Below are 280429 nucleotides of genomic sequence, written 5' to 3'. Positions count from 1 at the left end.
GTGAACAGATAGGTTTTAACCTACCTCACGAAACTACAATTCCTACGATTCTCTAGCATTGAGCCAGGGCAGCTAGAGCGGTCTCAAATTGGATTATTTCTGCAGTGTGTTTTAACACTCTGAGCTTAAACCTGGATTTTCTGAGTACATTTGATCCATAGCACTCCACAGTCTATGTGCATATATTTCTGCTCTATTAATTGAAGAATTGGCTTCAGGGCTGGAGTAGAAGGCAATTGGCCAAACCGCCTTCTGACTAGCCCTCTCAAACTGGCCCCCATGGAAAGCTTAATTCATAACACTTTGAGCAGTGTTGGAAAGTGAGCTGCCATTTTGTTTTCCCACAATGTCTTTGGCATAGTGTTGGCCTACGGCAGAGGTGGACAAGTATGCTGGAGTTGGGGCCTCTTCCAGCAGGCCACACTGGCACATTTCACTATCTCCGAAGTGTCACAATGTCACTTATGACCTCCATTTTGACCATTAATTTCTTTTTTCTGTTTTGTTCAAAGGTATTGGAAGCTTAGGAGAAGCAAACCCTTGTGGTTTGGGCACATTATTACCTGGTATGCAGCCAAAAGGTGCCTCCAAATCGCCCTGAAAATAAAAATCTGGGGACTTCTGGGGCCACACAGGGGTCCCAAGGGTTGCATGACCCATTGCTCATCCATGCACTAGGACATTGTGGGAAATTTCTTAAAGCACCATGCTGCCTGATGCTGAGGAAGGATTGGTATTGACACAGCAGCTACCCAGCAATGTGGCAAATGGCCCATCCTCTTTTAGTGTGAAGTCGAAGGCTTTCCTGGCCAGCATCCATAGTTTTTTGTGGGTTTTTTGGGCTATGATGCCATGTTCTAGAAGACTTTATTCCTGACGTTTCACCAGCATCAGAGACAATGCCAGCCACAGATGCTGGTGAAATGTCAGGAATAAAGTCTTCTAGAACATGGCATCATAGCCCAAAAAAGCCACCAAAAAACATCCACTTTTAGTTTGGGAACAGCAAGAGAAAAAAGGATGTGAAGTCATGAGGCTGCACAATGGTCAAAGCTGGCTAGCTTGGAGCCATAGTTTACTCACATACAGCTCTGTTGCTCTCTATTATTCATGCTTCCCATCAGTGCTTTCAATAAAAATAACATCCTCTCAAAACAAACTCTGCAGCTGATTATTTTCCCTTCCTTACCCACTTGTTTCTGCTTCCAAAATTGTCATTCCCTCTGGTCTGCCAGCCAGCAGCCCAACCTCTCCGAAAATACAATTAAGACAAGCTATATTAGTTGAAATTTCACATAAGAAGGAACCAAGCAACAGAGTGATCCATCTTAGCTAATCCAATAACCTTGTATTTATCATCCTGCAGTGCACATCATGCTCTCCACCCAAGCGCTATCTGTATCGTGACCTCCAAGTGAAGACCTATGACATAAAGAGGAAAGAAGGTGTGAGGATGGGATTTATACTGAGTTTGGAAACGTGTTTTCTGTGGGACATAACTCCCAGGATTTCCCAGCTATTTTGGCTGAAAGAGATTCCATCTCAAAATTAGGAGGAACTTCCTGACAGTAAGGGCTGTTCGACAGTGGAACACACTCCTTCCTCGGAGTGTAGTGGAGTCTCCTTCTTTGAAGGTCTTTAAACAGAGGCTGGATGGCCATCTGTTGGGACTGCTTTGATTGAGAGTTCCTGCATGGCAGAATGGGGTTGGACTGGATGGCCCTTGGGGTCTCTTCCAACTCTGATTCTATGATCCTGGAAGTTATTATCGAAGAAAGTTAATTTTTCCAGGCTTGGGGACAATGGACAAAGCTTCTGCGCTTTGGATTCTCAGTTTGCGGAATGTTTGTAGCTAGAATTTTCCAGATGAGAGATGAAGATGCCATATCTGCTATAAGTGATCTTAGGTACAAATCCTTCAGAATGCACAGAATACCCTCTTAGATCAGACCAAGATCTACCTGGTCCAGCCACAGGATCATTTCCAAGAACCTGGGCCACTAGTTTGCACTAGGTGGCTGGGCAGCGCAATGATTTCAGTGTCAGTGGAGTGGTGAATCCAACCACGGATGAATACCTGGAGTGCATTTATCACTCCTTTGACACTGCAGCCACCAACCTGCCAAGCCAGGGAGTTCACAAAGTGGTCCAGAATATGTCTTGTTAGTCTTTGGACTACTGCCTTTCAAGAGCAATCACCTTCTGTTCAGCTCAGCAGTGGTGCTGATAGTGCTGAGCATAGAATCACTTAATGTGAAAGGCAGAAGGGACCCTAGAGTTCACCTACCAATATCCACCATTTCAAGGTAGAGATAATAGATTCTTAGAGCTGGGAGGGACCAAAAAGGTCCCCTAGACTAACTGTCTTCTCCAGGAATGCACAACTGCAGCACTCCTGAAAGATGTCCATTTAATCTCTGAAGAAGGAGAGGCCACCACTCTCTGCAGTTGTCAACTCTCATCACCCTTATGTGTCAGAGCCATTGTTTGGAGATTATGGAATTTGGAGATCAAAACATCTGGAAAGCCAAATGTTCATTAGCATTGGAAGACTTAATAATTCAGGGGTGGGCAAACTGTTGACCAATTTGTGCATCCCTAGATGGTGTTTGAAGACAATATGGTTAAGAAAGATGATAGGAAGAAAATCCATTCATTTGAGATGTGGGGTTGGAGAAGAGTGGTGAGGATCCCATGGACAGCCAAAAGGACAAACAAATGGGACCTAGAGCAGATCAAGCCAGAAACCTCCCTGGAAGCCAAGATGACCAAACTGAGGCTGTCGTACTTCGGACAGATCAGAAGGAAGGACTCATTGGAAAAGACAATAATGTTGGGGAAAGTGGAGGGAAGTAGGAAGAGAGGAAGATCAAGTGCAAGATGGATGGACTCAAGGAGGTCACTGGGTTTTATGGGGTTGCAGGAATTAAACAGAGCAGTAGATAAGAGTCTTGGAGATGTCTCATCCATAGGGTCGCCATGAGTTGAGATCGACTCGAGGGCAGTTGACAACAACAAATATATTTTTATGTGTATGTGCGTGTGGTGGGAGCGGTATGAGAGATGTGTCCCCACAAGGTCTCCTGAGGGCCTAATTCATCCAGTCTTCCACAGATGCCCACCCCTGAAAAAAGTATTGTTAAAGATATTGTTTAACAGAGCATGGACTGTTGCAAATATATCTGTCCATAGCATCTGTGGCCAGTCATTGGGGAGGTCAGGACTGCGTGGGGGGGGGGGGGAGGGATTATCCCATTCCTCCCACCTTTCAGTCCTCTCCCCAGCTGCCATTTACCCACAGTGGAATAGTACCAAACATTGATACGCATGAGACAAGTAAAATCTGTCCACTTTGCTTCGTCACACTGGTGATTTTTACTCCCAAGGTCTTTTTGTCAACATTAAGAAGAAATTATATCCATATTGGAAGGCCCTTATTTGAAAATGTCATGAGAAAGGCACACAAGTAGCATCAATGTACCTTTTATAAAAGTTGCACTAAAATTGTCCCCCCCTCACTTTTTTCCATAGGTCAGCAGCTTCTCTCCTGATGCACATGTGACTTGCCCCAAGGTCCCAATGGCAAACCTCCTCTGAACAAATCATGCCAAGTAAAAAACATGATATGGTCACCATAAATCAGAAATGACTTGAAGGAAGCCAGCCACTAGCACCACCAGAAATGGAGAAAAGTCGGCTTGGCCAATTCTCTAAAGTAACCCCAGAGGGAGGAGGCCAAAGGCCAAAGAGGTCCATAGGGAGGACAGGTGAGATGACCCATTGGAGGGAATCTGAGGACCCCTGCTAGCCACCTGCCCTCCCCCATCATGCTCTTCCTCTTCTTCTTCCTCCTCCTCCTCCTCTTCTTCCTCCTCTTCCTCATATTCTGTCGCTTCCAGGAGTACCATCCCAGGTCCGAAGCAGAGTCGTCCCATGTTGGCTTTGAGGACTTGGCAAAAGGGCCTCTCGGTACCATCGCAGATGCAGCGCTCCAAAGCGGGCCCGCCGGGTGCTACCAAGAGTTGCCCAATGGCAGCCCGGCACCCTCCCGTGCAGCGCCGTCCATTGAAAAGCTGCCCACAATGGGCCAAGTAGGCAGCTAGTGGAGCTTGGCACGTGGGTTCCTGTTGGCATCGGAACCGGGCTGCCATGCAACCCAGGCCACTGCGGGAAGGCCGGGGCAGGCAGGGCTCTATGGCAGCTTTGAGGCGTTGGCATCGCATGTCTGAACCACAGTGGCACTGCTCCAATGCTGGCCCACTCCGACTCCTATTCAGACGTACCAAGGCACCGATGCAATGGCTGGGGCAAACTGGAGTGGGCCTCTCCCCGTCCAGAACTGGTTGGCAAGCTGTTTGGGACTGGCTGTAGGCAGATCCACAGTCTGGCTCATCTTGGCACCGCAAGAGGGCTTCCCAACAGGGTTCCCCGACAGCCTGGGCATGGGGAATCTCCCAAAGGACAAGCAAGAGAGGGAAAAGGAGGAGAAAACACTGCATGCCCCCTGTGGGCCCTTGGGTTCCATGTGTGCCAGACCCAGGCTCCAGTTCTTGGAGAAGAGTCCCTTCAAGCCAACAAGGGTCCCTTGCCAGGCCTGGAAACCCACCTTGATGGAGAAAAAGAGTCCTTCTTCCCAAAACAGATGTGAGTCTTGTTTCCACACAAGGAATGAGGACCTCACGTTTTTCAAAAAGTCACCCCAGAGATCCCTTTGGTGGGGCGCCAACTCTCCCTCCCCAAAAGGCAGATTTCTTCTTTACAAAAGAAACAACTTTGGTCTTACAGAAAGCCCTCCTAAAAGGCAACTTGGAACTTTCACTGTATCCCCTTCTTTTCTCCCCAACTTGGCACCTCAGATGCAGCTTTGGTCTTGCAAAGGTCTGTCCAGCTGTGGATGCAACTTTAATCAAGCAGAAAAATTCCCCCAACTGTTGTCTTCAAGCAAGAGCACTCCAAATCACCCCAAATGCAACCTTTCACCTTGCAAAGGTCTGTACAACTGGAGACACAACTTACAGTAGGTCAGGCAGAGAAATCCCCCCAACTGTTGTCTTCAAGGAAGAGCACCTCAAATCAGCCCAAATTCAACTTTTAGTCTTGCAATGGTCTGTCCAGCTGGGGATAAAATTTTGGTCTGGCAGGAAAATCCCTCTGACTGTCCTCTTGAAAAATAAAACAAAACACTAAATGCAACTTTAGTGTCAGAGACACAACTTTGATCAGGCAGAAAAAATATCTATCAAGAAAGCACACCCCCAAATGCAACTCTTCCTCTTACAAAGGTCTTTCCAGACAGGAATAAAACTTTGACCAGGCAGGAAAATCCCTCCAACTTCCAAAGCTCACCCTCTAAATGCAGCTTTTCCTCTTGATAAAAGGCTCCCCAGAATTTGTAACCTTGGTTTAACAAAAAGGCTCCCTGAGCCACCCCAACAAAAGAAATCTTTCCTCTTACAAAAATCCCTTCCCCAACAAAAGAAATCTTGAACCTTTCCAGGCCACCCCAGCTGCTTTTTTCGCTCTCCAGCAGGATGAATGTTTTTGGGTACCCAAAGATGGAGAGTCAGTCTGGGATTCTGCCTTGGATCCAGCCCAACTGAGCCTCTGCTTTGGCAACTGGTGGTCCGTCCAGGAGATGGCAGAGAAGTTGCAAAGCCCTTGGAGATGAGAAACTGAGCAAAACCTTCTCCAGGATGATGGCTGGGATTCTGTCTCTGGGAAATGCCTGGCATCCCAAATGGGCGTGAAAAAGAGGGAGGGATGGAGGAGGAGGAGGAGGAAGGGTCTCCCATTCATCTTCCAGGCTCATTGTTTTTGGGCCAGGCCTTTCGGTCGCCCCCCTCCTTGCTCTGCCTGGCCAACATCCCGTGTGGTCTGTCCAGGCCTTTTCCAGATGGGCTGCTACATCTCCCAGCAGAAATCCTGCCTCAATTTGTCCCTCAACACATCCATTGTTATGTTCCTTGAAATCATTTCTGACTTATGGCCACCCTATCATAGGGTTTCTTGGGGCTGAGAGTGTGTGACTTGGCCAAAGTCACCCAGTGGGTCTCCATGGCTAAGTGGGGATTCAAAGTCACAGTCTAATGCACAAACCACTACACCACACTGGCAATCTACATACCCATGTTGTTGTTCGGACATTTCTGACATATGGCAGACTTATCATAGAGTTTCCTGGGACTGAGAGTGTGTCACTCACTCAAGGCCATCCAGAGGGTTTCCATGGCCAAGTGGGGATTTGAACCCTGTTCTCCAGAGTTGTAGTCGAATGCATGCTGGTTCTGTACATACGCATATTGTTGTTATGTAGGTAGATCTTGTAGCACCTTTGAGACTCACAGAAAGGAAGAAGTTGGCAGCATGGAGTTCAGACTACTACTTCCTCAGAAATCTACGAAAGCTCATGCTGCCAACTTCTTTCTTTCTGTGAGTATCAAAGGTACTACAAGATCTCTCTACCTACCGATTCTACAGACTAACATGGCTAGATCTTTGAATTCTATGTTGTTGTTGTTGTTTCTAACCTATTGTGACCCTATCATAGGGTTTCTTGGGACTGAGTGTGCATGACTAGTGGGTTTCCATGGGTGAGCAGGGATTCAGATCCTGGTCTTCAGAACTGTAGTCCACAGCACAAACCACTATAGCATGCTGGCTTTCCCCATGCTCATGTTGTTGTTATTGTATGCCTTCAGGTTATTTCTGACTTATTGCCATTCTGTCATAGTGTCTTCTGGGGCCGGAGAGTGTGTGATTTGCCCAAGGCAACCCAGTGGTTTTCCATGGCCGAGCAGGGCTTCCACCCCTGGTCTCCAGGGTTATAATCCAACATTCAAACCACAGCACCACATTGGCTCTTATTTCTATGTATATGTGTCAATATATTTGGAGCATATACATATATATTGTACATACACACAACATATATAGTGCAGAGTTGTATGCAAAGAATTCTCTCCCTACATTTTATATTTACATCCCGTGAGTGTGTGTGTGCACATGCATTTACATTACATTCCTATCCCATCTTTTCCTTTAGTGAGCTCAAGAAAACATACATGCTTCTCCTCCCCATTTTATTTTCACACAACAACCCTGCAAGGGAGTTCAGGCTGGAAATAAGAGAAAAGGACTGGCTCAAGATCACCAAACTGGGGCCACTGTGTGCGTTTATGTTTGTTTCCTTTTATTTGTCCCTCCCTTGCCCTTCATGTGTGGATTAGATTCCCATTTTACTGTTGACACACAACTCCGAGGACTGTAAAAACATCCCGTGATGCTCCTGGTGCTAAATGAACACAGATTTTTGCCATTGAGTGTCCAAGGATGGGGAACACTTGCTATTTTTATCTGTTCTTTGCCACCCTATCCCACGGCTAGTGTCCCACATGTCCTTGTCTTATTTTAGATCAGCCCTAGGGACAACATCTTCCCCGGGGAAGTTTCTTTATCATCTTTTTCTTCCTTCGTTCATTTCCTTTCCTTCAAGGTTATCTGGGTGATGTGCAAGGGTTTTTGCCTCTTCTCAACATTGTTTTACTCTCATGCCAACTCTGAGAGGTAGATCGGGCTGAGAGAAGGTGACCGTTGGCCCAGGGTACCCTAATAAGTTTCATGGCTCCCAGATCTCCCAAGTCCCTGCTCAATACTCCAACCACTACACAGTGGTTTCTCTCTCTCAATCTCTCTTTCTTATGTGAATGAGCTATTAATAGACTTTTCTGCTGAAACATTCAAAAGCAATTGTAATCTAGCTCCAGGTTTCTCACGGTGCGGATGACCCCTATGTAGGCAGTAGCCACTCTTCCTTCTGGCCATGTGAGTTCTAGGAGACAAAGCATCATAAAATCCAGGTAATAAAATTTGGCATAAGGTGATTCAGAAAGTTGGGTGAGGGTAGGGGTATTTGATGGTGCTCACTTCTTTAACAAAAATGTGTCCGCGCTACACAGTTATGTCACTTTTGTGCCGTTTTAATTGTCATGGCTCTATGCTGTGGAATCCTGGGAGTTATAGTTTCTGGAGTTAGGTAGAGTTGTCTGCCGCAGTTCAGAGGAGTGGACTGGAGTTCCTTCAGAGAGAACGCCATATCCCTCCCTAAACTACATATCTCAGGATTCCATAGCATGGAGGCATGGCAGTTAAAATGGTATCAAACTGCTATGACTGCACTCTTGATACATTCCAGATCAGTATCAAAGAAGCTGCCTGCCCCCTTTTTAAAAAACGGAACTTGTGTTTTTGTTGTGTCTTGAACAGCTGTGTGTGATGGATAAAAACTCACCAGGAGAAGGCACTCCCATCAGGGTGCCTGCATTTGGCGCAAAGAAACGGTATTAAACGTACACATGGCAGCCTGACAACCAGGAGCAACAAAAGAATTGCCTTGCACTACAGGAATTGAACAGAGTTTCATTCAAGCTGAGATTCTTGAGGAAAGTATTCTCTTGATACTCATGGAGAGACAAAGTGTGCCTTGCCTTGCCTGAGGGTGTATTTTTAAAACATAAAAAATATGGGTCAAATCAGATCTACCTTTTAAAAATAGTACGCAGTTGCAAAATACATGCAAACATGCTTTTGCCCAAGGGGAAAATACATATATTAGTGGAAACGTGTGCAGAAAATGTGTAGGGATGCTCGGAGGGGAAGAACCCAAGTCTTGCAGCCTAATTTGAATGAAGGATGTAGGTGAGAAGATTAAAACTTTGAAAAGGCATTGTGAAGGAACTTGCAAAGAGCCTCAAGTGTAAAGAATGACAAAGTCAGAATCATCCCCGTACCATAGGATTTCCAATTTTTGTGTATGGTTGAGAAGGCTGCACAATGAAGAAAGCTGATAGGAGAAAATCAACTCATTTGAAATGCTAGGATTTCCCTGGACTGCCAAAAAGACAGATAAAAATGTGCTAGAGCACATCAAAGCTGAACTCTTCCCAAAGCCAAAAGTCATACTTGTGACCTCCTTAACTGAATCTATCCATCTAACTTGTGGTCTTTCTTTCTTTTGACTCCCCTCCACCTTTCCTAGCATTATTGTCTTTTCTAATGAGTTGTTACTTCTCATAATCTGGCAAAATACAACAACCTCAATTGGATCATCTTGGCTTCCAGAGAGATTTCTGGCTTTATCTGCTCAAGGATCCATTTGTTTGTCTTTTTGGCCATCCATGGTATCCTCAGCACTCTCCTCCAATATCACATCTCAAATGAGTTCATTTTCTTCTTATCTCCTTTCTTCACTGTCCAGCTCTCATACCCATCCATGATGATGGGAAATACGATGGTTTGGACAATTCTAACTTTGGTGTTCATTTGTAAATCTTTACACTTTATGACCTTATCTTGCCCTTCCCATTCCTAGTCGTCTTCTGAATTTTTAAAGGCAGTCTCCGGTCCAATCGACATTTGATCCAAGATACAGGAACTCATTTAATATTTCAATTTCCTCATTATCTAGATAAAATTTATGTATTTCTTCCATGATCATTATTTTTGTTTTCTTAAGGTTCAGCATTAAGCTTGCCTTTGCACTTTCATCTTTGACCTTCCTTAGTAATTGTTCCAAATCTGTGATGTTTTCTGCTAGTAGTACAGTACTCAAATACAATTTCTTCTGCTGCCAGCCCAAGCCAAAGGGATTCTCATTCTCAAGTTGCACCAAAGTGATTGTTCTGTTCAAACAATGCTCACAAAAAGTCTAGAGGACATTTCTACATTACTGCAAAAGGAATCTTGTTAACCACTCATATCAGTAAAAACCAAGAACATAATTTTTACACAGAGGCCCTCCTTGTCCCAGGGTGTATCTACGCTGTAGAAAAAATGTGGTTTGACACCAGGTTAACTGCCATGGCTCCATCCTACAGAATCCTGGGATTTCTGGATTTGTGAGGCACCAGAACTCTTTGGCAGAGAAGGCTAAAGATCTTACAAATCCCAGGATTCCATAGGTTGGAGCTACAGCACTTAAAATGGTGTCAAACGACATTATTTCTACTGTGTAGATGCATCCTTAACGGGTTATAGAAGGATTTTTGTTGTTGTTGTTGTTGTTGTTGTTGTTGTGTGCCTTCAAGCCGTTTCCAATGTATGGTGACCCTAAGGTGAACCTTTCATGGGGTTTTCTTGGCAATGTTTGTTCAGAGGAGGTTTGTCATTGGGACCTTGGGGCAAGTCACATGCTCTCAACCACAAGGAAAGGCAATAGCAAACCTTCTCTGGGCAAATCTTGCCAAGAAAACCCCATTATAGAATCACCTTATGGTTGCCATAAGTTGAAAATGACTTGAAGGCACACAACACACACACACATCATGGGATACTTTGGCCAAGATTCTCCATTGGGGTTGTGTAGTTTAAAGCTCTGGATGTGAAGATGTGTTTGGATTCTGCTGCTCAATACTACAACTGAAAGGCAATGTTGGGGCAAGTTGCATGCACTCAGCCTCAAGGAAAGGCAACAGCAAACCTCCTCTGGGTAAACCTTGCCAAGAAAACCCCTTGATAGAATCACCTTAGGGTGTCATAAGTCAGGAACGACTTGAAGGCACGTGCCAGCATCAGGGTCTTAGGTTTTAGCCTGGAAACCTCAGGGCCTGGGATGATCCAGACCTGGAAACCCAGACTCAATTTTGTTGTTGTTAACTGCCCGCAAGTTGATCTTGACCCATGGCGACCCTATGGATGAGATATCTCCAAGACCCTCTTCCACTGCTCTGTTCAATTCCTGCAAACTCACACTCAAAGTGATCTCTTTAATAGAGTCCATCCATCTTGCATGCGGCCTTCCTCTCTTTCTACTTCCCTCTACCTTTCCTAGCATTACTGTTTTTTTCCAGTGATTCTTGCCTTCTCATGATGTGTCCAAAGTGCGACAACCTGATCTTTGACATAACTCAATAAAACTGTTTAGATCCAAGACTTGAATCTGATCAGGTGCATGCATGTTCTTCAAGCAGATCATTAAATCAGCCAGTGGCCTAAGGTGATTGGAGACAGAGAGGAAAAGCTGCAGTGGTCCTTGCAGTTATAGGGGAGGGACGGTTGAATCAGGGCCCTGGGAGAGAAGGGTGTCTTTTAATGGCTGGCCTCAGTGAAAGGCTGAATAGCATTTTCTACGCTGGTTCCCCTCTTTTGTCCTGTCAGGGCCATGCGGTGAGCTGGCGCCTTTATGGCCCAGTCGATTGTTCACGCCCTACAGCCTAGCAATAGCCTTCCCTTGACAGGCTCTGTTTGGCTGCCACTGCCTTGACAAAGCGCACTCTAGAAGCTCCAAAGGCTGGCACAGTTCACTCTATTTCTCCTGGCCATTGAAATGGAAACGAAGGAAATTTCCACACCCTGTTGGGGGGGGGGGAGCTTTCAGAAAAAGGGTGGGAGGGGAGTAGTTCAGCAAGAAACAGAGAGTGGGATTCTTGGCAGCTGTACAAAGACACAAAGGCCATTTGCCTTTTGTGGTGGTCCAGGGGGTGGAGTGGGTGGGCAATGAGGAGGGAAATAAAACTGGAAAACAGAAAATTCCCTTCCGAAACATGGTGAAATTTCCACTCTATGCAAGGTAAAAATTTCTGTGAAAGGTCCAAGTTTGCATGCCTGGGGAAACAAACCAAAAATACCCTATTTTTCTAAACTGGATGCAGAATACACAGGGATCTTCCAACACGTTTGAGACAAACTGAAAGGCAGAAGTTGGTAGCATGAGTTTTCATTGCCTTGAGCCTACTTCCTCAAATGCATTGAAGAAAGTAGGCTCGAGCCTACAAAAACTCATGCTACCAACTTCTATCTTTCAGTTACTCTCAAAGGTGCTGCAAGGTCCCTTTGCATACTGATTTCTCCAGACTAACATGGTTAGGTGTTTGGTTATAGAATGAAATGGTGCAAAACTGAAAAGAACTCCTTCAACGACCCCTTTTTTAAAAAATTTATAGACCTGACATACCTAGTTGGTCTTCATTGGTAAGCAAAACAGATCGGGTCACTGGTAGGTTGGTGGAAAGATATAAAGAGATGCTAGGCTTGATCTTGTTAGAGCTGAAGATAATTTTAGTGTACTGAGCCAGTTTGGTGTAGTGGTTTGAAGGCCAGACTATGATTCTGAAGACCAGGTTTTGAATCTTCCGCTCAGCTATTGAAACCCACTGGGTGACTTTAGGCAAATCATATCCTCTCAGCCTCAGAGGAAGGCAAAAGTAAACCCTCTTTGCCAAGAAAAGCCTGTGATAGGGCTCCTTTAGGGTGCTATAGGTCAGAAACAACTTGAAGGCACACAACCACCACAAAGTCTATCTTTTGCTGTTCTTGTTAAGTTCCCTCAAGTCAACCCTGACTCATGGCAGTCCTATGGATGAGACATCTCCAAGCCCGCCTGTCCTCCACTGCTCTGCTCAGATCCTGCAAATCCCAGCCTGTGACTCCTAATTGAGTCTATTCATCTATTTTAGGTTTAGGCAGGTTTATTTTATCTATTTTAATATCCTCCACACTTTTTTCCAGCACCATATCTCAAATGAGTTGATTTTTTTCTTTCTTATCTGCTTTCTTCACTGTCCAGCTTTTGCATTCGTACATGATAATGGGGAATACAATGGCTTGGATGCATCCAACTTCAGTGGTCACCTTGTATATACAGTTTATGCATGACAACCAGATACAGCTTATAGCAATCAAATTACAAAAATAATCAAAACCCTTTAAAATTTCCACAGTCAATTAGCTCTATAACATATAGAGCAATATGGTCATCTTGTATATCTTTACTCTTTAGGATCTTGCCTAGTTCTTTCATAGCTGCCCTTCCTATTCCTAGCCTTCCTTCAGGACGGAAGTCTATTTGTCAAAAATATGATGGGTTTCCATTAATAGCCTTAAGAGATTATGCTTGAAGAGTGTCGAGGAGCATCACTTCAAACAACATGTGGCAGCCAAGCTGGAAATTGGTACACAGTATTGAGATCATATTACTCTGATCCTAAAGAATCAGAGGATTGCTTGCCAGTTGCTTTTCAGATCCAGGTCAAGGTAGTGGTTTTAATGTTCAAGGGTGGGAAATGTGTAGTCCTGTCCCATACTTTGTTTTAAGCACATGCTCATCTCCTGGAAGAGAAACATTGCTTGGCTAGATAGATCCACAGTACCAAGATGACAGCTTTCTTCTGAGAGGTGGTGGACTCATATTTTTCTGATATAGTCGAGTGAGGAGATATTATTTCCCTGAAGCCATCCAATTGGACCAATTTGAACGTGTGTGAAAATACGCAGCTCCTTTCCATCATATGCACACATAAGTGGCAGTTGATTTCTTTTGGAGGTGTTTTCGCACAAAGAGAAGGGTGAAATGGCCATCTGTTGAAGGCACCATCCGATTGTTTTGGATTTCATGTGACACAATCCTATATTTCCTATTGTGAGGAGATAAAGGATGGAAAGGGACACACGCACGTGTGTGCAAGCGCACAATAATGGGATTATACCCCCAAAGCTGTGGAAGATGCATCCTTCCTTACAATGCATAATCCCCTTGGGGTTATTTTTTGTCTTTCTTGTTACATAACTCTTTGATCTAAGGATAATAATATAGATGATGAGAGATTAAGTCTTTGCAACAGCTATTCCTGCTTTAGCTGTGTTTTCTTGGGGCTGGGGAACGCTTTTTTCCCTTCTTCTCAGGTTACATTCAGTCAGGAGAGGTGATGTTTTAGGGTCATTTCACTCCTGACTTTCTTAATGGAGTATATACTACACAATAAAATGGGACAAGGTTGGCAAGTGATGGGCTGCCATTTCTATGTTCTCTTTCTGTGTTCTCAGTTGACCTAGATTGAGAAACTTGGGTTGTGAGAACAAAGGAAATTGCCTTTTAATAAATGCTTGGCCATTTAGGTCAGTATGGTACAGCCCTATAAAGTTGTTGGACTGCAACTACCAGCCGCCAGGATAGCCAGTGGTGAGGGATGATGGGAGATGTAATATCTGGAAAGCAGCATGATTCCCACCCCTGTTATAGCATGCTCTCCAACATGTTACAGATGAAAATTGGGACATGTGTGGCCAAGCATCATCAGGGTGTAGTCAGGATGGCGAAGGTTATTAATAAGGAAGAACAGACAAAGTAGCAGAGGCTGCCAAAGTTTGCTTTTGCCTGAGGCTACTGCGAAGGGCAAGACTTTCCCCCCTCTTCTATTCTCCCCCTGAGTTAGCTGAGTGTTAACTTCTGCACTTTGAACTCTGTGAGCAACAACTGAAGTAAGCCAGGACAAAAAAGGAAAGTGGGAGGAAGAGGGAGAAACCAGGCTATCTTAAAAGCATCTGAAAAAATGGGATGGTAATTACGACTTTCCTTGCCAAATCAGAACAGTTGGATAATATGTTATCATCTAACAAGTACTGGCCTTCAAGGCAGAGGCAGATAAGCTTATTGCACAGCACTTGGAGGAACAGGAATGGAACGGAACAGAACAGAATGGGGGGAAATGTGTGTTACCGCATGGGAGAATGCCACCAAGCTGTTCCCCAGTCATTCCATAGCAGCTGATTTTGAAGGATGATTTTGAACCGTTCTTCAAAATCGGCGGCCATAGAATGGCTGGGGAATGGCTTACGGACTCCCGGCAGTATTGGCAACATTCTCCTGTGTGGTAACACACTTTTCCCCCTTCGTTCCATTCCGTTCCATTCCTGTTCCTCCAAGTGCCATGCGATAAGCTTAAGAGAGGTTCTTTCCCTTTACCTGCCCCCTAAGCCTTTTCACTGAAAATGACAGGTTGGAATCTGGAATATCCTTTGTGCAAAACATACATGGTGGTGGAGCTTGCGCTGTAGCTTAAAGCATCCCTCAGCCAACATGTCCATTGGTTACAGTGCCTGGTGAGATCTGGGAACCAAAGTCCAAAAAACTAACTAACCCCAAACTAATGTTTCCAGCTCTATCTAAAGGCAACCTGGAAGCAGGTCTTCTCCATGTTGGCCTCTGCCTTTTTTTTTTTACATGTGCATGTTTTCCTAGCATTGCCTGCTGCTCATCACCTCACATATCTCAAAGTGACAGTTTGCCATAGTTCCCTCCACATCCATCCAGACATTAGGGAGGGCACAACAGTTATGCCTGCCAGAAATTTGTAAGTTCTTTAGCACTGTTTTCCAATGGCGGTTGAGGGACACATGGCTTAACAAGACTATGTGTGAAAGGTATCTATAAGTCCTAGTGGATGACAAGTTGAACATGAGTCAACTGTGTGAGCTAAAAAGGCCAATGCGATTTTAGGCTGCATCAATAGAAGTATAGTGTCTAGATCAAGGGAAGTAATAGTGCCACTGTATCCTGCTTTGGTCAGGCCCCATCTGGAATATTGTGTCCAGTTCTGGGCACCACAATTCAAAAAGGATGTTGAGAAACTGGAGTGTGTCCAGAGGAGGGTGACCAAAAAGGTGAAGAATCTGGAAACCATGCCTTAGGGAGTTAATTATGTTTAGCCTGGAGAAGAGAAGGTTAAGAGGTGTTAAGATAGCCCTGTTTAATTATTTGAAGGGGTGTCACACTGAGGATGGAGCAAGCTTGTTTTCGGCTGCTCCAGAGACTAGAACACGGAATAATGGATGCAAGCTACAGGAAAAGAGATTCCAGCTCAACTTTAGGAGGAACTTCCTGACAGTAAGGGCTGTTCGACAGTGGAACACACTCCTTCCTCGGAGTGTAGTGGAGTCTCCTTCTTTGAAGGTCTTTAAGCAGAGGCTGGATGGCCATCTGCCGGGGATGCTTTGATTGAGAGTTCCTGCATGGCAGAATGGGGTTGGACTGGATGGCCCTTGGGGTCTCTTCCAACTCTGTGATTCCATGATTCCATGATTACTATGCATCGTCCTTTACATCTTTGTTATATGCCCCTAAGTTTTACCCTCAACATATCTATGGGTCAGATCAAAATCCTTTATTTTGGTCCCCAAACCTTTCCTCTACCTATACATAAGGTCGACTCATACACCAAATATATATGGTAAGCATGGTCTCAGTTATCCCAAATGACACCATGCCCTTACAAGAGGAACATGTCATAGCCTTGTCAGAAGGCTGGCATCTAAAGAAAGAAAGAAAAATAAGTAACTGAGGAGAAGAAATTGTAGGAATCTCAAAGCTGTCTGCTGAGGACCAATTATCCTGGAAAAGGGCATGGTGAAACAAAGGGACTCCACACAGCGGTGCACTGTTGCACAGGTTTTGCTTGTCTCTGCCATCTAGAATTTGAGCTCTGATCTGCATTGCCAGTTGCCTTTCTAACTTATAAAAGACGTTGTTGTGTTAAAAAGAGTAGTCAACGGGCTGTTTGTTTGTTTTTACCCCTCCAGCAGGCTGTTCTCCATCCCCATGGAGTCAATAGCCGGATTCAAAGATTGCATCTCAGTGGCTTTGTACTGGAAGCGAGATGATCCAAACAGTCTCCTTGTCCTGGGGCCATTTTATCTCTTAACGTGAAAAGAATGCAAGCCGCAAGATGGAAGGAGAGCCATTGGTAGCTATAAACGCTTTCTTTGCTCAGATCGCTGCCTGGTTGGGATGAATCTCCATCTTCCCGGGCCCTGACTAGTAGACAACCAGCTCTTCCCCGCGTGGTCTGAGGTGATGTGGCTTGCCTCTGTCCAAGCAGATCCTAGTCAATGTGCAATGGGGCCTGATAAATTTTATTTATTTCTTGAGAAGTGTGTGTGTGTGTGGGGGGGGGGGGTAGCTTGCAAAATGTCACTGCGCATACTGAAGCTAATGATGTGTCGGTCGCAGTAGCCGAATGAGCATTTTATGTTCCCTGGCAGTGTGGAGTCAATCCAGGTGGCAGGGACCCAGGGCACCTTATTGCCATCGGCTGTGACTCCTGCCACTTAGGATCAGAAAGTGAGTTCAATGAGCAAGACATTATTTAATTGGTACTAAGACCCTTCCAAAAGAGGCAGAGGGGCTTCTTCATGGGCATCCTCTAAGGAGTTCAAGGAAGCATATGCGGCAATAGTGGTTGGTGGCTTCCAACTCAGAGGTGGTGGTGGTGGATCTGCTTTGGGCTTTATTCCAGATTTTAAAGGCACTGTCCATGGATCTGGACTCATTTAGGGTATAGGATTCAGTACATTGGACAATGCTTTTCCCCACCACCACACCCCTGTCACTGGCAGCCACTACTGGGCTACAACTCCCAGAAACTCCCGCTATATGGAAGTACAACTCTCCCAAACTATGGAATGGCTTGTTGGAAGAGATCCAGAACATCAATAATCTTGGCGGCTTTAAAAAGGCAGTCAAGACGGATCTCTTCCGACAAGCCTTCCCTGACTGATATTCCTGATTAACTTACTAGGTCTCTGTTAATACGGACTCCGTGTATAATATCCCAGGATTCCCATTGCCTTACTGTTATTTTATCATTGGATATTATTTATCATTATGATTATTAATTGGGAATTTTAAGTGTTGTGTAGCCTGGAAGAAAGAAGGTTAGGAGGTGACACGATAGCCTTGTTTAAATATTTGACAGGATGTCACATTGAAGAAGGAGCGAGCTTTTTTCCTGCTGCTCCAGAGACTAGAGCGTGAATCAATTAATTCAAATCACAAGAATAGAGATTTTATCTAAACATTAGGAAGAACATCCTGCTGGTAAGAGATGTTCAACAGTGGAACAAGTTGCTTCTAAGTGTGGTGGAGCTCTCTTCTCTTTCCTTGTTTCAGTGCATTATTCTCTGGTTTGTTTTATTCCCTCTGAAGGAGGCACTTGGACGGCTGGTCCAGATACTAAATTTAGAGCAAATTACACTAAAGTCCCTCTTCAAACCATCTTTTTTAAAGGATGTATTGCTGGATGAGGTCAGGGAGGTGACTTACTCTTGCAGGCTTTTCAAGGCAGGCCAGCTCTTGGGGCTGCGGCCCCAGCAGCATTTCCAGTCTCTCCTACATCGCTAATCCCAAATGATCCGAAAGATTTTTGCAGACTGTATGAATTGAAAATCAATGGAGGGAGAGGGTGACCACTCTGGGCTCACATCCAGCAAGTCATATTTCGCTCTCAGATAAAGTAGTGGGTCTCATTGGGAGTGGGGTGGAGTTACATTCTGGGCTTTAGTAGGAACTGTAAAGGACTCGTCCAAGTTGCTGAAGGATGTTTGGGGGGGAAACTGCCTGAATGAATTTTATGAATCAGTAGTGGAATGAGAAGCTAGACTTCCCAAGTCCCTGTCCAGCATGCTAACCACTACACTTCTCTGCTTCTTTGGGGATCAGTGGGCATTGTTGTGTGCCTTTCAGTTATTCCTGACTTCTAGCAATCCTAAAGTGAACCTATAATGGGTTTTTCTTGGTGATATCTATTGAGAAGGGGTTTGCTAGTGCCTTCCTCTGAGGCTGAGAAAGTACGACTTGCCTGAGGTCACCCAGGATGCATCTACACTGTAGAAATAATGCAGCTTGACACCACTTAAATGACCAAAGTCAGGGATTTGTAGTTTTGTGAGGCACCAGCACTCTTGGGCAGAGAAGGCAAAAGTCTGTAAAAGTGCAAATCCCAAGATTCCATAAGATGGAGCTGCAACACTTAAAGTGGTGTCAAACTTCATTATTTCTACAGTGTAGATGCCCCTTCAGTGGGTTTCCATAGCTGAGGGAGATTCGAACTCTGGTCTCCTGGAATCCAAGTTCAGGACTCAAAGCACCACACTGCTATGGAGATGCACACCTAGAAAGGGGGAATACACAAGTCACAGAAAGCTTTAGTGTCAGCTATGCGCGAAGTCAAGGGGCTCGGGAAGCAAAGAGGCTCATTCATGCTACAGGCGAAATTTCATCATGCAGCCCAAGAGGGCTCATCTTATATTATATACATCCCTGTGTGTGGCACATTATAGCTCCAGACAGAATAACATGTGCTGCTTTCTTTTCTCACGATGGGAGGTCATATTGGCTCCTAAAATAAACCAGGGGAACATCACATGGTCTCGGCAGAGATGAGGTTACAGAGCTAGTTGTGAAAAGGGAAAAAGGCTGGGGGGGGGGGGAGGAATGAACGTTAACATAAAAGAGAAGCCTGGAGAGAAGGAGAGAAAGAAAGAGTGAGAAAACTGGAAAAGTAAAATAGAAATAAATTGTACTATCAGGAGCTGTGGCTGTGCTGCTGTTGTGCGCCTTCAAGTCCTTTCTGATTTATGGCAACCCTAAGGTGAACTTATCACAGGGTTTTCTTGGCAAGATTTGTTCAGAGGGGGTTCGCTTTTGCCTTCCTCTGAGGCTGAAAGAGTGTGACTCACCCAAAGTCACCCAACGGGTTTCCATGGGATTCGAACCTTGGTCTTCAGAGTCCAAGTCAAGCCACTACACCCAGGTGGCTGTCAAAGGACTTGTTACTGTTGTTCATCGTTGTGGTTTCATGGTGGTGAAGTTCTTTGTTCCCTTCTTTGGTGCCTTTTAGTTCCTTTAACAAAATTCCAACTAAAAAGCAAGAAAATTCCACTCAACATGTCCTTCCCAAAGCTTTTTGCATGCAGAAAGTGAGGAGTAAAAGAAACAAGTAATGAGCAATTGTTACTTCTTGTGTGAGACGTAATGATGCTGTGAATCATTTCCTCTGGGGCTGAGACTAAAGAAAGCTGTCATGTATGGCTTCTCTTGCTTTTTCTAAACCCCATCCACACTCAGATTGTTGTTTTGTGCCTTCAAGTCGCTTCCGACTTATGGTGACCCTAAGGCAACCCAATCATTTGTTTGGAGGAGGTTTGCCATTGCCTTCCCCTGCGGCTGAGAGAGTGTGACTTGCCCAAGGTCACCCAGTGGGTTTCCATGGCCGGGCCGGGATTCAAACCCTGGTCTTCAGAGCCATAGTCCAACGCTCAAAGCACTACAACACGCTGGTTCACCAAAGCATCTTTGCCTCTCACAAATAGATGCACAAGCGACACGTAATGCTTACTCTCGAGTAGCTTTAGCACACAGCCAAGGGTTCTTCCTGCTATTGCTAAAATGGGACTTTTTTGCCAGCCGTTCAAGAATTGCCGCTAATGAACCAGGGGATCGGCTTTGTCCAAGCTATTAGTGGCACTGTTTCCTTATGAATAAAGCATCTGGCGTTCAGATTAGCTGCTGGAATTAAAACAAGTCAAAGTGAACAAGAGGAAGGGAGAAGAAAGAGGTTTTATAAAGACTTTGATATTCAGATCATTTTTAACTCTTAGGGTGACTTCTTCTCCTTCCAATAGCTTTCCACTTATGCTTTCCATGTTATCGGGTAGTGAATCCCTGCCAGGGTTTAGTATGAACTTACTATCCCTCAAATAGGTTCAACACCATAGATAGCTCTTCTATGGGTTGAATCTCAGCAAGCATGAAAGGCAGAGTGGATTCACTGCCCCACTGACATGGAAACTACCAGCTGTTGCTACAGCCTTTCATACTAGCTGAGATTTTAAATGAAGGAAAGAGAGCACAACATCATGGAGTTACATGGCAGCTGTGTGACACCACCTCTTCTTAGTGAATTGCAATGTTTGATCAAATGCACAACTAGATTCGCATGTGCAATGCTTCCCTAGCAATGGTACTGCATGTGCAACTTGGATTTCTTTGGACCTTGAACTGAATGGAGATGTTCCCCATCAGAACCAAATGTCCAGCCCCTTGATAGGCATCACCTGCACTGCAGAATTAATGCTGTTTGACAGCAGTTTAACTACCATGGCTCCATCCTATGGTATTCTAGGATTTGTAGTGTGTTGTGGCAAACAAGTGCTCTGACAAAGAAGGCTAGATATCTCACAAAACGACAACCCCAGGGATTCATAGCATTGAGCCATGGCAGTTAAAATGGTGTTAAGCTGTATTAATTCAAGAGTGTAGATATAGCCTAAGTGGAGCAAGATATAGTCTTAACTGTAAAGGTTTGGAATTTCCTGGAGAATTCATGAGGAGTGATAGTTAGCTCTCACATTCACCTTATAAATGCATTTTATAAGGGAAACATAACATCATGACTGGGCATTTACTAGTTAATCAAGCAAGCCTATAAGGGGAAAATATTCTAATAATTCAACTTTCAGTGGTTGCAGTTGGTCTAGCAGGCTGTGGAAGGTCAGCTCCCTGAAAGGATGGATAAGAATGTTTCCATCTTAGTATGCCTGGGAAGATGTCCCTTTGTTGGTTGGAATGGGGTGAACCCCCTATCTTTGTCGGTGAAAGTGTCAGCATTTTTTACAATAAGGGAGGAAAGATATTTAAAGACTGGGAAAGACCAAATAATGGTCTCATCTTTGTTGGGTGCACCAACCCTTGTTCAGCTCAGGAAACTGTAGAATCATAGAGTTGGAAGAGACCCCAAGGGCCATCAATCCAACCCCATTCTACCATGCTGAATTACATAGTCAAAGCAATCTCAACAGATAGCCATCCAGCCTCTGTTTCAAAACCTCCAAAGAATGAGACCCCACCAAGGCAGTGTAGTCCACTGTCAAACAGCTCTTACTGCCAGGAGCTTCTTCTAAATGTTTAGGTGGAATCTATTCCCCTTTAGTCTGAATCCATTGCTCCGTGTCCTAGTCTCTGGAGCAGCAGAAAGCAAGTTTGCCCTGTCTTTTATACAACATCCCTTCAAATGTTTAAACATGGTTATCATGTTGCCTCTTAACTTTCTCTTCTCCAGGCTAAAGATATCCAGCTCCCTAAGCTGTTCTTCCTAAGGCATGGTTTCCAGACCTTTCGCCATTTTGGCCGCCCTCCTCTGTTCATGTGGCGTCTCATTCTCCATGGATGAACAATGGCTGTGACAAAGGACTGCTTTGATCAGCTAAGGGACATGAGCTAGCTTTGCCTTTGCCTTGGGTTTTATTGCTGCATCCAGTTGGGGATCTGCAACAAACCATTGTTCTGGCGTGCTTTTGACAACATTTCCTTTTGCTAGAGCCTGGAGCCTGAGCTGTCCTGGAAACTCAGGTAATGAGGGCCCTGGGATTGGCTAGACAACCTTTCTTTAATGAAGCCAGCTCTGCTGATCTCCTGCAACTCACCAAATGTCTACCTGTAGATCCCAAGCTATCTTCTACCCGCTCTTGCTTTACGTCTAATCTGTACTGACTGAAAGCATTGCCACCTGAATGCACTGTATTATTCAAACAGCTCTCTCATATCCCTGAAGACTTGTACGTCAGCACAGTCTGAGCATCGGTGCACAAAAGATAGTAGAAATGCACATCTCTTGGATTACAAATTGCTTTCCTCATGCCTTCAAAATATTCCTAGGTAAAACAGCTTCCTTAAATTGGAGCCTGCCATGTATTGGCCTACAATTCCCATCATCCCTGATTAATGGTCTATGGCCTAAACCTGTCACCCTAAAACCATCTCCCTGTTTTAATATTTTGACCTTTCCTTGCAGGGAAAATGCTCATATTCCTTTCTTGCATCTTTTTGACTGAGCATGAAGAACTTATTTCTCTTTGGATCTCCTATTTGGTCACAGGGGGATATTGGGAACTGTTGTCCATAAATTAACATTGACAAACTCTGGCTCTATAATAAATTTGGGGGTGGTATTTAAAGACATAGCCATGTTAGAGTGGAATACCAGTATGAAGAGGGATCTTACCACACCTTTGAGACATAGTGAAAGAAGTTGCAGCACAAGCTTTAGACTTGGTCTACTTCCTCGGATGCATGGAGTGAATTTCAACCAGTTCATTCCATGCATCTGAGGAAGTACAACAAGTTTATGAAAGCTCAACTTCTTATGCTCAGTTAGTCCCAAAGGTGCTATAACACCCCTTTGCATTGGAGGTGAGTCCCAAGGCTAGGGAAAAGGTGAGCAATAAATAAATATCAAGACTAAACAATAATTATCATCATTATTGCTTATATCGTCTACCTGGTTTGAGAAGGTGGCAGTGGAACAATACCCTTGCTCAATTTTTGCTTGAATCTATGTCCTTTCAATTCTTTATAAATCATGCTGAAATAGCTTCTGGAGCCATAGTGCCATCCATGAGATACAGGAATGGAGCATAACTAGGAACAGCAGGTGTTGGAAATCCTTTAAACCAATGGTTCTCAACCTTTGGTCTTCCAAATGTCTTGGACTTTAATGTCCAGAAGCACAGCCAGTATGATCAATAGTCAGGGGTTTGGGACACTGAAGTCCAAAAATGTCTGTAAATCCAAAGGTTGTGGATCTAAACCTGCTTCTATGCACTAGGCACCCTCCATCTTGATTTAAGACTCATTATTTTCATTGGCTGTGATATGAAGAAGCTGAGAGTTAAGTCCAGGAATATAGAAGGCCCAAAGCTGGGAAAGGCCAATTAAAACCCACTGAATTTTGCTGGAGACATTTCAATGCTATGAATTTGCAAGGACTTGACTCTGACTGCAACAAAAGTGTTTTCCTTTATAGGTGTCCAATGGGGATAATTTCCCTAGAGCATAAGTTTCCCCAACTTGGATCCCTAGGTATTGCTGAATGTCAACAGAAGTCCAGCCCAGCATTGTCACAGTCAGGGATTCTGGGTGTTGAAATCCACAAATCTCATTATTTGGAAAGCATTATTCCAGACACAAATTTAGAGAAAACATATTCTTAGAACTACAACATCCAGTGGTCTGTGTCCTGCATCGCTTCAGTATAACATAAGTATCCACCACTGGAGTTATGTGACCCCTATACTGAATATCAACATAGTGCAACATATGTGGGTCAATGGGCCATGCCCATGGTAGACAACCTGTTGTACAATTGCAATGCTCAATACACAAAGGCAATGCACATTCGCACACTATTAAAGTCCAAAACATATGAACTTTAATGCGCTGCTACATGCACAACAGCTCCAAATGCATAGCTCTTCTTGCACTGCCTTCAGCTGGATAAGACTTTTGTGCATTGACTCTCCCCACCAATATATTATTCCACATATAGCATTCTGTTAGTGATACACAGTATGCGTGCATAAATTGTCCTACACATATGGAATGATTTATTTGCTGCAGTGTGATGGACATATTCTATAGATGGTGGCAGAACTGTGGTTGCACATATAGCAAGATTACATATTGCAGTTGTGCATGGCATCTTGCAGTTGAAAAACTGTGTACGTTGCATTTGTGATTGCACACTGCATATTTCAATTTCACATAGTGGTTTCACATATCACATCGTGCAGCAGCAGCCTGTGATCAACATGTGTTGCACAATGTTGCTATTTTGCATGCGGGTTTCCTAGGGCTGGTGTAGCATATATGCACCATGGTGTAGTTGAAGGATTTGGTTGGTTTGCAGCCATAATGTGTAGCACAATGTACGCCTGTGTTATGTCACTAACATAATTCCAGCCATTTTGCATACTATGATTTTGCTTTGGTTTGTTTTAAAGCTGCCTGGCTTTCTTCTTCTCTCTGCTGAGAAAGAAAAGAGAGTGTGTCACAAATTGTTTTATGAGATTGTATTTTAATGCAATGACCTTGGGAAGAATGTTGCCACGAGGATTTATATAACTGTTGTAAGTAAATCAATAAAGAAAACCTAGGAGTCTGCAGGACGATCTATGAGCAGGGCATGCAATTAAGGCCATCTTCCAGTTACAGATTTGTTTCCTCGGAGGTCTGGGAGGATTTTTGATCCCATGACAACATTGTCCGAGCGCTTGCCTTGATGAGATTGATATCCAAAAGCATTCCCATGTTGGAGAATGTGATGCCGAGAGAGGCTCTGAGTTTGGGTATCATCTTGTCTGCTTGAAATGATAGATTTTGCTCAGATGCTTGTTTTGAGGAATGATTCATATCGGGAAAGCAGTGCCACTGCTATTTTTAGAGCAGACAATTCTCCAGTTCCCCAAAGGCCACTTTGCACTGTTTGCACTAAACCAGAAAAAAAGATTCTCCATGGAGGACTAGGGAATGGAAACTCTCTTTGTGCAGGGCAAGAAGAAGAACCATTGCTTTTCCTCCTGAACTGGGAATGGAGAATGTGATGTGACTGGATCACAAATGTTATGTGAAATTATTAGGCTACAGGAGCAATAACTCCTGCAAATCCCACCATCCCTTAATGCTGGCTAGGGCTGATGGGCATATCGCCCAACAACATCTGAAGGTACCAGCTGTTGATGGTTTCTATGCCAGTGGCATGGGGAATTTGATGGGGGCATTCATCTGAACCTGAAAGAAGCTATCCAACTTGTTGAACCCTATCCCCAAAATAGGTTCACCCTTTTGGATAACTCATTCAAACTTCAGCTTGAAACCCAGAATAGACATGGAAGCCTCTAGATGCTATTGTATGAAGAGCTATGTTTTCCCCAGCCCTGGACTGAAAGGATCAGATCTAAAGAAAAAGAGGGCACTTGGATCTCCTGTAAGGAGTATATATTCTGAGCCGCCTTGGGTCCCAACTTGGGAGAAAGGTGGGATAAAAATAAAGTAAAATAAAATAAAATAAAATAAAATAAAATAAAATAAAATAAAATAAATAAGTGATGTCACTATGGTTGGTGTCACCTGGTGCAGTAACTCATGGTGTCACCCCCCTCATTGACTTCCTTCCATACCACATCATACAGAATCCTTAGTAATGTTTTTGTGCTAAATCATAATTCCCATGTATCACCAAACATAACGGAAATAGTTTTCTGTAGGTTTTTCAGGCTGTGCGGCCACATTCTGGAAGAATCCTGATGTTTCGCCTTGCAACTGTGGCTGGCATCTTCAGAAACACCAGGAACAAATTTCTCCAGAACGTGTCCACACAGCCTGAAAAACCCACAGAAAACTATGGATGCCGGCAACGAAGGCCTGTGACTTCATAAGGGCAATAGTTGTGACATGAATAGCTAGCAAAATTAAAAAGTATATCTTTAAGTTACAACACCATATGCACAGCCTAAATGTATTTGCATTTACAGGATTGTCATGTCATTAAAGTGAAAATTTGGTTACCATCTTTTCCCAGTAAGTCATGTCATCTCATGATGCGTCCCAAATTATGATAGCCTCAGTTTAGTCCCAGGCTTCTTCGAATCTCGGTTCAAGACAAAATGGCAGGACAAAGAAATGCATAGAGAATTCTTGGCATTTATTCCACCAGTTTTAACAGTACCATGGAAATGTGGGAGAAGGGGGTTTGTCATAGCAGGTAGAGGCTCATACAGAAACACTGCATAGTCACGGCACAACATACAGACTGATTGCCACATTTCGTTACACATAGGTAAATGTACCTTTTCCCTCCTGACGTTGGAAGCAAGGACAACGGGAGTTCCCACAATGTTGTGTTACACGTGGGATTGGAACAAAACAGTACCCACAGGGCATCCGTTGCCCTTGGTTGACTGGGCACCAACCGATTGGGCTTCCATCCTTTTCCTGCTGCATGACCTAGAGGCAAGTAGCTGGATTGCCTTTGTGCCTCAGTTTTTCCCATCTGTAAAATGGGGATGACACAACTATGCTTTCCTTTGTAAAGACCTCTGAGGTGCCAGGTTTGTTGTTTATTTTTTAAGTGCAAAGTATGTCATTGTTTCTCCGTATTGCTATGGATGAGTGTGGACCTGGGGGAGGAAGATAGGGGTATTTCCCCCTCCAATGTCTTGAATCTGGAAGACACAATGGTCGCCGTTTGATCCCCCAGATTTGGATTCCTTGAGGCCAAATGACTTACTTTTCAAGGAGCTGAATGTCTACCTCTGACCAACCCCCTTTGCTTTGTATCTACTTTGTTTAACTCAGAATGAAGGCAAAAGGATTAGTAATAATAATAATTAAATAATAATAATCCTCCTTCAGGGAGGAGTTGGTTCCTCTTCAATTTAACTACACAGCCCATATGTGTGTAGTTCTAGGACAGTAAATGGCTCTCTTCCTTCACCACTGAGAGGGCAACATGGGGAACAAGAACGAGGGAGACAGAGGTGGCACTTGGAACAAAAACGTGCCACAGAGAACAGCCATCACGGAAGGAGGACAACAAGACGTTGGGTTCTAACCTGAGACTGTTGAAACACACACCTCATGTTCACTTACAGGGATGGGGACAGGTCAGACAGCTGTCACAAGAAGAGAACTGTGGCTTATAGAAATTAAAAAAGGTATCCAGCTCACACACCGGCAAGGAAGACACACTCAATGGAGGGGGTCTGCTGGATTGTTTTCCTAAACCACCAACCATCCTTGGTCTCCCATGGACATCACCCCAACCACTCCACTACGGAACATGTGTACAATTTTGGGTTTTCTTTTCTCCTGCCGGTCAGCAACGTTGGGGTCACATAACGGTGCATTTCTCAGCAGACTGCTTCAGGTCATCCAGCGTGGCCTGGGCCTTACCCTTCAAGGAATCTATGTCCAGGTTCTGGATGTTGGTTAGCTGCCCGATAACAGAGTCCTTTTCCTCTTCTTCTTCGTTGTCTTGCTCGATCATCTTCGCCAGCTCTTTTGGGAGCTCCACGTCGCCCCCAACCACCTGGATTTGGTTGTCATCTGTTTCGTTCTAAAGATAATGATGTTAATTAAGGAAAAGAGAAAGAGAGAGGGATTAGAATCCAGCCTTTGGATAGCAACCAGAGCACCTGAAACAGCGAAAACCCCACACATACTGAATTTCTATTGCAATAGCTGCTCAAAACCAGGGGCTGATTCACACTACAAAATTGTGAGTGTCTATGTGCATCTTCAAATCACCTGTTCTTTCTTGAAGTCCCTATGAATTTCATACAGTTTTCTTAGCCAAAGTGGTTTTGCCAGTTCTTTCCTCTGAGGCTGCATCTACATTACAGAATTAATGCAGTTTGATACCTTTGATTGATCAATTCAGTTTGGATAAGGAGCCCTGGTGGCACAGTGATTAAATGCCGGTACTACAGCCACAAGGTTGTAAGTTCGATCCTAGAGGGCTCCAGAGTCCACTCAGCCTCCCATCCTTTCATAAGTCGGTAAAATGAGTACCCAGCTTGTTGGGGGCAATTGGCTTACAAATTATAAACCACTGCAGTGGTTCTCAACCTTCCTAAAGCTGCGACCCTTTAATACAGTTCCTCATGTTGTGGTGACCCCCAACCATAAAATTGCGGTGTCTTGGTTCCTAAGACCAACGGAAATATGTGTTTTATGATGGTCTTAGGCAACCTCTGTGAAAGAGTCATTCGATTCCCAAAGGGAGCGTGACCCACAGGTTGAGAACCGCTGACTTAGAGAGTGCTGAGTTCACTATTGAGCAGTATAGAAATGTAAATGCTATTGCTATTCCGCTTTAACTGCCGTGACTCAGTGCTATGGAATTCTGGCATTTGTAGTTTTGGGAATATTTAGCCTTTTCTGTCAGAAAGCTCTAATGTTCAAGATTCTATAGAATGGAGCCACGACAGTTAAAGTGGTGTCAAACTGCATTAACTGCACTATTCCACTTTAACTGCCATGGTTAATCCAATTTGTAGAGTGTCTAGTTTCTAGTTTGGTGTGGCAATGGAGTATTCTGGCTGATAATTCTAAATGATCCTCCCTACACTGCAAATCCCAAATTTCCATGAGATGGAACCATGACAGTTAAAGTGGAACCACAGCACTCTAATTCTGTAGTGCGAACGGGCCCCAGTTTATAGTGGAAGGACGACTGCATTTCTCATCTCTGAGAAGAATCAGTATGGCCTCCAGGAAGGATCAATGTAGCCATAAGATGACTATGGCAACATATTTCTCCAGCCTTGGCCAAACAAGAAATGATGGGTGAAGAGGGACAGAAGTGAGAAGGTGCAACTGTTGCTGGTGCAGAAGTTAAAAGCCGTGGAGCCAGGGTTAAGGTTGACTATAGATAAAAGTATTAAATGCTCAGCTGGAACACCAAGATGCTATGTTGGCCTGCAGAGAGGAGAATAGGATAAAGTATCATGGTTACATGCAGTTGTGTTTGACAACCTTTAGGCAGTGATGAGAATCTGCAACATTAATGTGTAAGAGGGAAGAAGAGAGGTGGAATGTATGCCACTGTCGCTAGATTGTTAGATTTAGACCAGCGAGGCCCAAGTTCAAAACACTCAACTATCCAAGTGCATTGGATGACTTTTGACCTCACTTCTTAACCTTGTCTACCTCATGGGACTGTTTTGACGATGAAATGAAAAAGAGAAGCTCCATGTATGCAACCCTGAGTTCCTTTGGAATGGGGATACAGTAAAGAAATATATAGATTAAGTCTCCCTTATTCAAAATGCTTGGGACAAGAAGTGTTTTGGATTTCAGCGTTTTTTGGATTTTGGAATATTCACATATCCATAAGGAGATATCTCAGAGGTTGGACTCAAGCCGAAACATGAAATTTATTTATGTTTCATATAGACCTTATATACATAGCCTGAAGGTAATTTTATCCACAATATTTTTAATAATTGTGTGCATGAAGCAAAGTTTGTATACACTGAACCATCAGAAAGCATAGGTGTCACTATCTCAGACACCTATGTGGACAATTTTGGATTATGGAATATACTGGATTTCAGAATTCTAGATAAGGGAGACTCAACCTCTAATAAGTAAATAAATGCTCAACCACAAACTTATGGGGAGAAGCAGGATTATATGGTCCCATCATTTGTGAAAAGGAGATTTCTCCTGAAGTTGTGAACCCTTGCCATCCTCCCAGAGATACATCCATGACTGTTGTCAATAATAAAAGAGATTTCTTCATTTGGCTTCATATACAGTGGATTGTTGTTGAAGACTGTGAAAACTAAGCTGAGGACAGCAATAGCACTTTCGAAAAGTGATGCTGGATTTCTGTGACATTGCTATGTGACTCAAGGAACCTTTTCTTCAGCCGGAAAGTAGCTTTTGCAAATGATCTGACAGTTTTCTTCAGCCATCTTTCAGCGTAGCCAGATCCTTTCGACTTATGTTTTCATATCTTTCTAATTCTCACTGAAGACTTATGTTTTCATGTCTTTCTAATTCTCACAGGTTTTCCCCCTCCCTTTCTGGGAGGGTTGTTGGTTTGTTTGTTTTTGAATTGCCACTGCAACATAATAGAATGGTTCAAAATGCTGTTAGAGGCCATTTTTTCTTGCCTTGTCACTTCGATGAATAAAACATGATGGACCAAGGGGGAAAAAAACAGATCAAATTGAAAAGGAAAAAGGATGCAGGATGGCTATGCTTTTCTGACAGATGGAGACCTAAGGTGCTGGTGAGAAGGGAAAGGATGCTCACCCATCCCTCCCAATGAAGGGGCATATGGTATTTTTGAAGGAAAGACATGCCCTTAAAAATAAGACTGTCACTTAGATCCTTGTTTGCTCTGAAGCAGACTTTTGAGAGTTGGAACAGGGCCTGGGAGCATAGGAGTTCTCTCGACATACTCTTTGCTTTGTCACAGTAAACAGTAAAGAGTCTATACATATACTTACTCAGTTGTATTTTCAAAGTCCAGTGGAGTTTTCCCATGGTGAATCAGTATTGGATTGCAGTCTTTCAATGGATGTGGGGGAAATTGTGGCATCGGGCCACACATTACCCATAGGAAGTTTTGTGGCCCTGTGCCACCCATTCCCTCAAGTCCATTCAACCTGCTCTCCAAATTCAGGAAAGGAATTGTCCAAAATTGATAAACTGCCTCTTCTAAAGTCTTCTAGGAATAGTAGATATTTTTTTAAAAAAACCCTGATGCCTCCAACAAAATCAAAAGAACCACACACCCCAAAAGAAATGGAAACTTGAACTCTTGCATCAAAGAGTATAGCATAACTTTAGTCCCATGGAGGTATGCTTTGGTTGCACTAAGCCCTCTCTTTACAGAATTGCAACACTGCATGATCAGGTGTGTACCATGATTTGAAGTGTGATGCACAACACCATGCAACCATGCAGTCTATCCGCAAGGTGCAATGTACAATGGGCAGCACACCACAATGTGCAAAGATGTGTTCTTGTATTTGTACACCTTCAAGACATTTCCAGCTTAAGCCAACCGTAAGGCAAACAGGGTTTACTTGGCCAGATATGTTCAAAGGGAGTTTGCCACTACCTTCCTCCGAGGCTGAGAGAGTGTGACTTGCCCAAAGGCGATCAGTGGGTTTCCATGGCTGGAGTTGTAGTCCAACACTCAAACTGCTACACTGTGCTGGCTCTCTGTGTGCAATGACACTATATGCCTAACTCTGCTCTCCTAACCTTCTACAGAATACAGATATTACGCATTGGCCAAAAAGCAAAATAGCAGCTGCATGCATAAGGGACAGGGAATATCTTTATGCATAAGACACCAGCAAGATAATAGACTCTTTCTATTTTCATTTTTGGCTGAATTTTCAGCTGATTTTCAAGCGGAGCAGCCCACTCTAGTGGTTAAGAAAAAGTTTACTCACAGTTAGTGATGCCCATATCTGTGAAGTGGAGAGTGTGTTCCAGGTGTTTAGGAGTTAGGAGACATGTGAGATGCTGAACTCCATCTCTAAAGATAGATTGGGAAGCACCTTAAAGTTCAGGCTAAAGCCCGGAGCAGATTCACTGTCTCACTGATATGGAAGCCAACATCCAACAGCCACCACTAGCTGCATTGATTAATCAATCAATTGATTATTGCTCAATCCTGCTCAATCAATCAACCAATTAATTACTTTGTTGTTGTGTGCTTTCAAGTAATTTTTGACTTGTGGAAACTCTAAGGAGAACCTATCATGGAGTTCTTTGGGGCTGAGAGTATGTGACTCAGCCAAGGTTACCCAGCGGGTTTCCATGGCCGAGTGGGGAGCTGAACCCCGATCACCAGAGTCCTAGTCCAACACTTAAACTATTATACCCTGCTACCTCTATCTATCTATTCCTATCTAATTGATTACTATTCTGCCCTTTTTCTCCAGGTTAAGATTCAAGGTAGCTTGCAACTTGACAAACTTAACACAAAGTACAGCTTTTTAAAAAAGACGCGAATGCAAAAATCAAAAGATTAAAATCAATTGTTTTATAAGCACAAGTTAGAAACGTTTTTTTAAAACACACACACACATTTAAATCATAAGAAAGCACAGACATAACACAACTCATTGATAGCTCAACTTGATGCAACAAGTTAAAAACCAAGGCCTGCCTGAATAAGAAGGGCTTTGCTGTCTGAAAAGTCAACCAAGCCTCCAAGGGAAAGGAGTCCCACAACTTTGGAGCAGTCACCAAGAAAGCCCTCTCCCGTTTCTTCACCAAATGCGCCTGTGATGGTGGTGGGACTGAGAGAAAGCCTCCCCCTGAAGATCTTACAGTTTCACTAATCTTTAAGTTGTCCACCCCTGCCTGAAAGAGCAAATCTGAAAGTGGTGCTGGGTTTGAATGCTAGCACTCAGGATCCTTCCTGTGAGAACAACACAACATATTCCATAGGGAGAATCCTGAGCGCTACCATTCAAACCCAGCACCACTCATTGATTCTATGATTCTATGATTCCTCCGAACAAATCTTGCCACGAAAAACCCATTGGGTTGCCATAAGCTGAAACCTAATAATAATAATAATAATAATAATAATAATAATAATAATTGTATCCTGCCTCTCCCTGTATTGGATCAAGTTGGAAGAGGCCTGAAGGGCCATCCAATCCAACCCCTTTCTGCCATGCAGGAACTCACAGTCAAAGCACTTCTCCTGAAACCTCCAAAGAAGGAGACTCCACCATCCTCCAAGGCAGCGTCTTCCACTATCAAACAACTCTTGCCATCAGGGAGTTGGTTTTTTTTAATGTTTAGGTGAAATCTCCCCCCCCCCCAGTTTAATATTGTTTAATATTGTTGCCGCTGATGGGCATTATATTCTTGTGATCTACCTGTTTCTCCCTTGTATTTAGGTAAGATGTGGGCAACAATGTGCATGTATGGAGAGTGGGGAAAGAAAGGACCATTTTTGTTCTTACACATCATGGGTCAGATATTCCAGGTGCACCAGAAGTGGGGCAACATCACACCTGACTACTATTTTTGACTATTTTTAAAGCACTTGCTGGAAGGCATTTCCAATGGAATAGGTGAGTTAAACAACTACATTTGTGCGTGGTTTGGGGCCCATTTTAGGCTGACTTGGGGATAGAATTGCCCGGAAATTGGTCCAGAAATAAAATTAACATCAGAATTGTGTTGGGAGTTGGGGCAGAAATAATGCAGTTTGACACCTCTTTAACTGTTTTGGCTCAATGCTAGGGAATTTGCAAACCAGCACCCCTTTAGACTACTTTAAGTCTAAATTAAAGACTATTCTATTCAGGGAAGCCTTCCAACTTTTGTCTTGATTTTATGACCATATTATTTGTATTAATTTACACTTTTATAGTATTGTTTTAACTTTGTTGTAGTAATGTTTTATTGATTTTATAATCTTGTTTGTGGTTTTAGATTGTGCGCTGTAGGCAGGCTTTTGTTTCTATTTTGGATTGTTGTTTTCTCTCCTTGGGAAAGCGCTATGTAAAACCTATGGCACTATACAAATAAATGTTGTTGCTATTATTATTATTATTATTATTATGGGATTGTAATTTTGTGAGCTATTTAGCCTTCTCTGTTATGTCAGAGAGCTCTAGTGCCACAACAAACTACAAATCCCACAATTGCATAGCATTGAGTCCTGGCAGTTAAAGGGGTGTCAAAATGGATTATTTCTGCAGTGCGGATGCAGCCTCAGTCAAGGAAGCCATGGACCTGAGTTTGCAAGACCCGAGCTGTTGATGGCAGGGTGACTTGGAGATCTTAGCCATAAGCAAAAGTTGATTTGACGGCAGTTAACAGCAGCAAAAACAACAACAACAACAAATAACATCCAGTCCGAACCCACCCAAGCAGAAGAGTTTTACTGCTTGGCCTCAGTTGGAATTAATGGGCATAAAATAGCTTCAATCTACATGATCGAGTGCCGTGGCATTTGCAGAAGTGACCTTTTTGTTAGCAGAAAGGGGCATATTCTGGAGGCCTGTGGGCCATTTTTCTGATCTCAGAGCCCCATAGGAATTCCATGAACCTCTCTAAATAAAATGGGAAATGATCAAAATAACACTTTCATTTCTTTTTTTTTTTTAACATCTATTTTTTTTAAAGGATTTTTCTGCTAAAACAAGGTGTTCTTTTAATTTTCTGGTCCAAAAGCTGTAAAAAGAAATGGCCTGGTAGGGCCCATAGGAAGACAGTGGTTTGCATATTCCTCACCTCTGTTTTATAGACCAGTGGCCCAGAAACACTACACAAGTATAGCACTGTTTTTCTACTTTAATGTCCCTAGTTGCATCCTTTGTAATGTTGCGGTTTGTAGTTTGGTGAGGCATTGGAAGGCTCTGGTTGAGAAGTCTAAATAGCCCTCCTTAAACTGCAAATCCCAGGATTCCTTAGGACAGAACCATGACAGGTAAAGTGGAATCATAGCACTATAACTGTGTAGTATGAATTGGTCCCTGATGCCCTGATTTAGGGGCCTACGGTGTCTTGGAGCACAATTTGACAGCACCCAAAGAATGGCATTTAGGGGCAGAAAAGTTGGGGGAGCATGCATTTTGCCCACTCCAGTTTGCGTAAAGAAAAACGCTTTTGCATGGAGGAATGGCGGGATTGATTCATTGCATCGATTCTGGTTGGGATTTGTCCTTCAAGTCATTTTCAACTTATGGCAACCCTAAGGCAACTCTGTCATGCAGGGAATTTGGCAAGATTTATCCAGGGGACTTCTTGCCATTGCCTGCCTCTTAGGCTGAGAGAATGTGACTTGTTCAAGATCATCCAGTGGGTTTCCATGGCTGAGCAAGAATTTGAACCCCAGTCTCTCCGCTTCCTAGTCTTAACACTCAAACTACTACACATGGTGGCTACTGATTATTTGAAATTAATAATTCCAATAGCCAGCATGATTTGAGTGTTAGACTATGGCTCAGGGAGACCAGGTTTCAAATTCTTGCTCAGTCGTGGAACCCCATTGGGGTGAACGTTAGTAAGTCAAGTACTCTCCGCCTCAGAAAGTCTCATGATAGGTTCACCGTAGGGTCTCCATACGTGGAAATGATCTGAAAGCACAGAACAACAACAACAATAAATTCAAGCATATGGGTACTATGCAACTTGACTTGGAGGTGCTAGTGATGATGGGGGCACATTATTTGCTCTTCCACCCCATGCAAAAAAGACATTTTGCTGTATCTGGTCAGAGTCCACCAAATTAGCCAAAAAGAAAACAAGACGGGGAATAATAATACTTTTTCTTTGACAGACAGAGCTCATAAGCTGAACTGGTGGTAGCAAGCCAGCTTCATCCACCATCGCTAGCATCGGTTCAGCAAAGCTTTGCAAAAATATCACAGAGCACCACTGATACATGTGTGAATGGGTACAAGTGGTCAGCAGCAGCTGCCCATGTCAAAGGATGGGATGAAGGTAAATAAACTGAAACTTCAGGCAGACGAGTCATAAGGTCTCCTGGTCAATTGGCAGGCAGAACAGGGATTCAACATGTCTCCTAGATGGCATTTCCCCTGAAGAAGCAAGTTTACAGCTGAGGTGTACCTTAAGATTCCTCCCTGAGCTTGGATTCCTAGATTTTTATGGTGACTGAGAGGACTGCACCAGCTTCAGATGTCAGAAATGGATACAGTGCCATGTGCCTGAGTTGCATCCTGTTTGGCTTAGTGTCATGCACTGTACATGAGATTGCTCTTGGAGAGTGTTTAGAAACTGCAGCTGGTTCAAGTGGTTCAATTGCATTTTAACATATGTGTGTGCACACACTTAAATTTATACCCCTTATAATTGGATGGTGGGCCACTTTGAGTCCTAGTTTAGGACATTCGTTGGGTTTAGTTGCCCTGGAGGACCTAGATATTCCTAGAGAGAACATATGAATAAAATCCGTGAATAATCAAATCCACAAAAGTCAAAGCCGCAAATGTGAAGGGATGAGTGTATACACCGATATCCTACTTGCCTACTTTGTTAAGAACGTGTGACTAAGTAATGTCTCCTCACTTAATCACCACCACCTAACCTACTTTACAGCCAGCAGCTGCATCGAGCAATGGAGATCTATTCTAGTTTTTTGTGGGGGTTTTGGGCTATGGGGCCATGTTTTAGAAGAGTTTCTTCCTGGCGTTTCGCCAGCATCTGTGGCTGGCATCTTCTGAGATTGCTTGCCTGGAGGTCTATTCTGCTGGCAACTGGAGTGAAGGAGGAGAATGTTTCCAATCTCCTCAGCAACAGCATCCTTTGCCCCGATTGCCGGCAAAACAGACCTCCACTGCACCTGCAGTTACTGATTGTTAAGGTAGGTTTAGGACAGTGATGTCCAAACTCTGGCCCTCCAGGTGCTTTGGACTTTAGCTTCCAGCATCCCAGACCATTGGCCAAGGTGGCTGAGGCTTCTGGGAGCTGAAGTCCAAAACACATGGAGGGCCAGAGTTTGGACATCACTGGTTTAGGGGGACCATTTGCAATTATAGCAATAGTGCCACAATCATGACTACATAGCATTACTGAATATGGACCAATTATGTATCCATGTCTGTAGGTTATGAATCCATAACAGCAAAATTGGATGGCAGCCCAAGCTGATACAATCTTTGATGCTAAAGGTTCCAAGGACTGAACCTGGGCCTGTTTGAATGCAAAGCAGGTAGTCTACCACGCGAGTTACAACCCTTCCCTAGCTAGGACCTGTTCAACAACTTCATCCCCATGTGGATCACCATGTGGGCATTAGAAGAAGGAAACAGCACGCATGTTTCCATTAGCCATTTGCAAGCGTGGGATGTTGCTGACACTTTATCAACACCACTCTTTCTTTGTGTGGCTACTTATAGGATCAAGGTTACCATCTGGCTTTTCAGTCCCACACTCTGCCTCCCTCTGGAGCATCAAACATCGTTATTGCCTCCTCCACATTCTCCAATATGTAGCTGTTACTCAGCCCTAGTACTGTCACATGCTGAGCTATCCGTACGGAAATGCCACCAGGTTCTTGTCATCCTAGCACCGAGCCTGCAACAAAGGACCAACCACGCACCTTGGGCAATCTGTATTTGTCTCGGAAGTGGGTCCGCAGCGTCGCTCGCTCTGCCTTGCGCTGGGCGAACTGGGCGTCTCTTTCCATCCTGCAGGCAACATCGGGAGAAAGTCGTTTTAGTCCACCTGTGTGACCCACTTGGCAAGTGAAGCAAATCCTACCTGAGGTTGGTAACAAAGGCAGCCAAAGTCAAGCTTCCCAGTGGAAGTCATTAATCTCCACTCCCAGCCTGGGTTTATGCAGCTCGATGTGACACTAATCGGAGTCTGTCCGTAAGATCTTTCTCTTTTTAATCATGCTTAATTCATTTGGAATAATTGCCAGATTCCTTCCTGGAACCTGCACTCAGTCATTGCTAATTAGAACAGCCATGCTGTTAGGCACATCAGTGTGTGTGAGTGAGCCAAAGAGAAAGCGGTCTAGTCTTACACGTAAAACTACTCATTGTATCCTCTTGCTTGTACAACATCTTCAGTAGGTCTTTTGTGCCACACACACAAAAGATCCCAATCTCGATATTACCCAGTTCAGAACACCAGTGAGAGCCAGTGTGGTTGGAGTGTTAGACTATGGAGACTAGGGTTCAATTCCCCAGTCTGCTATGCAACCCACTGGGTGACCGTGAGCAAGTCACATACTCTCAGCTTCAGGGAAAGGTAATGGCAAACCTCCTCTGAACAAATATTGCCAAGAAAAGCCCAAGATAAGGCCACCTTAGGGTTGCCATAAGTCAGAAATGACTTGAAAGCACACAACAACAACAACAGCAACATTGCCCCACTGCTCTATAGTCACAATGGCTGATGTACATTGGAGTGCTTAGATTGTGCATTTGCATGCAATCAAAAGTGTGAGGGATAATCCCACATTTTAAATAGTTAAAAAAAAGTGACAGATGAATGAATCAATGAACCAGCCGTGGATCCAGAGTTAGTCATGCTTAGAATAGTAGACCCACTGGAATCGATGGAACTCCAGTTGTGTCTGTTGTACTTTGCCTTCAGGTCATTTCTGACTTATGGTGACCATAAGACAAACCTTTAACAGGGCTTTCTTGGCAAGTTTCTTCAGAGGGAGTTTGCCATTGTTATCTTCTGAGGCTGAGAGAGTGTGACTTGCCGAAGGTCACCCAGTGGGTTTGCATGGCTGAGCAGGGATTCGAACCCTGGTCCCCAGAGTTATAGTCCAACGTTCAAATCACTACACTATGCTGGCCCTCAGGACTTCATGACTAAATGCAGCACCATTGATTTCAATTACTCTTTCCTGCTATAACTATGTTGGGAGTAGCTTCAGTCCCACTGATGCCTATGTATCTGTTCTAAGCATTGTTGTTGTGTGCCTTGAAGTCATTTCCAACTTAGGGCAAAGCTAAGGTGGCCCTATCATGGGTTTTTCTTGACAAGAATTGTTCAGAGGAGACTTGCCATTGCCTTCCCTAAGGCTGAGTATATGTGACTTGTGCAAGATCATCCAGTGGGTTTCATGGCTAAGCAGGGAATTGAACCCTGGTCTCCAGAGTTGTACTCCAACAGTCAAACCACTATACTCCACTGGCTTACTCAGTATGAATCCAAGCCATTGGATTATGATATACAAGTAATTTAAATTCCATTGTCATCCATATGGAGTTATATCAACACAGAACCATGAAGGTAGTATTAGCTTTATAGTGCCATGTAGGATCATTCTGGGAATTCTTTGGTTTCACATATTCCCTTTGCTATATAAATCATAATCAGCACCAAGATAATTCCCTCCGATGGGTTCTCAAGAAAACAGAAAGGACATAATGTGTTTTCGGATGAAGAGAAGAGATGGGTAACTACTGACTAAGAGGAAACTCTTGATTGTTGACACGTTGAGACAGCCACACAGAAACTACACAACCAGCAACATCCTCTACCTCATTCAGTTTTCAACACGGAGCGAAGGAGAATCAGGAATGAGCCCCTAGACAATTATTTTGGTACAATTTCATTCAAGCCAGGAGCCTGATTCACAGAAGCAAAGTATTGGGACAACCTATTTCCAAAAATGTCAGTGGGGTGACTAAATAACTTCCATTTTAAGAACTTAGGCTAAATTCATTTCTGGTTCTACAAATATTTAGCAACTGTTAGCTAGAGATGTTTCACAGTGGAAAAGCTTGCTTAGGAGATGATGGTTTCTTCTTCATGAGAGGTATTAAGTGGAGACTGGACAGCCATGTATCTAGGATGCCATTCAGTGTTGTAGATCCTGCATTGAACAGGAGGTTAGACTAAATGACCATCTGAGGTCCCTTCGAACCCCAGAACTCCATGACACTGTGATTTTGGAAGCAGCTGTTCCCCAGAAGTTGTAGGAGAAGCATTGTTGGTCTCCAGAGGGAAAGGATAAAATAATGACAAGCAAAGCAAAGACTGATCTACTTGAATAAGTTCAAAGGAAAGAAAAGGAAAGAAACATGTATTTAATTCCCTGGATTAGATCCAATTTTATTCTCAAGTGGACCCCTTGAAATGAATTTGAGGAGTCTTCTCTTGTTGGAATGAAATTTGGATTTCGCCTGTAACAACAGGTTCATTGTTCCTCAGCTAAATATATGGAACCATCTCAAAGTACTTCCATGATTTGTGTGTGTGTGTGTGTGTGTGTGTGTGTGTGAATTCACTTTGCACAGTCTTTCATTTTTCTGGAAATATTATCACCAACATTGTGTATGCTTAAATCTAGCTAAAATCTGAGAGCCAGTTCTGACCATCAGTCAATCGCCCAATTGATCTAGGACCTTATTTATTAAGGATTCGTGAAAAACGTACCTGGAGCATGCAAAGAATGGCTCTAAAGAATCAGCGTGAAGAGACTTGTGGCACTCAGAGAACAACACATTCATGATGACAGAAAACTTTACGGACTACGGTCCATGAACAACAATGCCATAATAAATGGGTTAGTCTTTAAGGTTCCAAAAATATCTCCATTGTTTCTACAGCAATATACTAACACAATTTCCTGGAAACTGCTAAACATATTCAAAGTTAGACTGAGGAAAGTAATAATGCCACTCTATTCTGCTTTGGTCAGACCTCACCTGGAATATTGTATCCAGTTCTGGGCACCACGATTTTAAAAGGATGTTGAAAAGCTGGAACATGTCTAGAGGAGGATGACCAAAATGGTGAAGGGTCTCAGAACCATGCCCTATGAGGAACAGCTTAGGGAACTGAGTATGTTTAGCCTGGAGAAGAGCAGGTTAAGAGGTGACATGATAGCCGTGCTTAAATATTTGAAGGGATGTCATACTGAAGATGAAGTAAGCGTGTTTTCTGCTACACAGGAGACCCAGCGCAATGGATTCAAGCTATAGAAAAAGAGATTCCACTTGAACAGTAGGAAAAGCTGTTAGTGGAAGATGCTTCCTCTGAGAGTGGTGGAGTCTCCTTTTTTTAAAGAGAGGCTGGATGAACATCTGTCAGGAGTGCTTTGATTGTGAGTTCCTGCATGGCAGAATGGGGTTCAATTGGATGACCCTTGGGGTCTCTTCCAACTCTAGTATTCTATACTTCTATGATCATTCAGTTGTGTCCAGTGGGTAGACAGTTGGTGGCTGGCTGGCATGGTATTTCAGGAGGGTTTTGATTTAGTAGGCCTTTTAGCACTTCGCTGGAGTGTTTGCACTCCTACACGCACAATTCTTTCTTTAGTACAATTTGGGCACTTCAGACAAATCCAGGAATAGATATTGAGTTCTCCAGAAGCTGTGTGCTGAACATCTAAATTCAGTGGCGCTTACTCACAGGTAAGTGGTACAGGATCGCAGCTTAAGTGAGAGTGTGAATGCGCCCTGCTCTTTAGAAGAAGAAGACAAATAGCTACATACAATGTCTTTTTCCAAAATGGATTACTTTGCAAGGATTGCATAAAATATCCAGGTAAGTTTGCTCAGGAGCAAACCGGTCAGAAAAGACACAGCTGAAGCTCAGCGCAACTCTATGCTCACAGTGCTTTGGAAAGTGAACAGTTATTGCAGGTGGAGAATAAAGCATTGGACGGCAATGTATGAATGGAGCCTTCCGTAACCTTGCTTATCTTTCTCCGCTTTCGAAATCGGAAATGACGAGGGATATAACCCCCAACTTTCTGGGGGGGGGATTTGTAGTGAGAGGTAGTTTTTCCTGAGAAAACAATCCCATCTCTTGAAGGCAAAAGCGGATTAAAAGATTAGGGGGGTTCATTAAAATGCATTACTGACATTCCCCGCCTTCTGCAACAAATGTAAACTCCTGGGTTTCCTTCCTCATTTCCCTCGCCACTTCTTTGGAGGAACAGTGGTGCTGGGTCTATTTTAACCCAGTTTGCACTTAAATGGGAAGATCAGCTTCCAGAAGGTGCCGTCTGCAGCCCAGATTCCTAGGTCCGTATCCTTTAAAAAGGCAGGATTTGGGTCTGAACTTTGCATAAAAACTGCTTAGAGCGAGGGATTTATTTGTGCACAGATACTGCTTAGAGCTATTTTTAATTTATCTTTAAAAATGCCCTACATTTATTGCAGGCACGGACTGGTGAAATATTCTGCTACAATCCACCCAGAGTTACCAGCTGGAGGTTTCAAAATCTCCTCTCATCTCGATAAGACGACCCATGTGTTTGTTTGCTTATTTTAAAATGTAAACATTTAACAGTCCCTTTTCTGTTGAGCTGGGCCTATATTTTACTCTGGGTGGAATATTATGTGCATAACTCAGTATGTAAACCTGTATTACCTGCTTGGTTTAGCTCCACCTGTTTTAAAAATTATTATCTTCCCTTAAAAATCTAGACTTATCTATACTTATGGGAGGGCTATTGAAATCAGTGGAAGCTATATTAGCCATGACTAACTTAAATCCCATGACTTCAACTGATATACTTCCAGTATATCCATCAATATATTGGATAAGCATAAGTATAATGGCTATATGGCCCAACCCTAACATGGTATGTCCAGCAGAATGGACTGGATGTAGAAATGAATTCATACTCATGTTGAAGCATGGACTCACCAAACCAGCTTTGGAAAAACCATTCTGTTCCTGAGATTTTCCTTTATACAAAAGGCAGCAGTCAGTTTGTAACTGGATTGACAGTTGAATGAGTCTGAGACAAGGAAATTAAATTTCCTGTTTCATCTGTTGTTTGTTTAAACCTTACGTTTCCTGCCCAGGCGACACATTGAAATACAGCATACCTAGTGAACTGAAATCACCCACAGTCTGATGGCAATTTTTGCTCGTGAATATTCTCATAAGAGAGGGAGCAAACCTCTTCTCCTCCTCGCCACATCTTTCCATTTGCTAGGCAAAGATCTTACAAAGTGTGTGGGATTAGGTTTTATGAAGCATACCTAAAAACCATAAGATATCCTTCAAAGGAGCAAGTGGCCTTTGAGCTCAGACAGCCCAATATACCTGTTCACTTGTCGGATGCATTGGGTACCAATAGGCTAAATCCAATCACTAGCCCCAACTAGAGTAGAGAGATTGGATAAATGAGATTTACGTTTTGTGTTTGGGCAATTGATTCAACCAGGCTTCCTTACTTAAGGCATCTATATGCATTGGGTATATGCATCTGAGGACTATATGCATCTGAGGAAGTAGACTGAAGTCTACAAACGCTCATGCTGCCAACTCCTTTCTTTCAGTTAGTCTCAAAGGTGCTACAAGATCTCGCTATATACTGACCCTATTTATTTATTCTACAGACTATCACAGGTATATTTTTGAATGCTTCCTTTACTTCATGCCAGCAATGACATTCAGGCCAAGATATCATGGACGAACAAAAAAGCTATATGATACTATTATTTTAAAAAGCTATTTTATATGAAGTCAGACCACTAGGTCCAGGTCGGCTTGTATTGTCAGTGGCAGTGACAACTCTCCCAGGTGTCAAGACAAATATCTTCCCCGCTTGATTTTGGGTGAGTCACACTCTCTCAGCCTCACAGGGCAAACCTCCTCTGAACAGAAAACAACAAGAAAGGCAGTTGTTGTTTTTAATGGAACAGGTGGGTTTTAATTATGCTTTTAACTTTTGTATATTTTAATGTGATTTTACATTGTTTGGAGAGGATTTCAGTAGCTTTGAATTTTATTGAGATTTTTAAAATGTGTTTATCGGTCTTGGGTCCCTACTGGGAGAAAGGCGGCAGACAAATGAAATGAAATAGGAAACATGCCAAGGAAACTCTCTAGTAGGGTCGCCACATGTCTGAAGTGACTTGAAGGCACACAACCACCACAACCACAAACTCATACCTTGGATTCCCTGGTGGTCTCCCATCCCAGTATAACCAGGATCAGTTCCGGAACTAGGTCAAGACCAATGATGCTCAAGGCAGAAGAATGAAGTCCAACCCCAGGTACTTACTTTTCCTCCACCAGCTGCTTCTGGTACTCTTCATACTCTTCCCTGGTCATCCCTTGGGCTTCTGCAGGGGACTTCTCTTCCCCTCCTTTCTCTTCTCCTCCTAGTCCTCCTGTCAGGTTCTTCAGCTGCCCACCCACCATCGATTTCACCATGAAAGCCATGTCTGGGCTGTAGTTGGGGGAGAAAGCTGAAGGAGTGGAGGGGTTAGAAGAGAAGAGAGAGGTGTCCCCCGGCTTGGAGAGAGGCTCAGCTGCCGGATGTTGGGTTCAGATCATCCTCCTCCTGTCCCCTTGTGGTGGTCCTCCTTCTCCCATGGAAGATCCTGCTGGAGATGGGGAGAGCTGGTCCAGGATGCGGTGGGCTTTCAGCACCAAGAGCCAGCGGACAGCTCCTTCCACGCAGCTCCAGTTCAGCACCAAGGATGCGCGGAGAGCGACTGTCTCTTCTGCCAGCGCCTAGTCTGTGGTCCAAGGGAGGACTCCTTCTCCTGCTTCAGGTCCAACAGCTCTGCAAAACACACACAGAGACACACACACACAGAGACACAAGTACACCCGCCCCCTCAGTGCCTCCCATCTCGCCTCCAAACGCATGACAAGAGAAGTAACTCCGCCTCTCCTCCTTGCAGGAGCATCACTAAGAGAGTGCCAAGGGTGAGGGCAGCACCAGGTGGCACTCCTAAGTGTTGTTGTTGTTGAGCTGTGTCTCCCCGTCCCTTTTTTATTTATGGAAACCATAAGGGGAACTCATCATCATCATCATCATCATCATCATCATCATCTTCTTCTTCTTCTTCTTCTTCTTGCTGTTATTAATACTATTGTAGCACCTTTGAGACTCACTGAAATAAAGAATTTGGCAGCAGGAGCTTTCATAGACTTCACTCTGCTTCCTCAGAGGCATTTGCTATATCTTTTCTTTCTTTCAGTTAGTCTCCAAGGTGCCACAAGATCTCTCTACATACTGACTGTACAGACTGACATGGCTATATTTTGAATAATAGAATCATAGAGCTGGAAGAGACCACAAGCGCCATCCAGTCCAACCCCCTTCTGCCATGCAGGAACTCACAATCAAAGCATCCCCAACAGATGGCCATCCAGCCTCTGTTTGAAGACCTCCAAAGAAGGCAACTCCAACACACTCCAATATTATATATTCCACTGTCGAACAGCCCTTACTGTCAGGACGTTCCTCCTAATGTTTAGGTGGAATCTCTTTTCCCGGAGCTTGCATCTATTGTTCCGGGTCCTAGTCTCTGGAGAAGCAGAAAACAAGGTTGCTCCATCCATCCCTTCTAGTATTTAAACAGGGCTATCATATCACCTCTTAACCTTCTCTTCTCCAGACATTCATTATCATTATTATTATTATTATTATTATTATTATTATTTAGAGAGATCTTGTAGCCCCTTTCAGACTCACTGAAAGAAAGAAGCTGGCAGCAGGAACTATCCTAGACTTCAGTCTCCTTCTTCATATGCTTTTGGTGGAGCAGAATCACACACTTATGGCATATATATGTCTGTCCCCTGGCTTACACTCTACCAAAAGCATATGAAGAAGTGGGCTGAAGTCTACCAAAGCTCATGCTGCCACAGCCAACTTTCTTTCCTTCAGTACGTAGAGAGATCTTGTAGCACCTTTGAGACTAACTGAAAGAAAGGAATTGGCAGCGTGAGCTTTCACAGACTTCAGTCTACCTTCTCAGAGGCATTTGCTATATCTTTTCTTTCTTTCTTTTTTCTTGAAGGTGTCACAAGATCTCTCTACATACTGACTCTACAGACTGACATGGCTATATCTTTGAGATCTATAATTATTATTTTGGTAGAGAGATCTTGTAGAACCTTTGAGACTCACTGAAAGAAAGAAGGTGGCAGCATGAGCCTTCCTAGACTTTAATCTACTTCCTCAGATGCTTTTGGTGGAGCAGAAGCTCACATACTTGTGCCATATATAAGTCTGTCCCTGGCTTTCCACTCTACCAAAAGCATCTGAGGAAGTAGACTGAAGTCTAGGAAGGCTCATGCTGCCAACTTCTTTCTTTCAGTGAGTCTCAAGGGTGCTACAAGATCTCTCTCCAGACTGATTCTACAGACTAACATGGCTATATCTTTGAATTCTATTATTATTATAGTTTATTTATATAGTGCTGTAAATGTACACAGCGCTGTACATACCAATTATCAAATCAATAAAAATGAAACCTGCCAATGGCATACCATCTACAAAATATGTATAAAACAATAGGTAATAACATAAAATAGAATTGGTTATTATTATTATTATTATTATTATTATTATTATTATTTTATAGAGAGATCTTGTAACACCTTTGAGACTAATTGAAAAAGAGAGAGTTGGCAGCAGGAGCTTTTCTAGATTTCAGTCTACTTCCTCAGATGGACTTCCTCCAGTTTCTCAACATCCTTTTTGAATTGTGGCGCCCAGAACTGGACACAATATTCCAGGTGAGGCCTGACCAAAGCAGAATATAGTGGCACTATTACTTCTCTTGATCTATACACTATACTTTTATTGATGCAACCTAAAATTGCATTGGCCTTTTTAGCTGCCGCATCAGACTGTTGACTCATGTTCATGTTCATGAACTTCTCTTGATCTAGACCACCCTTGATCTACACTCAAACCACCTTGAAAACATGGCGCAACTGGGGCAAGGCTCAGTGGGAGGAGAAAGAAGAGACTCCACATTTGTTTTTTAGAAATCAATTTTATTTCTTAAAATCAAATTTTAATTTTAATTTTAAAAAAATCCTTAACAAACTTTATTTAAAACCACATCCTTCCCAATTTTCACTTTAACCGCACAAAACTTTGCACATGGAAACACATTTAGGCTGTGCACATGATGCTGTAAATTAAAGCCCTAACTTTAATTTTGCTAGAATGCAAAGATATATCTGTGCTAGTCTGTAAAATCAGCATGTAGAGAGATCTTGCCAACATTGGAAGCACAAATAAGTGACATTTCCATCAGGTTTGAGGTGGGGTTGTCAGGCCAGGAGAGGCTATTTAGCTAAGCATATAAAGATGGTTTTTATCTCACCAAAGAAGTGATACAGACTGTCAGAGCAAGCCAGTGCATTTGGAGTTGTCTGTGGACTTATCCCCATTTTGCATCCATTCAGCTTCAGGATTGCCAGGTGTCCCTTATTATAAAGAGGTGACCCCTGTTTGAAGGCTGAAAAGCTTATCCCTTATAGGACTGGCAGAGGTCCCTTATTGTAAGGGATGTTCCCTATTTGAAGGTTGCAACGCTTTTCCTTTTGTATAGACTAAACCCACTTGGTTTGCCATAAGCTGGAAACTACTCGAAGGCACAACAACAACAACAGCATCAACAATATAAACTGAACAAGATGTCAAAAGAAGCCTTTATTATGGAGGTTGTGGGCCCTTCTGAAAGACAGAAATTGTGCATCATGTAATTTATAAATATAGACAATATGTTGATTTTATAGAGGCACACATGGCTAGGTTAACTGGAATCAATTGTTTCATTTGGTATTTTCGGCAGCGCGCAAACGTGTTAATAGTTGCTTCCTGATGCTCAGCCCTGCATCTCATGAATTTCAACAGTCCCTTCTTGCTATTTTGAAAACCTGGCACCGCCGTTGGGCTCCAACAATTACTATTTCCTTTTCTATGCCCATGAATGGATGCTCACATGTATTTATATCTCTCTGTGGATCCACACCCCTCAATAGTACTTGAAGGCCAATATAGACTAATTCCTTCTTTGAATAGGGTATGCATATGTGGGGACAAAAATATAGACACCAAGGCCCATGTTTTGTTATTGCGTTGCTTGTATAGAGCCATGGGGAAAGTGAATTGTTCGAGTATTGCTGTCTCACCCGGGGCATCTGACGGATTATGATGTTAATTTCCTCCTTGAGGACTCTGATCCTGCAATTGCACTAAAAACCAGCAACATTTTTAGCAAATTGCTGTTAAAGGTCCTGAGTTTTAAATGGTGCAATTTTTATTTCTGAATGTACTTAGCAAACATATCTGCTGGCCAAGGCCCTTTGGCTATGGCTGAAATCCTGCATTGGCAGAGGTCGCTATGATGGTGGAGCTTGGTTATTGTAGCTACCAATGTTACAATAATACCCGAAAAAACTTACTTCTTGATCAGGGCACTGAGGAATCAGTGGCACCACTAGGGCTGGTTTCACACCAGCGTGACTCATTGTGTTGCCCCCATGGTATATTCACCAGCTAGAAGGTGGAAGCAGCTATTGTGCATGCATACAGTGTCACACATGTTTCCCTGCTGCCAATGCTTGTGTGCCAGGCCTCAGAGACCCCCTGTGCAAAAAATCCCCTCTTTCCACATTCTTGGCTTGCTGGACCTCTACTCACTGGGTGCCATCCTTGTGGTTGGCCTTGTCAGGGCAAGGAGGAAAGATGCGGTGGGTGCTCTTCCTCTTGCTCCTCCTCCCAAATACAATCAACTGACAGAAGCAGGTCAAACGAAGGTGGCAAAGGCCACCACAGAGGCAACCCAGCATGTGCCGCTGCTGCTGCTGCTGTCACCATTTGCCAAAATGGCAATGTCTCCCTGGGGCACTAGGGATGCTGCTGGACATGCTGGTGTCTGCCCACTTATGAGGACAAGGTATCCTCTGGACACCGGGGGCAAAACTGGAACCCTCCAATGATACATACCCCTCACAGACCATTAGTAACACCACTGTGAGGAATAGCCACTGCAGTCCTACATGCCCTGTTACATTACATAGGGAGGGCCAGGTTGGCATAGTCGGTTGAGTACTGGATTATGACTCTGGAGACCAGGGTTTGATTCCCCACTCAGCCATGAAACCCACTGGATGACCTTGGGCAAGTCCCACTCTCTCAGCCACAGGGGAAGGCAAAGGAAAACCTCCTTGTTTTCTGCTGCTCCAAAGAATAGGACCTGGAACAATGGATGCAAGCTACAGAAGGAGATTCCACCTAAACATTAGGAGGAACTTCCTGACAGTGATTGCTGTTCAGCAGTGGAAGATGGAGTCTCTTTTCTTGGAGGGCTTAAATAGAGGCTGGATGGCCATCCATTGGGGGTGCTTTGATTGTAAGTTCCTGCATGGCAGGGGGTTGGACTGGATGGTCCTTGAGGTCTCTTCCAACTCTATGATTCTATGATTCCTCTGAAAAAATCTTGCCAAGAAAACCCCATGATGGGGTCACCTTTGGGTTGTCATAAGTTGGAAATGACCTGAAGGCATATGACAACAATAAAAACACCTATATAGCAGAGGTGTTAAGAAACACCTTTACTGAATTGCTAAGATGCATAATGGCACACCAGCAAGTGCCTGATGTGCACTGGGATGACGTGCCTTGGTGCACAACACACATCACTGTGCCATGCACATTGTGAACAATGAGCACCATGCACCAATGTGCATTGAACACTGATGTGCATTTTGTACCAATGCACACTCTGAACTGATGCCCATCAGGCAAATTGCTAGCTTTGCTACATAGAAATGTAACAGCAGGCCTCTTCAAGATACAAATGTTATACAACTGCACATACTTCTAATTCCTGCCACCTAAGTCCACTTTTAATGGCAGAAGGCATCAACGGGATTCTGACTGACAACAGTAGTGCTCTCCTAGACATGAAGTCCATTGGGACAGGCAGCTGGGGAGATCCCTTGGGATCTCTTGCCACAGTTGCTTCTCTCACGACCAAATGAACATGGCAGGCATTATTTCCAAATACCACAATTTGAAGCTTTTTGGAAACCCTTTGGTTACCTGGCTTAAAAGATAGGGTTTTTTTTTTTGGGGGGGGGGGTAGTGTCATTTTCAATCATTAATGACCATAAATGTGAATCTCAAAAATTTCTGAGATTGTAAATGCAGCTTACAATCTTGTAAATATTGAACAGGATGACAGTCATTGTTTTTATCTGGGATATATATTTAGTATATTACTATCAGTATTAGTCATGTTTGTTGGTATGTACTTTACTGTTCAAAATTGTAATGACATTTCAAGTGATCATTATGTATCCGCATGTCTCTGTCTGTCTGTACAGCATTTGGACTGCAAATCTGGACAACAATGGCTATGCTAGTTGAGGATTATGGGGTTCATAGTCCAAGACATCTAGATAGTGCTCTGTTGGTAAACAGTGATCTAAATGCAGACATTGTAGCTACAACAGCTAGCCTAAGTCTTGTATTTTTAAATGTTCTGCCTCCTTTTGTGTACCATCCAGATTGATGAAGATACTAGGCATATGCAAAAGCTTGCCATGTAGACTAAGGAAGACAAAATGTCTTTCAACATCCAATGCCATCTCCCTCCTTCAAATGAAAACAAATGATCCCCTTCTCTAAGTTGTCGAAGCAAATATCTATTAAAAAACAACAACACTATATTTCTTCTCTACTTGCATAAATGCTCAAAGTGATCTACAACAAACATCCATAAAATCCATTGGAGGAAAGAGTAATGAAAGAGGAAGTGACATAAATTTGAATTTTAAAAATAGATATAACTAAAGAAAGAGTTTCTCCAAAGCATTTGTTGTTATTATTTGCCGTCAAATCAATTTCATTTTGTGGGGACGTTGTGAATGAGAGACTTCTAAGAACCATGGTCATCAGCTAGTCAAATCTTGCAAACACAAGGCTATGTCAATCTACCTGCAATATCTTTCTCTTTTTCTAATGCCTTCCATTTTATCAAGCATTAACATATTTTCCAATGACTTATGCCATCTCATAATGTGTCCAAAACATAAGAGTCTCAGTTTAGAGTTCACACTTGATGGTTCTTGAGTGTATTCATTTGTCTCTTTTCCTACAGTGCGAAGCTGCTGGTTTGTGTCCTGGCTTCTGAAGTGGCAGAAAACAAGTTTGTTTAGTGCTTCCCAAGATAGCTGGTGATGGGGACCAGCCACTTCTTTCCAGCCCAATGTGCCAGAGACTGGCACCATATTTGCGCCCATTGGCTACCATTGTTTATTTCATGGTAACTTGCCAGGTCCCAGCAGCCAAAAGTCCTGGGACTGGTCCTGCTCTAGGGACCACAACGTCAAGTAGCACCATTCTAAATGACATCCCTTCAGATATTCAAGATAACTATCTTATTACATACCCAATTCCCTAAGGTATTTCTCACCTTTGGCCATCTTAGTTTACCCTTCTCTGAATATATCCAGTGATCAATCCAACATAACTCTGCTTGGGCGGTTGAGACGTCACTTTGCACAGTATCCTTAAAAAGCACAACTATTTGGACTGTGGTATTTCTGCCAAGAGCCAGCATGGTGTAGTGGCTTGAGCATAGGACTAGAACTATGGAGATCAACGTTTGGAAACCCAGTTGGTGACTTTGAGTGAGTCACACATTCTCAGCACCAGAAAACCCATAATAGGGTCTTAGGGTCGCCATAATTTGAAACAAAGGCACACAACAGCAACCATATTTGCCATACTGATCCTTGCATCTGAGAAAGTGCCTGATCAGCCATAGAGGTTCATGTTAAAATCAATATTAAATGTTGTTGTTGTTGTTGTAAAATCCACCCAACACTTCATGATCATTCCATATTTCCAGCACAATCAGGCTGTGCCCTGCCATTATTAAGGATTACTGCTGCCTGGGCAAGCGAGGTGTCATCTTGGCTTGCTTCTGGGATCATCCACTGGAAAACTTGCTCGAAAGTGAGAGGGAGATGGCTGCAGATGGAAATCGCAAGTGATGGGCACAATGCAGACTAAGCCTCCCAAGTCCCTTTTTGCTATTTTTGTCCATGGATGGAAGCAAAATCTACAAGGAGGGGAACAGGGAGGAGGGAGGGAGGAGGGAGACACCAAGCAAAGTCCAGACTCCTCTTTAAAATAGGATTCATCTCAAGGAGACAGCAAGATCTTCTTTCCCCAGCGGAGGCAGGGCAGACTTCAGTTCAAATCAAGGGCTCCATAGAGAATGTGTTCTCTCGGATGAAACTTCAGCAATGTCATGAATTTAATCACTCAGAAGGCACGGCGTGGGTGTCTTCTTCCCCCATCTTTCATACACATGTTCATAGCGACTCTTTGGCCAAGATCCGACAATGAGGTTATGCAGCGTAAATCTCCACATGTGGAGTCATGCATCCATTATGTATGCAACTGTTGTGTTCAGTGGTAAAGTTGTGCAGCTGAACTAAACCACCAAATGTGCAGCAGAAGGGAAGTCAAGCATGCATGACCATCCATGAATGATGTGCAGTGTTCATCCAGATAGAATGCACAGTGCACATCCATGTGCAATGGCATTGTATGCACAATTCTGCTTCAACAACCTGGGACTGAATGCAGTTTCCACATGTCTGTGAAAGATGTCTGACCAATTCTGCAGGGGAATGCATACACACGCATAAGACAACATCAGAATTTTGCCTTTATGATGGCGAGGCATGCCCAAACAAAGGGAAAAGGAGTAAGGGATAGAATCATAGGAAGTCTCTTTACACCTTGGCTCATTGAATCCAATATTGTCAACTTTGACTGGCAGAGGCTCCCCAGGGTTTCAGGCGGGATTCTTCCCTTAGTCTTGAATGGAGAGCCCTGGTATTCCTTGATGGTCTCCCATCCAAGTGCTATCAATGCCCGACCCTGCCTAGTCTCCAAATTTCAGACTGGATCAGGGAAAGCAGCCTCTCCTGGCTTCGTTCACAGAGTAAGGTAAGCCATAGTTTATGTTAGCCATGGTCTGTTGGTTTAGAAATAAATCATCTTACAGATGTCCAAACAAACCACAGAGAATGTCTGCATCACCATGGGGCCAGATTTCAGAATTCAGCTGGATAATCCTCACCTGCTCCTCACAGTCTCCTACATGGCTCTGTCAGAGAGAAGCAGAGGAAAATGGTGAGTCTTGTGTGTGTGTGTGTGTGTGTGTGTGTGTGTCTGTCATTGTGAAAAAGAAGTGACTTCTTCTCACCACAGTGATTCACCCTCCAAAAGATAGACGTTACATTGGACTGACAGCTGCCAATGACGTGCACAAGATACCAACCTATGTGGACTTTGGAAGTGAACTTCAAGTGAAAAGGACTGATCATGTGTTTGGCTCCAAAAAAGAGCACACTCTCCCTTTACATCAGAGGCGGGCATGGTGGCTAGGTCTGAGGGGGAACAGCCTTCTGCCTGTGGATGCTTCCAGGGGTGCCACAGACTCCCCAAAATACTAAGAAAAAAGACTCAAAAGTAGCTGCAAATCCACAGTTGGTTTTGAAAAATAGATATATTTCACGTTAAACACTGTGTTGAGGGGGTCAGTTAAGCACTTTAAAAAGCAAATTGACTCTTCTGGAGGATTCCCTGCCTCTCTTCCTCCTGCCCACCCACCTGCTTATCTTCCTTCCTTCCTTCCTTCCTTCTTTCCTTCCTTCCCAGCCCCAGCTTGAGAGTGGTTAAAGAAGTCTAGAGGAATTGAAGTTTACAAAACCAGCTTCAGCAGGAAGAATGTGTCCCGAGATCCACAGCTTCCCCACCACTCCCCTCTTTGCGTTGTCACTGTTTTGCTCACCCTTCCCATTTCTGTTCTTCTACTTGAGCGATGCTTCTAGCAGATTGACTTCCAGCTTGAAAGATGGCATCTGCCAAGACAATGGAGTCTATTCCCAAAGGTGCTGTTTGCAAGCCTTTAATGAAAAGTGACCTATTTTTGCAGGAAACAGTCTCCACGTCTAAGAGGTTTAAAGGCAAAGCCTTCCCCTTTTCATCAGGAAATATTGGAGTGTATTTCAGGCAAAGGGGCTGTTTTGAGCTACTGGTTGTTTGGGGTAGGCCTTTCTTCTGTACACCTGTCCTAGGTTTGCAGGATGGGGCATCTTCTGTGCCCCATCACTGATGGAAAGAGAACACTGCGGGAATATGTGTGACCCAACATTGTCTGTTGTGGCACCATGGTCGAACAGATTTTTGTGGTGTGACAAAGTCATGTCTTTATGACCATCTTCCTTGGGAAGAGAACAGAAGTGCTAAGACATCATGCAAAGGCACATGGAGAAAGCTGGTACTCTCTCACTCTGTTTTGGCTTTCTTTTCTCATGCAATATTTTCACTATGGTTTTAGCCCCGCTGGGCCATTTTAAAACCAGTAAAGGGCTCTCCTGCAACTTGGAAGTCACTTTGTATTCACTTTGGTCAGAATCCATTTGTGTTCACTTTGTCAGTTGCAAATAAATAAATAGGAAGAAGACCATGGCTGGATTTCTGTATGCAAGTAATGCCTTTGTAAGTGGACCCATATGTTCAGGAAACAGAACTGAGCAGTTCTGCAGTGTCTGTATTTATCTAGGATCTGTTGTGGCATTACTATGTGTGTGGGCATCCATTGCACAATGGTGGAGTGTGCCATGTCCCAATGCACAATGAACATCAAATGTGCCATGGTCCAATGTGTGATGGACACTGTTTAGAAAGTACTGGAGTGCAAGTGTAATACCCAATTCGCATCAGAAATGCCTGGAGTGCATGCATCAGAATTGCCCAGTGCGCATTGGAACACCCTTGCTGTTGCCTTGACACGTATCTTCACAATTCACTAATATTGCAATGTAGCTAAGGATTTGTAATGTCACACAAAATAGACCATGATGTCAGAATTCAACCCATGTCAACGAGAAAGATGATCAGCATTTTCCAGACAGCGACAGCATCCTTAGTATTCACTCATTCACTTCCTTTCTATTCAATGATTCAGGCAGCAGCCAACAACAAAGAGGAATCCATTAATATCTACTTTGATTTTTTTGAGATTATGATGCACTACGTCTGGGGATTAAAATGTCTAAAGAGATGCAAATCTACAGAGCCAGGCAAGCTATAGGGAGAGAGAAAGAAAGAGAATGCCACCTTCTTGTGGTTTTCATCCTGCAATCCTGCCATAAGTCAAATGATCTCAGCCCAAGGAACTTTTTGCATGAGCAATAGTTTGGGTTTTGAAGGTCAATCCATAATGCTAAGGCAAGCATGCTGTTAAAAAGCAGGGGTTGTCATGAAGATCATCTCTGCTGCTTCTAACAAGTCCTCCTGGTCTTCATTTTCTAAAAATGGCTTGTGGTCTTCTTGGCATCAAAAAGCAGACTTGTGGAGAGGTAATCATGTTAGTCTGTTACAGCAAAAACAAAGAAAAATCTTGTTGCGCCTTAAAGACTAAGGACATTACCACACCTCTAGCACTGTATTCATGCAGTTTCTTTAATGTGAATACAATGGGAACAATGATGCTGTGAAAACAGTTATTTCTGCATTTCCTTTTAACAGCACAAGAGTCCTTGCTTTGTGAGGAATGTTCCTGGCCTTGGTTTTCTGCACAATGTACATTACCCTAGCCTCCACCCCCTGTCTCCTCAATTTTGCTCATGCATTTAAAAATACAAATCTTCTTAAATCTTGCAATGTTGAGATCAGACTGGTAATTGTGAGATTCTTTGGGCAATTCATTTGCAATGATTCAGGATTCTAGAGTTCTGTGTTGCTGTTTTAAATTTTAAAATCGGTGGCTTTGTAGCTAGCAATGCACTCTTTTACCCAGCATCAATAAATCTTGTGAAAATTTTGTTCACTAAGTCAGAAGTTTCATGACATCACAGAAGCAGGAATAACAATTTGTTACCTGTCCACTCGCACAACGTCGACCTCACAATTTCACTACTGTAACACTAAAGCAATTTGCACTTGCACAATCACATTGATATAGCAATATTGGCAGTTATTGACTGGTTTCTCTCATTAATGTGAAATTGTGCAATAAGAATGATAGGAGAACTGGTCAGCAATGGCTAAGTGCAGACACTGTGCAGAAAGAGGAAGAATCATACATTGTAATTTCACTCCAGTTCCATCAATAGTGCCTTGTGCAGCAATGTCCTAAGGCTGGCATTCCTCTTGGGATGTACAGTCGGCCCTCCTTATCCACGGATTTTTTATCCACAGATTCAAGTGTCCACGGCATGAAAATATTCAAAAGAAGTATAAATTCCATATAGCAAACCTTGATTTCCCATTTTATATAAGGGACACCATTTTGCTCTGCCATTATATTTAATGGGATTTGAGCATCCACGGATTTTGTTATCCATGGAGGATCTTGGAACCAAACCCCAGCGGATAACAAGGTCGCACTGTATGTCTTTACAAATGACCTTCATTTTTGAGTGGCTTCAGGTCGTAAAGGTGCACAAAACCAAACTGCCTAGTTTTGAAACATCTGTGTTAGCCTAGAGGTTACTCTGATGTTACCATGCATGTGTGTCAATTGTACAATTGTAGCCGATGGAGTGACTAACATGTCACAACCTGATGCACAATGGGCATTGGTGAGCAATGAAACACTCCTTGATGCATGTCAGGACAGCACAATGAGAGTTCCTGATATGCAGTGTGGAGCACTCTTGCAAGGATGTATATCTTCACAGTTCACTGGCAGGGTCTTGTTGCATTTCTGGATTCATAAAGTTACAAAATGTTGATTGTGATGCAAGATCCCAGCCCAACAGGTTTTATTGGGCATCTGCTTTCAGGGAATGCATCCCAGTGTTTCAAGTAAGCACTACAGTCTATGTGGACTCACCCCCTGAAAGCTGAAGCCTGATACAAGGCTCTTTGTGGTTAAGATGGCAAAAGTGATTCATGAGGAAGAACATGCAAGTTAGGAGATGCTAGAGCAATTTGCTTTTGCTGGAGTCTCCATGAAAGGGCAAGATTCCATCACCAACCTCCATTCCTTCCTACTCAGTTAATGGAGCACAAACTACTTTTGCACTTGGAACTCAATCTGCAGCAGTTGAAGTAAGCTGAGCACAAAGGGGGGAAATGGGAGGATGAGAGAGAAACTAGGACATTTAAAAAGCAACTGAAAAAGTGGGATGACAGAGGATTAATTGGGATTATCCCTGCTAAATCAAGAAAGTCAAAAGATATAGGATCATATCAGACGGAGAACAGTGCAAAGGGAGCGGCGTTGTATCTGGGTCATCCCCTCCCCATCGTAACCTTCTTGTTTCTTAACATGGCACAAAATACATGAAAAGAACATTTCTAGCTTCTTTCGACAGGCCATCTATTAACATAATTTCCTTTTCTTTCCTCACAGGTTAAAGCCCTGAGCTTAAGCGTGAGTCATCCTTCCACAAGAATATGTCATGGATGGAGAAGAGCTTAGCTACCCAGAAGGACTTGGGGGGGGAGAGAAAGAAAAATGCCATATTTTCCCACCTTAAGCTTACCGTGTGAATGTTACTAAGGGAAGATTTGCAAAACGGGAAAGAAGCATTGCATTTTACACTGAAAACTTTGTTTGTTTTTTATTCACATGCTCACACAAACCCAAAAGTCTTCTTTTCTGAATTTCACACAGTCGATCTGTTTCCTTTGCAAGACAAATCCCAAAAGGTGAGTTTCACGGAGCCAGAGCTTAGGCTCCAAAGCTCACATTTTGCCCAAGGCTTTTGGTTTTCATACTTCAGGTACCAGTGGGGTTTATGATCTGACGCCTGAATCCTTTTCTCAGTCTTAATGGGAGGGGACACACTGAATTGCTTAAATTTACCTGTGTGTCGACTCACTAGTCAATTGGTCTAGGGCTGTGCCCACACAGTGGAAAAGAAAAGTTTCTCTCCTGTTTCATCACTGACCAGTTCTGATGATGACCGGGGCCAAAACGGGCAAAAGATGGGTCTAATCCATGCTCCATGATTCTCCAGAATAAAAAGAGGCCTTGTTTGCTCTGAATCAGGCCAGAAAATCTGGAGAATTCCCTGAGCGAGGGGACTGCATGATAGTGTGGGGGCAAGCAGGCAGGTGGAAAAGGTCACTGTAAATTTCACAGTGCCGTACATACTGAGTGTACAAAAATTAAAACAAAAATTATGAGGTGGAGCTACAATGTTCTCCCATTCAAAACTCTCAACCCACTTTTTCTCTGCTGCAACATGCCCAAACCTGGCTGCTTTGTGGTTGATGGAGAGTAGGGAAAGCATCAGAGAAGGCTGCAGTTCTTTCCCTATCATTGGACACACAGCGACAGACATCCACAGGGATCTTCAGGGGACCTCTGAAGGTCTCGGCAGATTAAATCATTCAATGGTAAGCAGTTATTGGAAAAGAGCTGGGTGTTGGTCTTCCCACTCTTTGGTGACTGGAAAATAGCTGTAGTCAGGGGGATGCTGTTTGGAAAAGATGGCTTTGATGGAGTTTGGTTATTGCACATTTGGCAGTGATTTCCATCCTATACCCTAACCCCCAAAATGAGTTGCAAGCCAACCTTGTTGTTGTGTGCCTTCTGGTTTTTCTGACTTATGGCGACCCTAAGGCAAACTTATCAGGGGGTTTTCCTAGCAAGATTTATTCAGAAAATGTTTACCTTTGCCTTCCTCTGAGGCTGAGAGAGTGTGACTTGCCCAAGGCCACCCTTTGTTGTTGTTAACTGCCCTTGTGTCGATCTCTACCCATGGCGACTGTGTAGATGTGACATCTCCAAGACTCCCTGTCCTCCACTGCTCTCCACAGTTCCTACAAATTCATACCCATAACCTCCTTAGTAGATTCCATCCATCTAGCATGTGGCCTTCCTCTCTTTCTGTTTCACTCCACCTTTCCTACTATTATTGCTTTTCTCAATAAGTCATTCCTTCTCATGATGTGGCCAAAGTATGACAGCCTCCTTGGCTTCCAGAAAGATTTCTGGCTTGATCTGTTCCATGATCTCTTTGTGTGACTTTTTGGCTGTTGTCAGCACTCTTCTCCAGGACCACATCTCAAATGACTTACCGTAATTTTCTTCCTCTCTGCTTTCTTAACTGTCCAGCTCTTCCAGGCATACATGGTAAGAAGGAATATGATGGCTTGTACAATCCTAACTTTAGTGCTCTGTTGTATATCTTTCCTTTTTAGGATCCTTTCCAGTTCTTTCATAGCTGCCCTCCCCATTCTTAGTCTTTTAATGATTTCTTGACTGCAGTCCCCGCTCTGATCAATGTTTGATCCCCTACGCTATCGTAATTTACCCACCTGCTGCCTTCTCTTTAGCAGGGGCTCTGCTCTCTGATATATGGAACACAATGGAAAATACTGCCTCTAAATTTCCTTTTACAAAAATTCAGAGTTAATGCTAACCTCCTGGCTGCTGTGTTGCAACACCTCTTCCTCAATAAAGGACTCTGTTTAAAACATAGCAGCTGTTTCTCCAAACACAGAGCTCCCTCTCCTCCCTGTGTTTTCTCTTGCCATGCGCCAGGCCTGTTCCCACTGAACATTGAGCCTCCAGGGTTCTGTTGGCATGCACTGGGCAGGCTGTCAAAGGGAGGCGCATACAACCCTCCAAGCGGGCAAGGAATGAACTCACAGCCTCAGCTACTCCCCTCTTCCCTCTCATATTATGGGTTTGGGAATAAAACACAAGCACTGCCAAGCACATCAAGGAGGAGGGGGAGTATGCACCCAAAGTGACACAAACATGCATGGACAGACACATACCGTAGCAGATCAAGGCATGTAAACAAGCACATGGGGGAGACATGTGCTCCTGCCATGGCCTCTGGCTGGGAGCGACCCTTCTGCGGAGTCACATGTGCACAAACACAAAGACACACATCCCCTCCCAAAAGTTGCGCCTACAGTGGATCTTGCCATACTTATCAGATTTTCCTAGAGACTTAAGAAGAGAGGGAAAAATCTCCCAGATAGCATATTAGTTATCATTCTATGTGGCTGTGCAGCGCCCTTGGTATCCACTGGGGTTTGGTTCCAGGACCTCCTGGGGATGCAAAAATCCGTGGCTGCTCAAGACCCATGCAATCCAATGGCATCGTAAAACAGGGTCCTTTATATAAAATGGTAAAATCAAGGTCTGCTTTTAGGAATTTATATTTAAAAATAAATAAAGCATCCATGAATAAGGAGGGCCGATTGTACTAGAAACAACCACAAAGAGAGAACCCATTGAATGACTCAAACTGGGAGGGAGTGCCAGGAGAAGGCAGACCTCCTTACACTCGCTCTGGCAAAGTTCTGGAGCATGGCCACCGGGGATGTGACAGAAGGTTTCCAACTCTCTTAGACTAACTGGCCCTAATTAACAGCTGCAATTAATGAGGGAGCCAGATTGCAAAAAGGAAGCCAAGCGAAATCAACAACAATAGCAACAGAACATCCAGCATGTCAAAGTAGGGCAAAGCTTCACCGTGCAGCCAAGGAGGCTGTCTTAAGGTGCAGAGACCCTCCTGGCTTTGAGGGAACATGTGAAAGGGAATGGGTCTTTTTCTCAAACAGAGTCCATGGAGTGGGTGTCTGTGGCTCCACACATTCAGCTCTTGCCTTGCATCATCTCCCTCACCAAATACAACCATTCAGTATCTGATGCTGCTTCCATCTTCAGGCAATGCCAAGACTTATTGGTTAAAATGCCAATTCTGACAATCAGAAGATGAGAAGGTTGGCAGTTCGAGGCCCGAGTGCTGCATGATGGGATGAGCTCCTGTCACTAGTCCTGGCTTTTGCCAAACTAGCAGTTCAAAAGTGTGCAAATAGGTACCACTTTGGTGAGAAGGTAACAGTGTTTGGTGCAGTCATACTGGCCACATGACCACCAGAGTAGACCTTGGACAATGCTGGCTTTTTGGTTTAGAAACAGAGATGAGTACTGCCCCCACAGTCGGTTATGACTAGACATTCATATCAAGGGACTATCTTTACCTTTACCTTTACGCAGTTTATGCAACATGGTGGTTTTTTATTTCTTTTCTTTTTTCTCTCCTTTGGTAATTTTAAAAATTAAACACAACATCGGATACAGGTTGAGTCTTTCTTATCCAAAATGACTGGAACCAGATTTTGGAATATTTGCGCGCGCGCACACACACACACTGGGATATCTTGAAGATGAGACCTAAGTCTAAACACTAAGTTCATTTATGTTTTGTACAAACCTTACACACACAGCCTGGAGGTAATCTTATGCACAATCTTTTAAATCATTTTGTGGACGAAACAAAACTTGTGTACATTGAATCATCAGAAAGCAAAGGTTCCGCTATCTCAGACACTCGTGGTTTGGATTTTGGAGAATTTTGTATTTCAGAATTCCAGATAAGGAGGGCTCAACCTGTATAAGCAATGAACAAATAATGTGGGTACAGAGGTATTTTTATTTTCATACTCCACATTTATAAAGTAGAAAACAAGAGCCCTAGCTTTGTAATTTAGTTGATAGTCCTTATTCGTCTCCACTCCTCTCCTCTCTCCTTCCCTTCTTTCTCTCTTAAAAAAAAATCACACCGCTTGCTATTTGATGCTTTGAGTCTTTTCACACAGCACAATTATTGCACTATGATCCCACTTTAAGTATTGTGGCTGTAGCCTCTGGAACCCTGGGATTTGTCGTTTGATGAGGCACCAGCACTCTGGTTCCAAATCCCAGAAGTACGTATAATGTTGCCATTGGCAATTTGGGCAGTTAAAGTGGAATTATAGGGCTGGAACTGTGTAGCAAGAAAGGGGCCCTTATCTGTCTGATCATTCAAAAGACTGCATTCCCCATTGACAGCTATGCTTCAGGTGGGCTCAGCATGTGTTCACTGACATGTGGAATAAAAGAGAACCAGGCTTCCCCAAAATATATCTGTTCATTAACCTCTCCATTATAGAATCATAGAATATTAGAGTTGGAAGGAACCACAGGGGCCATCTATGTCCTAGATTTTGAAATCTGAAGCTGTGGTTTAGAGATGGGAAATCCAGGTTCAAGTGTGTGACATCTCTGCATTGTGGTGTTCACTACATGGATTGATCACACTTTGGCTTAGATCAGTGTCTCCCCTACTGAGTTATGAAATTTACCAAGTGAGCTTTAGTCAGTTGTCTCTCTCAGCCTAACCTACCTTGCAGGAGGGAAAATTCAGAGGCATCACCATATTAGCCTGAAATAACAGTATGCAAAGGGATCTTGTAGCACCCTTGAGACTGAGCGAAAGAAGTTGTAGCATAAACTAGACTTGGTCTACTTTCTTAGATGCATGGACTGAACCCTACCTTGCAGAGCTGATGTCAGAACAAAGAAATGGTGTTGGGGGAGGACAGTGTGCATTGCCTTGCTCACCTTGAAATCAGGATGAAATGCAACTGTAGTAAAGGAACACCTTGGGGAAGCTGCTGTCTGTAGGGCTGATCTAAAATAAGACAAGGGCATGTGGAAATCCAGCCATGGGATACGATGGCAAAGAACATATAAAAATAGTGAGTGTGTGCCATCCTTAGACACTTGATAGCAAAAGATATACCTAGTTTAGGTGTTTTACAGTCCTTGGAATTGTATGCCAAAGAGAAAATGGGAATCTAATCTGAAACTAAAGGACAAAGGAGGGACAATGCAAACACCAGAATAAATGGAGGTCACTGGACATCTGTTGCAACTGGAACTCCTCAAGGAAGAGATGGGTATTTTAATTTTAATTTTCCCTCATGAAGGTGGTGATGTAGTGGGACACACTTGGCATATACATTTCTTGACTGGCAAAGCTGGGTACATACAGCAGTGTGGAAGAAATCCAGAGAGAGGAGGAAGATGGCAAAAGTTGGCAGCTACAAAACCAGTCAATTAATTCCAAAGATGGACAAGTAAATAGGGCCATGTTTCTAGGCAGGCAAACTGCAGAACTTTCTGGGGAGCTGGTGTTGGGGCAGTGCATATCCCAGAACAACTGGCATTCTGTTGGTGGCATACACACATGTACTGGTAAGTCCCACTACTCATGCAGGGTGAATTATTTGCCACAGTGCAACAGACATATACTGCCATGATGGCTGCTTTCCCACTTTCTGGCCATAGGGGTGACACCATGAGATGCACTGGGGTGCCACCAACCCTAGTGATGCCACTGGTAGTGCCAGCAGACATAGCTATGGACCACTGGCGTAACTGAGGTTGGTGTCACCTGGTGCAGGGGTAGAAACTATCTTGCTTCAGTATCTCTCTATATGAGCTGGCATGGGCTCTGAGGTCCTCAGGGTAGGCCCTTCTCTCTGTCCCACTACCATTACAAACACGGTTGGTGGAGACATGAGAAAAGGCCTTTTTTTGTGGCTGCCCCTGGACTGTGGAACTCCCTTCCTGGGGAGGCCCAAATGGCCCCTTCCTTGTTGTCCTTCCACAGACAGGCAAAGACATATTTGTTTGGACAGGCATTTAAAACATAATGTTTTTAAAGGATCGGCTTGGGGTGTTATATCATTTTTAAAGTGTTTTAGACTGTTCTATCTTTTTTAAAACTGTATTTTATTTCTTCAATAAGCAATTTATTTTAATACTGTAAGAATTTAATTCTATTTTAATGTACTGCTTTCCCATGTTTTTAATGGCACTGGTACTGTTCTTTTAAAATTGTGAGCCACTCTGAGTCCCAGTTATGTGAAAAGAGTGGGATACAAATAAATATAATTATAATAATGAATGGATGATGATGATGATGATGATGATGATGATGATGATGGCCGTCCTTCCCAGCTGTAAAGCTGCCCAGACTGCTGCTGAGAGCGCATTTTGTGGCCTCTGCAGCAACAATTCAGGGTACCTCCCACCCATAAAAGTTTTAGGGTCTGGTTAGCTATTGAGAGGTGTGGTGCTGCAGCCTCCAGAGGGTCCGTTTAGGGTCCATTGTTGCTGCTGGGTGAGCAGGAAAACATCATTTCTCATTCGCCCAGTAGCTATGCCAGTCCCTCCAGGTGTACCACCTCACTGGGTGGCACCCCCCTCTGGGTATCACCTGGTGTGGTCTGCACCCCTGCACACTCATAGTGCCACCACTGCTATGGACATGTACCGTATATACCGACTATAAGTTGACCTCATGTATAAGCCTAGGGCAGGTTTTGAGGCCAAAATTATGGATTTTGTTATGACCCGTAGATAAGTCGAGGGTAAAACCTAGGGGCATCTAACAAAGGATGTAAAGGATGAAGCAAAGGAAAATGATGCCAAAGAACTTAGAAAATTCTGGCAGGCATAACTGTTTGTGTTTATCCTAAAAGCTGGATGGATGAGAGAGTAGTGGGGAGCCATGGTTCTTTTTGGTATTCCCAGAATGGACTAAGCTCTCACCTTTTACCACTCCATTCAGAGAAAGGGGATGGCATATATATATATATATATATATATATATGATGTAAAGTACAGTACTTGCATTGACCCATGGATAAATCGACCCAGATTTTTTGGATCAATTTTTTGATTGAAATTTCTAGACTTATACATGAGTATATACAGTAGCTACATGTGTCAGACATAGATCTTGCAATGCGGGATTCCAGTCCAGGTTGGCGAGGTGTTCTGTGGCTTGACTGAAAGAATTAGTTGAGTTTAGCCCAGGAAGAGAAAAGGAAGGGGAGAGATGGTAGCTGTCTTTAAATATCTGAAGGGCTGTCACGCAGGAGGTGCAACAGATGTGTTCTTTGCTGCTCCAGAAGGCAGGCTAGAACTAGTGGGTGGAGAATGCAGGGAAGCACATTTTGGATCAACACGAAACTTCGTAATGGTAAGAGAGGTGTGACAGTAAAAGAAGCTTCCTTGTGACTTCTCTTTCCCAGAGAATCTGGGGAGCCAAGTATAGCAAAAAATCTCATGGTGGCATTTTCAAGATCCCTGCACTCAGCAGGGGATCAGACTGGATGACCTCCAAGACGTGCTTTAGCTTCATATTTCTTTTGAACCTTTCTCAGGGCTTTCTGTTTCTTTGGGAGCTTTCTCAACATTCCAGATAAAGAGAGCTTTTACACTACAAGTCAAAGTGGCGAAGAACACGTCTTTTTTATTTTTCGTGGACCATGCCACCTGTGCCAATCTTATTTGCTTGTTTATTTTTATCGCTGACATTTCTACTCTACTTTGCCATCACAGATAGATATTTAAGGCAGCTGAACAAAAATCCAAGAAAAGCTCGGTACGAGAACAGAGCATTTGTCGTGAAAATTAATCTAAGAACAAGTGAAAGCAACAAACCAATAATCCTGCTTTTGGGGGGGGGGGGAGGATAGCAGCAGTTGATGTTTGAACTGTCATTGGGAAACGGCCAAGTCCCAAAAGTTTCTTTTGGGGATTACAATTCCAAAAGGAGCCAAGTGCAAGGAGAATCCCTCAGTTATCCTCAGTTGCTGCCCAGAGATAACTGTAGGATTTTGCAAAGCTTGGAGAAAAGAATTTTTTTTGGACTGCAGTTACGCCCAGCTGGGATGGCCAATCCAAAAATATAATTTATCCAGACTCTTGAATTTCATCTCTCCAAAGGAAATGGCTTGAGAAATGGAGCAGGATTTGAGAGTAGGGGGGAACTGGAGCTTTTGGGAGGGCAGATTTTCAAATTTGGGTGGCCAGATTAGGATTGTAAACTATTGTAATGCATGCTTCTTGTGCATGCAAACTAGATTAGGCTCCCAGTCTTTCCCTGTTTTAGACAGTTCTGACATAGGTAACCCACTATTCTCACTAACTCGTATAAGGGAAAGCTCTCTATTCCTAGACTCTGTCTCTCTCTCTGTGTTGTGTGCCTTCACGTCATTTGGTGATTTATGGCAACTCTATGACAAATCTATCCTGGGGTCTTTCTAGTGGGTTGAACTCTGGTTTCCAGAGTTGTAGCCCAGCATGGAAACCATTACACCATGCTGACTCTACCACTGGGAAATGAAAGTTGCCTCTCAGAAAGCGGACAATGGTAGGACTGTACGTTTCTCTTTTAGAAGGTGTACCATTCTGAACACCATAAGAAAAAAAATACCCTTTAACTGTCTTGATAAGAGACTGGATTGCATTGTTATGATCTTGCAAGGGATAGCTGTGCTTACATGCCTCCAAATGTCTTGATCTGGCAGGGACAGTTCCAATTAACCCTCTGTCATCCAGTTGCTATTAAAATGTCCCAGTTTCTCTTGCTTCCTTTCCCCCATTGTCCTCACTTTACTTCGATTGTTGAAAACTGAGTTCAGAGTGCAAAAGTAGTTTGCGTTATAATAGCCCAGCAGGGAGGAGATGAGAAGACAAGGTATAATCTTAACCATGTCCATTAGACACAGTCCAGTTTGATACCACTTTAACTGCCATTGCTAAATGCAATTGAATTCTAGGAATTGTAGTTTTGTGAGACATTTAGCTTTCTCTGTCAGAGCGTTCTGGGCCCACAACAAACCATAATTCACAGAATTCCATAGCACTGAGCCAGGGCAGTTAAAGTGGTCTCAGGTTGGATTATTTCTGCAGTGCGGATACAGCTATAATATCCTTATAAAGGCATACACTAACTGCTGAGGGTTTAAAGGTAATGCAGAAATTATTCTGCAATACTGGCAGAGTCAGTCACTCTAATCTGGATGTTCAAACCACCAGTGCTCTTGCTAAGGTAGCCAAAATGACTTTGCTCATGGACAAGAAGAATGGATGGGAGTCATCCTGAAGAAGGTATGTGATATACTGACATATGTCTTGGGATGCGTGTTTGTATGGCCTAGCCTGTCTTTAAAAGGCAAGCAGCCTCCTTTGGTAAGCAACTGTGTTTCCAAACTGTCTTCAAGGGCAGCCCATGAAGCATGCATTAGAGTAGTCTGGTCATTAATATTTCCCGGTCCACTGTTGGGATGAAGTAGATTTGTTGTGCCTTGTGTGGGTGTCAGGCATTTTGGATCAGTATGCCTGACACTCATCTCCACACCTTGTTCTGTCTGGAAATGGCCGCAAGAGAAACTCTGGAGAGCAAAGAAAGGTTGATCAAACAAGGAAAGGTCACTGTGGTATGCTGTTATGCATTAGACTCAGTGGCTGGCCTTTGCTTCTATCTAACCAAATCCTCAGGCTCAAGGTCAGACGAACATTCAAGGTGTCACATACTGTGATCTCATGAGACATTTTTAGTCATCTTTGCACTGTTGGTTGCAGCCAGTTTGAGATAGGGAAAAGCAAGATCAAGAAAGGAAGAGGTTTCAGATTCAATCTGGTTCTGAGTCCCGTCCCCAAAAATTTGGACTACAACTCCCAGAATTCCCACACTGTATTCTGATTGGTACCACGACTCCCAGAATCCTGCAAACAGCTTCCGTGTTTCCTTTTTAAAACAAGGGTGATCAATTGGAGAGGGGTGCCCACACTCACCATTATCCAATTGCCCACCCTCATTTTATCTGAGAACGGGCCATACTCACCTGAAAGCCAGCGTGGTGCAGTGGTCTGAGCATTGGACTATGACTCTGCAGACCAGAGTTCAAATCCTGACTTGGCCACTTAAACCCACTGGATGCCCTTGTTTTATTGGAGAGGGGGGGGTTATACTCACCAGAGAGCCAGTGTGGTTCAGTGGTCCGAGCATTGGACTGTGACTCTGCAGAACAGGATTTGAATCCTGACCTGGCCACTTAAACCCACAGGGTGCCCTTGTTTTATTGGAGGGGGGTATACTCATGTGAAAGCCAGTGTAGTGTAGTGGTTTAAGTGTTGGACTATGACTCTGCAGAACTGGGTTCAAATCCTGGCTTGGCCATTTAAACCCACTGGGTGCCCTTGCGCAAGTCACACTCTCTCAGCCTCAGTGGATGACCATGGCAAACCCCATCTGAAGAAACTTGCCAAGAAAACCCCATGATATGGCCTTAGGGTCGCCATAATTCAGAAACAATTTGGAGTCACACAACAACAACAACAAGCCTTATAACAACACCCGCAAATCTGCTGCTTGAAATGGCCCCCTCATTCTGCTCAATGGTGGAGCTGGCCTTGTACAAAACACCCAAAAGCACCTGGTGCCGGCAGCAGGTTCTTTTTGAAAGTGATCTCCCTCCACCTGGCTACCCACCCAGCTCAAGGCTTGTCATTCCACCCACATGCTATATTTCTCGGATTGCTTTGAACCAAACCTTGCCCTACTTTGCCATCCTCTTACGGAGATTGGCAGGCGGTTGGAATGGCGGTATCCTCCCTTGCGCTGAGCAGAGATGTGGTCACATGGCCATCTGGAGTGCGCTGGGAAAGGTCTAATCAGGGGAGCAGAAACAATTGCATCTGATTACGTGACTGATGACAATAGCTGCCAAAGAGACCTGCCACTGCTGTGCAAGAAAATGATTGGGAAGCCCACCCAGAGTCTCCTGAAAGAGGGTTTGATCAACTTATTGTGATTGATGAACATTTTTTTAAAAAGCGTGACATAGGAAGGGCCAGAGATGGTGGACCGGCCTTGAAAACGGCAGAAAAATCAAAGCTGGGGAAAGTTAAGTTTATAGCATTAGCAATAGCATTTACTTTTGGCCTTCTTCTTGTGAAATGGTTTAATATGTTTTAATAGCTCGATCCCAGGGCTCCAAGGTTGACTCAGCCTTCCATCCTTTCGTAGGTCAGTAAAATGTGTACCCAGCTTTTTGGGTGCAATTGGCTTATAGACTGTAAATCGGGTAGAGAGTGCTGAGTTCCCTATGAAGCAGTATAGAAATGTAAATGTAAGTCCAGGTTTACCAGCTTGAAACAAAGGTGATGCACCAGGGCAGATGGAGGCAGAGAGACGCAGCGGTTTAAAGTCCCATCTTTGGAGGTTGCTGAGATGGATGATCCCACCGCCTGTTGTCGCTAATGATGCTTTGTGTGCCACATGCTGAAGCAGAATGGGAAATGACATAATTGGGCCCAGCTGAGACAAATGCAGCAAAAATGTAGTGAGAGGCGTGTGTATGTGTGTGTGTGTAGTGTAGTGTAGCATCTTGACATAAAGTGAGCTGGAAGGTTACACATCCAGTGAAGGTTAGCCTCAGCTGGCTGGGAAAGATGTTTCCGCCTCTGCAGCAGTGCCATGACCCGGAGCGATCGGGCAGGTTTAACACCTTCTCACTTGGAAACACTTCGGCAAGTGGATGTTGGTCTCTTTGTTGCAAAGGTTTCAGAGGACCAAGAAGAACATCTGTGGTCAGGCTGGTTCCACCATGAGGCAAAGTGAGACAGAGTTGCCTCAGGCAGCCTATTCTTAGGGGTGGGTAATGGCAGAAAGATGTCAGAGGAAGGAAGTTATATCCCCTACCCTGCACCAGGGCTTGGAGAAAGTGGAGACATGGGTCACAGTACAGCTTCCAGAATCTCCCAGACTGTATGGGGGATTTGGGAACATGAAATTTTTTTGTAGGGGCAGGGGGCTTCTTTGGGCCCAGTGCATGCTATTCCATGTGGACAAGCTGAGCATTGTTGGGGTCATGTGGCATCGCACATGTGAGTTTGGGCTCCCGAATTCCTATGATGGGTGCCCCCCACCTTCCGGCTGGTGAGGGGTTCATCCATGGGGGTGATGCCTTGAGACACCCTAGGGTGACACCAATCTTAGTGATGCCAGTGCCAGCCATTAAAAATAATGGTCGTCATCATCACCACCATCATCAGCAGGTGAGACGTAGCTGGGTGGGAAAGAGAGAGCTTGGCTTATTTTCATCCCCAAAGGGCAAAACGGCACTCAAATATTCCGTATCTTAAAAATTTCAAGCATCAATCCTGTGGCTTTGACTGTAAATTATTTTAATCTTCATAATCCCTCAGAAGGAAAGCTGCTTATGCACTGTGGGCTGTCTGAGCAAAGAACGGAGGTTGGGGGAGGAATGAATGGGGAGCGGGCTCTTCCCAGCATTGAAGACTGGCATAAGGGAAAGGAAGCTGTTGGATACTGGGTCTGACCACTATCCATTTGAAGCTCAGTTTGCTCCCCAGGTGGGGAACCTGTAGCTTCCCAACTATTGTTGTTAGACTCTAATTCCCATCAGTCCCTGCCAGCCTGGCCATTCTTGAGGGATCATGAAAGTAGAGGTTCATCAAGAACTGAATGTTCACAATTTGCCCTCATCTCTGATATCCTTTGCAGTTTCAGACAGGATTCTTTCCTAGCACTCCTTAACCAGTGCTTTGACAATGCAGAGTCCTGTAATCTTTCCGAATTGCTAGAAAATACTACCCCAATTTTTTTTAAAATACCAATAATTTTTTTAAAAATACAATTCAGTCTGCAGTTTATGGTGAAACAGTGCTATGCAACTTCATACATCACAACTAAGCTTCACACACAATCAATTTACACGCTTCGTTGTGTTTTCAGACTAGAGATCTGTGCATTGCCTCAAGCTTTTCAGAGTGATCACTTTGTATGAGCCTGAAAAGCACATTTGAGTCTCTTGAACACTGTTTGCATGGAATAGTCAGGCTGGCTATTTGGGATAGATGTTGGACATGGAACAAAAACCAACAGTGCAATCTTAAAGGCATTTATTAAGAAGTAAGTTCCATTGTGTTCAGTGGGGCCTAAAGATATACAAAAGGGCTTGGAATCAAACAGCATGATATTAAGTATATTTACCTGGAATTAAGTCCAACTGAGTTTGGTAGGGTTTCTCTACACCTGCATAGGGAATGCAGTTGAAATATACTTTTCAGCTAGAGTTTTACATTTACTTCCTACAGATCTTAGCTGGCACTGTGCTTGTGACTCAGATCTTTGGCCTTATGTATGTGTAAAATTAAACTGAGTAGTTTCAGAACATCCATATTCACCCAGGGGCTGTCATGGCATTATAACATATAGGCATCTATTGTGCAATGGTGGAATGACTAGTGTGCCATGTACCATGGGCACTGATGTATATTGGGCACACTCCAATGTGTATCTGGACTCTGGCTAGAAAATGCCAGAGCATAACAGGTGTAAGCAATGAGATCAGAAGTGCCCAATGCACATCAGAAATGTCCAATATGCATTGAAGCAGTCTTTCCAGTCCTTAAGTAGGCATCTTTGCAATTCACTAACAGCATTTTGTTGCATTTCTTTAACTGAGTTACTTATTTGTAAAGTTAGGAAACATAGACTGTGATGCAGGATTTTGGCTCATATGAGATAGGTGAGAATATGAATATTTAAATAAATAAAAACACACCCCTTTCCAGCCTGGCACCTACTGCTATGTTAAAATCCCCATTATCCACAGAAATACACAAAGGGATAACTGGAGTTGCAGTTGAGCATCACAAGAGTAGGCCAGATTGGAAAAGGCTGTTCTAGGATGAACAAAAATGTTCAAAAATGTAAAGTCAGCCCTACCATGAGACTGGATGAAGCAGCTGCTTCGGGCAGCAGGCACTGAAGGGTGCAGAGTAGTGACAAAGTACCACGGGGAAAACTCTATATGTATCCTGAATGTCTGTCCTGTCAATCAAGCCAAAGTTAGCTTCCACTGCCAATTCATTTAGCATCTGAATGGGGCAGAGGCACCATCTTGTCCTTAGCCTCAAGTGGCCAAATGTCTTGGGTCAGGTCTGCTAAAATACCCTGACAGTTCCACACCGTTGACTGTTGCCAGAGGAACCCTATGACCCTGGGTGTGTGATCTCCATAAAAAACCCCACATTCATCCTGATTTCCCTGCTCTCTGACAGCTGAGCTCCTGAAGTCACAGGAAAAGCTGGAAATGCAAAAACGAAGAGCTTTAGATCATATAATATTTGTTTAACACTGAATAATTCTCTCCAGTGGAAACGGAACTATTTTAATCCTCTTGTGTTGCATGTTGAGAGACGCTCTTTTGGAGAGCTGTATTAAAGGATGCTTAGGAGAGGAGACTCAACCAGATCTTGGACCCCAGAATGCTCCTTGGACCCTGTTTTGTGGAGGCCAACACTTCTTCCCAATGCAGTATGTTGTCGTTTGCTGTTGTGTGCCTTCAAGTTGCTTCTGACTTAGGGCAACCCTAAGGTGAAACTATCATGAGGTTTAGCAAGTTTCTGAAAAACAAAATAATAATATTGTGTCTAAGGTAGCATTGAGGAAGCATATCTTCAAATAGTGAGGCTGTCACCCTATGCCCACTTACGTATCATGTCCTCCAAACAATTAACTCTCACACCCACCAACATTTCACAAATAGAAACCAGGACACATATGGCCGAGCACATTAGAGGGTGATCAAGATGGCAAAAGTTATTAATAAGGAAGAACACACAAGCTACGCGAAACTGTAGCAGATTGCTTTTGCCTGAGCTTACTGGGAAGGGCATGTTTCCACCCACTCTCCTCTCCTCCCCAATTGAATGCCAGCTACCTTTGCATTTTGAACTCAGTTTGCTACAAGTGAAATAAGTTGAGGAGAAAGAGGGAAAAGTGGGAGGAAGAGAAAGAAACTGGGACATTTTAAAACCTGCTGAAAAAAGGGAAGGCAGGGGATTAATCAGGACTGCCAAACTGGGACAGCTAGAAGATATGCACTGTCCTCACAGTGGTTTAGTGCGTTGAGCATTGGACTAGGACACAGGGAGACCAAGGTTCAAATACCAGCTTGGCCATGGAAATCCGCTGGTTAATCTAGGGCAAGTCATACTCCCTCAGCCTCATAGGATGGCAATGGCAAACCCCCTCTGAAGAACCCTTGCCAAGAAAATCTCAGGCTAGGCAAATACCTTAGGGTCACCATAAGTCAGAACTGACTTGAAGGCACACAACAACAACACAGAGGATTGCTAGGGAAACTTGCGCATTCTGTTTTCCCTGGAGTTCACACTGGGGAGGGAAGCAACCAGATAGCATGTATTCATCAAATATGAATTATCCCTTTTAAAGCTGGCTGCAGCAGATTTATAAGCCTGCTGCCTTGGTTAGGAAGGCATAGATATGATGGGTTGGAAATTAGATGGAGAGTTGCAGATCCCAAATAAAAGACTGATTTCCTGGGCCTTGGGTGACCTGTATTGGCTAGAGATCTGTAGATGTGGTAGGATGCTCCATTACTCCTTGCGAACATTTCTGCATAATCAAAAGCAGTGGGTTGACCTTCACTATACCATCATGTTTTGGCAGCTGAGGCTTCGTTGTTGCTGTGCATTAAAGTTGTCTCTGACTTATGGAAACCCTCACCCAGGGTTTTCTTGACTAGATTGATTCAGAGGAGGTTTTGCTTTTTCTCTGAGGCTGAGTTTTCATGGCCAAGCCTGGATTCGAACCCAGGCTCCCAATCATAGTCCAATACTCAAACCACTATGCCATGCTGGCTCTCTTAAATTGTAGATGACTTAAAACAACAACACAGGAGTAACAGTCTCAGAGTAACAGTCTAAGCCAGCATGGCATAGTGGTTTGAATGTTGGGACTACAACTCTGGGAACACATAAATATTTATGATATTTGCCAGCCAGTGTTCTGAACAGTATTTAACTTAAAATGTATTTTTTTAGCCTTTAAACAATTTTTATCTATGTGATAAGTCATTTCCCATGCCAGGAGAAAGGTGGGATATAGATTAAACAAACAGTAAATGTAAAACTGATATGGAAACATGAAAGATCCCGTTTCTCATCTTCGCTGAGCTATTGAGGCAGGCTTCTCATACACACAGAGCCTGTCCTACCTTACAGGACTGTTGTGTGGATACGAACTGAGAGAAGGAGGGCCATTTATGTGCCTTGACTGGAGGAAAGAAATGTTAAAAGCATTAAGAGCAATGAGATCAGAAGTGCAAGCCTATCCAAAGTCAGTCCTGTGAGATTTTTCAACATAAAAAGGAGGGCTGTTTTGCAAGACATAAAAACAATGGGGTGAAAGCAATGGCTTTCACCATCTCGGCTGGGTCAGGTTAGCCACATGTGGGTGACACCGTGTGGGTCAGTTGTACATACAAGTTCATTCCCGGTTTGCTTTGTGCACGGAGCTCAGAGCTCAGCCACTGTGTGCAGCTCCCTTTATTGAGAAAGTATTTCTATGACTGCAAATGCCCTCAGTGCAAAAGCTATTCTGGGAACCAGGGCTGTGCAGTGGCATTGATTTTTTCTGCCAGGGGAATAGAAGCCCGCACTCATCCTTTCCCCCTCCCTGCCGCTGTTGCCAAAGAAGTCTATTCCCAGGATGCCCCCTGTGTTTGGGGTCTTGCTTGGGTACATTTCACTTGGACACTTTCCAGAGAGATGGCTACATCCAGTCTGCTGCAAATCATGATGATGATGATAATGATGGATGATGATGATGAAGTTTGGAATGCATCGCAATATTGTAATATAATAATAATAATAATAACAACAACAACAACAACAATATACATTCAGCATGGAATGCATCACAATATAGTTATATGTAATGTGCTGTTTTTTGTTTTTGCAAGAGCGTAATGGATTTATCTTTCAAAAATGACAGAATGAGTAAGAACTGCATGTATCTGTGTGTGTGCTCACGCGCACATGCGCCTATGAGGCTGGATTATCTATGGTTCAGTGGGTGCTATTGCTCCAGGCACCTCATTGGCAAAGGACCCAACTGTGGAAGAAAAGGAAGGAAGGAAGAAAAAAGGTAGCTTGCTTTCTCGTCATCCCCAGTGACTTTCCCGACTCTCCTAATGTTTCTGTTACCATCCACATTTTTGCGTATTACTTGAGCATAGGATCGTGCTGTTACGTTTCACTGAAATTGCAGGGCTGAAAATGTATTCACATAGTATACAGGTGCTCCTCTCTATTACAATTTCATTAATTTTATGTTTGCGCCACCATTTCTAGAATAGCTCATATAAGTGCAAAAAGGGGGCACCATTTTTGGAGCGACAGTTTAAAAAAACCCTCGCACAGTGAAGTTCCTTTTCGCACAATCTTTTTGCACTTGCCCAGCCAAACTTTTCCTCTTTGTCCTCTGGTTAGCTGGCAGCATTTTTAGCAGCATCAGCATTAGGAGGATGGTGAAGAAGAGCTGGAAAAACATAGACTTTGAGTGTTAGGTTGCCGCAGGCTTCCTTGACTTGGATGCTTTAATTTCTTTGTGTGTATATTGTTAGCTTTGAATAAAAAGCTTCCTGAAACCTGTTGAACTGCTTATGTGTGTGTGGTGCAGGAACCTACCCCTATTCTTTCCATGTTATTTCTGCCTCCGGGACCAAAATTTCTGTTAAAAAGAAATGGCCAGGAGCGCATTGTGACAGATCTGTCACACGCATCTACTGCATTAACTGAGGTGGACTGTAATGGAGTGATATAAAATGCTCCATTCTGCATGAGTTAAGCAGAAGTGACACAAACTGGATATAAAGTGAGAAATACCAGAACGCACATGGAAGATACGTTGCCATTAAATGAATGTCAGCTATAATTTAAAAAACAAACACTTACTAGTTGAATGATGACATAGGAATGAGAATGACGGCAGTCCCATAAGATTAGCAACGACAGAAACAACCCAAAATTACACACAAAGTTGGCAGGAGGAAAACGGTAATTACCAAATATGAACATGAAGTTGGCAAGATAGGATTTCTAGGTGTACTCATTTCAGATATTTGTCTTCTGTTCCGCTGAAACGTCATTGCCAAGGTGCACGAAACACAGGACAAACCAAATGAAAACTATGCCACTAGAAAAGATAGCTGCTTGTTAACCACAAGAAACAAACCAGCCACTTTACAAATGTTAACTATGTCCTGGGTGTGAGAGTGTCTGTAACTAGCTCAGTTTACGTCCATTTTGTGTTACCGTTGTTTCATCCACACACAAAAGAGGAGCCGAGATCCTCTATCAGATACATAGCCATGATGTCCTGGCTATGATCTGTCTCCTGAGCTGATCCAACCTGACCAAAGCTAACTACAAATCCAGGCAGCACCACCAAAAGGATGGCATTCTGCTGGGCTGGTGCTAAAGACTTTATGCCAGTCTCCAGATCAAGGGAAGTACAGTTGGTCTTCCACATTGGCGGCTTTGACTTTTGCAGATTTGATTATTTGCGGTTTTTATTAATATGTTCTCTCTAGGAATCTCTAGGTCCTTCAGTGCAATTGTGCTGGAAGATGACCAGTTGTGCTGGAGAACCTAGAGAAAATACTTCTCTAGGTATTTGTAGGTCTTCCAGCATGATTCTATGATCAACTTCTGGCAGATGTTGACCACAAAGTGGCACTGGAGAACCTGGAAAGGTGTTCTCTTAGGTTAAAAAGAATAGTGGTGTGGTTTTTTTAATTATTTGTGGGTTTTCCACATTCATGGGAATCCTTCATCCCTAACCCCAGAGAATGTGGAGGTACCACTATACTAGTGCTGCTCTATTCTACTATAGTCAGACCTCGCTTGGAATGTCTCTAATTCTGGGCACTACAGTTGAAGAAGAATACCGACAAATGGGAACGTGTCCAAGATGAACAGAAATCTAGAAAGCAAGACTTATAAGGAATGACTTGGAGCGCTGGGTGTGTTTAACTTGGAGAAGACCGAAAGGTGACACAATGGCTATCATGAATTCTGAAGGGAAGAAGAAGCAAGCTTGTTTTCTGCTGCTCTGGAGAACAGAACACGAACCAATGGATTCAAATTACAAGAGCAGAGATTCCACTTATACATGTGAGTATGAAATAGACTACCTTGGAGGGTGGTGGATCTCCATCTTTGGAAGCCTTTAAACTAAGGTTGGATGGCATCTTTGAAGAGTGCTTTAGCTGCTTATTCTTGCATTGCAGGAGGTTGGGTTAGATGGCCCATGTGGTCCTTTCCGTCTTTATTATTCTAGACGTCCAGCCTTGTTGAGAAGCTTCTACAGAGCCACAGAGGGGGGAAAAAGGGGAGTGGGTGGGACAAGAACGGAGGGACAATATGCTTCTTGCATCACTTGTTTGGAAGGTGCAGCTTAGGAAAAAAAGTGGCAGCAAAAGAGCCGAGTATTTCATTGGATCAAAACACAAAGTATCCTGGTCTGCAATGTAGGGGTAGAGAGCCACCTAGTGTTAAATGGTTAGCACTATCCACACTTCATCTATTAGGAAAAAATTAACTTTCTCTTGTCATGTATCCACACTACAGAATTGTAGCCACTTGACACTGCTTCAACTGTCAAGCCTCTATTTCACAGAATCGTGGGATTTGCAGTTTAGTGTAGCACCAGATCTCTCTAACAGGGATTGCTAAATAACTCAAAACTACCCAGGATTCCATAGCACTGATCCATAGCATTTAAAGTGGAATTAGATGGCTATAATTCTGCAACACAATGAATTATTCAACTTCTACAGGTGAATCTAAGTGTTTGCTGATGGCTAGGACTTACACAATTGAGTCCCGTTGACTTTTCAACTAGGATACCACACAGTACAGTGGCATCACTGGTTTTGGTGTCACCCGGTGCGGTAACTCATGGCGTCACCCCTTCCATTGACCTAATCCCATACTGCACCATACAGAATCCTTCGCAATGTTTTTTGCACTAATGTTACTCATTCGTCGTAATTCCTGTATGTTACTGAACCTGATATTACTGTATACAGTGGAACCTCGCCATACGTGGGGGATCCGTTCCGGATCCCGCCGCGTATGGCGATTTCCGCCTATGCTCGAGCCCCACTGTAAACATATATTATTCTTTCTAAGGAGGTTTCCCTGAGTATTAGGAAATCCATTTTTCGATCAGGAATCGAATAACTGTGAATATGTTTCCACTCCTAGTTCCAGGTAGCAATCCTTCATGCCTCCAGTGAAAAAGGATCAATGTGGTGTGGTGGCTTTTATATTGGACTATGATTCTGGAGACCAGGGTTCTATTTCCCGTTCTGCCCCTTGAGCAAGTCACAGTCTCTCAGCCTCAGAGGATGGCAATGGCAACCCCCCTCTGAAGACACTTGTGAAGAAAAACCTGTGATAGGCTCACCATAAGTCAGAAATGACTTAAAGGCAAATAACATGCGCGCACACACAGCAAGACTAAAGATCTTTATTTGTGGCTGCACAAACCTGCTGCCCATTAGTGACAATAATCATTTGTTCATTGCGACGATTCTGGGAGTTTAATAGACAAATAATCTGACCTAACATGGGTCACCTTTGTATGATTCCTAACCCTGTGACTCAGGATTCTTTAAACTTGGGTGGGTATCATGTGGCCTTTGGGCCACATATGGTCCCTGGATACTTCTTATTTGGCCCCTGAATCCCCCATCAGGCCACCTAACTGAGCAATTTTTAAAATTTCAGCATGATTTGGGGGCAATTTCACAAAGAAAACCCTGCAAAGCTGCAGGAAAGCATATATATATATATATATATATATCCCCACAAGCATTCCAGAACCCTGTACTATCCCAATACTTCCATTTTCGTCTGCAGTCCCTCTCAAAATGGCAACAGGATGTGGTGCGACATCCATTTTGAGAGGGACTGCAAAGGAAAAGGGAGTTATTTGGACTTGCTGTGTGTGAGGTGTGTTTGTGTGACCCACAGAGTGATTAGGGGCAAATTGGACCCTGCCCCCTATGAAGCTGCTCACCCTTTAAATGAATCAAAGGCATACGTTTCACACCTGAGGTAGAGAATTTGGGGCCTTCTCATCAAAGTGACGGATTATGGGAGATTAAACATTAGAAGGAACTTGACGATAAGAGCTGTTCGGGAATGGAACCAATTACCTAGAGAAGTAGTGGGGTCTCTTTCTCTGGACATCTTCAAAAAGAGGTTAGATAGCTACCTATTGAGGATGCTCTAGCTGGGCCCCCTTCCAGTTTTATAATTCTATGATCCAGTGTGGTGTAATTTAGCAATACTATTTTACATTTCTATAATGCTTAATGTGAACTCAGCACAATCAAACAGTTTACAATCTGTAAGCCAATTGCCCTTAACAAGCTGGATACTCATTTCACTGACCTATGAAAGGATGGAAGGCTGAGTCAACCTTGGAGCTCTGGGATCGAACTCACAACCTTGTGGCTGCAGTACTGGCATTTAACCACTGTGCCACCAGAGCCCAGTGGATAACTCTGGAGACCAGGGTTCAATCCTCCACTCACCCATGGAGGCCCACTGAGTGACTTTGGGCGAGTCACATACTCTCAGCCCCAGAAAACTCATGATGGGTCCACCTTAGGTCCATCGTAAGTTGCAAATGGCTTGAAGGCACATGACAACAACCAAAGAGAGAAGTGTGCCACTCAGTGACCTTAGGGTTGCCGTAAGCAGAAATGACTTGAAGGCACACAGCAACGACAATAACAATGAACCAGCAGCTAACACAAAACCACAAGCCTCCTCCAAAGTACTGCAAACCCACTGAAAAGATCAGAGCTGAAGCAGGTTAGGTAATGTGTTTGTATGGAATGGTTTTATTACGGTTTAATCTCACAGTTGGCAGCATTATATGAGCATAAAGCACTAGACAGGACTGGAAAAGGCCTCTGGAGACAGCATGCAAACACTGTTTGAAGCAAAAATTAAAAAAAAAAAATACAACCCCACAGTTGTCCACGGTGGCTTTGCAGTTTTAAACTCACCCCACCTACATTTGGTCAAGGAGTGGGGCGAGTTTACCAAGTTTGAGAGCAGGTGTCTTTGTGTTTGCGTGTATGTGTGTGCATGTATGTGTGTTTAAACATTATTTTTAACCATTACATTAAAAAATAAGATCCCCCCCCCCAAAAAAAAAAACTTTAATAAAACCCAGCAAAACAGCTGATTTCCTGGTGCAGTTTGAAATAATAATAATAATAATAAAAAATCAACCAAAAATAAAAAATTGAACAAAAAAAAAACAATTTTTTAAAAAAAGTCAGGGATAAGGATACTGGATTGGACATTTGGGTATTTCCAGATGTTTGCAGAAGTACTGAGATGGGGAGGACATTCATGCCACCCCAAAAAGTCTTCCTTGCCCACCTCTCCTCCTGGTGTTGTTTTGGCATTACGTGGCCTTCTTATTCCTCCCTGCAGGAACTGAAGGCACCAAGTCTGGTTCCAAGGGAGAAGCAAAAAAAGTGGAAGGTAGACAAGGGTTGGGATGCAGGAGGTTGGTTTGCGGGGTGGAAGTTGGGATGGGAAGGTGAAGAACATGCTACTAAAATGTTGTCATGCCCTTCCCCGGTGAATTGGGGATTTCTATGGGATGCGGGAAAGAATAGGGAGATGGGGTGGTCGCTCCAAGATTTTCTCTCTCTCTCTCTCTCTTTATTACGGACCAGAGACCCAACAAAATCAAATTCACAAACTCTTTCTTGCGTGCATCTTCAGATGATTTTGCCGGAGGGGGGAAAAATTAAAAAGCTAAAAAGATAAGCCATCCTTGAAGGAGGAGGAATTAACCATCTCCCCTCCCACCAGCCGGGGCAGGGGGGAGACTATGCACATAAGTCCCATATGTTTCTTGAAGTACAGTCCCTTGAGTGGAGGAATTCGGATTCCTGGAAAATAATAATAATAACATCGCTTCGCTCAGTCCCTCGCCCAGCCCTACCCCGACACACGTGCACAGGAGGTGGATCACAGGAAGTGATGGAGAAGGCGCGTCCGAAGGAAAGCCCGCCCTCCCGTCTACCTCACAGGTAAAGCTCGCTGGCTTTGATATGCTCTAGCTGTTCCCGTAGTTGGTGGAAGGACGGCCGGTGAGTAGGATCTAAGTTCCAGCACTTTTTCATCACCTCGTAGACAATCTGCGGGCAGCCGTCGGGAGCGTCCATTTTGTACCCCTTCTCTACGCGAGGAACTACATCCTTCAGAGGCTGTAAAAAGAGAGAAACAAATTCCTTAAGGTACAGTTGGCCCTCCTTATCCACTAATTTTTTTTATCCACGGGGTCAAGCAGCCATGGCTTGAAAATACTCAAAAAAGTATAAATTCTAAATAGCAAACCTTGATTTTGCCATTTTATACATTATACATTATATTTTATATATGCCATTTTGCTATGGCATTGTATTTAATGGGACTTGAGCATCCATGGATTTTGTTATCCATAGGGGGTCCTGGAACCAAACCCCAGTGGTTAACAAGGGCCCACTGTATTACACTTTTCACACCTTAGTCTGATGAAGAAGCCAGTGGAGCTTCGAAAACTTGCATCAGGTACTTTGTGCGTTTTGGTTGATCCAATAAAGGCATTGCTGTTTTGTGCCTATCCATGGGTTAATGTAAGTACAGTCGTCCCTCCACATTTGCAGCTTTGACTTTTGTGGTTTTGATTATTCACGGATTTGATTAATATGATCTTCTAGGAATATCTCATCCTCTAGCATGAATCTATGGCCAACATCCACCAGACATCACATTGGAGACCTCGACATTCCTCGAGAGAACACTTTTCTAGACATTTGTAGGTCGTCCAACGCAATTCTATAGCCAATGTCTGGCAGATGTTGACCAAAGAGTTGCACTGGAGGCCCTGGAGATCCCTAGAGAGCTGTTCATTTAGGTAAAAAGAATAGTGTTTTTTTATTTGCAGTTTTTCCACTTCTCTGGGGTCCTTCACCTCTAACCCGAGTGAATATGGAGGGACCACTGTACTATACTTTAATCACATTAAAGTTAAAGGCTATAATCACTGCTAATATTAGTTGCCATTTTCTGTGCTTTGTCTTTTCATCCTTTTTGACATGTGCGCATTTTCATAGCCCTGCCTGTGTCTGAGCATCTCTTCCACATATCACACAGCCATAATTTACTAGTTTCTTCCTCATCCATCCAACCTTTAGGCTGAACGGAGTCATGCCGGCTGAAATTTTCTAAGTTCTTTGCCATCGTTTTCCATTACATTTTTTGTTTCACGCCCCTAAATTTTATCCTCAACGTATCCACAGTTCATATCAAAATCCATAATTTCGGTCCCAAAACCTGTCCTCTATTTATTCAAGAGGTCGACTTACAGTTGAATATATACAGTAGTTGTCATCTGATGTTTTAACAGTGTGGTTATACATAGATTGCTAGCTTCCCTGAACTCCTATGAGAATGGATGGAACATAAATGGAATAAGTAATATAGCTGGCCTCCTGTATCCATGGATTCAAGTATCCACAGTTTGAAAATATTGAAAAATATATTTGAATTTTTAAAAAATCTTGATTTTGCTATTTTATATAAGGATACCATTTTACTACCCCATTGTATTTAATGGGACTTGAGCATCCATGGATTTTGGTATTCACGGGGGGGAGGGGGGGGGGGGTCCTGGAAACAAACCCCAGTGGGTACCAAGGGCCCACTGTACATTAATTTAACAATAATTAATGAATATGAGACAAAGCCAACTAGGCAAAATTTAGAGGCAGGGGGCACAAAATGTAGGTTGGTGGGTGGAACTTACTATCACCATCCAGAGCTCCATTGAATGGACACCATATTTTCCCCAGAAGTCTATGTCATAACAACATTGTCTTTATTGGGTTAACCAATTCATGATGCATGCTCCAGAAGCCTTTTGGGAAACCTCTCAGCTGGCATGACTTCCAGGCAGTGGTAACAGTATTTTGCTTTCCTACTCACAAACCCCTTCTCTCACACCCATGAAAAATCAGGCAAAAAGCACAACAATTTTACTGTCTTTGAAGAGGCCAAAAAATGGGAAAGGTGTTTTGGCTTATGCATACAGTGTGGGTGGCTGAACAAAGTTTTAGCCTGCCACTCGGAGACTTATCTGATTTCTGAACTAGCCACCCATGCCATTATTGCTCACTTCTTTTCCTGTCATTTTCCCAAGGTTTAACCAGGCAGACAAGGGGATTGCCCTGGAAAAAGGATCACTAAAGTTACTGATGGCAAAAAACAAAACAAAACAAAAAAACAGTGTGTGGGGGATGGATAATATTATTTCCTCCATACATACCCCCATGAAAGCCCAGTTGTGCAGGCTTAACTTACAATTCTTGGGTAAGGCACTCGTCCAAAGGAGTAGATTTCCCAGAGAAGTATCCCAAAGCTCCACACATCTGACTTGGTTGAAAAATTCTGCCAAGAGTAGAAACAAAACACAAGCCCATCACTGAGGGAAACAGTTGCCAACAGTAGAAAGACACATGCGCACCCGGCTTGGGACCAGGGTATCTAAGAGACCGCGTTGTCCCATATGATATGACCATGGAAACCTACTGGATGACCTTGGGTGAGTCACATACTCTTAGTCCCAGAAAACCATGTGATAGATTCGCCTTGAGACAAAAACAAAGGCACCCAATAATAAATTTTGCCTTTGGCTATACTCCTTCCACAGGAATGTGACCCCCCAAGAACTCTGAAACCAAATCTAGCTCTTAGGCTGCAAAATGTTTCCCACTGCTTGTGGTAAAACAAGCTGAAAGTTGTTTGACTATGTAAGGCCCGATCAGAGGCAAATGTCCACAACAGCTTAGTCAATACATGAGAAAGATCACTGTGTCACTTTCACAGACCTTTTCTCTAAGTGCTTCTGGTGCTGTCCATTTCACCGGTAGCTTGCCCGTGTCTTGGGTAGATGAAGCTTCTTTCGTCAGCCCAAAATCACTGACTTTGGCAATATTGTCCTCCGAGACCAGTACATTCCGTGCTGCCAAGTCCCTATGAACAAAATTGTTGGCTTCCAGATATGCCATAGCTTCACAGACGTCTCTGCAGGGAGAGAAGGAACATATAGGCCAGTGCTCAGAAAATGAGGCTGTCAATGCTTATCAATTTTGAAAACCAAATTTGCAGACAACACCAAACTAGCTAATATCTCAGAGGACAGGAGGAGAACTCAAAATGATTTCGACAGATCGGAGAACTGGGCCCAAACTAACAAAATGAATTTCAATACGGAGAAATGGAAGCTACTACATCTAGGCAAGGAAAATGAAATGCACAAATATAGGACAAATGCACAGATACCTGGATTGAAAGCAGTAAATGCGAAAAGGATCTAGGGGTCTTAGTACACCACAACCAAAACGTGAGTCAACAACGTAATGAAGCAACCAAAAAAGCCAATGCAATTCTAGACTGCATCAACAGGAACATAATGTCCAGATCAAGAGAAGTAGTGGTGCCATTCTATTTGGCTTTGGTCTGACCTCACCTGGAATACTTCCAGAGAAGGGTAACTAAGGAGATCAAAGATCTGGAATTCAAGTCTTATGAGGAATGACTGGGGGAGCTGGGCATGTTTAGCTTGGAGAAGACTTAGGGATGACATAGTAGCCATCTTTACATATCCATATATAGGATTACAAAGAGACAAACCAGCCTAGAAGTCATACTTACAGGGAGAACTTCAGCAGGCAGTCTCCCCCTAGCACAGACCTCCCTCGGGAGCGAAGATAGTCAACTAAGCTTCCCTGCAGACAAAAACAAAAGGATGGGGAGAGAGGAAAGATTAATACTGCAAGTCCTGAAGGAGGAAGGGGGTGATGAAACTCAGAATAAAGCTGTCCCTCATCCTCAATTAGAAAATTCACAACCTATAATAAGGTTGAGGTGAGGCGTCTCTTCCTATGAAAAACAAGAGACTTGCAACATTTCTTTGGGTTTCAGCTACAAGCCGTCCCCCATTAGTGACTCTTCTGCTTCCATTTTGAGGATAGGTTTGAGGCATGAAGGGGTGCAGGCAAACTCTGTGTGTGTTGTGTGTCTTCAGGTCATTTCTGACTTATAGTGACTCTTAAGGAGAACCTATCACAGGGTCTTCTTGCCAAGCTTTGTCTTGCCTCTACTTTCTTCTGAGTCTGAGAGAGCGTGACTTGCCCAAGGGTCACCAGTGGGTTTCCATGGCTGAGCAGGGATTCAAACCCTGGTCTCCAGAGTCACAGTCCAATGCTTAAAGCACTACAGCATGTTGGTTGTCCTAACCTCTTTATACTATATCCTATCTCCATTGTTTTTTCCTAAGCTAATTATGAAAAGTCGGTTCTACTTCCCCTTAACCTCCCCCTAAATTCCCCTAGAGAGCTGGAGAAACCTGATCTAATGAAGAGTTGAGCTTATTTTTCAATGACTCCTAGCCCTTTGAAGTTTTATGTAGGATGATCCAATGCAGATCTACTCAGAGTAAGCCCCAGTGATTTCAATAGCACTCCCTCCTGCACTTTGAAAGTATTATTTCTGCAGAATCTGAGAAAGAAAGCAAGCAAGTAGGTTATGGTGGGAAGCTACCGCTTCTGTATAACAGCTATTATTGGGTGGGAGGCTGCGCATATATGTATATCAGTCAGATAATACGGCCTTCTGGGGCTGACAATTATGGCCAGCAGAATGGCAGAGAAGCAGGGCTTTGCTAATGAGGCAGAACATCACCAGTTCGAGAGGGGAATAAAAAATACAAGATGGTGAAATGCAGCCCCCAACCCATTAGTGACTACAGTTGGAACAAAGAAAATTGCCTTTGAAAGCAGTATCAATAAGGAGCTATTAGTGTCTGTTGATCACTGAAATGGTAACTGGTGAATACGGATTGTTGCTTATGCCATGTGAATTGCAAATTTAAACAATGAGAGATGAAATGCTATCAGGCAAGTTATATGGTGCTTTAACCCACATTTCATTGTTTGCTCCTTGGCTAGAGTATGGCAGGCCAGGCTTGGCTGTTCTTGTTGTTGTGTGCCTTCAAGTCATTTCTGACTTACGGTGACCCTAAGGCAAACCTATCATAGGTTTTTTCAAGTTTCTTCAGAGGGGTATTTGCCATTGCCTTCCTCTGAAGCTGAGAGAATGTGACTTGTTCAAGGTCACCCAGTGGGGTTCCATGGCTGAGCTGGGATTCGAACCCTAGTCTTCAGAGTCGTAGTACAATATTCAAACCACTGCACCACACTAGGTCCAGGCTTGCCTACAAAGCAGTTATTCATGTGAATACTGTTAGCACTCTTGACACTAAATGGTACTCTTTTATTTGTACCAGAAAGTATTTACATGCTCTCAGAACTTTACTCTGGAAGTAAATGAGAGAGCTGTGGTCCAGTTAGCTGTTGGAGTTGTAAAACTCCTGCCTTTTAAGAGGGCAGGTGCAAAATGATGATAGTTAAGGATCCAGGGATCACATCCATTTTCCCCTACAGCTCCACCTACAATCTTGGAAAGTGTATGTAACAGAGAAAGGAGGACACTCACAAAGGGGAAGAAATACAGGTATAACTGCTTTAAAAAGCCATCCATTCCTGCAGAGTCAGAACTGAAAACCTCAAGACAAGCCCCATACAGGGATGTAAACCTGGTTATGGGTTGTCCATACTTACCTACCTACTTCTTTTGGCAGGCCGATCCACTTGATTTTCAGCTATGAATTTTAAATTGGTATATTTTTAATCTCACGTTTGGATAATTTTAACATGTCTTGTGTTTATGTGTCTTAACCAATGTGTTTAAATGGTTTTATGTGTTTCAGTCCATGGTCCAAAACACAATGCAGAAATGATTGAGTTTGACACTGCTTTAACTGCCATGGCTCAATGCTAGAAAATTTTGGGAAGTGTAGTTTTGTGAGACACTTAGCCTTCTCTATCACAGAGCTCTGGTGCCATAACAAACTATAATTACCAGGATCCCCAAACAGTGAAACAGGGCAGTTAAAGTAGTCTCAAACTGGATTATTTCTGCAGTGTATTTTGGTCCCATGTTGTATCCTACCAAGAGCTTGGGTAGAGGCAAGTAAGAAATCAAATTTATTATTCTCATCACCATATCATCATCATTCAATTTAGCAATCACATTTGTTCCCCACACTTTTAGCCAAAATAATGCTCCCAGAGTAGTTTTTGCAGAACAAGACAACTCCAAAATTTAGGACATGACACACAAGGAATAAGGGATGCAGAGGGAAAAGAGGGGGGGAAAGCTCAGCTGCTTGCTCCAGCTCTGAGAGAAGGCTAAGGAAGAAGAAGTCACATCTGCCAGGACTTGAGGAGATCAGGCATCTGGAATAACACAATGTTGGACTGGCTTTTGGTCTGATCCAGCTGAGCTCCCTCTTAAAAATCTTACCAGACAAGAATGTTTTAGTTAGGACAGCAGTTCAAGTCCTCTGGCTGGCAGCAACAAGGATCCCATCAGTTCTTACCTTGGCCATGTACTCTGTGACAATGTAGAGGCCACCTTTCTCCTCCACAATCACCCCCAGCATTTGCACGAGGTTACTGTGCCGTAGCTGTCTGCAATGAGATAGAGGGCAAGGATCAAAAAAGGATAGTGGAAGTCAAGTACAACAGTGACATTGCCAAGAAACAAGGGTGAGCACGGTGCACCTCTGGACTCCACTTTTGTGGCCCCTAAAACACCCCACCAGTCCCCCATAACTTAAATTTCAAGACCCTTTCATCCCAAAATCACATAGAAAGCCTCCCAAATGTATGAAAATTAGCAACACTCCCACTTCATGGCCATAAACACCCCAGAACCCAAATTTGCCTCTGCAGTCCCTTTCAAAATGGTGATAGGAAGTAATGCAACGTCACTTTCTCTCACCATTTCTGGAACGTCTGCAAAGGAAAATGGAGGTATTTGGGCTTGATGTTTTGCTGTGTAGAGTAGCCTGCAAAGGGGGATGCTGGGAGGAATATTGGCCTTTGGCCCCCATGCTGAAAATCCAGAAGACACTCGGTCAGGGCTCTCCTGCCCCTATGGGGTAGGGAGGCTCGAACACACCCTTTGCGAGGAGACTTCCACCATCACAGAGAAGGAGAACACCCCTGGCAGCACCACCCCACACCGTGCCACTGGGGTAAGGCTGAAGGCTCATCTTCCCCAAGGCTGCAATCACACATCCCACCCTAAAGAAAGGAAACAACATCATACTATAGTAGATCTGAGCAAGAGTTTCCTATCACCATCTCTACTTTAGACTAAATTTGCATCTCACTTTTAATCCCCTTCTTCTTAAGACCCAGCACTCACGTCATTACTGAAGCTTCAGCCAGGAAGGCCTGTGCGGTGGCATCATGTTTAATGCACTTCACGGCAACCTTGTTCCCGTGGTATTCGCCCAGCATCACATCTGCAAAGAAGGAGAACGACGGGTTGAAGGGTGGGATGGGACTGAGAGGTGACAAATACGTGAGCAAAGGGACCTCCCCATTGGACTAGACCATGGATCGATTAAACCCAGTATATGCCTCCCAACAGCAACCTGTTAAAGAGCCCAGCTTCGTGCTGCTCCACTGGAGTGTGGGAAAACCAGTCCCAAGACTACAACAACAAGTCTCTTTTGATTCAACAGGGGTGGGCAAAGTGCCTGAGGTTGCATGGGGCCCATTTTCTGGTGCTTGGCACCTCCTTAACCCCCACCTTGACCCTTTTTCCTGGACAAAAAAGAAAGCAAGTTGTTGCTTCTGGAAGCCTTCAGATACAACAGTTTCCCTTATCTATAGGTTGCAAGACCTCCTTGTACTGATGTTACTTGTACTGATGCTAATCAAAAGATACCTATTCTTGAGAAAGAGAAGTGGATTTCTGGCCACTTTGCTGTTGTGTTGTTGTTTTTAAATTCAGACATCTCTGCTGCCCTCAACCCATCCCAGGGAGTCCTAGAGCATACAAGTTGCTGAAATTGCTCAGGGTAAAAAAAAGCACAATTCAATAGGTTTTGTTCAGAGATATAGACAGCTTCATGGACATTAAAGCTCATCTCTCATTTGAAACGGGCTTTTCTGGAAACCCCCCTTCATATCTTATTCAATCCTGGCTGTAGCAAAATTCCCCAGCAATGTGTAACAACAAAATCACACTCAGTGCATGACTGCTCTTGCTGCCCAGAGGGAAAAAAAGATGTGGTTATGCCATCACTGACCAACGTACCTCCAAACTCCCCTTTGCCAAGGGTTTGCAGCAGCTTCAACTCCTTCATGTTGAGGGACCATCCACCTGGAAAGACATGAAGCAAAAGGTGAAGCAGAACAAACAATGGTCTCTTGTGGGATGTTGGATATGGAAAGAAAAGGACCAACTTAGTCTTTAGAAGATACTCACTGCGTGAGAACTCATCCTGAGCAGCCACGGTGCCCTCCATGACCTTTGGCTTGATAAGGCGGGTACAGAGCCCATCAGCATCTGAAGTGTAATGCTGCCAAGGAAGATGAGAGTCAAAGGAATTAAGAATACTTTATGGGGTTGGATCCCAGATTAAGATTATGTTTTATGCTCACTGCAATCTATGAGACAGGTTAGACCTTGGTAAACAAAAACTCAGATTGGAATAGGACAAAAGCTTAGCCAAATTGCAACTGGATCCTACACTTGCCTACTTGGAAGCAAGTCCAGCTGAGTTCAACTGGGCTTTTCCCCAGGTTAGCATATAAAATGGGTTGCAATGTGGATCCAGCCTAGTAAATGTAGCCTAGTAGTTCAGTTATACCAGATGTGAGTGTCAGTACTATTGTTGTTTTGTGTCTTGCGTTGTTTTGGACCCTTTTCCTGCCTACCTGCAGATCCTGTCAGAATAGATGACCATTTCTGAAGATGTCCTCCAATATATACAAGTAAGGGAGAAAGATGGGCTGGGGTGATGGAGAGAAATTGCTTTCCGATGGCTTTCAACTTGTAACTTTTTCAATGGGGAAACTATTTGAGCGAATGGAGTCAATATCTTGGTTCTGGTGATATATTTACTTGGATTTTTAAACACATCAATGAATTATATTATCTTGTCTGTGATATGTGTATATGTTTCTGTGTTTTATCATGATGCAGTGGTTTGAGTGTTGGATTATGACTCAGGAGACCAGGGTTCGATTTCTGGTTGACCATGAAATCAGTTGGGCAAGTCACATACTCTCAGCCTCAGCGGAAGGCAATGGCAAATCTTCTCTGAAGAAACATGCCAAGAAAACGCCATGATATGTTCACTTTAGGGTGGCCATAAGTTGGAAATGACTTGAAAGCACACAACACACATTCCAAATCTGTTTGGGTTTTTTATATATGAAAAACTACCAAACACTATATCTTTTAAAAACAACAAATAGTACTTCCTATCCTCCTCTTAGAAGTTTCTACTTGCAATATTCTTTACTTTTAATTTCCATACAAATAACCAGTCTATATCTTAACAAATTTTGTATGTAAATTCTCATTTAAGTGTAATATTTGTTTTATATCTAAAAAATTTAAAAAACGGTTGCCAAAAAGAAACCTTTAATGTCCTTAAACCTATCTTTCTGCAACCTGTTAATATTAAATACAGTGGTCCCTCCACATTCGCTGGGGTTAAGGGTGAAGGATGCCCATGAATGTGGAAAAACCACAAATAAAAAAACACTCTTCTTTTTACCTAAGAGAATATCTCTCTAGGAATCTCCAGGTCCCCCAGTGCACCTCTATGGTCAACATCTGCCAGATATTGATCACAGAATAATGTCGGAGGACCTACAAATGCCTAGAGAAGTGTTTTCTCTAGGAACATCTAACTTCCAGCTGAATTGCACTGGAGGACTTTGAGATTCCTAGAGAGTTCAAAGCTGCAAATAATTAAATCCGCAAAAGTCAAAGCCGCAACTGTAGAGGGCGAACTGTATGAATTATTTCACAATACAGAAAACATGCAGGGGTAGCTGTGTGAATTATTTATTATTCAAATCTGTTTGTTTTTTGAGAGAGGAGCTGGATAAAAATACATGGAGAATCTTAGACCTGGAAGGGACCCCAAAGGATTATCTAGTTCAACCCCCTGCCATGCAACAACACACAACCAAAGCACCCTGAAAGATGCTCATCCAAACTCTGTTGAAAGACGTCCAATGACCTGCTTCCAAGGCAATCTATTCCACTTTTGAATGGCTCTTAACAGTAAAAAAAGGTCTTTTTAATGTTCAGGCAGAATCTCTTTTCTTGTCGTTTGAATCCAAGACATCTGCCGTACCCCAAAACAGACAACCGTGGCACACTCCTTCCACGAGGGGGCATCCTGCAGCTATGCAGAGCTCCTGATGGCTTTTACCAAAAAGCCAACTGAGAGTGCCTTGCTCACATTCTGTGGTTTTTACTGTATCACCCCTGAGGAGTTGTTCGCATTTCTCTCTGCCATAGTTCCAAGAAAGAAGGAGTTCAATTTTCCCCTTCAGGCTATTGCTTCTATTCAAGAGGAACAGGCTTCATCCTTGCTCCGATTCTGCCCTACTCAGACCCCAATTTTTCTGCCTTCGCCCAACAAGCTCCCACCTAGCACATGGCACGCAAGCAAAGGGGCCCCTGCACCTGTTTCGGAGACTTTCGGTATCGCTCAGAGCTTCTTCCGTTCTCTGCAAAGCGAGGAGAGACACAGGAAGCATTTAGCACCTCTGAGCGTCATAGACTGTGACCAGGCTGCATTATTTGTGTATTGGGTTGTGGCTGAGCTGGCAGACAACCTAACAATAGTTGGTGGGAAAAGAAAGGCTGGCCAGCCATAAGTCCTTTTTATGGCCACATGGGGAAATAAAAAAATTCCCCTGGAATAGCTCTCCTTCCCAGAACCAGAGCATAAGGCTCCTAATACATTGCAGAATTACTGCAGATTGACACCACTTGGCTCTGTGCAATGGAATCCTATTATTTGTAGTTTGTTGTGGCACCAGAGCTCTTCTGTGTGCCTTCATGACATTTATGGCCACTTTAAAGTGAACCCATCATAGGGTTCTGTAGCATGCTTTTTCAGAGTGGGTTTGCCATTGCCATTCCCTGAGGCTGAGAGTGTGTGACTTGCCTAAAAATACCCAGTGGGTTTCCATGGTTGAGCCGGGATTCAAACCCTGGTCTACCAGAGTCATAGTCCAACACTCAAACCACTACACCATGCTGGCTCTCACAACTCTCTGACAGAGAAGGCTGCATATCTCACAAATCTACAGATCTCAGAATTCCATAGCATTGAGCCATGGCAGTTAAAGTAGTGTCAAACTGAATTAATTCTGTAGTGTAGACACAGATTTAGCTTGTCCTTGTGCAACAGTTAGCATCTGTATGCTCCAGCCTTGCAAACATGAGGCTGAGATAAGACACAGGAAGAGAGGCTAAGATAGCAGAACGGTTTCCTCTCTTTCTCTACTAGAACATGGGGAAAGTTGTCCTAACCTTCTGGATGACAAGACCCAGAATCCCCCATTCTCTATGGTCAAGGGTGTATCCACACTGCAAAGTTACACCATCTGGATACCACTTCAGCTGCCATGACTTCATACTCTGGAATCCTGGGATTTGTAGTTTGGTGAAGGATCTATTTTGAGGGCTAGCGTGGTATAGTAGTTTGCAGAATTAGGACACTGAGAGATTGGGGTTCAAATCCCTATTCAGCCATGGAAACCTACATTGCACAAGTCACACTCTCTCAGCTTTATAGGAAGGCAATGGCACCCCTTTTTCTGAATAAATCTGGCAACGAAAACCCTATAATGTAGTTCCTGTTGGAGTTGGCCAATATTGGAATTGGCTAACAGTAGAAGTCACATAACAACAATGAGGGGCTTGAAAATCATTGCTAGAGAACTTTAGTCCACCACCACTCCACCCAAGCTCAGCACTAGAGTTCTCTAGGAGAGAATTCTAACTACTTCAGTAAACTACATCTTCCAGGATTCCACAGAACAGAGCCTTGAGAGTCCAAGTGGTATCCCATCTGCACAAGAAGAAGGAACCATATTGTATATGACAGGAATGGGCTACTCTGGTTCTCTTGTTGTTTTTGGACTGCATCACCCATACTGTCTCCCCAACAGTTGAGATAGATCTGGAAAGTCAGTTGTCCATCCCAAGGTATAACACCTTGCCCCAGCCCAGGGGCCCTATAGATGTCTTCAGCTACAGCATCCATCATCTCCCAGACATGGATACAAGCCAGGATGATGGGAACATCAAAGTGCTATAACCCAAGATTTAACAAGAAACAAAACACAAACATACACACGGGTGGCCACAAACACAAATGAGCAGGTGGAAAATTTGCAAGGCAGATTTTTTGCAAACAATTGCAGGCTAGGTTGCTAGGGAAGCAGCTTAAATCCAGCAGGTGCTGTGCATGTGCAGACACCAGCTTTCTTTCCTCGGTCAGGAATTGCCACTGCTCCCTTTGTGTCTGGGATTTTAAAAAGGACTCCCTAGACACAGAGCAAAAACTGGGGCTCATTCACACCATACAATTACAGTGCTTTTATTCCACTTGAATTGCCATGATTCTTTCCCATGCAATCCTGGAATCAGTACTTTGCTGAGGCACCAGCACTCTTTGGCAGAGAAGGCTAAAGACTGTGTAAAATGACAAATCCTAGGATACTATAGGATGTTGCCAAGACAGTTAAAGACACTTCCGTACCATCACCACAAAGCTTCAGCTTACCTCCACCAGCTGCATGAGGTTTTCAAAATAGACCTCTTCATCGATGCTGAGCTTGCTGGAGGAGTAGATGATACGGTAGTGCTCGACTTTCCCTTCGCAGCTGACGCAGAGGGTGTAGTCGCCTGGGTAGTTGGTGCTTTCTCGCACGAGGAAGAGGCCCGTCTCTGGTGGGTACAGCAGCCGCTCTGCCTGTTCACGCGTGATCTTCCCATGGAACCAACTGGGGAAGAAGGAGAAAGAGAGATCCACGAATGGAGGAGAGGCAAGGAAAGGAACAAAAAGAATGAACCTGCTGCCATTTTGCATGGCACCCACTTTGTCCGTAACCCATTTTTCTAGCATTTTCAGTGTATAAAATAGGGTTGTCTTCAAGGGGGTCATTAGAGGGGTGTAGGAGTTGCGGAGCCAGATAACACTTAAAGCATGGGTAGCACCACTTCAAAGAGCCCTGGTGGCGCAGTGGTTAAATGCTGGTACTGTAGCCACAATGTTGTGAGTTCAGTCCCAAGGCTCCAAGGTTGACTCAGCCTTCCATCCTTTCATAGGTCAGTAATATGAGTACCCAGCTAGTTGGGGGCAATTGGATTACAGATTGTAAACTGCTTAGAGTGTTGAGTTCACTATGAAGCGGTATAGAACTGTAAATGCTATTGGTATTCTGCCCAAACATCTGCCTTTTGACAGATACGGGCTGCTTCCCTTTAAAATGCTGAAGAGATGGCAAGAATGGAGTCAGGGTCAGTGGGAGGAGAAAGGAGAGGCTCCAGATTTTTAAAAAGATCTAAATTTTAATTTTTTTAAAAAAATATATATTATTTTAAAATTTTCTTTAAAAACATCACATCACATAGCAACTTTTCACTTTAACCACACAAAACTGTATACATGTAAATAATTTAAGCTGCATATGATATTGTAATTTAAAGGTATACTTTTAATATTGCTAGTTGTTTATGTCACAGCTATTACCATTACATTCAGTGACATAAAAGAATTATGATTTATGAGTAACTTTAGTACAAAAAAATATGATTCAAGATTCTGCTCAGTGTAGCATGGGAGGAGGTCAATGGGGAGATGACACCATGCGTTACCGCACTGGGTAATGCCAAGCATAGTGACGCCACTGGTTGGCTTAGGGTTGCCATAAATCGGAAATGACTAGAAGGCACACAACAATAGTACCATGTGATTTTTTTTTTTTAAATTATCCCTCGAAACAGTGAGGAATAAAAACAGTTTTACGGTGGGGGTTGTTTTGAAAGAAACTAGGAAAAAAGCAAATTGAGCAAAATACTAATTTGGGACTCACGGCATCAGGCTGAGCTTGATTCCACCTTTCACGCCTTCCCGTTTCTGCACGTAGTTGGCTGGGATAATGCCCTCACGGCCCACTTTGTTCCTCGCTTTGTACCAGTTGGGATCCTGGGAAGAGAAAGCCATCGTGAGCAATGACGGGTGAGTCACAGAGAACGGTTTCACGCCCCATGGTGTGCCAAACAAATCAGTCAGTGGGCGGTCATTTACTTCTGACTTTGTTGGCCAATTTCGGTGCTGCTTTCTTCTTGATCCCATATAACTGAATACTTCACCAGGGTTAAAATCCCCCTGCAATAAAAATCTAGCACAGCTAGGATTTAGTCTCCAGCTATCCTGGTTTTCTACTGGAATGGAGATTCCTCCTGTCCCTTTCTCCTATCTGAGAAATGGGGAGGTGTCACATGGGAGCCTGAATCAAAATAATAATAATAATAATAATAATAATAATAATATACAGAATCTACTGCCTAAGGCAGTAGGCAACAGTGGCAACTATTAGCCCCCCAGCAGACCTTAGATGGCAGCATCTTCCCCACTGTACCCTTCATAAAAAAAGATCCAAAGTGTTGTTTGCCCCAAAATGCCCACCCATCCATGCATCCCTCAAGGGAGTGTGTGGGTATCTTGCCCATCCCCCATAGGCATTAAGGCGCAGAGAGAGAGAGAGAGAGAGAGAGAGAGAGAGAGAGAGAGAGAGAGAAAGAAACAAACCCTGAGGATAGTCTTTTGTGGGATTTTTGGGCTATGTGGTCATGTTCTAGAAGAGTTTATGCCTGACGTTTTGCCATTATCTGTGGCTGGCATCTTCAGAGAAATTTCTCTGCCACAGATGCTGACGAAACATCCAGCATAAACTCTTCTTGAACATGGCCACATAGCCTGGAAAACCCACAAAAAACTAGGGATGCCAGCCACGAAAGCCTTCAACTAAACCCTGAGGAGCTTAGGGAACATAAAAATGCTGCAGCTTAAGGCAGGGTGAGTATGGCGGGATACAGACTGCCCAAAAAGGGCGGTCTCCCGCTGCCCTGGTTTGCTCTGCGAGGAAGCTGCAGCGGAGCAAAAAGAAAGCGGGTTCTTCTTGAGGTGCCTTTGTGACGCTGCTATGCGTTCGTCACGTCAAAATGGTGGCACCCGTATGTACAGGGCGCTGCCCTTTTGACGCCCTGGTTACGTGCGAGGGGCGAGTTGCGTCTGGAAGCGCCACCCCTTGCACGTAACAACAGCGCCCCGTAGGGCCCGTCTGTACAGCGCCTAAATTTCTTTCCCTCAAGAATCACATTTTTTAAGGAACAAACTATTGTGGGTCAGTGGCTAAAATGGAACAAAGCTGGGTAGGACCTAAGTTAAAAGTCTATGGAATTCTCTTCCACAAGAGGCCAGGTTGGCCTCCTCTTTGCTCTCCTTAAAATATACACCAGGCAAGATGGACACCCCAAAGTTTGGAGAAGTGACCTTTTTGGACTACACCTTCCAGAATCCGCCAGCCAGCATGGCATTCTGGGACTTGCAGTCCACCCAATCAACCTTTTCAAGCTTTCGGACAAGTGCTTAATTCTCCTGGTAAATATGGATCGCTACATCAGCCAAATCTCTCCCCGGGATTTGACCCAGTGGCTTACTTTGAAAAGAACTTTAACTAACATTCATGTTTAATTAAGGCACACATTTTTTCCCCATTTCGGTTTGGGTCCCAAGGGACGGGAGGCAGGCCACAAAACTAAGTACAGAAAACTTCAAAACCTTGCTGAGATTTGTGCATTATTTCCAGATGGTATGTAAAAGTGTTTGACATTCTTCTCTTCTACCCAATTCGTGATAAAATTTTTAGAGCAAAGATTCTCCCTCTGCCAGAAACACACCATCTGAAGCCCTGATTTTGCCACAACAACCCATGCAAGGTTAACCTCCAAATTAAAATAATAGCTACACATTATAGGTGTGGACAGTCGGAATCTGTCTGCAAGCTTCAACTGGTTCAAAACTTGGTAAACGGGGCATTAACTGGGATCTGCATAACCAATGGCACTATGCCAGTGCCCTGTTCTGGTGCCCATATTGCCTGAGTGGCTACTGGGGATGGGTACTTTTTGAGTGGCACACTACCTGTGAAACATAGTTCCCAACAGGTTAGTGCCTTTTAGGTATCAATTATAAAACTTGTTCACTAGGTACAAACTTTTGGCAGCATCGCAATTTGTGATGCATTTCGTCCCTGTTTTATTTTATGTTTTCTTAGTTGCCAACTCTGTTGTTGTTTTGCTATATGGAAATAATTAAAAACTAGGTAAGCTGTCTTGGTGGGTTCAGTACTTCTGGAAAGGAGACAAGCAGATGTTTTTAGTAAATGATCCATGCCCATAAACCTGCAAATTAGAGTGAGTGCCTCCATTCCTCTACGAGTGATGTACGATTGCTGAAATCCTCCTTTATAAATTCTTCTCACGTAGCCAGTTTCATATATCTGGAGCCACAGTACCATCCTCGATGGTATAAGTAACGATCTTCTAAACCAGGGATTCTCAACCTCAACTAGAGATTTTGGACTTCAACTTTCAGACACTCCAGCCAACAATGACTAGTGAACAGGGATTCTGGGAGTTGAAATCCAAACTATTTGTCAGTCCAAAAATTGAGAATCACTGCTGTACAGAAGCCCAAGGCAGGAAGGCATAGAGAAGGAATAAAGAACAAGCCTTGGGTAAGAAACTAGTCCTCAAGCTTTGCTAAAGGGTAAACAAGATTCTGTCTGATCTTGGAAGCTAAGCAGGGTCAGCCCTGGTTAGTACTTGGATAGGACATCACCAACATATACCAGGTGCTGTAGAGTATATTTCAGAGGAAGGAAATGGCAAAATCACCTCTAAGTATTCCTTGTCTAAGAAAATCCTATGCAATTCATGAGGTCGCTATAAGTCAATAAGCAACTTGAAGTCATATACACACATGTACAAAAATACACAACAGCACACACAGAGAGAGAAAGACACAGATTCTACTTTCTGTTTGCTCTTTGGCACCAGAGCCAAGTAGGTTACCTTGGTGACTGAAATGATGGTGAGGACATCCCCTTTGCTGAATGAGAGGTCCTGGTCAGCAGTGCCATGGAAATTGTACTTGGCAATACATTCCGTACCAGATGGCCAGACAGCCTGTTGGAGAGAACAGAGGCATATTACAGACTGACAAGTCTCTTCTTACCATTACTGGTGAATATTGCAAAGAAGGAAGGGGAGCAACCTAGATACACAGAGGCCAAGTTCCTGTAGGGCATGGCACAACTTAAAAGGTTTGCATGCCGAACTATGTTACATCTCCCCTGGATTCTTTTAGGGGCTGCTGCTATGTCTCCATAGCCAGCTGTAGAATGGTTATATCCCCTGCTGAAATCCACTGGGCTCCTTGGGAAATCTCAATAGATGTTATAATTATTCTACAGCTGGCTACAGGGACAAAGCCAAATTTGTTCTTGTCATGTGCCCTCAGATAATTTCTGACTTATGGCAACCCTAAGGTCGACTTATTACAGAATTTTCTTGGCAAGTTTCTTTAAAGGAGGTTTGCCACTGCCATCCTCTGAGGCTGAGAGAGTGTGATTTGCCCAAGGTCACCCAGTGGGATTCATGGCTAAAGGTGGGAATTGAACCCTGTTCTCCAGAGCCTTAGTCCAACGCTCAAACCATTACACCAAATTGGCTCTTGACAAAGCCAATTTCCCTCCCAAAACACCTCTCCACCAGTGAGGTGTAAATGGTTTGAGTGCCGGACTCTGGGAGACGAGGGTTCAAAACTCCACTTGTTCATAGAAACCCACTGGGTGGCCTTGGGCAAGTCACACTCTCTCAACATCAGAAGCAAATCTCCCTCTGAAAAAATCTTGCTGAGAAAACACTGTGATAGGTTCAGCTTAGGGTTGCCATAGGTCAGAAATTACTTGAAGGTACAACAACAACAAGTCCCCACCAGTAACAGAATGGTCATGGTGTGAGGTTGCAGCAGCTGAACAGAGATGTGTAGGGAAGTTGTTCCAAGGGGGAAAGAGAATACCAGCCTCCACAACAACCCTTTCCACCTTTGAAAAAATAGGGTTTTCTTTTAAAACTAACAGAGCAGAAGTGCCTTGCAACCTGCTTAAAAGATGAATTGCCCCACATGGTAGTTTCTAGGATGGGCAATTCACCCCTTTGGGGAAGGACAGAAAAGGAGCAGTTTGGGGGAGTCTAGGAAGGCTAAAACACATGTGGGCCCTGGGCCACCTTTGTCCAACCCATGTTCAAAATGAATAAATATTGCAGCCCTGCTTTGCATTACAGAAAGTAGCAGGGTTGGGAGGAAATAAGAGAGCGAGACCCATGTTTTTTGTCTTTCATAGAACTGTAAAATCTTATGAGTTAGAAGGGTCTGCAAAGATCCTCTCATCCAAATTCCGTCCATGCAGTTATGTAAAACTGTACAACACTTCTGAAAGATGTCCACCCAAACTCTCTTCAAAGACCTCCAAAGAAGGTGAATCCACCAGCCTCCAAGGCAGTCCATTCCACTTTCAAAGAGCTCTTACAGTAAAGAAGTTCTTCCTAACACTGAGATGGAATCTCTTTTCTTATAACCTGAATCCACTGCAAAGAGACCTCGTTGCACCTTTGAGACTAACTGAAAAAAAAAAAAAAAAGAAGTTGGCAGCATGAGTTTTTGTAGGCTTAAGTCTACTTCCTCAGATGCATTTGAATCCACTGGTTTCTGTTCTAGTCTCTTGGGCAGCAGAAAACAAGTTCGCTCCATGTTCTACATGACAACCCTGCAGATATTTAAAGATAGTGATCAAGATAGTCTTTGATCAGGGTGGCCAGACATCCTTCTTTTCCCAGACATGTCTTACAATTCAGCCTTCTGTCCAGCAGAAATTCCAAAAGGTCTTCCATTTTGAACATGACGAAGAAGCATGAATTTATATTTCTATCAGTGTTTTTAGCTTGGATGGCATTTGGGAAATGTCCTTTATTTTTCTTAAAGGTTTTTTGTCTTTCATAGAACTGTAAAATCTTATGTTGCAGTGCCTTGTTCTCCTTTGCGATTATGATACCTGGTCACCCAGTCTTTGATGTAGGGTGCTCACAACACCACGCACCGAGCGCTCACACCAGGGTGCCTGCAAAGTTAAGAGGTTCAGCTACTGACTCAGGATGTTGTGTGCAAATCAAACTCTTCAACCAGAGACGGTACGCATCCTTGCACAGTATTTAAATGAAAGAGACCATCTCACTCTCCCATTTCCTCACAGCGGGGGCCAGAGCTTGGGTGCCTTCCAGTTCTCTGCACCTGGAACACATTTGCTGTTTGATGCCATTCTGGATGGTACCCACAAATCTCACCACATCACCCTAGTCTAGGTGGAAGACTCTGTGCCTCCAAAAGTTCAGAATCAAGTTGCTGTTTTAGGAACGAGAAGCTTGGTTCCTGGCAAGAAATGTTGGTATCAGGGGTGCAAATAACATGGAAAGAATAGGATTAGTTTCTAGGTCTTGTAAACTCAGGCTTTCCTTCATTGAATCAACCCATGTGTAATGCGGTTCTCCACTTTTCCTACTTTTGTCCATTTTGCCCAGCATTATTGTCCTTTCCAGTGAGTCACATAGTCTCATGAAATGTCCAAAATACAACGCACACAGCGTACATGGCTTTTAAGGAGAGTTCAGATCTCATTTGCTCTTGGATCCACTTGCCTGTCTTAAATTGCCCTGGCTTTTTCCTACAGAATCCTGGGATTTGTGCTTTAGCGATGCACCAGCACTCTTTAGCACTGAAGGCTCAAGTCTTCGTAAAACTACAAATCCCAGGATTCTGCAGGACAGAGCCATGGCAGTTAAGGTAGTGTCAAACTACTTTATTTCCACAGTGTAGATGCACCCCCAGAGTGTGGTGGAGTCTCCTTCTTTGGAGGTTTTTAAGCAGAGGCTGGATGGCCATCTGTTGGATTGCTTTGATTGTGTCTTCCCGCATGGCAGGACATGGTTGGACTGGATGAAGCTACAGCACTTAGAGTGGCGTGAAACTACATTATTTCAGCCGTGTAGATGCATCCTAAAAAGACGCATTAAAAGTACTGCAATAAAATTGAAAGACAACACAAACTATTCCCAGCTACCGGACTTTGTTCTCACCTGCACTCCCGACATCTTCTCTGGGGGTTCTGGTGACTGGATCTCGCAAGAAGGACACGTCACTTGGTACCATGAGACCTAGATAAGAAAGAAGATTTCTGAGGTCACGTTCTGTTCATCCAAGCATGCAGACCTGCTCTCTTACCACTGAAAGGAGCTTCCACGCCCTAAGAACAGCTATGAGAGCTTTTTTTTGTTAAGGTAGTTGTCAAGCTATTTCCTCTCTAGCTTTGCAACAGCACACTCTTTACCTGCACCTATTTTTTTTTAAACGGCATGTTGCCCATTTGCCATTTCTGGTAAAGGCGGATGCCTACCAAAGCTTGGAAAAGTACTGGGTTTAGAACTACATTTTCCAAAACATCCACAAACAGCATGGTCACTGGGGGGATTTTAAGAACTGTATTCCCAAAAAATCATGGTGTGTGAGAGCCAGTGCAGTGTAGTGTTTGAGCATTGGACTGTGACTCTGGAGACCAGGGTTTGAATCCCAGCTCAGCCATGGAAACCCACTGGGTGACCCTTAGGCAAGTCACACTCTCTCAGCCTCAGAGGATGGCAATGGCAAAGCCCCTCTGAGGAAACCCCATGATAAGCTCGTTTTAGGATTGCTTAAGGCACACAATTCCAAGAAAACAAGCTTTTCGGATCTCTGAACCCCAACTATAAGAATAAGAACTATAAGAATGCATCAGATTTATAACTTGAGATACAGAAGAGAGTGGAAAGGGCAAATGTACTTTTTCCCACTGTGTCAAGGGTTGCCCTTTGCTCCTGTGCATTTAAAACAGAAGACCCCTCCGCAGGTCCACTTACCAACAACAGGTCACTCTTTATCTACAAAGAGCTTCCTTTCTGACTCATTTCTTCATGTTAAGCTGTTGCTCAAGAGCTAGGCATGGATCAAGTGAGCATCAGTTGGTAATTTTGGGAAGGGAGGAGTGAGCATGGCTCAAGATGATGCTTTGTTCCTGCCACAGTTCATCAATCAAGAGTAAGGAGTATTGTTTGTGAGCTGCCATGGGTCCCTCATTGTTAGAAAGATGGCAAAAAAATGCAAGCAAGCAAGCAAGCAATAAATAAATAAATAAATAAAATAAGAAATAAGATATCTTTGGTGCTCTTCTTGGGTCAGCTATACAGCTTAGGTCCAGGTTATTTGAAGAACAGTGGCTGCATCTGCACCACAGAAATAATCCAGTTTGATACCACTTTAACTGCCATGGCTCCCTCCCTAGAGAGGCCAGGATGGCCCCAACCCTGCTCTCCTTTCGGCAGCTGGTAAAAACATTTTTGTGCTATCTAGTTTTTTTCAAAGTGACAAGAGGTTGGGCTTTTAAGTGCTATGCAATTCAGATGGCAAGGTTTGCATGTCATTTTAATTGCATTTTAATATTTTAATGTGAATGTTTTTAATTGTTTAATTGTTTTTAAACTTTATACTTTATACTACAACCCCATATTCGTATCTCTGGGGGATCCGTCCCAGACACACACACACACACACACACACACACCCGCAAATACAAGAAAATGTTGAACTTCAAGTCCCATTGTCCCTAATGGCGGTGAATGCGCCATTGGGGACAAAGGGGCTTGCTGTCTGCAGATGCTGAAATCTGTGGATGGCAAGGCCTCACTGTACTTTTGTATTCTTTTTAATCTGTACTGTTGTAAATTGGTTGGCAACTGCCTTGAGTCTCTATATCAGAAGAAAGACAGGACATAAATAAATAAATGATGATGATGATGATGATCATAACCTTCTGTAAATCATTCAGCCATTTACCAGTAGTTGATTCTGAAATACCTCCTGCCCATCCTTTGTAGGACAGTAGATGTCTCCGGAGAGCCTGTGAGTCAAACATTCTTCACTGAAATGCCTACTTGAGTGTGCATCTGTCTGCAAGCCAGACACTCCCTTCAATTTCAGCTTTCCCTTTTTCACAAAAGGCTGGATGTCTATCGGCACTCAAGCTAAATGCTACTGCTCCAACCATGATGTTTGAAAAAAAAAATGTCTTGTACATAAACAGACTACTGATGCCACAAAATAGATGTGGGTAAATAGTTAGTCTGCCATATTCACAGATTCTTTATCCACAGATTCAACCATCCACAGTTTGAAAACATTCCAAAAATGCAATTTCCAAAGAGCAAACCTTGATTTTGCCATTTTATATAAGGGACACCATTTTACTATGCCATTATATTTAATGGAACTAGAGCATCCATGGATTTCGATATCCGTATTTTGGTATTAATGGGGGTTCCTGGAACCAAACCCCAGTGGGTACCACTGTAATGCCCTTTGTAGTCTTCTGATAAGTTTAAACAACATGCACTGTTTAGAAGTAATTGTAGAGGCAACACACACACACACACACCGGTGGTGCGGTGTCAACTTTTTCAACTGCAGGTATTCCCACTACCAGTCCCAATGCCCATGCCCTCCAAGGAGATCCAAAAACGCAGACAGTTGCATTGACCCAAATCAACAAACCCATCCTAGTAGTGGAAGCAGGAGGTTTCCATGTCAGGGGATGCTGTGAATCTGCTCTGGCTTTTATTCCAGATTTTGAAGGAAGTTCCAAGGCATAGAATTCTCCCTGACAAAACAGGTTCAGCACTTTGGAAGGTGGCACCCCTGGCATGGGATTCACCACCTGTGAATCTAGCAGTTTTCACTTCCACCAGTAGCAGCTCTTTAGTAAAGTGAATGGGTCTGGATTGCCCATGAAAAACAAATATTGTGCATTGCAATGAGAAGTTATCAGAACAATATATACCTGCTGGGCATCAACAGTGTTGGAAGGACTGCAAACTAACTGGGAGGGAACAAGAAAGAAAGGGAGAGATTTGCAAAGACTACTGTCCCTGCCAGTCAAAAAGTCCCAGCAATTCAGTCCCAGGAGCTTTGGCTCCACTATATCCTCTCTTTCTCTCTGTATGCCTTCAAGTCATCTGTCAACTTATGACATCCCCATGAATTTCATAGGGTTTTCTTAAGCAAGGAATGCTCAGAGGTGGTTTTGCCAGTTTCTTCTTCTGAAATATGGCCTACACTGCCTGGGATTCCTTGGTAGACTCCTTTCCAAGTACTAACCAGGGCTGACTCCTCAGCTTCTAAGATCAGAAAGGATCTGGTGCCTTTAGTGTATTTAGGCCCTACTATAACCCTTGTTTTGTTGCTGTGCATCTTCAAGTCATTTCCAATTATGGTGACCCTAAGGTCTATCATGGGTTTTTCTGAGGCTGAGAGTATGTGACTTGCCCAAGGTCACCCTGTGAGTTTCCATGGCCGAGCAGGTATTCAAACCCTGGTCTCCAGAGTCTTAGACCAATGCTCAAACCACTACACCATACTATAACCTTACTTACCCACAATGTTGAAAGTCACACAGGATGGGGGTTATAAGAACAGAGGCTCCCAGGAATAAAGCACAATTTTGGAGCATTCTTTCTTTTTACTGCGACTCTTTCCTTGGCCATTTGTAACTATTGAGACAAGAGGCTTGCTACACAGAAACCCAAACAGAAAAGACTGCCTTTATTCAAAATAAAATACCTTTTAAAATATCACTCACTCCCCGCCCCACCTGTCTCTTTTATGAACCAAGGATTAGCTTCTGAACATCGTTGGACCTACACTTAATTTAATAGCATCCCCAGCGCTTGATGGATGGCCATCTTCGGGAAAACGTTGAGGGTCCATTAGAGAGCCTCATTGATCGTGAAAAGGAGGGGGAAGCTTGCCAAGAATGATGGTTATTGAACAAGGCTAATACCGCTGGACAGGCTTGTCTCAAAGGAGGCATCTAAACCACTTATCTGCACACAGTATAGTGAAACCGCACAGTTGTGCCAGATTTCATTGCAGACTTTAACAGCTCGATCCTACAGAATCCTGGGATTTGTAGTTTGGTGAGGCACCAGCATTCTTTGGCGGAGGAGGCTTTGTAAAGCTACAGATCTCAGGATTTCCTAAGGTGGAGCTACAGCACTTGAAGTGGTATATCAAACTGCAGGATTGCTACAGCGCAAATGCATCCTGAGTCCAATAGTATTAGCCCGCTATATCCATGGATTTTTTATCCATGGATTCAAGCATCCACAGTATGAAAATATCCAAAAATAATATAAATTCCAAAAGCAAACTTTGGTCTTGCCATTTTATAGAAAGGACACCATTTCACTATGTCACTGTATTCGATGGGGCTTGAGCAACCACGGATTTTGGTATCCATGAGGGATCCTGGAACCAAACCCCAGCAGATTCCAAGGGTCTATATTCAAACCACTACATCAGTGATTTCCAAACTTTGGTCCTCTAGGTGTTTTGGACTTCAACTCCTAGAAGTCCCAGCCAGGTTGGCTAGCAGTAGGGAGCTGAAGTTCAAAACATGTGGAGAACTAAAGTTTGATAACCACTGCACTTCGGCATACTGGTTCTCAATAATGGTTTGAGCATTGGACCATGACTCTGAACGAATCACCGCTCAGCCATGGAAACTCATTGAGTGTCCTTGGGCAAATCACACTCTCTCAGCCTCAGAAAGAGGCAATAGCAAACCCCCTCTGAACAAACCTTGCCAAGAAAACTCCACGATAGGGTCGTCTTAGGGCCACCAAAAGTCAGAAATGACTTGAAGGCAGAAAACAACAAAAAGGAAACCCGAGTTAAAAACTGTCCATGGCTATAGTGTATGCATGGAGATGAAACAATCACTCCACGTTGAAACACGATCACTTTTTTGTTTCTCAATAAGAGGCGCTCAGGATGGAGAGATAGTAAGATACCCCAATTTGAAAGATTGCTTAGTGTCTCAATTTTTTTTTTTTAAAAAGTACTTTCAGTTGATTTTGTTTTTTCTAAAGCTTATCAGATTGTCAGATATGCCTTGCTATGCACTTTCTGGTTTACTCAGTGTCTTCGTGCCGCACAACGCACCAGTTTGCACATCAGACCACAATCCAGTTACACCTAAGCAATGAAAATTCGACATCCTCAGCTTCTTGAAATAATGTTTTTTTCTTCCATGCAAAACCCACCCACATGAACACCATCTCCACAGGTCCATATCCTTTGCCTCCCATCTTGGAGCGTCAGATTAACTAGTTATAAAGTTAATAGCTATTTGTAATTCCGTTTTCCAAAAAGGAATGACATTGTATTGCAACTGGAATAACTACATTGCATTGTAATGGAGAGCCAGCATGGTGCAGTGCTCTGAGTGTTGGACTACAACTCTGGAGACCATGGTCCAAATCCCCGCTCAAGTATAAAAACCCATTGAGTGGCTTGGGCAAGTTACATTTGCTTAGCCTCGTAGGATGGCAATGGCAACCTCCCTTTGAAGAAACTTTCCAAGAAAACTCTAAGATAAGTTCACTTTAAGGGCATCGTAAGTCAAAAATGACTTGGAGGCACACAACAACAATAAACAGCAAAAGAAATAGGACAACTGAGGACTATTTTCTGATAACCACAATTGCAGTCACCTTCCACCCTAAAAATAATGGTAAATAATTAATTTATTAAAGCAAATTTGCAAACTGCGGGAAGAATAGAGTTCTCTTAGGTCCTATTCTTGGGTTATAAATCATGAAGCCTAGGGGCAACATGTGGCCCTCAATACCATTTTTGAAGAATCTAGGCCCCCCTTACTTTTTATCCTGTAATTCTGCCCTGCCCTCAGTGGGGAAACCATGCCTCCACATGGCATGATTTGCATCTGAAACCCAACATATTTCTCCACTTGTTTGAGTAAAGAATCCAAACAAGCCAAATGCTGCTCACTAAGTTTAAGAGATATGGATGGAGTTGACAATTGGTGGGTGTTTGAGGAGGGAATGCAGTGCTGGTGGGGAAAGAAGAGCCACAGTTAATCCCATGAACACATCCATCCAACTTAAGGCAAAGTCACAAGAGCCCTAAATATTCTGGAAGCTGCGGGCCATTTGACATAGAGTGATATTTCTTTGAAGTTGTTCACAGTCCCTGAAATGATGCGAACTGAAGGGCTTTTAAAAAATTAATGCATCGCTCCATCATTTTCACTGCCTGGGTATTCGCCCTTCAATGCTCTATAAAGCCGAGAAATCAAACCATGGGTCATTCCCTTCTATTTTTAGTTAACTTAACCCTTCCTCTTTTCATTTTTAGTTATTGTTAATTCTTCCTCCTTTGACATCTAAGCTGCATCCTACCTGTTTCTCTTTCTTCCCTCTTTAAATTTATGTTTAACGCTTTATTTAGGCATCCCTCTTGCTACAGTTGCTTCATAACAGGACACCTGGAAGTCACTGGCAGACTCCCCCCCAAGTACTGACCATAGCTGACCCTGTTTAGCTTCCAAGATCTGGTGGGATCAGGTACCTTTAGGGTATTGACTTGAATTGTTGTTGTTGTTGGGTACCTTCAAGTCATTTCCAATTTATGGGGACCCTAAGGCAGAACTATCATGGGGTTGGCAAGATCTGTTCAGAGATGGCTTGCCATTGCTTTTCCCTGAGGCTGAGAGAGTGTGACATGTCCAAGGAAACACAGTTGGGTTGATTGCTGAGTGGGGAATTGAACCCTGGTCTCCAGAGTTGTGGTTCAACACTCAAACACTACACAAAGCTGGCTCTCTCACACGGATGACAGTCCAGTACATCTGCCAGGCAGCATAAATACTCTAAAGGCACCCTAAATATCCTAAAGACACCAGATCCTAGCAAGGTCAACTGTGGTTATTACTTGGATGGAAAACCACCAACGAAACCCAAGGTGCAGTAGGCTAGATTTCAGAAGAACGAACTGGCAAAACAACCTCTGCATCTTCCTTGCCTAAGAAAACCCTATACAATTCATGGGGTCTACATACATTGTTAGATGACTTGGAGGCATACACACAGGCACACAACTGCTAGGCGCTGGGTAGGCACTGATCTGGAGATAAAAACAAAGCTTGCAAGTTTCTATTTATGTCATTCTATTTCTTCTGTTTCTTTTTGAGAAGGTAGATGGGACTGGCAGTGCAGCCCTTCAGATGTTGCTGGACCCATCATCACCAACCTCTGGATCAGTTGGCTGGGGCTGATTGGAGCTGTAGTCTATCAATATCCAGTCAGAGACACACCCATCCTTAACCTTTGCTTTAGACCAGTAATTCCCAAACACTGGTCCTCCAGGTGTTTTGGACTTCAGCTCCCAGACGTCCCAACCATCTTGGCCAACGGTCTGGGATTCTGGGAGTGGAAGTCCCAAACACCTGGAGAATCAAAGTTTGGGAACCATTGCTTTAGACACTGTTAACGGCCCAGCCCTTCACACCAATGTGAAGTTTCAATTCCAGAGAGCATAGCTGTTGGAAGAATCCTACATAACCCCAAAAGCTTGCACACACCTCTGTCAAAGAAAAGACTGGTGCAACGGAAAGGTGTTACTCCCAAACCTGGTATCATTGTGATCCGAGTCCTCCAGAACAAGATCTGGAAATGGCATTAACCAGGACCCTTTCTGGTTTGATAAAGAATGGTATTTCTCTCACACCACCCTTCCTTCCTTCAGGCACTGAATCTTGGCTGTCCTGCATTTTCACTTTCTGAATGCAGAAGCCCCATTCTGCTCCATTGAGACCACACAACTGCAAATCTTCCTGCCTCCCTTAGACCCACCTGCCTGTCCAGCCCCCTTGGTTAAATTTAGCATCCTCACCGTTCCAACCTCCAAGGAAAGGCCCCTGAGCCCAGCAGCTGCTATTAATAGCAAGCGGGCACTCTGAGGCATTTGCTTCGACAGGTGCATGGCACAATCCCCATTCGGATGAGTCCAAGGGCTGCACAGATGCCAACGATAAGCAAAACCACCCACCCCCCTTCCTGGAAGAGATTTAGGAGAAGACAGACGGCGAGAAGGCAAAAAGAAGGGAAGGCCAGGACAAGAGGAGGGTCTTTTGTAGCTTAGTTACACTGACAGCTGGCACTCAGAGGTTGCCATCTGTCAGACCAGAATGCCCATCCGTGCAACCGTTCTGTGCCAGGTTGGATTTTGGAAGGTTCCGCCACTGCAGTTTTCTACACTCAGACCGTTCAAAGGGAGCTCAAGGGCTATCAAGTCATGCCCACCCTGCAACAAGGAACAAGAATTTCAAACGACAATTATATTATAAGTTGAGACTCCCTTATCCAAAATGTCTGGGACCAGAACCACTTTGGATTTTGGAGATTTTGGAATATTTGCATCTATATTGTTGTTGCTGTGTGCCTTCAAGTCATTTCTGATTTACAGCCTAAGGTGAACCTATCATGGGGTCTTCTTGGCAAAATTTGGTTCAGAGGGGGTTTGTCATTCCTTCCCCTGAGGCTGAGAGAGTGTGACTTGCTCAAGGTCACCCAGTGAGTTTGCATGGCCGAACTGGGACTCGAACTCTGGTCACCAGAGTCGTGGTCCAACACCCAAACCACTATGCCATGCTGGCTCTCAATGTATACAGACATAAGGAGATATCTTGGAGAGAAGACCCAAGTCTAATCATAAAATTCATTTATATTTCAGATACACCTTACACACATCACCTGAAGATAATTTGACACATAATATTTTTAATAACTTTGTGCATGGAACAGTTTGTGCAAACTGAACCATTAGAAAGGAAAGGTATCACTATTTCAGCCACCCATGGAAAAAGGTTTGGATTTTGGAATATTCTGGATTTCAGAATCCTGGATAAGGGAGACTCAAGCTGTACTTCTTTCTTTTCAGCTTACTTTCAATACATGTGAACCAACTGGCCGGCTAACACCAAGCTACTCAACAATTTTATTTTATTTCTATTTTGCATTTCTTCCAAAGCTGGGAGGCAAAGTGACTTACATATATAAAAAGCAAGGATCTTAACCCTGAACCAGAAAGCTGAGGTTTTTAAAAGATAATTTGATTCTATGCCTTCAAACTGCTTTGATTTGACCAGAAAATACGTTCATCTCCTACCTTGTTACAGTCTTGTAAATCTATTTAAAAGCAAGGTTCCTTGCATTCTATGCAGAAGCAAAAATTAATATTGGGAGCATTTTTCTTTGTTCCGTTAAAAAACCAACACCACATGTTTCTATTCACTTTAAGTACAGTTTTTAAAAAATGTCATCAGAAGATAGGAACAAGATCTATTAAATCTGTAGATTCTATTTGGACTACATTTCCCAGTGTTTCGTAAGCTGCTTCATGTATAAAGGACGGGGAAGAAACGACATCTGTGTTATATATGATTTTAAACCCTGCAAACGGGAAGTCAATAAGGAGACAGGTCAGCACAGTCTGCAATTCTTCAACTCAGAATAGCAACTTCAACAAACAGCCACCTTCAAAAACTGCTGTTGTTCCATAGTTTGGACTTTAATCCCAGCTGGATAATAGCTCCAAATGCCTTCCCATTCACATTCTGGCAGGTGTTAACAGACAAGTTGCTTTTTTCCCCTTACCTAACCTTCCTTTGTGCAAAGGGTTTGTTGCTAAAACAGTGACATATTGCCAGGTGTCCTGGGAAATGCTATTTTCCCAGGCTTACCAGAATATAGATTGTTGTAAGAATAAGGAAGGAAGGAAGGAAGGAAGGAAGCAAGGAAGGAAGGAAGGGGGTTTAAAACCCTATAGCAGACCGCATGATCACAGATTATATAAAGTCTCTAAACATAAAATCTACACTGGCATGACTCGGTTAACAAAGCCTCTGATAGTGAAGCTCCACTTTGCAAAGGCTTTGTGTCTACCCAGTCCACTCCCTATTTCTCCTCCTCTTCTTTTTCCTCTATCTATCTGGAAGATTTTTTAGCAGCATCAGCATTTATTTATTTATTATATTTATTTGTATCCTGCTCTTTTCCCAGGACTGAGACTCAGAGTGGCTTCACAGCATTAAAAACAGCATCAGGAGGATGGTGGAGAAACACAGGCTTTGGGTATCCGGTTGCTATACCATGCTTGTAGTAAACAATACAATAAACACAGCTTCGTCTGGAAAAGAATGGTTCTGTTTCGGGTTGGATCTGCAAAGCACCAACAACTCAGAGATGGGGATTTACTATCTTAGACTACAAGCCCCCAAATTTTCTTTTTCAGTTGGGCCAATGGCCCTGCTGGCTGGGGAATTCTGGGATTTTTGGTCCAAAAGGGAACTCCTCCAAACTTAGATCACGGATGCAGGTTGAGTTTCCCTTATCTGAAATTCTGAAATATTCCATAATTCAGAATTGTCCAAATAGGTGGCTGACAGTGATACTTTTGCTCTCTGATAGTTCAGTGCACACAAAGTTTGTTTTCTGCATAACATTATTAAAAATATTGTGTATAAAATTACCTTCAGAACCAGACCAATACTCAAACTGCACCACAAGTAGGGGGGAAAATAATACTAAAAGAAAGTTTTCCAATCTTTGGCTCTGGCTTACCATTTCCTTAGAGAACCTTTGTGCAACACAGCCTTTCCAAATAGTCCTCCAGATATCCCAATAAAATAAAAAGCTAGCAGGCAGAGGTGCTGCCATACAAGGCTGCGTGGGACTTTACAAGCCCACCAACCGGGACCCAGGTCTTGCTGCGCTGGGTCTCCGAACAAGGGCCACTTTGTTTGTGCCATCTTGAACCATGCGGGTGTATGAGATCACTGGCAAGAGGCATCCAACAAGGGCTCCTCTGACTTAAAGCCTTCTCTGTTCCAGAGGAGGAGAAAGACGTAGGTGGCCAAGGCAGGATGAAGCCTAGGCACTAAGTAACTAGAGAGTTTGCACATTGCGGGGAGGGGATCCTCATGTTTGGAAGCGCCATCAGCACACAGACCCTTGTTTTCTCAATCTCTTCCTCCAGAGTTTGGGAAATTACTTTTTAAACATTAAAATCCAATCCAGCGACGTGTTCTAAAGGTTGAGTCTCCCTTATCCAAAATGCATGGGACCAGAAGTGTTTTTGGGGTTTTGGATTTTGGAATATTTGCATATATATATTGTAATAGTACAGTAATAGCAATGGCAATAAGGATGCATTGCATAGTCATATAATTACTAAAAATTATATTGGAATGAGAAGTGGATTTGGACAAACAAATCATGTGGATTCAAGAAAGACTATTAAAAGAAAATGTATGCTCTATTGTAATTCCAAACTGCAATGACAATGCATGAATTGGGGGTGGGAGGTGGGGGATTTGAAGTTAAAAAAGAAAAGAAGTATATTGTTGAATATTTGCATATACACAGGAATTCAAATAAAAGTTATAACTGTTTATATATATGTATATGCGTATACATTATGTATATGTGTGGTTTTTTGTAATGGCTTATGCTACACAAATAAACTTGCTTATTGCTATTACTTTTTTAAAATAAATAATTTTATTAATTTCCAAACATCCAATAAACAGGATTTCACACACACACACATACACACACATGAAATCCTGTTTATTGTATAGCATAAGCCATTTAAAAAAACATATACTTAATGAGATATTTTGGAGACGGAACCCAAGTCTCAACATCAAATTCATTTATGATTCGTATACACTTTATAAAAATAGCCAGATGGTAATTTTCTACATAATCTTTTTAATAATTTTGTGCGAGACACAAAGTTTGTGTACACTGACTGAATCATCAGAAAACAAAGGTGCCACTCTCTCAGCCACACATGTGGATGGTTTTGGATTTTGGACCATTTCAGATTTTGCAATTCTGGATAAGGCAGACTCAACCCGTACTGCACAGAAAACGATTCGCTGCCATTTTTCATTGCAATGTTTAAAAACTAACTCATGTTCCTCATTGCTTTTTTTAATACTTAAAATGACATCAAAATGACATCAAAAATTCCTGCTTCTAACATGCTTAATGACACCATTAAAAACCAACCATAAATGGCTATTAGAAAACGTTACTCATTATACCCAATACATCACTATACTTACACTCACTCCTACTCACCGAGCTACTTGCAAAATGCAACTCCACTAAACCTTTGTCATCAATACGAGTAATTCATTCCACATAACTGTATGAGTGCTAACGCATTACTTCCACACTTTGATTTCTCCCAATGTATTTTTAAATGCAGCTTCATCCCCAGTTCCATAAACTAACCTGGGAGAGATTTCTGATTAATGTCCTTTGATCCTTTCACACTGTACAATTGTGACATTTTGATATCACTTTTACTGTCACAGATTCCATGCAATGGGATTTATAGCATCATGGGCTATTTAAAATTCTCATCCAGGGAGCTCCAGTGCCTCCCCTAACTACAAACCCCAGGACCGTGCAAACCAGATTTTACAAAACCTGAGTGCAAACCAGATTTTACAAAGGGTATCTGTATACCGTATGATGTCTTGTCCAGGAGCTGCCAGTAGGAGGAGGCAAAGGTAGTTCCACCATCTCACCCAGTGTGTTGTGTCTTTGTGTGTATGTTGTGTGTGAACAGCACCCAGGACTAGTTAGGCAGCAAAGAAAAAGCAGCCTTGTAGCTGCACCAGCAAAGGACAGGAAGGAAAGAGGGCAAACAGCTGCGTGAGAAAGATGGGCTCTGGAGGTTTTGCTGGCAGACAAGGAGCGGAAGAGGAAGCAAAACCAAATGCATACAAGTCGAAAGGGGTGGTATCACTTTATAGCACAACCGCATTCGCACATCCCATTCATTTGAGAGGTCTGGATCTGGTCAATAGATCTGTTGGCGACTTCACAACTCGGCTTTCGTTTTGCTTTCTTAAAAGACGAAGAGTGTTGACCTCAAGGGGTCAGGAGCTGGTGAAGACACAAAGGCCAGTTCTACAGAAATAAAAGTCAACAAGGAGAGAAGGTCCAGGAGCCACACTTCTCAACCCTGCCCTCCACAAAACATATTCTGGGGTAGCCGTGTTGGCCAGATTGCAAAGTACAATAACATCCAAAATCCACAAAACAGTGATACATGTAACCGAAAAAACCAAAATGCACAAAATACATGGCACAATCTTTCAAAGCTCCACTGGCTTCTTCATCAGGCAAAGGCGTCATGAAAGGCATTTCTCCTGCCCTTCATGTTTGTGCCCCTGTATTGTAGTGTATTTATTGTACAGTCGGCCCTTCTTATACACAGATTTTTTATACACGGATTCAAGCATCCACAGTTTGAAAATGTTCAAAAAAAGTATAAATTTCAAATATCAAACCTTGATTTTCCCCTTTTTATAAGGGACACCATTTTGCTATGTCGTTATATTTAATGGGACTTGAGCATCCACAGATTTTGTTATACACGGGAAATCTTGGAACCAAACCCCAGCGTATAACAAGGGTCCACTGTACCAATTTATTAGAATTTAGTATTTATTTATAGTAGGGTAGGGCTTATAGGAGAGCTAGTGTGGTATCACGGTTTGAGCACTGGACTGCAGAAATAATCCACTTTGAGACCGCTTTGACTGCCTTGGCTCAGTGCTAGAGAATCTAGGGAATTGTAGTTTGTGGTGGCACCAGAGCTCTCTGACAGAAAAGGCTAAATGTCTCACAAAACTAGAGTTCCCAGAATTTCCTAGCACTGAGCCAGGGCAGTTAAAGTGGTCTCAGAGTGGCTTCTTCCTGCAGTGTGTTTTGGCCCTATGATTCCAGAGATCAGGGTTCGATTTCCTGCTCAGCCATGGAATCCCATTGGGTGACCTTAGGCAAGTCACACAGTCTCAGCCCCAGAAAAGATAGAATCATAGAATCGTAGAGCTGGAAGAGACCCCAAGGGCCATCCAGTCCAACCTCATCCTGCCATGCAGGAACTCTCAATCAAAGTATCCCTGACAGATGGCCATCCAGCCTCTGCTTAAAGACCTCCAAGAAGATAGGTTCACCTTAGGGTTGCCGTAAGTCGGGCATGACTTTAAGGTACACAACAACAACATACTGTTTTACTATTTATTGTACATATTTGCTAGTTACCTATTTATTAGCTGTGAGAAGGATGCTGCCATCACCCATGATAATCCATCTTTTTCACATGAAACCCTCTCTCCTTGAAATTCACAGCTACCCTGCAAGGGAGATCAGTCAGAAAGAAAAAGAAATTGGTTCACATTTATCTAGTGGGTTTTGTGGCCCACCGGCAACTTGAACTCAGATCTCCCATGTCCCAGCCCAATGCTCTAACCACTTTGTTGTTGTGTGCCTCCAAGTCATTTCCGATTTATGGCGAACCTATCTTGGGGTTTTCTTGGCAAGATTTGTCCAGAGGAGGTTTGCCATTGCCTTCCCCTGAGGCTGAGAGAGTGTGACTTGCCCAAGGTCACCCAATAGTTTTCCATGGCTCAGCTGGGAACTGAACCCTGGTCTCCAGAGTCATATTCTAACATTAAAACCATACGCCACAATAATTCTTACCCTAAATACTCCCATATGCCCTGGATGCCTCCAAACTCTGTTTCTTCCTCTCTCACTCTATTCCAATTAGAATCAAAGGTACCCAGATTTGGCAGAATATTTCCACTCACTAATTCATGTAAAATAAGCAATGACTCCATAAAGGAAACAATGGTCCTGAGTTTGCAAATGGTACTATAATAAATGCTACATTTACATCATGGGCTTCAAATTGCACAGTTTTGTTCTTCGAGGAATTTGACAATTTTACCTGCCTGGTGAAGCCTTCTGGTTATGGCATTCATCTCTGTTTCGGCACCGGGGATATATTTTTGATATGTGAATGTTTTAGTATTAGTATTAACATGTTCTTAAGTCGGTCAAGGTTGTTGGTATGTGTTCTGCTTGTTAAAATTCCAATGAACACTGGTTTGATGCAAATAAAATTTAAGCTGAGTTGCATTTGCAAGACCTGAACAGACCTGTTCGTAACAGGACTTTTTGGAGATCTTGCAATCACTAGGTCACCATAAGTTCAAGTTGACTTGACGGAACATAAAAATTACCCAATATATGCTAGTCTACTCACTTTGTACAAGGCTGAATGCATACACTCCAACAATTCACAGATGAAAACCTGGAAACGTTTGACCAAGTAAAGTCAGAATACAGTATAGTCAAGTACACAAGCTAGGAAAGGCTGCGACTGCTTGCTTTTGCCTGAGTCTACAGGGCAAAGCAAGATTCCACCTTCCTTCCCTCATCGCCTCCATGCTGAGTTAAATGAACGCAAACTATTTTTGCATTTTGAACTGAGGCTGCATCCACATTGCAGCAATAATCCAGTTTGACATCACTCTAACTGCCAGGGCTCAGTGCTATGGAATTCTAGGAACAGTAGTTTTGTGTGACATTTAGCGTTCTCTCTCAAGAGAGCTCTGGTACCACACCAAACTCCAGGTCCCAGAGTTCCACTCCATTGAGCCATGGCAGTTATAATGGTGTTACACTGGATTTATAAATAAACTTAATAATAATAATAATAATAATAAGAAGAAGAAGAAGAAGAATGCTTTATTTATAAATCCAGTTTGACACCACTTTAACTGTCATGGCTCAATACTATGGAACTCTGAGAACTGGAGTTTGGTGTGGCACTAGAGCTCTCTGACAGAGAAATAATAGACAATAATAGACATAATAAAAGGCTACATAATAATAATAATAATAATAATAATAATAATTAGTATTTCTGCGGTGCAGATGTAGCCTCAGCTTGCAGCAACTGAAGTAAACTGGGGACAAAAAGGGGGAATGTGGGAGGAGGAGAGAGAAACTGGGACATTTTCGGAGCAGCTGAAAAAGTGGGATGAGACAGGATTAATTGGGACCGTCCCAAACTGGGACAGTTGGATGGATCTGGTAGCCTTTCAAAGCATCATTTGGGACAGTCTTGTGGTCTCCTTGAGAGGAGGAAGTGATGCAAGTCTTTTCACTGTGCATGATCTCCTTCCCAGCCATGACTCTTTGACCGGCCTTTTTGTTATGTCACAACCCCGGTGGCTCACTCCAAAGTCACAAGGGAAAGCCGGCATGTTACATCAGTCAATCAATTACATTTCCAATGCCCATCTTGCTATGCTGCTCTGAAGCACACTGGAAAGCAACAAACCTTCAGATCTCTCCAACTTTAGCATCCATCTCCAGGCTTCTTCATGTGCCACCTTCCCTAGAAACCCAAACTGTGCCACCCACCCCCCAAGGAACCCTGCAGAGATGTGGCCCAAGAAGAGGGAAAGCGCTACGCGGAAGTAGCAAAAGAAGAAGCGTTTATTCATTTATAGACCAGATGCACGGCAGCGCAGAGCAAACTGCTCAACTTGGCATGTGAGGCTAAAAATAACAAGAGAAAGCGGAACAAAGATATGTTAGTCTCACTGGACTACACACAACACACACGGAAGTATGCAGTCTCAGTGCTTAAGAAACAGCAGCAGCAGCAGAAGGCTGGAACTCTTTAAACAGAGGTTGGATGTCCATCTCTTAGGAGTACTTTAGGGAAGGATTTCTGCCCTGGCAAAGCATTGGAACTAGATGATCATTGGATTCCTTTCCAACTCCTATTTAAAAAGAGGAAGAGGGAAGGAGCAGCTTAATCAATTAATCCGTTAATCTAACAGAAAAGGAAACCTATCAGCTTTTGCAAGCGTTGATGTTGAGGACTTCACTTTATGACCTGAATGAAACCGAAGTTTGACTGGTTGCACCTACAGCTCTCCAAATTCCTTTCATGTGGCATTCTAAGCAAAAAAGGACTCAAGAGAGACATTTTCTGAAAAGAACCCTTAAATCGGCCAGCTGTTCCTGACCTTGCAGAAAAAAAGATTTGGGACCATCAACTTAAGTCTAAAGCTGGTCAAAACCGATCCACAAATGTAGACTCTATAGTGCTTCTGAGGCAGAGGACTATTTGTCTGTCTGTCTGTCTGTCTGTCTGTCTGTCTGTCTGCAGGGATCAGTATTGTATTTGTAGCCGCTGACTACAATATTTAAAAAAAATTTCCTGCAAAGCAGGCCAATAGGCAATAACTGGTGAACTGGAGCTGGTGCAATTTTTAAGTGGCACCACCGTAAAGCAAATAACACAGAAATCTGAAGTGTTTGATAGGTAGCTCAATAAGAATAGTATTTGTTTCGGTCTGATTAGATAACACAACAAGTTTGGTGACTCCTGCAGTCAAGTAAGCAGATAAGAGGCAAGTTGATATGCATTTCAAATTTTGGTATCGAATTCTGGAGAAATGGTCAGCCTGGTTGTGTTGTGGACGGGCCTTTGGTCTGACTCAGAGGGACACTTAAGTTTTGTTGTTGGGTATATGCCTTCAAGTCATTTCAGACTTATGGCAACCCTAAGGGATTACAGTGAGCCTATCACGGGATTTTCACTGCAAGTTTTGCCTTCGCCTTCCTCTATGGTTGAGAGTGTGACTTGTCCAAAGTCACCCAGTGAGTTTCCATGACTGAGTGGGGAATTCAAACCCTGGTCTCCAGAATAATAGCCCAATGCTCAAACCCCTACACCATGCTGGCACTTACGTTTAGTCATTTTAATTTATCTGGCTTAAACAAACAAGAAACTATGGGTGTTACCCAAGCCCTGCCTCCTTCCCACTTGAATCCTGTTCACTCTTTCTGCAGTTTCACTATATCACTGTTCACCCAACCGAGCCAAAACGGTTCATGCCCTAAAAGAAATGCACGCCTTTAAACAACATGATTCTGGGACTAAGTGGTAGTAGTATGGACGTTTCTTCCCTTTTAAATTAGAAAGGTGTCAGTTCCCAAACTCCACTAGCCAATGAATGCAACAGAATTCTGGGCATCTGGAATAGAAAGGACTACCCTTCACATCTCTCAAATCAGAGCTGCAAATCTATTTATTCTTGCAAAGTGACCATTAGCAAGGCTGCACTTAGGTCTATGTGTACAGCTCTTCTTCTTGTTGTTGTGTGCCTTCAAGTCATTTCCAACTCATGGTGACTCTAAGATGAACCTAGCATGGGCGTTTATTGACATGAGTTGTTCAGAGGAGGTTTTGCCATCGCCTTCCCCTGAGGCTGAGAGCATGCAACTTGCCCAAAGTCATCCAATGGGTTCCACAGCCAATGTGGGGAATCAAACCCTGGTCTCCAGAGTCACAGTCCAACACTCAAACCACTATGCCACACTGGTGCAGCTCTGAGACTCTGGCGAAATGCCTCCTTTCAAATATATTCAGTGCCTTTTCGTTCTTACCATTAAAAAGTGTAGCGGTGGGCCACATGTGGCTGATAGGGTTGTTTTTGTGGCCCACAGACCACTCGCAACCTCCTTTCTCAACAATACCCTTCTGTCTGGAAATAAAAGGATTGCACAACAGGGAGAATTTCCACTTCCTAAGCATCAGTTGTCCGAAGAACAAAGTGTAGGCTCCCCAGCTTGTTTTGCATACACATACACGCACAGAAACACACACACAGAGGACCGTGGGTTGCCAAACATGAAGTGGACTACTGCCCACTTCCAGTTTTGAGTCCTCTGGGTTTTTTCCATTTCCCATGAAGATGGGGATCATGGCGGGTCTGAAGGGCACACGATTCACAATTGGCCATGCCATCACAGCTAAAGATGGCAAACATTAAGTCTCCCAGATATTTCCGACTTCAGCTCCCAAGATCCCCAGCTAGTGAGACCGAGGGAAGGGAATGATGTGATTCGTAGTCCGTTCCTATGATAGGTCAAAGGTTCTTTATCTCTGGTGCAAACAATGTAGGGGAATGAACTGTCGTGCCTTAAAATCGTTGACCACTATTTATTTTCCTAGTAAATGTGAACATGAAACATTTAAACCATATTATACTTCCTTTAAATTTTCCCCCCGTCGCTTTTGAGATATTTATACAGCATGTCAAATTATTTCAGACTTAAAAAGCCCAACGCATCTCAGGAGAGGGCTAATGTGCTCTAAAGCCCAGTGCAGTATTAAGAGCTAAGATTTTGCATTTACGTCAATAAATAATACTTTTTAAAAGCAGAATTTAGGCTTTAGGTGTGGGTTGTGCTTCCAAAGATTCCTGCTGAAAAGGAAGCAAAAGGGCTACACCAGAAATACAAAGAGTTAAACAGAGTGCTTGCTATATGGGGTGGGTTTTGTGGTTTTATTGTGGTTTCGATGTTTGTAAGTTTGTACTGTTTTTATATGATGTTTTAACTGTTTTAATGTATTAAGTTTTTAAAGAGTTTTTATTTGTTAGCCACCTTGGATCCCTTTTCTGGGAGAAAGGTGGCATTGAAATTAAATAAATAAAGTGGACCAGGGCAGTTTCAAGCCGATCATTGCACTATCAGATATGACTCAGGCAATATGTATCCTATTTCAACCAGAAGCTGGAAAAATTACCTTTTTCCAACTATAAGTTCTGTAATCATTTTGGGACTGAAAGGCTAATAATAATAGTAATAACTGTATACCTTTGTGGGGTTTTCGTGGCAAGATTTGTTTGGAAGAGGTTTGCCATTGTGTCCCTCTGAGGCTGAGAGAGTGTGATCAAGGGCACTCAGTGGGTTTCATAGCCAAACAGGGGAATCGAACCCTGTCCTCCAGAGTCACAGTCCAATACGCAAACCACTGCGCCACACACCAGAACCAGCACTGGCAGTATAAAGTGGACCAGTGTAGCTTCAAGCTGACTACTTCACTGTTAAATATTCAAAGACAAGTATAAATTCCAAAGCAAACCTTGATTTTTCATTTTATATAAAGGACACCATTTTGTTGTCAATTAGAAGCTGCAAAAGTTGCCTTTCTTAGACTATAATTTCTAGAATCATCCTGTACATCAAAGGCCAGTAATAATGGACTACAATTTCTAGAATCATTTTGTGAATTAAAGCCCTAATAATAATAATAATAATAATAATGGGCTCTGATTCACAGAATGATTCTATAAATTGTTGTTTATAGAATTATTATTATTACTACTACAGTGGGACCTTGTGATCCGCTGGGGTTTGGTTCCAGGATCCCCCATGGATAACAAAATCCATGGATACTCAAGTCCCATTAAATATAATGGCACAGCAAAATGGTGTCCCTTATTTAAAATGGGAAATCAAGGTTTGCTTTGGAATTTATACTTTTAAAAAGTATATATTTTTAAGCCGTGGATTCTTGAATCCATGGATTTAAAAATCTCTGTATAAGGAGGGCTAACTATACTACTACTACAGTACTATTACTTTTACCAGGCTCTGGTTTTGACACCAAGGGATCAGACTGACTACTGTTCAAGGTGTGCTTTCAACTGCAAAAAGATGATATCTGAAAATTGTGGTTAATTAACCTTTCAACATTTTTGTTCACTGAATTGTGAACAGGTTAGGTGTGCTTTTTGCAAGGCTTCCCCCGAGGGCTTTTACAGTCTGAAGGTGAGGCTAAACAGGATTCAGCCTAACTATTATTGAATGAAGAAGAGATGCAAACAGGCAGATGCAGGATGGTGCAAAAGACGTGAGCAAATATACCCTTGTTTCCAACTTTGCCAACATAAAATGTGAAATGTCAATGTTACATTGCTGCTGCTGTTTGTAAATGTATAAATATTAAAATATTTATAAAAGTTTTTAATCCCACACTGCAATTTTTATTAAAACATTTATATCCTACCCTGTGTCCAAGGATCTCAGGTCAGCATGCGACAGATTCCATTTAAACATACTGAAGCAATTTAAAGTGGGAAAACACATTACAAATGTAATTTCCCCCCCTTTTCTTCAGTGTAAAATAACTTATCATACAATGGGCAGGCCAGAGGTTGGAGAAGTTTATTTTGGGGGACCAGACTCTTCTAATCCTTCAGCCAGCACAGAAAGTTATTTTTTAAAAGTAACATGCTTCTATTACTCATTATGGAGTTTGAAGACAAACCTGAAGCACTGTTAGTGAGTATACTGACAAAAAAATAACTTGCTATCTGACTTTGTTTACTGCTTTGCTATTAATTTCTGTTGCGCTTTTGAAAGAAAGAACCTTCGGGTTGCTAAGGGAATGGTAGCAAACGTCAAAAAATTACCGTAAAAATGCTGTTAACAGTAACTTGAAGCCATCACTTGTCTCTTACTTATTAGGTCACTTTTGATATGTGACCTCACTAAAAGTTACTAGTTACTTCTAAGCTATGCGTAAGGATGGCTGGGAGATTCTGTGAAGTGCAATTCAAAAATAGTAACTTTTTAAATCTCCATCTAAGACTCCATTTTGCCCCAGCTCCACATTCCTATTCCTGCCCACCATCCAGGATCCCTGATGGGCTCTAGCCATGCGTGGTTCAGGGATTCTGGGATGTGTCATCCATACAGAACCATAGCTGTCACACAAGGTCCTTTTAATGGAGACACTGTATTTTTTGTATTTTTAATGTTTTAAATAATGGGGGGGGGGGGGGGGTGAAGATTAACATTGGATTTAATTGTTTTTTGTGGGTTTTTTGGTCTATGTGGCCAGGTTCTAGAAGAGTTTCTTCTTGATGTTTCACCAGCATCTGTGGCTATGGGCATCTTCTTTCTCTGAAGATGCCAGCCACAGATGCTGGCAAAACGTCAGGAATAAACGCTTCTAGAACATGGCCACATAGCCCCCAAAACCCACAAAAAATTATGGATGCGGGCCATGAAAGCCTTCGGCTTCACAGTGGATTTAATACTTTTTTTTTCACTTTTGCATGACAAGTTGCTTTAACTGTATTTTGTTTCTAACCTATGCTGTAATCAGCCTTGGGAGAAAGTCAGTACACTAATTAATTCATTCCTTAAATTAATGAATCAAAGCTCTGCCCAAGACCTCCCTCTTTGCTCCAGCTTCAACATCTTTTTCTTGTGCCCTCCCCAGGATCCCTGATAGGCTACCCACCCATGTTGGCTTAGGGATGTTGGGAGACCAAAAGCTCACTTGTCCAAGCTGAGGCTGACACATTCTTTCACGCCAGCTCCAGCGTCCTACTCTTTCCACTTCCCTGGCATCCCTGAAGGCAAAAAAGTTGCTGGAGTGCAATGAAGGAAAGCCTTCGCCCACTCACTGCCTGGCTCTGAAGCTCGCCCAGAGGCCGTCCAGAGGCCTGCCTGCTGCTTCACGCCCACTGATGCTTGCCCAGCAGCCGTCTCTGAAGACAATGCATGCCAGGTGGGCAGAAGCTTTTCCTAGGTCTGCTGGGAACAAAGAAAAAGGCTTCTTAAAAAGAGACTTTAACCTTCTCCTGCATGTCAGTGCACTTTCACAGTGCCTATACATATCAGGGGTGAGTATCAAGCAGCCTTCCAGATGTTGTTTGACTGCAACTGAAGCATGCCTTACCATTGCCTATGCTAGAGGGATCTCGCAGCTCCATTGAGACTAACTGAAAGAAAGAAGTTGGCAGCGTGAGCTTTTGTAGACAAACTGTATATACTCATGTGTAAGTCTAGAAATTTTAGTCAAAGAATTGACCCCAAAAACCTGGGTTGACTTATCCATGGGTCAATGAAACTACTGTACTTTAACTCTTACCAAAAAAAGGAACCATCCCCTGGTGAAAGGTGAGAGCTTAATCCCTTCTCAGAGCACCTAAAAGAAACATCAACTCCCTCTACTCTGTCATCCATCCAGCCTTTTGGGTGAGCACAAACAGTTGTGCTTGTCAAGAAATTTTAAGTTCTTTAGCATTGTTTTCCTTTGCTTCATCCTTAACATCCTTTGTCACATTCAGCTAAGTTTTATCCTTGACTTATCCACAGGTCATATCAAAAACCATAATTCTGGCCTCAAAACCTGCCCTTGACTTATACATGAGGTCGACGTATATTCGAGTATATACGGTAAGTCCTCAGATGGATTTGGAAGTAGACATGTCTACGAAAGCTCATGCTGCCAACTTCTTTCTTTCAGTTCATCTCAAAGGTGCTACAAGATTTCTCTACATACTGATTCTACAGACTAACAGGGCTATATCTTTGCACATCGCCTATGCTGCTGGGAGCCACAATAGAGAAGACTCTCCTGTGCACCACAAGCAAAGTAAGCCTTACTGGGCCACAGCAGAATTATATAACATGTTGTTGTTGTGTGCCTTCAAGTCATTTCTGATTTATGGTGACACTATCGTAGGGCCTTCTTGACAAATTTCTTCAGAGACGGTTTCCCATTGCCATCCTCTGAGGCTGAGAGAGTGTGACTTGCCCAAGATCACCCAGTGGGTTTCATGGTTCAGTAGAGATTCGAAACCTGGTCTCCAGAGTCATAGTCCAACACTCAAACCACTACACCATGCTGGCTCTCATAACACATAGGCAGCTACAAAATCCAGGTCCATATATGCCTACATGTAATTGAGGATTAAAGGCCTGTAGAGATGCAGGATATCTCTGCATCAATACACTGTGGTCCAAAACACACTGCAGAAATAAACCAGTTTGAGATCGCTTTAACTGCCCTGGCTTAATGCTAGGGAATTCTAAGAACTGTAGTTTTGTGAGACATTCACCATTCTCTGTCAGAGCTCTGGTGCCAAAATAAACTACCATTCCCATGATTCCTTAGCACTGAGCCAGAGCAGTTAAACTGATCTGAAAGTGGATTATTTCTGCAGTGTATTTTGGACCTGTGTTAGGACATTGCAGAGGGCCTCCTCAGTTGTGGCACTCCAATTTTGGAATGCCCTGCCCTTGGAGGCCTGATTAATACCAACATTGGTATCATTTCAGCACCAAATGGAAATGTGACTGTTTATCAAGGCCTTTGGGTCTCATTTATTCTTCTCGTGGGTTTAAACACTGCCATCATTCACCACAACATAAACTGAAACCTACTCAGTGCAAGTGTTTATCTGTAAGGACATACTTCCGGAGGCAGAAAGAGTGTCAAATTGCTCCTGTTACTGCTGCTGCTATCTCAGTTTCACTGTTTATCAGGTGTTCAAGAGTTTTATCCAAGAATCTTGGAATGAGCAAAGTATAATCAGGCATGTTCTGATGCTTTTTTGTAATTGTGATCCTATCTATGACATGTTTATTCAGATGTTTTGTCACTCCCTTTGGAATTGCTCCCAGAGCAAGTATCACCACTGGAACCTCAGCTGTTTTCTTTTCAAAAAGGTGCTGAACCTCAATTTGTAAGTCTCTTGGAGACCAGGGTTCGATTCCTCGCTTGACCATGAAACTTACTAGATGATCTTGGGCATGTCACACACTCTGAGTCTCAGGGGAAGGCAATAGCAAACCTCCTCTGAACAAATCTTGGCAAGGAAACCCCAATGACAGGTTCACACCTTAAGGGTCGCTAAAAGTCAGAAACAACTTGAAGGCATACAACAACAAAGCTGCCCTGGGAGCCTTTTTGGCTGAAGGATGTGGTTATAAATACACTAAATAAATAAGAGAAGATCCTGAAGTGTAAAGGATCACTGAACACTAAAGCTAGATTGTGCATGCCATTGTATTTCCCATTTTTATATGCAGCTGTGAAGGCTGGAGAGTGAAGAAAGTGGATAGGAAGAAAATCAATGTATTTGAGTTGCTCCTCATAGGGCTTCATGGTTTTCAGAGCTTTCACCATTTTGATCTCCCTCCTCTGGACACGTTCCAGTTTGTCAACTGACAACCTATTGCCAAATAAATTCATTCGAAATGTGGTGCTGGAGAAGAGTGCTGAGGGGACCATGGACTGCCAGAAAGACAAGTCAATGGGTCTTAGAACAAATCAGGCCCAAAATCTCCCTAGAAGCAAAGATAGGTAAACTGAGGTTGTCATATTTTGGCCATAGCACAAGAAGACAACAGTCAGCAGAAAAGACAATAATGCTTAGTAGAGGGGAATAGGGGGGAAAAACTGTATACCAGACAGATACATTAAATCAGAGAAGCCACAGCCATGAATCTGCAAGATCTGAGCAGGACGGTTTTGGATAGGGTGACTTGGAAATCTCTCATTCATAGATGTAGAGAGATCTTGGAGCACCTTTGAGACTCACTGAAAAAAAGACATTGGCAGCATGAGCTTTCCTAGACTTCAGTCTACATCCTCAGATGCATTTATCTGAATTCATTTCTTTGAATTGTCTCATTCGTAGTCGCCATAGATCAAAACTGATTTGAAGGCAAACAATCACAACAAAATATCAAGAAACAGAGTTAAAATGCAACAAAACTGCCCATAGAGTTTAAAACCAATGAAAGCAAATCCATTCCAAAGGCAAAAGATAAACATCAAGAGAACACTGCGTAGTCTTAGTTTTTCAAAGCAGAAAGGAAGGGAGGGAAGAAAGGAAAGGGAAAGGAAAAAAGAAAACAAGGAAGAAAAGGAAAGGATTTGAGATTTTGAAGACTAGGTTGTGCCTCTGCTGTTTGCCACCTCACCACCGTTCCCTGAACTTTGCCAAAAACAATCACAGTGACAGAGACTCCTAGATTAGGAGACCCACGTCAGCGGGCAAAGTACAGTTGAAGCATTCTGGACTCTAGGAAAATGAGATGGATAGATCCCAGGGAGGGAAACCACTAAGAACGCTGTCACCGCTAGGTTTCATTTTACAACAATGTGCTTTTTCTAGCAGCGAAGATCACTGCTTCCATTTCTGTCTTTTGCGGGGTGGAAAAAGGCATTTTTGTCCCAATACCAATTCAGCAAGAATCCTCAAACCAGAGGTGTCCCAAGGACCAACAACTGATACCCCCCCAAAATGGTACAAACAAACAAACAAACAGTGACATCAAGGAAGGCCTGTTGCAGAAATGAGTTTCTGCAACGCAACCTGCGAATGTGGTTGCAAGCCCGAACTTGAGAACTTGGGAAATGCAAGCCCATCCCTATGGCAGCCACACGGAAGTAACGCTTGCTCCCAATGCTCTGCTTCTTTCCAAATAAATCCCTGGTTTGCATTTTGTTTCCTTGAGTCCTTTCACACCAGACAGTTGTAGCACTAGGATCCCAATTCAACTGCCATGGTGGCCATCTATGGAATCCTGGGATTTGTAGTTTGGCAAAGCACTAGAGCTCTCTGGCTGAGAATTATAAATCCCTCTTCCTAAACTGCAAATCCCAGGATTCTCTACAGTGGCATTTAAAGCGAAACTGTATTATGTGCCTTCAAGTTGTTTCCAACTTATGGTGACCCTCAGGTGATCCTATCACAGGGTTGAGAGTGTGTGACTCACCCAACATCATCCAGTGATGTTTCCATGGCTGAACTCGAACCCTGCTCTCCAAAGTCGTAGTCCAACACTCAAACCATTACACTATGCTGTCTCTTCAGAGCACAATACCTCTATGAAATTTATTGGGTCGCCCTACGTTGACTGGCAACTCAAAGGCAAACACACACACACACACACACAGCTGTGTAGCATAAATAGAGCCCTTGTTTGTTGGTCTTAAAAAAAGAAGACCTATAACTCAAACTCACAAACACAACTTCTTCTTTTTTTCAGGTAGTTCCTGTGACACCCCCCTACACACAAACTAGAAACACACTTCTCTTATTTTAAAGACAGGAAGCTTCAGATGGCTGGGGAGGTGCATTTTCCATCTCCCGGACTTGCTGGAGGATGCCCCATATATATACATTATGTATTGACATATATTTGCATATAGATACATAATGAGCTAGTTTGGTGATAGGACCCACAAAATTCATTTTATGTTTCATATATACCTTTTACACATAGTCTGAAGGTAATGTTTGGGTGTCTTTCACACTGCACGATTATAGCACTATGATTCCATTTAAACTGTCCTGATGAGAGTCACTGTGATGTCGTGGTTTCAGCTTTGAACCACAGATCTGGGCCACTGGGTGACCCTGGGCAAGTCACACTCTCTCAGCCTCAGCGGTTGACAATGGCAACCCCCCCTCTGAAGAAACTTGCCAAGAAAACCTTGTGACATAGAGGTAGTTATGAGCCTGCATCATCCTCACAACAACCCTGTGAGGTAGGAGAGGGTGAGTGAGAATCTCAGGGCTCAGTATAAACTTGAACCCTGATCTCTCAACTCCTGCTCCAACATAGCCCTCATCGTCAGCTAGCATGATTGGTGTCTGGATGATGGGAGTTGTAATCCAACACACTACTAAGGTGTCAGGCTGGGCAAGGTATCGTTTGAATACAAGTGAGTGAAATGGGACAAGCTCAAGGTCTATCAACAAAGTTTTGTAAATAGCTCAGCACAGGACTCGAACCCAGATCTCCCACATCTCAGTCCATCACCCTAACCACTACACTACACAAGAAGGCCAGAAGGGAATGCTTTTATTGTGATGTCTCCATATTATGGCAGAGAACAATCTTCCAGTGCTTCTCATTGCCTTTCCATTGCTTCTCCAGATGTTCTGGACCTGAACTCCCATGGTCCACAACTATCAAGGCCAATGGTTTGGAATGCTGGGAGGTGAAGTCCAAAACATCGAAGATCCAAGACTGAGAACCACTGCAGTACTCTACCAATGGGTCCCAACCTTTGGTCCTCTGTTTTGGACTTCAGATCTCAGATGCCTCAGCCAAGGTGGCCAACTATTATGGGAGCAGAAGTCCCAAACTTCTGGAAGACCATTGGTTAGGAACCAGTGGTAGAGGACTGTTTTCAGTCTTTGATCTTCCATGTTTGGGAAGTATTCTGCAAATAGTCCATGGCCTCTCCATCCCATCAACTCTATCCCTGACACATGTTTCCAAAAAGCAGGAGAGAGAAGGAGAAATCAGCCCTCCTTTATTTAGACACAGGACACTAAAAAGTTTTGATTTCCCCTTTTTGGGCTCCAAGGATGACTTTTGATGGTGGAGATCTGTGCAGGCAGGATATTAATCTTTCTGCCTTGGAACTAAAGCCACTCGCCATCCGACAGGGATTAGAATAAACCCTTTGAAGGGAACGTGATTATTTCACATCTGGCTCCCAGGGAAGTATTACATTTTCTTTCTGTGGCACGGACCAAATGATGGAAATCCCGAGACACAGGGCCACCCAGATGACAATGCCAGGGAAAGCCTTCAAGACCATGGTCAAGCTTTTAGGATGCCAGGGTTTCCAAATCTGGACATTTCTAAATCACGATAACAGCGACCATTCAAAACAGTGGTTCTCAGCCTCGCTCTGATACTCCTCCAAAGCTCCTACCAGCATGGTCTATGGTCAAGGATTCTGGGAGCTGCCATCCAAACCATCAGGAGGGTAGTTGAAACCCACTGGTTGAAACAAAATAAACAGGCAGGTGAATTGGTTTCAGCGTCTTTCAATTAAGAGATGAAAATAGGGCAACCACTCCATAGACTATAACCTCAGCAAATAAAGGCAGTCAAAAGAAAACAGATTTATGATGTTTACTGTATATACTCATGTATAAGTCTATAGGTTAAACAATTGCCCCCAAAAAACCTGAATCAACTTATCCATGGGTCAATGTAAATACTGTACTTTAAATCATATATATTATATTATATATAATCATCCTGTGGTCAAAGGCAAGAGATTAATCTGCCCTGGAAGCACTTATCCCTTTCTACTCACTAATCCATTCAACCTTATGAGGGCAAATAGTTATATCTGTTGGAATCTTGTAAGTTCTTTGGCATTGTTTTCCTTTGCTTCATCCTTTACCTCCTTCATTTACATGTTTTACCCTCGACTTATCCATGTTGAGTTTTACCCTCAACTTATGCATAGGTCATATCAAAATCCATAATTTTAGCCCCAAAACCTGCCCTTGACTTATACATAAGGTTGATTTATAGTCGAGTATATACATTAAGTCCAATTCTGAACCAAAAAAGCTCAGCTCTGTTTCCCTTAGGTCTGTAAAAAATAAATCAGCAAATATTTGCATATGGTCCATTATTTACAGCAGGTCAGGCTCAGGTTTAATAATACTGGAAGTATTTGAAGAGTGTTTTGGCTGCTCACGGGTCTTTTTAAGATGGAGGGGATGTGCTGCACTTTCTTCCTCATTTGTTTTGTTTCAAATGCCTTTGGCCTGTGTTAATTCAAATCCATTTTTTATTATCATAGTCCATTTGTGTTTTTAAAACTGTTTCTTAATATTATACAGTAATTGCTGTTTACCGACATTCTATTTTAATCGACATTACGAGATGCCTTGAGTTCAGTACTAGGAGAAAGATGAGCTACATAAGGAACAAAAACAAAGTAGCACATTAAAATGAATGGGCCTTAGGGGAATCCCATCAATATCAATGGGTCTGGTCTAAGTATGAAGTCTGGATCCCACTCATTCTTTTGCTTTTCCTCCCATTTGACCATGACTTTGCCTATTATCTCTCCCATTACCTCCTACAATTCACCACCCACCATTGGCTAGACTAGTTGGGGATGATGGGCGTTGCATTCCAACACCTATGGGTGGATCTAGTTTGAGGAAGGCTGGTTTATAGTATCATTTCATTTATTTAAAGGATTTTTACTCCGTTCTTCAGTTGGAAAGGCTACCAGGCAGCTGAGAAAATATCAATAAAAACAAAGGAGTTCCTGGATGTAGGCTTACCATATGAAAGATGCAATTCAAAAGGAAAAGTGGGAAACGAAAGAAGAAAAGGAGTAAATGAAGGCATTAATCTGATGATGATGATGACGATGGTGATGGTGATGATGATATTCCTTGCCAGTGTGTGTGGTAGAATGCCTTCCATATAGAAAAATAGCATGCCATGAAAAAGGCAAGACTGAACGACACACACGCACATATACAGAGATAAACATTTTAATTAATAAATAGTCATTACATTTTTAAGCAGTGGTAGACAAATTCAAGTGGTAGACAAATCAAGAGTGTAAAACACAACAGGGTGATAAACCAAAGCAATAAAAAAGCAGGCCATATAAAACCAAGACAGAACCAACAGAACATGACTCCAAACTGGGGTTCATCGTTTCTTGTGGCACCAGAGCTCTCTGATAGAGAAGGCTCAATAGCTCACAAAACTACAAATCCCAGAATTCCACAGCATTGAGCCATGACAGTCAAAGCGGTGTCAAACGGCATTCATTCTGCAGTGTAGATGCAGCCTAAATCCCTATATCTTCAAAATTATAGCAGAACGTAAGTGTCCCAAGACTAATTCCCTATCTCTCCCCTAACTCTTCCTAACTTTGACAGACCCATATCTCTAACTAACCTCCACCTTACCTTTACAATATCCCTTCAACCTTCAGCAAATCACAATTCTTTCTCAACAGATCCTCACCTTACTGCATATACAGTACTATACATGACATAACTATATTTTACCTTAATTTCTGCAGTAAACACAGTATTTCCTTTGAACAAAAATTCATTCATCTCCTAAGTAAAAGTTGGCTAGGTGGAAAACAGCGGCAGCGACAACAGAAAGAGCAAAAATAAAACAGTGCAGGGATCTAAAAAGAAATGAAAAGTCCCAACAAGACAACTTTATTTGAGTTTACAAAACAGTGATGCCTTTATGAGACCAACCAAAATGCACAGAATATACATTGCAAGTTTTCAAAGCTCCACTGGGACTGGCCTGATAAAGAAGCCAGTGGAGCACGGAAAGCTTGTGACATATATTTTTCGCATTGTGGTTGGTCCAAAAAAGGTATTATTGTTGTTATTATTATTATTAAGCTTTATTTATAGAGCTCTGTAAATTTACACAGCGCTTTACATGTCATTGTTTTGTGGGTTTTGGATGTTATTGTCCTTTGCTATATAGCTACCTGTTGAGTTTGTTCGTTCTTTAGATGGCACAGGTTTCTTGCCTCACTCAAGAACCCTTTCAAGCTGGCCCTTGCCATCTGTGAGTTCCATGAGTAATCCTAATGGTTATTGAAAGACATAGAATTTGCTATCAGATTAACAGGGAGCATCTCTTTTTAATCATTTTAAATGCCATCCCAAGACATTTTGAAGCTGAGAAGCAAATGCCAAATTGTGTTCCTCGCATGCTCAAGTTAAGATACGGACTACAAAATGTTACAGATATTACATATGTACTACACAAGGCAAAAATTAAAAAATCCCCAAAGCACTTTTCTCCCACACCATGCCCTCCGAATCAGTTGCTTTTCACTCTCTGCTGCCTTCTTGCCACGCGAGGCAACCACCTCATTCAGCCTAATGGCAGGGCCGGCCCTGGAAAGTGCTTTGTGATCTGTTGACACTGAAACACCCGCTACAACCCAAATCGTAACAGTGACAACGATGACAGAAACACACACAGGTGAGCAGCTCTAAAGATGCGAAGAGCGGACTCAAAGTTCCAGGAGGCAACCTTTTAAAAAGCCATAAAAGAAAAGAAACCCAGGAAAAGAAGAAAGAAATAACATTTCCAACAGTCATCTTGGGGAGAAAAAAATAAGGCGCCCTTTCCAAGTACTAACCACACCTGAACCTACTTAGCTTCCAAACTCAGATGGGATCTGGTGTCTTTAGGGTGTTTAGACAAAATCTGAGCCCTAAAAGCAGCTCCTGGCAATATCACAAGGAGGAGGCTTAGTGAAATGATTAAACATGGTTCAGTTAAGCATCAACCCCTGCAAAGTCTCCATTGGCCACACCACAAAGTTATATATATACAGTATATATATATATATATATGCGCACATAAATATGCTAAGGACACCAGATCCCATCTGATCTTGGAAGGTAAGCAGGGTCAGTCATGGCTAGTACTTGGACAGGTGACTGCCAATGAAGACCAGGTGCCATAGGCAATATTTCAGAGGAAGGTACTGGCAAAACTACCTGAGTATTCCTTGCCTGAGAAAACCCTATGAAATGGGGATCACTATAAGGCATACACACACACACACATATTCAAGGCAGCACTATTATCTTGAGATTTATTGTTGTTGTTGTGTGCCTTCAGAGTAATTTCTGACAACCCTAAGGTGATCCTATCATGTGGTTTTCTTGGCAAAGCTCTTCACAGCCATCCTCTGCAGCTGAGAGACTATACCCAAGGTTACCCAATGGGTTTACATGGCCAAGCCAGGATTCAAACCCTAGTTACCAGAATCATATCCCAATGCTCAAGCTGCTACACCATGGATTCTTTCCCTAGCTTTCAAGATTTGCATTTTGCTTTCCAAGATTTCAAGACAGCACTCTCAACCTAAGATTCCTTCCCTGGGCTGGGAGATTCCAGGACCTAAACTCTGAAAACTCAGGCTTTCCCCCCAGTCATTTATGAATTGACATTTTACTGGCATGCTGTTTTGTGGGTTGCTGAATTTTAAACGCTTTAACCCTCTGGATTATTTTACTGCTTTACAATAACACACATACACACATGCATGAATATATATACCTGAGGCTTTTGTATGTTTTTTAATCTGTCCTGGTTGCAGTCATTTGTAAGAGTCTTTTTACCTGGGGGAAAGGCAGGATAAAAATGAAGGCCAGAGTGGTGTAGTAGTTTGAGCATTGGACGACTCTAGAGACCAGGGTTCAAATCCCTGCTCAGCCACAGAAACCCATTAGATGACATTGGGCAAGTCACACTCTCTCAGCCTCAGAGGAATGCAGTCGCAAACTCCCTTGGAAGAAACTTGCCAAGAAATCCTCCAGGGCCATCTTTTGGGCAGCACAAAGGAATGTTCCACTGAACCTGAGGCCTAAATTTTGGATATTTCCATGTTGCTGGCCAGAAGTGTTGGATTACAATTTCTATCATCCCTAGTCATACCAGCTTGGCCTCACTATTCAAGCATAGCCCAAAACATGAATGGCGCCAGGCTGCGAGAGGCTGGAGTAGACCATACTCAGCTAAAATGTGCAAATGATTTAACACAGTGTAAGGCTGCTTCTGGAAACCCATTGAATGACTGTGGGCATGTCACACTCTCTCAGCCTCGGAGGATGGCAATGGCAAACCCCCTCTGAAAAAACTTGCCAAGAAAACCCCATGAGAGGCTTACCTTAGGACCATCGTAAGTCATAGTTTTTTTGTTATTGTTCATTATTGTTTATTATTGGTTATGGTGGGTAGGTGGGTTTATGGGGCATTGTATTTTATTGTATTTTAAAGCTTTTTAATGTTGTTGTAAGCCGTCTCAATCTCATTGGAGAGGCGGGGGTATAAATAAAATTTATTATTATTATTTATTAAAGTGGAGGCACACAACAACAACAACAAAAATAAATGAATACAACAACAACGCAACACAAGATCTCAATAATAAAGGGATGAGACCAGGTGTCCTTTGCAGATCACCAAAGGTTCTGCGCTGTTCCCTCTTCTTAGGATAATATAACCTCCCCAATTTCTCAGTTACTGCTTCTGCTGCAGTTTTAAGCAGATTTTGCTGAGCTGGGAGACAGAAAAAACCCTGATACAATCCAACTCTGGAGGATAAGGCTGGGCTTTGATCCAGAAGTCAGTTCACTGGTGTCCCCTACTTTCTTCCCAGGCAAATGCCTGGAGCTAGTGATCCATTTACTTTACAGATGAGCATACCTTTCCCTTGGAAAAACTGGAGCAGGAGATGTAAAGGTAGAAGTAACTATAACCGGTTTACAGGGATGCATGGTCTTGCTACTGAAATGTGGCTAGGGTTGAAAAGGAAGTAAAGAGCAACAATTTTTCCATACTCAAAGGTTAATTGAAAGTGAAGAGTTGCAACAGCGGACTAGCTACTTTTGGAGGCTTGGAAATGGAACTACAGTGGGCCCTTGGTATCCGCTGGGGTTTGGTTTTGGGGATAGCGAAATCTGTGGATGCTCAAATCCCATCAAATACAATGGTGTACGAAAATGGCAAAATATAAATGGGAAAATCAAAGTTTGCATCTTGGAATTAAAAAAAAAAATCTCCAAACCATGGATGGTTGAATCTGAGCATAAGGAATCCGTGGATACGGAGGGCCAACGGTGATTAATTTTTAAAAGCAAATTTCCAATCGCTGGGTAAAAGGAACTGAAAGAAAATTAGTCTCAAAGGTCCTACTGATGCCTTTGCATACTGATTTTCCGGACTAAGACGGCTATGTCTTTGAACAAGAGGAAGAAACTATTGGCAACACAGCTGGACGGCAGAAATACAGCCCTTACAAACCATAGTTATCATTATTTATAATAATATGGGCCATGCCACTGGAGGCCAGGGTTCGAATCCCCATTCGGCCATGGAAACCTACTGGGTAACCTTGGGCAAGTCGCACTTTCTCAGCCTCAGAAGAAGACAATGACAAGCCTCTTCTGAACAAACCTTGCAGAGAAAACCCCATGATAGGGTTGCATGAGGCTTGCCATAAGTTGGAAACAACTTAAAGATATAGCAACAACAAAAATTATTTCCCTTAACAAAAACAAAGCACACAAAGAAAACAGGACTTTCTATGATTCTATGATATTACTACTATTTATTATTATTATTATTATTAGTAGTAGTAGTAGTAGTAGTAGTATCCTGCTTTCCTTCCAAAATTGGGACCCAAAGCAACTATTAAGGATAGAGAACCTCTTTCAGCCGAGTTCCAGTGATGGGCATGGCCAAAGGCCAACCCTACCAGCATATTTTAGTTTACAGTAACTAAACCTGTAAAGGAAGCATTTCCACATTTTTAGAATGGAGGGGAGGAACCTGAGAAATAAACAAGCGCAATGTTATGGCAATGAGGGCATAGACACCAGAGGAAGCCCAGAGGGTTGGATTGGGCCCAGGAGGGGCAGAGTTGACCCCAAGGCTTAAGTTTTCACATTCATGCCTTAAAAGAACAAAGATATGCAAAGCCAAAGAGATGGGAAGAGTAATGCAAACGCACAATGGAAGAACAGTGACATCCTTTCTTTCAAAATGCTTTACATTTTAACTTTCTCAGGTATCTGAATTTGACTAGAACTCACAAAACTTATGTTCAAGCAACGTGAGGGAAAGGAATAATAAATAACTAATAATTACGATTAATAACGTAGTGGTTTGGGTGTTGGACTAGGACTAGGGAGTAGGGTTTAAATCTCCTCTCAGCCTCAGAAACCCACTGGGTGACCTTTGGTAAGTCACACTGTCTCAGCCTTGGAGGAAGGCAAAGGCAAAACCCCTCTAAATAAATCATGCCAAGAAAACCTCATGGCCTTAGTGCTGCTATAAGTCAGAAATTACTTGAAGGCATACAGCAACAAGAAGCTTAATAACTAAGGGTGCATCTGCACTGTGGAAATAATGCAGTTTGATGCCATTTTAGGTGACGCCAGTTTAGGAGGGTGTGATCAGGGGGGAAATCACATTATGTTTTGAACTGTTGATATAATAATTTTCACACAGGGGTCTCCCAAGTCCTGAAAATTATTTCAAGGGGCCCTCTAAGGCAGGGATTCCCAAACTTTGTCCTCTAGGTGTTTTGGACTTCAACTCCCATAAGTCCCAACCACCTTGGCCAACAGTCAGGAAATCTGGGAGCTGAAGTCCAAAACACCAGGCAGACCCAAAGTTTGGGAACCCCTCCTCTAAGGTCAAAAGCTTGAGAAAGGCTGCTCTAACCACTACAGACGTTGATGCGATTGGACAGCTGGATCTTGCTCTATAGAAAATGTGCCCATTCAGTCCAATACTGACTGCTCTAATCAGCATAGGATATTGAAGAAAACAAAGCAGGCAGGGGGTCTTCATATCAAATCCCTGCAAAAATAGGATTTTTTAAAATGGAAATGTCAGAGATCGAACCTAGGAGCTTCAGCATGCAAAGCATGTGCTGTAGCACCAAGCTACAGTCCTTTGCCGGCAGCTTCTCAGACGCAGCCTTTGAATGCTTTCGGCTCAGCTCCACTTCAACTCTCTGCCGCTTTCTTCCTATTACCTGTCAGGATGGACACAATCCTGTCATCCCCGGCTCAAGAAGACAGGCAACGGAAGAGGAACAAGGAAGAAGGTGAGATGTACAAGCCTTACCTGCCATGCCTCTGCTTTGCATGCCTTTACTCTACCTTTTTTGCATGCAGAGATATCCACTCTCTGACTTTCTCTGGATTCGTCCAAGGCTTGGGGCAGAAAGCAACATCTCCAAGATACAGCCTGCATTGGATCTCATCCTGACAGCCAGCAATATCACCCATCACTTGCTTCCCAGCATCCCCTTACATTGTCCCCACTACTACCAGCATCACCAGTAGCCAGCCAGCTTCCCAAAGAGATCAGCCACCATCAGCTGCGAAATTTCATCTCTCAGTGAGGTATGCAATGCAATTTTAAGCATGCAGACACATACACACATAGCAAGGCCCAGTGTTGTGGACTGTCCAGGGAACAGCCTTTTTGAATTATAGACAGAATTTTTAAAAAAAAGCCCAGAGTGAGAAGGAGGGCTGGATGTGAAAGAGGGAAAAGGGAAAGAGAGAAAGGAGGGAGGAAAAGGAGAGCAGCACTTACAAGACCTGAACAGAAGCTGAGATGCATCTTGGGTTATATAACAAGGAAAGCCAAGGAACCAATGGCATGGAAACGGTCAAGCTTCCCCATGAAGATTCCTCCCAGCCTTCCCCCACACATACACTTCACAGCCTCGCGTCTCTTGCGGTTTTCCTAGGGAGGAGTTTGATGGCAAGAGAGGAGGGAAGCAGCAGCAACTGCCTGCAGCAGAGAGAAAGCTAGGACTGCAGCAATCCTCCGACGGCTGGAGATCCGGCTTCTTCTCCACTTGTCATCCGGATACGGCACATGCATAGACAGCACTGATAAATAAAAGGTTTTACTATACTATATATACTCAACTATAAGTCAAGCTCATGTATAAGTCGAGGGCAGGTTTTGAGGCCAAAATTTTGGATTTCGATACAACCCATGGATAAGTTAGGGCTATAACTTAGGGGCATGTAATGAAGGATGTAAAATTATAGCAGGCATAACTATTTGTACTCATACTAAAGGCTAAATGGATGAGAGTAGAAGAGGGTCAATGCTTCCAGGGCAGATTAAACTCTTGCCTTTCAACAGGGATGGATATATACAAGTACAAGTATGTACAACTATTTCCCCTCATAAGGTTGGATGGATGAGTGAGTGGAAAGGGGTAAGTGCTCCAAGGGCAGATTAAACTCTTGCCTTTCACCAGAGGATGATAAGTACAGTATTTGGCCATTGACCCATGGATTAAGTCGACTCAGTTTTTGGGGGTCAATTTTTTAACCTAAATGTCTAAACTTATACATGAGTATATACAGTAGTTTCTTTTAGGGGGACCATTAGCTCTCAAGTTGCACACTGGCACTCTCACAGCAAACTGGGCTCCATGACTAGCCCTTCCCATCATGGCTGGACAGACTAACTTCTTTTCTAGCTCCCAATCCTCAACGTCTGGACTGGAGGGATAAACCAGGCTGCTTCTTAAATGCACAGGGATATGTATGCAGTAGGCCAAGTTGCATGTTGGATTACGACTCTGGATTCTGGGGTGCAAATCACTGTTTGAGCATAGGAAAAAAAAAGTCTTGAGCAAGCCACACTCTCTCAGCTTCCAAGGATGGTAACAGCAAACCCCCTCTGAAGAAACCTGCCATGAAATCCTATGATAGGTTTGCATTAGGGTCGCCATAAGTCAAAAATGACTTGGAGGCAAACAACAACTACAATAATATATGCAGTAGATAAAAGGCTTTGAGAGCATTTGCCTGCTTTCAACATGGTGAATCAATCCACATCCTGGCCCTGAAGATCCAAGTTGGAAAGGATTAGGGTGCCTCTGCATAGCATTTCCAACAAATGGGTGCTGTTGTTTTTAAGTCACTGAATCATAGAAAAGTCTGCACAAATCCTTGAAATGCAGGGCAAGCAGAAACAAGGATCTTTTGAATTCAGACCCGGCCCAGTGTGTCTGCCTTGTTCTGGGGGGAAAAAAGGTTTGCAGGATTCCCTTACCAATTTTTCAATTTTATTTGTGCATGCAACAGTCTTTTAGGAGGTGGACATGGAATGAGTTCCAAAAGATTTATAGGACTGAGAACCCCCCAGGCAGGGAGGGGTTAAAACAATGAACACCAACTTTGAGCATGAAGGAAAATGTGCTCTTTGCATGTATGTGGGAGGGATGTCAGAGTTAAGCATGTGCACTGACATCAGCCTTTTGCCAGGAAGAATTGGGTCAACTGAATGGTCAAATACTGTCATGTATTGAAAGCAATAATAAGAACAAAATCACCACCACCACCACCACCATCATCCTCATCATCATCAGATCTGTTATTTGGGCAACTAAAATATAAAGAAGTAAAACTACTCAGTGATGCCGCTTATTCATCCTAACAGCAAACTCTATAGAGCTGTTAAAAGACACAATTATACTGATTTTTTATTAATTATGCTGTTAGTCTGCCTTCCCTTAAGGTCAAGGAGTATGAGGCCCATCAGACGTTGTTTGACTGCAGCTCCCATCAGCTCCAAATAATAATAATAATAATAATAATAATAATAATAGTATAGCCAAGGGTAAAGAAAAAGTTACAGTCCAACAGCAGCTCTGCACAGGCATCTTTTGCCACTACCCTGGCTCAGTGCTAGGGAATTCTGGGAACTGTAGTTTTGTAAGACGTTTAGCCTTATCTATCAGAGAGCTCTGGTGCCACCACAAAATACAATCCCCAGGATTCCCTAGCACAGAGCCAGGGCAGTTAAAGTGGTGTCAAACTGGATTATTTCTGCAGTGTGTTTTGGCCCAAAGTGTAAGAGAGAGAGATTGAAAAAAATTACTTTTTTAGGTTACAATACCCAGAATTCCTCAGCCCACAAGGCCATGCTGGCTGGGGATAATAAGTGTTGCAATCCAACACATCTATAGGGAAGGCTGATCTACACACAAAGGACTATGGGTCATGTAAGGTGACACATGACAGGAGCCAATAACTCTTTTTACAAAGAGAACTAATCGCGACATGCAAAGGAAAAACAAAAATGCAACTCAGCACCAGGTAGCCTGAAGTTAATGTACATGCAATGGAGTTATTTTGATGACCGCATTCAGCGTTGAACAGAAACGAAGGAAGCCAAGCATCTTCAGTCCTCCTGTCTCCCAGCCATTTGAAAATTAAGTTTTGACTCACTCTAATTGGCAAGTAATTTAATTGCTTGCAAACAGACCAAAAATAAAGACACAGAAAATTCACCCTCTAGTCAAGGAGTAAAGAGCTGCCATTCAGAGCAGGAGACAAAGTACAGGTTGCATTAAAGGAGCTTTCGGATGCTTATCTTCCATGCAAGACAGAGCCTGGCTTTTATTTGGAGGCCCCAAGCATCTAGTCCTTGATCCAAAAATCTGGCAATTCCAAAATCACACTGTGCTACAGACATCTCAATAATGGCGCCACACGCCTTGATCATATTCGAGAGGCGGGATAGAAATAAATTATATTATTATTATTATTGCATAAGCTCCTCTAAACCCTATTGAGTTCTTTGCTCATGGCTGACTGCCCTATTGCTTTTATAGACTTTTCAAGATTGCTTTTATAGTTTTTCTGGAGCATCTTTCTCCTCTCTCTCTGCAATACTTTCTGTATTTTTAGGGCATCTTTCCCCCAACTCCCTACAATCTTTCCCCTCTTTCTCCCTGCAATCTTTTCTTTATCTCTAGGCCATCTTTTCCCCATCTCCCTGCATTTTCCCCCATCTCTAGAGCATTTCCTCCCCTTTGTCTCTGCAATCCTTTCCCTATCTCTAGACTATCTTTCATTTCTCTGCAATCTTTTCTTTATCCCTACGCCATCTTTCCCCTATCTCTAAAGGATCATTTCCCAATCTTTTCCAAAGCTGAGGAGTAGGAGTAAGTAAGGAGTAAAGGAGTAAGAGGATTTTACAAGAGTAGGAATAAGGACTAACAAAATATATTTTTTACTCCTTATATTGTTTAGGAATAGGAATATCATTCCTTTATTGTAGATGCAAACACCAAAAAAAACAATTTTATTACTGTATATTGCACTAGGGAAGGGACTGGGAGGCAAAGAGAGACACTTACACACTTACACATACATACAGCCACACGCCAGCCTTGCAAAGCAACCAGGGCTTTTCCCCAGGGCTGGGGAGTAGAAGTAAAGAGTAAGGAGGTTTTTACAGGAGTAGGAATAACATTAAGAAAAAAATATCTCACTCCAGAGTAGGACAAGGAGTAACCCCAAAATCACCACTACTCTCCCAGCCCTGATCTTTTCTTCTAGGCCATCTTTCCAGCATCTCCCTCCAATCTTTCCCTCCTCTAGGCCAGGCCTGCACAATATATGGTCCGCATGTGACCTGCCAAATGATTTTGGGTGGCCTGCAAGGATGTGGAATGACTTCAAGGCTCCTACGCTGCTTGGCCTCCTCCTGAGGAGAGGGCCATGTGGAGGAGGAACGGCTGGGCAGAGGAAGATGGAATATTAATTAATTAATTAATTAATATTTAATTAAAACCTATTTGCAACCCAAATAAGTTTAACTTAATTTAATTTTGGCCCCTGCCTACTATCAAGTACTGCTAGAGTGAAGTTCAGTCTCGTGCCCTGAATTTTTGGAGATGGATTTACAGCTACCTGTACAACAATATAGAGAGAGATCTAGTAGCACCTTTGAGACTAACTGAAAGAAAGAAGTTGGCAGCATGAGCTTTCAGAGACTTCAGTCTACTTCCTCAGGTGCATTTGGTGGAGTGGAAGCCAGGCCCACAGAGATGTATGCCATTGGTATGCAGAACCTTATTCAACCAAATCTGACATTTTCATGAATGCCCTTTTTTTGTTAAGTGCCAGAAGTCCTGAAACACAACTTAAACATGAAAAATGTCAACCACATACAAACCACTGCTGTCTAGTTTGGGCTTCAATTGAGTTTAATTTTACTTGAAGGATTTTCTTGGTCTTGAAAAGGTTTGGTAAACAACAAGAAAAGGTTAACACACTGGCCCTTAAGGTTAGGAGTTGCATCAGTCTGCCTTGCCTGGACTGTTCGCATTTAAGTTGTCCCAACAAAGCAGAGGAAGAAGTTGAAAGTGCAAAGGAACAGAGCAGATGCAAAGAAGGAAAAAACAGGTAAAGACCAGTCTTGGGACAAAGAACTCAAGAAACCAATAAAAATTTCTCCATTCACTTTGCACGGATCACTGCGTAAGAAATTACATTTTAACTGAAATACTGCATTCTGGAGTGTTCTGATCCAAGTTATATTTGTCCAGGCAATCAACTGTATTTGCCCTTCTATGGATATTCTGTTCCATTCCTCTCCTTCCATTTTGTGCTCCCAACAAATAGATTCAGTCCGCCTTGTGGATCCCTCCCTGATAGGATTTCTCTTCTTAAAGTGTTCTTTTTTTTTTTTTTTTGGGGGGGGGGGAGTAGATTTTTGTATATCTTAGGATTTCTTCAAGTCCGCTAATATTTCTTGTCTATGGGTGGTGCAGTTTCAGCTGCATAGTGTGCCAACATACGGGGTTCAAATTCTCATTTACACTTGGAATACATGTTTGTAAAAGTGAGTATGTCAGGAAAATCAAGGTTTTGATTTAGAATATATATACACACACTCACCTACTGAATGGAATAATTCTGCACAAACAGTTTTGTCTCCTAAGATGGTGGCTCAGGTATCTTTTCTGTTTAGCATTTCGGAAGTGTGTGTGAGTATATATGTGTCTCACTCCCAGATAAACACAATTCTTCTCCCCTCCCCATTATGTATGCTATCATCTCTTTCTTGTAGGCACAGGAAAGGTCAAGCCAGCCATAGCTATAAATACAGCCACTGTGAAATTGACCGAGTCTTGATTATATTGGCACCAAGGCTGTCTTTTGGCAGTGCAAAGAGCAAGACACTCTACTGCTGACTGTTCACAGTGCAAAGAGTTCAAACCTCTCTCTCTGGATTTGGAGTCAGACAATAGCACTGATGGACTGGATCTCCAGAATGGTGCGCCCTGAAATCCATGGCCCCAACATCTGTGCATGCAGCAGAATACCTGCAAACAAGGATCCACGCTAATAAGAACCCAAATTATAGGATCAAAGAGTTGGAAGAGGCCTCAACGGTCATCCAATCCAATCCAATCCAATCCCATTCTGCCATGCAGGAAGAAGACACTCTGAAAACACTCCCGACAGATGACCATCCAGGTTGTGTTTAAAAACCTACAAAGGTGTGTTTTTTTTTAACAGCCATACTCCAAGGCAGAGTATTCCACTGCAGCAGCTCTTACTGTCAAGAAGTTCTTCCTTATGTTGAGGTTGAATTTCTTTTCCTGTAGCTTGCATCCATTGTTCTGTGTTCTAGTCTCTGGACAAGCTTGCTCCATCCTCAATACAGCACACAAACCCCAAATACTTAAACAAGGCTATCATATCACCTCTTAACCTTCTCTTCCCCAGGCTAAACACCCAGCTCCCAAAGCTGCACTTCAAAGGGCATGGTTTCCAGACCTTTCACCATTTTGGTTGCCCTCTAGGCTTGGAAAGGATTCATGCTGGACAGTTACTGCTGCCACTCACAGGTGACAGTACTAGAGTAGAGGGTCCCATGGCCTGAAATCTGCAACACTATATAAAGTATAACAATAATTCAACATTCCTATGTTCCTATGTCACATTCAGTCAGGATTCACCCATGACATGTCAATTGCCTTTGCTGCAATATATGCATAATACATGAGTTGTGTCCTCATACAGCAGGAATGTGCCATGTGTCCATAACATACCCTTCCCTTCAAGTCTTTGGAAATGCAAATCTCCCTTTCATACTTTACATATTTGACGGCAACAGGCCTCAGCAAAGCCAGAACCAGACAAGACTGGAACTACAGGGTAAAATAAGGCACTCTGTTTTCCTTCAAGCAGACCTTGCAGAATGCTAGAAGTTCACAAATTCAGGGAACGAAAGGGGAGAAATCTAAATCTATTGGTAAATTTCAGAGTGCTCTATAGTAGACCAGCAAGCACCCAGTTGTTTAACAATTTCCACTCAAATTACTAATCTACCCACCTTAATTGACATGGATGATCTGGAAAAATCTTTCAGGAGCACTGGGGTAGGTGGAACTTCTACAGATGGTGGAAGGACCATGTATTTTGTTCAGCTGTGATACTCAAACAAGGTTAGAACATTGAATTTTGCAAATGTATTGACACTACTTACTTATAGCAGTAAGCTGCCACTTTAACTGTTGTGGCTCCATCCAACGGAAACCTGAGATCTGTAGTTTGGTGAAGGACTTACTATTTCCTCAATACTAAGTCCACTCTCCAGAATAAAAGGACTAGAACTCACTACTGCAGAATTCCAAGTCACTCGCTAAACTACAAATCCTAGGATTCTTTAGAATCAGGGATGGGAATCAAGTAGCCCCTTCCTCCCAACACTGTCAAGTTGCAGTGTTCGGGAGCTATAGCCAAGGAATGCAGAGCAATTGAACCAAAACCACTGGGCTGCATGATTTCCACCTCTGTTATAAGGTCATGATGATTAAAGCAGAATGGAAATGATACAACTATAATATGGATATGCCTTTCTGTCTTTTGTACTGGGCTCCGGGATTTCTATTATCAAAAAATGAACAGATCCTGCCCGTTTGGAGTCTGCCAGGGTTTCTTACATTTGCAGTGCACCTTCAGATTCTTTCCAACTTATGACAACCCTAAGGCAAACCTAAACCAGCATGCATAGTGGTTTGAATGTCGGACTACAACCCTGGAGACCAGAGTTTGATTCCCAGCTCAACTATGAAACCCACTGAGTGACCTTGGACAAGTCACATCCTCTCAGCCTCAATGAGAGGCACACAACAACATGATAAACCACAAAACCAAACATATCATGGTTTTCTTCCAGCAAAAAAAGTTAAGACAACACAGCCAGAGGTTCTCTGCATGGCTGACCTAAAACATTTCCATTTTTAGGATGCAGCTTTCTCTCTGAACAGGGAAAGACTCATTCAGTGATCCATCAGCTTAGATCACCGGAAACCAAGTCTGAATGGTTAAGTCAAATCCACAAGCCTTAATCTTCATAACTGACTCAGCCTTGCTTATTGGGTCGGTTCCCCTTTTCTGCTATTTTTGACAGTTCCCACTTGAAATTGGATCTTGCTTGTGAAAAATCTCTTGCTGACAGATATGGACAAAGAGAAACATGGGTAAGGAGGAAACCTGGGATTAAACCAGAGCTTCTAATTTCATTTGTTTCTTACATAATGATTGTAAGAATTATTGTTTTCTGCCTGGAGAACACGAAACGCTTGTGCAGAAAGTCCCAAACTCTGCATAGTCTTCAAAAACGACATAGTTTTCAAAAGACTTCCTTGAAGCAGGAAGAAAACTGCTAAAATTACTCATTCCTTCCTTCAAGAATAAAATGAGTGAAGAGTTTGCTTTGAAATCTGCAGGATCCAATTCATTTTCAAAGCACTGGTTTAACCACAAAGGCTCAGAGCTACCCTTCTGTCTCTTTGCCAGTAGTCTTGCGTTTGGGGACAATTCTGGGAACAGTGATATGTGTGTGTGTGTGTGTGTGTGTGTGTGTGTAATTTTCCAGTGCTTTGCTTTAAACATAACTGTCCCTAAGGCTGCATCCACATTGAAGAATTAATGCACTTTGGCATGGCTTTAACTGTCACAGCTCAAAGTTATGGAATTTGTAGTTTTGTCAGATCTTTATCCTTCTCTGTCAGAGAGCTCTGGTGCCACTACAAACTATAAATCCCAGTATGCCACAGCACTGGGCCATGGCCGTTAAAGCGGTGCCATACTGCATTAATTCTGCAGTACAGATGCAGACTAATCAATCTGGTTGATCTTTTCTCCTTATAGATAACTTAAGAAACAATCTTATAAAAGGTCAGATTATCCTACAAGTCTGGTAGCCTAATTTTCTACCCCTGAGCCTTTCAGGGGGCTGCGAAGACGATCAAAAATGCCAGATCATGTTCATCTAAACCAAAAGTGGCTCGTACTCCATGTCTATTTTTGAAAAATGGGCATTTATGGATGTCACTCCACCAAATGAATCTAAGGAAGTAGACTTAAGTCTAGGAAAGCTCATGCTGCCAACTTCTTTCTTTCTGTTAGTCTCAAAGGTGCTACAAGATCTCTCTACATACTGATTCTACAGACTAACATGGCTATACCTTTGAATTTTACTCCTGTAACCTAGTTTAAAAAGTGAATTATCATTGTTATCATTCTTCCAGGAGATGGGGCTGGAAAGGGAGTTATCCAAGGGAGCTGGGGGCCATAAATACAGCTGGCCTTACTTTTCCCATTCTTGACCTAGTCTGATATTATCTATTTCAGTGGTTCTCAAGTGTTTTCTCTTTTTGACAGACTGGTTGAAACTTGCTGGGAGGCTCAGCAGACCCCTTTAAAGTGTTGTGAATTGCTGTGTTACAAATCAAAGCACAGACACAACCCACATTTACTTTGAACATTTGTCCACTCTCACTGGCTGCCTCCGTATTGCAGAAATAATCCAGTTGGACCCCGCTTTAACCACACTGGCTCAATGCTATGGGATTCTGGGAACTGTAGTTTTGTGAAGTGTTTTGCCTTCCCTGTTGGAGAGCTTTGGTGCCACAACAAACTACAGTTCCCAGAATTCCATGGCGCTCAACAGTTAAAGTGGTGTTGCCTGGATCATTTCTGCAGTGTGGATGCAGCCACTGTCAAAACCGATGCTATCCCATCAAAATTGCAGGCCCCAAGTTAGACCAGTGATAGTGCATTGTGCAAATCATAGTTCTCAGGGTCCTCATTAGCCTATTTGATAATCTGGACTTAATCAAAATGGACTTAACACCCTAAAGTCAACTGGAAGACACATATGGACCCACATTTGTTGATCCTTTTATAACTGTAGAAGCCAGAGCTTGAATTTAGCATAGCCTGCATGCAAAACCTAAGCTCTATCCTTGCACCAGGGCTCTTCCACAATGAATGCACAATGAATGCAAAGTCAGCTGTAAATGTCCGATGGAGCCATAGGACATGCAAAGTGTTTTACACTGCCATACAGTCCTAATGTACACAGCAAGCAATTTTGCCACTTTCAACCGCATACATCAGCATAACAAACCATGCTACAAATGCATCTTAATCTTCTCTCTTTCTCTCTCACACACAATCATTTGTACTTCAACCTACAACCTAAGGGTAACTTCCCACACAGAGGCATCACCAAGGTTGGCGCCAGCCGGTGCAATAACTCGTGGTGTAACCCTTCCCATTGACCTCTTCCCGTACCATACAGCACATATTCCTTAGTAATGGCTTTTGTACTAATGTTACTTGCAAATCGTAATTCCCATATATCACTATGTTGTGACATAAGCAACTAGCAAAATTAAATGGATACCTTAAAATGACAATGTCATATGCACAGCCTAAATGTACACACATTTACATAGTTTGATGTGGTTAAAGTGAAAATTTGGCAAGATGTGATGTTTTAAATTTTTTTAAAACCCGAGGTCTTGCCCTTCTCCACTCCTTGAGCCATGCCTCACTCAGACCATCTCTTCCCCTGAGCTCCAGGATTTTAAAGAGATGTTAGTGAAAGCCACAGCCCATTTCCACCAAAAGGCAACCATTTGGGGAGCAGTGGTCTCACCACACTTTGGGGTGTCACCCGGTGTGGCCCGCACCTTCCTAATGACACTCCTGTTCCCACACTATGTTTCTAACTAACAAACACAGCTTTTACCCTTTCTTTCCTTGCAGAAACTATGACCTGGGAACACGAATAAAAGGCATGGGCCACAGAGAACTATTTCTAAATATTACCTATAGTGTGTGCCCGCGCCATACGCCGGCACATGATATGCTGCTTTTAGTTTACACTGAAGCCGTGTGATGGAAGTGGCAATGGTGCGCGTGCCCATGGCGCACATGCCACACCACACTGTGTGCACAAACCCCATTGTTTTCAATGGGGCTCGAGCATATGCAGTATTTCCCTTACACGGGGAGTGGGTGGGTTCCAGAACAGATCCCCATGTAAGGGAAGGGTCAACTGTATTATTATGCATTATCTAACATACAACATACAGTCGGACGGCTGTACATCAATTACATTACATTAGTCTGCATATTATATTATATAAAGAGTGGGCCAACTATAGCCTTCAAAGCTATATTTATGTCCCTGACATCTCAGATCACCCTATTCTAGGCTTTTTAAAATGGCTTTTCCTAGAAGGTTCCAAGACCAGAGGAATCTGCACAAAAAGCTTCCCTTGGCTGAATGTTTTCTACTTCCAAGAAAGACAGATTAACTGTGTGCTGAAAAGCTAGGCATGGTTAGAGAAACTTTTAAGTTGGTTGTTGCTCTCTCTCCAATTAAACACATGTTTTTCATCAGCTATTATGGCCACTTTGGGGTTGTTACTCTTGGATGAAGGGAGAAATTTTGGCAGTCCATGTGGGCCCCTGTAGTGTCCCAGAGGCAGAAAACTGGCCCCCAGGAGTGCTGAAGTTCTATTTTCTACATCACATTATGCTGTATTACATTAATTCCTAGCAGAAAAGGCAACCAAACACATGATCCCCCCGCCAAAACAATCCTCAATTCTCAACATACAGTTAATCTGTCTTTCTTGGAAGTAGAAAACATTCAGCTAGTGAAATTTTTTCATCCAAGCATCCAGCATCATCCCATTCATCTTCCTCACTAGCTTCCTTCTTCCCATCTTTTTCACTAGCAAGGGAGCCATTTTGTCCCCATTCCCCAACATGAAGTTGCTACACAACAGGGATCAGAAGTCTTGGAAGAGGCATGGGTTTCACCTTGAGGGTCAATTGCATCTCCACCATTCTGGCAATGGAACAACAGAGACTAGCTGGTGATACCTTTGCAAGTTGCACAAAGCCAATGGTAGGATTATTATTCAAGCCTGAGACCAACCTTGGCCAGTGTGTTGTGGCATCCTTCTTAAAGTAAGGCTCAGCCCCATTCTCTGAAATTCCCATACCACATCTGGTCATAAACCAGGGCAGAAAGGTCCACTTTTAGTATGCAAACTTCTAGCGCATGATGGAAATATGTTGCCTTGAACAGGAAGAGTTGGCTAGACCATGGTCCTCAATCTTTGAAGCTGCTGGACTTCAGTTCCCAGAAGCAAAAGGGGACTGAAGTCCAAAACTTCTAGCAGAGGCAAGGTTGAAATCCACTGGGTTAAACCAAGCAAAGCATGCCCCCCCCCCCCAGTACATTCCCACAAAGGAACGTGGCAGCCTTTTCTGATCTGGTGTACTCACCCCAGATGCAATACCATACAGCCCATCATCCAGCAGGAGGAAGTTTGTAATAGAGGACCAGATTTCCCAGCAGGAAAATGCAGGAAGAAAGAAAACAGATGGGAAAGAAGGCCTAGTGTAGTTTGTGGTGGCATCAGAGTTCTCTGACAGAGATAGTGAAATATGTCACAAAGCTACAAATTCCAGAAATCCATAGCGTGGCGCCATGGCCATTAAAGCGGTGCCAAACTGCATTCTCACTTCATCTCAAAGGTGTTAACAACATCTCTTTGCATGATGACCATAAAGTTATTACGTACTACAGTCGGCCCTCCTTATCCACAGATTTTTTAATCCATGGATTCAACCATCCACAGCTTGAAATATATTTTTAAAAAGTATAAATTCCAAATAGCAAACCTTGATTTTCCATTTTAAATAAGAGACACCATTTTGCTATACCATTGTATTTACCAGGACTTGAATATCCACGGATTTTGTTATCCACAGGAGTTCCTGCAACCAAACCCCAGCAGATACCAAGGACCCAATATATAATATATCTTTCGGGGCTGCCTTCTTAGAGCCAAGGCGGCTATCTCTTTGTGGTGTGCAAAATGGGAAATGACGTGAGGGGGCCAGGAGATGAGAGAACGTCGCTCCAGATTAAAAGCAGCGCGCCCATTAAGCCCAGTCACGTCCATTTTTAAGCCGGGATTCAGTTATACCCAGGCCAGCCCAAACAATTAGCTTGCTCCAAGCCAGACCAGTGTAATGGCCTCCATTAATTTGACCATGAGCAAAGCAAACTGAGAACAAAGCCTTGTCGTCTCCAATAACTCAGAAGGGTACAAACAAAAGCTTTCCACCAATAGTATAAAACAAACACCGCAAGCGTGAAAGCCCCCTAAAAAGTGCTGTTTTAACAGAAATCGCCCGGCCGGGTTGCCTAGCTGCCCGATCTCGCCGGATGGAAACAGCAACTGGGTGACGTGTTTTATTGAGCCTTGATTACATCAAGAGTAATTACAGCACACAGAGAGAAGGCAAAAGCAAATTACATACCACAAGCTTTATCTCAGGGACAGCCTTAGATGCAATTACGGCAAAAAGGGATGGCATGGGGAGCCCAAGGGACATTGAGGGCAAATGCATCCTTAGCCAGACAAGGGGTCACGACAATCACATCGTTTCACGTCCACTACAAAACCTTTGCTTCTCACACACAAGGGAACCCTTAGCTTCTTTGGGTCATTTTGGAGGTATGCTGTTTAAATGACACACACATCTTAAAGAGGCCAGAAGCTGTGCCAAAGCTGCGTTCCAGTCCTTAGGACTGGAGTGTGGCTTTGGCATGGCTTCTGGCCTCTTAGGACGCATGCAGCATTTAAACAGTGTACCTCCAAAGTGACCCAAAACAGCTTTATTTTGGCCTGTCTGTTCGGGCTCTTCAGTCTATTTCTTTGATACATTTGGTGGAGTGGAAAGCCAGGGACAGGCCTATATGTGCCATTAGTGTGAAAGAATGTCCATTCAAATTCAAAATGGCATATCAAGGTCTGTCCCTGGCTTTCCACTCCCCCAAATGCATCTGAGGAAATAGGTGAAGTCTACAAAAGCTCATGCTGCCAACCTCTTTCTTCCTGTTAGTGCTACAAGATCTCTCAACATACTGATTCTATAGACTAACATGGCTATATCTTTGAATTCTACCACAAGGAAATCCTGTTGTTGTTAACTGCTGTCAAGTGGACCTCGACTCATGGCAACCTTGTGAATGAGACATCTCCAAGACCTTTGCTTGGGTCCTGCAGGTACTAGCCTGTGACCTCCCTGATCGAGTCTATCCATCTGACACATAGCTTTCCTCTCTTGCTTCTTCCCTCTACCTTCCCTAGTATTATTGTTTTTTCTAATGATTCGTGCTTTCTCATGATATGGCCAAAGTATGACAGCCTCAATTTAGTCATCTTGGCTTCCAGGGACAGATCTGTTCTAAAACCCACTGAGCTGTCTTTTTGGCCATCCATGGTATCCTCAGCACCCGTCTCCAGCATCACATTTCAAATGAGTTGATCTTCTACCTATTCACCTTCTTCACTGTCCTGCTCTCACATCTGTACACACATCTATGCCACAACAAACTAGAATCCCCAGAATTCCATAGCATAGAGTTGGGGCAGTTAAAGAGGTGTCAAACCCAATCAATTTATGAGTGTGGCTGCAACCCACATCTAATGCTCCAGCTAGCAAATGACAGGTCAACTCCATATTTATATGGCAGGGTGGAGAGGAGAGACCACAGCCAGCAACCTGTTAGTGACTTACTCATGCACAAGTGCAACTGATATGTTTGTACGTCCTGATTTTGACAGGGCACATGATATAACTGCATAGCACATTTCAGGGCAGACACACTGAATGAATCAAGACATTTTCTACTCTAAGCTGAGCTAATTTTGGATGCAACCCACCATAACAAAGCCACAAAATATGCAGAGGCAGCGTCGCCGGCATTTTCTAACGCTTCCTGTCCCATTCCTGATCAGTTATCTTTTCAGCCCAAGCAACACGATCACTCAACAGGGATTTCATTGGTGTGAGTTTTAAAATCATATTTCAAGCAACTTCCTCTTAGCCCAAGAATAGGCAACGTTTAGCTCTGGACATGTATCTGACCTTAGGAGCCCTCTACCCCTCCAGATTCACTGGATTTCCCTTTTTCAGGCCCAAAAAGGTGACCTTTGGCAAGTCACATCCTCAGAAGAAGGCAAGAACAAACCTCCTCTGGACAAATCTTGCCAAGAAAACCCTATGATAGGTCCCCTTTAGGGTCACCAGAAGTCAGAAACAACTTGACAGCACACAACAACAACAACAACAAATCTCTCTCTATAAAACTTCCAGCATCACCAGTGCATCTTTTACATAGGCTGCAGGCCTATCCCATCACATCCCACACTACTTAATATTAAAATATACCCATTTTTCAAAAGCAGAAGTGTACTACTTTCTATTTTCCTGCCTCTCTCCTATCCTGGGTCCCAAACAAATTCACAGCATATAGGTTATAACAAAACGCAGCTATTGCATTGTACCGCGATACAATTTATTTATCAAGAAAGACAGAAATAGAAGGGAAATTGTTTAAAAAAAAGACAGCACAAACAAAGCGGCGATAATAACAAGAAAAAATTACAATTTACATTATGGAACCCAAATGAAATAAGAACCAAATTCAACAAGGTTAGATGAAAAGTACAAAGATAACATCACTAATGCATCTTTGAAGCATAACATAGTTATTGTGTTGTGTTTTGATGTTTATGTTTATGTATGTTGGTGTTATTTAAGCATTGCATAATATGTTAGTATAGGGAACAGTTGTGCAACGATGTGTTATTTTAAGTAATAAAACTTTTCAAATAAAAATAAAACAAAGTACAGATTAAAAACTCAAAACAATGTATAATGCCAGCATTTCTCAATTCCCTAGCATCGAGCCAAGGCGGTTTCCAATCCGCAAGCCAATTCACATAAATAAAATAAATTAAAATAAATAAATAAATAAATAAATTCAAGCAAATAAATACATTTCTCATCAAAAATAAAAAATAAATAAATTAAAATTGCCCCACTTCTTGATGGCAATTTGATATCACTGTCCATTCAGCCGCCGCTACAGGAGAGGTCAATTCTGAGAGCCTTTCCATGGAAAAAAAGACAGAGTCCCACCAAAAACGTAACGGTGGCGGTGTGGCCATTTTAATCCGCAGCTGCCCGGCCTTTACCAATGGCAGAGTTGTCTGCAAAGCGTTCCCTGAGCTTCTTAAAAGTCTTATCCCATCAAATGTCTACCAAGGGAGCTTCGCTGTGTCCCTGCATTCATTCCTCGGCTCCCTCTGCCTTTCCCTCTTGTGACAAGGGACACTCTTTCACAGCCAAGGAAATGTCAAAGGCACAGACTGCTGCTTGCCCGCGTGGCCTCCATATGCCTCCCGGATGGTGGCAAGGAGAGAAAAAGGAAGACTCTGACCACTCGCCATCAATAGCTTTGTTGTCTTCTTGCAATGTGAGTCGGAAAAGAAGAGAAGCCTGAAGAGCGTGAGGCACATTGTAACACCACTGCTTGGCTAGCTGTAGTGCTACTGTTGTGGTGTAGTGGTTCAAGCATTGGACTATGACTCTGGAGAGCAGGGTTCAAATCCCTGCTCAGCCATATAAACCCACTGGGTGATGTTGAAGGCTTTCACGGCTGGCATCCATAGTTTTTTTGTGGGTTTTTTGGGCTATGTGACCATGTTCTAGAAGAGTTTATTCCTGACGTTTCGCCAGCATCTGTGGCTGGCATCTCAAGATGCCAGCCACAGATGCTGGCGAAACGTCAGGAATAAACTCTTCTAGGACATGGCCACATAGCTATAGCCATTGCCTGCCACAGACGCTGGCAAAATGTCAGGAATAAACTCTTCTAGAACATGGCCAGATAGCCCGAAAACCCCACAAAAAGCCACTGGGTGACCTTGGTGCGAGTCACACTCTCCCAGCCTCAGAGGTTGGCAATGGCAAACCCTTTCTGGAGAAACGTGCCAAGAAAACCCTACAATAGGGTCGCCAAAAGTTGGCAATGACTTGAAAGCGCACAGCACACAGCTCTACTGTCTGTGGTAGACAACAGCAAGGAGACCGTCGGCCAGGATTTCGAACCTGCCAGACCAAACAGTGGCATGAAGCCACTGATATACACACAAAACACAAACAGGGCTCCCAGCTGATCTCACAATATGAACTCCCTATTCTCTCTACAGTTCATGCAACCTCAAGTGCACGAGTTCACACCACCCATTTTTCTTTTCGGATGGCAATAAAGTCAAACAAATTAATAAATAAATTTCCAATTAAAAATAAATGAATTAAAATGGCCCCACTTTTGGCACACATGGGTCTTTGGGCAGATGTGGGTCAAAAGAAGGGACCGCCAAGACCTCCCACCCCAAACTTATGTTCTTTATTACGGTCACAGACCAGCACAGGTAAAAGGGGGAACCAGAATAAAATGAAGGTAAATAAATAAATAAATACAATTCTCCAGGACTAATGATGGCAAAAAAGGCCCATTGATGATCTGGAAGGATTTAAGGGAAGTCCAGTCTCTTCTGAGAATGATAAAAAAGGAGATGGAAGGGATCACGATAAGGAGAATGTGGCACCTCAGGATGGAGAACCACCACAACGGAAAACCACCACCACCCCTGAGACAACTTCTCATGCCCTTTTCATAGTATTTCATCACACGGGGACATGCATCTTTATCCCGTCCAAAAAGCACGACTGAAAGTGATCATGCGAACGGCTTTTTCACGACATCGCGCTGATCCCACAAACGCCCCATCGATGAAGTGGGATTGTATTACCAGGAGTGTCCGATAATACAAAATTAAAGGAAATGAGGGGTCAATTCACTGCATTCACAGGAAATTCATGGGGTGAGCGCAGTTGAGTGAGAAAGCCTTTCGCACGCTCACAGTCAGAAGCGCTTTCTGGACTGGACAACATCCCGATAAGCATGGTTTTGTGTGAAAGCCCTTCCCGCGATCGCGCAATAAGCATGGGACAGGGACAGGACAATGACATGGTGTCCCAAGGTGGACACAAAGGCCCTTCAAGGCCTAGCTGACCATAAACTGACACACGCACATATGTGTGTGTATATATACACACAAAGCAACACCTTCTCCGGCAACTCACAAGGAAGTGCTAGCTCAGCGTTCAAACTATGCACAGACCATGCTTAACCAAGAAATAAATCAATACATTCAGAAAGAATTATGGTGGTTCTCCATCCTGGGGAGGTGGCTTCCCACGGCCACCTCTCTCTTTTTTCTTCCTCTCTTTCTTTCTTCCTTCTTCCTTCTCCCTGTCTCGTCTTCTCTCTCAAACACACGGAAGCAAAGGACATTAGGGAAGTGACAGGCCTAGTCCTAACAAGGGAACCGAATTCACAACACAAATCGCTCCGGTTTCTTCCAAGCTGCAAAGTCCTAACATACATACATATATATATACACACACACACACACACACACACACACATATATATATGCACACAAATCCATGCCCCCCTCCAGGATCTCTCTGTTTTGGAGGCAGGGTGGCCAAAGGTCCTCGCCACAAAGGAGGACAAGGCTCCGCAAAATGAAGGACCTTCCAAAGGAAGAAAAAACAGGACGACATTCCCACAATGAAAGCTAAACCACACTCATCAAAATGTACATTTGGAGTCCTGCTCAGTCCTGGACAAAGGCTGAGATGGAGGGCATGCAAGAAAAATGTAGGATGTCGCACCGTCAAAGGCAAAACAAAATAAAACAAAACCATTCATAGACATGTCAATTCATGCTTTTGAGCTCAAAATGGAGGACATTTTGGAACTCCTCCTGGACATGAAGGACATGTAGGAAATGGAGGGCATGCAGGAAATATGTAGGCTATTGCACATAAAAGCTTTAAAACCCCCACTCTTAGATATATACATTCATACTTTTGAGTCACGCTCAAAATGGAGACTATTTTGCAACTCCTCCTGGACAGGAGGCTGAAATGGAGGGCATGCCAGGAAAAAATGTAGGACGTCGCAAATAGGAAAGCTTTAACAAGACCCACTCTTAAGATGTGTACATCCAGGCTTTTGAGCCCTGCTCAAAATGGAGGGCGTTGAGGAACCCCTCCTGGGTAGAAAGCAGGCTGAAATGGAGGACATGCCAGGAAAAAATATAGGACATCGCAAATTACAAAGCTTTAACAAAACCCACCTTTAGATATATGTATGTGCATTCATGCTTAGAGATATGTACATTCTGCCACTGACATGTCAACTCAGGCTTTTGAGCCCTGCTCAAAATGGAGGGAGTTTTGGAACCCCTCCTGGGCAGGGGGTCTGAAATGTAGGACGTGCCAGAAAAAAATGTAGGACGCTGCAAATCGATAGCTTTGCCAAAACCCACTCTTAAGAGATGTCCATTCAGACTTTTGAGCCCTGCTCAAAATGGAGGGCGTTTTATTTATTTATTTGGGAACTCCTCTTAGATGGGGGGGGGGGTCTGCAATGGAGGACAGGTCTTGGCAAAGGAGGACATCCGGGCACTATATTTGGAGAGATGGCTCTTTCTGCCACCTCTTTAAGGACTAGCTCCTTGAAGAGTCCCTTCAAAACCCCAACAAACGATCTATGGATCCCTCCCTTGATATAATAATAATAATAATAATAATAATAATAATAATAATAATAATAGAGATCTGAGCTTACCTCTCTCTGCAGGATCCCTTCTGCCTCCACTCCCCAAAGTGGAGAAATTTGGGGGCCAGTCCTGGAGGTCCCCCAATGTCTTTGGTCTTCCTGAAGAGATATTGGGGGGGGGGATCTCTCTTTATTCCATATGCAAAAGGAGAAAGAGGGTCTTGGACCCCCCAAAAAGGTGGAGATCGGGGGACAGAGGGGTGGAGGAAGGTGGGGTCAAGGGTAGGGATCAAGGCGGGGCAGAAAAAAGGGAGGAAAGGGGGAAGAAAAGGAGGAGAAAAGGAGGAGAAAAAGGAAGAGGAGAGGCAACAATGTAGCAGCAGCAGCAGCAGCCGAACGTTCCCCCTTCCGAACGCTGGGGCTGTTTGGAACGTTGGGGCCGCCAACGTTCGGAGGGCTTTCCCTTTCAGAACGTTGGCGCCGCCCGCGTTCCAAAGGGCTTTCTCCTTCCTCTCCGTGGGTGGTCCTCGCCTAGGAAAGAAAGGAAGAGAAAAAGAAGGAAGGGAAGGAAGGAAAGAAAGGGGGAAGGAGGCCTTTGCAAGAGGAAGAGAGGGAGGAGGAGAGGAGGAGGAGGAGGACCACTCTCTCTCTTTCTCTCTCTCTCTCTCTTTTTCTTCCTTCCTTTTTTCCTCTCTCTTTTCTTCTTCTCTCACCCTCCTTTTCTCTGTTCTTCCCTAAGGGAGAGCCAGCCCTTGCTGCTGCTCTTGGGAGCCCTTTTGCAAGGCCTGGTGGTGGCTGCAGGGAAGGGGAGCCCCAGCCGCCCGCAGTCCCACGGCGCCTGCGCCAAACCCAAGCTCCAGCCTCCCTTGCTTTGCTTTCTTTAATCCCCTCCCAATGGCTGGGAAGCGAGGAGGAAGCGCGCCCCCTAGTGGTCCTCGAAGGGAAAGCACACATACACACCTCTAGGATTGGTAAAGCCTGGAACAGAATCATCCTTTGAGATGCACTGTATGGTTATAATGTAGAGAGATCTTGCAGCCCCTTGGAGACTCACAGAGAAAGAAGTTGGCAGCAGGAGCTTCCCTAGGCTTCAGTCTACTCCCTCAGATAATATTTAGTACATTGTATTCTGTAGCATACTGTAATATACTATAGTATATTTAGATACGGCCGTGTTAGTCTGTAGAGTCAGCATGTAGAGCGATCCTTTGAGACTAACTGAGAGAAGCAGGTTGGCAGCAGGAGCTTTCCTAAGCTTCAGTCTACTTCCTCAGATGCATTTGTGTAATGCCCAAATGTATGTAGAGAGACCTTGCAGCCCTTTGGAGAATAACCAAGAAAAAGAAATTGGCCGCATGAGCTTAAGTCTACTCCCTCAGATAATATTTAGTATACTGTATACTGTTTTGTACTTTAATATATATTTAGATATAGCCATGTCAGTCTGTAGACTCAGTATGTAGAGTGATCCTTTGACACTGCCCCACCACCAACATGGAAAGATAGTGCCTTTGGTGGGAGAAGATGATCCAAAACACACTGCAGAAATAATCCAATTCGGGACCGCTTTAACTGCTCTGGATCAATGCTAGGCAATTCTAGAAATGGTAGTTTTGTGAGACATTTAGCCTTCTCTGTCAGAGAACTCTGGGGCCACAATAAACTACAATTCCCAAGATTTCCTAGCACTAAACCAGGGCAGTTAAAGTGCTCTGAAACTGGATTATTTCTGCAGTGCGTTTTGGACCGATGTGGCCCAGCTTCCAAAAGAGAGGGAGGGAAAGAAAGAGTCGGACGCAGCTAATGAAAGAAGAAACAAATGCTTTACTATAAGCTGCAGCAGCTGTTTGATGCACGGATGTTAAGTGCGTGGGTTTTGAGATTGTCGGTATAGATTATCCGCCCAGCAGCGCAGAAGAACATTAGCAAGATTTTGCAGGCAAAGGCAGGGTGACTCTGCCCTCTAAAACCTAGGATTAGAAGAAGAAAGGAAATGAGAAGGAACTGATTTGGGCATCTCAAGGCTAAACAAGGCATGGCACCATGTGTTTGGTAGACAATTAAGAACCTCAGAGGAGACCTGATGGATCAGACTGAAGGATGTTCACAATCATAGCCAACACATTGCCTGTTGGCCAAGCTGGCTGGGGCTTCTGGGAGTTGAAGTCCAAAACACCTTGGAGGACCAAAGCCTGGGAATCATTGCCCTAGAACAGTGATGTCCAAACTCTGGCCCTCCAGGTGTTTTGGACTTCAGCTCCCAGAAGCCTCAGCCATCATGGCTAATGGTCTGGGATTCTGGGAGCTGAAGTCCAAAACACCTGGAGGGCCAGAGTTTGGACATCACTACCCTAGAATATCCAACCTCTTCTATCCATCAATAAAAGGCACCATTATTGTACCACGATACAGTCCTCCTATTCTGTGCAAGTGGACACTGCGCATGGCACAACGGTGGGCTTTTGGAACAATATCATTCCGGCTCAAGACCAGAAGTAAAAGAAGCTCAATTTAAAAGATTAAAAACCAACTACAGCAAGAAGAAAAAGGACTCTGGGAACTTCTGGATTGTTTCTCTGTAAGAGTGTGGCTTTTTCCGCCACAGGTGTTTATGCATTTTGTTAAACAAAATATGACCGAGTGAGTGAAACTTCCTCGACACTTTGGTCTCTTTCATGCCTGCACTTTATGCAAGAGAAATTCTCGAGTGTATGAACTATGACAGAATGAATTGAACTGACTTTGAATTGGGGAAGTGGGGGAAAGAAAGAAACAAGAAACTTGCTTCACTTTGCTATCTCTTTTTCTGGGCCTTAGATATATGCATCTCGCTATTTCAGTCCCTCTCCTCTGCCACTACATATCTCTCTCTCTCTCTCTCTCTCTCTCTCCCCTTTCTCCTCTCTCTCTCTCTCTCTCCTCCTTTCTTCTCTTTCTCTTCATCATCCCACTCGCCTTCCTTCCTTCCTTTTTCCTTTCCTTCTATGCCAATCCTTCTTGCTTTGTTTTTTGTGGGGTTTTCAGGCTGTGTAGCCATGTTCTCAAAGAGTTTATTCCTGACGTTTCTCCAGCATCCAATCCAACCCGATTCTGCCATGCAGGAAGTCACAAAGCACTCCTGGCAGATAGTCTTCCAGCCTCTGTTTAAAAACCTCCAAAGAAGAAGACTCCACCACTCTCCGAGGCCTCGTGTTAGCTTTATCTTGGCAAGATTTCTTCAGTGGAGCTTTGCCATTGCCTTCCTCTGAGGCTGAGAAAGTGTGGCCTCATTCCCACTTACAAAAAAAGCAGTTTGCGATCTGAGGCAATGGATCAATTCAACAGCAGAGAGTGGTTCCCACTACATTTGCCCCAATCACATTTTCCCCTGTAAAATGACCCTCTTGTGGTTCACATTCACGAATGAATCAGTTCAAAATGCACCCGCTCCAATAACTCACTTTTGGTTCACATTCACGAATAAATTGGTTCAAAATGGATTCACTCCAGCCGGACAAAGGGCAAATTTGAATCGATTCCAATGGTTCACACTTGCGCAGAATCGATTTATCCAAAAAGACGTGGAAAACATTGGCGTTAAAAAAGACATGGGTTAAATAGGTCTAGCGCGTGGCCCCCCTCTCCGAATCGCTTCAGCGAATTGATTCAAGTGGGAACAAGGGTCATTTGAACCTGTTCAAACTGATTTGCGATCCGGTTTAAAAGGTAGTGGGAATCAGGCCTGTGACTCATCTAGGGTCACCCAATGGGCTTGCATCGCAGAAAGGGTTTTAACCTTGTTCTCCTGGAGTCCTAGTCCAACACTTTAACCACTACACATGCTGGCATTGCAGACATCTGTGCAACCCTGTCTGACATCGCTGGCTTCCTGGCTCTCTGACCTTTTGGTATATCTGGACTAATTTTTCTACCAGTTTTGTTCATGGCTTTGGACTCTGTTCAGGATTGCTTTGTCCCCTCGAACCTTGGACTGCCTGGATCATGGTTCTGTTTGTCACCCCATATAAGCCTGGCTTTCCCCAACAGCTCTCATGGGAAAAGGGGTGTTTAGCTGGGCATTCACTGGATTTAAACAGGACCAGCCCTGAATTGATTTTCCTCAATGAGTCAATGGCCTGCCATAGGAAAGAAATCCCCAATCCGTGCTTAAATTGAAAATTGCAAGGACTGAACCAGGGAGCATCGCCATGCCAGTGTGTGCACTGTCCCTCTCATGTTTTCTGCACATTCAAAGGGTGTACAAGAAGTCAAAGGGTTGCGTTCTGTTTGCCACAACCATTGATCTGCAGCTTCTGGTAACCACAGACCATGTGGAGAGATGCACCGAGCATGAGAGCACATTGCGTCGATCAGCCCAGCTAGCCATTCCCTTAATGGGTCTGACCCTTCATGAACTTTGTCTGAGGCTTTTCAGAATGAATGGCTTTTACAATTCAATTTCTTTTCCAATTAAATTCAAGGCCATTGACTTTGCCAGCATAACAAGATACTGCTGTTGGAATGGATCGATCCTGACAAGTACTGCAGGAAGAATGGGTGAAGCGGTTCTCCTAGGTTGTGTGTGTTGGACTTATCTAAGACAGGGATAGGAAAAGGTCAAGCTTGTGTGATAAGACTTAGGTCAAGATCTTATAAAGGGGTTGCCTGGCGTAAACGTCCGCATGTGAAACTATACCCTAATTGTGCTAGGAAATCTTTGTGTTGAATGGTAACATTGCACACTGGAACCAAGATGCCAAAGGTGTAGCTGGATGCACAACCAAATGCACATGGGGGCATGCCCTTGCCATCATACATAATGATGACAGATGATGCTGCCTTGATCTTATAGGAGAGGCAGGGTAAAATAAATATTGTTGTTGTTGTTGTTGTTGTTGTTGTTGTTGTTATTATTATTAGAGTTGCAGTCCAATAATATCTGGAAGGCTGGGTGTTCCCCACCCCTAGTTTAAACCCTGTCTCTACTACATGAAGCATCAACCATTTTGTAGTCCTCTCAGTTTCTGAATGAGGAGAAAAGTGTTTGCATTGTCTCTTTTTAATTTTGTTTCTTTCTGTTTTAAGAAATGATGTGATAAGATACACACACATGAACAGTCGACCATATATTTCCCCGATATGCAACACTGTCCTCACTCATTGTGACTGTGAGGCATATAACCTGGCATATAGAAATACAGTGCTACCTCGGGTTACGAATTTAATTCGTTCCGCGGCGCCGTTCGTAACCCAATACATTTCGCAACCCGAAAAGCCGCTGGAAAGCCGCTAGCCGCTAGCCGCGCTTTGAATTTCGCGCCGAAACGCGCCGAAAAGATTTTCGTAACCCGAAAAATCTTTCGTTACCCGGAACAGTTTTTTTAAATCTAACTTTTTCGTACCCCGGAAATTTCGTAACGCGGTCAATTCGTATCCCGGGGTACCACTGTACTTGTTCCGGCGGTATTTAATATTTTAGAGACCTTTCTTGGGGAGAAAAGCAGAACATAAATCCAAAAGAGGAATAATAAAGATATAAACAAACAATATCTAAAGGTCTACACATTTCCCATCTCTGGCATATAGAAATACATTCACTATCCTTATCTCTTCGGTGTCCAGTCATATTAACTGATTTAATGGAAAATCTTGGGCTCAGACTGTGATCAGTGACATATACACACAGTTTTTACTCTAAAAGTACTTACAAAAACTTCAAGGATCTTCTTAGATGCACGCTTGCTCTACAGCGAATGCTTTTACAACGGAGACTGGTGGTTACACTGTATCTATTTAATTTTGCTTGATTGGTTTGAATGCCACTTTCCTCCTCAAACGGGATTCAAAATGGCTTCCAATATAAATTAAAATAGGTAAAACAGTGTATACTTCAAAAGTTCGATTGACATTCTAAGCCATTGACAAAGCCATTGATATTCTAATGTCAATGAAGTGATAAATCTGCTCTGGGTTTCAGATATCCAAGGGCTGGCACCCTATTTCCCCAATAGGAACCAGCAGCAGCCATTGGTTTTCTAAGAAAGGGCCCTGTTCCAACAAGGAAGGGCATTCTCTAAAACCAGACAGAGACCTGAATTCTAGGTTTAGTCCAAACTACAGTACAACCATTGATTCAGCTGTGTTTACCTATGTGTTGACTCGCTACAGAACAATTGATTTAAAAGGCATCCTTTTGTTGGGTCTAACCAACAGGATGATGCCAGCTATATTTCCTGCCCGTCTTCCAAAACTTTATTTCCATTCAGATTTATGGACACCTGATCGATTCATCCCTGTTGACTGATCAAGACTGATTTATAAGGCACCATGTTCATTGCTGGTCCTATATAAACGATTACTCCAACTGTGTTAAATGGTGGCCTTAGTAATGATGACAAAGCTTTAACAATTTGCATTAGCAAAAGGCAAGTATTTTTCTGAGACCAAAAGAACTGAGTGTGAATCAAGAGTGCCACCTGTAGCTCATCTGGAAATTACATCTTTTCCTATATTCTTACTGTCATGAATTCAGGCATGCCTCTGTTAACAAAGGATACATCTACACAGTAGTAGTAATAGCAGCAGCAGCAGTAGTAGTAGTGTGCCTTTATGGCACTCCTGGTTTGTGGTGACCCTATGGCAAACCCATCACAAAGTTTTCTAGGGCTAAGAGTATATGATTCATTCACCCAACATCACCCAGTGGGTTTCCATGGCCAAGCAGGGAATCAAACCCTGATCTCCAGAGTTGTAGTCTAACACTCAAACCACTATCCAAAAGTACTGAGCCTATGTTGTGAATAATGCTCAGTCTATCCAATGGTTCCATTAATGTTCAGGCTAAAACCTGGACTGGATTTATCATCCCACTGACATGGAAGCCATTACGTCCTGCTGTCAAAATCCCAGATCTGTGACCATTGGCAGTGCTAAAGGAGAGACTCTGGGTCCAAAACATACTGGTTTTCCAAGCTCAGAGAGTGGCCATCTTGTCAGTGCCACAGTTCACTAGGCATCTGTCTGTGGACCCGCTTCCATTATTGTTAGCAGCTGAGAGGCTACATGGTGTTTGTGTAGTATACTTGTGTAGTTATGTGGTGGTTGCCCTATGCCTTAAGTGGTGTGCTAACTACATTGTGCATCTAACTGTGCTTCTGCAAATGGCCTTGCTGATTCCAGGATAATGGATTGCATCATAAAATCATAGAATCCTAGAGCTGGAAGAGACTGCAAGGGCCATCCAGTCCAACCCCATTCTGCCATGCAGGAATACACAATCAAAGCACCCCCAGCCGATGGCCATCCAGCCTCTGTTTAAAAACCTCCAAAAAGAACAGTCCACCATATTCCGAGGCAGCATCTTCCGCTGTTGAATATCTCTGACTGTCAGGAAGTTCTTCCTCATATTTAGGTTAAATCTCTTTTCTTGTGGTTTGCATCCATTGTTCAGGCTGTAAAACAAGCTTGCTCCATCCTCAGTATGACATCCCCTCAAATACTTGAACAGGGCTATCATATCACCTCTTAACCTTCTCTTCTCCAGGCTAAACATCCCCAGCTCCCGAAGTCGCTCCTCATAGGGCAAGGTTTCCAGACCCTTCACCATTTTGGTTGCCCTCCTTTGGACACGCTCCAGTTTCTCAACATCCTTTTTCATTTGTGGTGCCCAGAACTGGACACAGTATTCCAGGAGAGGAACTGGTGACTAATTGAAAATCATCCAAGAATATGCATCTGTTTGCAAACCAGCCAAGAATATGCAGCTGCAACAGTTGCATTTAAAGAATTCTGCTTACAGAACTATGTATTGTAATGTCATGACCAACAAAGTACAATTGCATGTGCAACTTATGTCTGCGTAAAAACACCAACAGGATGCCAGTTATTGTAATGATGATAGTGATATCATCGTCATCATCACCACCACCACCACCACCACCACCACCATCATCATCCCATATATTTGCATGGCACTTATTGCTGCTAGCAGTTGCAGAGATGTGCACTGTATCACCATGGGGGTCTCGTGCGGAACAAAAGAGTGTTTCACATGCCCTGAATGTCTCCCCTTTCCCCAAATTCTTTAGGGCACTTGCACGCTGTCCAAAAATAGAACTTAAAGAATGAATGGTCCCATAACTCATCTCCTTCCCACCCACCCCTTACTTTCTCTTGTGCTTTTATGCCTACGGGACAGCTGTGTATGAAGAGGGACTGGAAAGACCAGTTTGATACCCCTGGCCTGGAGGTCTTCTCAAACCTTTGCGTGCAGGAAAGAGTTATCTCAGGGGGTTGGGAATCCTTCCATGCACCTCTCTCTTTCTCTCTTTTACACACAGTATCTTTGCCCGCACTCTTATTCTTGCACCATTTGATTGACTTCTGGTCCATCCGATATATTTCCATGTCTTTTAGAAGGGACCAAAGTCAGGATAGAAAAAGCTCAACGCTTGAGCCCTTGCCTAGTATACAACAGGTCCCGGGCTCAAACCCTGGCACCTCTGAACAAATCTTGCCAAGAAAACCCCATGATAGGTTCGTCATAAATTGGATATGACTTGAAGGCACCCAACAACAACCAATATAATATAATAAATATCATATAATAATGGCTGTACCTGGAGGCTTCAAGGGGCAACAGCTTGCCTTCTTTTGGGGCCAGGAAAAGGTTAAGCAGCACACTGGAGTTGCTGAAGGCCACCAAAAAACCAAAACAAAACTCTTGAGGGCCATATGTGGCCCCCAGAGCAGCATTTCACCTACCCCAGAATAAACCCAGGGTTGGCAACATAGAATCATAGAGTTGGAAGAGACTGCAAGGGCCATCCAGTCCAACCTCATTCTGCCATGCAGGAACTCTCAATCAAAGCATCCCAACAGATGGCTATCCAACCTCTGTTTAAAGACCTCCAAAGAAGGAGACTCCATCAACCTCCAAGGGAGGCCTCAGGACCACAAGAGACCCTCGATCTGACTTCTTAAGGTCCTCTGCTTTATTTCAGAAGCCCCTTGCAACCAATATGTTCAGAACTCCAGGAAGAGTGATCTGATTCTTTTGCAAAGGCCCAGAGGGGTGTTTTGGAAGAAGAAAGAAGAGCGGCAGAAAGAGAGAGAGGATCCTTCCCACCCACTTTAGCAAGATGATTTTAATTGTTTTTAAAAAATTTATTGTAAAGTTATTCAAACTATTTTATCTGTGAGCTGCCTGGGGTTCCTTTCTGGGAGAAAGATGGCATATGAATAAAATAAAATAAAATAAAAGTTGCTCTGGCCCTGCCTACCACTGCTTTGGAAGCCCTGAAAGATTAATCCCAAGGAAATGCCCTTGGCAAAACAAGAGTTATTATTATTATGCTTTACTCACTCCTCATGCTCACCCCTGATACACCATACTGATTTAAATCCAGGTCTCAAGGAATTAACTTATTGATTCCAACTCCCAAAATCCCCCTACATACCACCCTGAGCACTTGGGGATTTGAGGAGTTGCCGTCCACAAAAGGGAAGCATTTACAAACAGTGTTTCAAGAACAGATGCTCTGAATCAGAATGAAGTGACTCCCTATGTTTTTAAGTGATCATTCATAGAATCATAGAGTTGGAAGAGACCCCAAGGACCACCCAGTCCAACCACATGTTGCCATGCAGGAACTCTCAGTTAAACTATCCCTGACAGATGGCCATCCAGCCCCTGTTTAAAGACCTCCAAAGAAGGAGATGCCACCATACTCCCAGGAAGTGTGTTCTACTGTCGAACAGCCCTTACTGTCAGAAAGTTCCTCCTAATGTTTAGGTGGGATTTCTTTTCCTATAGCTTGCATCCATTGTTCCGAGTCCTATTCTCTGGAGCAGACAGGTTTGTTTCTGGACAATGAAGAACAGGTCTGCACTGTAATGCTTTTGGCCTTGAGCAGAGACAGCCTGCAATGCTGAGAATAACCAGCCTGTGGCACTGCTACTCCAACTTGGTAAGTTGGCAAGGACCAAGAAATACAAGGCATTTCAAATGCAAAAGAGCCACCATGTCTTTCACTAACTTGTTTTGCTCACATGGTCATTATTATCTAGTAAACCCAAAATTATCAGAAAATGAATCCATTCATGTTTAGGAATTGTTGGTTTAACATAAGGCTGGGTTTGAATCCCATACTCGATGGAGCAACTTCGGTTCACAGCCAAACCAAGACATTTTGCTGCCTGAAGTGAAGGAAAAGATGACTCCTTCCTCCATTCACTTGTCCTCCTTTTTCCAGGAGATATCCTACATTTAAACCTTCTGTCCAATCAAAGTCAGCTCTAGGTGCCTAAAGATAGGGTTGGCTCTCCCCTAAATAAGAACATATAGCAAGTTGCCTTATATTATGTCAGATCCTTGGTCCATCTAATGCAGTAACAGCAACTTTGCCAACAGCATTTCAGAGTCACAATCAAAATTCTTTCCAACTCTGACTTTCCTTTCCAACTAGTATTTTTTCTGGTTGTCTTCCATCTAACTGCTAACCAGGCCTGATTTTGCTTAGTTTTCAAGGTTAGAAGAGATTCTGCATGTTCAAGGCATTATGGTGGTGGCTAAGTCATTTGATCTCAGCTCAGTCTGTCTTAAGAATTGTTGTAAGGATGCAAATGCGAGAACCTGTAGATCAGGAGTTATGTACATGTTATTTATTTTAAGAGATTATTTATTTGGAACATTGTGAATCCCCCATTTGAGCCCCAAGGCTTACAAAGAAGCATACAGACCAAAATAAAACAATATTCAATAAGGTTGATATGAATTGCAGTTTCTTTATTTGATCCATGTATTGGCCCCTTTTCAAAATATTCCACCCATCCCCAGGTATCTTCCTAGGCCTTGGTCCTGAAATCTCAGAGCCTGTGATGGTATCAAACTGGCACAACTCTGCTTTTAGTAACACAATATAAATATACACTAGATCCTACAGTTACCCAACCGATGGCTTGGCAAGCGCCAAGGCCTTGCAATTGTGCAAAAATTCAGTTCACTTCTCACCCACCAAAGTCCAAAGCAAGAGGGAGGGCTGTGCGAGTGCTTAAGAAATATTTGGCTCTTATTGGGACCGCACTTATGCAACCTCTAAGTACTACTCCTTACACAAGTAAGCTAATGGAAGTGTCATGCTCCAACAGGATTCTATTCAGAGGGCAACCCAGGGCAACTCGAAAACATTACAGTTCAAGACAAATGTTTGTTTCAAGTGAGTAAAATGACCGTCAGCCCTCTGTATTCATTGGTTCTTTATCAATGGATTCAAGCATCCATGACTTGAAAATATTAAATAAATGTACAGATTCCAAAAAGCAACCCTTGATTTTGCCATTTCGCAATCCATTGTATTTTAAAAAATAAATCATTGTATGGGACTTGAACATCCATGGATTTTGGTATCCATGAGAGGTCCTGGAACTAAACCCCAGTGGATACCAAGGGCCCACTGTAATTGTTCCTCCATGTTCCTCACACTGAAAATGCATAACTTCTGTGTTTCTGAACTTCAGAACCCATAGGCATTGATACATGTACATTTTGGGGCTGGACAATGGAGTTATAGAAGTCATGTTTACACGATTTTGCGAAAAATAATTGATTTTCCCAATTCGGGTCTTTGAACCAGGAAATGTGGCAGATGCACTTAGCAAGGAAAGCTTGTTCCAGACCTGAATCTGGGATGAGGAGCATGTGTGCACAAAGGCATGTATTACTACATCAAAATTACAAAGTATTTTTGGACACATATTTGCCATTCAGTGACTGGTGCTCTTTGGAGAATGTTGTTTCACTCGGAAGTGTGGGCATCGCTTGTGCTTCATCGACAGGCTATAGATAGGAGTCATGTCGATTTCCACTCCATCAGGAACACTGAATTCCAGCTCTTGGAGCAAAGTGGTCAAAAAGAGGAAGACCTCCCAACGGGCAATCTGCTCCCCAATGCATTTTCTTTTCCCCAAACCAAAGGTCAGGACTTTCTCACTCTCTTCCTTGTCGATGTTTTTGCCGTCAGCTGTGAGGAAACGCTCTGGATTGAAGGAATCTGGATCTTTCCAAAGAGCCCTGGAAAAGGATCAGGACCAGGATCATCATCAACAACAACAACATCACCATCAAGAACATCATCATCAGTTGGTGATCTGCTGCCAGTTAGGCATTAATCCATTCCATGATTTAGGCCCAAATTTAAAGGTGCTGTTTGAGGTGCTGAGATAGGGTTCAGCACCTTGGATTGCTCCTTGGTAAAAGCCTGGAGTAGATTCACTGCTCCACTGACATAGAGGCTGCCAAGAACCACTAATATAATGGCATTAGTAAAAGCATCTGCCAAAGCAACCGTAACTCCATGTTATTTTGCTCTCTCAAGCACATCTGTTTCACACACACCAGTGACTTCCATTTCAGCAAGCCACTTTGAGCTTTAGTCCAAACTCTGAAGGAATTATCCAAGAGGCTCAACCATATCCATCATAGGTTTAGCCTATTGGAGACCTCCTTTAAAATCTGGATTAAAATTCAGAACAGAAGGTTTGACATCACTCATAATTCTGAAAACCACCAGTGACCACAAGCACCCTGTTACAGTTTTAGATTCTAACTCCCAGCATCTTCGTTGTTAGTGACCATGCTGGCTGGGGGATTCTGGGAGTTGTGATCCAAAAAAGTAATTTTGCCCAAACTCTGGACAGAGTGTGTCTGGTTTTCCAAGGTTCTGGGTAGACTTACTCATCATGGTTGACTTGCCACTGGTTGACAAAGACACAGAGGTCCTTTGGGATGTAGTAGCCATTTAAGACAGTTTCTTTGGTTGTGCTGAAAACAGAAGAAAAAGGAATGTCATTTATTTTTAAAAATCTGCAAAGAGTTGGCAGGGATGAAACTGAAAGGAAGTAGAGGAATGTACACTGGAGATGGGTATTCTGTAGAAGCCAAGTATGGGAGGATCCAATCATGGACAGTAAGTGAAAAACCCCAAATGCATTATTATTCCAAGATACTTTGCAACCTGAGACACATCAGCCAATAACATAGAGACACCCTTTTCAGTCAAGGTACACAGCAGCCAAGTTATTTGGGCATCTGAGGAAGAAAATCCACAATATCTCTCCCTAAGAACAAAAATGCAACAATTTGCTCCTATTTCCACATATCAAAACCTGGCTGCCATAAGCATTCATCTCATGCTACCTAGTAGTTGGACCAAACACAACCAAATGGCTATGCAGGAGTGAGTAATTGGTGTCCCAGCAAGTTAACAACAAACCTGGGATTCCCTGGTGGTCTCCCTTCCAAGTACTAACCAGGCCTGACTCTGCTGAGCTTCCAAGAGCAAACTGGATCTGGTGTCTTCAGGATATTTAGGCACAGAACAGAACTTACCGGTGGGGAATTGTGAAGGGCAAGAATGAGGAATGTCTGAACACTTCAAGGATGAAAGCTTCTGTGTACGGCAGCAAATGGCGATCCTGTAGGTTTGGTTTTCGTGCTCTGCCAATGACTTCATCTGCAGGTTGGAGAACAGAGAGAAAGAAACTGGAATCCTTGCTTCTGCAGTTAAAATGTCTTAAACCAGGGCCAGCCTAAGGCATTTGTTGGCTGAAGCAAAGAACAAGATGACACCCCCTTCCTGTTCCATGCAAAATGCACTGACAGAAAGAAACTTGTCGGATAAGCTGTCATAGGAGTTTATCACACTGGGGCTAATTTTGGCATTAAAGAGAGATTAGAGCACATTTAAAGCATCCCAAAAATAAAGAGAAAATGGTGAGTAATTGTGTGAATACTTATTCCACACAATTGCTCAAATAAACAAAGTCGGGAATGCATTGTTGCTGAAATCCCAAAAGTAAAAAGATGTGCGTTAGTGCTTCTATGGGCCCGAACAGACAGGCGAAAATAAAGCTGTTTCAGTTCACTTTGGAGGTATGCTGTTTAAATGATGAATGCGTCCTAACTGGCTGGAAGTTGCCCCAAAGCCATGCTTCAGTCCTAAGGACTGGAGTGCAGCTTTGATGCAGCTTCTGGCCTCTTAAGATACGTGTGTCATTTAAACAGCATACCTCCTAAGTGACCCGAAGCAGCTTTATTTTGGCCTGTCTATTCAGGCCCTATGTGACCATTTTAATGGTGGGTTGTGTGCGATGTCATGTGAAATGGTTTCACATAATTATGCGATTTTTCTGGGATATTCACAGGATAAACTCCATAGACTCAGTCACTTTCATCAGCTACACGGAGTGAAGTACCTGCCAAAGATATTGATGCCAGTGGATGGTGTGTGTGAATAGCAAAAGAATAGTAATGGGGATGGAGTAACGGGTTCAGTTTCAATGATGGTCATAAAGAGTAGTTAGGGGACTGTCTGTTTGCCTTCTTTGGCTGAAGTCAGTCATAGAGATATATGAAGAGATTCTGTCCTTTTCCTTGCAAACATTGCTTAAGGAGATCTGCTTCTAATGGAAAGGTCTTCATCTTCCTTCCCTGCAATAAGAACGAACACTAGGAATCTAACTCCAGTTCAACAAATTTGGGTTTTGGGTTTAGCCTGAATCATTTTAGTGTTGTTGTTTTTTCTGAGACCACGCTGTGCAGCAACAACCTGAACTTGACACTTTATCCTCATCCTCACCTGTTTTGCATTTTTTTACAATTCACACATACATACACCTTGTCCATCCATTGGAATAAAAGTCTGTCCACAGGTGTATCATTCTATGCATCTGATGAGACTAAGGAGTTTATCATATGGGAGGGAATGGGCCAAATCCCATACAGAAACGGGATTTAAATCCACAAAAGCGGGATCGTTTTCAGACACATCTGGGACATTGAGCATTAATCTGACATGAACTCACACAGAAAGTGGACAAAATCAGCTGTTTGGGATTTTCCCGAAAGTAAAAAGCGGCCAATTTTGTTCACTTTTTGTGTGGGTTCATGTCAGATTAACACTCAATGCCCCCAAAATGTCTGAAAATGATCCTGCTTTTGCAGGATATTCACGGAGTTTAAATCCATTTTCTGCAAGGGATTTGGGCACTTAGCCTCCCGTGTGATAAACTCCTATGAAAACTTATGTGACAAACTTCTTTCTCTCAGTCATTCTCAAAGGTGGTACAAAATCCTTTTACATGCTGGCCCAGTTGTTCCTCAGCAATGGCCACAGGACAGCATCTTCCACCACTGGGCCTGGCGGCCTTCATATCAGTGGGATGATGGATCTGCCATGGTTTTAGTCAAAACTTCAAATAAGCTATTGAACGTCCTGAAATTGTTTTGGTTTAGGGTTCATCATGTTGGGTAGCTCCTTTGCAGAATAAATGCAGGAGCAGATTCATCATTCAACTGATATAGAAGCCAATGGCTACCACTGCAACCTCAAAGCTAGTTTAGGGGGCAAAGCAGAAGCCATGTAGGATACACTTATCTCCTCTGAAACCTTGCTGCCACCTCCCTGCATCTGCTGCCTGAAGTGACTGACTCACTCTGCCAAACGGTAGAACCAGTCCTGCTCAAAACCCAGGTTTACCTATTTCTTTTTGGATCTTCGTCTGAATTTCAGGATGAACGACAAGATACATGAGGCTCCAGGACAATGTTGTAGTCACTGTGTCAAAACCTGTCCAAAATACATAGAATGGATAGTGTTAAGCAGCAGAAAAGGCTTGAAACATATGAATAATCCCAGCTAGAGGAGACCCACTCAATCAAGGAGCTTCACAATTCAACAATTAATTCAGTGAGTCTATTCTAGTTGGGGCTGCCAAAAAGATTCAGTCCAAATTTGGCGTGACCCCATGAATTTCATAGGGTTTTTTAAGGCAAATTTTCCTTGCCAGTTCCTTCTTCATTGGTATTCATTGGTGGTCTTCCATCTAAGTCAAGGGCTGACCCTGCTTAATTTCCAGGATTGGGTGCAACACACCACTGGATATTTGTCACTGGAGAAAACCAACCAGAGAAGCTATTGGTTTTGCCTCCTTTGCAGTAGTGACTGGTGGCTCCCATGTTAGTACGGTGGTGAATCTACTCTGGGTTTTATTCAGAATGCTAAAGGAGAGATCCAAGGTGCTCAGCTTTGGAGGTGGATCTCAGCACTTTCTGTAGCACTTGAAATGTTTAGACTACAACCCAGAACAGATTCATTGCACCACAATATGACATCAAGCAACAGCCATGATCCCTGGCTTTCAGGTGGTGTGTGTGAGAAACAGCTGCCAATCTGGTGCCCTCCAGAGATTTTGGACTTCAGTGCCCATCTGCTGAGGCAGAAGGGCCAAAGGTGATGCACTGTGAGAGTCATGATCCAAAACATCCAGTGGACACCAGGGTTGGCATTAGGATTGCTTTGATAGATCCAGGAGAACTCTTCACTGCCTTCAGCCTATTTCTCATCTTGATCTAAGCATGGTTTCAGTTACAAATGAATATCCCCAGCTTTGATGCTGGTGACCCCCTCTGGAAGATGTCATTACCAGCTCCAAAAAGGTCATTGACAAGGTTGACTATACTATCAGAAGAAATCCTATGGCCTTTTTCCTGGCTTTGCTCAATGAAGGCATCGGTGATGTCCCGGATATTGTCCTGAAAAAGAAGAGAACCCTCATTCATCTTCACTTAGCAGATCTCATTCATTTAGCAATTTGCTACATTAAAATCTGCCTTTCCTCCAAGGAACTCATAGTGTCATACATGTTTGTCTTCTCTACTTTACCTTCACAACAACCCCATCAGGTAGGTTAGACTGAGAAAGAGGGAGACCAATCCAAGGTCATCCAATGGACCTCCTCAGATGAACCTTTACACCACTTTGTCTCTCATAAATATTTATATTTATATCCCCATGCATCTGAGAAAGTAGATTGAAGTCTAGGGCTGAATCTCCACTGCAGAAATAATCCAGTTGGAGACAACTTCAGTTAGTCTCAACGATGCTACAAGATCCCTTTGCTTTGTTCAGCATATTTCACTGTCAAGACCAGAACTGTCTACCTTTAATAATAGTGGCTCCCCAGGGTTTTAGGAATAGATCTTTCTTGTTTGCAACTGAATGAACACCAAATGTACAACCAAATGCACAATTTAATAGATAATGCAATGTGCAACAGTGTGGACAATGTGAAATCAAATGGACAACTGAATGTACAACCCAATGTGCAGCTGAATGATCAGCCAAAAGTGCAACACTGCAACCAGATTCACAGCCAAATGTGCAACCAAATGTGTGATTAAATACACAACTGAAATTTCAAACGAATGTAACCTGAGTGTGCAAGTGAATATCCAACCAGAAGTACAATCAGATGCAGAACTGAATGTGCAATTGAATTTGCAAAATGAATATGTAATTGAATGTGCAAATGAATGTCCAACCAGAAGTACAACTAAATGCTCAACTGAATGGGTGACCTGAGCATGCAAGGGAACGTCCAACTGAGTGTGGAAATGCATGTCCAATTGGAAATACAATACAATGCACAACTGAAGGTGCAACTAAATGTGCAACCCGTGGAGCATTGTTGCCAATATCAACAGAGGCTAAGGGATATGCTTCAGCTGACAGAATGTTCCAACATATACAATGGCACTGCATGCACTCCTTCACTTCCAGAACTTTGAAATGAATGCAAATGTTGCCCTTTGGACAAAAATGCCCAACCGCTTTCATAGGGAAACTTACGCTAAGACTCCCACAGGTTTCTAGCTCCCAGACTCTTCAGACTCCCTGGACCATGCTTTCTCTGCCCAGGATAAACAAAACAGATTTGTCTTTCCTGGCAGCCTCCAGCTTTGGAGATTCATCTATGAAATAAGTTGCAGGACCACCCTGCACACTGTTACAAAGAATTGCAACCTTTCTTTTCAAACCTAGAAACTGACTTCTCGCTACTATGCTGTTTTTTATTTTCACATCTTTGGCAGTTCGAGGGGCCTTTGGAGAGCTCCAGGGTAGAAATATCGGACACCAGACACACCACAATTGCCCACCCCATCCTAAGGCATGCCTGGTATTTTGCCCACCCTGATATAGGGAGAGGCCTTTCTTATTCTTGAGCTCCTTACCTTGCTGAAACTCTCATAATGTTCTTTGACACGCTTAAGCAGGAAGGCATCAAACCTTTGATTGAATTCTATAAACACCTTCATGTTGTTGATTGGAAGATATTGAAGCAGTGGGATGAAATCCACAATGTTTCCATTGGCTGCCCCTTCCACAAACTTTTCACTCTCATTCACAATGCTAAGAAGTTCCTCGCTGTCGTGGCTGTAGCGCTTGCCGAAACACATGCCACACATGACATTGGCCACAGAGACGACGATGTACCGAAAGGGATCTAATGACTTCTTCTCCAGCATCACCTCTTGTAACTTCTTGATCAAATAGTTAGCCTCTTGGGAGACATACTCTTCTAGGAGGTAAGTGGAAGAGGAGACGGGGCTGGGAGAGGCAGCAAAGGTCTTCAAGGCATTCTGGGCCATTTTCCTACGGACTCGCCACACTTCTCCCGAATCATAGCCAAAAGCCAGGCTCTGCCCATTGACTATGTAATGGAAGCTGTAAAGGTCCGGACGTCCCATGAACTCAGTTCCTTGCCGTATCAAGGCCTGGCGTAAGGTTTCCAGCCCACTCAGCACCAACACGGGGGTGGTGCCGATATGTATCATCATCACATCTCCGTATTTCTGTCTCATCTTTGTCAGACTCAGGTGAGGATTCTTCCCCAACTCCAACATGTTGCCAATCACTGGGTAACCCATCGGCCCAGGGATCTTCTTCAGGCCCTCAGGGATCCGATTCCGGAAGGACTTGACCATCATGAAAAGCGACAAGAAAACAGCCGTGGCAATGAAAGCTTCCGTTGCTGTGATCATGCTCAGGCCTTCCATGGGTGACATTTCCAATGCTGGCATAGTAGACCTACTAAAATTTGAAAAAGGACAGGCAAGGAAGTATAATTAATAGGCTAAAGCATATGTGGATAGTGCCCAAAGACTGGAAAGGTTACTTGGAAGGATGAGGACTTGAATTCTATTGGTGTTCCTAACTAGAGGAGACCTATTGAATCAATGAGATTTATGTACATGTTGACTCACCATTCAACAATTGAATCCTAGAATCATAGAGTTGGAAGAGACCACAAGTGCCATCCAGTACAACCCCCTGCCATGCAGGAACTCTCAATCAAAGCATTCCTAAAAATCTTTGAAATTGATTCAGCTATAGTTGGGAATACATATAGGGTTGAACCAACCAAATGTGCTTAACTATTACTCTATAGCTCATATCTTGTTGGTTATTCCCAGTTAGTTTAGACCCCCTTATTCAATTATTGAATGGTGAATCAACACATAAAATGTAATGGATCCAATGGGTCTATTCGAATCAGGACTAAAAGATTATTTAAGTCTATAACACCTAGGATTCCCCAGCTGTCATAGCCAAGAGTTGTGTTGGGAAACTAAGAGATAGACTCCAAGCAAAAGAACTTTTTCTACACTCTGGATGTTTTTACATGTTCTTGTGAAACAACAGAGTCATAGCATTCACTAGTTGCTACACCAGTGTTCCTGGGTAACACTCGGAGTCTTAGCATTGTGGACTAGCTAGGGTTGCTGGTTCAGACCCTGAGATTTCTGAATCAAAGCCTGAAACCTAGGTATGGCCCCTAGACATGCACTTAAGCATTATGCTTTAGGTGCCAAGTACAGTTTGGAGGTCACCATTGAGAGAGAAAGAGTATGAATGTATATATATTCTAGCCTGCTTGTTTTTATCCAAAAGGTAAATGCAGAGCTGAGGTGAGCCCTGGCACCACAATGACTGGCATGAAGGAGGACCCTAACTAACTACAGTACACAGACCCCCAGAGAGTCTTTGCAAGCTCCAGTAAGAAATCAGTTAAGTCTTGCAGAATTGTAGCAAGTTGCTGTTCTCCTACCTGAGCTGCAGATTTGCACACAGCCCCTTCCCCTTGGTCAGAACTGAGCCTCTCTCCTCCAAATGGGGGATTTGTACCCTCCTTTCTGGCCAAGAGATGTCCCATGAAAACTAGAGACCCAGGTCTGGCCTCTGACATATAGCAGCCATAGACTAAGCCCAAGACATTTTGCTGCCCAGGGATGGCTGGCGGCTTCTGAGGCAGCAACACAGTGAATCTGATCTGGGTTTTAGTTCTAACTTTAGAGGATCTTTTCTAGAAGTTGAACCTATTTAGAGAGGGCAAATAGGGTCCCACACCTTGGCTAGCATATTCCAAGCTGGGAATGAAACCTAGAGTGGAGTTACCTGTCGCTTGACATGGAAGCTACCCGCTACCCCTGTATGCCGCCTGAGGTCAAGCAGTAAAAGGCCCTTTAACTCAACCCCAAGAACCTATTCAGTTCAAGGCAGTTTGACTATTAGCTCTACTCAGCACTAAGGACTAAGCATTCAGTGGGGGTTGGGGTGTTGGACTAGGATTCTGGGAGATCAGGGTTCAAATCATGGGTCAGCCATGGAAACTCACGAGACGACCCTGGGCAAGTCACACTCTGTCCCAAGCCATAGAAGAATACAATAGAAAACCTCCTCTGAATAAATCTTCAGTACAAGAAAACTTCAGCACAAGGCTGCTGTAAGTTGGAGTCAATTTGTAAGCACATAACAACAATAAAACAGTTATATAGGATTGTGTCCTAACAGATGAAGTCAATAAGTACCTGTGTGTCTCAGATGAAAGAAGAAACTGGAATCCTGAATACAGTTTGGATCTAATAGCTCTTCGGATGAATATTCTGAGATGTTTGTCTTCCACTGACGGACACTATATGCTTTCCTTTCATGCAAGGTGAGAGGTCCTTTTATGTCCTAGAGTCCATAGCCAAAGCATTGCTTTTATTGCCAAGCCCTGACAAACAACTGGAGCAAATCCAATAAAAACACTCCACTTCTTAGTATTTGGGTGAAATCAGGTAATAAATCTCACATCAGCCAGTCACAGGCCTGTTGATGACTAAGGTCACTCCAGGAGAGGTTGGTTGTAACTTTTCTATTACATATTATGAGAGAGAAGCTAGGGGCAAGAAGTATGATTTTAGGTGGCAGAGGGAGTGCAATGCTCCCTTAATGTCTGATCTATTATCACAGCTTTATCCTTTTGGGTTTTTTTCCAAGCTTTTGTCTCCCTCTTCGCTATGTATGTGATGCTGTATTAAGGGTTGGTACCCAGAAAACCAAGATTGTTTTTGGTATAGACAAGGTATGGGCAACATCAATAGCTCTGAAGGCTGTAACTCTGGAGTTGCAAAGAGTATTCAAAGACAGGGAGTGGAATGGAAGTGGCCAGAAATCAAGCAGTATTTTTTCATATATTAAACAGTCTTGTGTGATCTGTAACTATTTAAAGAGTGGATTGCCTCTCCTGGACGGCTACAGATGAAGTAGATCTTCCTTCCCAAACCTTAATCACGATTATGATTAGTTGTATTAACTTTATGTATACCTTGCCTTTCCCTCAGATCTAGAATTCAAGGTGGCTTAAACGGGTTGCTCGGTAGCTCCAAAACACCTATGTGAAAGAAGGAAAGCATGGCCTGTTACAGACTGCCAAAATAAAGCTGCTTTGGGTCTCTCTGGAGGTAAGCTATTTAAATGATGCATGGGTCCTAAGAATCTGGAAGCTGCACCAAAGCTGCACTCCAGTGCTTAGGAATGGAGTGTGGCTTTGGCGCGACCTCCGGACTCTTAGGACCCATGCATCATTTAAAGAGCATACCTCCAAAGAGACCCGAAGCAGCTTTATTTTGGCAGTCTGTAACATGCCATAGTCTACATGGGCCAAATAATGAAGTCTAAAGAATGTTGTGGAAGTTTTCTTTTTCCTCGGGAAAGAAACAGTGGTCTAGGAAAGGTGAGAGTTGGCACCTCATTTTAAGAAGGATATAGACAAGTTGGAACAGGTTCAAAAAAAGGCAACAAGGATGGTAAGAGGTATGGAGAACCAAACATATGAGGAAAGTCGAAGGCTTTCATGGCCGGCATTCATAGTTTTTTGTGGGTTTTTTGGGCTCTGTGTCCATGTTCTAGAAGAGTTTCTTCCTGACGTTTCGCCAGCATCTGTGGCTGGCATCTTCAGAAGATGCTCAATTTAGGGTCACCATTAGAATCAGAAACAACTTGATGGCATACAATGATAACAAATTTTCTCAAGACTTATTTGAAGATTTCAGGGCTTCTATGGGACCTATAAGCAATGGGAAGGGTAAAGAAAAGGGAATGTTCTAGAATAGGTTCAAGAAAAAGATCAAAGACAGCTGGTCAGTAGCAGTTTTACAGACCTATGACCAGGCAGAGTGGACACTGGTTAAAGATTGTCTAGCTTTGCGTGAGACCCATTTTTGGCTAGATTGCATTTTGCTCCTTGGAGCCAAAGAGAGAGAGGGAATCAGACAGAAAGCATATAGTGCAGGAGTATCATGATGGGGCAGTTTTCACCAGAGGGGCGGAATGAAAATGAGAAGGGGCAGAAGGGTCTGGATATCAGTCCCAAGACAAGATTTTTTGTGGTGGGAAAATTTTTAATAGGTTTGTGTGTATGTGCCTTCATGGGGTTTTCTTAGGCAAGGAATACCGCGTATACTTGACTATAGGTCGACCTCATGTATAAGTCGAGGGCATGTTTTAGGGCCAAAATTATGGCTTTTGCTATGACCCGTGGATAAGTCGAGGGTAATATTTAGGGGTAATATTTAGGGGCATATGGCAAAGGATCTAAAAGATGAAGCAAAGCATAACAATTTCATAGAACTTACAAAATTCCAGGAGACATAACATCTTTGTGCTTAGTCTTAAGGCTGGGTGGATGAGAGAGTAGAGCAGGTCAGTGCTTCCAGGACAGTTTATACTCTTGCTTTTCACCAGGGGACCGTTCCTTCTTTTAAATAAGAGTTAAGATATAGTACTTACATTGACCCATGGATAAGTCAACTCAGGTTTTTTTGGGTCAATTTTTGACCTAAATTTCTAGATTTATACAATAATCAGAAGTGGATTTGCCAGTTCCTTCTTCCGAAATGCCACCTACAATACCTAGGATTTGCTGGCTTTCTCCCATTCAAATACTAACCAGAGCTGACCCTGCTTAATTTCCAAGATCAGACCAAAATGACCCCCAGGTGTTGTTATTATTATGTTTATTATTATTATGTTTATTATTATTATGTTTATTTGTATAGCACCATAGGCTTTACATAGCACTTTACAAAGGAGAGAGAACAACAATTCAAAATAGAAACAAAAGCCTGCCTGCAACGCACAATCTAAAACCACAAACAAGATGATAGAATTAATAAAATATTACTATAATCAAGTTAAAACAATACTATAGAAGTGTCAATTAATACAAATAATATGTCATGAAAGATACAGTTATAAAATCAAGACAAAAGTTGGAAGGCAGGTTAATGCATTTTAAATAGGAAGTATGCTCCGAACCTTCATTTTAAAATACAGCATGATTCCGGTTCTATGACAAATTTATTGTCATGTTTCTTCAAGTCGTTTCTGATTTATGGTGAATCTAAGGCGAACCTATCATGGGGTTTTCTGGGGCTGAAAGTGCATGACTTGCCCAGCATCACCCAGTGGGTTTCCATGGCTGAGTGGAAAATTGAAACCTGGTCTCCAGGTCATAGTCCATGCTCAATCCATGTTGGCTCTATGAAAAATAGTTGTGTAAATTAAATAACAGGGACTCAGAAATAAATGCATCTTGCCCAAGTCAGCCTATTATAATTATTAAGACTCTTTTTATAAAGGCCTCCTTGGTCCTAAAGGGCCCCCAGGCTTGGCTAAAATGCTCTCTGCATCCCCAGAAGCTGTTTGGAGGCATTTTTCAAATGTTCTGGCCACATAAACAGCCATTCAACCAATCCTGCTCTGTTGGGTTTCTACCATGCCATTTCTGCTTTCCTGTAACATCATGACTTTGTAATTCCCCCAGCTTTTGCATAGGTTTTTCCTATTGTAAAAGGTCTGACTGCCTCTCCCAAGGTTTGGTAACCAGTTACTAGAGCTTAAAACTCAACCTGACTGGTATTTTTCATCCTGCTCATCTTTGAAATTAAATCCAGCCTTTGCTCTGGAACAGGTTCTACACCTGTTGCTTGATAGATTTAGGTGGGTTATCACCACATTTGCAAAAAAAGAAGAAGAAGAAGAAGAAGAGGAGGAGGAGGAGGAGGAAGCACATAAGCAAAAAAAAAAAAAAAAAAACCAAAAAAAGAAAAGAAAAGATAGAAGAGGGAACAGATTAGCACAAAATGGGTATACAGTACTTCTGGAAGCACAATAGCAGTTGGCACCTTTCATGTCAGTGCTGTGGCGAATCTGTTCCAGGCTTTTTGTCTGATGTTCCAAAGAGTTAAAATAGTTGCTGAATTGCCTTAGTACCCAGCCTGTGAGTGGGGAAAGATATTATGCCAGCAAACCCCTACCTCTCCTGTCTGGGCACATGATGTTGACCCTTCTCTTATGCCATCCCTGGCAGAAGCAACCACCTGTATCTTCATCCCAAACACTGGGTTAACTATTGCCTAGGTCTGCGTGCAAAGCAACCCAATCTTCAATCCATGGTCAGTGGAGCAAAAGGCTGAAAGATGTGACAAAAGGTCAAATGTCCAGAGGCTTTCTATTTTTTGCAGTCATCTGCCCTCTGTGGGCCAGTGTTACAATCATATACTATGAAAGCACTCTTTGACTGGCACAGTGGAGGGTGAGACCAAGAGAACCAGTTCTAATATGCCTTATATTTGAGGGGAAATGGATATAGGAATATATATATGTAGAGAGCAGAGATCTGGCCAACCAGATGTGGTTGGACATTGACTTCAGAAGCTCCAAACACCATGGCCAATAGTAAGGGACTATAAGAATTGTAGTACATGGAGGGCCAAAGTTTCCCCATGTCTGGAACAGAGGATCTCCCAGTCTATAGAAGCTCTGCTTGGGGAACCGCTCTTGGATCTGGAAGTACTCACACTTTTCATGTGTCATGACAAGTTCAAACTTAGAGGTCAGACCCACAACCTCTCCCTCTCACACAATGAACTTCAGTTGCTGGAGTAAAGTGGTCAAGAAGAGGGAAAGCTCCCAGCGGCTGATGACTTCTCCAATGCGCCTCCTCCTCCCCAATCCAAAGATCAAAACCTTCTCACTCTCGACTCTATTCATTTCACTCCCATTGGCTGAGAGGAAACGTTCTGGGATGAAAGTGGAAGGATCCTTCCAAAGTTTCCTGAAACAGAAAAAAAGAGATACCTCTATTATTACCTCTATTATCATGATGATGATGATGATGAGAAGGAGCCCTGGTGGCACAGTGGGAAATGCCAGTACTCCAGCCACAACACTGTGACTTCGATCCCAGAGGGCTCCAAGGTTGACTCAGCCTTCCGTCCTTTCGTAGGTCGGTAAAATGAGTCCCCAGCTTGTTGGGACCAATTGGCTTACAGATTGTAAACCACTTAGAGAGTGCTGAGTTCACTATTAAGTGGTATAGAAATGTATAATGCTATTGCTATTACCTTATCCACCTCTCCCCTTGGAGAATAACACATTGAATAACAACAGATTAACAAATACGTAACATCAGTTAACAACACAACATCAGTTAACAACATGTCAATTTAAAAGGGCAAACAAGACTTGTTGTTGCTGTTACTGTGTACCTTCAAATTGTTTCCGACGCATGGTGACCCTAAGGTGAGCCTATCATGGTCTTTTCTTGGAAAACTTTGTTCAGAGGTTCACCATTCCCTTCCCCTGAGGCCATGTGTAAGCTAATTGCCCCCCAATAGCAAGTACATGACTATACCGCTTACCACTAAGCGGTTTACAAAGTGTAAACTAATTACCCTCAACAAGCTTGGTATTCATTTTAGTGACCTCGGAAAGATGCTAGGCTGAGTCAACCCTGAGCCCCTGGCTGGTTTTGAACTCACAACCTTGTAGTACCAGATCCCATCTGATCTTGAAAGCTAAGCAGGGTCAGCCCTTGTTAGTACTTGGATGAGAGACCATCAATGCATACAAGGTGCTGTAGGCTATATTTCAAAATCCTATACAGATATAGGATGGGTGACACCTGGCTGAATGAGACTACGTGTGAAAAGGATCTGGGAGTCCAAGTAGACTACAAGTTGAACATGAGTCAACAATGCGATGCGGCAGCTAACAAGGCCAATGCGATTTTAGGCTGCATCAATAGAAGTATAGTGTCTAGATCAAGGGAAGTCATAGTGCCACTATATTCTGCTCTGGTCAGGCCCCACCTGGAATATTGTGTCCAGTTCTGGGCACCACAATTCAAAAAGGACTTTGAGAAACTGGAGCGTTTCCAAAAGAAGGCGATTAAAATGGTGAAGGGTCTGGAAACCATGCCCTATGAGGAATGACTAAGGGAGCTAGGGATGTTTAGCCTAGAGAAGAAAATGTTAAGAGGTGATATGATAGTCCTGTTTAAATACTTGAAGGGATGTCATATTGAGGAGGGAGCAAGCTTGTTTTCTGCTGCTCCAGAGACTAGGACCAGAGCTATGGATGCAAGCTCCAGGAAAAGAGATTCCACCTCAACATTAGGAAGAACTTCTTGACAGTAAGGGCTGTTCGACAGTGGAACACACTCCCTCGGAGTGTAGTGGAGTCTCCTTCCTTAGAGGTCTTCAAACAGAGGCTGGATAGCCATCTGTTGGGGATGCTTTGATTGTGATTCCCTGCATGGCAGAATGGGGTTGGACTGGATGGCCCTTGGAGTCTCTTCCAACTCTACCATTCTATGATTCTATGAAAAATTGTCCTGAGCTAGCCCTTTTGGCTGCAACAGTAGAAGCTCAATTTCCCCAAAGAAGACAGAAGATTATGGTTGACTTGTCACTGGTTGACAAAGACACACAGGTCTTGAAGAAGTAATTCAAGGAAGTCTCCTTGGTTGTGCTGAGGGGAAAGTAACAACAATTATGTCAAATATTTAGGTTCAGTAAGAGGTATTTAAATTATATCCTGCTGTTATGTTTGGCAGGTCACCTAGTGCAGAGATCCAGGCTTCAGTAGTTAAAAACTCGGAAAACCTTTATCAAGAAACTATAGATCCATTCCAGAGACATTAAACTCAGAAAATCTTTATTAAAACTCAGAAATCCTTAATTAAGAAACTATAGCTCTGAACCTTTATTAAGAAACTATAGATCCAGTCCAGCGACATTCATTGTCAGAACTTACCAGTTAACAATACCTAATAAAACAGCTCCCAATTGCATGTTCCCCCTCTCTTTTCTGATGTAGAACCCATCACACCAAGTTCCCAACAGCAGGCAAGGGGCATATGTAACTCCTGGCATCTATCTTGGTTGTCTTTCTTCCAAGATGGTACCCCATTAATATCTGAAACATGAGATCAAGGAGGGAAGGAGCGGGAGACTGAGAAATCCCTTCCTCATTGGGAAGAGACAAAATATGTGACGTTCTTATGTGTCTCTCAGTAACACAACGGACTATATTAAGAAGAAAAATTAATATATTAATAAGGATTCAAATAATGAGAGCATAGCAGAAAGGTACAAAGAATTCACTTTGGTATAATTTTAGCTAGCTAGGATAATGGAGAGTGGTGCAGTAAAGGACAATTGGACAAAATGCATTAAAGAAAAAAGGGTCAAAACAAGGTTCAGGAAGTCATTTTATTTTCTATGTTGACGGTTGTTGGGGGTTTGTTTTGGTATGATGAGAGTGTATATGTAGTATACATAATGGGGGGTTAATGTTTAATTTTTTTAAATGGTTTGGTATGGCTGAAATGTTTTTGTGATGTGTTTTTATATCATTAATAAAGGATTTTTTGAAAAAACAATAGTTTGGTCTGTAGGACAAAGAGAAGGAAGGTGATAGTAGGAGAGCATGCACTACTAAAAATGTTATTTCAGGTCCGTGAGTGGTGGTTGACATTTACCTATTTCCCTCTGAATCCTCTTCTGAATTTCTGGATAAGCCACCAGATACATGAGATACCAAGACAAGGCATCCGTTACTGTACCAAGTCCTGTTGGAAAAGCCACAGATCAGTCAAATAAAACTGGAGATGTGCATGCATCTCCTGGGGAGTTTCAGGGCCAGTTCTACCATTATTTAGGGTGGTTAACAGTTGGCTAAAACCCATTAGCAAGAGGTAAGGTCCTATGCATACAACTGAGGGTTGGCGCATGGGTGGCTGCTAACTCAGAACCAAGAACTACTGCTGCGTCACGTCAAGGTTGGAGTTTGGAAACATTACTCTTTTTGGACCAGAATCCCTGTAACCTTCAGTTAGCATGGCGAGTGGCCTTGTAAGCTTTGAGATTCTGGGAAACAGTCACCCAAAAGTAAACATTGCAAACTCTGGCCAGGAGCAGGTCAGGATCAGAACCTGATACGCGAAGCCAAGAAAGCTGATCATCACCCGAACCAAAAGAGGAGACTAGCTTTTCCTGTTAAATGCATGGAGCTCTTTCCATATCTACAAACTGTTCCTTGCCACAGTATAAAGTGCAGTCGAAAGCCATGGTGGCTTCCTATCCTTGGAAGAAAATTGTCCATGGGACAGCGTACTCAAAACCTACCCTCCCCAAAGGGCCCAGACTACAATTCCCATCATCCTCCGCAGTATGACTGGGGATGATGGGAACTGTACTCAGGCATCAGGTTGGAGGAGGCTAAATGATAGCCTTGGGTTTCCATCTCTATTCTAGACGTGTGAGAATTAAGCTACCTCCAAAGATTTCAGGGGGTTGGACTGGATGGCCCTAGTGGTCTCTCCCAACTCTACGATTCTATGATTCCCTTATGAGAGACATTATTTTTTACTAAGGTCATGGTTGAGAGGGATAAACATTTGCTAGGCACTCTTTCATGAATTGCATTGATCCCATGAGAGGTCTGCTCACAAACATAGAGGTCCAAAATAAAAAATACTCCCCTAAAACATTGAACAGAATGATAGTTGCAAGGAGCCCTTGAATTGGTCTAGCCTGCACCACTGCTCCATGCAAAATCTACAAGGCAGAGCCCAATTTCAGGAGAGGTTGGGAACCTCAAACCTTCAGGTTTGAAACCTCGCTCAGCCATGGGTGACCTTGAGCAAGTCACATTCTCTCGGTCAAGAAGGCCAAAGCGTCTCCCCTTCTGAACACATCTTGCCAAGAAAACCCCATGATGGGTTTGTTTTAGGGTCACCATAAGTCAGAAATGACTTGAAGGCACCCAGCAACAACAAGATTCCTTTCCCAGACTTACCTGGAGAATTCAGGGATTAAACATGGGACCTATACACAAGGGCAGGATAAAGGAAAAGTAATGGTTGCATTGGTTACACAAGGAGGTCAAAAACAGCTGGCCATTAGCCGTTTTACAGATCCATGGCTGGGCAGAATGGACTTTGGTTAATGACTGTCTAGCTTTGCGTGCAAAGCATTTTTGGCTAGATTTCGCCTTACTCCCCGGAGCCAAACGTAAAGAAGAAAACAGACAGAGAGCATATAGTGCAGGGATGTCATGACACCATTTTCACCAAAGGGACAGTGACAAAAATGGGAATGGGGCAGAAGGGTTTGATTTTCATTGAGTGTAGTTTTCATAGGTAAAGAGCAAAATGTTTTTGAGTATTTGCCTTCATGAAGTGGTTTTGCCAATTCCTTCCACTGAAATATTGCTTTCCGCACCTTGCATTCATTGGCAGTCTCCCATCCAAGTACCAACTGGAGCTGATCCTGCTTAGCTTCCATATCAGACCAAAATAATTAATACATTATTCTTATTATTCTTATTATGTTTATTTATAGAGCTCTGTAAATTTACACAGCGCTGTACATGCAATCAGTTAACATAGAATAGAATAAAATAAAATAAACCTGCCTATGGTGTACATTCTACTAAACTAATTTAACATAATATATATATGAATACATATTAACATTAAATAATAAAATGTAGTGTAAAATGTAAAAATAAAATATAAAATATAGCATTTTAATTAGAAAGTATGCAGTGAACCATCCAAAACTGCAAATCAGTTTAAAAAACATGGTTCTGATTCTGTGAAAAATAGGTGTGTGAATTAAATTACAGGGACTAGGAAATACATGGCTCTTGTGCAAGCCATCCTATCATAATGATTTGAACTGTTAATAAAGACATGTATGGTGGGATTTCCCTGCAGACTTGCAGAGAAATTGTTCACTCGAAATTCCTTCAGATATGTTACAGTCAGCCCTCCGTATCCATGGATTTTTTTTATCCAAAGGTTCAAACATCCACAGCTTACAATTGTTTTAAATATATAAATTCCAAAAAGCAAACCTTGATTTTACCACAGTGGCTCTCAGTCTGCATCTGCACTGCAGAAACAATGCAGTTTGACACTGCTTTAACACAACAGCCATGGCTCCATGCTATAGAATTCTGGGAAGTGTCATTTTGTGAGACATTTAGCCTTCTCCATCAGAGAGCTCTGGTACCACAACAAACTACAATTCCCAAAATTCCATAGCATGGAGCCATGGCAGCTAAAGTGGGGTCAAGTTGGATCATCTCTGCAGCGTGGGTGCAGCCTCAGTCTTTGATTCTTCTTTTTCAGTTATCATCTCCCAGAATCTTTTACCATTGGTGAAACTGGCTAGTGCTTCTAAGACGGAATGTCCAAAACACCTGCAGGACCAAAGACTGGGAACCACTTCTATGGTTAAGAGGTGACATGATAGCTCTGTTTAAATACTTGAAGGGATGTCATATTGAGGAGGGAGCAAGCTTGTTTTCTGCTGCTCCAGAGAACAGAACACGGAACAATGGATGCAAGCTACAGGAAAAGATTCCACCTCAACATTAGGAAGAACTCCCAGACAGTAAGAGCTGTTGGACAGTGGAATACATTACTTCGGTGTGCGGTGGGGTCTCCTTCCTTGGAGGTCTTTAAGCAGAGCCTGGATGGCCATCTGTCAGGGATGCTTTGATTATGAGTTCCTGCATGGCAGAGGGTTGGACTGGATGGCCCTTGGGGTCTCTTCCAACTCTATGATTCTATGATTAATTTTGCAGGGACAGTTCCAATTAATCTTCTGCCATCCCACTTTCTCAGCTGCTTTTGAAATGTCCCAGTTTCTCTTTCCTCCTCCCACTTTCCGCCTTTGTTCTCTGCTTACATCAATTGCTGAAAATTGACTTCCAAGTGCAAGAGTAATTTTCATTCAGTTAAAAAGACTGATTAGGATGTGTGCTTTCAAACCAATGTATCACTGTGTAGGATTGAACTGACTTTGTAATCCAGTAGCAGACTTGGTAAAAATATATGTATTTATTTCATTTCATTTCATTTCATTTCATTTTGCAGACCAGACCTGGTAAAATACCCCAACCTCTATTGAAACAGGTGTGGTTTATCCACCCCATCTCTTTGTGGAGAAATGGTCATTTATTTATTACTGCTTAGAGCAAAGGCCATTCACATTTGTGGAAAAATGGACAAGATATTTTGAAATGGTGGGCTATAAATTATTATTATTATTATTATTATTATTATTATTATTATTATTATCTAAACTGAGTTCCTCAGAGTTCACCATTTTGGTCACCTGAGCAATAAAGCGCTCCAAAAACACTGTATTGTTTTGAAGACCCATCAACATCCATGCTCCCCTTCAGAATCACTTAAGCTTTGGACTTTTGGGGAAATTATATGACACAAGGATTTATAATTTTCATATATAGTATTTATTATATATGATATTTAATAATACACCAATTAGTTTGATACAGTTGCACTCTTTCTGGAGGTTTATCCCATCACATAGACATCTCATCATAGGCATATGATCTTTCATAGACCACAAGCAGTCAAGGTACATAGTTTATTTTTAAGTTGCAAACTGATTTCAGAACAGGACAGAATGAATACAGCAGTAAGAAAAATGAGGAAAAAGGGGGGACACATTTATCTGTTCTTAATTTAGAAAAACAGCTAGATTTATAAAATGCTGCAATGACATTTAAAGGAGCTTGTTTCTTAGACGGCTTCAAAATATAACTAACACCCCAATCTCAATATAGCCAGTTAAAGAGAACCCAATGGAATATATTCAAATAAAGCAAAGACTCGGACTTTCAAGTAGTGTTGGAATTCATCTCCCAACAGACTCATCCAGTACAATAATAGTAAGGGATGGTGAGAATTGAAGTATGAGGTATATGGAAGGCCAAAGGCTGCTCACCTCTAGAAGAGAGGGTCTCCCATGGTGCATTTACACTGAAGAAATAATGCAGTTGGACGCCACTTTAGGCATGGTTGCTCCACCCTACAGAATCCTGGGATTCGTAGGCTTACAAGGCCAATTATTATTGTTGTTGTTGTTGTTATTTTCTTATATCTTGCCTTTCTCCCAATACAGGGAATCATTAGTCTTCCCTGCCAAAGAGTGCTGGGGCCTCACAAAATTACAATCCCAGGATCTTGTAGGATGGAGCCAGGGCAGTTATAGTGGTGTCAAACTGCATTGTTCCTACAATGTAGATGCAACCACAGGCTACAGAAGCTCATTTGGAGCTTTCCTCTGGGAACCGCTTTTGGACCTGGAAATGCTCACACCTTTTGTGCCTCATTACGAGTCCATATTCAGGGGTCAGGTCCACCACCCCTCCCTCACACACAGTGAACTCCAGCTGCTGGAGTAAAGTGGTCAAGAAGAGGAAAATCTCCCAGCGACCAATGACTTCCCCAATGCACCTCCTCTTCCCCAGTCCAAAGACCAAGACCTTCTCACTCTTGGCTCTGTCTATTTCAGTCCCATCAGCAGAAAGGAAACGCTCTGGGCTGAAGGTGGAAGGATCGGTCCAAAGCTTCCTGAAACAGAAAGAGGAGACACATGTATTAGCTAGAGGTTATCACAGAATCATAGAGTTGGAAGAGACCTCAAGGGCCATCCAGTCCAACCCCTTTCTGCCATGCAGGAACTCTCAATCAAAGCATACCCAACAGATGGTCATCCAGCCTCTGCTTAAAGACCTCCAAAGAAGGAGATTCCACTACACTCTGAGGAAGGAGTGTGTTCCACTGTCAAACAGCCCTTACTGTCAGGTTGACATCTGGTCAACTCCATCATCTAGCTCCATCGTTCTGGACTCTGCAACCTGTCGCTCCATCCCTATCATACATCTCAAAAGCTTGTCTGTTTACCAGGGCTGGCTCTAATGTTAGGAAGAGTGAGACAACTGGCTCAGGCAGCAAATGATGGAGGGCTAAAGCAACAATTCCTTGGCTCCTGAGCCTCCTCCCCATTCCTCTCTGTGGAGAATGTGCACCACATGAATAGTGGTGGTTGGTAGCTTCCAGGTCAGTGGATGGTGAAGCCATTCTGAGTTTTAGTCTGAACTTCAAGAAATTTGCCCCAGGAACTGTATCTCTAATAGGGAAAGGGTTCAGTAAGTGGGTTCACTCCTTTAAAGTATGGACTAAAATCTGAAGAAAATAAACTGCCCCACGGATATGGGATCCACCAGCCTCCAATGGCTTCCAGCCATCCATAACTTGGCCTGCTGTTTTCAGGCATGGTGCTGGGTGCTATCTTATCCTCACGATGGAGAGGAGAAGAGCAACCATCTTGTCCTTCTTGCACGAACCCTGCTGATTGTCAGAAATTTCACCAATTTTGTGAAAAGAAGAAAGAGGCTTATCTGTTGGATTTTCCACTTACTCATCATGGTTGACTTGCCACTGGTTGACAAAGACACACTGATCTTTCGGGATGTAAAAGCCATTCAAGGAGGTGTCCTTGGTTGTACTGGAGGAAAACAAAAAAGGAGTTATTTCAGGTTTTGCAGCAGGTTGTAATAAATGAGACACTACTTATAAGATAAGAGATTGAGAAAGGGAGAGAAATTGAAAAGAGGGAGAGGGAGAAAGAGAGAGAACGCCTTTCTTCATTTCTCCTGGTCGGAATTTGGCCAGGATGGCTCCCATGTGAATGGAGAAAACACCTTGGGTTTTAGCCCAAGCTCTAAAGGCACTGTTCACTGGACTCTACTCCCAAAGTAACTTCATCACCTTGGACAGCACCCCTAAAGTCCAGAGCTTTACTTGTGGAATAACAGAGCTTACCAGCGAGGGACTGTAAAAGGTAGAAAGGAGGTATGTCTGAACATCTCCAAAATGAAGGCTTCCACGTAGGGCAGCAAGGTCCGATCTGACAAGCAAGGTGTCTTCTCCCTACCAATGGTCTGGTCTGCAAGAGGAGGGAAAAGAGGCAATGGTTGGTATCCATTCCAGCATTATAAAAAAGGATGCTTTCAATCTGCAACTGAGGACTGGGGTTTACCTATGTCCCTCTGAATTCTCTTCTGAATTTCTGGATAGGTGACCAGATACATGAGGCACCAAGATAAGGCGGTTGTCACTGTATCAAAACCTGTAGGAAAGGTCACAGATCAGCGTAAGACAAACATAGATGTGCATGGACAGATCTCTCCTTGAAATTGTCCACGCTCAGGTAGAAGATCAAGAGAGAGCCTTCAGACTTTAGAGGAACTGCTGCCAAGCAGAGTAGACAACACAGGGCTAGAACAGGGATAGGAATGGGTCACCCAAGTGATGTGTACAGCCTACTAAGGTCTCCGGCTGCCTCCCAAAATGACCAAAGCCCTCCATGGTCAAAATAAAATAATCTCCGGAATGGACAACACCACCACTGAAGTTGCAAGGGAGCACACTCTTCCATTTTAAATCTAATTGGGGGCAGACTATCGAACCCAAAACATACGTACCATCACCAACACCAAAATTGGACATGACTATCTAGAGCCCAGGATGCTGGAAATGGGGAGATATAGCCAAAAATATCTCCCCTCCCATGGGTACCTATCCCTGGCCTGTTGCTTCTGGTCTTGAACATAGGAGAGGTTAAGGGTGACTTTTTGGGACTACAGATCTTCTGTCCTGAATGGAGGTTTCTAGGAGCATTTGTATTAAAAACTCACTTTCTTAAAAAGTGGATGAGGTATTATGATATGTCATGCCCAAAACTAGAAATCTGTATTTCCCCCTTCCTTAAATCATTTCTGTACCAGCATGGCATAGTGGTTTGAGTGTTAGACTCCAGCTCGAGACCAGGGTACGATTCCCCCTTTGCCATAAAACCCAATGGGTGATCTTGGCCAAGTCACATGCTCTCAGCCTCAAGGGAAGGCAATGGCAATCCTCCTCTGAACAAATCTTCCAAAGAAAACTTCATACAGTGGTCCCTCCACATTTGCTGCAGTTGGGGAAAAACTGCAAATAAACAAACACTACTCTTTTTACCTGAAAGAACACTTCTCTAGGAATCTCCAGGTCATCCAGTACAATTCTATGGTCAACATCTGCAAGACTCTGATCATATAATCATGGTGGAAGACCTATAAATGACTAGAGAAGTGTTTGCTCTAGGAACTTCTAAGTTCTCCAGCACAACTCTATGGTCAACTTCTGTCAGAGGTTGATCATAGAATCATGCTGAAGGGCCTACAAATATCTAGAGAAGGTTTTTTGTGGGTTTTTTGGGCTATGTGGCCATATTCTAGGAGAGTTTATTCCTCTAGAACATAGCCATATAGCTTGAAAATCCCACAAAAAACTATGGATGCCGGCCATGAAAGCCTTCAACTTCACATCTAGAGAAGTGTTTTCTGTAGGACCTTCTGAGTTCTCCAGCACAACTTTATGGTCAACGTCTGGCAGAGTTATGCTGGAGATTCCTGGAGAGAACATATTAATCCAATTTGAAAATAATCAATCCACAAAAGCGAAAACTGCAAATGCGAAGGGCCAACTGTAATAGGTTTGCATTAGGGTCACCATAAGTCAGAAATGACTTGAAGGCACACAACAACAAACAACAAACCTCTTCCCCCAAGACTGGAAAGAGGGAGGCTTACCAGCTCCGAGAAGATCATTCACAAGATTAAGTATTTCCTTTTCAGGAGGCTGAATGTTGTTTTTTTCCACCAATTTCTTCTCTTGGCTTTGCGCAATCAAGGAATCGGTGATGTCTCTGATGTGATCCTGGAAGAAGAGAGTTATGCCCTCCGGATCCTATCCTGCTAAGATCAATCAGCTATTGATATAATTGAGAAAACAAAAACACTCTTTGCCAGAGAGGTCTCATGCTACAACAAATTACAATTCCCAGGATTCCATAGCATGGCACTATGGCCATTAAAGCAGTGTCAACCTGGATTATTTCTATAGCCCTAGAGACTATTGGGTAGCTTCTTCCAAAATGCATTCAGGAATGTTTTCTTTCACCAGCCTCCTCTTTTACTATGATTTCTGTTTTGGTGGCCATACCTGAACAAGGATCTATATGTATTTTAAACAAGATGGGGGTTGCTGATGAAGTATGCTTATCTTCTCTCAGCTTTTCTCTGTGTTTTGCTGTTCATGCATGCTCTGCAAGGTATTCTAGAGGCAGTTGCTGTTTATTTTGTCCATTGTAGACAAACACACAGCCACACTAAGATCAACTAGAGGAGAACCCCATACTTTCTATGATCAAGTTTTATTGCACTGCTAACCGCAGGCACAGTGCTGTAAGTCTGTGCTTCTCCAGCCCAGCTCCACTATCCTCCAAGGCTGCTAGAAACTATTAGCTAGACAGGACAAGGAGGAAAAGAGGCATATGTAAAAAGCATTTGTAAGAAGGAGCTTCCTCACTCTTGAGGAAACCTGCATAGGATTGAGGTTTGGAAGTGTGATCCGAACTCAAAGATGTACTGGCTATAAATGGTTAGATGGCAGATGATGGCTACTTTTCAAGACATGCTTCCACCTTGCCTCCACTACTGAGCTTGTGCTGTTTATGGAACCCAGTCATATCCACATTAAGGAGAATAACAATAGAATCATAGAGTTGGAAGGTACCACAAAATACCATCTAATCCAACCCGCTGCCATACAGGAATGCACCATTAAAGCACTCCTGACCATCCAACTCTGCATCAAGAGCTCCAAAGAGTCCACCACCCTCTGAGGCATTCCCTTGTTGAACGGCTTTTACTGTAATGAAATTCTTCCTGATATTTAGGTACAATCTCTTCTCTTGTCATTTGAACCCAACAGTTCATGTTCTACTCTTTGGAGTGGCAGAACAAGAAACCTCAACCCTACAACTTCCAATTCTTAAAGGGAAACCCTCCATTCACCTTGCTGAATGTCTCGTAGTGGTTGTTGACATGTTTCTGTGCAAACACACCATAGATGCTCCTGGGTAAGGTCTTAAACCTTTTCAAGGACATCCAAGGAAGATACTGCAACCCTGGGATGAAATCAGCTAGGTTTCCCAAACTAGCTATTTTCACAATTTCTTCCAGCTTGCTGGTAATGCTGAGTAATTCCTCATCGCCGTGATTGTAGCGCTTCCCAAACAGGAGGGCGCAAATGACATTGGCCACAGAGACCACCATGTACTGGAAGGGATCGAACCTGCCCTCTTCCTTCATCACCTGCAGGAACTTGGTGACCAAGTAGCTGGCTTCTTGGGAGACATGTTCCTCCAAGAGGCAAATGGAGGGAGAAGTGAGGCTGGGAGAGCTAGAGAAGGTCTTCAAGGCATTCTGCACCATTTTCTTGCGAGCGCGCCACATGACCCCCGAATCCCTCCCAAAGGTAAAGCTCTGGGTCTCAGCGAGGATACGAAACGTATTGAGGTCAGGCCGCCCCATGAATACCTCCCCTTGTTTCAACAAGGCCTGCTTGATGGTCTCCAGACCACTCAGGACCACCACGGGTGTCATGCCGATGTGTATCTTCATCACATCCCCATATTTCTCCTTCATCTGGCTGAGACTCAAATGAGGATCCTTCCCCACTTCTAGTATGTTTCCAATCAAAGGGTACCCTATTGGTCCGGGAGGTTTCCTCAGTCCAGGAGGTATTTGCTTCCGGAAGGATCTGAGAATGGTCAGGAATAAGAAGAAGACGGCAAAGGCAAGGAGAATCTCTGCGACGGACATGGTTTGCTCATTGCCCACAAGCATTTTGGGGATGTTTTTAGGAACCAGATCCTAATCACTGTTTGGAAGAAAAGCAAAGGACACAGATGGTCAGGTCAGGGAACGTCTTGCATTATCTTCTACCTAAGATATTAGTTGGGACTCTAACCAGAGACCAAGTGTGGTGTATTGCGTAAAGTTTTTATCTGGGATTAGGGAGCTCCAGCCGGACCCATGGCTTATAAATTGTTTCCAACTTATGGTAATCTTAAGGCGAACCTATCACCAAGTTTTCTTGGCAAGATTTGTTCAGAGGAGGTTTGCCATAGCCTTCCCCTGAGGCTGAGAGAGAGTGACTTGGCCAAGGTCACCCAGTGGGTTTCAGGGCTGAACTGGGAATCGAACCCTGGTCTCCAGAGCCATAGTCTAACATTCAAACCGCTACGTCACACTGTCTCTCCTACTGTTTACTGTTAGCCAGTATTATGTATTTTGGATTAGTGTTTTAAGGCAAAGGCAAAGTCCCTCTGAACAAATCATGCCGAGAAAACCCTGAAATAGGGTTGCATTAGCATCTCCATAAATCAAGAAACAAATTGAAGGCATGCAACAACAATAACTGTGTATTGGTTTTCATATATATATATATATATATATATATATATATTCTTTTTCTCTTTTTTCAGTTCTTTTTCCTTTTGTGTTCTTCTTTCATTTAGTTTCTATGGGGTTTTTTTTGGTTGTGTATTAGACTGTTTGAGTCTATTAAAATAAATTAATAAATAAATAGTCTCAAAAAACAGATGCAGAAGCTGATTGACATTACTCAAAAAGAACCTCAAGTAAGAAACCTATAGCTGCCATTCACTTACCTATCCCCTCCACTCTTTTGGCTTCACTGGTGGGAGCAACCGAGTCGCTGAGATTCCGTCTCTGGACAAGAACAGAGTCCAAATAGATCATGTGAGGATCTGGGGGGGGGGGGGTGATGGTATTTTATGAAGCTTTCGTAAACATGATGGGCTGGTTTTGCTTCTTTCACCGTATGAGCAGAAGAAACCTCAAAAGCCAAGTTGTTACAAGCATCAGGAAAGCAATAACTGGCTGAAAAGTGATTTTTTAAAGATTTATTTTTTTTTACACAAGGAACAAAGCAATGCTTGTTTAGCTTTATGGATCTAAAATGAATGGATTTTTTGGTAGGCTATTTGGTTGTGGCATAGCGGCTTGAGCACTGTATTACGTCTCTGGAGACCAGAGTTTGGTTCCCACCCGGCTCTATATAAGAGCTTTATTAAATGAAATGCTCTACTTCCTTGATTATGATTGTTATGCTGCTATGATCCCTATGTACATTTAGTATTGTATTGATTGTATTTTGTATTTGTAATCCCGCCTCGATCTCCAGGGAGAGGCAAGAAAATATAAATAAACTATTATTATTATTATTATTATTATTATTATTATTACTCTTATTAACAACTCACTGGTTGACCTTGGGCAAGTCTCATGCTCTCAGCCTTTGGGGAAGGCAATGGCTTGACTTGAAATTTATTATTACATCCGATGACCAGCATAAAACAATATAAAAGAGTACAATATTATACAATGCCCAATAGGAAAAAAAAAACCAATGCAAATGGTACAGTACAAATACAATAGGAATACAGCTTGGAGGCTATAAATTCAAGTCACTATATAGAGTGAAATCCCTTCAAATAGTAGATGAGATCGATGGAATAAAAAATTAAAAATTAAGACACCATTTTTTCATCTACAACCTATTGGCAAACATCTTCTGGACAAATCTATTATTATTATTATTATTATTATTATTATTATTATTATCTTTATTTATAAAGTGCTGTGAGTTTACACAGCACTGTACATAAAATAGAATAGATAGGAGAGATAGCATATGTTAATCCATATGCAAAGGGATTTTGTAGTACATTCGAGACTAGCTGAGCAAAACTCAGACTCATCCATTGACTCTGGAATATTCCATCCTTAATAGCAAAAGAAGTTGTAGTGCATGCTTTCATAGACTTGGTCTACTTCCTTAAAGAGAGAAGTCCGTCTTTCTTTGGCCAGAAACCTCTGCCAGTCCAAGGCTGCTACTACACTGCAGAATTTATCCAGTTTGACACCACTTTAAGTATCATGGCCCCATCCTATAGAATCCTAGGAACTGTAGTTTCTTGTGGCACAACACGAAAAAGCTGAATTTCTCACAAAACTACAAATCCCAGGATTCCACAGCATTGAGCCATGACAGTTAAAGTGGGGTCAAACTGCATTCAATCTGCAGTTTAGACACAGCCCATGCAGAACTAGATCAGACAGGCTGAACCAATGCTCTGATTCAGTTTCAAGTTGTGTTTTCCATAGTTAAGGTATTAGTGGTTCCACTTATGTATGTCAGCCTGGCACTGAATTTATCCGTTCTGTGACTTGTGTTTATTGCAATGATGGAAAAAGAAATGGCATACTATAGGATTTTGGGGGGGGGGGGGCATTTTTTATTTTAAAGTAAAATATAACATGTTTAGACCAAGGATAACAAACACACAAAAATCAAACAAATTATTGAGTGCATGCCATCTCCACATTTTAGCATAATGTTCACCTTTTGCATTTTGCCTTCCTAAAAACAAGGTTGTCTAACTCCATACAAGATTTCTCGATACCTGACTTAATTGTCTTGCTCTTTGTATTTTATATCTCTAAACTTTCCTTGCTCAATTAATTCCATATGCCATATGCCATATTGGTTCTGATAATGAAATCCCACTTTGTGATCGGAAAATAAAGTATCACAAAAATGCATCGTTTCTGTTGATAATCTCTACAATGCTGTAGGGTTTCCTGAAGCCTTCAGAGAGGAAAAAATGAGGCCCATATTTCATAGGTGGCTTGCAAACACAAAAGCATTGCAATCCCATCAACAATCACCAGGCTAAGCAAATATTTGTGCAAAAGATGTATAAGCCCAGGTTGTTCACTATATTGTTTCTTCAAAGCTCTTCTCAAAAAGAATGACCAAGTGGGCCTGCAAATGCCATTGAAGTTAAGTACTACGCCTTGTAATCTAAAGAAGGAAAGCCCTCTGAACTGAAAGGCTGTATGTCGAAAGTCTATGAAACTCTACTGTTGTGTCCTTCTGGTCAGTCAAAACATGCCTCAACCACTCTCTCTATCGCCACTATCTTGGGACTGAAAATTTAGTGATAGTGATGGAATTCTGTGATAAAGAGTTTTAGTGCTGGCGTTTGGAAGTGTGCGCTCAACCTCTCCAGAAAAACACTCCAAGTACTGCATGAAACTATAAATCCCAAGATCCCATAGAATGGAGCCACAGTGCTTAAAGTAGTATCATAGAATCACAGAATAATAGAATTGGAAAGGACCCCAAGGGTCACCTGGTCCAACCCCTTTCTATGATGCAAGAAGACAAAATCAAAGCCCTCTTTGTGACAGATTGCCATCCAAGCTTTGGAATTTATCACACCGGGGCCTGATTCCCACTACCTTTTAAACTGGATCGCAAATCAGTTTGAATCGGTTCAAATGACCCTGGTTCCCACTTGACCCAAATCGCTGTAGCGATTCAGAGAGGGGGCCATGCGCTAGACCCATTTAACCCATGCCTTTTTGATGCTGATTTTTTTCCCAAGTCTTCTTGGATAAACTGATTCCGCACAATTGTGAACCAGATGTGGATTGGAATCTGTTTAAATTTGCCCTTCAACCGGCTCAAGCGGGTCCATTATGAATCGATTCATTCATGAATGTGAACCACAAGTGGGTTATTTTACATGGAAAAAATGCAATCAGGGCAAATGTAATGTGAACCACACTCTGCTGTTGAAACTCTGCTGTTGAATCGATCCATCGATTGGGATCGCAAACTGATTTATTTGTAAGTGGGAATGAGGCCTGGGGCTGATTTCAGCATTAATGACAGATCAAAGCGTATTTAAAGCATCCTGCAAATGAAGCAGAAATGGTGAGTAATTCCATCACTACCTTTGTGCAATAAGTCCCTTCTGTTTCAGTTTCACTTCTCAAGCAGTTATATGGTGCAAGTGGGCATGATTCTGCTCTTTTTGCCCTCTCCCCTTCCCTCTCACAGCAGCCAACACTTTCCCAATATCGGCTGCTGTGTAGTAATACAGTAGCCAGTTTCAGGAAAAGGTTGGCAGCTCCGATCGCTTCTCCTGCCCTTTCTCCCAGAAGGTGGCATTTGTCCATGCAGATAACACAACCACAGATCACCAAAGCATTGTCATGGGGAAAAGTGATCCCAAACCTGTACACTTCCATTCTTAAACTAGCAGGGTTGTATGTAGCAAGATCTTATAGCACCTTTGAGACTAATTAAAAGAAAGAAGCTGGCAGCCTGAGCTTTTGTAGACTTAAGTCTACTTCTTCAGATGCATTTGTTGGTGTGGAAAGCCAGGCACAGGCCTTTATATGCCATTAGCATGTGAGAATGTCAATACAAATTCAAAAGTTTCTTTTTTTGGTATTGCAACGCGAGAAGGATGGTGTGTTGGCCTTTTCACTCTCACACAAGGGTGACAAATCTTTAGCAGTTCCCTTTAAACAACCAAACAAAACATGGTGTTTAAGCATGTCAAGATATCCTTTCCCATCAAAAAGGAGAACACGTCTGAATATATATTGTTTTTACATACTGTTGGGTAAGTGGCATGCTTCTCATCTTCCATGACAAATCTTTTAATTCTATTTGTTAATGTTTTCAGGGTAGTTGTTCTTACTCAATTTCCCCTGAGCCAGCTGTTCCTATTAGGCAACAAACAGAAGTTGCCTCGGGCAGCAGATTTGGGTTACCAAGGAACAGCAACAAATTCTTAGTTATTTAATGAATCATTATTTCATTTCATTTTATTTTTTTACTGACGGCAAGAATCATAGAATCATAGAGGTGGAAGAGACCACCAAGGGCCACCCAGTCCATCTCCTGCCATGCAGGAACTCACATTCAACGCATTCCCAAAAGATGGCCATCCAGCCTCTGTTTAAAAACCTCCAAAAAAAAAAGCTACTCCACCATACTCTCCAGTACATGCCTTTTCTGAAAACCTAAAAGGCCATGCGATTTCCCCTCCCCATTAAACAGAAAATGGTGTCCTTCGTAGGGTACTTTGCACTCAAATCTCCCCGAAATTTGTAGCCAACTTGTATTTGAAATTTTTAATTTAATTTAATCTTAATTTCATTTGTTCTTTAATGCCTATTCTACTGCTCTTCGGTTTATGTTTTATGGTTAGGGGAGGGTTGGGATGTGTGGGACTGTTTTAGCACGAATTTGAATTTTTATGATATTTTATTGTTGTACTTCTGTTGTAATCCGCCTTGATTCCTCTGGGAAAAGGCAGAATATCAATAAATTATATTGTTAAATAAATTATATTATTATCTGCAACTGGGGGCCCTTTCACACTACATAATTATAGCACTATGATTCCACTTTAACTGCCATGACTTCTCAGCCAGAGAGCTCCAATGCCTCTCCAAACTAGAAAGCCCAAAAGTTGCAGCCATGGCAGGTCAAGCAGCACCATAGTGCTATAACTGTACAGTGTGAAAAGGGCCCAGGTTTAAACTCTGGCTTCTTCTCTGCCTAGCCTGCATGTTGTTGTTGTTGTTGTTGTTGTTGTTGTGCGCCTTCAAGTCATTTCCAACTTATGGGGTTCCTAAGGTGAACTTATCAGCCTATGATTTCTGTGGCTGAGAGTGTGTGACTCACCTAAGGTCACCCAATGGGTTTCCATGGCTAAGCGGGGAATCAAACCCTGATCTCCAGAGTCTAAGTCCCATGCTCAAACCACAAATCATGCTGGCTCGCCTAGTCTATATATCAGTAAATAAATGCAAATACAATAATTTGCCAATAAGCTTCCTTTCAAAGAAGAAAGCTTAGTAAATCTGAGTAAACTGTGTGCCCCTGAAACGTTTCACCCCTCAGAGAATCAGGCCAATGGGCTAGAATCACACAAGAAATTCCTGTTATGGAAGGGATTGTCAACACCTGGCATCTAGGAAGCAAGGGCATGAAGGCATCTGGTGGAGAATCATGCCCAAGCAATGGCAGGAATGTTTTCCCACAGGTAAACACATCCCTCCCTGCCACTCCATTCAAGGCATCAACATCGAATGTGCGTGACAACGAACATTACAGAACAAAACACTTTGCCCATGCCAGGCAGGGCTGGGTACCATACCTCCCGGCTGCTGGGTATACCATGAATCGTCCTTGCGTGCCAGGCAGCTGGAGTTCAACCTCGCACACCTCCACCTGAACACGCCTTGCCAATCGCCGTCTGGGACTTGTGCCTCTTTTGTTAAAAAAATATATATTGCTCTGCTCTACAAAACAGTCCTTGAGTCTGGCTTCACACTAAGAATAAGCAAACATCACTAAGTGCCGGGTTGCATCACCTTTTGGAGAGTATTTATTTTCTCATATGGCACTGTTGCAGGCCCTAGGATTGTAAAATCTAAGAGTTGAAAGGGGCCACAGAGATCACCTAGTCCAACCCTCATAGCAGTCCTGAAAGATGCCTACCCAACCTTGGTTTAAAGACACCTCCAGACTCCGAGGCCATGTTGGCCCCATAAGCTGTGACTTCTCCTCCTGGTGCTCAAGGAGAGATGATGAAGCTTTAGCGCTTCCACATGTTCTGGATTACAACTCCCAGATCCTTTATCATTGGTCATAGAATCATAGAGTTGGAAGGGACCACAAGGGCAATCCAGTGCAACCTCTGCCACTCAGGAATAAAGCATTTCTGAGAAATGACCATCAAGCATCTGTTGAAAGATCTTTGAAGAAGATTCTGAGGCAGACTGTTCCTCTTCTGAGCAGCTCTTACATTCAAAAATGTCTTCCTAATGTTTGGGTGGGCTATCTGGGGTTTTTTGTAATTTGAATCCATTGGTTCGCGTTCTTGTCTGTGGAGCAGCATTCCTTAGACCATCTTTTACTACAAACCCAACCATCCATCCACATGGCCATGTTCACTGGGAATTATGAGAGCCAAAATATCCCCCATCCCCCAAAATGCACCAGATTCTGTCTGATCGTGGATGCTAAGCAGGATCAGGCCTGGTTGGTACCTGGATGTGGGACCACCAAGAAATATGAGCTGTTGGAGGCCATATCTGAGAAGGCAAAGGCAAACCATTCCTGAGTATCCTTGGTCTTTTAAAGAAAAACCTATGAAGTTCATGAGGTCACCATAAGTCAACAGGTAACTTCAAGGCATATACAAAGTTCTGCAACCAACAGTTCCCAAACTTTGGTCCTCCCGATGTTTTGGACTTCAGCTCCCAGAATTTCTGACTCTTGGCCAAACTAGCTAGCCCTGGGAGTTGTTCCTTTCAAGTGTACCCTAGTTTCGCACTAGGAGAGCCTTCCCTGCTCAGCCATGGAAACCCACTGAGTGACACTCTCTCAGCCTTGGAGGAAGGCAAAGGCAAGCCCTGCTCTGAACAAATCTTGCCAAGAAAATTCATGCAATAGGGTCGCTTTAGGGTCACCATACATCACAAACAATTTTGACAGTGTGAAGTCGAAGGCTTTCGTGGCCAGCATTTTTAGTTTTTTGTGAGAAACTCTGAAGATGCCAGCCACAGATGCTGGTGAAACATCAGGAATAAACTCTTCTAGAACATGGCCACATAGCCCGAAAAACCCACAAAGAAACTATGATTTCCACGATGCCTGTCATTGGTGTTTCAATTTTATTTTAGTTAAAATAAATATATTTGGAGGTAAAATCGCCCAAGTGAAATACAAGGCAGGCTCTTATACTTCTCATTGTTGTGCACAGCACTGGTGTTGCTGGTGTGACAAAGACAAATGACAAGCAACATTGGCTGAAATGTTTAACACCATTCTTCAATGGCACAGGAGCCCTGTCACCTAGGCCACCTGGCAACCCTAATGGAAGGATCATTGCTCTTGGTCATGACAAAGAGTCCTAGAGGACAGTAGAAGGTGCGTGCAAGAAAACAAGCGGCCAGCATCACCTCGAGGGCTTCAGGGTTCAGCTGGTGCAAGGAGGTCTTCATCCGACCAGCTCTGAACTGTCCATTGTCCTTCGTGGTTGACCTCTAGGTTGACCGGCCTTCCTGGCTCTTGCCCTCTGCTCTTCCCCCAACCTCTCCCTTCTCACGCAATGCCCTGTCTCCAAAGTGATCTCTCCTGCCCCCAGAACCTTCGCCTCCCCCCTCCTTCCCCTTTCCCCCCAATACGTTTTGTGTTTGCACGGGAAATGGATGATTTGCAGCCAAACGCCTTCTCACGCAAGGCCAGGGCAATCTTTAACCTGCACGGCCCATACACAGGGCTCTGGCTGCAAAGCTGGGATGTGGAGAGATAAACTTTAACCTTTGCCCACCCCACCCCTTGCTCCAGGCCAGATCAGATCCAGAGGTTCAGCTTTCATCCTCCGGCTCCTGACTGCTATTGCTGGTGGTGATGCCAAATGCTCCATCAGATGGAATACTTGGAAACGTATATTCAGGAGTAGCCACGTTGGCCATGACTTTAAATCTCTTTGTCAGTGAAGCTTCAAAAACTTGCTTCATCTGGCTTTTGAAGATTTACTGGCTTCTTCAACAGGCAAAAATCATTCTGTGCATTTTGTTGATGCTTTCAAGACATTTCTGACTTAGGGCAACCCGACGGTGGACCTATCGTGGGGTTTTCTTGGCCTGTTTCTTCAGAGAGGGTTTGCCATGGCTATCCTATGAGGCTGAGAGTCTGTGACTTGGGGTCACATGGCCAAGCCAGGATTTGAACTCTGGTCTCCAGAACTGTACTCCATTGCTCAAACCATTATTCCACACTGGCTCTGCTTGTGCATTTTAGTTGATACAAGAAAGGCACCACTCTTTTCTGGAATTCTAGGATGTATTATTATTAACAATATTTATTTATAGAGCGCTGTAAAGTTTGCACGGCACTTTACATAGTAAGGGTCAAATAAAATAAGGGGGAAAAGGAATAAAACCCTGCCAAGCGGCGTACAATCTAAAACAAGAACATTCCATGATTAAAATATCTCTGAAATAATGCTAACTATTCCTTCAGTCCCCAAATTTCTAGCATCAAAGAGGGTAAGACACATTGGGACCTAGGGCAGCTGCCACGCTACAGGAATATAGCAGCTTGGCACCACTCGACTGCCATGATTCAAAGGTATGGGATTCTGGGATTTGTAGTTTGGGAGAACACCAGAGCTCTTTGATATGGAAGGCTAAATATCTCACAAATAGATTCGGCACCTGGGACAGCTCTCATAAGGTTTAGACTTAGAGTAAAAACTAGAGCTGATTCCATGGAACATGGAAGACATCAATGGCCATGGCCATTCAAACAGGAATACTGGACTATCCATATTGCCAGGGCAGGGAAGATGGTGACCAGATCAAAAATGTGATTCATAGGTTCACCGGCCACATGGATGAAAGCTTGTCCAGATGCTCCGTTTTGGAGAGCAGCTCTGAGGCCCCAGGTACATTCAGTTCTTATACCTCCTTAACCTTTAAATAGGACTTTCTCTGGACAAATAAAGGAGAGGCAAGTCACTACTGGACATCCAAAGGTTGTGCAACCCTATCCATCATGGCTAATGATAAGAGATCATGACAGTTGCTATCCAAAAACATGTTGTTGTTATTAACTGCCTTCCACATTTATTTCAACCTATGGCGACCCTATGAGTGATCTTCAAGTCACTCTGTCCTCAACTGCTCTGCTCAGCATTTACAGATTCATGGCTATGGCTTCTCTGATTTAATCTATCCATCTGGTATAAGGTCTTCCTATGGTCTTCAGCTTTACCAAGCTTTTTGCCTTTTCTAGCAAGTCCGTTCTTCTGTTTAGTCATCTTGGCTCCTGGGAAAAGTTCAGGCTTGATTTGCTCTAGGACCCATTTGTCTTTTTGGATGTTCACTTTATCCGTAGAACTCTTCTCCAGCACCACATTTTAAATAAGTTTATTTTCTTCCTATCCACTTTTTTCACTGTCCAGCTCTTACAACCATACATAGCAATGGGAAATGCAGTGTGATGTACAATCCTAACTTTAATATTCAGATATATATTTTTATACCACAAGAAACATCAGGGGAGGGCACAAGTGGCCCATCCCTGAAATAGAGTGTGACTTCAAATAGAGGCCTGTTGTCTGCAAAGAAGAACCAAATGTTGGAAAAATTGTTTTAGGGGACAAGGGGGTTACAAATCCCAGAAGGCCCCAACCAGGCAATGAAGTTAAAAAATGTCTGGACTCTAGGAAGGACATATGACCTCCCTACTAGGAGAAGCATTCCCTCCGACTATTCCAGTTAAATCCTCTGTTGTCCCACTTGTCCAGCTGCTTTTAAAAGTCCCAGTTTTTTTTCTCCTCCTTCCATATTTCCTTTTTTCCCTCATCTTATTGCAATTGCTGCAAACGGAGTCTAAAGCACATAATGCAGTTTTCAACTCCAGAGTGAACTGCAGCCCAGACACACCACCCAAAGGCTGCCTCCACACTGCAGAAACAATCCAGTTTGACCACTTTCATTGCCATGTCTCAATGCTATAGGATTCTGGAGCTGTAGTTTGTTGTGGCACCAGATCCCTTTGGCAGAGAAGGCTAAATGTCTCACATAACTGCCATTCCCCGAATTCCAGAGCATTGAGCCATGGCGGTTAAAGTGGTGTTAAACTGAGGGTGGGAGAGGAATAGAAAGGACAGAATCTTGCCCTTCCCTGTAGACTCAGGCAAAAGCAGATTGCTGCAGCCTCGCCTTGCTTGTCTGTTCTTCTTCACAAACAGCTTTTGCCACCTTGACTGCACCCTGATGTTGCTTGGCCACACACGTGCCAGTTTTCATCTGTGAAATGTTGTCAGGTATGAAGGATCAGACCCTGTGGATTGAATACAGAAATGTTCACCCCAGGGCCAGCATGCCATAGATTGGCTGCCTGTCAATACGCACTCCTTCTGTGCCAGTTCTATCTCACAATCTCTGCCAACGCTAGAGAGGCAGGTTGCTCTTGCCAGGGTTAATGAGGGCAGGGATGAATGTTGCGTGCCAGGCTGCTACTGTGTCTCACGCACCTGAACACGCCCTGCTTTCTGAACCTGTCCTCCTAAAACTCAAATGGAAGCTAGGCACGAAGGGACTAATTGGGTTGAAAATAAGAACAGACCATGCCAAGCCATCATTTTGCAAGGTCAGGAGTCACCAGCCGTACTCCAACAGGGACCAAAGCCCTGTGGAATCAATGGATTGTTGAACAGCAAGGTAAAACAAGAATGACTATAAGCAACTCCAGAATGAACTGGAGCCCAGTCACACCACCCAAAGGTTGCATCCACACTGTAGAAATAATCCAAGTTGACATCACTTTAAATGGCCTGGCTCAGCGCTACGGATAGGATAGCATCAATATTTATTATGGTCACAGACCACTACAAGAACAACAAAATGCAGCCTACAAAATACTATATACAATAACAAAACTTGTAAAAGAAGTAAAAATACATATAAATATTCCTTTAAAATGCAAATACAGATAACCAACTGTCAGAGGACCAACAGTGCTATGGAAGAATACTGGGAACTGTGGTTTGTTGTGGCATCAGATCTCTCTGGCAGAGAAGGCTAGATGTCTCACAAAACTAGCACTGAGCCATGGCAGTTAAAGTGGTGTCAAACTGGATCATTTCTGCAGTGCAGATACAGCCAATGGTAGCACTGTGGTTCCACTTTTAACTGCCGTGGCTGCATCCTATGGACGCCTGGGGTTTGCAGTTTGCCGAGGCACTTGAGCACTCTGAGAATTCAAAATGCTCTTTTCTAAACTGCAAATGTGAGATGTGAGCAAATTCTTTGTAGTGCAATAGTCATCTACATGATAAATTATTATTGTTGTTGTTGTTATGGGTTGTTGCATTATCAAGGTGAGACAATGGCCTAAGTCATAATGGTTAGTCCCAACTAGAATAATACTTTGGAATCAATTGTTGATGGGTGACTTGACCCATAGAAAAACCCAACTTGCTTTTTTCTAACCAAGAATAAATGATGGATTCAGGAGAGTCATTGCCAAACTTCAGGGTGATTAAAAAAGAATGGTTCCTATGTAGTTTTGCACCATTCTTTTAAAATCTTTTTTGAATTTTGGACTATACCTCCCAGAACCCCCAGGCAGCATGGCCTCTGGATGGCGGATTCGAGGAACCTCAATCCATGGCCAAAATCTAGTTGTGAATCCCAATGAGACTAGATTGATCACATCAATGGCACTTACATAAGTGTCAACTCACCAAGTTCCCATTTGATTCAATGAGTCTTCTGCAGTTGGCACTGCCAATCGGTCTCAAGGCTTACAAAGATATGTTTCCAAGCCAGCGTGCCAAAGTGGTTTGAGAAGTGGACTATAGCTCTAAAGATTAGGGTTCAATTCCCAGCTCAACCATAAAACCCACTGGATGATCCTGGGCAAGTCACTCTCTCACAGCTTCAAAGGATGGCAATGGCGAACCCTCTCTGATGAAACTTGCCAAGAAATAGGTTCGCCTTAGGGTCACCATACGTTGGAAATGACTTGATGACACACAGCAACAACCAAGCCGAAACAAAAACTCCACCATAGCTCTTCCTTGCAGCACCTGGAGAGCATGCAACCTTAGTTCCAAGTCATGTGGAAAGGTGCCAAACACAGGGTTTCCATGCCAGCCTGAAGCGCTGGTGGGTACTGGGAGGGGTGGCAATAATTTGGCAAGAGATCTGACCATCGTTTCCAATGTGATTCAGAATTTCATACATTCCCAAGGGTTATAATGGGACAAAACAACGGAAGAGCAGTTTCTCAGTGGATGTTGCCACCTTCTTGACTCATGGTGGCCTGTGGATGAGACACCTCCAAGAGTCCCTATCCTCCACTGTTCCTCTAAGCTCTTGCAGATTGTGAAGTCGGAAGCTTTCACAGCTGGCATCCCTAGTTTGTTATGGGTTTTTCAGGCCATGAGGCTGTGTTCTAGAAGAGTATTCTTTTTTCTTTCCCTGTTAAGCTACCCTTCCTGATCCATCCTGGACACCTTTTTAATTCATAGGTTCAAAATATCTCTGGATTCTTCTTACTTCTCAATTCCTGAAATGCCAATACTAATGTTTCTTATACCTTGGTCCTCCTAATAGTCATCCAAAGTAAAGCCTACTATAGTAAAATACAATTGATTGTATTTCCTAAATGTAGTCTATGTAATAGGATCATCTTCTTCATTTGTTCTTTTTTCTTCCTGGCAAATATTTAATTTATCTAGTTCATGTTCCATGCTTTTTTTTAACCAAAGGTTTTTTAAGACATAACCATTCATTTTCAATTTTATCTTTCAATCTTCCTCTCCTGGGCACTGTAGTTTTGTGAGACATTGCACCTTCTCTGTCGGAGAGCTCTGGCACCACAAGGAACTACAATTCCCAGGATTCCCTAGCACTGAGCCAAAGCAGTTCAAGGGGTCCCAAACTGGATTATTTTTGCAGTGTGTTGTGGGCCAATGTGAGGTGCGTGTGACTGGCAGAAGAGAGGAAGGCTTCTAGAGTGACTTTCCCATCGCTCAGGGCTTGCGAACAGGTTTCTCTCTGCTGCATGCAAAAGGCAATTGTGGCAGCAGGCTGCCAAAGATACACAAACACAAACACACACAGAGAGAGAAGTTCTCTGCGTGAGAAGGCAGCCTGTCTCTCCTCCAACAAGGCTGGGGTGCCCAGCTTCCTGATCCTGTCTGGAAGGGACAATAACATCTTTGCAAGGCAGTCTATAGATCCCACCCAAGAGTGTGCATTGCGTGCAGCCAGGGCATGAGTGACCAGGGCGTTGGTGCAATGTTGCAAACTTTGGTGGAGTCGAGATTGCCATCGCTTTGGCGCAGGCTTTTCTCACGCAAAGCCTCCTGTGGGTCCCTTGGGCTCCTTCCTCCTCTCCATCCTTTGCAAAGGCCTACTAAACACAGAAGGACCAGTATATCTCCAAGCATCACCCAAAAGGAAAACTAATTTGCCACCTAGGGCATCTTCTTAGGCAAAGGCCAAAGGTCTCATAGATATTCTATCTATCTATCTATCTATCTATCTATCTATCTATCTATCTATGAGATGTCTATTGTATCAGATTATATATCTTATATCATGATATATATTATGTATATACAATATGTATATGTGTGTGTGTGTGTGTGTGTGTGCGCGCGCGCATGTGTTTAATGGTGTGTGTGGGTATATATATATATATATATATATATCACACATATAATATATATGATATATGCTCTTGTATATCATATATGATATACATAGCATATATAATATGTATTATATGTGTGTCTGTAATACAGGATATATACTGTGTGTGTGTGTTTGTGTGTGTAATGGTATATATATATATATATATATATATATATACACACACACACATATCATTATACATACATATAAACACACACACACACACACACACACACATAATATGCATTCATACTTCATGCCCACTTTGGAATAGGAGAACATCTCCTCGCCCTGATCCTAGCATGTCATGGTTGGGGATGCTGGGACTTGCAGCCAGAAACCCCAGCCACCCTCCATACATACATGCATACATACATACATACACAGAGAGAGGGGGGGGGGGAGGGAGGATGGGGATGGGGATGTTGGGTTGCAAGCCCCAGCATCCCCAGCCATGGCATGCTAGGAACAGGGTGAGCAAGCAGACACCCCTCTTTTGCAAAACGTGAGCCCACTTCTTCAGCTTTTTGAAGCAATGTCAGATGCAGCTGTTTGGGGGGCAGGCAGTGGGGTCCCTTAGGACCTCCTCCTTCCTCTCCCCCATGGATTGCATGAGGGTTTATGCCAGCCCTGTCTGTGTGCCACCTGGACCCCCTTCCCAGGCCCTCCTCCTTGGTGCCCCTTTCTTTGTGGCAGGAAAGCCAAGAGGGCACCTCCCTTTCCTTCCCAATGCGACGGAGCCTCTCTCTGCACGCAAGCAGCCCTTGGCAAAGCTCCCTTCTCAGGCTGCCAGCCCAAGCCTTGGCAAGGCTTTAAAATGGTGTCACACCGGATTCTTTCTGCAGCGCAGATGCAGACTCAAGACTGCTGAAAAGCAGACTGCAGGACTTTTCCGGCTGACTGTCAGCTGCATTCTTCAAGATCTCGTTCAGGGAAAAGGGAAAAGGGAAAAGGGGAGGGATATAAAGTGCAATGAATGGAATGGCTTGGTTCGAAGGCTGGCGCCGCGATCCCTCCAGCCATTCAGCCGCAGCCAGCCATCATCAGCTGCCAATAACTACAGTTTCCCCCTCTTTCCCCCAAAATTAAACCCTCTGAAGCCAAGATGGAAAAGGCTTTCTCAAAGCAAAGGACAGTTGAGTCACAGACTGGAAAAAGTTCCTTTTGGATTACAGCTCCTAGAAACCTCAGTCGGAACGCTGGGAGTTATAGTTTACATATATACATATACATATACACATATACATATATATATATATATATATATATATATATATATCAGATTAGGAAAGGCAATATATAGGCGCACACACACACACACACACATATATTATGAAAGGCAATATATATATATATATATATACACATATATATATATAGAGAGAGAGAGAATAAGGGAATGTATATATATGTATGTGTGTGTGTGTGTGTGTGTGTGTGTGTATATACACACACATATCAGATTAGGATATATATATATATATATATATATATATATATATCAGATTAAGAAAGGAAGTGTGTGTGTCTGTGTGTGTGTGTGTGTGTATTTATAAATAAATATACATATATTTGAATATTTAAATTACATATATATATATGCCTTTCCTAATCTGTTAGCTGCCTTGAGTTATTTGTTATAAGGCCGTTTGCCTGCCCTTTGAGCCTCCAACGACTTTGAGAAGAAAGGAGTATATATTAAGTATTAAGTGCCAAGCTAAATACTGCCTCAAAGATAATATAGGAGGCAGTTTGAAAAGGTAAAATTGGAATATATGTGTGTGTGTGTATACAATGTATCATTTATGTGTGTAGTTTTGCAAGGTCTCTCTCTCTCTCTCTCTCTTTCTGTAGTTTTGCAAGGTGTGTATATGTGTGTGTGTCTGAGTGTACAGTTTTGCAAGGTCTATTTTATATAACATACACACACCTTGCAGAACTATATATATACATATATATATATATATAGAAAGAGAGGGCGAGAGAGTCCTTGCAAAACTGCACACACACACACAACATTGCATGCACAGGTGATAAGGATATATCTATATATCTATATATCTCTCTCTATATATATATCTCTCAGAGAGACAAATCCAAAGACCTCATATCTAGAAAACTAGCAAATAGAATATATGTAGAGTATGCTTTATATAGAGATATAGATTTAATAGGAGTGGAAAAATATAATATAATTAATATAATATAATATAATATGATATAATATTAAAAGTTTTTCCATATTCAGATGGTGGGGAATCAAATCCAAAGACCTCACATCTAGAAAACTAGCAAATCGCAAGGTATTATTCGTCTGCCTGAAACCCTACTTTTCTTTCCTTCATTATTTCTTTTCTTACAAACAGTCAGGATATATATATTCTTTAAAATGGGATACATACTGTACATACCCCAGTCCTTATCCCCTGACGCCAGCAAAGCAACCCTTTGGATGTAAAAGACAGGCTCCTCCTCTCTCTTTCACACTGGACAGTTGTAGCGCGATGATCCCGGTTTCAACGACGGCCGCTGCGACATCCTATGAAACCCTGGGCTTCGGAGTGTGTTGAGGCACAAGGATTCGAAATACATCTCCTTCCCTAAACCTTATATCCCAGGATACTGCCCTGGCAGGAAAAGCGGGATCATAACTACTTCAGGATGCTCCGCTTTAACTGCCCTGGCTCAAGGCTATGGAATTCTGGGAGATAGAGTTTGTTGCGGGGCAGTTTCATATATATATATGTGTGTGTGTGTGTCATATATATATATATATATATATATATATATATAACATACATATACATATATATACTATTTATAAATATATATGTGTGTGTAATTTACATATATATATATAAAATATTTATAAATGTGTGTGTATGTGTGTGTATATATATATATATATATAATATATTTATAAATATATATGTGTATATAATATATATAATATATATTTATAAATATATATGTGTATATAATATATATAATATATATTTATAAATATATATGTATATATAATATATATATAATATATATATAATATATATACACATTAATATATATTTATAAATATATATGTCTATATAATATATATATAATATATATTTATAAATATATATTAGTGTGTATATATATTATATATGTAATATTTATAAATATATCTATATTTGTATTGTGTATATTATATATATAATATTTATAAATATATGTGTATATTATATATATATATATATATATATATAATATTTTATATGTGTGCGTGTGTATATATATATTATATGAAACTACCCCACAGCATTCCAAATATATAAATATATATTTATAAATATATATCATATATAGAGAGAGGGGGGGAGAGAAAGAGGGAAATAGGTAGAGAGAGTTTAGACACAGATGAATATAGAGATATAAATATATATGTAGAATATACAGGATATAGAGATATAGTATAGAATATATTTAGCATATAGAGAATATATGGAGAAGATAGAGAAGAAAGTCTATCTCTCTAATATACAGACTTTAGAGGTATAGACTATATAGAATATATGTCGAATATACAGAATATAGAAATATAAACTATATAGAATATATGTAGAATAGAATATAGAGACATGTAGTATGTAATATAGAAAACAGAGAAAGTGACAATATAGATGTAGCATGTAGAGAATATAGAGATATAGTGTAGAATATATGTAGAATATACTGTATATAGAGATATGACTATATAGAATATGTGTAGAATTAGAAAATAGAGACATAGATATAGGCGAAATATAGAGGCAGAGAAAAGCAATAGGAATGTAAACCTTTTTAAAGCAATGATTTAATCTTGTTTGATTGAAATCGTTTTCATTGGTTTTGTGTGTGTGTGTGTGTGTGTGCATCTATCTATCTATCTATCTATCTATCTATCTATCTATCTATCTATAATTATTTAATTGTAAAGTTTCGGGCTGTTTGTATCTGTGAGCCGCCTTGCGTCCCTTTCCTGGAGAAAGGCTGCATATAAAATAAGTAAGCAAGTAAGTAACATTTTATAGACATCTCCATCTATATATCTATCTATATATTTAGACACTTCGGGATAAAGAAGTGCGTACGGCAAGCTAAGCAGCCTTTATTCGCGCTCAGAGCGAACACACTGCAGAAATGACCCAGTTTGAGACCGCTTTAACTGCCCTGGCTCAGTGCTAGGGAGTCCTGGGAATTGCAGTTCCTTGTGGCTCCCAGACAGAGAAAGGTGAATGTCTCACGGAACTACAGTCCCCAGGATCCCCTAGCACTGAGCCAGGGCAGTTAAAGCGGTCTCAAACCGGGTTATTTCTACAATGCGGATCTAGCCCCAGTCAAAGAGCCTCTATACATCCCAGGATCCTTGTCGGATGGAGCCATGGCAGCTAAAGCGGGGTCAACCCGCATTTATTCCTGCAGTGCAGATACAGCCAAAGTCTTGATCTTTCTCTACCAAAAAGTCGGAGCCACGGCGGTTAAAGCGGGGTCAAAGTGGGTTATTTCCTGCAGTGCAGAGGCAGCCACGGTCTTGATCTTTCTAGAGCAACTAGAAAGTCCCAGGACTTTGCAAAACGGAGCCAAGGGTGGCAGTTAAAGCGGTATCCGACCCTTGCAGGGTCTGGAAAGAGGTTTTGGACCGGAGGGATCTGAGCAGAGATCTTGAGAGAAGCAGGAACGGAAAGAAAAGAACAAGATCCCGAAACCTGCGATGCTAAAGCGCTTTCGAAACCCTCAAGCCGCGTGCGGAGGCTCCCGGGACCAAAGCGCCAGCATCGGAGCCAACCTTTTGCAAAGTTGGCTTCCAAATTCGCAGCCACTCCGGATTGGAGGGAGGGAGGCCACGTGGGGCCGAGGCTGGCGACCAATCAGGAGCCAGGAGGGGCATTATAAAGCGGACAGAGAAAATGCCTCTGTCCAGGACGCATTCCGACAAGCAAGAGACGCGTGTCTAAGGAGCGCATCCTCGGAGCCTTCGAGTCGCCTGGAAGGAAAGGAGCTCCAGAAGATCGAGGCTTTTGCAAAAGGTGAGCAATGAACTTTTGCTGATTCTGCAAACTTTCCTCTCTCTCTCTCTCTCTCTCTTTGGCTGGGGTTTGCACGTGTGCATCCCTGTACACGTGTCTTGGGAGCAGGGAAACCTCGCCTCTTTGCTCGGTTCACTCCATTTCCCCCCAGATCTTGGAAGGTTTCCTTTCTCCAAACGCTTCCCACCGTTACTTAGCATCAGATAAGTAATTCGTTCCTCTTCCTACTCGTTCCTTTTCATACCCGTGGAGATGCAAAAAAAGAGGAGGCTTACCCGTTACTTTTGACCACTCTTTGGTTTCTCTTCAGTTACTTTTTCTGCAGGGACAGAAGAGGAGGGGAAGGTAGGATTGCTCAGAGAGAGCAGTGCAGAAGAGGAAAGTTTCCTAAAAAACTGCCTTTAAATATATATATATATATATATATATAGAGAGAGAGAGAGAGAGAGAGAGAGAGAGAGAGTGAGTGTAAAGGGCTCTAGGAGTCCTAGCAGACCACAAGTTGAACATGAGCCAACAGTATGATGCTTCAGCTAAAAAGGCCAATGCGATCCTAGGCTGCACCAATAGAAGTCTAGTGTCTAGAACAAGGGAAGTCATAGTGCCACTCTATTCTGCTTTGGTCAGGCCTCACCTGGAAGAATGTGTCCACTTCACTGGTGGATTTGTGTGTGTGTGTGTGTGTGTGTGTGTTTGTATACACACACACACACACACACAAATCCACCAGTGATTCCTTTCTTGGCCAACCGAAATGCACAATATACTTGTTGCAAGCTTTGTGAAGCTTCGAAATCATTCAGTTTGACACTGCTTTAACTTCCATGGATCAATGCGATGGACTCCTTTGTAGTTTATTGTGGCACTCATAAATACCCCATGAAACTACAAATCCCAGAATTCCATAGCCTTGAGCCATGGCGGTTCAGGCAGTGCCGGGAAGCATTATTTTTTTGCAGTGGAGGTGCAGCCTGTGCCTTCATAACAAATTGTGCCAAAATGCCTCTGATCGTGTACAGAGTGTCTTGGAAAGGTTTATAAAAATTAAAACAAGCGAACATGTTAAAACGCATGAGACAACATAGATGAGAATCCTTGATGGAGGGTAAGTTAAAGCTGAGGGTGGCAGGATGGTGCAGTGGTTTGAGCATTGGACTATGACTCTGAGACCAGAGTTCGAATCCCCGCTCGGCCATGAAAACCCATTGGGTGACTTTGAGCAAGTCATGCTCTCTCAGCCTCAGAGGAAGCCAAAGGCAAACCCACGCTGAGCAAATCTTGCCAAGAAAACCCCATGATAAATGCTACCTTAAGGGCCACCGTGGGTCAGAAACAACTTGCAGGCACACAAGAATGGCAACAATAACTTGAAGCCCATGCAACAGCAATTAATAATGATGATGATCATAATAATGCAATGCACAAACATTCAAAGATGTCCTGCATGAGCTGCGATTCAATGATAAGACGCTAGCAGTAGTTTGTAGTCAGTGAGGTGGTAAATCTACACTGGGTTTTAACTGGGGCTTTTAAGAGCTATCCAAGGTGCTGAATGTATTTGGTGAACAGGGCTCATTCAGCACCTTGGATTCCCTCTTCAAAATTTAAATTGCAACTCTGGGCCTGAACAGACAGGGCAAAATAAAGCTACTTGGGGTCTCTTTGGAGGCATGCTGTTTAAATGACACATGCATCTTAAGAGGCCAAAAGCTATGGCAAAGCTGCGAGTGTGGCTTTGGCAAGGTTTCCGGCCTCTTAGGATGCATGCATCATTTAAACAGCATACCTCCAAAGTGACCCGAAGCAGCTTTATTTTGGCCTGTCTGTTCAGGCCCTCAGAAAGCATTCATCCCCCCATTGACCTGAGAGCCAACAGCTTTTGAGGCCCTGAATGTCCACCATTCCATAGAGATATCAGTTGAACATTGTGTAAGGGTTGCAGAAACATCGTGTGATAAACCTCCCGCATTTGCAGGCTTTTCCTACTTTAAATCCCGTTTCTGAGCGAGTGGGATAAGGTCTGTCCCCAACCCCGGTTAGCACAGTTCACACGCCAAAGGCAAGCTGAACTTTCCCACCATTGGTGTGGGAAACACAATTCCTCCTTGACGTGTGAAACATCACAGCAACAAATATTGTGCAACTTATTGTGAGCATGTATCGGTTGGTGGCAAATTATAGATGCTGGTTGCTGTGGCTCCCCTCGACTAAGCTTGGTTTGTGTGCTCTCAATACAGACATGGAAGGAATGTGGTCTATGCGCTGTATGTGGACCCAAGATCTTTTTTGTGATCCCCCCAGTGTTGGAAATCATTTTAATGTCCAAAATCACCTCTGCTTCCTAAAGACCTGTATGGACAGCAGGTTTGTAGTGGTGGCACAGGGCCGCAAAACTATAAATGTCCACCTGGTTTGATTTGTTTTGCAGTTAGCCACTTCCAGCTTGGTGCCATCTGTACAGATCTGGTATGTTTCCTTGCCAAGGTTGGCTACTTTTGCTCTAATACAGGTGTATTAGAGCAAAGGTAGGCAACCTTGGCAAGGCAACAGACCTGACCCATACAGATGGCATCAAGTTGGAAATGGCTAATTTCATAACAAAGCTCAGGCATCAGTTAGCAAGGCAGAGGCAAAGCGTCAGTCAACAAGGTAGATGCATTTCTTGGCCTTGCAGAAATAACATTGGGAACACCAGGGATAGATTCCAACACACACACACAAAGAACAACAGTTCAAGGTGTTTCAGCAAACTTGTAATCCAAAACGAACAATATGCACATGTGAAATCAAACTACCGGGTCAGATAAGTGTTGCATAACTAAACAAAAGCATTGGGAAGCTTCTGGAGACTGCTTGAAAGCTTCTTCTAATATGTAAACAGGAATCATTTCACCAGCCTCTCTACTTTTCCTATGATTTGCATTTTGGCGACACGTATAGATCTGTGTTGTGGTGGTTGTTGTTTTTCAACATCTGGGGAGAGGAGAAACTGGTGGGAAAAGCTCTGTTTTGCTGTTCATGAGTGCTCAGTTGGTATTCTCAGGGCAGCTGCTACTTACTCTCTGTGTGATAGGCAGGCGCAAAAGTCTACAGCAGAATTGTTAAACTAGAATTACATTTTCTCCCCGCTTCAGCTTTATTGAGTTGTTTATTGCAGACACACTGCAGCAAACCAACACAAAAAGTGTTTGTTTTCCCAGCGCTTCTTCGCCATCTTTTTAATGCTGAGGCTGCTAAAAGAATTCCAGCTAGGCAGAGGATGAAGAGGAAAAGGAGGGGCAAGGCTTACCTTGTAAAAAGGAGCTTCTTTGTCAGAGGCTTTGTTAACTGAGACATACCTGTACTTCCCAGAATTGGAATCCATGTCTCCATAGGGAAATCTGTCTCCAAGAGCAAATAATAATAATTTCATATAAAATCTAAAATAAAAATAATTTCATCTTTGCCTCCAGCAAAATGGCAGAGCCCAGGGGTTGCATGTAAAATATCCCAGGCTCACTGCCTGGCCATACCTAGATATGGCCAGGAAACATTCATATCTGAAATCAAAGGGAACAACCGCCAATCATGATATCCCCAGCCTTTGCCCTCTTGATAATCATTTATTGGCTCCTTGCCTTTGTAATCTTACTTTTCCTCCATGAGCTCAAGGGAGAGTACATGGCATTCTCTTTCTCAATTTATACTCACCACAAGCCTGCAAGGTAGGTCAACCTGAGAAGGTCAGATCTTCCCAAGGTTGGTGGTAATAATAATAATAATAATAATAATAATAATAATAATAGTTATTATTATTATTATTATTATTATTATTATTATTATTATTATTTTAATCCCACCCTCTATGCAATGCAATCGGGGCGGCTTACATCATTAAAATATACAGTCCATATCCCCCAATCCCACCCCCCCTTAAAATACAATTAAATGATTTACAATATAAAACATAGCTTGAAATAATAAACAACAAACAACAGTAACTGCAGCAAAAAATCAGGCTCCGACAGTTAGGTTTTCTTTTGGTGGCTGGGTATCTATTCAGGAAAGGCCTGCCGGAAGAGATCTATCTTAACAGCTCTTTTAAAGCTGTTTAAGGTGGTTATATGACAGATCTCATCTGGCAGGCCACTCCATAATCTGGGTTACTGCATGAATTTTATGGCTCAGGGGAGATTTGTACTCAGATGTTCCAGTTCCCAGTCCAAAACAGCTCTCATCCCATCCAGTATAGTTGGGGATAGTGGGAGTTTTAGTCTAGTATATCTGGAGGGTTTCCTTTGGGCAAATGCTGGTGTATAAAACACTGAGCTAAATAGACCAATGTTTGAGTCAATAGGAAACAGCAACTGATGGGGTTTTTTTGGGATGAAAAGTGGTAAAACGAATGGCGTAAGAGAGGCAATATACTAGACTGGGGGACTCTACCCTGCTTACAATACAAGAAATTATTCTACAAATCATGAGTGGATGTCCCCCATTTTAGAGACATAAAAGGGATGCTGGCAGAGAGTGGGTGCAACTTGCCAAGAGATTTGAACAGTGAATGGAGTGAATCTGATTTGCTCATTCAGCAAATCCATTCCCTGCAGGCTGCATATATCCTCAGTCTTTAGGGTGCCCTGGTCTAGGGCCAGAAGTGTGGGGACAGGAGGAGGAAGAGGACTTGGAACCCCTGCTTAAGGTAGAATTTGTCCACTGCAGTTTTAAACTGGTACTACCAGGTGGAGCTTGGGGGGAATTACTAGTTTGGACCATGTGTGTATGTGTGTTGTGTGCTTCAAGTCATTTCTCACTTATGGACATCCAAAGGTGAACTTATCATGAGGTATTCTTGGCAAGATTTGTTCAGAGGAGGTTCGCTCTGGCCTTCCCCTGAGGCTGAGAACAGGCCCAAAGTCATGCACTGGGTTTCATGGCTGAGCTGGGAATGGGATCATGGAGGTTTTCCAGCCAAGTACTAACCAGGCCTGGTACTGCGTAGTTTCCTGAAATCTGGTGTTCATTGTGGTATGGTAGCCTGCTTTTTCATGTTCTCATGAAGGTTCCTGAGATGGAAAAAAAATAATTTTAGTACTGAGAAAAATTAGCTTATATAACAACTGAAACTGTATCGTAACCACAAGATAACCTTCTGCTCCAACCTTGACTCACAGTGTGTGTTGTCTCTGTCTCTGCTTCTTTTGTTCTTTAGGAAAAGTTAACTTCTAGGAACATGGAGGCTCTCAGGATGGGAAGCCAGCCCATTATGTCACTCACAGAAATCCTTTTAGCCTTTGCCCTCTCCTGTCTGCTTTTGGTTATTGTCAAATCTTACTGGCAGCGGATTCCCCCAGGACTGAAGAGACTCCCAGGGCCAAAGGGATACCCACTCATTGGCAACATCTTGGACCTGGGGAAGAACCCCCATCTGACTTTGACCCAGATGAGCCAGAAGTATGGCGAAGTGATGCAACTCCATCTCGGCACAAGGCCAGTGCTGGTGCTGAGTGGCTTGGAAACCATCAAGCAAGCCTTGATCAAGCAAGGAGACGATTTTGCAGGCCGCCCCGATCTCTACAGCTTCCAGTTCATTGGAGAGGGCCAGAGCCTCACCTTCAGTAAGAGTCCTGCAGAAGTTTGGCGAGCCCGAAGGAAGGTAGCCCAGAACGCCTTGAAGGTCTTCTCAACTGCGGCCAATCCAACCTCATCTGCTTGTCCATTGGAGGAGTTTGTGTCCAAAGAAGCAGACTACTTAGTCATGAAGTTCCAGGAGCTGATGAAGGAGAAGAATAGCTTTGAACCTTACCAGTACTTGGTGATCTCCGTGGTCAATGTCATCTGTGCCATGTGCTTTGGTAAACGGTATGATCATGAAAACCAGGAGTTGCTAAGTATCGTGAACATCAACAATGAGTTTGGAGCAGCAGCAGCTTCTGGCAACCCAGCCGACTTTATCCCTGTCCTCCAGTATCTTCCCAGCCGCACCATGAAGGGCTTCAAGGACCTCAACCAGCGATTTGATGCCCTTGTAGGGAGGATTGTGAAGGAACATTACGTGAGCTTTGATAAGGTAGGTGTGTTATGTGTATGATTTTTGTTTTGGGGCATGTGCTGCTTGGCTTTTCTTTCTCTGCTGGTAAAATGGTTTGGGACTACAGATCCCTAGCTGACATGGCCACTGTTGGAGGTGAGGATTCTGGGAATAGTCATCCAAAATATCTACAAGCTCTGATCCAGTAAGCAAAGCATAGCCATCATGAGGGAAGACCTGTAAGTTGATGACTAAGTTGATGTCACATACATGCATAATTCACAAGTGGAGCAGAACATGTCCGCATATTATACTCATCCCTCCACATTCGCTGGGGTTAGGGTCACAAGAATGTGGAAAAACTGCAAATAACAAAAACACTATGTTTTTACCCAAGAGAACACCTCTCTAGGTCCTCCAGTACAACTCTGTGGTCAACAGCTGGCAGACTTTGGCCATAGAACTGCACTGGAAGAGCTACAAATGCCTGGTGTTCTCTCTAGGAATCTCCAGGTCCTACAGGGTGACTTTTGGTTAAAGGTGACCATAGAGTTGCACTGGAGGACCTAGATTTTCCTACAGAGAACATATTAATAAAATCCTTGAATAATCAAATCCGTAAAAGTCAAATCCGCAAATGTGGAGGGATGAGTGTATTTTGTAATACATTATTATTATTATTATTATTACTACTACTACTATGGTTTATTTATATAGCACTATATGTTTTGTGCAGCACTTTACATAATCAACAAAAACAAGATAAAACCTGCCTACAGCGCACAGCAGCTAGACTCATGGCTACATTTAACATGTGCAGCGAAAGCATGTGGCCCAGACCCAAGTGCTCTGTACATAATAGGTAACATAGTAGGTTGTTCAGTCTGCACTGTCATGCCTCACGTTGGTATAGTAAACAAATAGCGTTCAAAAGGATCTTGCAGCACCTTTGAGACTAACTGAAAGACAGAAGTTGGTAGCATGAGCTTTCATAGATGCATTTTAGGAAGCAGGCTCAAGTCTACAAAAGGTCATACTACCAACTTTTATCTTTCAGTTAATCTCAAAGGTGCTACAAAATCCCTTTGCATACTGATTCTTCAGACTAACACGGCTATGTCTTTGAAGTAGTGTACAGTTTGAGATCCTTTGCTGTTTTATTTTCCCACAGACTTGTGCAGTTCCTATCTCTCTTGATCACTGCGTGAGTCTCAAGGTTTCTATAGGCACCAAGGGGCTTGTTTTCTCTTTCACCCACTCAACCCCAAACATGCAAGGGGAGTGTAGTATAAAGAACAACACCTGAGAAGGTTGAAATGTCATCCCATCCATTCTTGGTGGTCCCATTATGCTTTCTATGCTTGCTGTTGTTGTTTTTGTTGTGTGCCTTCAAGTCATGTCTGACTTATGGCATCCCTAAGACGAACCTATCACAAGGTTTTCCTGCCAAGATTTATCAGAGGGAGTTTGCCATTGCCTTCCTCTGAAGATGAGAGAGTGGGACTTGCCCAAGATCACCCAGTGGGTTTCCGTAGTTGAGCAGTGATTCGAACCCTGGTCTCCAGAGGCCTAGTCCAGCACTTAAACCACTACAGCACCCTAGCTCTTTTTATATGTTTACTAGAAGCTAAAACAGAAGGGGAGCTTAAACTCTAAGCTACAAATTTAACATAGATGGTTTAGTTGTAGTTTTTGTTTATACCCTTCTTGCTCCCATGGAATTCAGGTAGTATAAATAGACTTTCCAAATGGTCCTTCATGGAGACACTAGTCAAACCTAAAACAGCTTGGTTTGCTGTGTCATGAATCTTGACATTTTAAGGATACACAAAACTCAAATGTGCTGCCACTGTAGTTTTTACACGCAGAAGGTCCTTGACATCTCAACTTACTGGTTGACCAGTAGTAAGTGCTTTATAACCGATGTTCTGCAGTTTAGCATCACAATCATCCTCTGGATTTCTATTTCAGAACAACCTCCGAGACATTACCGACTCTCTGATCGACTACTGCCAGAATAAAAACGTGGATGTGAATGCCAATATCCAGCTCTCAGATAAAAATATTGTCCACATTGTCAGTGATATTTTTGGAGCAGGTAAGGATCTTCCGACTGGAAGGTAACTTGTTAGGCTCAGTCCTTCCTCTTTCAACCCCACCTTATTTCAGTTGCAATGCATTCTGCTTTGCAAAGACAATAAACAACTTCAGACATGGCTACATATCCTCTCATGTACTCTGTGTAGAATACAAGAGGAATATTTTGTTTTCACATCCCTGATCCATTCCATGTAGGAAAAGGTTTCCTTGTTCTCCTGTGCCTACCTGGCCTCTTATCTTTACAATTAAACAGAGCTTGAGGAAGTTATTTGACTGAATTGTTGCTCCCAACATCCAGCAACATGGGACTTGTATCTGAAACAGATCATCATCATCATCATCATCATCATCATCATCATCATCATCACATGTTTATTATGTTTATTTATATCCCGCCTTCCTCCCAGTACAAGGCGGCTTACAAATCTAAAGCAGTCCAAGTTAAAACACTTTAAAACATGCAAAATACAAGGTTGTTTTTAAAAAAATACAATTAAACAATTAAAACAATTAAAACATTACATTATTAAAAGTTAAGGTTACATTACATTATTAAAAGTTAAAGTCATCCTCTACAGAATTATTGTCAATGGTACAAAAGTCTTCTTGTGGTAGTGACTTCTTTGTTTCTTCAAATGCATTTAATTCCTACTGGCCAATGAGCCATTTTAGGCTTGCATTGGACACCAATTACCAGCCTTAACTTGAGTAAACCCCACTGAATCAATGGGATTTATATAAGTGTTGGCTTGCCATTCAGCAGTCGATTAACTGGATCTATTCTAGGAGGGATTGGTAAATGGATTTAGGCTTAACAACAAGTGCAAAGATTTCGGTACTTTGTTAAATTCTTTCCACCGAATCAGATTGTATCCCAAGTTTAATATCCCAAAAGAGCAATCTGTTCCTTCCATCTCTGAAGCTCAGGCTGATACCATTGCATCTTTGTACTATAGCTCTCAAAATCATCCAGCCACCAGTGGACACGCTGGTGGAAGATTCTGGGATCTGTAGTCCAAAGATGTTACCTTACCTATTTGTGCTCCACATTGCACCAAAACACTGCAGGTCCCACTTGTAGTGGCTTCACTCTTTTCACTAGCAATCCATTGGTTTGAATCACTATCTGCTGCTCTGCACCCAGTTCTAAAAGGTGCTCCTTTTGTGTCTTTCCTAGGGTTTGACACAGTGACCACCGCTTTGTCCTGGTGTCTCATGTACCTGGTGACTTATCCAGAAACGCAGAAGAAAATTCAAGAGGAAATAGGTAAATCTAGTCCTCCTGCTGGGAGTTTTTTTTTTAATATGCTTTTTTTAACACCTGGATTTTTTATTAACCTCCCATCTCCATCGCTTTGCCTCCTTCCCTGCCTCTGCAGACCAAAACATTGGCAGAGAAAGGACGCCCAGACTGTCAGATCGGAGCATGTTGCCTTACACAGAAGCATTTATCCTGGAGATGTTCCGCCATACCTCTTTTGTGCCCTTCACCATCCCACACTGGTAAGTCTGGTTGAACCATGTAACCATTTCTTAGGGGGAGCCAGAATCAACATACTGGCCATGCTGGGGCTGGGATTTATAGTCCAAGGAAATAACTTTGGCAGTCTCTGCTGTAACTAGACCCATTCCCCCTTCCTCAAAACTAGAATATACTGATATATATATATATATATATCCTAGGACAGGGACAGGCTACTTTCTGGACTATTGATCCCAGAATCCCTGAGCCCACTCTTGTTCTCCAAATGTGTTGTAGTCAGAAAAAGAATTGAAAGATATAGCCGTGTTAGTCTGCAAAATCAGTATGTAGAATGATCCTGTAGCACCTTTGAGACTAAAGATGTTGCCAGCATGAGCTTTCGTAGACATCAGTCTACTTCCTCAGATGCATTTATGTAATGTAATGTAATGTCCAAATATATGTAGAGAGATCTTGTAGCCCCTTTGAGACTACCTGAAAGAAAGAAGTTGGCAGCATTAACTTTTATAGACTTCCGTCTATTTCCTTAAGAAACATCTGAGGAAGTAGACTTAAGTCTATGAAAACTCATGCTGCCAACTTCTTTCTTTCAGTTAGTCTCAAAGATAGTCAGAAAAAGGTACGATTCCAGGCTCTAGTATACAAGTAAGATTACAACAAAGACCTTTTTCTGGCTTAAACCATAGTAGTTTAACAAAATAAGAATTAGTTGCTTTGCAGATTTTGGACAAATGTCACCCGTAAAAATACTGTGCACTTCCCCCTTTGTAGCACAACGAAGGACACAGCACTGAATGGCTTCTACATCCCTAAAGATACTTGTGTTTTTGTCAACCAGTGGCAAGTCAACCATGATCCGTAAGTATCTCTGGAGCCTGATTTCGAGGTGTGCCGGCGTTCCCAGAATTTGGAAAGTTGTTTTTCATTTTGCATGTTGTATTTTTAAAAACTTTTAACTGTTTTAATTGGATTATTTTAATTGTTGTTAAAGTGTTGTTTTAATGTGTGTGTGTGTGTGTGTGTGTTGTGAGCCGCCTTGGGTCCCAACTTGGGAGAAAGGCAGGATAAAAATAAATAAATAAATAAATAAATAAATAAATAAATAAATAAATAGTATTAGTAGTTGTAGTAATAAATGATATATTCCCCCAATAATGGGGCTTAAGGAAGTCTCTGTGTGGGTGTACATGCATGTGAGAGCACACTTGCCTTAAGGTTGCCTGTTAACTTATGGCAACCCCATGAATTTCATAGGCCTTTTTAGGTAAGGAATTTTCAGAGGTGGTTTTGCCGTTTCCTTTCTCTGCAATACAGCCCACAGCACAATTGTTGGTGATCTCCCATTCATTCAAGTACTAATCAGAGCTGACACTACTTAGCTTCCAAGATCAGAATTACAAATTATTAAACTATTTAAAAATCTTATAGTAATAGCAATAGAAATAGCAGCTTTATTTATAAACAGTTGTGCCTCCCCTTACGTGAAGGATCCGTTTTGGAAAACCCCCCCACCCCCACGTAAGGGGAATTGAGCATATGCCATTAAGGACAATGGGGTGTGCTCCCGGGGTGCGGGGTGAACCAGCACTTAAACCATGTGCAATTCCTCCACTGTGAAGACTATGAAACCCATTGGGTGACTTTGGGCATGCCACAGGCTCTCAGCCTCAGGAGAAGGCAATGGCAAACCGCCTCTGAACAAACCTGGCCAAGAAAACTCCATGATAGGTTCACCTTAGCATTGCCATAGGTTGGAAACAACTTGTAGGCACGCAACCACAACAAAAAGAAGAAAAAGTCACAAGTAAATACCAAAAGGTCAACAAAGTTTTTTTAAAGTTAAAATTGCAGCACAAATACCAAAAAGAAATTGTTGGCAAGGCCTGTGTAATTCTGCTGTTTCCAGATAACCATATGCCAGGTCTAGATGTCAACTTTACACATTTTCATTGAGCAGTGGTGTCAGTAGGGGGTTGCGGGTTGTGCATGTGAGGACAGTACCAGGTGACACCATTAGAGAGGTGTCACCATCTCACCCCTGCGTTTATTTTGCCATAGACCAAATGCCACGCCAAGGCAGGTGTCAACATCTGTGTGCCAGCACCACCTCTGAAATATAGCCTACAATATACAATATTCCTTGCTGTCCCTCATCCAAGTACTAACCAGGCCTGATCCTACTTAGTGTTCAAGATCACTAAGGCACAATCTGGTGCCTTTAAAGTAGAGAGCCAGTGGCTTGACTGTTGGAGAAGGACTCTGGGGGACCAGGATTCAAATTGCTACTTGCCTATGGAAACCCATTAAGGGGGCAAGTTACACTCTCAGCCTTAGAGGAACACTATGGCAAATTTCATCCAAACAAATCCTGCCAAGACAGCCCTGGAATGGGGTAGCCATATGTCAGAAATGACCTGAAGGAATACGACATGTATATCTAGACTAGCATGTGCTTTTTCAGAATACATGTGCAAGCTTCTATGAAATTGTAATCTACTATGAATGACCTTTTTTTTCCCCTAGGAAACTTTGGAAGGATCCTTCTGCTTTCAACCCAGAACGCTTTCTGACTGCGGATGGCACAGCGATAAACCGAGCCGACAGTGAAAAGATCCTTACCTTTGGCTTGGGTAAAAGGAAGTGCATCGGAGAAAACATTGGCAAATGGGAGCTCTTCCTTTTCTTAACCATCTTGGTCCAGAAGCTGGAGTTCAGTGTGTGCAGCAGCGAGAAAGTGGATATCACTCCCCAGTATGGACTCACCATGAAATGCAAGAAGTGTGAGGACTTCCAGATCAAACCCCGTTTCTAACCCGAGAAATCTGGAATGAGCAGCCATTGACATTGGACCATTGGGGTGGGGAGGTATCTGCTATTGCAAAGGTCATAATTTGCCTTGGAGTGAACTGGGCGCCTAGGATGAGCTGCTGTGTTGAGGCATTCCTTCAAAAGACTAACAAAATAACATGCGGCTTGCTGTTATCAAAAGGTGTGGCGCTCTGCCTGCCAGATGCTGATAGGGTGAGGCATTTGCAGCTACACACAAAGTCACTTTGCTTTAAGTGATGGGAAGGAAAGGTTTGTCCAGGCTGATCCACATGGAAAAAAACTAGTCTCTGTGTGGTTCTGGTTGTGCATTCGGACCTCACTGTCCTCAAGCTTGTCTAGTACTACATAAAGAGAAAGGCTGGATCTATCAACTTTGGTGTACAGGTTTAGCTTTAAGACTTTTTGATATCCAATGTGACTGCCCAAAGTGCCTTGTGGAAACTTTAACCCAGCTTGGGGTGTTCCGGATAAAATGGGGAACATTTCTCATCTCCCTTTGTCTCAGTGATTCCCAAAGTCTGGCCTTCCAAGTGATTTGGACTTTGGCTCTCAGAATCTCAGACCATGGACCAAAGATGACTGAGGCTTCTGGAAACTGACGTCCAAAACCTGGAGGACCAGAGTTTGGGAATCACTAATTTAGAGGCTTCAAGGTTGAGAGATGCATTCATAGAACAAAGGTGAGAACTGTGTAGCCCTTGTCAATTGTGAGGAATGGTGGAGATGTGTGTGATTTCTGTCTCTAGTTGTACAATTCAAGGGTGGGGTGGGTTGTTGGGCATAGAACATGGACCTACTTGTCTTGGAAGTATGTGCTCTCTGTTGGAAAGGCCACCTGGGTCCATGTTTTCGAACTCTGTGCTTCTAATTCAAAGACATCGCTGGAAAATCGGTATGCAAAGGGATATTGTAGCACCTTTGAGACTAAGGCCCATTACAGACCGCCCAAAAGGGGAGGTCTTGGGCCGCTGCCGGTTGCAGCGCGGAGGAGCCGCAGCAGCCAAACCGCGCGACTCCTCCGCGCTGCAAAAAAGGAGTGCAGAAATCGCACTCCTTCCGGCAACCCAGAAGAGCCGCCGCAAGTGCCAAAGCGCGCACTCGCGACGGCTCTTCCGGGTTTAGACGTCCGGACGCTGTGCGTCTGTTACGTCAAGATGGCCGCGCCCGTCTGTATAGGGCGCCACCATCTTGCCGTACGGAATACGCGTGAGGGGCAAGGCATGTCCGGAAGCGCCGCCCCTCGCGCATATTCCTGGCGTAACGACGGTGCCGCTTAGCCCCGTCTGTAAGGTGCCTAACTGAAAGAAAGGAGTTGGTAGCATGAGCTTTTTTAAAATCATATTTTATTAAAACATATAATACTTCCACAAACATAACAAATATAACCCATCAAGACTAAAGAAAAACACTTAACAGCATTAGACAATATAACATCTAACCACTGTTTCTAAACTAAAAACATAACTCAAGCCTGTGCTTAACTTTCTCTTCCTATCTAAATGCTTTGTTAATGTCATATACCTTTTCTGTTTTTTTAAGGGAATTTTAACATTTTGTTCTTATGTATGTATGTATGTACGTATCTGTATATATTCCCATTGTAATATATTGTTTTCTCTCTGTTTTATTGTATTTCCAGTCTGTTTAGCTTCTTAAATATTTTCTTACCGAATCTCCCCATCATAATTTCAAATATGAAATTCATCTTCTAAATTATAAAATGTATTGTCTTTTAACATTGTTGTTAATCTATCCAGATTTAGCGTGTCAAATAGTTTGTATAGCCAGTCTTCCACTGTAGGGGAGATCTGGTTTTTCCAATTGCTTGAGGATACAATGCAAGCGGTTGTTATCCTATAGAATAAGAGGTTTTTTCCTGTTTTGGATTGATTTTTCCTTCTATCATTTGTAGCATATTAAGTAAGTACATTTCAGGATGTCAAGCAAAATTCATTTTCAGAATTTGTGTTATCGTATTGTGGATTTCTGACCAATATTGTTTTGCGCGAGGGCATTTCCACCAGATATGATAAAAGGAACCTAAAGTTCCATTACATTTTCAGCAAAGGCCACTTCTACTTTTATGTATTTTGGCTAATCTAACTGGAGAGAGATGCCATCTAAATAACGTCTTGTAATTTTTTTCTTTGAAACCAAAACGTAAAAGTAAATTTTATATGTATTGGTTTTCCAAGCTTTCTCCTATGAGCTTTTGCAGACAAGAGCTTTCAGTAAACAAGATCAAAACAGAAATCTCCAGTCTAGGGACTTAAGTAAGAAACCAACCTATCTATGAACATAACGTCTCCGAGAACAAGAAATAGGCTCAAGTCCATGAAAGCACATGCTACCCTCTTTTTTCTTTCGTGTCTCAAAGGTGGTACAAGGTCTCTGTGCTTATAAGTTATAGCCACATGAGGAATGAGATCTAGACTACTGAACATCTGGAAGTCTGGGGAGGGAACTTGGAAACAGGAGTCTCATGAAAGAAGGCATGGTTGAGAACACTGCATTGTGTAATGCTCATTGACGCATCTTCATCATCTCACTTGGAACATACCTGAACCTCATCTGATTTTGGAAGCAAAGCAAAGCCAGACCTGTTGACTACTTATTGCATGGGGTACCACCAGAGATCTCTAAGAAGGATGCATGTACAGCGCTGTGTAAATTTACAGCGCTTCATAAATAAAGGTTAATAATAATAATAATAATAATAATAATAATAATAATAATAGGAAAGAATCCTGTTTGAAACCCTGGACAGTCAGTTACTGCCAGTCAGAGTTGACAATGGCCTGTTACAGACTGCCAAAATAAAGCTGCTTCGGGTCTCTTTGGAGGTATGTTATTTAAATGATGCATGGGTCCTAAGAGTCCGGAGGTCGCCCCAAAGCCACACTCCATTCCTAAGCACTGGAGTGCAGCTTTGGTGCAGCTTACGGATTCTTAGGGTGCATGCATCATTTAAACAGCATACCTCCAAAGAGACCCGAAGCAGCTTTATTTTGGCAGTCTGTAACAGGCCAATATTGAGCTAGATCTGACTCAATACAAGGCAGCTTCCGATGGAGGCCTGGATTGCATTTGCTGAACAGAAGCATCACTGCATCAATTGCATATGCTTTTAAATTAAGGATGGATGTGAAAAGGTATTTAAAAAATGTTAAATATACAGATGGCTATTGGTCTCCCAAATAAACGCACAAATTACATATTTGAGAATCCAACTATCTTCCTTTAACAATCCTTGGCCCTTATCACATTAGATGAATCCTGGGCAGAAACGGGATTTGAACGTAGAAAAGCCCCGCAAATGCAGGATGTTTTTCAGACAACGTTTCTTCCAAACAGCAATAATGGCACCTTTTTACTTTCAGGAACGTCCAAAAGGTGTCATTTTTGTCGACTTTCCATTCACTTTATTTTTGTGTTATTGCTCTTTGGCGCAAACGCGTCTGAACATCCAGCATTTGCCTCATTCTCAGTGCAGAAACAGTGGCCTTTCAAACAATGGACTGCAGTTCCCACCAATCCTTCTCTCTCAGGGATGATGAGATTTATTGTTTAAGCCAACAACATGTGCAATGCTTCAGATTCTCCGTCATTGTTTTATCGGGTGCCATCTCTCTCCTTCCAAACCCTTCTTCCAAACGTTTTCATTGACACATCTCTTCTATTAGGACTCAATATGTGTATAGTGTAACTACCAGCCTCTAGACTAGATGTTCTATAGGGCAAGGATTATATGTAAGGTGCTATGTGTATTGATGATGTATATTAATAAAAATTGCTTTCTATGATACTGAGGACTTGCAGTTAATTTGTCTGATCCTACTGAGTTTGTGAAGTCAAAGGCTTTCATGGCCAACATTCGTAGTTTTTTTGTGGGTTTTTCGGGCAACGTGGCCATGTTCTAGAAAGGTTTATTCCTGACGTTTCACCTGCATCTGTGGCTGGCATCTACTGAGATTATTTTAAAGGGATAAAAAGCCACTAGAGAACAGTCGTTTTACAGTTCTGTAGAGCCAGCATGGCATAGTGGTTTGGGTGTTGGACTATGACTTGGAGACTGGGGTTCGATTCCCAGTTCAGCCATAAAACCCATTAGGTGACCTTGACTTGGGCAAGTCACACTCTCTCAACCTCAAGGGAAGGCGACGGCAAACCTCTTCTGAACAACTCTTGCCAGGAAAACCCTGTGATAAATTCACCTTAGGGTTGCCATAAGTCAGAAATGACTTAGAATCATAGAATCGTAGAGTTGGAAGAGACCCCAATTAGGACCACCCAGTCCAACTCCATTCTGCCATGCAGGAACTCTCAATCAAAGCATCCCTGACAGATGACCATCAAGCCTCCATTTAAAGACCTCTAAGGAAGGTGACCCCACTACACTCCAAGATTATATATTCCACAGCCAAACAGCTCTTATGGTCAGGAAATTCCTCCTAATGTTGAGCTGGAATCTCTTTTCCTGAAGCTTGCATCCATTGCTCCATTGTACCTTCTTCTCTGGAGCAGCAGAAAACAAGCTTGCTCCTTCCTCAATATGACACCCATTAGCCCTGTTCATATTGAGGAGGGAGCCTCCTTAGACTTCACACATAAGGCTCCTGTCTGCGCATGCGTGCCTTTCCTCCCTCAGGGAGGAGGGGAAGAAGAAAAAAAGACACACTCTCTGCTCTTTTCTGCGCATGCGCGCCTTCCCTTCCTCTGTGGGAGGGGGGAAAGGCACTCCGCTCCGTTCTGCGCATGCGTGCTTTCCCCCTTTTACTATTCGTCTCTCTTCCTCCGCCTAGAGAGCCTCGAAGAAGGCCAGGGGGGAAGGAGGCGGAAGTGCCGTCACTGTCCGTCGACGGCATTTCCGGTGGGAAGAAGCAGTGAAGGGAAACGGAGTGCGGAGCGAGCGAGTGAGTGTCCGAAGGACCTTTATTCTCACCACCTGCGTCCACACTGGGGAAATAACCCGGTTTGGTACCGCTTTTAAGTGTTTTCTGGCTCAAAGGCTATGGAATTCTGGGAGTTGGAGTTTGTTGTGGGGCCCAGAGCGGGCTCTGGGCCCCACAACAAACTCCAACTCCCAGAATTCCATAGCCTTTGAGCCAGAAAACACTTAAAGCGATCACTGCAGCTTTGTTGTTGTTGTTATTATACATCATCATTATCAAGGTTGGCTGGTTGGACATCTTTAAACAGAGGCTGGCCATCTGTCAGGGATGCTTTGATTGAGAGTTCCTGCATGGCAGAATGGGGTTGGACTGGGTGGCCCTAATTGGGGTCCCTTCCAACTCTAGGATTCTATTATTATTATTGTAAAACAACAGGAACAAAACAGTTTGGAAGTCATCGTCACGTCCAATTGCAATGTATTATAACAGTGGATTGCAAAATGCCATTGATACCACCACCTTCACTTTGCAGTGATCAAAGAAACCATGGCTGCAGATTGGCTTGGAAGCATTGTCTCCATCAACTGCGGGGAGAGCCTGGGAGTCTATCAGGGAAAGGTGTCTGCTGTGGACCAGGTCAGCCAGACCATCTCCTTAACGCGGCCTTTTCACAATGGGGTCAAGTGTTTGGTGCCGGAGGTCACCTTCAGGTAAATGCGCCTTCTGCCTACTTCCTTTAAACGTTGACGGTGAGACTTCTTGAGTGTTACAGACCAACACTGAAATGATAACACATGTCACAGGGAACTTGTGATTTTGATTTCCAGGCTTCTTCTGTTGGCAAATTAACTTGTAAATACGGTACATTATCTTTTTCTGCATTGTCCATTTTGTTTTGAACTGAAGCATTGAATTGGGAGCTGGGGCAAGAGACCCGAGCCGTATCTTGAAGTATTTTGATACATACGCTAATAAAAATGGGGCAGTAAAAGCAAATGTTCAGGCGTATCTGTGCCTTCTGGTTTATGGCGTATGAGATCTTTGGTAAAAAGAAATTGGTGGCAACTTTAAAAGCAAACGTCTCTGATTCTGACAAAAGCAAATGGTGGAGGTGGAAGGATGACCTGTAAGCTGCATGTTTCCAGCTTGTTTCTTGGCATCTACAGTCTTGGACCAACAGACTCTGGTCCAGACCACACTGCAGAAATGATCCAGTTGGGGACCGCTTTAATTGTCCTGGCTCAATGCTGGGGTATCACAGGAACTGTAGCTTTGTGAGACATTGAGCCTTCAATTTCAGAGAGCACTGGTGTCACAATAAACTACAACTCCCAGGATTCTCTCACACTGAGCCAGGCCTGTTAAAGCAGTCTCAAACTGGATGATTTATGCAGTGTGTTTTGGACCTCCTTTATTACTCTTGTTGCATTGCAGTTTAGAGAAGTGAAACATCAGCAACAGCCTTTCCTGCAGCTTCTTCCTTTCTCCAAACTATCTGGCAAGAAAGAGGGAACACTGTGCTCCCAGAAAATGTCAGAGGAAGAGAACATGGAAGAAGGTAATAAGGGATTGCCTAATGAGTTAAATCATATTTGTCAGCCCTTGCCTGGAGTTGTATTCATCATCCTCATCATTATATCCAGGGCAGGTACTTTTGTTAATGCCTTGCAGCAAAAACAAAAAGCCTGGAGCCACCTTAAAGATTAAGAAGGGTTATTTGGCATAAGCTTTTTGTGGACCGCAAGTCTCTTCCTTGGATGTGTTAATATTTATTTAATCCGTTTCTTGCATGCTTTTTTTCTAGAAAGACAGATAAAATACACAGAAGTTAAAAAGAGTTAACTATATTATGTAATATAAAGCCATATACATATTATAGGCATGTAGGCTCAATATTTAAATAAAATGTGAATAGTAAAAATGCATTCTGTGTATCTCCTTCATTAACACGGGAAGCATTAGTTCTTTAGTTCTGCTATTTCATATGCAGAAGGCAAGAAGTTGTCTTCTGTTGTGCTACCTCTCCAGCTGATAACAAAAAAGCTGAATCACATCTTCACTGCTGGAGCAAGTTTTATGAGATCCATGAGATGAAATAGTTATACATGACTCAAATGTGTTACCAATCTCTTTATTTCTGGATACAGTAAATTGACAACTGGGAGTTTATTGTTTGCCTTGCATAAAAGTGAAATAGTGTGCAGAGCAAACAAAGCAGACGGTCAGCTGAGGACTGCCACATTTTATGGAGTGATCTTTATGCTACGCTGTTAGCTAATGAGAAAACAGACACAAAAGATAGTTTTCTGGTTCAAAACACCTTTTTGTTTAGGATTTTCTTTTCCATCGAAAGAGCAGATCTTAGGGTAGAGATCTACTAGTAAAATATATGGTAGTACATGCCATCAGTTAGGGGTGTTTGAGTGTATGTTTTAATATGTTAAGAATATCCTGTACTGCCTAGCCACATTTTGTGTCAAAGCATGCAGTAACCTCCGTTTCAATGCTGCACATTGACTGGTAATTCTGTAGTCCTCCAGATGTCCAATTCTGTGATTCTCTGTTGTTAGACTGCAACTGAGCCACTGTTGAGGAATGCTGGGAGTTGTAGTTAATAATCTACGGAGCCACACTGTATCTACTCCTGAGTTATAATATGACTCTGAGTAGCTATTGCCTACAAAAAGGTCCTAAAGGCCCGATCTAGACGGGCCTTTGCGGCGCTCCCATCACGTGCTAGGGGTTGGCTGAGGGCGCACCACCCATACGTGCCTCACCTCAGCATGTGACGAGGGCACCAAAATGGTGGTGCCCTATACACACGGGCACCGCCATTTTGATGCGACGGACACTTAGCGTCTGCACGCCGCGCCCCCATAAGGACGTCACGATTGTGCCATTGGTGCACTGTGACGTCCTTATGGTGCCGCAGAAAGAACCCGCTTTTTGCTGGTTCTTTTTGCTGCGCGAGGGGGCCTTGCGGTTTGTCTACTGCGGCTCCTTCGTGCAGCAAAACAAGGCGCAGGCAGACCACCCTTTTTGGGTGGTCTGTATCCCTCCAAACTTTATTATTAGTCCTAACTAGAGCAGAGCAATTGAATCATTTGCGTTTGCCTACATGTTGACTTACCGATCAGCTGTTGAGTCATTGCCATCTACTGGGACTGACCAAGATGTCAGCCAGGAATGTGTGACTGTGGCAGGACAACAATATCTGGAGGGCTAGAGCTGCACACCCCTGAACTACTTTTCCACCTACAAGCTTAACAGGTGAAAAAAGGAAAGCTGAAAGCTGACAGTGGCCAAGTTAATTTTCCATGCTGAAGGCTTGTCCTGAGTAGCAGCATGGAATATGCAGTACCCTTACGGTGTATCACCCTGAATAATAGCACCTGCCTAAGTTAATATACTGGTTTGAAAACTTATTTCTGTGATTCTGAATACAGATTGATGCTGGAGAGGGACTGAGGACTTATTTCGTTGCTGGATTATACATGCCTGCATGTATATTTCTACCACTCATTGAGATCTTTTAATAATGTGTGGGGAAGGCTTTAACATTGAGTTACTGCTAAGAAATGGAGCTTGTGTTTTCTTGGCAGGTGAAAATGTATAGATGTGGGACCTCGATGTCCACAGAAATATACCACTAAATATCAGTTGGGTTTCTGAGCATTCTGGAGGCACTTGGTTGGTCCTTATGGGAAACAGGGCGTGGGAAAGAAAGCATTGAACTGGTGGCTTGGTGATCTGTTTGTGTCTAATGGTGTATTGCAATGAATGTAAACCTATATTTGTGACTTCGGGGTTCTGTGTTTTTGTGGTGGTCACCTGTCATGTAACTGAAGTATTGCTGGTTACTACATTCCAACAATAGAGTTTTCTCTCTGGCTGATTGCAAAGTTTACGTTCCTGTAGAGGTAGGCATTAACACAAATTACACATCTTGTTTGGCTCTCTCCCTTTGTTTAGGGCAGGTGATATTACTGAACTGAAGATCTTGGAGATTCCAGGCCCTGGGGATAATGGACAATGTGGAGACTTTCAGCACAATGACCTTGGTATTTCAAGTATCGGATGCCAAGGGGGTACTAGCCAGAATGGCACAGGGAAATTGCTGAAAAAGCCTAGCAGTGCCCCACAGAATATCCCCAGGAGAACAGACATGAAAAGCCAGGATGTTGCCATTTCCCCCCAGCAGCACCAATGTTCCAAGAGCTACATGGATCGGCATATGGAATCCTTGAGTCAGTCCAAAGGCTTCCGTCGGAGGCATAACTCATGTGAGTATCTTGGCAGCATTCCTCTTTGGTTTTGTTGTAATGACTGCACCACACTAACATAGCTCTGGTTATGCCAATAACTCTTTCTAAGAGGTCTCAAGTTGGGCCAGTGGACATAAGAGGATGTGAATGTGTGGCTTCAGAGCTACCTACGGATAATCAAACATGATCTATAGCACTGGTTTCTTTGCGGTCTATTTCAGACAGTGCACATTTGTTCAGGGAGGATTGGTAGCCTTCTGTTCAGAGTAGTGTGGTGACACATTTGGGAGTTGCTCTTGCTCTCTGCAATGTCATGATGGATGTAATATACTGTATTTAATATACTAGAACAGAGAAGCAAAGGAAATGTTCCTGTCAACCTAACCTCTTTGGTTTCATGACATATTTCACAGAAGCACACAACTAGCCAGGCACTTGGGCGTGCTAGTAAGGGAGCACTACCCCATCTTGCTCATGCCTTTCAGTCCTTTTTCCCCTTTTCAGTCTTCTGTTGGACTGTGCCTGATATGTGACAGACATTCCCTTTGCTGGAATAGTATACTTGTTTTGGCTGCCTGCTGATTTGCTGCCTATGAAGCTAAGCCTGTGTCCTTTGCAGATGTCTTAGGAGTCATCCAAGAAAGTTTGAGGCGGCTTTTATGATGTCATTTGCTTGACCATAAAGGCTCCTTGCTCCTTACCAAAGGTTAAGGGTCCATTTTCAAAGCATTTTTGCTTACAGGAATACTCATTGTGCTGTGGCTTGAGTGAGATATGCCAGGTACTGGCCTTAATGTTTCAGGCTCTACTCCAAGATCCTGTTATAGTGGCATAGGTCCCAAACAGACAGGCCAAAATAAAACTGCTTCAGGCCACTTTGGAAGTGTGCTGTTTAAATTAAGCATGCATCCTAAGAGGCTGGAAGCCGCACTAAAGTCATGCTCCAGTCCTAAGGACTGGAGCGCAACTTTGGCACAGCTTCGGGTCTCTTAAGATGCATGCTTCATTTAAACAACATACCTCCAAAGTGGCCCAAAGCAGCTTTATTTGGCCTGTCTGTCCAGGCCCTTATATAGTATATAACCATACTATAGCTGTGTGAATGTGCTTAGTAACAATCTTTTTCTTTTTATAGTGCTTCACTTGGAAATTGCTCTTTTCTTTTATTTGAATCTCATAGCTAGTAAACATTATGAATGTTTCTTAATTGGCATTATAGTTATCATACACTGGTATATGTGTTAATTTTTTGTGTGTACGAGACGATACTGAATCTCATAATACTTCCTTTGTTTAATTATGAAGCTTGTGTGCTATTCTTTCCTAAGCTGTTGCTCCTCAAGCTTTTTAGCTAATAGTATAAAAAACTGACTTTGCAGTGGTGAAAGTCTAAATAGATGCGTGTTCTTTAAAAGTCTCTTATTTTACTGACAAAAAGGCCACTAAACAAATTTGATAGATGGTTGTTAGTTTGATTTGAGTTTTTAAGTCTTATCTCACCTTTCTGTCTGAATGGGGTTATAAATTTTGATTAGGTAGATTTTGTAGGAAGTTGTGAAACTACTCTACTAACATAACCCTTTGTAGAAGGAAGATCGAATAATGATTTTGGCAAAAACTCTTTGGGACAACGAGATGTGATGTGTTGTGGATGGTGCAGAAATTTTGGTCCTCCCATGTGATTAGTCTTCAAAATATACTCGTTCCTGTGCACATGTTGCATTTATAATGTGTCTGAAATTGAGCTTATTAATTGCTTGTCTTCATGGGGCAAGGTTACTGAAAAAGTGTGTGCAAGGAAAAGAGAGATGGAGTCAACAAGGGAGGAGACCCAGCTTGCTGATAGATGTCTTTCCTGCTGAAGCCCTATTTGAGCATTCATAAAATGGCTAAACTGAATGCATGAGGAGGGCCCTGTAGAGAGTGACAGGCTGAAGAAAAGAGCCTCCAGTATGCATCGAAACCTTCATGTATGATCTGGAACACAGATTCCCCATCAGTAGAGAATCTTTACATACATAGAGGACTCTGCTCTTCAGTCTATCATTCTCTAAGCATGTAAGCAAAAATGGAGGGGAGCTCCCTCTCTTCATGTACTCAGTTCAAACACTTTGTGAATTCTTGGATAGAGTTGTGCCTGTATTGTGAGAATGTCCTGCTCCAGGCTAGGGTCCCGTACCATAAGGCGAGTGGATTGTACGATGCTGGCTTTAGAAAAAGGAGGAGACTGGATAAGATGGCAAGATTTGGCTGAATCTTGTTATTAGAGGTAGTAGCTGGCCTTGAATGCACCACCATTGACCTTTAGAAGCCCTGTGGCGTGCGTGCGTGCAACAGATGGGGTTAAATTGCCTCTACATAATGCTGGTGTGAAAGGAATTGATAAACAAAACTAGTTCCGTAAGGTCGCACAACAATGGGTTACGTGCAGGGGTGGCATTCCGCTCTTTCCCGCTAAGGTTGGCAGTGCAGCCTTGAAAAGAGAGTTTGCAGGAAGGACGCCAGCTTGCCAGAGCCTCACATGTGCTTGGTTTGTTGCTCGTAACTAATGACTGACTCTGTCTGGGAGCCCTTGTTTACCTTTTATAAGGCAGGGTCTCCTTGTCTGCTGGCAGACGGCCAAGCGGACTCTCAGCTATGCGGCATCCGACACTAAGAACATAAGAAGAGCCCCACTAGATGAGACAGAAGACCTGCCTAGTCCAGCACTAACAAACTGGATGCCTCTGGGAAGCTTGCCAGTGAGGCATGGGTGCAGCTGCATTGTGCATCTTAATAATTCCCAGCAACTGATATACTGAAGGACACTGTCTGGTTGCTGGAGATGATGTTTAGTCATCCTGACTAGTAAACATTGATGGCCTTGGCCTCTGTGATTTTATGTAAACCCCCCCCCCCCCCCTTTAAAAACTATCCAGGTTGGTAGCTATCCCTGCATCTTGTGACAACGAATTCTACAGCTTAAATATGCCACCTGTGAATATATATTTGGGTGCTGAGTTCTGTTCTTGGGAGAAAAAACTTACCTCCCCAACTTGGATAGTTTTACACACCAGGACAAGCTATTCTAGAGATACAGTGGTCCCTCCGCATTCACTGGGGTTAGGGGCACAGGACTCCTGTGTAAGTGGGAAAACTGCAAATAAAAAACACTATTTTTTTTTACCGGTGAGAACACCTCTCTAGGAATCTCTAGGTCCTCTAGTGCAACTGTGTGGTCAATATCTGCCAGACACTAACCGTAGAATTGTGCTGGAGGAGCTACAAATGCCTAGTGGAGTGTTCTCTCTAGGATTCTCTAGGTCTTTCAGTGTGGCTTTTGGTTAAAGGCCATAGAATTGGGTTGGAGGACCTAGATATTCTTAGAACATATTAATAAAATCCGTGAATAATCATATCCGCAAAAGTCAAAGCCACAAATGTGGGGGGGGGGGGGGCGCAACTGTAGACTGTTCCTTGGATTGGGTGCCAGTGGACCATTGGCAGATGGGCTAGCTATTATCTGGCTTGACTACTGCTTTGATGGACTGGACCAAAGTGTTTCTCTGAAAGGCACCATCTAAAGCAGGGGTAGGCAACCTGCGGCCCGCGGGCCGGATGCGGCCCGGCAAGGCCTTGGGACCGGCCCCAGCCCGGTCCTGCTGCCGATTGCTGCCGGGGCCTTTTGCCTCCCGCACGCAGGAGCAAGGGGGGCAATTGTCTATAGACGCCTAAGAAACATGCATTTATATTAACATTTTTTTAAAAATCAGCAATTTTTTTTGCGTGTCCTCCACTTTTTTTTAAAAAAAGTGTCCACCATTTGAAAATGTTGTCCTATATTTGTCCCGGTTTATTTATTTATTTAATTTTTTTAAAAAAATATATATATATATTTAATTATTTATTTTTTGGCTTCGGCCCCCCAGTTGTCTGAGGGACAGCAACCCGGCCCCCAGCTCAAAAAGGTTGCCTACCCCTGATCTAAAGAGTCTCAGCATGGGACAGGCTTGCTTCTATAGCAGGCATGCTTAATTAATATAGCTTTATCCATTCTTGATGGCAAGCCTGTTGCAGGGTGCACAAGTTACTCTTGTCTTAAAACAAGAGTGGGGAAACTCTTTTAACTTAAGGGCTATGTTCCCTCCCCTGATCCAGTATAACATAGTTTTGGGCTGGACATCTCATAGAAATGAAGTCCTAAGTGGCCCATGCAGGATTCAGAAAATGAATGGCATCTCTTTAACTCCCCGGTGGTTATAACAGTTATTTAGCCAGCGCTGCTTTCTTGCTGTGCCTCTACTGGCTTCCTGACCTCTCTCTTAGGAACCTTTGCTTTCTTCTCTGCTTTAACAAACATCCGTGTATCAGCACAGAAGTGTCTCCAACCACTGCAACCCAAATCTGTCAATGGCACAAATAATTCCTGAGCACAAGCACTCGGTAGAGACACAGCTTGACATGTTCTGGTGACCGAGTTATGCAAGTGATGTCATTCTTATTGCAGCAGTTTTTATAGCAGAGCCAACTGTGGCTGTCAGCAAGATTTCAGATCTGGCAACTGCTGGGGTGGATTAAATGACTGACCCCTACAATCCCAGTGTGTTTAGCTTTGGTGGGGCAGAAGCTTGGCTCCTGTTCAGGATGTCTATTGAGAGCCCATGGAGACCATTCTGAGTATTGTTTTTCCTGCTTCGGTGACATTTTTTGTTTCATCAGCATTTGGACTCCAGGCAGGTTGGCTACGTGTAACCCTTTGAAATTAGTCACCATGGGTGCTTTTGTGTCCTTGTTTTTCTGCGGGCATATGTGTGGAATTGCTGTACTAGTAGAACACAACTTGTTTGCAGATGACTCTGAAAATCTCTAAAATACACAGTTCAGTGGCAGTAAAAGAGTCTGCTGAGTTGACTACTGGCATACGCATATCATCCTCTTGACATCAAGCTCATTTGATGGCTAGTTCTGCTTTTGAGGGCAAACATCTAGTAGTAGATCCCATGCTTGCTGACAAAGGCGGGTTACAAACCACCGAGAAGCAGCGCTGTCCCGCCGCCGCCGCTTGCAGCGTCCGGGAGCCGCAGCAGCCAAACCGTGGGGCTCCCGGACGCTGCGAGGAAGGAGCGTAGAAATCGTGCTCCTTCCTGGGCCCCGGAAGTGGTGCTGCAAAGCGCAAGGCGCGCTTTCGCGGCATCACTTCCACCGCGACACGTCTGGACGCTATGCATCCAAGACATCAAAATGGCGGCGGCCATGTGGAACGGCTGCCGCCATTTTGTGCGCGCAGAGCGCGTACTAGGGTTAGGGGGGTGCGGAAGCACTGCCCCTTCCTAACCCTAGTACGCGCTCTGTGCGTACTTTATGGCGGTCTATAACCCGCCATTGTTTCCAAGATTATTCCCTGGCAAATATATTTAATGATACCTAGTCAGCAGAGTTGGGAAGAGTCTCTGCTTGATATCTTGAAGAGCTGCCACAAAGGTTCAGTGGCTAGCTCCTCTGTTTGTTGAAGGTACTATGCATAAGCTATGACTGCTCCAGCACAGAGCTTCCCTAATATGGTGTCCTCAAGATATGTTGGACTACAGCTCCTCTCATCATGTCAGCTGCAGACAAAGGCATTGCAGTCCAATGTATCTGGAGTGCACTGGGTTTGGGAAGGCTTAGGGTGTTTTCTAACATGTAGCACCTGAATTGCTCCAGGTTATGTGGTCAGTTTGGTATATTTTAAAATTAGGGTAGATTTACTTACATTCTAAAAGAAAAACAGTTCCTTAGTGATGATCTGAATGTAGGTATTCTTTTCCTTCTCATCATATTTCTGTACAACTGGTATAAATAGGAACGATAAGAAAAAAGATGAAGGCAGGCCTGCAGGCATTTGAGACACTGTAATAGTTCATACAGCACCAGGGACAGTGTATTAAATTCTGTCTCTTTCAGCCTTTTGCTTTGAGTTCTTCCTACTCCTGTGTCAGCCAACCATTCACCTGCTGTGTCCTTCATTTCAGGGTCCTCCAGTAGCCGTCATCCAAACCAGGTGACTCCAAAGAAGAGTGGTGTGAAGAATGGGCAGATGAAGAACAAAGACGACGAATGCTTTGGGGATGACATTGAAGAAATTCCAGATACAGATTTTGATTTTGAAGGGAATCTGGCCCTCTTTGACAAAGCTGCTGTGTTTGAGGAGATTGAAACCTACGAGAGGAAAAGTGGAACGCGCTCAAGAGGCACTCCAAATGAGAGATCTGTCCGCTATCGCCATGATGAGAATATTTTGGAATCTGAGCCCATTGTATACCGAAGAATCACTGTGCCTCAGGCAAGCAAAGAATTCTGCACTGGTATGATGACTTTTTAAAAATTAAATGGAGCAGCTTCTTTGGGGAATGCTTTGTGGGAGGTGCTTTGAAAGCAAAGGCCTTTAAGGCACACTAAATACCAATGCTCTGAGTTGGAAATGACTTGAGGGCACACAACAACAAATACAACAATGACTCTTCTGGTTTTTCTGTGTGCAATGCTGATTGCAGTGTCACCATTTTCTTTGGTGGATTGGATCAAAAACAGTATCAGAGGTATCTAGGTAAGCATACAGTGATGCAGCTACTTATGAACGTGTGGCATTCATATAGCACATTCTTAGTGTTCAAAAGTTCTCTGCCAATATTTTCATAATCCTTACAATGGTTGAGGAAGATAGGTCCTCTGATTTGGTTCATGCTGCAGAATGTCCTATAACACAGCAAAGTTTGTAAAAGGGCATGCTGTGATGTTAATGGCTGAGCCAAACTTTGAATGATTGACCTGGTTCCCAGCTCATGCTTTTAGCCAACCCATTGACCCAGCTCTCTTAATTCTGTAGAACATCAGCCCTATTAAACAATTGCTGCCCTTGTTATTTCTTTGCCAGAGTTGTTGAGCAAAGTGTATCTAGTCATAGCTGAGTTGGTTTCAGCCCTTTCTGTGTTCAATATCCCATGTTTGCATGTGGAAAGTGATGGGCTTCATCTCTGGTGCACCACTAATTAGAAAGGGACCCAGTAGCAGATGATGCAGAAGGCCTAAACAGGATGCTTTTGAAGGGTGCTGGTATTCAAGGTGATACTGAGCTGTTGTTATTATGTGCCTTCAAGTCATTTCTGATTTATGGTGCCCCTAAGGCAAACCTATCAAAGGGTTTCCATGACAAGATTTGTTCAGAGGAGGTTTGCCATTGGCTTTCCCTGTGGCTGAGAGCATGTGACTTGCCCAAGGTCCCCCAGTGGATTTCATTCCAAAATTGAAATCAAACCTTGGTTTCCAGAGCCGTAGTTCAGCACTCAAACCACTACACAATGCTGGCTTACCTAGCTGGACACAAAGCTTGACTTGCTATATGGCAGTTTCTGGTGTGTGCAAGTAGCAGGCAAGATGCTTTGAGGTGTGGGCCACTACTGGCTTGCTCATCCCTTGTCCTCTGTACCTGATAGCATGTGTTGAGAGTATTTTGGTCTCTTGCTATAACCTGATGTGAGTTACTTTAGTTGTTGTTGTTTTTTGGGGTCAGGCCGCATTCTGTTTGCAGACGATACAAAAGAAAGTGGCTAATTGGGCATTTCTGCACACCTCAAGTGAATTCCAGCAGCATTAACTATCCCCTTCCAGTGGAGGGGCATTTCCTTTGGGAGGGACAAGGCCAGGAACATGTTGAGTTGGGGTACATAGCTTGAAGGTATTCTGACTGTGATTGTCCCAGTCTGAGTCTCCCCTCCTCAAAGTGTCCCTGCCTTTCTCTGCCTTTGCATTGGCAATTGTGAAATCATACCTAGACCTAAGCGGATCTGTTTCTCTTATCATAATGATGGAATAATACAATTCACCTTCCAACCCAAGCACAATTTAACTCTAGCTGGCGTCCAGCCCTCATTTGTGGCACTGTTGTTATTTTTCAGGTTTACACGCTACCTCTTTGATTGCCTTCCACTCTGAGTTTATTTAGCACGGTCTGGTTTTGATAAGCCGGTCTGACTGGTTGGCCCTTGCGTGAGTGAGAAGAAGGGAAGTCCTCTTGGTGCTTGCACGCTCCTGTCAAAGAGCAATTAGGGCAAAGTGTAATAAAGCTCTTGCCTTCCTGGACTTGCGTGCAGCGGTGCAGTGTAATCTCACACCTTATCTTTCGCTACACTTCAAACAGTATCCCCTTGAATGGAGGACTAGTTAGGGGCGAGAGTTCCCAGAGGCATGAATAGCGAGCAAAGTGAGCCTGTGGCAACATGGATGTCGCACCTCTTCTTTTTCAAAATCAACCTGTGCCCCATTAGTGAAATGCTCTTTTTAGTGTGCATGATCCCATTATGACACTCTTCTGCACAGACAGCCATGTCCTCCATGCATGATCCCCATATGTTTCAGTTGTATTTTGTTGTTGTTTTCAGGAGAACCCCCCCAATCTCATGGGACTTTCCAAAACCCAATAAATCATAAGCCTCTGCATAGAATAGAAGAGGGCTTCCAAGGAGCAAGTTAAGAGCCAAGGTTGCTTGGAAAGATCTGATAGGAGAAAGGAGGGCTGTCTGCCATGCAAATTCAAAAGAGGTCAGGAAAGCTTCTTTAGGAGCCTGTCAGGATGAGATTGCAACTGATCTTAGTTGGCTGGGAATTCATCTTAGCTCCTTCTTCTGCCTTCTGCCCTCTCTCCCTTTTGGATTTGGTTTGCTTTGTATTCTATTCTGCATTTATCCCCCAGCACAGGATTCAAAGCAGCACACCTTTGGGACAAGTGATGTTTTGTGTAAGGTCACAATTAGGAGTGAGGAAAATGTGGTCCACAGGTGGCCACCAGACACTTTTTCACACATCCCAAACTTGAAGATTTCTTTCTAATTAAAAAGGAGGACAGTAGGGGAAAGGTACATAAACTGTTCCTACACACACATCCCCACACCAACCCCCCAACTCTCTTCCCCCATCATATTCAAAATGTTGAAAATTGGCTCACAAAACCTAGAGTACAAACCCAGAGGTATTCCAGTTTGCATATTTTATAGCTGTTTTTCACTTGAAAACACACTTCTGTGATCCATTGAAGGTGCGGAAATTGGTTTGTAACACAATCGTCCATGTCTGCCCTAAGTAGCTAGGAAAATTAGAAACTGGAAAAACACCAGAAACTGCCATATATCAAGTCACACTTTTTGTCCAACTTGCTCTAGTACCTTGAATGCCAGCATCCTTTAAATGTATCTAGTTTAGGCCTTCTGCATCTTCTGCTGCTGGGTCTCTTCCAAGCTGGTGATGCCAGAGATAAAATCTGTCACTTTCCACATGCAAACATAGTACATAACACCCTGAAAGGGCTGAATTTGTAGATGTAACTATGGAATCCTTTGAAGATTTCTTACTGGAAGGCTAGTTGCACATATGATTACGTTGCAAGTTCCTTGGGACTAAATACAAAACATTCTCTTACAACCATTCCTCCCTCAAATTAAGTTTGGGAAGATTCCTCAGTGGAATCTTTCATTTTTATGCTGACATTTGGTCTGCAAAATGGCTGATAATGGCCAAGCCCTCAGAAGGCTTTGAAAGGAGATTAGACAGCTTTGTGGAGGAGCTGTCTGAAAGGCTATGAAGGAGGAATGTTCAGTGGGGCCATCATACTAAAAGGCAGTGAGGAAGGCATGTTGCTTGGGATGGCTCTATCCCTGCCTGTTTCTGGGCTTCCCAGAGGTATCTTGCTGGAAACACTGGGGAGACTGACCTCTGAACTATGTGAAGTGAAGCTCTGACCCGGCAGGACAGGGCAAGAGAACTCTTACTGCCAGTGTGCATCTGCTTGTTGCAGCTTTGTGGGCCCCAGGAGCTCAGTGGCAACCCTTGCTAACATAACTGGAGGTTGCTCCTAAGATGGAATGGCACCCCAGAGCCTTGGAGTTGGCATAATCTTAACAGCAAGAGCCATTAGCGAGGGCACAGTCGCAAAGGAACTTTATTGGCTCTTCCTCTTCAAAGAACACTGATCCAGAACTGAGAACAGGATGTGCACTCCACCCCATTGCATGAATGTCCTTCAGGTGATTGTTTTGAAGGAAAGTGCTGCTACTGAACCTTGCGTGACTCCGAAGGGAAATAAAGCTAGGTGAGTCCTGTGGCCAGTGCCAGATCCTGCGTGACTTTGAACATTGAGGATATTTTTCCCCCTGCAGCTATCAGCGGTTCTGAAGAACAATGTAATATTTGCATGGGTGCTGCTTGCAATAAAACTGATTAAGGTGGGACAATTATCTTAATTAGCTGTTAACATGCAAGGTCAAGCTGTATAAACAGTTTGCCTTTCCCATGTCTGTAGTAAACTTGTCGCAGAGTCTGCTTTGAAGGGGGGGAAACATGTGCTGACCTTTTCATTGCCCCACCATGGACTGGAACTCCTTGTAGCAGCTATTTTCTTTCTCTAGAGTGACTTTCCATTTTCCTTGGTGTATCTATAAGCCTTGACCTGACCCCCCTGTGTTTCTCTGGTGACCTAACCATTCTTAACTCAGAAAAAAGCCCTACTGTGTATTTTCATTGCTGAAAATGTGGATAGATGTAGGTGTTGCATGCTCTGTGGACGCTGCCAGGCATAGCAGCCAGCATTGAAACAGATGGATCTGGCTTTAGATCTGGCTCTACATGCACACTGGTATATTCTCAGAGTGGGTGACACATTCCTGTCTGGATAGATACTGGAATCCTGGCATAGATCCCAGGGACATAACCATGTGGTTCAGAGGTTATAAATGGTTGAATGTGGGGTAGAATCACCTTCCCAGGTCTCTGCAGGTGCTTCCCAGTTGAAAGAAGTTGGTTTTCTGTGCATTAAGTTCCTAAAAGAGCAGGACCTCTAAGATTAGGAAATACAACCTTATTGAAGGGCCATACTTCAGGACCAGAGCTCTGTCTCTGTGTGGTAAAGGTCCTGGGTTAAATCTATTTAATTATTATCCTGAGTCCATATCTCTTTAGTAGCATCTCAGAGACCAGGACTTCCTTTGAGAGCCTTTTTCTTCGCCAGAGAAGATGACCTTGTTCTAGATACACAGTTCATTTGACTGTTGTTGTGTGCCTTCAAGTCATTTCTGACATATGGCAGCCCTAAAGCAAACCTATCACAGCGTTTTCTTGGCAAGTTTCTTCAGAGAACATTGCCATTGCCATCCCCTAGGGCTGAGAGAGTGTGACTTGCCCAAGGTCACCTAGTGGGTTTCCATGGCCAAGCATGGATTCGAACCCTGGGCTCCAGAGTCTTAGTCCAATGCTCAAGCCACCACATGGTATTTGTGTCTTGGCTTTGTGCATTTAAGGATGGATTACTGTGATATTCTTATAAGGCAATCAGTCATTAGTAGCTGTCATGGCTTTATATTTCTTTTGTTACAAAGGCAGAATATACATCTGGGGAACCCAAGCAGAAGGGTGGATTTGTAGTTATGTCCTACTGGCAAGTTTCCCATATACTATATAACTGGTTGGCCATTGTGGGAACAGACTATTGGACTAGATAGGCCTGTGGTCTGTTCCTAGAGAGCTTCTTATGTTCTCATTTTCGTGGGAGTTTTCATTCTGCAAGTTTATCACCACTTTTAAAAACTGTTTCTTGGTGCAGTTCAAGGTGTGCATGTTCTCCCCAAAACTTAGTACGGTATTAGGATCCTAGTCACATAAATTTTATTTTGGGGCATAGAATATCAGTGCTGAAACTGTAGAAAATTGATCCCTGGGGGTTTGCTGAGCTTTCTGTGAATTATTGACCAGTTTGTTTAAGATCCCAAAGGATCTGCAACCTGAGTTTGAAAGGACCAAGTTCTTAGAAAGAAATGTCACCTCTGTTTGAGTGCTGACTTAGGCTCTGCGTCTGAAGGGGAGCTATACTCTTTTTGCCAAGGGTATTCTCATAACTCCTCCTCCTTTCTATTCTGCATTTCAGACTCTGGGCTGGTTGTTCCAAGTATCTCTTATGAGCTCCACAAGAAACTTCTTTCAGTGGCTGAGAAACATGGGCTAACTCTGGAACGGAGATTGGAAATGACGGGAGTCTGTGCCAGCCAGATGGCCCTGAGTCTCCTTGGAGGACCCAACAGGTAAAGAGGGTCTCCTCTGGGGAGTCACAAGCCCTTTCTGCTTTTGTTAGCCACTCTTGCTTGCACTCATGCTGGTGCTTGATGCTATTCAGCTGTTGGCCTTTGTGGCCTCCAGCCAGGCACAAAAGTAGCATCCTAGGATGTCATTTGAAGCACTGTGCTTGTTCTTGAGCCACCCAGAGCTTTTTTCAGGCCTTATTCACATGATGTGTCTCACTAGCTCCTGCAGCATGCCAGAACCCAAGATTTTGAGGACCAGAGGGATCTGGAATGTGAAGCAGGATTACCACGCAGCCCTATTGTTTTGTGCTGAACGGTTGGCCTGAAATGAGCCGAAGAGCGATGCCAAAAATCAACCAAGGCAGCCAAGACACTTCCTTTGTCTGAGAGTCCCTTCCTGTCCTTCTCTTAATTTTCAACACAGTCAGCCTCATTCCTCCAAGAATCCCCCCCGCCCCCCGGTACTTCTGGAATAGTCTGATACAATGATAGGACCAGAGAAGAGGAAACTTCTTCATGGAGGTCTTTTGAGAAGCAATTGGCACTAAGATGTGAGATTTTAAATATTATAGTCTGGCATGTATCCTCTTGATGTACTGTGCCAGTCCTGGCAGTAGCAGCAGAAGAGAAGGATGTGGGTGGTGCTACAGCTGTGAAGGAAGACAGGTATGGGGAAAATACAATTTAGAGCTAGCATAGTTTCACTGGCTTCTCTTGCCAGTGCTAGACACCCTTGGAAAAAGTGCAAATGATGCATTGTCTGTCACCAGGATTTCAGCCTAAGCCTGCTAGGTTTGACAGCAAAGCATTATTCTGAACCTTTTTAGTTTTGTGGTTAGCATTGTATTTTTTCTTTTGTTTGTTTGCTTAACTGCCTACTTTTGTTACATCCCTAGCATGCTAAAGACACTTAGCTGGAACTTGGCAGCACTTCTTTCTGAGGCAGGATTCATAGGCTAGTGCTAGAAAGTCACGGAGTGGTTGGAAGTTAGTGATTTGGTCCCAGAGAAAAGTGTACAGAAGCAGGTGGGGAGAAGGGGACATTCCCTCTCCCCTTCCCTTGGCTGTCCCATTCTCCAGAATGGGTCAGAGGCACCTTCCATGAGCATCTTTCATCTGGGGACATTGTTTCTCCCCCACACTCATTTCTGTGTTGCATTTTACTATGTTTAGCAGAGTCCAGCGGTGATGGTGGGAGCAGGGATGGACAGGAAAGTCATGTGCCTTTTCTCTGGATCTGTGTTGTTGCAATTGTTAAAATTCAACTCTTGTGTGCTTTGACTCCTGAGTGTCTCATGCAAGTCTTGAGTATTTGGAAAGTGTCTCTTCCACACAAGGAGACAAAACTACTACTATTATTATTATTATTATTATTATTATTATTATTATTATTATTCCAAATGCAACACTAGGCAAGTATTTCTGATATTTAAGAACCTCCACTCATCTTAATTTTCAGGCTGAACCCGAAAAACATTCACCAGCGACCCACAGTTGCCTTGCTTTGCGGGCCCCATGTCAAAGGGGCCCAGGGAATCAGTTGCGGCCGGCATCTTTCCAATCATGATGTACATGTCATTCTTTTCCTTCCCAACTTTGTCAAGATGCTGGAATCAATTACCAACGAACTAACGCTTTTCAGCAAGACCCAGGGCCAGCAAGTCTCCAGTGTCAAAGGTAAGCTGTACAGGCTAGTTACAGTCTCCTCATCTGTCTCGGTGAATATCTCAGTTTCTTTCCAAAGCTTGCAGGCCGCTATTATCATTATTGAGAAGAAGGTGGGATGTAATTGAACAGAATAAATAAAGATGAGTGGAAGGTAAATCTCAGTAAGGATATCCCACTTCCAGTTGGTGTACTGCCACCCTAAATTAAATTGCTGAAGTCTTGAAAACCCTGGGGAGCCATGAGTCAAAGTACTGTGAGCATCATTCACTATTCCTGGTACGCAAATAAGTTATTGGGTTTAGAAAGCCTAAATACTCAGCCGTTTGCACCAGGCTCCAGTTGGTAGATTTGGGAGGTTCTATTTTTAAAAACCATCAAGGTTGATTCTGCAAGCCTGAAGCCTAGCCCACCCTTGACTTCAGCTCCTTGTATTCCTGGAGGTTAGGATGATGGAAAGAGGAAAGACATGGGGAATAATGGAAGACTTGGGGAAGACAGACTGCTTTTGATTCAGCAGTAAACCTCTAATCTAGCAGCACCATCTGGTGGCAAAATGATTTTTTTAAAATATTTCTGATCTGACAGCTAAGTTTGGGCCATCAGTGGATCAAATCTCATCTCATATTTGATAGGTGGAGGTGACAGACAGCTGAAAAGTTAGTTATATTCATAACGGCCACTGGCTAGTGATTATGGGAGCTGCAACCCAAAACAGCCAAAGGGCATTAAGTTACCTGTATCTGAAGCACAGGAGATTAGATAGCCATTTAATCTGCTCTAGCAGAGTGGTTCTTGCAGTCTTTTAAGAGAGCCTTAAGGAGGCTTTTGAGAAATCCTCTGTGTAAATACTAGTAATGTATTACTTGTGTGCCTTCAGGTTGACTCCAGCTTGTGGGAACTCTATCATAGGGCTTTCCTGACTGTATTTATTCAGAGGATGTTTGCCACTGTCCTCCTCTTAGGATGAAAGTGTGTGTTATGGCTATTGTCATCCAGTAGATTTCCATTTCTGAGCAGGGATTCAATCCGTGGACTCTTGGAGTCCTTGTCCAACTATAGCCCACCGGCCTCCAGTATATTACTGTTAATATATAAAGCCATTTCTTCCCTTTCTTCAGATCTTCCAGACACGCCGGTTGACCTGGTGATAAACTGCTTGGATTGCCATGAAAATGCCTTTCTGAGGGACCAGCCTTGGTACAAGGCTGCTGTGGACTGGGCCAACCAGAACAGAGCCCCTGTTCTCAGCCTAGACCCGCCTGTGAGCGATGGGGAACAAGGAATCGATGCCAAATGGTCCCTGGCCTTGGGGCTCCCACTGGCCCTGGGTGATAGGGCTGGGCGGGTGTACCTATGCGACATTGGCATTCCTCAGAAAGTCTTCCAGGAGGTGGGAATAAACTACCACTCGCCTTTTGGCTGCAAGTTCGTCATCCCTCTGCATTCGACTTAAAGTGGAGTTGGGGGGGGGACCCTTCTGGCCTCTGGACCCCCTGAAGAGGAAGACAGAGCAGAATTGCCTCAGACCGTATGACGGATCCTGACCATATTAAACTGTTTTTGACGCCTTAAAAGATGCAAACGTTCTGGCCTGAGTTTCTTCCCGAAGAAACGTCAGTATTAAAGAGAACCGGGAGGGCTTGTGTTCAGCCAAGCCTTGGATGCACCTGTGCCATTCATCGCATGAAGGAGCATCAGAGGGCCAGTGTCTTGAGCCAGCTGTGGTAGTTGGTGGTGGGAGAGGAGGATGAGATGTTTTTGCAGACACACACAAGTATCCCTGCCCGGTCAGATGTGTACCAGACAATGTGATTCCTTTTTCTTTTTTAATTTCATGGGGGGCTTTTTTGTTTGTTTTAGACTGTATGGTTTTCAGGACTGGAAGGGGAAAAGGGTTTCTGAGGTCCCCTTTTCCTTGATGATCACATGGGAACAACTGCTGTGTTCCCCTCTTGTGCAGCTGTAGCCTCATTTTTCTCTTTAGTCCTCAAGCTTCTTGGGACTTTGGGCAGCTCTCTTTTGGAAAAGGCTTTGCTGGCCTGTTTTTCCTGCCATCAGCTTGGCATTCCTGAGGCAGCACTTATGTTCTTGACCCACTGGTAGCTCAATGTTGGCTTCCTTTTAGGTCAGAGGAGGGAATGGTAGCTTAGGGGATAATAAAAGGGTGTGATAAAACTGAGGAAGAAAACTACAGTAGACTTAAATATGCTGATACTTTCGTTCCTCCACAAGTTGGGTCCTGCCCTCTTATGGTAAGAGTCCACATTGCTGATGATCTGTTTTTTTAAAAAAGAAAATCTTAATATGTGGGCTGTGAATGAGAAAGAAGGGAAAGCATATTAAGGCTATGCAGTTGTCATTGGGAACATTGGGAAGCATATTAAGGCTGTGCAGTTGTCATTGGGCATGGAAGCCACAGGGGAAATTTCACATTGATAGGCACAATGTTCCATTCCTTCCTTGACTTGTCTGCAACAAGCACATAGCTTTACTCAAGTGAGGCAGTGAAACAGATGTGACATCCTCTAACTAGACACTGCTCCCAGGGAACAGAAGTGGTGAAACATTCAAAAGGCCCTGCTGTGTAAACCATGGGTATAGCAAACTCTTGTTTCTGTATGTGCCATCCCAGAGACCTCTTGTGCTTCAGGCCTGAGCTTATATAACGACAACTCATCAGTTGTCTTGTCTCAACTGCTGCCGCCTTCTTCCATAAGTAACCTTTTTTCATGGGGAAGGATGCTGGTTTTGTGTCGCTCTTGGGGAACCAACCTGTTGCTGTAGGTGGCTTTGTTGTTACTCTTTGACTGATGCCAGCAGAACTCTTCCTTTTCTTTTTGTAGTTGGGCACTGTCCAGACTATCAGGGGTGCAATGCATTGTTGAAGTGGCAAGCTTGAAAACCTGCTAGCTCTGAGAAATCAACCGCATTTGACCTTCCATGTCTCTAAAGGTGCCATGCAGAACTCTTTCCAATAGTCACAATCATTAAACGGTGCAGTAAAATAGTTTTGCTTGTGAGCTGTTTTCCTTTCTGGTCCAGAGAAGCTACTAGTCTTGTTAGGGAGCTGAGCCTGAGGGTGTGTGCCAATAATGGGTACATTTTTGGAGTTGGGAGTGAAAAACTGGCCTTCCACCAAGGCCAGCAAAGATTTGTTGACTGTTGATCATACACCAAGATTCTTCTGCTAGAAACACATTAAAGTTGACCTTCCTAGATTTGGTTAATATGTTCTCTCTAGGAATCTCTATGTCCTCCAGTGCAGCTCTACAGGACCTAAAGATTCATATAGAAAACAACTCTATAGGCATTTGTAGGTCCCCCAGTTCTGCCAGATGTTGGACATAGAGTTGTGCTGGAGAACCTAGAGATTTCTAGAGGTGTTCTTAGGTTAAAAAGATAATGACTTGGAGTCACCCCCCGCCCCCACAGGGGTCCTGCACCCCTAAGCCCACAACACACTGCAAGTGGGCAAATTGCAATGTGCCATGAGACCCAGTATTCATTTCTTTTCTATGAAGCCACCATAACATCTTCTAGGGTCCATGTGGTGCGATTCTACCTATTTAAGCTGGGTATGTGTGCTGTGACTTCAAGTCAGTTCCTGGTTGGACAAAAGGCCTCTCCTAGGGCATCCCTATACCTGGTGAAATTGACCTCTTCCCCATAGGCAGCAAAGAACAAGGGCAGCTTTTTAGTCAAAACATTTATATTGTTTTAAGATGGGGAGGTGTAGTCCTCAAAGCATTTGTAATTTGGTTTTGCAAATATCAAGGAGACAAGAGAACAAGCATGTGCCCATGAGGATGCAGCAACTAAATTGAAGCAAGAAAATGACTGAAACAGCTGCTTTCAAAAGGCCACATCCAACAGATTCTACTCCTTTCTCCACTTCATGTTTTCTGTTTGTTTTCCAAAGGAAAGGGACTGATAACAAAGGAAGGCAAGAAACTACTTTGGAAACTCCCAATGCAGATTTGTGGCAAGATATAAAACCACGGTTTTATTGTTAAACAGGAAAAAATCAGAGTAGGGGAGCAAAAATAGCTGGACACAGTCATACAAGTAAATTATCAAACAATATGAAACACTTTATTTCAACTTTACAACATATAAATATATGAGACAAATCTGTGCTTTTGGATTGCTCTCTCCTCCCCTCCCATGCCCAGGGTCCACCTTGACACTGCACTGCCACCTTCAAATGCTGCGCTACAGAAGGGTCTCTGGAGTCTCCACAATAAAGGTCGGGCCAATTTCTGAATATGTACATATCCTGCAGCAATCTCCACTCCTCTCCAGCTGTCATCTGCTCAGGTCCCTGCTTGAATCTCGGCAACTCAGCCGCCTCTCCTCTGGAGACAAGCCAGCAAAGAATGGGTGGAGCAGAGCTTCAGCAAACGTGATCCTCTGGGCGGGATCGAACTCCAGCATTTGTCTCATCAGATGAAATAGCTGCATGTGCTCAGAAGAATCCTGCAATAGGTATGTCTGCAGAGAGAGGAAAAAAACAGACACAAGTTTGGCATTGCCCTGGGATACTGAAGAGCTATCAACTTTAAACATCTCTTTGACACTTCATAACTATAACTGCCATAAGTCCAATTTATAGAATCTTGGTATTTTGAGGAATTAGGAATTCTCTACTATAAAGCCAGGATTTCATAACATAGAGTTCTGGCAATTAAAGTGCTATTAAAGTCTTGTAATTGCGCAGTGTAGAAGAGACTTGTTCTTACCTGAAGTGGTTTGCAATTTTCTTGGACATATCTCCCATCAGAGGTGTTCTCATCCCACACCAGGCTTCCTTTATGAAAATACTTCTGTTTCCTAAATACAGACACAAAAGACTGTTCAGCAAAATAAGATGCACGCAACAAGCTGTGTTCACCATCAAGAATTGAGTCAAAATTGGGACGCCCATTTCCCAAGTACTTCAATTAATCTAACAAAATGCTTTGAAAACATTCAGCGCACTGACACTGTGCTTGGCATGAGACTATCAACAGGGCTCTGCTAGTCTACTGCCTGCTATGAATGCTGCTCTCCTCAAGAAATCTTTTGAAATCTTATATAGTGCATTAAGAACAATTCCAGAGCATTAAGCATTTGGAATAAGTATTAAGTTGCCAACAAATCTCCTATGTGTAATCTATTTGCCCAAAATGTGTGTAATTAATCTGTGGTTAGCCTATTCACACTCTTCCAGAGAGGTCAAACCATATCCATACCGTGTTTTGCGGACCATATGTTGTGGGATTGGGCCAAGGATTTTCTCCATCATCACAAGATGTTCTCTATTTTCGTGAGTCTGTGGAATAAAATAAAAGTGACTACTCCTACCCAAGACAAATTGCAGTCATTCCCTCATGGGAAAGATTCTCTAGAAGTCAAAAACTTGTGGTGTTCAAAATGTCATTGGACTACAATTACCATCATCCTGACAATTGGTAATACTGTCTTGGACTGATGAGAATTGGAAGTTCCTTGACATCTGGAGACGGTTTTTCTATCTCCACCCTGTAAACACTTACAACAGCACATAAGAACATGACTGAGACCATCTTTTGCTCTGATGTCCCTAATGTTGGATCACTGAAGTAAAGTAACCATCTAATGTCTCACAGATTCAGAGCAACATTTCTCCCAGAGGCTCAAATGGAGCCACCTAACTGCCTGGAGAGGAAAGCATACAGGGCAATACAGTCAGCTCTCCTTATCCACAGATTTTATCCACGGATTCAAGTATCCACAGCTTGAAAATATTCCCCAAAAGTATAAATTCCAAATAGCAAAACTTGATTTTTCCATTTTAAATAAGGGACACCATTTTATTATGCCATTGTATTTAATGGGACTTCAGCATCCACAGATTTTATTATCCATGGGGGATCCTGGAACCAAACCCCAGTGGATAACAAGGGCCCACTGTAGTTTCTTAAAAGATTTCCAGAAACATGTGACAGGCAGTGAGAACCAAAGAGCAATCTCCCCATACAGCTGCTGTTAAAATGTTTTAGACTTCATCTCCTGTCAGTCCTAGCCAATAGCCAGGAATGTTGGGAGTTATCATCAAAAGCAAGGAGGGCGAGAGGTTGCCTTAGGAATTCAAGCAAAACTGTTATCAAAGGAGCATCACTGGACCCACATACAAGGTGAGGTGTCCCCCTTCAGCTAATACTGAGCTGGGTACTACTATGTTCAACCCTCTACAGAACCAGGCCAGGCCTGTGATCCACCCTGGACTAATTCTGTTCCAAGTTCAGCAGGTCTGTTCTGTTTTTTAACTTCTCAGCTCTTTGCCAGTTTGGATTTGAACATCGAGCAAAAGCAAATGGTTTCAAGCTGAAAAGTGCTCACTCAAGACCAGTAATGAAATGGAGTGCATCTAGGAGTATTGCAATTTCTGTACCTGAAAGAGTGTGAACCCACGGTAGTACTCGAACAGGATGCAACCAATGCTCCAGACGTCACACGGCTGAGCCCAACCAAGCTCTGCAAAGGAGAGTAAAGAATGAACGCTGCTATTTTTAATAGCCATTCTCACAGAAATGCTTGTATGTTATTCTCTTTTTCTGATCTTCCTGTTTAACCATAACAAGCAAATAAATAAAAATCCATGAGGGTGATCCACCCAGAAGAGACTTCCCATGCAGAGTCAGGTTTTCTTAAAATCAAGAGAACTGTGCATTTAACTATTCTGTTGACCTCAATAAAACAAGATTTAGCATTCATTCTTGGGCTCTATTCAGTCTCCTTCTGCCTATTCCTTAACTCAGGTGTGCAAAGAGCCCCAGGTGTTTTTTTGACTGCAGCACCCATGACACTTCAATATTACCTACACTAAGTCTCATGAGAACTGGACTATCCACCCACCCTTACTTACAGGCACTAGAGGAGGAAAGATCCTATTGTTTAGGGGGGGAGGCAAGAAGTACTGTTCTCCTCGTTCTCAGCAAGGCTGCTGTTGTGGCAACTTTAGAAGAAACAACAAAATGTATGTGTGCACACACTGCACATGTATTCATGTACACACACATACAAACTGATGAGGGATGTGGTTCTGTGTTCAGGAAGTGACAACTGCTTGTATGTGAATATCCAAGAAAGGTGGAATATCAAATAAAATTCTAAAAATATATGGAATGGCCACACTTGAGTACTGAATGGCTTTTTTGTAGTTGTCATTACTGTGCCAACTTCTGGCTATTTTAGGGACTGTACCTCTAATAAGAGTACAAGAAATTAGGGACACCTTTAAAAAAAATACCCCACCCAAATATATCTGCTTTTTAGCCATCTGATAAGATTTGTTTCAAGATTGCTTGGGGTGGAAAAGTGATGCAAGTTTACATTTGCCTGTTAACTTTCTCAATCATTTTGCTGACTGATCCTACTCCCAGCCCATAATGTAAATACGATAAAGAGTAATCACTTGTCATCTCGTGAAAATGTGTATCACAGCTTTGCCACCCTTTTTTGGGAAGTCACCAAAAAGTAAGTTCCAGAAAAGATATTATTGTACTGTGATGAGCAGTGATATGGAGAGTTACTCTCCACACTACTACAACTCCAGCTACACAAACCAATTTAACTTGGAAGCAGATATCACCTCCCTTACGTAAGCTCAACTCAGGCAGGCTAAAACACCAGAATTAAAAGTCCAGTTTCTTATTAAAGGTCCACTGCATGCTTATAGTTGTGATGCCCCAGTCCTTTTTATTTCAGGTGCTTCTTCCCAAAGTCCCTCAGATTTGAAGATGATTTTTGCCCTATTTAACATAGTGCCTCAGTGTAAACCAAGTGGAGACTGAACCTTACTCACAGTTCTTTTGTGCCACACCTCACTCCAAAAAAACCATAGCAGTTAAAGTCAGCTCACCCAAGATCACCTCTGGTGGGCGATAATGCCGAGTAGCCACAATGGTAGTGTGATGCTCATGGTCAAAAGTGGCACTCCCAAAATCTGCTACCCGGATCCATGTGTTCCGGATAGCCTTCTCCTCACAGCTCTGCAACAGACAAGACATGTCCCAGCTCCGTTCAGTTGCCTTCCAAAAAATGAGGACATAAAGGTAACAAATAATAACAAATAGTAACTTCTACACACTCTGTCCTATAGATGGCCATTTCCCTTCAGAATAGAAAATAACTGAGCAGTTTTGTATCCGTCCTTCCTTCCCATTCTCTAGTCTGGACTATGTGACATGCTAAGGGCTACCATTTTTGGAACTTGCACTACTGAAAGAGGAAATGACTAAATCATCAGTTCTTACAAATTCACGATCTCTTATCCTAACCTTCCCAGCCTCAAATCTGGGCCTGCTTGCCACACTAAGTGTCAATGTTCTAACCAACAACTCAATAGCACCCACCACTAATAATCCTACCACATCCAAGGGGGGAGGACAATCCACAATTTCCACACTCTCAGAAGAAACCTACCTTTTTCTCATTGTATAAGGTATCAAATTCTGAGTTTACAAACAGGATGTTTTCAGGTTTGAGATCAGTATGCGTTAGCTGATTGTCATGGAGAACTGCAATAAAGTGGAAGGGAGAGAATAGGATTTAATGACTTACATTCCTGTTGCACACTTTGTCTCAGTACTGAAATAAACATTAAAAAGGGAGCTGAACTGCTGGAATGCCCATTCAGAAGTACAGCTCACAGAACAGCCTTCCTGAAACCAGTGCCTCCAGATGTATTGGGACCAGGTCTGCCATAAACCATCAACCAGCATCATTAAGCCAGGTCCGAATGTCTGTGATTTTCAAAAATCCTTAATGTATACAATTTTCTCAACTGCTATACCTGCAGGCAGTTGCTAGAGAAGAGTGTGTTTTCTCAGTATCCAGATTACTCAACTTTATTTCACTTCTGCATAAAGTTCTTGATATTCCTTATAGTTTGTGTTACCTTCTTGCAGTCTGATTTTACGATACTCTTATACTTACAATTTTAAAGTAATAGCATACAGTTGAATAACAGATGCAAAACAAAAAAGGAAGAGGAGGGGGAAAGTTCTAGTACTAGTTGGGAAAAAGAGATGGGTGTTTATAAAGTGCAAGAGGTTTTCGTTTTCCATCCTTTCACAGGAAGGAACCCTGACAGTCTCTTAATGGCACATTCCTTGGTGTTTTTTGTTTGTTTTTTTTGCAGTTACTTACAATCTATTCACAGTCTTACTCCTTATATTCACCAGAACTACTTGAAAAATACCTATACTACACTAGTACACCTGGAGGCAAGAAGTCTGCTTTGTGTCCTTTAAAACAGGATTCTTCTTCAAATGGTTGCAAAATGTACACATTTTCACACAAACAAAATTCTAGCTATGCTGGTTGGAGAAGTCTGGGAGCAGCAAACCAAAAAAGTGACTGTTATCAGTTATGAGTACAACACACACAGTACTTACACTTCAAAGCATGGCAGAGCTGGTAAGCCATGTGTCGAATCTGGGCGAGGGGGTATGGCTGGAAGTTATTCTCTTTCAAGAATTCAAAGGTGTTCTTGCCCAGAAGTTCAAATGCAATGCACATGTGTCCATGGAAGTTGAACCAGTCTGACATCAGTACACATAAACTGAACCCAAGGAGAAAAAAAGAACAGACTGTGGTTCCCCCAAAAAACAGTATTATTTTTTCATTTTCTGTCCAAGACAGAATTACTATCTCATCCCATTCTCTATCCATATAGGACTGCCTTAAAGAATCCATTTCCCCCCACACACTAAGCACGACTCAACAGTGTTAGTAGACATTTGGGGAAAACTGGCAACTGGATTTAGTACAACAGGCCCAGCTGCTTTGAGGGGAATCCCAACTGTCAAAAGATCCTACTTCATAAAAAGAAAGAAGTACAACACTTGCATCCTCTGAAGTTCCACCTATGCATAATAATGACACTTAAATTTCTAAAAACCAAAAGGATTAACAGTACGGTTCTACCCTAGTCATCGGTCCAGCTACTGTTGTAGAAAGATACCATATCTTTTTACATTGTGATCTTCCTTTTAAGAACAGCCAAAATCAAACATATCCAAATGGGCATGACTTACTGTTTATTTTCCTTGTCCTTTTCCTTAATTTTCTTCAGAACATTTATTTCTAGCCTGGCTGCTTCACGGTATTTGCCTACATTTCGAATAATTTTCAAAGCTACCAGAGAGTTGCCTCTAGAAAAGGGCGAGAATGGAGAAGTGGAGTTATCAGATGCAAGTAACAGAAAATGCAGATTTCTAATGGTTCAAGTGCAGCAATTAAAACTCACCCCTTACATTGGCTGCTGAACCCAGAGGAAGCAACTCCCTTTCTTTTCCCTCAGCTATTGCAAACATTTGAAGGGATGTGTGGGTACAGCATTCGTCATCATTATATCACACAGCCCAAAGGGAAAAGTCCTGATATGGCCACAGTTTGGAAGAACCAAATTTCAAATTTCTGCCTCGCTCAAGCAAGAGAAAGGCCCAGTGCTAGGAAGTCCTTCTGGCTCAGCAAGGCCTAGAATTTTCCTTTGAGACAGGGAGATGCCTCACATCCATTGGGGAAGATTGCTCCTACATAGAGGAAGCAGCCCAGATGGAATGAAAATAGATTTCTGTCCTCCTCACAGACAATTAAGGCCATTGACAACAGAAGAGTAATCAAGGTGAAACCTGTTTTCTTCTTCTTGCTTGGCATCAGTTGGTTTGCACTTGTACTATTTTACTGATATTTTGACTGCAAGGTTCTTTATTTATGACAACTCTTAATATGCTATAGGAACCCTTTACTGATGAAGACTGGAGTTTAAAAGATGCATGAAACCCTACACTTCAACAACTTTCAATTTACCTCCCTCCAGATGTGATGGACTACATGGCCAATAGGCACATATCTGGAAGACACTGGATTGGGAAAGGCTCCCTCTCTTCAATTCTTATCTGTCAAAGATTTTCCATGTATTATTTTCCCCTCCATAACTCTCTCTATATAGTAGCGCTGCAGAGAACACTGAACCACTAAAGCCTTGTATACCTAGAGATGTGATTTTCAGAAATTTAAGCCATAGAGAGAACAGTTTACTCCATTTTTTCCCAGGGGGAAAAAGGCAAGTTTTCAGATTGAGAAAATGTACTATTAGCAACCTTTATAGATTGCAAATCACTTTGTTACTTTCCATATAACTTGGCTTGGCATAAAAGTATCATGTTGGATATATTAAAAATATAGTTTTTTTCAGAAAGTAATTACAAATTGAATTCACTTTTTTATTTATTTTGTTACAGACTGTTACATGGTCTGAACTGTAAGGAACACCTCATCTATAAGAAACCTCACTGCTCTTGTCAGTTTATGGAGAGCAAGCAAACAAAACATGATAAAACCAGAAGAAACCACCAAGATGAGTAAAATCAAAACTTATTTTTCCTAATCTAGTTCTCCATAGTGCCAAGCAGGCAAAAAGCACGCATCCCCATAAAAAGAACTGAAAAAGAAACCAACACCAGAACTTGCAATGCTGTAAGAAATCGGCCTGCTACATTATTTTTAGAAATAATGTGGGGGGTAAACAGATGAACACCTTGTCTTACATTTTTTTAATTCATTATTCTAAAATAAAATATTCCATAATCCATTTTTCCCCATTCTTCCAGGAAAAAAGGCTTTTAGTGGAGAGGGGGTTTCTATTGAATTTTTGCAGGCTGTCCCCTTTCTATGGGTATCTCAACTAACTGTGGCACAACAGGCCTGGAACCCAAGGTAACAGGCAAATTACCTGGCATGGTCCACACACTCCACAACTTTGCCAAACGTCCCTTCACCCAGGCTCCCGACGATTTCATCTAGGAAAGAAAACAAAAGGAGACGTGAGTGCTGGGGACATCAAGAGTCTGAGGTCCTGCAATTTTACAGCATTCAAGTTTCAAGAAAGGCTCTCACTGCTACACTCTTTAAAACACAAGTGTCTACTTTCTGTTTCAGGCAATTACTGATCAGTCCATTTATAAGCAATAAAACACTAGAGACCCCTCCCGTACACTGAGAGCGATCTCGTCTAACATGGGGATAGAAAGTAGAGAGGTAAAGTTTTACGAAAGGTGGCTGTACATCGCTCTTGGAGCCAATCGCCGATCCTGCACACCAGGTGACCTTCCTTGTCATCTTCCACGCTCCTGCTGCGCTTATTGCTCTGTTGGCTTCTCTGTACACACCGCCCCCCGAAACGCCATCCGACCAATCGCACACAGCGGGCAGTTCCGATTGGCAGATTGAGTTGTCATTCAAAGGCGGAGAGACGACGATGCGTCGGTGGTTGGATTTTCCAGATCCCAGCATTTCATAAGGCACACAGCATATATAACGATAGGGATATTGCAAGGGACACGTCAAGACACAAACCGACTTCAAAACAAAAGTTAAAAAAACAGCTACAGGTATGTAAAGAAACTGATTAGCTATGGAAGGCAGGAGCCTTGCAGCAGTTCTGTCACCGCAGTTCTTGAGCAGGGAATGGCAGCTGGGAGGTGCCCAGTGACTGAGCAACCTCCCAAAGAGATCAACTGACCCCTCTTAAATCCCTAAGGGAAGACACAGCAACCAGCGCAGAAAGGAGGATTCAATGACAGCAGCTTCTCCATTGGCAACTGTGATGATGGGCAACCCAAAGGCAAGGCAGTTTTGTCATAGAAGCAGAAGTAATACCCCCTCCATCTTCTAGTAACCCTACCCCATCATCTGTCAATTTTGGCAGATACCTTCCAATTCCAGCCTGATCAGCTCCAAGCAGCTCTGTCTGAAGGAAACCACTGCCAATCTGATTACTCTATGTGCCTACAGGTAATACTCTGTACCTTCTATGAACCTGCGTCATCTTGCTTTCAATACCAAACAGAAATCACCCTTAGAAGAACTCTAAAAGCAGGAGCCATGTCCTATGCTGCAATCAGATAATTTATATGCTGCTGACCAACACTGTTTGAAATACCAAAAACCAAGTAAGATAGACACATCAGACCCACTGCCTCCCTAAAGAAAGTGTCTGGTTCCCAAGGAAAAGCTTTTTAAAAATGCAGTATCATACTTGCACTGCTATTAGTTTCTACTGAAGAAGAGGACAGCTAAGCAATCTGAAGAACTCCAAAACCTGGACAAATGTTCCCAATCTCTACAGTTTTTTAAATTATAGCCTTTGAATATGCTGAGCTGCAAACACAGGTTATAGACACAGTGTCTGGCTCCCTCACTTCACCTCCCACCCCTTTCACAGGAGAAATGGGCTACATACAAATGCTAAGAGTGCCTGAAATGTAGAGAGGGTTGAGACAATCCTAAAATTGTTAAAGAAGGTTTACAATACTGAGACAGTTTAAATCACGCCAATCAAATATCATACCCTTAGCAGCACCACATACATATCTCTGGGGAAAATGGCCAAAACAGGGATCCACAGCAAGAATAGGGATTTAAATTATTAACTTCAGTTTTAAGACATAATAAGCAAATGTGGATGGGTAGTTTATAAAAAGGAGAACAGACTACCACTAGAAATCCCATCATAGCTATGCGCATTAAACTACATACCAATTAGAGAACTTGCAATTCTTGATAATTGAAAGATGCAAAAAATAGTAAAACAAAGATGAATATCTGGCTCAATATTGATCATCTCTGTGGTTTGCAGATCAATAAAGGGATGGAGCTGTACTTTGTGTGAATGCGGCTTCACTTCATGTGAATTTAAATAAAAAATATACTAAATAAATTGTGTGTTGCAATCCAACAATGCCAAAACCAAGCTGAGGCCTGGAAACATAGACTGCATGTACACCTGCACAACTTCCAACTCAAGAAGCCAAACACACCCACTAACTATGGATTGTGGCTTGTTAAGATGCTCAACTGATGTGCATTAAGTCCCTGTTCATACATTATACATTATTTGTGGTCTGCATGGGCCACAAGTTGTGCTGGCTAGTTATACTTTAAGTAGGACAGTTTCTTCCAGGAACAATAATTCTGAGCTGTGGGAAAAGAGGGTACGGTCTATACCCTTAGTAGTCTTGAGAAATTGATCTGACACAACTTGATTATGCCCTGGGAAGGTGACGGTACTGGCAGAAATATCCTACTGCAATAACAGAGGACTGCATGGTGCCACGGAACAAAACTATCAAGAAGCACAGCATCTATATTTGAGTAATCACCATGTCTGCAAAACAAAAGATGTGGCACAACCAATATGAACTATGTGGACTGATGTCCCCAGACTGACTCTCATTATGTACCATCTGTGATTTCACCCTCCCAAATCATCTTGAAAAACACAGACTTCGGTCTTGACCACTACAGATATTTACTCTTCTCTAAGAACACCATGAAGAACAGCTAATGTGTCACACAACTGCAAGAAATCTTAACTCTAAACTGTATTAAGGAGAAAGAGAGGGATTAGAAGTACTCACCCAATGTTATTCAAAGCTGTAAAAGAACTAGAATTTAGTTAAGGCCCTGACCAATCCTGAACTCATTTTGGATGCTACTCACCGAGGAAGTACTGCTACAAGACCTGGTCCTGCGTTTCCGGCAGCGGTGCTGGTGCTTCCTTGTCCGGTGACGCTCTCTCTCCCGTGATCTCCGGTGATGGCGTGAACGGCGAGCAGAGTAATAGTCTTCTCCAAAAGAAGGGCTTCGTTCTTCAAACCTGTAGACGTCGCTATCCGTTCTGTCCCTGTACCCTCTCTGATAGGGCATTCTGTCCTGGCTGAATTGCAAATAAAAACCTGATTACAAAACAGAAATGGGGTGTGGGACAAGAGACAACCCACACTGCCCGACAACTAAAGAGCACTGCTGTGTGGTAAATGTACTGCTATTTCACTACAGAGGAGGAAAAGATTGCTATGGTACAACAGTGGCCCAGCTTCCCAAAACCAGTAAGTATACTGAATAAACCAAGGAGATTCTGAACACATCAACCTTTTTGCATGATTACCTATCCATTACTACACGCTGTTACAAAGAGAAACCATCCACCTAATTCTTCATTTTTGAGAAATGATTAAGCCAACATATTTCACTTCATAGCTGAGAAGCCAATTTTATTTTTGGCTCTTTATTTTGAACGCCACTTGTCAGAGAAAGGAAGTTGAGGGACTTTGTTATACATATCCATGCCTTAACAGAGGCCCTTCTCAGAGCATGCTCTTATCTTTTGAGATAGGAAAGGGTGGACTACTGGTGAAATAAAAGTCTCAGCTGTAGCACCCATTTCATGTTCTTCTCTGGCACCATCATTCTAGGTTTTATTTAAAACCTGCAACCCACCCTGAAGCTATGACTGAAGGGCAACACATACTTTTTCATCATCACTGCTCTCACCAGCTGGACAGAGCTGGGAAGACTCAACCTATGGGTCACTCTCAACAAGTGAAGAATAGAAAACAGTAATTAAAGAGCAATATTTCCAGCCCCACATTTGTTTGCATTGATCAGACTATGGGATACAGCAAGCAGGGCTATAGTTGCAAGCTTCTTAAACTGGGGAAGAAGTTCCAACCACTTGATCAAGCACATACTCCCCACAATAATTCACAACAGCTTTTCAAAATCTTGTTCAGCATTCCCAGTGCTACTGTAATACCAAAGCTTAATGCTACCAATACAAAAAAAAAAAGCCCAAGCATTTCTAAATGCAAATTAGTTTGTAGTTCATAAAAAAAGCATGTTCAGCATTTCTATTGCATCTTACAAGATGCAAAGTATTTAACAATACTTAATTTGTCCCCACAAACCTAAAGACTTATAAGGTAATATACAATGACTCTAAATTAAAGATCTTTGTAGGAGACCAAAGATTATAATCTGGGTGTCTCAAATCTACACTGAACTCTCTGAAATGTATCAGAACAGGGGGTTTTAAATGGAAAATGCAGGTTTGACATGTCTTTTTGACATGAAACAGGCCAAATATGATCTCTAATGTCCATGCCAAAATAAATATTCCTTTCTTCAAGAGAAATCCAAATGTTCCTTTGTCAATTTTTCCATCAGAGTTTGCTAGGCTAAGAGTCCAATACTGTTCTCTCAGTGATAGCTGAAATTGGTGATCATGCTGCTAAGACAGCCATTAGGCTACAACTGTAAACCACGGCCGACCTTTGGAGCTCCCTTCTTCAATTTCATCTATCCCAGCTGCAATGTCCTGCTACAGAGTGACCCAATAAAACCCTATGGAGGTTGGTAACATTTAAAGCTGAGAGGAACGTGTCCCACTTCTCAGTCCTAGAGTTTATTTCAGGAAGGACACTGCTGACACGTACCACACACCAACTCAAGTCGCTGTCCCCAACTGTGGCATTTCTGCTGGTTGAAAGTAGTTAAAATGGATACATTCCTCATCTGTCTCAGTATCTTCAGACAATGTATTAGTTTAGATGGTTTGCATGGCTGGGGTACTAAAGCTATCCCTACTGTACAAACACAGCCCATAGCCTTTCTGGGCAAGTAGGCAATAACCCTTCAATGCAGCAACTAGTATCTGGCAATATATTACATGAGAGGGCTATTTAAACATGGAGGTTCCACTGACAGGCCAACATTCCTCCTTAATTTTCTAACCCCTTACTAAGGCCATCTAAGCTAATAGTAGGCACAACACCTTGGAGCTGTAAATTCTATAAATGAAATTCCTCTGAAACATCACCTTTTTGGCATCTCCTATATAATTATTTTTGCACAGAATACACTCTCTTGCTGCTATACCTGAGAAATGCAGTTCCACACATTCCTATACATTTATGATAATTACACTTGATTCCATTTTTCTGACTCCCACAATAAGTTAAGAGACAGGAGCACATATCCTGCCAGTAAGTGACTCAAGCAGCAACTTGACCTCCCTCTTCTTGTTTTTGTCTTTGCAACTGTAAGTATGAAAATGAAAATAGGTTTCGGGGATGCGAAACCTCCCACATAACCTGAGAGGTCATGTGGAAAGAGAAAACATCTAAGCCTTTTTTAAGCCTCAGGCATCTTTGATTTCAAATTAACAGAACTATCGGAGAACTATTCAAGTACAAACTGTACCAATACAAATGCTTCCTCCAAGCAGCTCACCTTCTAGAACGCGATCTCCTTGATAGATCCCGGCGACTTGGGTATCGTGCTCTTCCTTCATGGTGCTCTCTGCTGCGAGACCGCCGCCTCTTCCACCTGTGGCTCATGTAGGGCTCCTGCTCCGGAGAGCGATAGCGCTTACAGTGATGCATCTGGACACACAAAGGAAGTTCCTCCGTAAACACCGGGTGAAACACCTCTCCAGCAAAACAGGCTTAACTCAGCAATCTTGGCCCACAGCATTTTGCCACTTTTCACAAGCCTCACAAACCTTACTATGTTACAAGTGTTATGTTTCTGAAATACCTTCAGGAGAGTTATATCAGTGTTATGAAATTCAAGAATACTCACAGGGCCTTTGTGACATAAACAGACCCACCAAGAGCTATCGTTTTAAAGGTGTAGTATCCATTTTGCACACTCCTGTAACCCAATCAGGTTAATAAGAGGCATTTTTCTATTCTATTTCGCACAAAATACATTGCATTAAGGGGCTACCACAGTGGAATGCACCAATACTCCTATCTGAGAAGCTATGCTTTAAGGAAAGAGGTTTCAGGACCGCAAGTTAGATCGGTTTTGCTGCTGTCTTTGACAGAAAGGGCATTGCCAAAACAAAAACAGAGTAAGAGCTGCCAAATGTACAACAGCTAAAGTGGTAGAGAGAATTCTGGATCAGCCAGATGAAAGCACCTCAGGACTAGAAAGAATAGCTATATTTCCTCCATATAGTGAGACTTACTTCAAAGTTAGTGAAGTTAGTGAGACTTACTTCAAAGTAAACATACACAGCATCAGGCTTAAAACTGCTCAGAACAGGGTGAGACTCCTGTGGCCTTCCAGATGTTTTCAGACTGCAACTCCCATCAGGTCTACCAATGGTGAAAAAATGCTGAGAGCAACAGCCCAGTAAGATCTGGAGGACCACACAATTGCCTTCCTGGCTGAAAATGTGGGGTACAGAATCTAGATCCTCCTGATCAACATTCTCGATCAGTTCACTGATGGTATCCTTGGTGCACACAGGTAGTATATGCCTCCTTTTATTGCAACTGAACATGTTGCAGAATAGGCCATCAGCATTGTAATAGTTCACAATGAACTTCTACTGATTCTGCAGAACAACTCCATTTTGTTTTCAGCGAGCATGAAGCAGTAGTCATAGCTTTCAGCACTGCACCTTAATTCAGACACAGTATAAAGCCAAGATTATGCTTGCTTAATCTCTACTTTGGAAAAGAGTGGACAAGTCCAACTGCTGCTGTGCCACAGCCCAATATATTCTAAATATTTGCATCACTACTGCCCACTTTTACCCCAACCTTCTTGGGGAAAGATACTAAGAGCTTCTGCAAGTATAAGACTGTGGCCTGGATTCCTTATAACTGCAAGGCAGCCTTTCAGATTATCTTTTTGTAACCTTACATTTGCCACATATATACTATAAACCAGCAACTAAGCATATAAGTAACATTCCTATTTTTATTGTCAAAGCATCCAATCAACCCAGGTTCCAGGATCAAAATTTTTATTAAGGTTAGGGATGAAAATCGATAAAAAGGGGGGAAATATAGGATGGGAACATACGGTAATTTACACTAAAATTAAGAGGATCCCTGGGGACCCTGGGTGATTTCCCCCCAAATAAACCAAGAGTTGTAGAATAGTGACATTAATTTCATTCACCTTATTTCTGTATGGCTTTTGTCTATTTTTGTTTATTAGGGTTATTTAATAAGTAGAACCCTGCCTTATTTTATCTTGATACAGTGTACTTGCTTACCATAGATGTTTATGTTGAACTGTTTTTATCCATATGACTACAAAAAGAAATGCAATGGATTGTTTAAGACAAAAAAAATATGTGTTGTGTATTCCTGTGTACTTTTTGTGACCTTTCACTTTTAATCATGACTAGTACCTGTGTTTCATATTATTGGATATCAACTGTTTTGGGATTTGGCAAAACCTTCTTGCTGAAATATCTGGACCACAGTCTAGAATGTTTGAAGGATGTTGAAAACCTTGCATACAAACTATTACTTCTGTATCAGCATGCTTCTTATTGACATTAAGCTCTGAAATCAGCTTTTTAAAAGTACTGCCATCTTTAAACTCTCTGGATACTTATGAGGTAAAACAACCCATTTGATTCTGCTTCATTTTCCTGGTTCATTCAAGGAGATTCCCTGCAAATGTCAGACTTTTACCCTTTACAGTCTTCCTTCTGTACACAAGACCTTGGAACAAAAAGTACTTCCTCAAAGTAGCTGAATTATTCATTTGTGGCATGATTATTTGTCCCAGGAAATATAACACATTGGGATAAAAACAGGACAACCAAAAATAATTCATGGAGGTAGATCTGAGTAGCCATACAGTTTACTGTCTAAAGTTCAGGACACAAAAGTACCCCCAAAGCTCTACTGGTTTTTGCCACAATGGTGCTTTCGAAACAAAATCAAACCCATGTTAGAGTATTGAGACAAAAAACATCCCAGCAAAACATCCCAGCAAGCAAGCCAAATTAACACACTGTTTTCATGATTATATGTAGGACTTCCATTTTGGAAGCATTTTATTACCCCAAGATAAAATGAATGTGGCTTAAGCTATGCCACAAAAAGCAATTATTCCAGTTTTGTTGGTTTGGCTGCATGGTGATTAAGCTTCAGCCTTTTCAATCCACCCAGGGCTGAGCTGAAAAGAGCAAACTGGTTAAACAATGGCATGCCACTCTGAGACCCGGTCTTTGTCTTTCCCCCCTATCTGCCCCTCTTGATTTCAGATACAAGAATATGGGTGAATGTGGAGAAAATAACTGGGAGGGGAGATTGGTGTTTAGATTTTCTAGCAAATACTAATTCCCATCCAATGTGTGTATGTGCCTTCAAGTCACTTGTCGACTCATGGCAACCCCATGTATTTCATAGGGTTGTCCTAGGCAAGGAATGCTCAGAGGTGGTCTTGCCAGTTCCTTCCTCTGAAATATAGCCTCCAGTACCTGGTACTGGTTGCTGGTCTCCCATCCAAGTACTAACCAGGCCTAACGTTGCTCAGCTTCAAAGGCACCAGATGGGATCTGGTGCCTTGAGGATATTTAGGCTGACACCCAACTAAACTGTACTCATACAACTAGGTTCTAGAAAAAGAATAAAAGTTTAGGGTCCAGTAAATAGATTTCAGCTTATTATTTAATACAAGTATCTCTTGCATGGACGCCCACATTTCTGAAAATGCCAATTTGATAGCTGGTAATGGAAATGCTAATATCAATAAATTCAGCTCTTTCAGTCAGAGGAGATATTGCAAAACCTCTGTGACCAATCTTCCCTGATTCAGAGATCTCAAAAGCCTGCATGCAATTTTGTTCCTCTTCAGTTGGTCTAATACAGCTAATACTACAATAGTTGGCCCTCCTTATCCACTGATTTTTTATCCACTCATTCAAGCATCCACAGATTGAAAATATTCCAAAAAAGTATACATTACTAATAGCAAACCTTGATTTTCCATTTTATATAAGGGACACCATTTTGCTCTGCCATTATATTTAATAGCTCTTGAGCATCCATGGATTTTCTTATAGCCAATATACCCTGCTCTCTTTCTTTCTTTTTTGTTAATAGTTCAAGTAATTATTTATTTAAATAAATTAATCATCTTTATAAAAGAATATGTAGGTCAACACAGATATGTTTATTCTAAATTGTGAAAAGATATTCCGTGTTAAATTTAGACGTCCAACAACCCCTAGCCCTGGAAAAAAAGAGTTATCCAGCAATAACAAGGCTATTTCTTTCTTTTGCTGAACAGGAAACATCAGCAATATTGCACTGCAAGCTGTGTTTCTGAATGCTTAAAACGCAAAAAGGAAATACGTCACAGAATGCACACATTCTGGTTGGACCGGATGGCCCTTGTAGTCTCTTCCAGCGCTATGATTCATATAGGGACAGACCAAGCATTCAGGTTTATTTCTGAAATATATGAATATGTTTAAGAGGCAGCAGAGAGAACATTAACATTAGGTATGCTCAAACGTTTCTTTTTCTTCTTCTAATGAAGGAAAAGGCTAGTATTTGAGGGATTGTTCATGACCAGAAGCACTAGTTTGTCTGAAAACTACTCTTTGTATGCCAAAAGCAACTGGCAATATTTACATTAGCAATCACTGCTCTGTATGGTTCAAAGTGCAGCGTTTTGTAATCCACTTCCTGAGACATTCTATGGAAATCAAGGTATTATACGGAACTAACATCTTTGCATCCTTTAACTGAGAACTGTCTTGCTAGATAACACCAATGTGCTTTATCCAACGCTTCCTCCAAGAGTACTACCAGAAAGGCAGTAAAACAAGCATGGCGATGCTAAACCATTCCCTGTTTCTTTCCTACCTCTCCTAATCTAACAATAATTGTAAATGCTCACATTTTAGCTAGATAGCAGAAAAAAACAGCAACCTATCCTCCAAGAACTTGCCTCTGAAGCTAACAATGCTAATGACACAATTCAGAAGATCTTGTTTGTGTCCAAACAGCTACCACCTAATTTCATTATATACCCATAGTCTCTAGGGTTTAGAGAGAATAACCAGTTGTCCCTACTCTCTTTACACAATGTATGATGTTAAAAAGACACAAATGTTTATCCATCCACTTTGAATTTTAAAAAAATCTAAAATTGGACAGGGTTTGGTAGAATCAATGATTATTCTCAGTCAAGAACCTCTGTCCAAATATTAAAATTTAACCACCGATTATTATTTTTAAAAAATCCTTAGGGTCTGGGAGATATGGGACTACACAAAGGTATGCCGAAACATTACCTTTCACTCTATTCACCTATTTTGCTTCCTATTTGGATTCAGCAATAACGCATCCCACAAGGGAGTCATAAAAGGCCACAAAGGGTATGAATATTGCTGTTCCAATGAACAAGGCAGAAATTTCAAGTACTGTATATACTCATGTATAAGTCTAGAAATTTTAGTCAAAAAACTGACCCCAAAAACCTAGGTCGACTTATCCACGGGTCGATGTAAATTCTATATTTTAACTCTTATTAAAAAGGGAACCATCCCCTGGTGAAAGGTGAGAGCAATTTGCCCTGACCTCCCTTTACTCTCTCCCATCCAGCCTTTAGTGTGAGCCAAAACAGTTATGCTTGCCATAATTTTGTAGGTTCTTTGGCATTGTTTTCCTTTGCTTCATCATTTAGATCCATTGTTGCATGTCCCAAAGTTTCACCCTCGACTTATCTGAGGGTCATATCAAAATCCACAATTTTGACTCCTAAACCTGCCCTCGACTTATACATGAGGTTGACTTATAGTCGAGTATATATGGTAAATAAAAATCCCAATCCCTTTGCCTCTCCTGTGAAACCTAAAAGCATCATTCCCTTCAAACATCATTCCCTCTTTTACATTCTGAAATCTGTTTTTGGTCCACCGCAGTCAGTATGGTAACATGAATCTCTAGATAGACAGACAGACAGATATATATATATAGTCTTTTTGAATATATATTTTTTTTAAAATTGTATTACCAAGCTATTTTTATATTAAAAAATCAAGCTGACTGAATCTCTTTTTAAAAAAATATTCTCTCAACATGCCTCTTCCAGTCTAGTTTGGGGAATGGCTCTACTCTCTTTTCATAAACAAGCAGGAGCAAGTCAACTAACTGAGGAGAAGGATCATTTCACCCACTCCATTCCCATCTTTCAAGTTGTCTTGTGCTTCATCTGTTAATTAAAAGAGAAACAATATCAAGCCAAGAATGTGTCTTCAAGCTGCCTGCAAACCTACAGATAACCCATGAATTCCATAGGGATTGCTGAGGCAAGGCATATGCAGAGGTGGTTTGCCATTGCTCTCCTCTGAAACACAGCCTCCAGCACCCAGCACTGTATTCCCCATCCAAATAGTTATTAGTTCTTGTTTATTTAAAGTATTTCTATAGTGTCTTCCACAAGAGCTCCTGAGGTGATGAACAAATAGAACCCAATTAAAACAATGACATAAAAACATTTTCAAAACACATTCAAATACTCTTTAAAATCTCCTAAAATCAGTCTAAAAACAGCCCTTGGACTTAGTATAAGTACTAGCTAGGCCCAACACTGCTTAGCATCAGGGTATTTAGACCCTACTGGACTGTGTAACTTACATCCCAAACCCACTGGAGAAATAATCTAGTTTGAGGCCATTTTAATTGCCCTGGCGCAGTGCTAGGGAATCCTGGGAACTGTAGTTTATTGTGGCACCAGAGCGTTCTGACAGAGGCGGCTAAATGTCTCATAAAACTACAGTTCCCAGAATATTCTAGCCAGATCAGTTAAAGCGGTCTCAAACCAGATTATTTCTGCAGTGTGTATGCAGCCAAAGAAGACATAAGCCATACTCATAACAGAGAAGACGCCGTCAAAGAGCTCCTCTTCCCAGAAAGCCTTCTGAAGGAGAGCTGAGGAGAACACTGTGATCCAGGAACGAATGGCTGAACCTGTGGCTTTCATAAATAAATGAACAGCACACGGTGGGTCCGGAACAGGCTGTTCATTTAAAACGAACGATGGCCACTTCCATATTCAATGAGGTGGGGAAGAACCTTTACATTTTAAAAAAGTTAAATATCCCTTCCTGCAATGCCAAAGAAGTTTGGTGATGGCTAGTAATAGATTTAAATAAGTAAGTGCCAGGTTCATCTCACCCAGTGATAATGAAGCATTACGACAGGATGAGTCTCCCATATCCGGAGTTCCAAAATCCAAAGTACTCCAAAACCCAAAACTGCCCACACAAGGGGCTGAGACAGTGACACCTTTGCTTTCTGATGGCTCAATGTACATACAAATACTGTATATAGAGAGATCTTGTAGCACCTTTGAGACTAACTGAAAGGAAGAAGTTGGCAGCATCAGGAAAGACTTAGGAGCTGGGTATGATTAGCTGGGAAAAGAGCCATTTAAGAGGTGATATGATCGCCCCGTTTAAGTATTTGAAGGGATATCATATTGAGGAGGGAGCAAACTTCTGTTGCTCGAGAGAATAGGATACAGAGCAATGGATGGAAGGTACAGGAAAAGAGATTCCAGCTCAACATTGAGAGGAACCTCCCGACAGTAAGGGCTGTTTGATGGTAGAATATATAATCACAGAGGCATCTCCTTCTTTGAAGGTCTTTAAACAGAGGCTGGATGGCCATCCGCCGTTTGGACTGGATGACCTTGTGGTCTCTTCCAATTCTATGATTCTATGAGTTTTGTCTATTCCCTTAAAAAACATCTGAGGAAGTCGACTTCATCCTACGATCGCTCACGCTGCCAACTTCTTTCTTTCAGTTAGTCTCAAAGGTGCTACAAGATCTATCTAGATATTGATTCTACAGACCAACATGGCTATATCTTAAAATCCTAACACCATTGCTGTGTTTCGCACCTAATATTATTAAAAATATTGTGTCTAAAATTACCTCTGGGCTACGTGAATAAAGCACTGCATATGAAACATAAATGCATTCCATGTTTGGACTTGGGTTTATTTGTGTGTATACATATATGTGTGTGTCTCTGTGTGTATGTATATATATATATATACCCACAAATATTCCAAAATCCCCCCAAAAAATAATACTTACAATATATTATCAATATAGCAAGATGCCATTAGGCGATACTGACAATATGTATGTGTCTGCCATCAAGTTGCCTCTCGATTTATGGCGACCCCCTGAATTTCAAAGGGTTTTCTTAGGCAAAGAATACTCAGAGGTGGTTTTACCAGTTCCTTCCTCTAAAATATAGCCTACAAAGCACCCGGTACTCACTGGCCGCTTCCCACCCAAGTATTAACCAGGACTGATGCTGCTTAGTTTCCAAGACCAAACCAGATTTGAAGCCTTTGAGATATTAAAGCTCATTACATATATCTACATATTCCAAAATCAAAATTCGGTGGAGTTAGGGGCACAGGACCCCCGTGAATGTGGAAAAACCACAAATAAAAAACACTATGTTTTTACCTGAGAAAACACCTCTCTAGGAACCTCTGAGTCCTATAAATATAATGGTTACATATAATGGCATAATAAAATGGTGTCCCCTTATATAATAGGGCAAAAACCAAGGTCTGCCTATGGGAATTTGTATATGTTTAAAGTATTTTCAAGCTGCGGATGCTTGAATCTATGGATTTAAAAAATCCCATGGATAAGGAAGGCTGACTGTATTATGTTATCGTTATATTTATTTGTAGCCCGTTCCCCCTGAAAAAAAACTGGGCCTCAAATTGGTTTGGAGTCTAAAAACACAGTATGGTTTTTAAAACTGGCAATTAAAGTATTGCAATATTAAAGCAGACCCTATTGTTTTGTGTGTGTGTGTGGGCATTTCGTGACAGGTTTCTTCAGAGGGGGTCGCCATGGCCAGCCTCTGAGGCTGAGAGAGTGTGACTAGGCCTTAGGGCCACAGAATCCTAGAGTTGGAAGAGACTGCAAGGGCCATCCAGTCCAACCCCATTCTGCCATGCAGGAACTCTCAATTGAAGCATCCCTATTGACAGATAGCCACCCAGCCTCTGTTTAAAGACCTCGAAAGAGGGAGACTCCACCAGACTCCAAGACTGTATATTACATTGCCAAACAGCTCTTACTGTCAGGAGGTTCCTCCTAACGTTAAGGTGGAATCTCTTTTCCTGTATGGAGTCAAAGGCTTTCATGGCTGGCATCCATCGTTTTTTGTGGGCTACGCGGCCATAGATGTTATTCCTGACATTTCGCCAGCATCTGTGGCTGGTATCTCTGGAAAAAAAACTCTTCTAGAATATGGCCACATAACCCAAAACTTGCATCCATTGCTCCATTGGGTCCTAGTCTCTGGAGCAGCAGAAAACAAGCTTGCTCCCTCCTCAATATGACATCCCTTCAAATACTTAAACAGGGCTCTCATATCACCTCTTAACCTTCTCTTCTCCAGGCTAAACATCCCCAGCTCCCTAAGTCCTTCCTCATAGGGCTTCATGGTTTCCAGACCCTTCGCCATTTTAGTGGCCCTCCTCTGGACCCACTCATTTCTCACCCAGAACTAAGCACAGCTATAGCAATAGCAGCTTCACTTACCCAAGCATTCTCTAAGCCAGTGGTTCTCAACCTTTGGGCCTCCAGATGTTTGGGACTTCGATCCCCATAAGCCCCGGTCAGTATGCGCATTGCTCAGGCATTCTGGGAGCTGAAGTCTCAAAGTCTCTAGGGGCCCAAAGGTTGAGGGCCACTGCTCTGTGAGTTATTCCAAGTGGGGTCTTAGCAAAGGAAGAATAGAGTGGCGCTGTTTCTTCCCTTGATCTGGACACTATTGATGCAGCCTAGAATCGCATTGGCCTTTTGAGCTGCTGCATCGCACTGATGGGTCATGTTCAAGTCGGAAAGGACTTGAAGGCAGGCGACAAGGGCTAATCCCCCCTGCATTTCGGAGAAGGGAGGCCCCACCTGCGCCATCCGGAGCCTCCTTCGCCTTCCTCCCAGCATCGCTACCGAGAAGCGTCAGCACTTTCCAGCCCTCCAAACCGACATCCCGCGAGATTTGGGGCCCAAGTATCGCGCGACTAAGCTTCCCCGCGACAGGTGTTGCCAAACAGGCCCTGAAGGGGCGTGGCTAATTAAATATTCCTCCAATGACGGGAAGAGATGGTAAGCCACGCCCCCTCCCTCACAGACACTTCAGGCTTCGCTTCGGCCGACTAGGCCCTTCGCCTTCAGACTGGAACAACCCCGTTTCCCTTCCCCACCGACCTTCTTCTTCTCCCTTCGCCCCGTCTACCGACCGTACCGAGAGACAAAAGGCGGCTTTCGCCTCACACCGCCGTTTCCGGCTCCTCGGCTCCCTCTGCGACTCTTCCTGCGACGGAGGACGACGACGACACTACGCGCATGCGCACTAGGGCCTCCCCAGCACTGAGGGTGGAGCGACGAGACGCCGCCTCCGCCGCCTACGTGCGGGCCAGAGCGGCTGACGTTTTCCTGTTTTGTGACGTAATGGGAAGAGCGTAATGGCCGCTCTAGCCCTCCGACTTTGTGGTTTTGGGAGGACTGCGGCAAAAGCTAAGGGAAGCCAAAGAGGATGCGGTCTCCGTGGGTTGTCCCCACACTTCCGGCGGAAAGGCGGAAGCTATCAATGGCTGATAAATAAATAATTACATTGATAATTAATTAATTAAATAATTAAAATCACATAAAATTTAACAAAATTAGCAATAAAAATGATTCTGTGATTCAGAACTACTGCAATGCATCTTTATTCATTCATTCATTTCAATTGTAATTTTAAATTCTGCAATGTTTTGTTGTGTTTTGCTATTACTGTGTTGTAATCCGCCTTGATTCCCCAGAGAAAAGGCGGAATAGATAAATAAATCATATTATTAGTGCAGTTTGACACCACTTTAACTGCCACGGTTCCATGCTACGGCATTCTGGGATTGGGAGTTTTGTGGGATGTTGTCAGAGAGCTAGCTCTGGGCACCCCCTCCCCTCCAGCAAACTACAGATCCCAGGATTCCATAGGATGGAGGCCATGACACTTAGAGGGGTGTCAAACTGGATTAACCCTGCAGTGTGGAAGCAGACTAAGGGCCTTTTCACACTGGGATTTTTTGAGGGCAGAAGTAGGGTCAGTTTGCATTGGCCAATGCGTATTCAGGCAAAGTGAGGCGAGTGCAGATTGGATTACCACACCAGCCTAATACAATGTGTATTGGCCAATGCGCATCGGCAGCCTTGCGCATGCTATGTGGGGCTCTGAACGGGTCGCAACATTTTTAACTTCCGGGGTGAAGGATGAGCTCACTGTTTAGAGCGTTATATCGCGAGAATTGCTGCCTTTTCATCCCCCTCATCCCTTTTTTCTTTTAAGCCAGCCATTTCCTTCCCTTTCGATGTTTCAATGTTTTAGCTATGTCTGGGACTCCCGCCATGAAGGCCCTTCAGCTCATGCTTGCAACAATTTCCATTCTGCTTTCCAGATACCAGCGGTTGCTGGTTAGAAGGAAGGACAGGCGCCGGAAAATGTACATCTGCGTGTCTGGATATGTGCACTTATTGGTCTATCTTGTTATCTGTCTGTTTATGGATATGTGCGTATGAGTGTGTGTGCGTCTGGACCTTGAGTATGTCTGTCTGTGTGTGTGTGTGTGTGTGTGTGTGTATAGATGCACACACACACATAGAGACAGACATAGATAGATAGATAGATAGATAGATAGATAGATAGTTATACACATTTATATGTATACATATGCAAATGCACATATGGATGGCTATGCATTTGTTCCTTTTGGCTCTTCTTGCTCTCATTTTGTGTCTGTGTGTTTGCACAAGTATGCAAGGGCCACGGCCATGTATTTTGTTTCATTATGTGTGTGTGTGTGTGTGTGTGTGTGTGTATACACACTCTCTCACACACACACACATACATATATGCTCACACACACACACACACAGGCTCCTATTTATCCATCTCTATGTGCGCATGGGTGTGCCAGGGCATCTGGATAAACCAGTTTCGGCTCTGGGGGTCCCCACCGCGCATGCTGTGAGGGAACAGCACGCAGGTCGTTTTATTTTCTGTATATTACTGTGTGTCTTTATGTGCCGGAACAGTCAGCCGCTGTATTTTCTTTGCCCTTTTTTGGCTCCCCTTTTTGTATGCATGTATCTCTGTGTGTGAGTATCTGTGTGTGTGCGCATGAGCATGTGGCCCCCAACCCCCCTCCGGCAGCTGTGACGTAACAGCTGCCAGTTGTAATTTATTTTATATTTTTAACGTCAGATTTTTAAATAAAATATATATATTTTTATTCATTGCTTGTGTCCTGGATTTTGGTAGATTTTGGTACAGGGACGAGGGAAGGGAGGAAGGGGTGCTGGGGATGATGTGTGGAAGCACACACCCAGGAGAGCCAGGGCCAGGGATTCCCCAAAGCGAGTCCCAGGAACAGCCGGAGTCCAAATGCAAGATGCTGCAGTGTCCAAAAAGGTCGGTCGGCCCTGGCATGCTACAGTGAAAAGAAAGACATATCAATACAAATATAAATCACACTCAGAAACACACACATACATATACAGGAAGGTATACAGGCAGTTATATAAATATATCTATAAGTGAAGGCATATATGCAGATGCTAGCAGCATCAAAGCATGTCTGGATATAACAGAATTTAGTAGTCATAATAGCAACATGCATGTACACATATAGACATGCACTGTAGATCCGCATACAAACACCAGAGGCACCACAGGAAAGCAGACAAATATGTATACATACATCTAGGGGCTGTTTGACTCCAATGTATAGATATGAATATTTGGGTGTAACCATGGCCAATGTCATAAAAACACAAACATACATACATATATACCTGAACATGTGCATATGTATATAATAATGTGCACATGTATAGATATATATATGCATTGGTATAGCCCAAAGTGTAATGGAGCATGTACAGCAGTACACAAACACACATTTATACACGAACATGTGCTCATGTTTTGATGAAAGGAGACAAATCCGGACATGTCAGCATATGTTTGTGCATGTGTGCATGTGTGTGTCTTTACACACACACACACACACACACACACACACTGGTAGAGCCAAAAGTGTAATGCTATATTTATATGTGTACACATCTGTCTGTATATGTGTGTGTGTGTATACACATACACACACACACACACACACAGAGTGGTACAGCCAAAAGTGTAATGCCATATTTATATGTGTACACACACATCTGTCTGTATAAGTGTGTATACACACACACACACACACAGAGTGGTACAGCCAAAAGTGTAATGCCATATTTATATGTGTACCACACATCTGTCTGTATAAGTGTTTTTCTATATGTATGTATGTGTATATGTATATATATATGCATGTAGTGGTACAGCCCAAAGTGTAATGCTGCATGTATATGTGCACACACACATCTTTGTGTATGTATATATATACATACACAAACTCACACACACACACACATACACACATATGCACATGTATAGATGCAAAGAGACATGTCAGGATATTTCAGCATATCACGATATGACAGCACATCTGTGTGCGTGTGCATGTATACACACACACACATATATACATATATATATGCGCATTGCAATAGCCCTAAGTGTATACATATATGTACACACACAGAGAGAGTTGTAACGTGACAATACTAACATAATAAAATCGTGAAATGCTTATTCCACCCCGCTCCACAAAAGGTTTCAGCCTTACTTCAGCCAATGGAAAAATCGCTCCCCGGCCCCGGCGGTTGTCCTGACAGCGGAAAGGGCCACTGGAAGGAAATGGGGGGAAATTCCAGTGCAGCATCATGGGAAATTTGTAACCCAGTGGTCTTGCGGTGGTCTTCCGGAGGACCAGCAGATTGGATTTACACACCAGCCCAAACAGCAGAGGTTTCGAACTGGCCATCAATGCGGATCCCGTCAATCCACTAATTTGGCGGACTCGCCAAACCGAGGAGCCAGCTGGCTTCAGTTCGGAAGGAGGACACAATACAGTGCAATATAACATGAATACGCATTGGCCAATGCGAACTGACCCTACTTCTGCGCTCAAAAAATCCCAGTGTGAAAAGGCCCTTAAGTCTGAACTATAAGAAGTCAAGTGAGGTCTTTAATCTAATAAAATCAATATATTCTCCTCTTTGCTGTATCCATAATGGAGAAATAACCCGTTTTGGCAGCGCTTTCGCTTGTTGTCTGGCTCAAAGGCTATGGAATTCTGGGAGTTGGAATTTGTTGTGGGGCCCAGAGCGGAGCTCTGCTCCGCTCTGGGCCCACAACAAACTCCAACTCCCAGAATTCCATAGCCTTTGAGCCAGAAAAGACTTAAAAGCGATGCCAAACTGGGTTATTTCTCCAGCGTGGACGCAGGTGGTGGGAATTTGCCTTTTATTGAAATACAGATCGTTTTGGATTTGAATTGACATTGTGACATACCAATGGCATATATATGTGTGTCCCTGGCTTCCAGCATCTGAGGAAGTAGACTGAAGTCTAAAAGCTCCGGCTGCCAACTTCTTTCTCTCAAGCCCTTATCACACGGAGGGTTTGGCAGCTCTGATCATAACGGATACCCCCAACTTAGGGCCATCCAGCTGAACCCTGTTCTGCCATGCAGGAAGACACAATCCAAGCGCTCCTGACTGATGGCCATCCAACTCTATTTAAAACCCTGCAAAGGAGACTCCATTAGACTCAGAGGCAGCATATTCCATGGTTGAATGGTACTTACCATTAGGAAATTCTTCCTAATGTTTAGGTGAAACAGTTTGAATCCATTGCTCCATTGTGTCCTATTCTCTGGAGCAGCAGCAGAAAACAAGCTTGCACCATCCTCAGTCTGACATCCCTTCAAGTATTTATACATGGCTATCATGTCACCTCTTAACCTTCTCTTCTCCAGACTAAACATACCTGGCTTTCTAAGCCTTTCCTCATAGGGTTTCATGGTTTTCAGACCTTGCACCTTTTCTGTCACCCTCCTCTGGACATGCTCCAGCTTGTCTATATGAGAGGCACATATTCTTGAATTATTCAAAGATATTGCCATGTTAGTCTGTAGAATCAGTTTGTAGAGAGGTCTTGTAGCACCTTTGAGACTAGCTGAAAGACATCTGACTTCCTCTTGAATTATGGTACCCAGAAATGGGCAAAGTATTCCAGGTGAGGCCTGACCAAAGCAGAATAGAGTGGCACTATTACTTCACTCAGTCTAGACACTACCCTCTTATTTATGCAGCTTAGGATCATATTGACTTTTTTAGCTGCTGTGTCACACTGTTGTCTCATGCTCAGATTGTGGTCCACGAAGACTCCCAGATCCCTTTTGCAGGCGCTGCTCTCACTCCCATCCTATATCTGTGCCTTTCATTTTCACTGCCCAAGTATAATACCCTACCCATCTACCAAGCTTGTCACTATATATATATATATATATATATATATATATATATATATGATTAATCTGCCATAACCTCTTTGACCTTTAATGTCACAGTATTAGTGGATGGGTGTTGCAGCTGTACAACCGGATACATTGTGTGCCTTTGAGTTGTTTCCGACATACGGCAACCTTAAGGGAAACCTAGCATGGGGGTTTCTTTGCAAGATTTGTTCAGAGGAGGTTTGCCATTGCTCCCCTCTGAGGCTGAGAGAAGAGCTCTGATCCCCAATTTTGCCATGAAAACACAGGCAGTGTAGGAAGGTTGCAATATTCGGTGCTGTAGTTCGTGTCTGTGTGTGTGTGTGTGTGTGTGTGTGTGTGTTCAAATATCCAATTAACATCTAAGTTGTCCTGGACTATTATCTTTCAGCTCCTGATACC

At 42.9% G+C, this 280429-nt stretch overlaps 8 protein-coding genes across 15 annotated transcripts; 2 read left to right on the top strand and 6 right to left on the bottom strand.

Moving 5' to 3' along the window:
- Nucleotides 1–3710: 3710 nt before the first annotated feature.
- Nucleotides 3711–4499, bottom strand: LOC149307222 (growth arrest-specific protein 1-like). The gene has a single exon (XM_089538283.1). It carries the CDS (start codon nt 4497–4499, stop codon nt 3711–3713), a length of 789 nt encoding a protein of 262 aa, XP_089394409.1.
- Nucleotides 4500–26070: 21571 nt separating this feature from the next.
- Nucleotides 26071–43953, bottom strand: CPLX3 (complexin 3). The gene is made up of 3 exons (XM_089538637.1): nt 43401–43953; nt 37005–37092; nt 26071–27497 (listed from the first exon to the last, which is right to left on the bottom strand). Exons 1-3 carry the CDS (start codon nt 43559–43561, stop codon nt 27273–27275), a joined length of 474 nt encoding a protein of 157 aa, XP_089394763.1. The 5' UTR covers nt 43562–43953; the 3' UTR covers nt 26071–27272.
- Nucleotides 43954–78519: 34566 nt separating this feature from the next.
- CSK (C-terminal Src kinase) lies at nt 78520–155377 on the bottom strand. 6 transcript variants are annotated; one of them, XM_089538632.1, is made up of 13 exons: nt 155296–155377; nt 99925–100002; nt 96805–96918; nt 93759–93871; nt 92447–92666; nt 88111–88204; nt 87940–88005; nt 87040–87139; nt 86207–86297; nt 83419–83492; nt 82593–82788; nt 82066–82152; nt 78520–79931 (listed from the first exon to the last, which is right to left on the bottom strand). In XM_089538632.1, exons 2-13 carry the CDS (start codon nt 99937–99939, stop codon nt 79749–79751), a joined length of 1353 nt encoding a protein of 450 aa, XP_089394758.1. In that variant the 5' UTR covers nt 99940–100002; nt 155296–155377; the 3' UTR covers nt 78520–79748. The 6 variants fall into 6 exon arrangements, with proteins under 6 accessions (XP_089394758.1, XP_089394762.1, XP_089394756.1 ...); XM_089538636.1 differs by lacking the exon at nt 155296–155377 and adding an exon at nt 151628–151646; XM_089538630.1 differs by lacking the exon at nt 155296–155377 and adding an exon at nt 136180–136273.
- A 10811-nt stretch (nt 155378–166188) lies between these two features.
- Nucleotides 166189–175989, bottom strand: LOC149307219 (cytochrome P450 1A5-like). The gene is made up of 7 exons (XM_089538629.1): nt 175913–175989; nt 173276–174134; nt 171688–171796; nt 170742–170831; nt 168593–168716; nt 167939–168025; nt 166189–167275 (listed from the first exon to the last, which is right to left on the bottom strand). Exons 2-7 carry the CDS (start codon nt 174122–174124, stop codon nt 166969–166971), a joined length of 1566 nt encoding a protein of 521 aa, XP_089394755.1. The 5' UTR covers nt 174125–174134; nt 175913–175989; the 3' UTR covers nt 166189–166968.
- An 11001-nt stretch (nt 175990–186990) lies between these two features.
- LOC149307218 (cytochrome P450 1A5-like) lies at nt 186991–225013 on the bottom strand. The gene is made up of 7 exons (XM_089538628.1): nt 224806–225013; nt 192441–193308; nt 191175–191301; nt 189581–189670; nt 189364–189487; nt 188960–189046; nt 186991–188109 (listed from the first exon to the last, which is right to left on the bottom strand). The coding sequence occupies exons 2-7, from the start codon at nt 193272–193274 to the stop codon at nt 187803–187805; spliced, it is 1569 nt and encodes a 522-aa protein (XP_089394754.1). The 5' UTR covers nt 193275–193308; nt 224806–225013; the 3' UTR covers nt 186991–187802.
- Nucleotides 217791–225013, top strand: LOC149307217 (cytochrome P450 1A5-like). Its single transcript, XM_089538627.1, has 6 exons — nt 217791–218642; nt 220575–220701; nt 221881–221970; nt 222083–222206; nt 222958–223044; nt 224710–225013. Exons 1-6 carry the CDS (start codon nt 217806–217808, stop codon nt 224996–224998), a joined length of 1554 nt encoding a protein of 517 aa, XP_089394753.1. The 5' UTR covers nt 217791–217805; the 3' UTR covers nt 224999–225013.
- A 4867-nt stretch (nt 225014–229880) lies between these two features.
- Nucleotides 229881–250927, top strand: EDC3 (enhancer of mRNA decapping 3). Its single transcript, XM_089538626.1, has 7 exons — nt 229881–229928; nt 230440–230617; nt 233880–234190; nt 240163–240495; nt 246099–246252; nt 247712–247929; nt 249039–250927. Coding segments are annotated over exons 1-7 (1530 nt in total). The 5' UTR covers nt 229881–229927; the 3' UTR covers nt 249374–250927.
- A 963-nt stretch (nt 250928–251890) lies between these two features.
- On the bottom strand, nt 251891–274964 carry CLK3 (CDC like kinase 3). Of its 3 annotated transcripts, none has more exons than XM_089538625.1 (13): nt 274846–274964; nt 265021–265172; nt 262450–262666; nt 260014–260107; nt 259682–259748; nt 257982–258098; nt 257340–257506; nt 256366–256460; nt 255803–255971; nt 254333–254415; nt 253152–253231; nt 252660–252750; nt 251891–252411 (listed from the first exon to the last, which is right to left on the bottom strand). In XM_089538625.1, exons 2-13 carry the CDS (start codon nt 265170–265172, stop codon nt 252226–252228), a joined length of 1518 nt encoding a protein of 505 aa, XP_089394751.1. In that variant the 5' UTR covers nt 274846–274964; the 3' UTR covers nt 251891–252225. The 3 variants fall into 3 exon arrangements, with proteins under 3 accessions (XP_089394751.1, XP_089394750.1, XP_089394749.1); XM_089538624.1 differs by lacking the exon at nt 274846–274964 and adding an exon at nt 274506–274584; XM_089538623.1 differs by lacking the exon at nt 274846–274964 and having other exon boundaries at nt 255803–255932.
- Nucleotides 274965–280429: the final 5465 nt, after the last annotated feature.

The sequence above is a fragment of the Sceloporus occidentalis genome, unplaced genomic scaffold (genome assembly GCF_023333645.1).
Source record: "Sceloporus occidentalis isolate IW3139 unplaced genomic scaffold, rSceOcc1.0.p SCAF_9, whole genome shotgun sequence".
In the NCBI taxonomy this organism is placed as follows: Eukaryota; Metazoa; Chordata; class Lepidosauria; order Squamata; family Phrynosomatidae; genus Sceloporus; species Sceloporus occidentalis.
The sequence above is the reverse complement of the archived record's forward strand: the minus strand, read 5'-3'. Positions and strand labels throughout refer to the sequence as shown.

Excerpts from the sequence above, each read along its gene's own strand:
- LOC149307222 (XM_089538283.1), bottom strand. The coding sequence starts at position 4,499 with ATGCAGTGTTTTCTCCTCCTTTTCCCTCTCTTGCTTGTCCTTTGGGAG.
- CPLX3 (XM_089538637.1), bottom strand. The coding sequence starts at position 43,561 with ATGGCTTTCATGGTGAAATCGATGGTGGGTGGGCAGCTGAAGAACCTG. Across the intron at positions 37,093-43,400 it reads AAGCAGCTGGTGGAGGAAAA|GATGGAAAGAGACGCCCAGT; the intron begins GTAAGTACCTGG and ends TGTTGCCTGCAG. Across the intron at positions 27,498-37,004 it reads ACAAATACAGATTGCCCAAG|AACGAAACAGATGACAACCA; the intron begins GTGCGTGGTTGG and ends CATTATCTTTAG.
- CSK (XM_089538630.1), bottom strand. The coding sequence starts at position 136,206 with ATGCATCTCAGCTTCTGTTCAGGTCTT. Across the intron at positions 96,919-99,924 it reads AGAAGATGTCGGGAGTGCAG|GCTGTCTGGCCATCTGGTAC; the intron begins GTGAGAACAAAG and ends TCTCTCCAACAG. Across the intron at positions 86,298-87,039 it reads GCTGAAGCTTCAGTAATGAC|ACAGCTACGGCACAGTAACC; the intron begins GTGAGTGCTGGG and ends ATCTCATTGCAG.
- LOC149307219 (XM_089538629.1), bottom strand. The coding sequence starts at position 174,124 with ATGCCAGCATTGGAAATGTCACCCATGGAAGGCCTGAGCATGATCACA. Across the intron at positions 170,832-171,687 it reads CAATGACCTTTTTGGAGCTG|GTTTTGACACAGTGACTACA; the intron begins GTAATGACATCT and ends TATTTTGGACAG. Across the intron at positions 168,026-168,592 it reads CCCTTCACAATTCCCCACCG|CACAACCAAAGAAACTGTCT; the intron begins GTAAGTTCTGTT and ends TTCTGTTTTCAG.
- LOC149307218 (XM_089538628.1), bottom strand. The coding sequence starts at position 193,274 with ATGCTTGTGGGCAATGAGCAAACCATGTCCGTCGCAGAGATTCTCCTT. Across the intron at positions 189,671-191,174 it reads GAATGATCTTCTCGGAGCTG|GTTTTGATACAGTGACAACC; the intron begins GTAAGCCTCCCT and ends CCTTTCCTACAG. Across the intron at positions 189,047-189,363 it reads CCTTTTACAGTCCCTCGCTG|TACAACCAAGGACACCTCCT; the intron begins GTAAGCTCTGTT and ends GTTTTCCTCCAG.
- LOC149307217 (XM_089538627.1), top strand. The coding sequence starts at position 217,806 with ATGGAGGCTCTCAGGATGGGAAGCCAGCCCATTATGTCACTCACAGAA. Across the intron at positions 221,971-222,082 it reads GAAAATTCAAGAGGAAATAG|ACCAAAACATTGGCAGAGAA; the intron begins GTAAATCTAGTC and ends CTGCCTCTGCAG. Across the intron at positions 223,045-224,709 it reads TGGCAAGTCAACCATGATCC|GAAACTTTGGAAGGATCCTT; the intron begins GTAAGTATCTCT and ends TTTTTCCCCTAG.
- EDC3 (XM_089538626.1), top strand. Across the intron at positions 230,618-233,879 it reads GTGCCGGAGGTCACCTTCAG|GGCAGGTGATATTACTGAAC; the intron begins GTAAATGCGCCT and ends CCCTTTGTTTAG. Across the intron at positions 240,496-246,098 it reads AAGCAAAGAATTCTGCACTG|ACTCTGGGCTGGTTGTTCCA; the intron begins GTATGATGACTT and ends TCTGCATTTCAG.
- CLK3 (XM_089538624.1), bottom strand. The coding sequence starts at position 274,544 with ATGCTGGGAGGAAGGCGAAGGAGGCTCCGGATGGCGCAG. Across the intron at positions 262,667-265,020 it reads AGGAGATCGCGTTCTAGAAG|CCAGGACAGAATGCCCTATC; the intron begins GTGAGCTGCTTG and ends TTTGCAATTCAG. Across the intron at positions 254,416-255,802 it reads CCCACCAGAGGTGATCTTGG|AGCTTGGTTGGGCTCAGCCG; the intron begins GTGAGCTGACTT and ends TCTCCTTTGCAG.